Raw genomic sequence first — 253,708 nt, forward strand, 5'->3', positions numbered from 1 at the left:
ATTACAACCATTTAAGTTCGGAATGTGCATTTTCATGTCTATATAAAAAAAAAAAAGGGGGGTGCCGCTTAAGGGGTTAATACTATTTGAATGAAGGGTAAATCTGTCAATTTTCCATTGCCGGACATCACTTTTGGCTACTATTGTATGACAGTTCATTGACTTTCCAATTGATCTTCAAACCATGCGGCAAAACAAAGCCACTTTTATGAGGATTGCAAGCTTCCCTTGAGTTGCTGTTCCACACCATCAATAATAATTTGTGATAATTTTGCACAATGCAAAGCTATTTTTTTTAAATTAATGTAAATATTAAAGTTTCAGTATCTTAATTAAATTACTTTTTTATAACTAGATTAAATGATTGGTGTCATGCTGCTGTGACTTCACCCTTGCAGGCTCACTATTGGCTGATTCAGTGGTTGAGAGCGGCCATTTTGGGATGACATCATTGTAGTCCTTAGTTCACAGCACTTAAGTGCCACATCAGTCAGCACTTAAGAATCAGTCTTAGACTTTACTGAAAGTTGCTTTTATTTTGAACTACTTGTTTTAAAATCTTCCCGATTTAACTGACATTTGTTACAACATCCACTTCAAAAAATGCCCAAGATAACTTTTGTTAACTCTACAATGAGTAAATCCACTTTACCAGCTAATTACTCTTCAATAGCGATACCATAGAAATATACAGAGCTACAGCAAAAACAGAGGTTAAAACTAAAGATGGGTCTGTGCTTGTTTCTCTGGCATGTAAGGTCTGAGTCACCATCCTGTAAACTCAAAAGACTGATTCCTGGAAGCACTCCGCCCCCTGGTTAATTCTGACCAGTCTGTGAAGTTGTCTGTTCTAAATGTGTGCAGAACACATACAATGCATTTCATCACAATTCTGCTGCGGCTTATGAGAAATTAGTCAGCCTTACTCACTCATTTTGTCTGGGAAGGGAAATTAAGTTTTGATAGACTGATGAACTTCCTCAGTTACTGGCAGTAGAGGGCTGCATTGGGATTGAGTCCCAAATCTCGCGGGAGCGGGCGGTTTGAACTTTGCTGCGGGCGGGAACGGGCGGCTAAAAAAAACACCGCGGGATAGGGAGGTTGCCTAGCGACATGATGGAGATGTCAATAAATGATGTAGAAAAGAACCTCAAACTAGGTATTTACAGCACAAAACCTAAGCAAGGCAAGTCTGACATTTGGAGAAGTTTCTCAATTGTTTGTGATAAAGATGGAAAGGAACTGGACTTTGTTCATTGTGACAAATGTCTAAAGAAACGCGCGGTAGCCTAAGCGTTTTAGATGTCCCCGATAGCCTAGCCAGGCTACTATTTGTCTTCCTGACCAGTGCGTCAGAATGCATGCAGGCCAGGGAAACGAAACAAACAACCGCATGAATCTCTTTGATAAAAGCAATACAAATACGTATTTTTTTCCTGCGGGACGGGAGAAGACACAAAATCAATGCATCTCGATTATTGTGCGGGAATAGATTCTCAGAGTTTTGCGGGTGCGGGCGGGAGTGGACATGCATATTGCGGGAGCGGGCGGGAGTGTAACACATACGTTGCGGGATGAAGAAAACAGTCCCGCGCAGGGCTCTAACTGGAAGCTTGTTTTTTTGACATTGCTCATAAAATTCAGCCAAAGATTAAAATTCTGACGTTCCAAACATGTATTTCATTTCATTTATTTATAAAGAACAAATAAACACAACAACAGTTGACCACAATGCTGTACAGAAAATAAGTGCAATATATATGTATTAATATATTTATTTATATAAGTATATTTATTTATATACTTACTTTCTTGGTGAACACAAGAGAAGAAGATCCGAAACAACAAATTCAAAAACACAAGTGAAACAAAATATCTTCTTTTGCATTCCACAGAAGAGTCAAAGTAATTTGTGAAATACATTTTACATTTAGCGGGATATGAGAAGCTCTAGTCCACACTAGAGTGTGTTTTGCAGCAGTGAACCATGTAGTATTTTCCAAAGAACCTCTCTGTAAACAGTTCTTACAAGAACCATTTTTTATAAACATTTTAATAACCTAAATAATCTTTTTTTTCCACTATAAGGAAGCTTGTGTGCAATGGAAAGTTAATTCCATTATAATGCCAATAAATATATCTTTTATTTGTTTTATACTGGGACTGTGCTAGCATTGTCAATATACAGCTTGGATTGTGCTGGTTTTAATACAACTTTTTATTTTATTTAATTTTTTATAGTGGCGTGGTCAGCGTTTTCCACATGTTTTTAGATGCGAGGTGTGACCGCCCCCTCAGTGCCGCAATTCACCCGGACTCGCCCAGAAAAAGCAAAAAAGTTCAAGACTAAGAAAAACTTGACATTATCATTACTTTCAGTGAAGCAGTTCTGTCCACCACAATTTCACATGCATCTCATGGATACTTTTCCACATTAGAGAAAGCTTCCAAACCATCATCAAAAAGTAACTTAAATTTGTTACTCAAGACTAACAATGTGTAATACATTTGTTGCAGTATTTAATAATATTTTGTAGTTTATGTTAGTTCATGCATCAACTGACATTAACAAATTGGACATTGTGTTACGATAAATAGCATAATGTCTGTTCTACTGAGATAAATATTTGTATTTTAGGCATTGATGGGTGTAAAATGTTCATGCCCGCTTGAAAAGTTTGCATAGAATCAATCCAACAAGAGGCTTGTGCCAATGCTGCTATAAAACACTGGTGCGCATGCATGCTTGTGTAACCTGAGACATCTGTCTGCGTACAGTAAGGAGGAGCAATGTGAAAGGAATGTGTGGTTTTTCCAAAGAGGAAAGGATGTGGTAAACGTATAAAAATAGAGCACTGTGCTGCAGACTCCGAAAGTTACATACATCGATGTGAATTCAAACAAGTTGCAGGTAGGTTTTTTTCAAGACTGTATTATGTGATTCAGGAAAAGTCAAATTCATAAAGTCATTTAGTCTTTTCAGGTGATGTGACACAGGTATCGACTTGTCTTGGAAATGCTTTTATACTTCTTATGCTTTTACTAACTGAAAGTTTACATTTTGTTTAAACAAACAATTGGACAATTACATTAAAAGTCAAAAATACCATCAAATACTTCAAGATATGTCTCAAATGAGTTGGGTTTGTTTGACATATTGCATAAATTATATTTGACTGAAGTGCTTTTATTGAAATATTTTATATTCTACTAATGCTAAAACTGTGATAGATGTAAAGTTTTGTGATGACTACGATGTATAGGGTTTTATATAAGTATTTTATAACTATGGCATATTTTTTATATATATATTTGGGCTACTTTTGGGCTATTGTTAATAGGCCATTGGGCAAGTTTTGTTACGCAGACCTGGCAACCTTGAAAGCAGCAGATGTGAAGAGTGCAAAAATAAGAGATGAGAAAATAAAACAGAGGTATTAATAATTTTAAAGTGCATCAAACTATGTAGATGCTTTAAAAACAAGTATATACAACTATACATTCAGACTCACCTTATTAATTTGTGTTCTCATATTCATACTCATATTCTAAAGTTCTAAAAGGGGGTTTTCATAGCAATACCATAGAAACATTTTTGGTAAATAACCTAACCAGTCAAATAATTATTTGTTCTTAGTGTAAATAACTTTTTCCAACATAAAGAGTGCAATGGAATGGATATGAATGTTAAAGTTTTATCATGGAACCATCAATACTGTACAAATAAATAACCTTTAATTTTAAGAGTGACATGTTCTATTGATATGTTCAAAACCATATGCTTCATTCTCCTGATATGAATAATAATTCACATCTTCTTCATTAAAGGGAATCTGTCGAGACTACAAAGAGCTTTTGAACCGGACTAAAAGCGTAAGAAGCCGCCAAAAGCATCATCAAACTTCAGAAGATGCCATTTCAAGAGAAACAAAGTGGCATGTTCCTGAAACGTTGTTCTGCTTTAGGCTTTTTCATATTGGCCATTTGGTTAATTGTTGGAGGTTTGTGTGCACTGGTTTTTCAATTCACATGCCCGTGTAGAATTGAACAGAATGCAGTGGTAACAGTGTTCCTCTTCATTGGACCTGCTTTTTTTCTCTTTGTCATGATGTTCCACATTCAAAGGCCTCTTAAATACGGATGGTTTCAGTGCCCTGAACGAGTGGAAGATGATACACCTCGGAGCTGTCCTAAAGCTTTCATATATTGTCTGATTCCACCTGTAATGTGGATCTTCCTCTTGTTACTTAGAGGTGAATATGTTGCTTGCGCCATGACAGACTGGAAAGGAGTTTCTGATGTTAATGCTGAGCTAGAAAGGCGGTGGTGTAAACCCACTGAAATGGAAAAGGAGACGGAGCTACGAGATTTAACTCGCAAATATATTCATCAATCTCAGGTAAATATCATAAACTGTGTGAGCTTGCTTTGTTATTGTAATATCATAAAGGAAATATCAAATTATCCCTTTTTTTACCTCACAATATGAAAGGTAAATTGACTAATTATGTCCGAGGAATAAAAATAAAAATAATGTTGTTGTTTTTTCAGTATGCAGGTTATGTCTTGATCACTGTCTTCAGTGTCTTGTCGCTTGCCGTTGTGGGTATTTATGACAGCTGCATAAGTGGGAAATGTGACTGGTGCCCGGGTCGACTGTTGTTGTTCTGCGGACGGAAAGAGAAACAATGTGGAGGAAATGGACAGGATGATGTAGAGCTCAGCCCCACCTCCTCCATCACTACACACCCACTTCTTGCTTTTTCAAAAAAACAATAAAAGGCTGAATTTCCAAGGGGTGTACAGTAAAACACAAGAAGGGGCCGTTCACACAGAACACCTTTTTGCCTTCCATTGTCTAGAATGGACATCTTTTACCGTTGCGATGAGTGGCACACTTTTAGGGTGCCTATCAAACAGAAGGCTGCATCCTCGCGAGGCTGCGTCCTTCCTAGTCCAGTCCCTCTGAGGCTTGTAGGCTAGATTCCTCCTAATAATAAATGATAGAATGAGACGGTCTAGTAAGTGCGCATGGCTACGTTCCAGCCCCCATGGTCACGGCATGAAAATACTATTTAAACTTTAAAAATACTTTATTAAAAATCTATATATATTAATAAAGGATGATCCAGATAACACAACGAATTCTCAGGCAGAGGGTCAGAGTCCAGGTAAGCAGTCCAATACAGTAGAAGGACAATACAGGGACAAGACAAACGGGTAAACTAGATACAGGCGAGGTGTCCAGGAAACAGTGAAACTCAGACTAGAACTGGATACAAGGAAATACTTGCAGCGTGACAATCTAACAGTCTAACAACACTTCGCAATGAGACAAATGAAAACCAAGGTTTAAATCAGAGAAGCTAACAAACATAATCAAAAACAGGTGAAAGACATAAAGCATAATCCGTCCAGGTAAAGCCATAAGTGTTATAATACATTGTGTAATTACACATTTATTACAGTGTGAAAATACGTTGTGTAATTTTGCATTTATTGCAGTGTAAAAATACATTGCGTAATTACACATTTAATACATTATTATATTACATTGTGTAATTACACAATTTTTACTGTGTAATACTATTTTATGTAACTATACATTTATTACATTATTATATTACATTGTGTCATACACAATTATTACTGTGTAAAAATATTTTGTGTAATTATACATTTATCACAGTTTAATAATAAGTTGTGTAATAACACATTTATTAGTGTAATAATACTTTGTGTAATTACACATTTATCACAGTGTAATAATGCATTGTGTTATTATACATTTATTACAGTGTAATATACATTGTTTAATAACACATTTATTACAGTGTAATAATACATTGTGTAATTAAACATTCATTACAGTGTAAAATGCATTGTGTTATTATACATTTATTACAGTGTAATATACATGGTGTAATAACACATTTATTACAGTGTAACAATGCATTGTGTTATTACACATTTATTATAGTGTAATAATACATTGTGTAATTACAAATTTATTACAGTGTAATAATATATTTTGTAATTACACATTTATTATATTGTAATAATACATTGTGTAATCACACATTTATTATAGTGTTATAAAACTATTTTTTTTAAAGCGCGATTAACGCAGCGCATATTTTCAGTTTGACCCGTGACCCAACCCCTAGTTGGAGAAATGGAGATACACAGTGTTGCCAACTTAGCGACATTGCAGACACCTTTAGCGATTTTTTTTTCTCTTCAAAAAGCGCCCAAACCTTTAGTTTCTGAGAATCGCCGGTACGCGCGCAGCTCTCTCTCTCTCTCTCTCTCTCTCTCTCTGCGAGTCTCGCGCGGAAGAGAGGAGCTGTGCTTTAATTCAGTTAAACATAGATATTATTTATGTTGCTTCTCTATTTTTACATGCACGTGTAGCAGAAATCACAGCATAGATATTGTCTTTATCTTATGTGTATTTGATTTCATCAGACGACGGCTCGATTATCAGGATTGTTGTGCAGATTAACATCTTGGAAGGGAGAGCTGGTTATGTTTAATGGGTCGCGTTTCAGTCACTATTTCATATTCATTCCGTTGTTTGACAACAGAAACAGTAAAATATACCAATGAAAACAGTTTTATTGAGAATTTAGCTTCATCAAAATGAGCACGGAGAGAGACAAACTAATGTAATAATAAATAATAAATGTACATTTAGCATTTTCAGAAGAGCTGCCCTGTCATGCAAAAATCTAAACATGTTTGTTTTAGTAAATTGCTCAGTGCAAAGAAAGATAAGTAATGGGAACCTGGTATTTCTTTCTTCTTTCTTCATGTGTCTAACAGACATGAACAAGTTCTTTGAAAAACATCTATGAGCTTTTGAAACATGTCTCGTCTTCATGCTCTATGTTGACTATGGTTTCAATAATAAACATACATTTGCATAAAGCATCCATATTTAGCCATGCCCATAATGCTTAGAGTATTGCAAACTTGAAAAGTATTAATTTAAGGTACATTTAGAACAAATAAAAAATGTGCGATTAATCGCGAGTTAACTCATGGCAAGCATGCGATTAATCGCAATAAAAAATTTTAATCGATTGACAGCCCTAGTAATTACACATTTATTACAGTATAATAATATATTGTGTAATTAAACATTTATTACAGTGTAATATTGCATTTTGTTATTACACATTTATTATATTGTAATAATACATTGTGTAATTACACATTTACATTTACATGTATTCATTTAGCAGACGCTTTTATCCAAAAGTGACTTACAAATGAGAAACAATAGAAGCAATTAAACTAGCAGTAGGACAACATTATGTAAGTGCTATGACCCTTCACAGTACAATGCAACACATTTTTATTTGTTTTATTTTTTTAGAATAGATAAGATAAGAAAGTGTTAGTAGTGCTACTAGTGCATGCATAGTTGTGCATTTATTACAGTGTAATAAAACATTGTGTTATTACACACTCAGAGTGTAATAAAGCATTGTGTTTTTACACACTTATTACAGTGTAATAATGCATTGTGTTATTACACACTTATTACAGTGTAATAATGCATTGTGTTAGTACACATTTATTACAGTGTATTAATAAATTGTGTAATTACACATTTATTACAATGTAATAAAAAATTTGTAATTACAGCTTTATTGCAGTGTATTCGTTGTTAGTACACAATTATTACAGTGTAATAATACCTTATTACAGTGTAATAATGCATTGTGTTATTACACATTTATTATAGTGTAATAATACATTGTGTAATTACACATTTATTACAGTGTATTAATAAATTGTGTAATTACACATTTATTACAATGTAATAAAAAATTTGTAATTACAGCTTTATTGCAGTGTAATTCATTGTGTAATTATACCTTTAATTTAGTGTAATAATAAATGTGTACTTATAGATTTATTACCATGTAAGTATAATTTTCTTACAGTGTAATACTAAATGTGTAATTATAAACTTAATACAGTGTAATAATACATTGTGTAATTATAGCTTTTTTACAATGTAATTATACCTTTATTACAGTGTAATAATACATTGTGTATTCGGTAACACTATTTTACGGTGCCCGTGATACAGAGTAATTACATAATTAATTACTTAGTAGTAGATGTTGTAATAACATTTAACAAGTACACTTAAGTACAATCTTAATACACTTTATTTTACGTAGCTTATCCCTGTGTAATATTATGTAATTTCAATGTAATTAGGAAACTACTACATATATTTATGCTGTGAACTAGTGAGTTAATCCAAACTACAGTACAGATGGATAAGGTATGTAGATACACATGAAGTACACTTAAGTACAGTCTTGATACACTTTTTGTTACATTGTGTAGTACTAAGTACTTTCTTATATAATTACATTGTACCAAGTTGGTAACACATATGTAACTGACCCGGCTTGTTACATATGTGTAACAGTAGCTGCCTATTACATGTGTGTAATTACAATGTGTAAGTACAGGCTGTTCCATAACTTAATTACATGTTAATTAACCGCGAAGCGGAGTGGCCGTTACACCTCGGGTGTGCATTATTTTTATAATAATTCAACGGCCTGGAGTCAATTATTCCGCTTATACTACAGTTACCACACCTCGAAATATTGTTCAGATGATGTATTTCAAGACGTTTGTAAAGTTTTTGTCATTAAAACGCTCTTGTATGTAGGACTAATTCCTTGCGCATCTAAACCCATGCTCCGTTGCTAATTCCAAAACGTAATTTTAGAGTTAGTAACGGAGGTTTGAGCCGCTGATAGCAGACTAATGCTGGACACACACTTAACGACTGACACACTCTCTGACTGTGAATGCACTAGCAGATTTTAAACACCGCTGTGAACACAGACTGAACGCGCTGAAAACGCGTGCATGATCAGTCATAAGTATCAAATTACATTCATAACCGGCCTTAGAGAGAAGCATGTGCGTCAATATTATTATTTATTTATTAATTCAATTCGTTTTAATTAATTCGTTCATTCTTTATTTCTATTAGTGACAGTAGACTAGACTAATAAATGAAACACAAAGCCCTTTTAACAAGTAGGCTATAGACCTATCAACTTTATTTATTTGTCATATTATCTTCAATAATTACGAAAACCCGTGCAACAGGACTATCAATTTATTTAAATATTCAGTTTATTTTTTTATTGATTATGTATAGGACTGTATAGCCTACTTTATTTATTAAAATTAAACTGCATGTTTCCATTGATTGTGAAGTTAGACATGGAAAATTGCAGATCAAGTGCATGGGGCTGCAGAGTCTCTTGTTATGAATTGTATCCTCTTTTCCGTTATTACAGTTGACTACGCGAAGTGATATGGAACTGTAATGAGGTCAAGACCTGCCTGGAACTACTTTAGCCATGCGGTTCCCTGAAAATAATTGCACACCTCAGAACGTTCGTCAACCAATCAGATTCAAGCATTCAACGGCCCTGTAGTATAAAGTGTAATAATGCCTTGTGTTATTACATATTTATTACAGTGTAATAAGGCATTGTGTAATAACACATTTATTACAGTGTAATAATACCTTGTGTAATTACACATTTATTACAGTTTAATAATGCATTGTGTAATAACACATTTATTACAGTTTAATAACAAATTATGTAATTACACATTTATTACAGTGTTATAAAACATTGTTTAATTACACAATTTTTCGTAACACTTTATTTTACGGTGCCCGTGATACAGAGTAATTACATAATTACGTACTTAGTAGTAGATGTTGTAATAACATGTAACTACATGTACTTAACATGTAATTAAGTTATGGAACATCCTGTACTTACACATTGTAATTACACACATGTAATAGGCAGCTACTGTTACACATATGTAACAAGCCGGGTCAGTTACATATGTGTTACCGACTTGGTACAATGTAATTATATAAGAAAGTACTTAGTACTACACAATGTAACACAAAGTACTTAAATATGTTACTAAGGAGTGAAAAAGCCTGCAGGGGTAACATGGGCTGTTACGCCTGTAATGGTCAAAGTCTGTTACACAGCTGTTAGTGTAACCGAGAGATCCAGATCTGTACTTTAGTTTGAATTAACTCACTAGTTCACAGCATAAATACATGTAGTAGTTTCCTAATTACATTGAAATTACATAATATTACACAGGGATAAGCTACGTAAAATAAAGTGTATTAAGATTGTACTTAAGTGTACTTCATGTGTATCGACATACCTTATCCATCTGGACACATGAAGTACACTTAAGTACAGTCTTGATACACTTTATTTTACGTAGCTTATCCCTGTGTAATATTATGTAATTGCAATGTAATTAGGAAACTACTACATGAATTTATGCTGTGAAGTAGTGAGTTAATTCAAACTAAACTACAGATCTGGATCTCCCGGTTACACTAACAGCTTTGTAACAGACTTTGACCATTACATAGGCGTAACAGCCCATGTTACCCCTGCAGGCTTTTTCACACCTCAGTAATATATTTAAGTACTTTTTGTTACATTGTGTAGTACTAAGTACTTTCTTATATAATTACATTGTACCAAGTCGGTAACACATATGTAACAGACCCGCCTTGTTACATATGTGTAACAGTAGCTGCCTATTGCATGTGTGTAATTACAATGTGTAAGTACAGGCTGTTCCATAACTTAATTACATGTTAAGTACATGTAGTTACATACAACATCTACTACTAAGTACTTAATTATGTAATTACTCTGTATCAAGGGCGACGTCAAATAAAGTGTTACCCAATTTTTACTGTGTTATAAAACATTGTGTAATTACACATTTGTTACAGTGTAATAATAAATTGTGTAATTACACAATTATTACTGTGTTATAAAACATTGTGTAATTACACAATTATTACTGTGTAATAATACATGGTGTAATTATTCATTTATTACAATGTAATAACAAATGTGTAATTATAGCTTTATTGCAGTGTAATAATACATTGTGTAATCATACCTTTATTATAGTGTAATAAAAAATGTGTAATTATAGCTTTATTGCAGTGTAATACATTGTGGAATTATACCTTTAATTTAGTGCAATAATAAATGTTTACTTATAGCTTTATTACCATGAAATTATAGTTTTCTTACAGTCTAAAAATATATATGTAATTATAAACTTAATACAGTGTAATAATACATTGTGTAATTATAGCTTTATTACAATGTAATTATACCTTTATTAAAGTGTAATAATACATTGTGTATTCATACCTTTATTACAATGTAATAATAAATATGTAATAAAACATTTATGACAGTATAACAATACTGTACATGCGATTTGCCATAAAAGTGCGCTTTCTTAACGCTTTGTGCTCATGGAAAACGTGCAACGGGAACGCGCGGTTTTTGCATCAAAACGCGAGTCCTCGACGTGTGATCTGCTATAAAAAACACACGCTTTTGACGTGTGTTCATCGTAACAAAAATGAGGGTTCGAAAATGTGTTTTGAGTAGGACAAAGCACATTAAAGGCATAGAATCAATCCAACATCAGTCTTGCTGTAATGTGGGCTAACCTGATACATCTGTCTGCTGCTTAAAGGAGGAGCAATGTGAAAGGAATGTGTGGTTTCTCCAAAGAGAAAATAATCTGTAAAGAGTATGGAGCTCTGTGCAGCAGACCTCGAAAGTTGCATACATCGAAGTATTTAGAAACACTTATATCTGTGGACTCGCCGAGGAGGAGGCTGAAACGCAGGTCACCCACTTCTGCAACCAACTTTTTGAGAAAGTATGGTGCTAGAACACCATTAATCATTTCTGTGCACTTTGTCCTGTGCATTTTGAAATGGGTAGCAGCAGTGGAGTCTGAGAAAGCAGCTCTACATGCTTCTCCAATATGATCACATGCCAGCATGGAACAGTGTTCAGCGATAGCTAATGCCATGGTGGCCTCAGCCTTTTTAGCAGAGTCAATTTTTTGAATCACAAATGGAAGTTTTTTTTTGGGTGGAACTATAATAAGGCTTTGCCTTTTGAGTGTGTTTTTGAGTTGCTTTGTGTTTTTTTACATCACTAAGTTTGGCATAGAAATCAGCCTTACAAAACAAACAGAATGCCCGTGTATTGTCTCCAATAAAAGGCTTTAACCAACCTTTGAATTCAGGGTTGGATTCCCAATCCTTTCTGTATTTTTGTGTGTACAGTTTCGACATGATGAGCTAGCTAGCTAGTTTATCTTATGTCACAGAAAGGCACAAACACGACGAGATGAGTAAGTGGACGAGACGAGTGACTGTGTGAGTCAAAATAAATGCAAAGATTGAAGTGATATAATTATTTTAGACAAAGTACATTTTACATTTTAAATCCCTTGCTGAATGTAAGACAGGGCGGTATCAGCCAACCAGGACTTCACGCACATGATGCACGATTCATTTGCAGTCAGGAAACGGAGGGGTGAACATCTCCGCGCTCTGACTGCAGCTGGGAGGCGAGGGGGAGGGGCTGGTGGGTGAGAACTGGGCCGCCTGTGAGTGCTTTGCGACGGGGGACGGTCAAAGAACAGCACCTCGTTGAGAAGAGTAAGAACAATGTGCGGTTTCACGTCAAAAAGTCTCTAAAAGTCTCCAATAACACCAGTAAAAGTCGCTAGATTTGTCGCTAGTCGCTTTTTTGAAAATGAGTCGCTAGAGGGGTCTGAATACTCGCTAAATATAGCGACAAAGGCGCTAAGTTGGCAACACTGCATCGGAGTAAAAGAAAAAGCCTTTCTTCCCTCCCCACCCTCACCCCTACCATCAGGCCCCATGCAGGAATGTACCAATGCTATACCGCCAAACACTTGTGCGCATGCGGGCTTGTGTAATCTGAAACCTCTTTCTGCTGCATAAAGAGGAGCAGTTTGAAAAGGGAAAACGTATAGAGCACTGTGCAGCAGACTCTAAAAGTTGCATACATCGGAGTGAATTCAAACTATTTGCAGGTAGGTTGTTATTCATGATTTTCTTATGATTCAGCCAGGAAAAGTAAAAAATTCATCAAGTCGTTTTGTCTTTGTTTTCATCAAAATTCATCAAGTCGTTTTGTGCCTGTCACGATCCACACTCAATGAGACAGGGAGAAGATCCAAATGCAGTAAGTGCTTTTATTAAGGGGAAATCCGTTACTCACAATCCAGTCCAGGCAGGGGTCAAAAACCATACGAACAATCCAAACACAAAACAAGAACAGACAAGAAACCAGGACTCCGAAATGGCGTGATAATCGATAAGGACTCCGTGACACATACTAAAACAGACAGGGTATAAATACACAGGGAATAGACAATGATAATGGGGAAATGGCTGAGTGCAATGATCAGTGATAAGGAACCAGCCGAGTGCAATGAGAAGACAAGGATCGTGGGAAATGTAGTTCAATAGTGTGATGGACACCGTGAGGAAGGAGGACATCTAGTGGTGACCCAAGGAACATAAACCAGACACTGTGACAGTGCCACAGAGGGGGGTTTGGGGTTTGGGGTTTTGGGGGTTACCCTGGGTTCGGGCCGAACTCCGAGCTCTCCCCCCGGACAACATGCCAAATATGCATTAAACTTTTGTCCCTCTAAATGTATGCAACTTAAGTGTGAACTTCTGAAGTAGAGAGTGGGGGAAAAGGAGATGAGAAAAGAAAACAGAAAACAGCATTATTAAACATTTTGAAGCACATCAAACTATGCAGATGCTGTAAAAACACAGATAAAGATTCACTTTAATGATTTGTGTTCTGTACACTCTTAAAAAATAAAGGTTCCAAAAGGGGGTTTTCATGCCATAGAAATATTTTTGGTAAAGAACCTTTCATTCAACTGTTCTTAAAATAACTTTTTTTTTCTTAGTGTAAATAACTTTCCTTTTTTTTTTTTTATAAAAATAACCTTTAGTGCAATGGGAAGGTTCTATAAATGTTAAGGGTTCTTCACGGAACTAATAAATAACCTTTATATTTAAGAGTGAAATGTTCTGTGCACCGTTGATGTTCAAACCCATATCCTTCATTCTGCTGATATGAATAATAATTCTCATCTTCTTTATTAAAGGGAATCTGTCCAGAATACAAAGAGCTTGTGAAGCGGACTACAGACGATACGAGCCAGAAGCAGCCAAAAGCATCATCGAACTTCATTCAGAAGATGTTGCTTTTAGATAAACGAAGTGACTTAATTAAAACTTTTGCTTCTTTAGGTTCTGTTACATTGAGCCTTTTGTTAGTCGGATTTCTGGCTATAACGGATAATAAATTCACATGTCCGTGTAGAAATGATCAGAATGCAGTGGTGACGGTGTCCATCTTCATTGGACCTGCTGTTTTTGCTTTTGTCATAATGTTTCACATTCTAAGGCCTCTTAGATATGGATGGTTTCATTGCCCTGATCGAGTGGAAGATGATACTCAGAATAACTATCCTAAAGCTCTGATATCTTGTTTGATTCCACCTGTAATCTGGATTTTCATCTTATTACTTGATGGAGATTATGTCGCTTGTGCCATGACAGACTGGAATGGAGTTTATGTTGAGTATTATCCAATGCGCTGGTGTAAACCCACTGAAGAAAGCCTAAATGACACAAACTCACTAGATTTGACTCGCAAATTTATTCATCAATCTCAGGTAAATATGAGCTTGTTCTGTTACTGCAATATCAGAATAGAAGAAAAAAAATGTCCTCACACCTCACAATATGTCCTAAAGGAAAGGGAAAATGACAAATGATATCCGACTTATTTAAATTCAACTAATGTGTTTTTTCTTTCTTTCAGTATTCAGGTTATGTCTTTATCTCTATCTTCAGTGTCTTGTCGCTTGCCGTTGTGGGTATTCATGACAGCTGCATAAGTGGGAAATGTGACTGGTGCCCGAGTCGACTGTTGTTGCTCTTCGGACGGAAAGAGAAACAATTTGAAGGAAATCGACAGGATGATGTAGAGCTCAGCCCCACCTCCTCCATCACTACACACCCACTTCTTGCTTTTTCAAAAAAACAATAAAAGGCTGAATTTTCGAGGGGTGTACAGTAAAGAAGGGGCCGTTCAAACAGAACACCTTTTTGCCTTCCGTTGCGCTACAAAAACTTAGCCTACATAGCAATGTTTTTAAGCTTTGATTTTATACTTTTTACTAATTTTATAAACGAACTGTCTCCTGATAAGCATTGAAATTATTCACCAACTAATGTGCACTAATTATGTTTTTCTGTTCACACTACAGAAACCCTGTTCTTTGTGAACGACCTCTAACTCTGTCTACTCTCACATACTGCATGTACTTTATTGACTTAAAATATTTCAGTCTAAAGACAAAAGTGTAAGACAAATTACTAGCGAATAGTGAGCTTATAAAAAGTTTTTTATATGAAATGTATGCACGTCTTTATTATAGTAAGAGAAATATATGTACATCATTATATATCAATCACAGCATGAAAAGGCTATTAAACGTTTTTATTGTTATTTCCTGTGAACACACATGACAAATGGAAATGCTTTTCGGCTATTTTAACACAAGAACGAGGAGAGAATACAAACCAGTATTTTACCTAACCAGTATTTATATAAATAAAAATGTAAAACATATGCCAGGTGAAATGATTATGAAAAAAAAACTGTAAACCTTGAAAAAAAACTCTTGTCCTGTGTTGGACTTTTGAGTCAAAACCTTATTGACATTGTGACAAAAGCCCATGTTACTACAAGCACTTGTCTCTCTTGTCAACCACCACATGATATATACAAATATATGGCATGTGTGAATATGTTTTGTAAGACACAAGTTCACAAATAAAGAGACTGGTTTCTGTTGTTGTTCTTGTTTCTTTTCAACAAGTTTTGTTGTCTGAGAATATAACTGCTGGCAGACAATAAATATTATTTTTTCTGCTTAAAATACAAAATGTTCAATTGAAACACTTTTTACTTAAATACTGTAGGCCAGTTATGTAAAGTAACCTAATATTATAAGTAGGCTATTGTTGAACTTCCCCTGGTCACCACTGGGGGTGCTGTGCGTCTTTCGTGTATGAGTTACTTTTATTTTGAACTAGTGGACCATGAAATGTTTCCCCTGATCCACAACCTGTACAAATTATTATTTGGTTTGCCTTGTAGTTAATTTATTGTTTAAGAGTAATAATGCATAATGTGATTTAGTAGATTGCATGTTTAACTCTTCATATTACCTATTTACACAGTGTTTTCAAACAGCATCTTTATGAATGAGAACATTATGAACAGAGATAACACTATTTCACATTGAGGTAAAAGCATGAAACAGTCTGAAAATGCTCGAGCGTTTTCAGTCAGTGACGGGAATGTGCATCAACAACACATGTAAGTACAGTCATAGTTATCACTTTATTAGCGATTTATCTAGAAAAAAAACATAGTTGTAGGCCTACTGTTAAAAAAAAGAACCGGCGCAATCCGCTGTACTTTGACAATGCTAGCACAGTCTAAGTATAAATAAATTAAAAAATATATTTATAGGCCTTTATATAATTATTTTTAGTTTTTTTTTATACTGAGACTGTGCTAGCGTTGTCAAAATACAGCTTGGATTGCGCTGGTTCTTTTTTTAATAGTTCAACTATGTTATTTTTGTTTTTTGTTTTTTTGGAAAAACATGACATATTTATTCAGTTTTATATATTATGTGTATGCAACCTTTGCAGTTGTTCAATGTGAGAAGCCAGTAACACTTAATCTAATGTCCTCTAGATTTAGTGTAAATATTTGCTGTATGGCATTGTCATATGCCATGATATGGGACAATGCTTGCTGTTTGTTTTCATTTTGTTGGCCAAACAAGATTTCATTTACTTCTGATGAATTTCATGGAATTTGGTTCAATGGAGCATATCTGAATTACTAAAAGAAAGGAGTTGAGTCCTATTCACATAATTAGTTTCTGTCCTTTTTCATTGTCCTTTGTCTCATAGTATGATAAATGACCTTGCAAATAGTTAATAATAAAGATCCTAAATTGCTGTAGGATATGAGTTCCGCTGCTACACATTGTTCGGTGAACAAATATTAATGTTCTGTTCTGTTTAAAAGGTCTCAGTTCTTCGGTGGGTCTAAAGTAAGCCAGTGATCTTTAAAGTGCTGTTTCACCTTGTTCATAAAAAATGGTGTTTCTCGGGTTCTCAGAAAGACTAGAAAGAAGCACAGTTTCTTTCGGTGCATTGCATTTTTGTTTGGCGTTAATTGGACTGCAGAAGTTGATGGATCGGGAATTTTCCTGCCCATGTTCTCCTGGGTTTAACATGATACTGATGAGCTTCATTTTTCTTGGACCTGCTTTTCTGGCTCTGGCTGTGATGATGTCACATTCAAAGGCCTTGCAGACGGTCATCTTCTCATTGTGCTGGGCTCTTTTTACTTAGTCTGATTCCACCTTCATTGTGGGTATTTCTGTTGTTGTTTGACGGTGAATATGTCGCTTGTGGCATGGTACACTGGGAAGGAGATTACATCTTGGATGAAGAACTCCAGATAAAATGGTGCAAACCCACTGGACTGAAGGACGCTGGAGTGAACGCAACAGACCTGCGAGAACTGACCGAAAAACTAATTTTCTACTCAAGGGTGAGTGTACTGTTTTATGTAAATAAAAATTAGATAATGTTTTTATACAGCTTTATAGTCTTAATATTCATTTATACGAAATTTTGTGTGTTTTATTAGTTTTCAGGTTTAGTTCTGCTCGCATCCCTCAGCGTTGTTGTCATTGCTGCTGTAAGCTGTTGGGATTGTAGAACAAGATGTCTGGAGCATCAGGAAAAGCAGGATAAACTAAAACAACTATCAGAGTTATCCGTCGTCTACGGCTCAGAGGTTGAACTGCAGCGGTCTGTCTGAACTCAATGGGGTGATCTATATACAAATGCACATAGATTAATACTGTTTTAGGGAAAAACTTGCTGGGTCATTTCTAGGGTGGCGTCTGCTCTTTTGACAACATTGTCTGGATTCACTGTGTATTTGTACTTGATAAATTGTTTGCAAATGTATCTCTGTGGTTTATTTTTCCTTTGATGTACTGTCTTGATATAACTAAACATGTTCAATTAAAATAGACCTCCTGGCTGAATTAAAAAAAATATATTATGATGATAGTAGTGTGGATGTAAAATTGAATAATTAATTCAAATCAATGCAAACCTATAGAATTATGTTATATAATGCATATATATAATGTATATTGTTAATCACTCTGAAAAATTAAATTCGTAAACTAGGTGTAAAAAACCTGAAACTATTTTTACCATATGCCTGAAGTAAGACGTAAAATGAAGGCATATATATATATATATATATATATATATATATATATATATATATATATATATATATCCTGTATACAGTAGTCATTATCTCCCCTAATTTAGTTTACTTCAGTCTATCTGTGTCTGGATTATCGTTAATACCTGTTGGATATTAAAGTCTGTTAAACCTTCTTCATCATCTTCGTGTTATGTTTGTTTAGTCTATCCGTCACAACCAGTGACAATATGTCACAAGTATGTTCTGTTTTTATTTAGGTTTCATTGTGTTCAGTTTCTTTTTGCCTGTTTCCCCCAGTTTTTCAGTGTGTTTCATTGACTGATCCTGTTGTCTTTTTGATTATCTCATTAGCTCTTTTGTTTGCTCTGTGTATTTAAGCCCTCAGTTTGAGTTAGTTTTTTATCCTTTTTCGTTAATGTATGTGTGGTTATGTTTCTCTGTTTTTTCTCCTGTTTATTGTGTTTGAAGTTATAATTAAAAAAAAAAAAGTTGTTGATTCCTTTGTCATGTGCTTCACTACAGTCAACCAGTCTATGACAATACAGTACCAGAGGACTGGATGATGAACTGTATCAGTTCCTGTCTCCCGGTAGATGCAGTTCATCATTGTTGGAATATATTAACTATGTTCTCTGGCTGAATGGTTCAGATTTCATTGTTGAGGAAATCCCAGAGTCCGTTCCAGTGAGTGAATTGCCAGAGTCTGCTCCAGAAAGTGAAATTCCCAAGTCCGTTCCAGAAAGTGAAATTCCCAAGTCCGTTCCAGTGAGTGAAGTTCGTTAGTCCGTTCCAGTGAGTAAAGTTCCTGAGCCCGATCCAGAGAACGCAGTTCCAGAGCCTGCTCCAATTAGTAAGACCAGTCCAGAATCGGTTCAAGCCTCTGAGCTCAGTCAAAGATCCGCATTAACCCCAGCCCAAAGTAAGAGGCTGAGGAAGAAGAAACGGTTCACTGCATGTCCAGTCCCTGAGCACAGTCCAGAGTCTGTTCTAGAGAGTGAAACCCTGAGATTCCAAAGAGTAAAATTCTGGAGCCTGCTCTTCCTGTCTGCCCTGGAGTGGTCGAAGAGGTGGTCATTTCCTTGTTTGTCACTTCTGTGTGTGTCTGGGCCACACACACATCCCTCCAGTCTTCCAACCCGGACCCCGCTCCAGTCCCAGAGCTCGCCCATGAGGCTGATCAAGCCTCAGAACTGTACCCAGAGTGTGCAACGCTGTCCCTGATGGCTACAGACATATTGTGTGTGTGTGTGTGGGAAGCACACACTTCTGTAACTTCTCCCAATTTTTTTTTTTTTTTTGCTATCCATCCCCGACCACAGTTTAGTTTAGTTTAGTTTAGTTTAGTTTAGTTGCACTGCACTGCCGGTGTCACCTTGGAGGATTCCTAGCCCCTGGTCACCTGCCCGTTACCTTACTTTTTTTGCGCGAGGAGGAATAATCAAACAGAGTTGGTTTGTTGTGTGGCACTTCAAATGTCTTTGCTACAAAACCTTTCAAAGTACTTTAAGGACCAACTGACTTCATCTGTTGTTTTCACCATTTTTCCATTGAGCCTTTTGTTATTTGGATTAGAGGCATTGATTGATGTCCAATTTTCATGTCCATGTAAAATTCCATGGAATGCAATAGCCACTATCGCAACTTTTCCTGTAGCATAACAGAATGAAATGGAGTGTATGTTTATGTTGATGAACTGCAAAACAAAATGGTGTAAACCCATTGGAGAGGACGCAGAGAGACTCAACTATGAGATGAGACTCTTGATTTTATAGTGGTGTCAAATGTAAGTGTTATAAACTGCAGCTTCCTACATTTTTAATATGAATAAAATGTTATGTAAAAGTAATTTGATATTATAAAATAAAACATTTATTTTATACAGACATGCAAAAATATATTTATGTTGCATTCACATGTAAGAAAACTTTAATGCCAGTTTCTAATTTCAAAGTTAAATAGCTCATCTAGCATAATCAACGCTAAAATGGCACATTCAAAGTTTTCCAAAGTGTTTATATTTAATTTGAAGTTTCAGATTTCTGCTTTTGTGAACTTTTTAGTGTGTCAAACAGTCAAAGAAGATTATTTTATTAGCGGCTAATATCTGCAGGTAGGTTATAGCTACTCATATTCATTTCAGTAGGGTTTCAAAGTTCTTCACTGCAGATTTCAAGTACTTTGATAACAAAATGATGATATGAATCCACTAATCCAGACGTCTTGAATGTTTTATCTATGCGTTGTGTCACCTGCGTGAATCTAGCCGGTAATCCAGTAAAAGAGTTGTCCGACTCAAAGTCCCCAGGAGTTCTTCAAAAACTTTTGTGAGTATTTAAAGGCAGCAGGGGGCACTGAAAGTTCCTGTCAAACTAAATCCCAGTTACACACCAGCCGGTGTACATGGGAACATAAAAACCATAGGCTACTTAGAACCAAAGAGATTAGAAGCACAATTTATTCACCAAAGTTCCTTAAAAAATTATGATATGCAGGGACCTGTCTGCTGCACCCGTGAGTTTTTTTTTTTTTTTTTTTTTTAAATAAGGTACATTAATTAGAAACCTAAAGTTCTAAAGAATTATTGCAGGTATTTTTTTAAGAAGGTTTACACCGCTTGTAATCGGTTTCTTTCCTTGTAAACACACAGCAGAGATTAAGTTACCATCATGCACTCTCATAAGCTTTCAAGAGAGTCCTTATGAACTACAATGATGAATTTATTAGTCAGACTATGATCACAATCAATTCAAATCTTGTTGCGTAAACACTTGTGTTTGTCGATGTGGCATGTTGTTTTGTCAGGCCTATATATAATTTCAGTTCAGACTTATTTCATATCATTTCAGATATCCTTCTACTGATGATATATACACATATAAATACACTTTTATAAACAAAGTTCGGGAGGAGCACGTTCAGATAACCAATCCAATCTACTTCTCATCAAACAATTACGTCTTCCCTAATCAGCATGACAAGAAGCATATATATATATATCCACTCTGTCAACTCACCTAACATTCCTTGACAGTTTTTCAGCATCCCTCCGCCACCCCGACTCCTCACTCTTGGCTCTTTCTTTTACAGCCAGGAATACGGGGGGAGTACTCTGGGTTCGGGTCGAATACCGAGCCCGGAGCCCTCTCCTCGGACAGCACGTCAAATACGCTTTTATTCCATCTTCCATCTGCATTTATTCTATTTGTAATAGAGACTTTCAACCAGCATAACAACAAAAAATTCTGGAAAACATCGCCCACCCTACCTTTAATAGTAGCTGATATGTTAATGTACTACTCATTTGTCCTGCATTGCTTAGATATCTATTAAGCCAATTTTGATTAAAGATTTTGCACGGATTAATTGTTCAGCACAGGACTAGTAGTGTGCGCTAACAAAGTAAATGGGGCCAAGTTTGATTTCATATTGACTTTAATGGCGGACCATTATTCTAAACTATTACCAAAATGTGTGTAGTTTTGAATGGCCTTCAATTGAGAAAAATGTTCTTTGCAGTCAGAGAGTGTAGGTGCGACTGCCACCAGCAGGGGTGGCAGTACTGATCCTTAATCTATTATTTAACTATTTTTATGACCATTAGAAGTCATTACGCTCACCTCTGTGATTATTCCCACCATTTTGAGGCTGCAGTTCAAAAGCAGTGGGTTTGAAGCTCGGCGCTAACTCTGAGTAATTACAGTGCAGGAATAACTGTGTAACATTTGGCTGCCAGTCAGCTCTCAAAGTGGCTTGTAATCAGCCGAGAGTAGAAGCAGTGAAGAAAACCTCTTCCTTTTCCCCTCAAACACAGTTAATTTTCTTAATCGCTGTAATTACTGTTTAGAAACAGGCTTTGATTAAATTAGAACAGGGATACTTCACCTTCTGTTCGAGGACATAACTAATTAAGACGTAGTTACTTGGGGGGGGGGGAAAGGGAATGTTTCTGGTACTCTGGAATTTCGGAATTAATCAGACATTGTGTCTATTTCCCATAATGCACATCTCGTTTAAATTCCTTTCAATATAATGTGCATGATGCTATTTTCATCATCTCTCTATTTTTAGGCTATAACTGTTAGAATATCTCAAATGAGCAATACTGACATGTCCTGATTTTGTTTTAATTAATCTCATTGCAGATCCTTTGAATGAGAAATCCTAGTTTTTTATTTTTCATCTAGGCCTATGCTTTCGTGTTCTCACACCTCTTATCTGCGAAAGCACCTGGTCCAGAGATGAACAGTGTGCAGTTCTGTCATTCATTTGTTTTTGCCGTTTTGAAGGGAATATTGTGTGTGTCTCTGTTCATAGGCGTGCACAGATATGGCATTTTATGAGTCTGCCAGACTTTGACAGCATGACAACAAATCAATAAACTAAATCTGCACAGGTCAGTTCAGACTAAATCGATTTAAAAATAGCCTAGCAAAAAAAGATATTTCATGTAGGTTGGTTAACGCACAGGTTCTCGACCTTGAGGTTGTAACCTCACGTTTTATTATTCTGTGTAGTATAATTAATGGTGTTATGAGAAGTAGTATTTGTATTAGGGTATTTATAATAATGTTTACTCCCATGTGATGACAATTAAAGGGATAGTTCACCCAAAAATGAAAATTCTGTCATCATTTACTCGCCTTCAAGTTGTTCCATTACTGATAAATACATGAATGCAAATGTTAATTTTCTCATAACTTACTCTTAATGCATTTTTTTTTTTTATTAAGTAAATATATCTTGTTCTAAGCATTTTTAGATATGTTTTACCGGAAAACTGTATTGATTTTTTTCTTTCATTTGGCAGTTTCTTTTTTTTAACTGCTTTGAAAAATTACATAATTACAAATGATCCACCCCTATCAGCAGCAATATAAATAAGTGCTTGTGCATTCAGGCTTCTGAATTAGTTTTAATTACTAGGCCTATTTGATACATTGTATCAGTAAACAGCAGTCTGGAGCTCTCCTTATCATGATGCTGTAACCCCTGCAGCAGAAATTTTATTGACTTTCAACAAACCAACAACCAGACAGACCCCCGCTGACCCCTGCATCAGCTTCCCTCTTTCTCATTCTGTTTCTCTGCACCAGTCCATATCTTACATGCAGTGTCACGCCTGAACTTGCCTTCAAACCGTCCACCTCCACGTCTGTTTGATCCGGTTTCTCAGTGAAGCGACAGGATATTTCTGATGACGCTGATTCACCCACAGTGACCAAAACAGCTTTAAGATCAGAAGTTACTTAAAGTCCCCCTACAGTCAATCATTTCATCCCGTAAAACTCATCTTTGATCATCAAAATGACATATTTAAATGTTTTTCCTTGGAAAAATTTGTTCATACCTTAAAATCGCTTGAATGTAACTCTACACCCGTGCCTCATTTAGTATAAGTGGTACTATGAATATGCAAATTGGCCCCGTCCCGACACTCACAACAGCTCAGAGATGCACTCCTAGTATGACAAGCCCATTTCCAGGATATGAATTCTTGATATCAACAATTACATTTTTATTTAAACATTTATTTTTGATATAAAGAATTCCATTGTCACTACAAAAAATGTAATTGCTACTAGTAGGCTAACAATGTTAATTTGTGATATCAATAATTAAATTCACTAGTGACAATGTTAATTTCAGATATCATGAATGTGATTGTTAGAAAGCCATTTTAGATATCTGAAATTATATTGATATCAGAAATACATTTTCAGATATCTTTATCTGAAAATTTATGAGAACTGGATTTCCCATACTCGTCTTTTAGCGCCAGTATAGGCCAAAAATGGAGGAAGAACATCCAGTCAGAGAAACGCCTCCTTGTTTATTTATTTATTTATTAGTTTGTTTGTTTGTTTTTGTTTTGTCATTTACATCATGAAGCATACAATGGTGGAGTTATTTTATTTATTTTACTTTTAGCATAAGATAAAAAAGATCATTAAATTAGTCAGTAGACTGTGAGGCTAAATAGATGTGTTTTCAGTCTGAAATGTGAGGCAAATGTTGTATCACAATAATTAGGAACCACAGTTTCCACAAATCCCTTCACTCGATTGGGATGTTCTCTTTTATTCTGGACGGCAAGGGCAGTGACTGTAACATTGATTGTATTTTGCAGTATTAAACACGTATTTATACCGATTTCATCAGGCTCCGAGAATTCTTCAAAAAGAACACAAAGAATGGCCTTCTTAGCTGCCATAGTTGCAACCCTTGCGTCATCAGAACAGGGTGTTCACCATGCACCGTTTCCGTTTAAAATACACTACCGTCTCCGGCACGGACACCAGCACGGACACTGTCGTCTCCGGCAAGGACACCGCCGTCTCTGGCACGAACACCGCCACGGACACCAACGTCTCCGGCACAGACACCGTCGTCTCCAGCAAGGACACCGACATCTCAGGCATGGACACCGTAGTCTCCGGCAAGGACACCGACATCTCCGGCACGTACACCGTTGTCTCCTGCACGGACACTGACGTCTCCGGCACGTACACCGTTGTCTCCGGCACAGACACCGGCACGGATACCACCGGCACAGACACCACCAGCTCCGGCATGGACACCGACGTCTCCGGCACGCACACCAGCACGGACACCTTCGTCTCCAGAACGGACACCATCGTCTCCGGCAAGGACACCGACATCTCCGGCACTAACACCGGCACGGACACCGACATCTCCGGCACGGACACCGTCGTCTCCGGCACGGACACCACCATCTCCGGAACAGACACCACCGCCTCCGGCACGGACACCTACGTCTCCGGCAAGGACACCGACATCTCCGGCACGGACACCACCGTCTCCGGCACGGACACCATCATCTCCGGCAAGGACACCGACGTCTCCGGCACGAACACCGGCACGGACACCAACGTCTCCGGCACGGACACCGTCGTCTCCGGCAAGGACACCGACACCACCGGCACGGACACCGACGTATCCGGAACGGACACCTTTGTCTCCGGCACGCAGAACGGCACGGACACCGCCCTCTCCGGAACGGACACCTTCGTCTCCGGCAAGGACAGCGACGTCTCCGGCACGAACACTGGCACGGACACCAACGTCTCCGGCACGGACACCACCCTCTCCGGTACGGACACCGGCACGGACACCAACGTCTCCGGCACGGACACCAACGTCTCCGGCATGGACCCCGGCAAGGCATGGACACCACAGTCTCTGGCACGGACACCGACGTTTCCAGCACGGACACGACCCTTCTCCGGCAAGGACACCGACGTTTCCAGCACGGACACGACCCTTCTCCGGCACGGACACCACCCTTCTCCGGCACAGACACCACCGGCACGGTCACCACAAGCACGGACACCACCGGAACGGACACATCCGGCACGGACACCAGCATCTCTGGCATGGACACTGGCTCGTTCACCGCCGTCTCCGGCAAGGACACAGACGTCTCTGGCACGGACACCGGCACGGACACCGTGCTTGTCAAACGGATCTTTATAAAAGTCCACATTGTTATTGCAGATGAAATATAACACAGATAACATTAAATAAATATTTTTGTATCAGGTTAAACTTTGACTAGTCACTTAAACCTTTACCCTAACCTCTCACCGTCGGTCACGCATATCTGCCATGTTTTGAAGTTTTTTAACACTTTTTACTCGTGTTTGTAGTTCCTTCTCCAAAGTGCAATGGGTTGCAGGAAATATTAGCCTTTAGAGTGTGCACGGATCCACACTTTGAAAATCCATTGGAAATAGTAGACCATTTACTACTGGCATACTCTTTTCAACATACTATGCTATGGGACACACTTACTTTAATCTCACATACTGTTTAGGATGGATATTAAGGACATTGAGACGCAGGGTGTCTTTGGTTCACTGCAGTTTTAAGGAGAAAATACTCAGCAATGGTGCTGACTTGTGAATTTGCTGATGGTTTGTCTTAAAGCATATTATAAACACCACATAGACATATAAACAACATTAAAAGCTTGATTTTCACCACATGGGGACTTTAAAAAAAAGTATGTTAAAAGTTAAAAATTTTATAAAATATATAATGGTATTCTCTGATGAAATCGCTGTACCATGGTACCACATTTTTGTAAGGGATCTTAAATCATAAACACTATTTAACATTAATGAGTATACATTTAACCTTTTGATAGAGGAGGATGATTAATTAACTTTTGAGCACATGGTTACATAAAACGGGTCCAGCCTGATCTGTAATGATGTTTAATTAACAATAAATCACATATGGTGGACGCCAGTGTGGAGAAGAACTCCTGCTGTCTACAGTAACGAACCTCAAAACGTCCTGCTGTTCGCTATGTGAATGATGTGGGCCCGTAAAACCCCTTTATACCCTCATTATAGTGTTTCTCAGACACCTCTGAGATGGAGGACATCAGTTCTACAACATTAGAGGCTGGCTCTGTAAAACTGAGTTCTATGCGTTCTACTATGAGTTCTATCATTGCTCTAACATAGCTGTATACCTGTTCAAAATGTATTTGGCTTTGAAATAGGACACCTGAAGAAAATGTGTTAACTAATTGTAAGAATGTTTTGCTCTAAAAGAAATGAAATGTGTCATTTCTGCACTCCCTTCTCTGTCATTGGTTGGCCAAACCAATAGCCCCGCCCCAAACACACGCTATTGGTTAAGAACAAAGCAATGTTTTGATACTGCCACAGAGGGGGTTAATGTAAATGAGTTCACTTTCAGTTTTCTCTGTATATTAAATCGAGAATTTTAAGCAACAAAAATTACACTCATCAGCTTGAACTTGTTTAATGTTATATACTCAGAAACACTGTTAAGTGAAAAAAATAATGCAGGGCGGAATTTGATTTTATGCTTCTGATTCGATTGGTTCATCAAAAGTGGCTTGTGATATTATTGGTTAATGTTATTATTTTTCATGCAGCCTTGGTAACTACAAAATAAATAATAATTTTGAGAAAGGTAGAGAAAGGTGTTTGAGCTTGATACTTGGTCAGCATTTGCTAGCAGTTGCAGCACATGAAGCCCTCCACCTTCCCCAGCTCCACCTGTATTAGATAGCTACGGGTAATTCATGTACGCTATATTGTACAGCAGCAGCACGTCTTGCTCACAGCAGTGTGTCTGTGTATGTTTTGACAGTAGCAAGTCCCGTACTTGCTCTGCAGCAGAAATAACAACAGCCGCAGTATAACATATCTATTATGCCAAGACCAATATCAACATTAGCATGTCCATTACCATGCCAAACACTCAGAGAGTTGTCATGGCATAAATATATATTTATTAATCAAGTAAATTGAGGCTTTTTTGGATTGTCAAATGTGTACTCTGAAAATACAAAAAAAAAAAAGCAAAAAAAACATTAAATGTCCATTTAAATAGTGGATTACCAGCAAGTCATCGAATGACTGACAATCCGTAGCGAGAAGTCAGCTCCTCCTTTGACGCGGTTTTAGTTTGCGTTTTCTCATCGTAAACATCACGGGTGACATCTGGAACAGGTTTCAGCCCCGTAGTCTGTGATTCCCTGGGAGAGGGTTAGGATCAAAGCATCCGGATGATGTTTTCTCTCTTGTGAAGTAGCTTGAAGCGGTCAGGGGAAAGCTCTAGGAGAGGACGCGCTATCAGAGTCCTTCCTGAGCTTGATAATACTCAGACACTGATGTCTTTGCGGGTTTGGCCTGAAAACATTTACAGTCACAGCTTCATAGAGCTTTTTAACAGCCGGTCGTAAAGATTTTTCCTTGTTTACCCCACTGTTTGGAGAGCTGGTGGTAAAATCCAGCCAAAGATGGGAAATTTTTTTTTGGGGGGGGGGGGGGGGGGGGGATGGTTAGATTACGGGTGGTACACATTTTGTTGTTATTATTATTATGACACATATAGTGTGGTGCAATCATATTTTCTAGAACTTAAAACAAAACATCTTTTTGAATGAGAAATATGATAATTTTCATATACTATGGTGGGCTTGAATTATTTACTGGTACAAAGTTGTATTAACATTTGCAAGTTTGGAATCACTATGAAATGTTTATGTTTTTGTAAAAATGTTTTGTTTTTTATATATATAAATTATCAACAGCATATGAATTCCAACCTTTCTATAGAAGTTGAAATAATTATTGGTGCTCTAGTTGTAATCATATTTTAAGGTTTGTAATCATTATGAATTTTTATGTTTTAATAAAATATTTAAAAAAGAGAAAATATATATAGGAGCTCAAAAAGTTTTTTTGTTTTTTTGTTTTCTTTCTTTCTTTCTTTCTTTCTTTCTTTCTTTCTTTCTTTCTTTCTTTCTTTCTTTCTTTCTTTCTTTCTTTCTTTCTTTCTTTCTTTCTTTCTTTCTTTCTTACTTACTTATCCCCAAGGAGGGGCAATTTGTTCCACAGTAGCCATTGGCACAGCCAACACATAAATACAGTAAAAGATACAAAAATAACACAATTAATACATAATGTCATCCTGGAAAAATTACAAATTGCGATGTTTAGAGCTGGTTCAAGTTTTAACTGCTAATGGTACAAATGATCTTGTGTATCGATTTGACTTTGCCTTTCTAGAGAAGACAAACCTTCTCCCTGACGGCAAGAGCCGAAACTCTGCGTGTAGAGGGTGATAAGGGCCTGCCAAAATGGCATTTGCCCTCCGAACACACCTAATCTGGTAGACCTGGCTCAGATCATTAAGATTGACACCAATGATCTTCCGACACTGTTTAACAAAACTTCCCAGCTATTCTTTCTAATCAAATTAAGATTGCCGAACCAGCAAATCATTGAAAATGTGATTATCAAAAATAAAACATTTTCATAAGTGAACATTCAACATTAAAACTCCTAAATTTCCTTAAATATAACAGTTTTGGATTGACCTTTTTGCAGATCCTATCTGTGTTGGCCTCAAAGGTCAGTTTATCATCCAGTATAATTCCCAGGTACTTATACTGACTGACAGTCTCCACTGCTGAGCCATTTATAATGGTACATGGCAAGGCAGATGGTTTCCTACGGAAGTCAAACCGCATGTCTTTTTTAAGTTTTAGCGACATTTAACTGTAGAAATGACTCCTCGTAGTTGGCACTTGCAACGCCAAGGTCATGGGTTCGATTCCCAGTGAAAGCAAGAACTGATAAGAATGTAAAATATGTACCTTTAAATGCAATGTAAGTCGCTTTGGATAAAAGTGTCTGCCAAATGCGTAAATGTAAATATACTTTTATTCGCCAATGAATCATTAAATTATTTATTTGATTTCATTTATAAGTAGCCTATATAAATTCCAACATGGGGTTGAAATAATTATTGGTGCTTTGGAAAGTTGTGTATGTTATAAAAAAAAAAAAAAGAATAATAATAATGATAATAAAATAATAATAAATCTAAAAAAAGGATTCACCAAGTTAACAGTGTGTCGATTGAAAGAGGACCCTACAAAAGTTTTGATGGATTTGAGCTTGAATGTACGCATCAACATTTCATAAATGACCAACACTTGCTTAAACGACGCAGTGTGTCGTAGAGAATTGAGACGGCTTGGCTTGTTACCTGCTGATTTGACACTCAACCCCCTGTGAAGTTTGTTTATGAGCGCTAGAGCAAAGAAAGCAAGACTGGAGCCTTGTCAACACAACATACTGACAAAAGCCAGTTTCAGATGAGGGGGGAAAACACGTGTGTGTTTGTGATAGCGAGACAATCTCAGTCAAAAGCTCAGCATGAAAGACATTGATAAGAATAGTTTTTGCCTAAAATAGCTTTTGAGAAGTTAGCATTAAATAGGCCTCCGTAGATCTGAACTTAAACTGACAGGAAAGTGTCTCTCATAGCACCGAGAGAATAATTAATTGTATGTCAATGTCATTTCAATTTCATCCTTTTTAAATCAAATTTCAATACCTTTATGCTTTAAAAAATATATAAATATAAAGAAACCTGAAATTCGTGCTGCTAACACAGACAGTCAGTTGCTTCCCAAGGAATTTGCATGGGAGGGATGAACATTTTTAATAAGAGACCTTTGAAGTTGTATTTCAAGGTCTAAGAGGGCTTTCAGAGTGACAGGTTTCCTAAACTGCCACCTTTATGCGACAGCATGACCTTTTAAAACATGAAACATCCTGATTTAGCATCTCAAGACTTCCAAGGGTTTTTTATTTTTTATAATAAAATACCTTGTTGTTGTTGAAAAGTCCTACTTATGTTTTTCACATTTAAGCTGAAGTCAGTTCATTTTTAGATTGAATGCCTTTAGATAATTAATATTATAAGGTGAGTAGGGTCTTCATTTTCACATATTTAGAAAATATCGTCATCATTAAAAAACAGATACACAAGAGCACTATTAAGCAGTACATTAGAGATGAAAAATCAACTGAAATAAATAAGTCTAATCCATATGAATCAAGTGGTTTAGTCCGAATTATATGAAGAGATTTGATCACTTTATGAACAGATTGAATTTGGGCTTTTATTCACATGATCAGCGAACATAGAAGCTCAACCGTATTTGCTTGATGCGAAAGAACAAGCCTCATTGGTTCTTGCAGAAGCTCAAACTTGCTGCGTAACACGAGAATGAACCTCATTGGTTCTTGCAGAAGCTCAAACGTGCAGCGTAACACGAGAATGAACCTCATTGGTTCTTGCTGAAGCTCAAACTTGCTGCGTAACACGAGAATGAACCTCATTGGTTCTTGCAGAAGCTCAAACTTGCTGCGTAACACGAGAATGAACCTCATTGGTTCTTGCAGAAGCTCAAACTTGCTGCGTAACACGAGAATGAACCTCATTGGTTCTTGCAGAAACTCAAACGTGCTGCGTAACACGAGAATGAACCTCATTGGTTCTTGCAGAAGCTCAAACTTGCTGCGTAACACGAGAATGAACCTCATTGGTTCTTGCAGAAGCTCAAACGTGCAGCGTAACACGAGAATGAACCTCATTGGTTCTTGCTGAAGCTCAAACTTGCTGCGTAACACGAGAATGAACCTCATTGGTTCTTGCAGAAGCTCAAACTTGCTGCGTAACACGAGAATGAACCTCATTGGTTCTTGCAGAAGCTCAAACTTGCTGCGTAACACGAGAATGAACCTCATTGGTTCTTGCAGAAACTCAAACGTGCTGCGTAACACGAGAATGAACCTCATTGGTTCTTGCAGAAGCTCAAACTTGCTGCATAACACGAGAATGAACCTCATTGGTTCTTGCTGAAGCTCAAACGTGCAGCGTAACACGAGAATGAACCTCATTGGTTCTTGCTGAAGCTCAAACGTGCTGCGTAACACAAGAATGAACCAAATTGGTTCTTGCTGAAGCTCCAACATGCAGCGTAACACGAGAATGAACCTCATTGGTTCTTGCAGAAGCTCAAACATGCAGCGTAACACAAGAATGAACCTCATTGGTTCTTGCGGAAGCTCAAACGTGCTGCGTAACACAAGAATGAACCTCATTGGCTCTTGCGGAAGCTCAAACGTGCTGCGTAACACGCGAATGAACCTCATTGGTTCTTGCTGAAGCTCAAACGTGCTGCGTAACACGAGAATGAACCTCATTGGTTCTCGCGGAAGCTCAAACGTGCAGCGGAACACGCGAATGAACCTCATTGGTTCTGGCTGAAGCTCAAACGTGCTGCGTAACACGAGAATGAACCTCATTGGTTCTTGCTGAAGCTCAAACGTGCAGCGGAACACGCGAATGAACCTCATTGGTTCTGGCTGAAGCTCAAATGTGCTGCGTAACACGAGAATGAACCTCATTGGTTCTTGCGAAAGCTCAAACGTGCTGCGTAACACGAGAATGAACCTCATTGGTTCTTGCTGAAGCTCAAACGTGCTACGTAACATGCGAACGAACCTCATTGATTCTTGCAGAAGCTCAAACGTGCTCCGTAACATGAGAAAAAACCTCACTAGTTCTTGAAGCTCAAACGTGCTGAGTAACACGAGAATGAATATTGGTTCTCGCACGTCAAGTGAACATGAATGAGTCTCCGTTTACGATAACTGATGTGTGTGCTGAGGAATGTTTATATGTGAGTAAAAGCCTAAATTACATCTGTTCATCATATAAAGCGATCATGTCTCTTAAGAAAATTTGGACTAAACCACTCAATTCATATGTATTATTTCTCTCTTTATGGATTTTTTGAAGCGTCAAAGGGTTGTCTGGTAGCAGTTGCTTAGAAAAAAAATGGACCGCCATAGGCTCCTCTCAAGTAAAGTCTAGAAGCTTTTTCCGTCCAAGGCAGATGATCTGTGAAAACTTTTATATTTCTCTCATGATGGTAAAAGATTTCAGAACATACCACTGGTCCTTGATCACAACTTCTGGGGATCTTCTATTCAAAGCTGCAGCTCAAAGGAAAAATCCCTTCTCAGAGATGCACATCAATTGTGAGGAGGGATTTTTTTTTTCAGCCAGTCTAAAGGCTCTTCCTTGGCATGTGGTTTGAACTTTAATCCAACAGCTTGAGGGGGAATGAGACCCAAAGACCTTCACTAAAGCCAGTTCATGACAGGGACCTCGATTTCTGCTCTCAGCCACACTGTAGGCATTAGAAGCGGATATAAGGGCTAAAACTTCAGCCTCAGGCGGCGCAACCATCTTACCCTCTTCCAGGTGGCATCCGAGTCGCTCTGTGCCAAGGGATTGAGATGGATATACACATTTGGCCAGTCATGAATTTGTTTGGGGAATAACAATCCCAGAGAGGCAAGGTGGTGGCCTGAAGCTTTGAGACCAAAAGCTGGATGCTTCCATGATAATCAGCTGATATTGAAAAGTGACAGATATTCTCAGATACTACAACTCACACAGAAAGTCAGGTAAAATGTCAAGGACTAATATCTAAAACAGCATTTAAATAAAGGTTTCTCATTGGTTCTTTGCAGCATGTAAGGTTCAAGAGGCCTTTAACTATAACAATTATTTATTTGTATATTCAGATCGTCTTTTAGTTATTAAGGGCATTGGTTTTAGGCATCAAACATCAAAAGAGGTCAAATTAATGTTAGCATTCAAAAAATTGTTCCCACAACAGCTTGACACCTCAAATATAGATTGATCTGTCCATAATAAGCATTTACTGCCCTTTAAAAAAATTAAATAAAATAAAAACATTTTCAGCTGTGCTAATGCTAAAAATACTTTCTTAAGTACTAAATGTACACATTTTAATGATTTATATAACTTTTTTCTTGCTATATTGGGGTAACAGGACAGTGGGAGAAAGACTGGCCTATACTTAGTAGCCGATTAATATTTTATGGTTTGAGGACTCTTATTATGAAGGCTGTCATCCGTAATTTATTTATAATTTATGTTTCCTGTTTTCTGTCCTAATTGGTTGTCATGTGGCTTTTTAGCTGTAGTAAAAATGGGCATGTGCTTGTTCTTGTTCTTTGTCTGGTGTTGTTTTGTAATCCCATTATTTTCTATGGATTTATGTGGTTTCGTGCTGGTGTTTGGTTACACTTGTTTTTGTATTGAGGACTTTTGTATTGTGGTTTGTTTGAGACTGACCTACTGTACTTTACACGTGGAAAGAGGAGAGGAATGTGATCATGATGAAGGATGGATTTGGACTTCTTGAGCACTTTTTTGGAGATGGTCCTCACTGCAGAACATGAAATCCAGGGGGATGGAGGATCCAGATCCAACTCCTCCCACCTTACATATACCTAACCCTATACCAATCTCCACCCCCTGATCCCTAAACCCACCAATCTCCACCCCTTAGATCTGGATCCAACTCCGCCCCCTGGATCTCGTGTACAGTATGCTTTTTTGAGCAAAATATTATTTTAAGTTTATTGTACAATAATAACTTCCTATTCAATTAAGTTTTCATATTCACATTCAACCATAGGCCCAATATGCTAAGATTACATGCTGAATATAAAAAAATTAATTTTTAGTTGTTGTTGTTGTTGAATCAGCAGCAGTATGTGTAGGATACCATATATTCTATACAATAAAATAAACATTAACTTTTAAAACAATAAATAAAAGTGATTTTATTCTATTACTGAAACTAAGAAAATTATATTTAAGACTTTCAACTCAAAAGATCTGCCTTTCATTACATGTTTTACTTGCTGTTTCTTTGTGATTATTTGTGAAGTTTACTAGCAATGTCTGTGTGAAAATTGTGTTAGCACCATTTTTTTCAGCGTATTGTGGTATATTTGCATTCAGCATTGTTTTTTTTTTGTTTTTTTTTTCTGTCTGTTACTCATCAGGTCAAAAACATTGAACTAGATATTAGCAAATTCTTTGTGGACCTTTAAAAAGTTCTTCTGTAAAAAACATTTTTTTCTCTTCTAATGGGAAGCGTATTAAACAGTGTGAATCCTTGTGCAGAACATGCCCCCATGGAAAAGCTATTTTGCCCAATTTAATGTGGAAATAATCATCTTTTCTCCATGTTAGCTTCATTAAATTACCTTTTTCTGAGGTTTTCGTTGCTTTTTGTGAGTTTGTTTCACTAGAGAGACCCTGTAAGTGTCCTCCTACTCTCAGTTAATTGAGGGCTTTTGACTAGAAGTGCCCCCTTCACTCCTTCAAGACAGCTGACTGTTTACACGCACACACACAAGGGAAAAATGGTTCAAGACTCCTCTTACTGCCCATAAATTAAGGACAATATGTTGTGCGCAAGGAAACTTCCTTAGTCTTGGGAGGAATACATGCCAACATCAGGAGCAGAGTGTTCAAACTGGACAAAACTTTCCGATGGGAACCCCGTGGAAAAACGCGCAACTGTGAGACTCAGACATGGAAGTTTTAAAAGTCTTTTTAAAGTCATCCCTCTGCATCTGGTGCTTGTGTTTACTTCCTCTGAGGTTACTTGCGCAGCTGGGTAAGTCAAAAACATGCTTTGATTAAAGTCTAGCGATGCCTTGAAAGCTTGAATGCATGTGCGCACGTTTTAAGACGATTGTTTCTGTGATGGCGCAGCAGATTGCGCTATCGATGAAATAACGTGAATATTTAGTGTTTTAGCGGTTGCACGTGCAACTTCTAACTTTTGAATGTTGAAATGCAATGCTTGTTTATTCAAGAACTTTCCATATTCCCATTTCAAAAGATTCCCAAACATTGTGCACAAAAATGTAACTCCAAATGTTTTGTATTGTTATTAGAATTTCGATTATTGTATGTCAATATTTATAATGCTACTATATATATATATATATATATATATATATATATATATATATATATATATATATATATATATATATATAGGCCTAGTTTGTTATTGTAACTATTTACAGTATTTTATTTAACCTCTGGAAGTAGCTTTATGGGTTCAATTGAGTTTTTTATTGTTTATTTTTTGCTTTTGTTATTAACTAAGCTTTTAAACTAGACTTTTTTATGTATTTTAACTGCATTTGTTCATTTATATGATATCATTAATATTGTTGTTTAGTTTGCAGGCTTATCTTAATATGCAGGCTATTTTAATTTTAATTCCTAACATGTTTAAAAAAATAATAACTTTGTGCATAAGAATTTTGTCTGGCTGCGTCAAGAGTTGAGATAAATGTGCTTTCAATCCAAAGACATTGTTTTCATTAGTGCTCAATATCTCGGTTCTCCTGAGGGATTGAGCATCTGTTTGAAATCTGAGTGAAACTTTGCTCTGACTCTGAGCACTGACATCCATTTTCGCACCAAATGGTGAGTCTGTCTGCGCAGTTCGGATAGAATTAACGTGCTCTGTGGAGAAAGCGACAGTCTCTCTCTCTCTCTCTCTCTCTCTCTCTCTCTCTCTCTCTCTCTCTCTCTCTCTCTCTCTCTCTCTCTCTCTCTCTCTCTCTGTGTCTGTGCAGATGTTTTCAGCAGTCATTAGAGCAGTCAGTAGGTGAGTATTCAGCCTCAGGGATGCAGTAATTGTGGGAATGTGAGCCTCAAGATTGTGGGGTCAAACTGATTAGTGAGGTTGTGATATCTTTACTGTCCTTTTCTCCAGCTCATGCCTCAGTGCCATTACAGGTTATAGAACTGTGTAAATGCAGTCATTCACGCAGTGATTCACAACTGGCCTGCATATCATATAAATGTAATTACAAGTATTTCATTTGTATTTATAGATCTAGAGACCAAGAGACCCTCAATATCATAAAGTTATATTTTCTAATTTACATTTTCTAATAACATTGTTCATTCATTTTTGGAAAATAAATAAATCTCTGTCCAGATCCCATACCTTCTCAGACCACTAGGGGCAATGATATGCTCGCAGTGAAGTTATTTTTTGTTCTTCGCTTAGGGGTAAAAAGAAGAATAAAAATACCTTTTTAGCGAACATCCCGAACAAACAGATGCGAGTGTACATCTCGCAATTCTGACTTTATATAAAGATATAAAGTCGCAATTGCGTGTTATAAAGTCTGAATTGCGTGATATAAAGTCGCAATTGTTTGTTAAAGTCAGAATTGCGAGATATAAACTCGTAATTGCAAGATATGAACATGTAATTCTGAGAAAAAAAAGTCAGAATTGCAAGTTTATTTCTCGCAAATAAAAAGATAAAATATAAAAAGCCCCAATTAGGCCTAACTTTTTTATTCTGTGGCGGAAAAAAGCTTCCATGGTTTCGAACTCCCGATTTTTTTTTTGTTCTAAATGACGTCACACCATGTTTGTTTGTTTCGCTTGAAGTATATCAGGGCCTTACGTGTTGAGGTAAATATTTTTCTGCAAGTGTGATTTGAGCACTTCAAGTGTGAAGTGATACATTTCAGCAGTTCATCTATATCAGGAATGGTTCAGTTTTTAATTGCACGTCACTGGAACCAACGTTATTGTAAGAAATGTCATTATAAGGTTTTGACAGGATTGTCTGTTAATTATTTTGTGCTGAACTACAGTACTTATTTCATAATCTTCATTTTGTCTGGAGTTTCGAGGATAAACAAAGCTGTACACTAGAGATTTGACTAAATGTCTCAATCCATGGTATCATCTCTTACGCAATGTCCTCCCAGCGGCGTCCACTCGTCAGACCGTGAACGAGTCCTTCTCCGTCATATTTTTCCTGTGAATCATCAGCGTTGACTTTTCAGTCTTTATTAAATGTCTGACAGCTGTGCGTTTGGGTCATGTGATCTCATCCCTCATAAGCCTCAATCAACACAGTGGAGTGAAAAAGAGATGTCTCTGAATCCTCAGGGTTTGGGTGAAGTCCTGGCTGGACCGAGAGGAGGAAATGGATGAGTGCGTGTGCGACTGTGAAAGACTTTCGCTTTAATATCAAGGACAGTTTACTGTGGTCACTGGTATTTCAGAAACGTAACAGACCCAGAATCGCCAAACCATTTTTTGAATGAGAATTTCTCTCTCTGGGGCTGGAGAGTGTGAATATCTGGAGCTGTTCCTCTCCTGCTGTGTAATCAGCTCTTCATTCAGCCGAGAGGCAGACTGTCACAACAGATAACTCACATTTACCTTAGCCCTGCACCCGTTTCTCACACACACACACACACACACACACACACACACACACACACACACACACACACACACACACACACACACACACACACACACACACACACACACACACACACACACACACACACACTCACACTGAACTTGTGTGAAAGTTCTATAGCTTTCGGTATCCTTAAATGCTTAAAATAAAGATTCTTTGCAGCTTGTTAGGTTCAGCAGGATCCTTCTTATTGAATTTTTTGCTCTATAGGAGTTGAGTCTTGAGTTGGCTATATAGTGTTTGGCAGGCTACATCATGACTTTATATCTTTATATCTCACATTTGCACTTTGTAAGGTGACCTGTTGATGGAAACAATATGAGATGGGAAGGGGAAAGTGATATTTAAAAGCTTTTGCATTTGTTCGTAAAAGTTTTGCATTCCCCATTGAAACTTTTATGTTTGCTCTTTTGCGTTCTTTCGAAGCTCGCAAAAGTTTTGCATTCTTTGTGTTTGCTCACAAAACTTTTACAATGTCTCAAAACGTTTCGGAACTTTTCGAGTGAACGCAAAACTGTGATGGAAAAAATATGAAATGGGAGGGAAAAACTGTATTTTGGTCTCACAAATGTTGCGTTCCCTCCAAGAAACTTTACGTTTGCTCTCAAAACTTTTACGTTCTCTCGAAATGTATGCTTAGTAAGTGCAAAACCGATGATGGAAATAATATGAGATGGGCAGAAAAATACTTTGCTCGCAAAAGTTTTGCGCTCCCCAAAGAAACTTTACGTTTCCTCTCAAAACTTTTACGTTCTCTCGAAACGTATGCTAGGAAGAGCAAAACTGGTAATGGAAATAATATGAGACGGGCAGAAAAAAAAAAATATTTCGCTCGCAAAAGTTTTCCGCTCCCCAAAGAAACTTTACGCTTGCTGCCAAAACGTTTGTGTTCTCTTGAAACGTACTGTATGGCAAGCGCAAAACTGATATTTATCTTGCAAAAGTTTTGCATTCCCTGAGAAACTTTGTGTTTGCTCACAAAACTTTTACAATCTCTCAAAACGTTTCGAAGCTTTTCGAGTGAACGCAAAACTGTGATGGAAATAATATGAAATTGGAGGAAAAACTTGGCCACAAAAGTTGTGTAAGTGTCTGAAATCCACCCTGTCCCTAAGTCAACAAATGAACTGGGCCATCTGAGGTGTTTACCCAGCAGCGCTTACCCCAGCTTTTGTTTGAGGGCTGAAAACACGAGTGTTTGTGGAACCTTTGACCTTACGTAGCAAGATCTGACTGTGGTTGTCACCCTTGCAAGACCAGACAGATACCAAATGTGGCTTGCTGTCTTAAATAGGTTCATTATGAGCTACTGACATAACCTTTTCTGTTCAGACAGACACAAAACCTCTTCTTTGAGTTTTCGGTGTGGTATATTTAAGGTTGAATAAATTATAGATTTTTTTTTTTCATTCTACACCTGTGATGTCAGTTTTTATTCTAATTATATTTATATTAATCTATAATATTTTTTTATTGTATTACATATTTGTGTTGTCACTTTGCTGTGGTCATTATTTTTTTATTTTATTTTATAGTTACAATGTCATTTTGCGTTTGTTGCAATTAAATAGTTTTATTTTATTTCACGAATGTGTTGTCAATTTTCTGTTGCATTATCTTTTTTTATTTTATCACATATTTGTGATGTCACTGCTGCGGTCACTATTTTTATTTTATTTTATTTTATTTATTTTTTATTATTTTACAGTTGTGATGTAGCTTTGCTGTGGTCACTTTTAGATTTTTTACTTTATTTTAAGGATGTGTTGTCAGTTTGCTGTGGTCACTTTTTATTTTTCTATTTTGTATTTTACAGTTGTAATGTCACTTTGCTTTTTTTAAAGGGATACTTCAGGATTTAGCATTAAGCTTTGTATCAGTAAAAAACCTGTAGTATTTTCAAATTACCGTGCTTCCCTCCCTCATATCCCCTGAGACAAGAGATTTATATATTTTTTGTCTGTAAAAAATCCTCAGATGACGCAAAAATCGCCATTTTGCGTCATCGGAGGCTTTTTTGGCCAGGGGCTAAAAACTACTACCAGTAGAAGGAGCTAGATCCGCATGTTTTTAACCCGCCCATAGAGGGTGGGATCTCACTCACAGAATGTACAAATAGTGTCAGCCATCTTTTATTTGGAAGCTAAGCTAACGGGTTCTTATTCTGTGGAGAAAGCTGAGTAGTTAGGGGTTACCATCTTCTTTTTCCCGTATATGTCCGGCCGTCATGATCGTCCAAAATGTCCGGGATTCGGCTTTTGCTTTCTGCAGTCGCCATTCATTGTTTACATGCACAACTTTTGTTTAAATCGAACTGAATTCATTACGATTGGTGAATCTGAATATAGTGTTTACATGAACGCTAAACAAGTGATGGGTTAATGTGCGTTTTAACATTGCTAAGAAAATTCCCGCTCCTCCGTGAGAGATACGAGACCGGTGCGTCTCACAGGTGCCGCTCATCAGTAATCACGCCACCGGCCTCGCGTCGTTCTCTCGCGGCCGCCAGTCTCGTCCTGCTCGCCACAGTAAACATAATGAATGGCGACTGTAGAACGCAAAAGCCGAATCCCAGACATGTTGAGCGGTCTCGAAATCCCGGGTAGACTTGTCACGGAGACTCACTAGTAGCCTAGCCTTGTTGTTTAACATCTTACCGGTAGGCGTGGCCTCATAGGGCAGTGAATCAAGTGCATTCTGGGAGTTGTTGTCTTTCATCCACATGAGCCACAAATACATTGTCTGGCTTTTCTCAGTCTAGAAGGCTCCAAATTCAAAAATAATTTCACATTTCTACTACATAAATGACCCATTTTAAATACACATTCATCTTTACAGAGGTGAAGTATCCCTTTAAATGTATTTTTATTTGACTGTAAGGCTTATCAAAACCAGTACATTGAAGATTTTCAGCATATGTCTTTCTGAATCGGTGAAGGATGTATGTTTGCTTGGAAAGTAAAGTGAGCACCAGTAGCTGCTTTTACTTTCGTCGTATCCTTAAGTCGGCCACCTTGAAAGTCCATTACCTCCCCTTAAGAAACGTCCCCTAAAATCATCCCTGTATCTCCGCACCAAACCATTATTAAGAATTTATAAAATGAACACTTAAATATATTTATCTTCTTCCTGCCCCATTACACCTCTGAGAGTAAAGCTTAGGACGTAATTGCAGAGTAATGATCCTTGAATTAGGCTGGAAAGAGCAGGGCATTATGGACTCTAAACCAGCCGAGACATGATCTCATCAGCGCTCCAGTGGGGCAGAAAGCTTTCTCGACCTGGCCTCGTCTTCCCTCAGTAAAGCAGACAGGATTAGAGGAGAGATTTTCTGCTCTTTTCCATGCCGGTCAAAGGTCATCTGCCCTTATTCTTTATGAGGACTTTCAAATGGTTGGTGGAAACATATTCCTTTGAACTAAGTCTGTGTTTGAGGCGCCACTAAGAGAAGATAGGTTCAACTAGATCTTCCTATTTTCAAATTTTTTTTTTTTTTATTGTTCCCCTTCAACAGTGTATCTTTATTATTTTCTTACATATATATAAATTCACTTTTTAAGACCACAAAACACTATTGTAAACTCTGGAATCACAGCAAATGATCCTACAATATTTTCTCCTTTTATATTATATGTTATGAACCTGATACTTTATGTTTAATAGCAATTGCTAGTTGCCGATTTTTAAGGTGTAATGGTGCCAAGCCATTGTGATTTGGTGTTTATTTAATTTTATTGTATTTATTTTCTTTTATTTAAAAGTTTAAGTTAACATTTTCCTGGCGGTATATTTTATTCAAACATACATATTTGTTTTGATGTTGCTTTGCTTTTATTTTTATTTAATTTTTACTTTATTTGTTCTGTTGCTTTGCTTTTATCTTTTTGTTTTTGTCATGCTTTTTTCTTTGTGTTTTGTTGATTTGTTTTTGTTTCTTTGTTTTTTGTTTCGCTTCACTGACATTTTTTTATTGCTTTTCTTCGCTGGCAGATTTAAAATCGCTGCGCTTTTTTTCTTTTTGTTTTGTTGTGCTCTGCTGACAACTTTGTTTTGTTTGCTGACATTATTACCAAGTGAAAGTCCTTTGTACTATCTAAAGTCTACATTTTCCCACTAGTCTGTTTTGTCTATAACAGCTGCTATCTGCCCTGTCTCAACTTCCATTATACACAATAGCAGAGATGACAAGACACCCAGTCCAAACTTTCTATTAGCATGTTCAGGAGGAGCATTAGAGGATTACCAGTGTTATGGTGGCCTCAGGCATCCTTATACAAAAAGTGAGAAGGTGGCTGTCGCTCTCCCTCCCTTGTGTAATTAGCCGAGATGGTGACATCCGATCCGCTTCGGCTCTGAGATACCGGAAGAAGAAGGGTTAAGGTGTTACAGATGTGCTGTCTGAAGAAATGGCGAGGGATTAAAAAGGTTTTAGCCTGAAAGTCACACGTCTATTTTTTCCTTTCCGTTTTGCCGTGAGACCTGGACACACGTCGCCGATTTCTCCGACCTTTGCAGCGTAAAGTTATGAGCAAGGAAAAGGGGGTCAGATAAAGGTGTGTTATTTTTACCCTGGTTAAACCTCTGCCGCTGAGGAGGTCACGTTAACCCCCATTTGGGTTTTAATGAACCTGAGTGACGTTTTCAAGCCACTGGAATGACACAGTTTTCGACCTTCTCCTTCGCTGTCTTTTGAGCGCTGACCTTTGTCTTTGCCGAAAGGTTGTTTTAAACTCTTTTATGAATATAAAAGGTTGTAAATCAGGGAAACAGGCCTTTGTTTGATGGTGTCCTTGGTTCTCCCAGCTCCAGAATGCTATCCCGGCGGATACAGGACCTTGAGGAACGCATATCGAAGCGTTGACTTCGACTCTACTGAACTTCAGAACACAGCGATACAGGATCTGGTCTGTGACCATTCGCTGCCGCCCGGATGGTACCGATTTTCCATAAACAACAAACCTGCGGAGATGCCGACCCGCTGTGTTGAGGTGAGGAGTCTCAGATCAGTTCTGACCAGTTTCCAAACTGCAGTTTCTTGATCTCCGTCTCTTTTTGTAGATGAACCGCTGTGGTACGCAGGCTCCGGTGTGGTTGTCTCTGAAGGACAGCTCTCTTCCGAGGCCCGGAGAGGTCAAGCAGCTCTCGGCCTGTGCCACGTGGCAGTTCTTTCACGGAAGCACCAAAGACTGCTGCCTTTTTCGCATCCCAATCTCGGTCCGGAACTGTGGCAAGTTCCTGCTATACTTCCTGCAGCCGACACAAGGTTGCATGGGATACTGTGCAGAAGGTACACATGTGACTTGTTTTTCAATAATTTACACTATTTCAAAACTAATACCTAAAATGAATAACTTTATTATTGTGAAATCATCACATTTCATCCCAAAAATCTAAAGAAAAAATTAATTGTATTTATGTATTTTAATTTTTTATTAAAGCAAACAAACAAACAAATAAATCATTGTTTTATTATCTGTTTCTCAAAAAGGTATTATCTGTTTCTTTAAAAGTATAAATAGGAATTGTAATGTATCTTCTGGCAAAAAATAATGCCCTAAATGAATAAATATCATTAAATATAAATTTAGTTTATATCAGTTTATTTTATTTATGTATTAAATCATGTTTATTTATTTATTTATACTAATGGAAGTAAAAAATAAATAAAAAGAAAATATAATTTTAATATCAAGAAATTAGTTTCATGACAAATTTCCCAGGAAATTGACATTACTTTTTACGTTTACTTTTTTAATTAACATTATTTCCAATGGTTATTTTCAGTTAAAAAAATAAAAAAATAAATAATATATATATATATATTAATATTGATTATTTATTTATTTTTTTATTTATTTTTTAATCTAAATCAGCATGAATTAAAAGTACTATGGCATTACAACAAATACAATCATGATGTTATTTTTCTCTCATTTCAATGAGAATAAAACATTTTGCAATGAAAATTTGGGGTGAAAATATGTTGTATAGTCACGAAAACTCAAAATAATAATGATCCTAAAATGCATTCATGGTCATTGTGCAAAATATAATTTCTATTTTCTTCTTCTTCAGATTTTAAGGTGAAACCACATATTTGATGTTTGAAATTAAATGGTAGAATTAAATGTAGTTTGCTTATGTAGATTGATTTGAATCGGTCTTTCTGACATCATACCTGTAATAGACTTTAAAACATACAGCACCTGTAGAAGAGTACAAGATGTTTCCTTGTGCAACAGCCCAGAGAGAAACTACCATCTCATTTCGATTATCAATATCTTTCTCTGGCCATGTGTCCTTTCTCACTTTCTCTTACATCACAACATCTCTTAGATCCAAATAAATGACTGTATCATCAACCGTGTGCAAGAGTATTCAGGTCATTTTAGTTTGGGATCGATTTCTGGTGACTGAAGTTCTGCAGGGGAGCAAATCATAACTGGATTCATGTAGCAATATTTCACGGATTTATGACAGTTCCATGACGGCTACAAGAAGAAGGAAATTGTTTGGCTTTTAAAGTTTTGGCAAAGGGGTGAAAGGTAGGGCTCGATGTGTTGTTTTAACTAACATACAAGACTGATACTGCCACAAAATTAAAACCCCCTGTCTGAAATTATCAGTTTTTAAGGGGCGGCCCCTTTAAAGGTGATATTATGCCCCTTTTCACAAGATACTAGATATAATATAAATCTATGGTGTCCCCAGAATGTGTCTGTGAAATTTCAGCTCAAAATACCCCTCAAATCATTCATTATTATAGCTTGTCAAATTTGTGTGTGTGTCCCTTTAAATACAAAATGAGCTGCTGCTCCCCCGCCCCCGTTCAGAAGACGGCCGATCATTACACGAGCTTCGGATACTCCGGGAATAACAAACACGCGAATAATGTCACTCATCCAAAATCTCAGAAATAGCAAGTAACAGTTAGCGGAGTGCAGCCTTACGGAGAAACTCAGGAAGAGGTTGAAACTTTAACAGTGCACATGGACGTTTTTTAAAATGGTTTGTGGATAAATGTAACGTTAGTTGTTGTGGAGTTATTGATTCATCGACTTGCGTACCGTCAGGTTTAACAATACACGTTTACACAGTTCCCTGAGGTCTTTATAAAATAGTTATGACATTTTTTGTCAAATAGTGTTCTGTGCTCGTCTGTGCTACAGTTTGCATGCTTTGCTTGCAATTTTGCCTTTTTTTTTTTACTGGTTACACTTTTGTCGCTTGCAAAAAAACAAATGATGACGCCATGGGTGGAAACATGCAGATTAAAGGGATAGTTCACTTTAAAATGAAAATTCTGTCATCATATGATCACCCTCAACTTGTTTCAAACCGGTATGAATTTCTTTCTTCTGCTGAACACAAAGGACGTTATTTTGAAGAATGTCAGTAACCAAACAGTTGACTGGTCCCATTGACTGCCGTAGTATTTTTTTTTCCGACTATGGAAGTCAATGGGACCAGTTTTTTGGTTACTGACATTCTTCAAAATATCTTCCTTTGTGTTCAGCAGAAGAAATTCATACAGGTTTGAAACAACTTGAGGGTGAGTACCGGTATATGATGACAGAATTTTCATTTTAAAGTGAACTATCCCTTTAAAAGGGGTGGTCATTTTATTATAAGATCCCCTTCCTTCATCAGAAGAGGAGCGAAATCTGATCGGCTGTTCATTTTTGACATGCTTGCAGAAAAAGTTTACTGGCCCTGGGTTGTCACTTTCATGTTTTCTGGGTTGGAAAATGGTCCGGGAACGATTAGGCCTATAGCACTAAACAGAAAAAGTGTTATGATTTGCTAATTGCACAGGAAATAGCATCAATGTCCACTTGCTATTGAACGTGAGTAAGTGTTTTGAAAAAAACGTAATTTACAGACAAAGTATTATGAAACCATTAACTTACTGTTTGTGGGCCTATGGTGTGATGAGGTTGTCATATGCAAATATATTTGCCCGTGCGACATCACAAATCCCGCAATATCAAAACGAGCCGTCTTTGGAGCTTGATTAAATAAATGCTTTGTTTATAATGAGGAGGATTTTATAAGCTATGAATTGCAGGATGTTTTAATGGTGCAAAGACTTCCTATATGTCAAAAGACAAGGCAATTATATTTCGAAAGTATAAACAGGAAGTGTTATACTTATAACTATAAACAATGCTTATTTTTTCTAGTTGCTTCACAATACACACCTAAATCCTGTCCACCTGGTGAAACCGAAGTTAACGGTCTATGCAAGGGTAAGTTATTTTCAATGTTAGCAGTTTTATTTTGATTTATTACATCTCCGTATTTATATATTTTATATCATGACCTTGTTGTTCTCCTCTGTGAAGCAAACGTCCCCTCACTACCTTCAAAACCCCTGGTGGCCCCAGAGCTGGTCGGCAGCAGTGTCCACCTCCGATGCTCCTTCACTGGGGTGACGTCCATGTGGCCGGTGGGGTATCAGGTGGTGTGGGCGAGATACTCCTCCAACACCATGAAGGTGGAGATCAGACGAGACACAACGACTCGACTGTACTCACTGGTTGAGATGGACGGAGTTCACTTTAGACTGGGAGAAACGGTAAAAGAAACTATTTTTAATGTATAATTTAGTTTGGAAAGTCAAATTTGCTTCGTATATATTTAGAAAGATAAAAAGGGCAACGGTGTTCAGTGTAAAGTGCTCTAAAATAATCCAGTGTTACACAAAGATATTGTAGGCTGGGTAGCCCTGCCCACATTCAAATTTCATTGGTCCAAAATCCATGTCTGCATATTAAACATATGTTCTGATTGGCTGTGGTTTTGTTGCTTCAAACTGCCTTTTCAATTTAAGTTACGACAATAGTTAGGCGATGTTTCCGTTCATGTTGTGAATTTAAAAACGAAAAACTGGAATAACATCTCATGTTCCCGACAACATTACAGCCACAAACGAATTGCTCTAATAAACGTCATGTTAGCTAACGATCTGTGAATTATTCAGTCACAAGACATTTTTGACGCACATACAGTAAATGCAAGCGTATACATTTGTAATGCACATTTTTTTTAATGTTATTCGCATCTCTCAGAATCTGTGATGTATCCAAATTTGTATAAAAACGTAAAAATTTTTTTTTTTTTTACAATTGGTAAAAATTCATTAGCCATTAGCTATGTTTTCATCCTATTTTTTTATGAGCATTTGGGAATATCGCATAAAAAGTACCTCTGTGCCAAGATGCACATTAATTCTAAAAATGCGCATAAAAACATATGCGCTCGAATGAGGCAAATAAAAATTTGTATCTGATAAGAAGACATGCGTATAAACTATGATGGAAACACATTTACAGAGCAAATGCCTTGTTTCACAACCTCACATGACGTTTGCCTCAACAGTGGATGTGATTGGATTACTAGACTAACCAGCGGACCAATCGTATCGCACTGCATCTTAAATGTTGGTTTAATCATTCTGAAATGCCTGAGCCAAAGTCATCAGAATGATTTGGTTTAATTCCCTCCCAGAAGCGCCTCGCATGATTGAGTTCCCAAACACAAGCATCCAAATGCAAGATAACATGACGGCATTGGTTTTGTTTCATCTTCACGTTTTGAGATCCAAGTCATTTATATAGTGAACAAAGCCACACTGGCTTCCTTGATTGCAGCAACTTTCAGTTTATTACAGATATTTTGCGTCAATTTTCCAGGAAATGACGATTTTGTTCTCTTAAACGCATGGGATGGAAATTCGCAAATGTTTTATGCGATATTCCAATTTTGCACATAAATTAAATTCACAGCTTTGGATGGAAACATAGCTACTGAAAACCTTGAACACAGGTTTTATATGTAAACTGAACTAAAACATTTGCATGTTTTTTTTTGTATGTAAAAAAGTTTCAGCAGTGGTACAAATATGTGTGAATTGTGTAAGATTGAGAATTTAGGGCACGTCTGGTGCGCCAGAGTCTTAAAACGCCATCATTGTCTTTTGATTTTTTCCCCCTGTAGCGTAATGCGCTCCAGACAGCCGTTAAACTCGCTTCTCACCAGACCAAGAAAGGAAAGGGTCTTTTGTGAGGGCCGTCTTTAGTCATTATGCCCTTTGACCTCTCGTATGAGTTCAGAAAGTGTTCCAGCGGAAGTGAGATCGGGTCAAGAAAGAGTAAAGGTCAAATTGAGGCCACGTGTATACAAATCATAAATAACACCGAGGCGGAACGTCGTCTAGAAGTTCGTTTTGATTTCATCCTGATTTGTTTGTTCTGACGTGAAGTTCGAAGGAGGTTTGAAGACAGAGTTTGAAATGTGCTTCGCTACCTGTGGCCATAAAAAAGCCATGTGTTTTTACATCACAGAGGCCCCCGTTCGAGAAACACCATCATTCTGGTTTGGGTTGTGAGGTTCTCTTAAACATATGTCACAGCTGGGCTTAGTCAAACACACACACGCATACATACAAACACACCTTGAGCTCTTCATAATTCCCATATACAGGCAAAACAGATCTGAAAATCCTTCATACATACACAAAAGGACATTCAAACAAACATAGTTCGTTTCAGTGCCATATATGGCATGAGATGGCACGTAAATGTTTATGGCATCAAATACATTGATGCATTATGAAACAAAAATCATCTTTGATTTTTGGCCCCTCTGTGTTATTGTTATTTTTTTTATTTATTTTTTTATAATGGTTCCTTATATTAATGGTACATTGTCAATTTACTTTTTTTGTTTGTTTTTTTTTACTTCAAATAATATTTGCTTCAAATAATAATATTTACTTCAAATAATATAATTCATATATATATATATATAGAAAATACTTAATTTGATATGTTAGATACTTATATATAATATTTAATTTATATAAAATGTTTAATTTATTTATTTAAATATACATATATATATATATATATATATATATATATATATATATATATATTTAAATAAATAAATTAAATTATATATATATATATATTTTTTTTTTTGCTACAAATATATCCTTGCTAACATCGCATTCAAATAAATTAATATAATTATTAATTTTTATAATTTTTATTTTATACATATATTTTAATGCCACATCAGCTATGCTATATTCCCAAATACATATACATTGATTCATTTTAATTATTTTAATTATTTATTTCATTATTAAAATGATTTAATAATACAAATCCAATAAAAGTGAATCATTGATTTCTATATTGGTAACGCTACAGCGCATGACCTTCATGACAGTCTGGTTTGATTGACAGTTCTCCTGCAGCGTGTCCACCTTCCTGTTAAACTCCTCCAGCTCGCAGTCGGCGTCTAAAGAAAGCGCTGGGTTTTTCGCGGGAATTAAGGTAAATCCGGTTATATCTAATTCTTTATAATTATGATGGATCATGCATCATGCACAACGCCTGAAGCTATAATTACTGGCTAAATGCACATCGAAACATTGCAAATATTGTGTTGCATAACTATCCATGCCTAACAGAGCTGTATGATCATGTTTGATTTACACTGGATTCGGCCAACCGTCCCAACACTTGTTCTGCAGTTTGTTCCAGATGTCCTCCACATCCGCGAGGATGCTAAAAAGCACGTTTTGACCGTATACAGCACAGTCCCTATTCCCTGCCATGGGTTCGAGCACAACCGCCCTTGCAAAGTGTCTCTTGCTCTCAGCGTACATGAATCAGGTGTGTGTATATTAGCATGCATTAGTATTAGTATGTAGTATGTTTATTTTTTCTGAATACTGATACAAATACTGTATGTGTATTCATAAAAATGTCTTAAGCCGTATGAAGGTAAAATGCTTTGAAAGTGACTCCATGTGCATGAATTATCCTTTTGCTCCCAAGAACATTTTGTCTTTGAGTTTTCCCATTCATTTGAAGATGTACAGTGCTATGCATAAGTTTAGACACCCATGCTAAAGTTGACTAAAAAGAGGAATAAAAAATCATCTTTTGGAAATGTATCTTAATGCCTTAATTTAAAAAATGAGGAAAACTCCAACCTTTAAGGACACCAATTTTCTTTGTGAATGAATAATGTAGCGTAAAAAAATAAATGTTCTTCCTTAAAATACAGGGTGCATAAGTTTGGACACCCCTATGTTAAATTCCCATAGAGGCAGGCAGATTTTTATTTTTAAAGGCCAGTTACTATATGGATCCAGGATACTCTGCATCCTGATAAAGTTCCCTTGGCCTCTGGAATTAAAATAGCCCCACATCATCACACACCCTTCACCATACCTGGAGATTGGCATGGTTTTATTTCAGTTAGCCTAACCGCTGGTTTAATTTGCACTGAGAGATGATCTTATGGAAATTACTCCATGCCAATCTCCAGGTATGGTGAAGGGTGTGTGATGATGTGGGGCTATTTTAATTCCAGAGGCCAAGGGAACTTTATCAGGATGCAGAGTATCCTGGATCCATATAGTAACTGGCCATTAAAAATAAAAATCTGCCTGCCTCTATGGGAATTTCACATAGGGGTGTCCAAACTTATGCACCCTGTATTTTAAGGAAGAACATTTATTTTTTTACGATACATTATTCATTCACAAAGAAAATTGGTGTCCTTAAAGGTTGGAGTTTTCCTCATTTTTTAAATTAAGGCATTAAGATAAATTTCCAAAAGATGATTTTTTATTCCTCTTTTTAGGCAACTTTAGCATGGGTGTCTAAACTTATGCATAGCACTGTATCTACTGATAATCTGTCTGAATGTCTCAGACAATGTAGTCGTGGAGGTTTCAAACGTGGCCTTATCCTCCTGCTCGGTCGAGCTGATGTCTCAGCCCTGTCGAAACAACGTCTGTGCTCAGGGTACCGTGACTCTCACCGCTGTTACTGATTTCACCCGGGACGGGAACCGGGCCAGCTTCCTTTCCACCCAGCCCACCGAAGGCAGCCATCGCCTCTGGAGAGGTTACAACCCTGCTGCACTGAAGGTTAGCGGAACCTTAGCATGCATTTAAAATGTAATATTAGTTGCTTGGGTGGTTTTGTACTTAATATCTTTAATTTAATAAGACAAAGACAAAGTTCTCTTTGAAATGCCCTTCAGGACAATGAAGTGCTTGAGATTACAATATATTTACATTGGTAATGTTTTTCAAGGGGACTTGTCATAGACATTTCTTGCTCTTTTTACAACTTGACCCATGATGACCTCCAGTATTTTGATGCTTCATTTCACCTCAAAAAAAAAAAAAAAAGTACTTCCTCAGTGTTTTGTGTCATTCTCCAGTACAAACATCTAAACATTCTTAAATCAAGATACATTTACTGTAGAAGAAGATATTAAGGGTCCTATTTTAATGATCTGAAACGCAAGTATCAAGCACAAAACGCAAGTAACGTTGTGGGCGGATCTCGACGCAAATCTAAAATGGGTTGGTCTGAAGTAGCAACATTACTCATAGGTGTGGTTTGGGCGTAACGTGAAATAAACCATTCAGAGCGTCCTCTCACATTCCCTTTAAGAGCAGATGCGCTTGTTCAATGGAAGATTGCTATTATAATGGTGGATTTGCCAGGCGCACGCAACTTACATGATGGTAAAGGTGATTTCGCAGACTTCAGGATTTTGTTTCCTGGTTCTTGATGGATAACCTACTTTGTCAGATGTCCTTATATACCGATGTGTCTTGCCACTATTGATCAAACAGGTTTGATCCGTCATTACTGCAATTAGCCTGAATAATTTGGGTAAATGTGTAAGCTAGATTTATGCCTATTTTTTTCACATGGACACCACAATGTTTTCCCTCATGTGGTAATATTTTCCTTGTAATTATGTATGGTTTGCAAAAATGGGAACTGCTGCGTCTGTGTCGATGAGAGAAGCAAAGTGTACATTATGCCAAGCATGCGCCCTTAAAATAGCACCTGAATAACGCGCCACTGACTTTAGACTAGGTTTTTCCTGGTCTGTGGCGCAATTGTTTTATGAAACGGCAAAATAGCACCAGGGAACGTTTGCGCTGGAACACGCCTCGTCTTTTCACTGAACGCAAGTTCATTCCCTAATTTACCGACGTGCGTCTGTGGAGGGAAAAGTCCGCTGTGTGTCGGGTGCAAAATAGGAATGATACATGCGTCGGCGTACAATGTCATTTTCGCTGGGTGCAAGATAGGGCCATTCGTCTTGTTTTCTGTACCAAAATTGATCAAATTAATTAAAAATAATCTTCTTTTCCCTTTGAATTAAGAAAAAAAAAAAATCTGACCCCATTGGCAATTAGCTATGGTCTTGTTTTAACCACAGACTTGCTTATAAGACTTAGGGCCAGCACAAAGCCTCTTTTGGCATTAAAAAACTACTGTCAGGATTTACAAAAGACACAAAGTGAAAAATTAGTGCTGAAAAATGCGTGGACAGGGTTATTTTTGCACCTTATTGCATATGCATTTGTAGGAGTTTCCCTTTCAGGCGCAAAATCTATGGGAGGAGAGTATTTAAATGAAACATGCAATGTGATTTACTAAGGTATGCGCTCGTCAATTTACTGAGACTGTGCCATTATTCACCATCCAAAAAAAACATCTTAAACGAGAAGCTCATTTTCGCTGCTCTTGGTAGATACATTGGGCATTATGGAAACGATCCGGCTACGTCTTTGATCTTTAATTTATGGACCATTTCTATTTCGTCAATAGACCACGCACACAATTTTCCACTCTCATTAGTGTTTTTTGGGGGAATTGTGTTCTCACGCTAATTTGACCTGTTTAGTAAATCTGGCCCTTAATATCTTAAGAAAGTTTCGATATTTGTACTAGGAAACAATACAAAAATACTGAGTAAAACAATTATTTTTGCAGTGTAGAAGTAGTAGTGTAGTGTCCAGCCATAGTCCAGCCAGCCAGAAGCCTGCGATCGGTCAATGAGCGACGACTCGTGGTACCATCACAGAGAGCCACAAAATCACTCTCCAGAACATTCTCATTCACGGTTCCTTGCTGGTGGAATGATCTCCCTACCCTCGTCCGGAATGCAGAATCCCTGACCACATTCAAAAGACAACTGAAAACTCATCTCTTCCGTGAGCACTTGACATAAAAAAAAAAAAAAAAAAAAAAAAAAAAAAAAACCTCTCCTTTACCCTCCCTTGTTTTGGCTTATGCTACTCTAAGCAATTCCAGAACTTTGTATTTTGAGCACTTCTTGCGTTATTTTTTGCTTCTTCACGATGACTCGCTTGTTGTAGTCCTCAGTTGTAAGTCGCTTTGGATAAAGGCGTCTGCTAAATGACTAAATGTAAAATGTAAATGTAGTTAGTTTTTTTGTAACCCTCTAGATTTGAAGAATGCTGTGACTCAGCGTTACAGCTCTCATAATTGACCCCTGCTGAAAGAAAGAAAGAGCCTCTAATAAGCCAGACAGACACCAAAAGGACAGACAAGAATGCAGTAATTCAGAAGGAAAGAAACGTAAACACACATAGACCGCCAGTCTACTTAAATAATGTGTCACCACCGGCCCCAGACCACCATCTGTGTTGTCTGTAAACATGAAAGCCGCTCAGTGCCCTTTAATAATGGGAAGAGTACAGTACTCTTCTGCGTTATAATTAGGCTAGAGCCGGCATAGCTCCGCAATGATTATCCCCATCAATGCCGTCTAAATTGCGAATGTTTTGAGAGCATAGCAACACTAAGTTAATTCCCTAAGGTGGTTGTGCTGCTTTTTGTAAAAGTGAAGTGTCATTTTTCTATGTAAGCAGTAGATGAATTTGTACTGCAAAAAGCTACCAGTATGAATGCAGCATTAACAATTTCCTCCTTTTTCTGCATGCAGATCACAGTTCAAGATGTTCCAACAGCGACCTGTTACTCCCTTACTGACCCTCATATCATTACTTTTGATGGCAGGTAAAATATTTATGAATTTTTTAGACAATTAGTTCCATGTAGCTCAACTGGTAAAGCATTGCGCTAACAACGCGAGGGTCGTGGGTTCGATTCCCAAGCAGCACAATGAATTATGAAGGCTTTTTATTTCTTCACTGGTTTTTGTGCTGGATGTTTTGAATTATTCTACATTACCTATGATTATTTTTACACAAGTCGTGTGACTTTTACAAGACAGATACTCAAATGGTACATTTTCAGGTAATGAGGCAGGAATGTAAAGGTCACTTTGGATTTCAGATTTGTGTGGCTCAGATGTATCACTTGTACTTTTTGAATTTGGCTTGGAAAGAGGGATCTTTATGAAAGTGTATCACAGTTCAATATGTTCCAATAGCGACCTGTTACTCCCTGACCGACCCTCACTTCATTAAATTTGATGGCAGGTAAAATATTTATGAGTTTTTAGACAGTGGGTTCCTTTCTTTCTTGTAGCTCAACTGGTAAAGCATTGCACTAAAAACAAACAATGCCAAGGTCATGGGTTCGATTCCCAAGAAACACACTGAATTTACCCACGGCTTTTTATTTATTTCTTTGACATTTGCACTGGACGTTCTAAATTGTCTAGATAGCCTGTGATTATTTCAACATACAGTAAGTTGTGACTTTTACATGATAGATGCTCAAATGCTACATTTTCAGGTAATGAGGCAGGAATGGAAAGGTCACTTTGAATTTCAGATTTGTGAGGCACAGATTTAGCACTTGTACTCTTTGAATTTGGCCCAGAAGGAGGGATCTTTATGAAAGTGTACGGGAACTGTCCTCATTAGTGAATATGTCCTTGACAGACACCGGCCCTGTGCCACAATTTCCTCCAGTAGAGAGGCGCATATGGCCCGATTGGACAATGGATTTAAGCGTACACTATAGCTAGATGTATTGAGCAATGTGTGTTTACAGCGATGCCAAACGTACAGAGCAATAACCGCAAAGTATCACGGTCACCATAAGTAAATGATACTGAAACTGTCCTGTGAAAATTACTGCCTCTGTTTCGCTCCCTCAATTTCTTGCTCTCTTTTTTTATCTTACAGTTCTTTTTAAAAAGACTCTTTCTTCCTGCTTCTCCTCCACTTTGCCATTAAGTTCAAATAATCCTCTGAGGTGTTGCTTTCAGTTACTGTCTTGTCTTTAAAGGTTTTTTTAAGTGCACACTGAGGTTTCTGAATTTCATCTGTTTTAATCACCAAGACACTTTAGCACAGTAAAGCAGAACACAGAAAAGAAACAAGATGACTATCAAACTTTGGAGCGATACTGTGTTAATGATCTATCTGTGTTTCGTTTGACATCCCCAATATTTACTTCGACGATCAAGCTACAGTAAGAAATTGAATGTAAGTACTAATCAGTTGTTGTTCCACCCAGGCGCTATGAGAACCAGCAAACGGGCACGTTTTTGCTTTATAAAAGCACAAAACGTGTGTTCGAAGTCCACACAAGGCAGTGGGATTGTGGGAGCCGGCATTATGCTGTGGCGTGTACCTGCGGCATGGCTGCTCGAGAGGGCAACGAGGTTGTGACCTTTGACATGTGCAACGGGCAGCTCCAGGAAACACGCCCGCACTTGTCTGTCAAGGCCATGGGACCATCCGTGACCAATCAGATAAAGATCCACGAGACGCATCAAGGAAAGAAAGTCACGGTACGGTTACATTCCAGTGCTGTGGTAGCTAATACTATTGAATTATGTGGATAGGTTTAAAAATAAGAAATGTAAACTTATGCTGCAGTGAAAATTCAATCGAATCAAAGAAAGATTGTGTTTCACTTCTGAACCAAAACTATTGCAACTCGCACTCGCAGTATTAAATATTTTAGATTTGACTCAATACACTATAGAGCGTATGATCCCTCATTGACATGCAAACTCAGGAAATCTCAGTCATGCTCACTGTGAAATGTATACAGTTCAAGTTCAGGACAGGCAGATTTTCAATTTCTTGGCGAAACTGTCTGAGAAGTAAACACAGATCTCATCTGTTTTGAAAAGAGGCCTTTTCCCTGCAAAATGATTTTAAAGTTCGGTCTCAAAAGACCATCGGTCTGTCAGTGCAGCAGATGTTGTCATTGTTGCATTGTGACACAGTTTGCATGAGCAAGTGTTTTGTGATGGCTACATTTATCTAGATTTGTAATATTCTGATGTAGACTCTTGACAAATCACCACTAATTTCCTTGCAACCAGCTGGCAGGGAAATGGGATCTTTTACTAACATGTGCATTTAGTTTATGATTGAAGTTGGGGTAAACTAGATTCGATTAGGTAATTGATGAAGTCATGATTTCAGATGTTGGATTTTAAATCTAGTATATGCATGGACAGACAGTGAAATATAAATATATATTTGCATAAATAAATAAACAATGCATTTATTAATTATAAATCATATTTTTTATAAAATATAAAAATAGATAAATAAAAAATATATATCAATAATACATATAGTTTTTTTCTATTTGTAGATTTGGGTTCCAGCTTTATTTTTTTATTTTTTTTGAAAAACGCATGATATTTGAATAAAATACGGAACTTGACACAACCTAAACACTAGCCTTACATATATAAGGGTCAGCATGGCCTGATTTTGAAAATGATTTCGGTTTAATGTTTAGGGTTAAATATGTACAAATTTAAATGATTTTTTGTTTGACTCCTGCAGATCGTCTTTGCCTCAGGGGCGTTTGTGCGAGCAGACGTCAGTGATTGGGGAATGAGTCTCTCCGTCAGGGCTCCAAGTCAGGACTTTAACGCCACCAGAGGCCTCTGTGGGTTATTTGACCGGAACAGCCACAACGACCTCCATCATCCTGCAGGCACAAGCCACCGTGACAATAACCTAGTGGAATTCATTCAGGGCTGGAGGTGAGTGATGCTTTTACAACAACCGTATAGTCTCTATTTTCACAAGAAACAATATATAGTGCTTAATTGATCTCTTGAGTTTAAGACGGGTAATAAATCTAGTCAGAACCAGAGCCGTCGTGAACTGGGCTACTAAGGTCCTCTAAGGCAGGACTCTCCAACTCCAGTCCTGGAGGGCAGGTGTCCTGGTACTTGGTACTTTAGTCCAAGTACGTCTCCCCAAGACTAAGCTCAGTACCATGGGTGATCGGGCTTTCTGTTCTGCCGCTCCTCGTATCTGGAATGCCCTCCCCGACCATCTGAGGGCACCTCAAAGTATTGAGACTAAAGGGACTAAAAACATTTATTTTTAGGAGAACTTATGACTTTTAACTACTATGTCTATTTGTATTTTATGTTGATGTTTTTACCATGCTTTTATGATCTTAACTGTACCACTTTGAGATTTGCTCCAAATGTAATGTGCATTACACATAAAATATATTATTATTTAGTACCAATCTCAATTTAACCCACCTGTAATTCTGCAAGTAATTCTGAACACCTTAATTAGCTTGTTTGTTTAGAGTTAGAGCTAAACTCAGCAGGTCACTGGCCCTCCAGAACTTGACCTGCTTTAAGGTGAACCTGCGGTCCTGGTCCGAAATATGTTGATAAGAACTAAAAGACAAAAATATATGCATATATATGTAATTTTCCAAGCTCAAAGCTTCTGTAAAAGATGCTGTTCAAGTGGGAGTATTTAGAAGACGTGGAAAGCAGTTTGGTTTCAGATTAGAGTTTGCATCACCATTTAACCTTGATTTGCTCGTTTTAATGTCAAATATAATTAAAGTAGAGGAAAGCCTCTAATCTAATGGGCTAACCTTTCTCGAACTCTAAATCCTCTCTTGTCGCACTGCTTGAGGGCTTAATTCAAAGGCTGATTTGAGACAGTCATATTTTTGTTTTATTTCTCCGTGTCAGGATCGCGCCTGGGGAGAGCCTGTTTGACAGCACGCCACCTGCCGTGGATGAGGAGATAAAGTGGAATTTCTGTGCTTGTCAAAAGGGATACAGCCTTTCCCTCCATTCAATGCACACCTCCGAAGGCCTATTAAACCAACATCCCGTCTCTCGCTGCCTATCTCACGACGACACAGATTATACGTCCTTGTTCCCCTTCAAAGATGCCACTGCCGAGTACGCCACTAAACCTATCTCTGCCCGTAACGTCCGGAAGCGGGAGACGTTGGTTGAGGTGTTAGAGTTAGCCAAGATGAAAGGTGCTAAACTGGAGTCTCATGTGTCCCAAGGTCAGGCAGAAAACTCTCCTTCTGTAGAGGAGTTAGAATTGGACTTATTATTTAAAGTTGACGCCCCTTACTTGAATGAATTTAAGGTGCCCTTACTAAGTTCAGGTGGAAGGCCTAAGAGAGAAACCCTTGACTTTCTGCCCATTTACACCGTCCAGGCCCTAAGCCAGACCGACCTCGAAAGTTTCGCCTACTTCTTTCCAGATGACCACCGCTCCTCCAGCCGTCCAGCTGCCTACCCTTCCTGGCCGACACCTAGTGGCCTCACTTCTGCCAAAGCTTTGGAGGTCTGCCAATTGGCCTTGGCGAACTCAACTGTGGGCACGGCATGCAAGAGTCTGCTGGGTCGACGCCTGGAAGAAGCTGTGGATCTCTGCATCCTGGATCTTCAGTTGAAAGATGATTTGGCCTGGGAGGACGCACTCGTGCCCTTCCTAGAGAACGAATGTGAGAAAAAGTGGCTGGAGAACCGGACCCATCGTTCTCAAGAAGCTTCCAAACCGTTGGCGGATATTGCAACGGCCCTACGTTGTCCGGACTTCTGTAATGGGAACGGGCAATGTGAAGAGTGGGGATGTCAGTGTTATCCAGGCTACAGCTTTTACGACTGCAGTCTCACCATCAGTAAGTGATTGTTTTGACATCCATCTGTTGCTTCAAATGTGGTTCCCTAGGGATGCTCGATTACCAGAAACACTTCGGGTTTAATAAATGCAAAATATCCATCAATAAGCAGCCATATGGGGTATTACAACATGTTTTGTGTGATATACCTGCAGGGGGTTGTGGAGTTTGAATAGGGACCACATTTGTGGATAAAAGTAGTCTTTGAGGTTTTGTTCAGGTGGCCTGGGGAAAGTCTATATTTGTTTTCACGATCAATGGACATGATGGAGTCTCATCCATTAATCCTTTATTGAGCATTTTGAAAGTTTTCTACAAAGGAATTGTGCCAAGAGGAGTTTTATTGATCAGAGGTTGTTCATTCACAGCCGATGTGACTTAATGTTAAGGTTATGTTTCTGTTAAGTATCAACTTTAAGGTGTTTTCCCTAAAGTTTCTTATAGTTGAGACACAAATGAGACAACTGTTGACAACAGAGTGCAAAGACAAAATCAAAGTCAACTGTTGTAAATCTTAGATAATTTGGTCTTGGAATATTTTGATGAGAACGTTTGAGTTCATATTGAGATCTTTTAGAATCTTGGTAGATCTGAGCATAGATTGTTGAAACTCTGGAGGAGACTCTTGAGATTATTCGGGTCTTTTTCTCAGAAGAACTTCTTAGGAGAGGTTTCCTTTTCCAAGTCCTTGCATTATCACTTCCTGTTTAAAAAGTTGCATCACTTCCTGTTCCTGAAGGAAAAGCGGGTGAAATGCAATACCCTGAATTTCGAAGGAAAGTTCAGCAATTTATCATTGCATTTACAGGCATTGTTTTGTAGGTGGATGACTGTCTAGTGTGATGTGATGTTGTATCTTTATGGGTCAGAATTTTACCGCTCTTTTGTCCAAATGTGTGTGATTCAAATCCTGCACTCTGGCACAAGTACAGTGTTCACTACAGCTGCCATTACCAGATGGTGGCCAAAGTGCCAGAGCATTATCTGTGGCATTAGATACAAAAAAAATCTGTGCCAGCTCTTTTCATCAAGTATGTATTTTTAGTATCTTGTTGTTTGTTGTACGCTTTCAGTTCCTTTTAATTATATTTGCTTTGGATGCTGTTGTTCTTTATTCCTTTTCTTTACACTCTGTGAAGAATAATGTTGTACTCCCTCAAGCATGTCTTCAAAGAAACCGCAGATGGCGTGCGTTTGTGCAAGTGTGTTTTTTATTGATTATATGAATTATTTGAAATGATGTATGGAACTTCTTTCATAACGGCAAAGTCGTTGAGCGTGTTTATCGACTGATTGTTTCTGGCAATAGCGACGAGGCTCAGAAGTGCCATTAGCTTTCCCAGCCAACCTTCATACCAATGAGATATTGTTATGCAGGTATGCTAACACCTGGCACTGTGCCAGACGCCCATGCCCGCTCTCTGATTAGCATTGGGATCTTCGCTAAGCCGCTATCTTCCTCGACGTTTTTCGCATGCTCCCTGGGGCTGACTTGGTGACGAAATGGCAGTTTTAACACAAATTAGCGAGCAGATTAGGAGCGCTAGAGAGGGCTGTTTATCACAGACTGACGTTTTTCAACCTCTCCGAGAGCGAACTCTGATTTATGGTAACCATGCTAGGATCAACGTGCAAGGTAGCACAGGGAGGACGGCTAGATAAATCTGCTTAATTGCCCAAGTGATCATCGGCTGATGCCTCTTCTACATCTGGGAACCCCATTCATTATTTTTTTTTCTGAAGCCAATGACACATTTATGCCTTAGTGTTTTTGGTTGACTTTATTTGCACTTCATCCAGTCAAATGTGGATTTTTGCATGTCTTCACTTTGTTTGTACTAACTTTTAGCCTCATGATTTGCGACTAGTGTTATGTTAGTGAATATGTTAGCATGCTATTAGTTATCCTGTATGTAGTATATAGTGTATGTTTACTGTGTACTGTATGCTAGTTCTCTCCATACTACATTAATCAAAGTGTACAACAGAGCACACTTTATTCCACAATTCATTGTGCTCAACCTAGCCTTCCATTTCCAGATTGATGAAGGAACTGAAAGTAATAACTACAGCTATTTTTTATATCTCTCAATATTTGATAGGAAAGCCTAAATTTAAGATGTTTACACAAAGTTGAATTAACAACCATTTTTATTTTAAGATGATAACTGCACGCCACTGTTTCACTTCCTATACTTTTAAAATAGTATACAGTGTATACTGTGCAACATTCTTTTTTTCTAGTGTTCTTAAGTTAGCCTAGTAGCGCATGTGCTCTGATATATTGAGCCGTGGTGCTGACATCAAATCTGGCTCATGAAGGTAACCGACCCCATTCCCCCTCTCATTTTTTATCTTTTCTCTACTATACTACAAACATCAAAAAGCCCGAAAATAGAATATTGTTAGACAAGGAATGTTTGGAGATGTGAATAGTATAACAGGACTAATGCAGCTCCATGACCATTTTAAAGGGACAGTGCGCTGAGAAATGAAATTTCAGTCATTATTTATGAACTCATGATGTTCCAAACCCATATGCTGTTTGTTTTTCTGAGTGTAGAACAGAATAAGGGGCATTTTGAAGCTCTTTTCTGTAAAATGAGAGCTCGAATTGACCACATCTTTCAAGAACAACACAATAACACCATATGGGTTTGGGATGACATGAGGGTGAGTAGATAATGACAGAGTTTTCATTTTTGCCTGAATGCTTCCTGTAGTGTAAGAATGGTGCATCCTGGGTACCTTTGCAGGCTTTGAGTTTATTTGATTCACGTCAAACTTTGATAAAAGGGTGGGAAAAGAACTAAAGGGTTAGATTTAAGTTTTCCGCACATATTCTCCTTAGTCTTCTGGCACATTTTATGCTATTACTGCCTCAATGAAGGGTGTCCGGGAATCATTTCAGAATAAGGCGCTACTACTCTTTATTTCCCATAATTCCAGGTAGAGTGAAAATCAAGTCTATAGAAAAGGCAATCAGACCAGATTCAATACCTCTGCATATCTGGGTTTCATTCAATAGTGGAACAATCTGGAAAACCTCACTATTGCCTTCATTCAGTTGTGATATTCAGCAGTGAGGCAGGGGTCACATTCTGTAGAAAGGACTCCGCTTGGATTCATATCAGACTCATTTTTTTTTTTTTTACAGCAGGTTCAGTGAGTCATCCGATCGCTCCTCATTTATCATTTCTCTTCAAACATAAAGCACAAGCGTTCGCCCTTGTGGCAGAGATTAAAAACTCCTGAATATCTCTCACGCTCCCTTCCTGGCCGGTCAGGGACAGTGTGTGAGTGTGTGTATGTGTGTGCGCACACTGCGTCAATGCTCGAGGATTGTCTGGTAGAACTGCATTTTAGGAGCTCGGGAACAGAGTGAATCATGGGAAAGTCTGAAAATCACCTCACTGACCTGCTGAGCTGGAAATTTTTGATCTCCGAGGCGATTAGGAAGGTATATCTGTGGCACTCCTGAAGTGAGGATTAAGCTTTTTTTAAGGTCCTAGTTTTTGTGGTAAAGCCATAATGATCCTTGGTTCAATTGCTAATAACATTTTAATTACTTGCTAATTGATTTTTAATTTACATAACATGCTAATTGTTTAATTCAGATGTCATAAGTAGCATTCTTGAAACAAGTCTTTTTTTGTCATTAACATCCAAGAGTCAACAACAATACACTCATATGCACTATATATATACATATATATTAGTAATTTTTTATTTATTTATATTATAGACATTAAATGACAAGCTAAGTATGCATGCAAAAACATTTTATGAAAATGCATCACATGATAATATTATTTATATTTGTATAATATACATACATAAGTAAATTTGTATAATATACATACATATACATAATAATATTTGTATATGATTTTATTATTTTTGGGCTAACAAAACATTTAATATCATATTTTCTTCTTCAGATGTGGTACTTTCACTGCTTGCATCACTGCTTGCATTTGACTTTGTCGTCAAAAATAATTTTAAATGAACTTGAACGTCTCTGATGGTAGTATATCTTTCCTAAACAGTGCTAGGGGGCGATTTGTTTTTGTAATTATTTTATTGCAATTTTTTACCAAGTGTAAAATTACACAAAATGAGACCATCTGGAGGAAGTTCTTTGATGAGGCTAAAATTCATTAGCACTCACTTCTGTGTTTAATTGTTCTCCTCTGAGGACCATTTTCTCTCATATCTCTTATTGTTTTCCGTCTTCTTTTTTTTAGCATACCGTCCCAAAACATCCATTTTCGTTTGCGTCTCGGATATGTGATTTAAATAGACTTCCACCCTGCGGAGATCCGAACGTAAGGTTATGCTCTGGTAATAAAAACACTGATTTGAAATGAGCCAAGATGGGAGCGATAATGGCATTAAGCAAGCGTAATGCTGCCTCGGTACAGTCATTTCAGCCTGTCGCTGAAACTATATTAAATGTTGTTGTGTTTTATAAGGCCTGAGAGACGCCCAAACAAGCTCGTATTTACTCGTTTGCATTATTCAAGAACCTCGGTTATAGAGAACGTTATACTCCCAGCTCTAATTATACTGTGATATTTTCAGTATGTATCCGTTCTCTGTTTAATGGCAAAAGCAGGCTGGCAAGGTCAGAATCCAGCAGGCTGAATATTTTAGCTTAAAGCCTGGATTGTTTGGTTTGTGTGTTTGTTAGTGGCAATGTACTTGGAAATGACTTTCGTTTCGGCGGGTTTCAAACTGCTGGTGTTGCATTTTTCCATTTGAATCCCGTAAACTTTATTTACTGGTGGTTTTCGCAAAGGATGGGGCGTTTTCGGCAGAGTACATTTTTAAAGACTTCACATTCATTTACAATAGAGGTTCTGGGTTTAACAAGACTCCGTAGTGCCTTTTCAATGAATCAACAATGAGTAGACTGCAGACTGTAATTTTTTCAGTCTCATTCGACTGAAAGACTTTTTCTGTACTTGTTTTGTATGAGGTTGTTGAGATGAATGACAAAGGAGCATTGGTTTTGACCTTGCAACCCAGAAAAGTGCATACTTCTTCAGTTTTCTCCCAAAATGGCTTGCTACCAAGCAAGTGTGTATTTGGTATGTGTGTATTCTTGAGTGGTAAAACTACAATATCAAAACCCATCCACAGACCACGCGCCTCCAATAGGCCATGCCCCTAGATACTTACAATCAGAAAATATTATAAAAGGAATTATTACTAATGCACTACTTAAGGTTATTTGAACAAAGCCCTCACAATTTCATATGTGTTCAGATTAACTGTGAATTGTCTGTTTCTTTGGGCTCCTCAGGTCAGCCAATAGAAGTCACCGATCTTGAGAACGGCGGTTTGTGTGATGTACGTGAGTTCGACTGTGACAGCGTGAGGGTTTTCGGGCTGGGTTTCATCGACTCACCTGGCCTTGCGTGTCTCGTGATCAGATTAAAGGTGAGACATGAATGATTTCACTTGCGTTTATTAGGCAAATTATATATGTACAGTGTATATATATATATAAATGGGACAATAAAGCCCTCCCTACCACTAACCGATTTTTTTAAACACACATTATACACTTTATTTCCAGTTTTCAAATATTTTCTATGTTTTTATTGAAAAAAAAATGCATTTTCAATTTCATATGTGATGGGAAAAGGGAGTATATATATATATATATATATATATATATATATATATATATATATATATATTTAATTGCATTTTATTTTGTTTATTATAATGGCTAAGGTCACGTTCGACTCTTCTAAGCCTGTCTTCTTTAATATTTCATCAAAGAGTCTTCATGAATCTTAGCATGTCTTTTTTTTAATACCTGCTTGCCATCTGTTTGTATATTTAATTAGAAGAATGAGGGGGGGATATCTGATGAGATAAAGAAAGCAATAAAAACAGTGATGAGTCGATACAGCAGAGCACATACAAAGACAACACGGTGCGATAAGACCGGTAAACAACATGCAAAAGCACACGTCATGTGCTGTGATTATCGGCTGGTTGCTCTTTTATTAAATTGTCTGTTTTACTTAAAAGCTTTACACTCGAAGTTCATTTAATGATGTCGAATCGCTGCCCTGCAGGGCTGGGTTTAACCCTCATAATCTGAGACCCCAATAACTCAAAATCATTCTCAACCTTGAACAGGTTAGTACTTCTGAATCTATAAAAAGGCCACGTCTTTGACTTCAATAACGACTTCTTAGTGGGTTTTGAATGTGCCAGAGGAGCATTTTAAATGCATTTGAAGGTAAACCAAAGGTTAATTAAAAAATATATATATTATTTTCATACAGCTTTGGAGTCGCTGGGACCTCAAAACATGTTTTATTTTAGTATCCACCATGTAATTCTGAATATGCTCCCTTTATGCTTAAAAGTCCACCGCTCGCATATTTCTGAACCGCCCCTTTTCTCGCTGTCTTTTCCCAGGAGGCATTTCACCTCCTGTGTGGGGTCAATCCCATTTGAGCAAATTGATTTGGCATTCATTATTCTAGCTGTTTCTGTTTCTCTCAAACAATGAAGGGTCAGGGGTGAATATTGCTCTAATTTAGTTTTATCTCAAACAACTGAAGGACATGCATTTCCTAAAGTTTTAGCGTATCTTCTGATAAAAGTTTGTTGAATTTAAAGAAAATTAACATTTTGGCATTTATGTACACTGTAAAATAAAAGGCCTTTTTTCGAAGTTGTAAACACAGAAAGATTATTGGAGTATATTTTACAAGAGAATACTATTTCAGTATTTCTATCTAAAACGTTCACGTTTAATTCGATGTGTTGCTTTCTTTTCTTTGTTTCTTTGTAATCATTTGTCGCGTTTTCTTGCAATTTCAGAGTGACTTTTTTTGTGTAATGTTGTTCCAAACCTGAATGACTTTCACTCATTGAAAGTCATTTCATGATATGGAAAAGAGCGGCCAGAACATTCTACAAAATATCTCATTTTGTGTTCCACGAAAGAAACAAAGTCACACAGTTTGGGAAAATAAATTATGAAAGAATATTCATTTTAGGTGAAATATCCCCGTAAATTAAATGCTTCAGATATCTGAGACTGTTTGACTTAAAACTATTAAAAATTTGGGATGACCTGCCCTTGTGAAAAAGAAGCATGCGTATTGAATGTACACTTGTTGAGATGAACATTGAGCATTAAAACATAAGACAATAGAAGTATAGTTACTTTAAGTAGTAAGCCATTGGGTCAAAAAGCACTCAAATGTTTAATATCAGTTTAAACTAGAATAATTGTTTATTTCATTGTGAATATTAAATAATATGCAATTAAGTGTCTGAAAACATTACATCCAGTTCACACTTAAGTATATTATTTGGCAGTACATTATTTTCATGCTTTAAAAGTATGCTAAAATGTACTTCTATTTCCACAAATCAATGATTTTTTTTTTGTTGATGTTTTTTAGCACACAAATGGAGTTTGGATCCCTAAAGAGGAAGGGACAACCAAAGCGTCCTTCCTGAGCTCCAAAGCGGTGGACTGCTCCGTCCCTCGACTCGGCAACATGGCCGTCGACACGGTGGACTTCACGGCCAGCGAGCAGCCCTATGCCAGATGGGAGATTAAGGTACCTGTCCATCAATCTCAGGGACAGGGAAATGTCCGCGGGTTCGTGTGATTGATTTTCCACTGGCATTTTTTGCAGTGACTGAATTAATCAAAATGTCATCGGTCTGATAAAAGCAGACCATCTTTTTCGAAAGTTTCCATTGTGATTGAAAGATGAAGCGCTAGCTTCTCTGTATTGGACGAGAATGTAATTACACACGAAGTCTCCTTCACAGTTGTGGGTTTTAACGCTTAAAAATCAGCCTGAATTTATGCCGGTCGCACGCGCCGTTTGAGGCCAAGCTAAATGATGCGTACCTGGGCGCTTTAAAATATTATATCTGTCGAAATCATCAAACCATGAGATGGAGGAGAGCTCTTCCGTTCTGAATGACAGCCATAAAGGCAACACAATCATTTGAATCATTTTTATGCTTTGACGGCCCATATAGGAAACCAATCTGACTTTATCTTTAAGTGTATGGCGAACATAAACATTAAAAAGTTTGTAAACTCAATTCAGGCTGTGTGATCATTGACCTCATCGCTTGGTCCCAAAGTGGGCCTTGATCTATGTGTGTGTGTGTGTGTGTTAATGAGTGTGTTTACTGATGTAAAAAAAAAAATGGATAGCCCGTGATGAGGAATCATTAACATAAATTTCAATGTTCAAAGAGCCACAGGGCGTCTCTGAAGGTCAGAGCAAAGACGAATCTGTGAGGTAATACATCTCGAAATCCACCTAAACTCCCGCCCGCATTAATCTCAAAGGCTTGTGGGATTAAACACTCACTGAGGGGTTGAAAAATGAACCTCGCTTTTGGATTCACTCAAACTAGTGCTGCTAAAGATGCTCTGAAGTGTTACAAGAAGAAAAGCTTTTTTTGCATCACCTGCCAGTGGCGGATGAACTTCGAAAGTTTGCAGATCATAAATATTTCTGAATATCCATTTTTGCATTATCTTAATGAAAAAGTTAGATTTACCTGTTTTTTAAGATGTTTAAAATGTTTATTTTTATGAATCAAATCAATATTCATGTCAAATTTACCAAGTCACTTGGTCACACCTAGTAACAAATTTAAGAAGCCATGTAATAAACAGCATAATGTGGAATTAGTTTGTATTCATCACAAAATGTCTTTATTTTGCGATAAATAATGGCGGGTTGACTGCACATTACCGTTAAATAAAATAATTGTACTTACTTTTTTAAACCTTGAGTGAACGTCATTTTATTAATACCACATTCACTCACATTCACATGTGTTTAAACCTCTCTTTCTCTCTCTTTCTTCTTCAGGTGACTAATGATGGTCGTCAGTACAGCAAGGGGAACTTTTTAACCCTTTATGACGGTATTTGCCAGTTGTGTGTGACTCCTTCTGGACGTTGCAAGCTGAAGGTAATGATATATACTTAAATAGGCCAATAGATTGTAAATAGTTGTCCATTCCTCGTTTTTCATCAACAATTAACATAGACAAAGTGAAAAATACACATACATGCATGTACATAGCATTTTGTCCAACAAGTTATGGGTTAAATTGATTTTTAACTACATTTGCATTGTCTGAAGGAAATGGAAATACAGCAAAAAACTTTTAAGTAAGTATAGGTTTTAGACTTACCGGTAGGTTTGTCATAAACATCAGAGCCATTCTGCAGTTTTAGAACATGATGTTGGTAGTTTATGAGAAGTACACTGCGTCTTTACCATGTAACGGTGATTGTAAATGCTTAAATAGAAGCACGAAATAAGTCTAATCACAATTTAGTAAGGAAATGAATTTGTACAAAAAAACGAAAAACAGAAGACAAATCACAATACAGTTTGCAAACAAATAGTGACATCACTGCTGACGGTTTCATATTGAAATGGTAAAATTGTATAGGAGATGTTCATAAAATGTAAGAATAAATGTATTAATAATCCTTCATAATTAATTCATAACTAATTTGTAATTAATTTGATGTTATATAATTGTAAATATAATTGTAAATAATATTACTAACTATTATTATTATTAATAATTGTATATATGCAAGTGCTGTCAAATCCATTAATCAAATCATGATTAATCGCACCTAAAAGTTATAAATAAAAAATAAATAAATATATATATATATATATATATATATATATATATATATATATATATATATATATATATTTACAAACTTCTGTTAAATACAAACTTTTGTTAGATACAAGTAATCATGACTGCACTAATTTATAGGATATATACTGTATATATATATATATATATATATATATATATAAGTATATTTATAGATGTATAAGAGATTTCATACATTTTAATAATAAAACATAATATAATTTATTAATATTTTTTATTATTTATAAGTGTATGTATAGTTTTAACTGAATTAATTACAGAAAATTATGGAGAAGAATATAGAGAAGAGATATTTCAATACTGTAGTTGTTCAGAAACCCCTGTTTGGTTTAAATTCCTCTGAACAGATTCTGAATTGCTTTAGAATGAAGATTGTTTCTGGTACTGTGTTAAAACCATCCATGATTATTCCTGCACAACTTCCCTTGCGGCCCTTCCGTTCATTTATCCATCTGTCCATCATCCTGAACTTTATATTCGATGTGCGCAAAATGACTTCCTCAACTAATGGCCTGGATTTTCCACCGGAAAATAAGTCGCAGAGGATGCGAGTTTATGAACTCAAAAGGCAAAAAGTCTGTCATAGCCCGTTTACTGTCTTAACTGCAACAGGACAGCAGCGATACGCGAGGCCACGAGGGTGTGTGTTGGAAAACCCCAGAGCGTGGATGTGGAAAACAGATATTATTCACGACATGGAGACCAAAGACTGACGGAGTAACCAATCCCTTGAGCACCTGATATACTCGCTCGTTCTTGCTTCTTTCTCTGGGTTTCCGACTGCCACATAGCATGTAATCTCACCGTGAGAGATGAGTTATCTTGGTGGATCCGTTTGGTCTGTGTTTATCTTCTCTGCTTTGCCGCGCATGTCCTCCGGGCGTTGCGACTTACACGTCCCACTGGATATTAAAAACTTGAAATATAGAGATGCTATCGGTGCCAGGCTTTATGCTTTGGTGGTTTATAGCAAAGGCGGTTGAGCTTTATCTCGAAGGTTTGACAGGGGAAGTTGGTTTGAGCCGCAGTAACCGTGAGCAGTAGCAAAACATCTCCACGCTAGTGGATACAGCTGGAATCCTCTTTCTGTCTTTCTTTCTTTCTTTCTTTCTTTCTTTCTAGCTTTCTAGCTTTCCCAACATTTAATTGCGGCAATTCCGCATGAAAACCACGGACTTGGCAACACTGATCCCAGGGAAAGCTCAAACTGAAGGCAAAAAGATCACTTTGGATAAAAATGTGTGCGGGGTTATTTTAGTTTAATTTTTTATTCTTTTTTTTTTCACGCTATCATTTTTTTCATTTTATTAAGTTTTGATTGATGTTTTAGTGTTTTTTTTATTTAATTGTTATAGGGTTATAAATAATAGTTTAGAATTTTAGAATGTGTTCGTTATTTTATTTAGAATTTTATTAAGTTTAGTTTTCACTATCATTGTTAGTTTTATTTTTTCTGTTCTAGTTTTGTTTTAGTTTAGTATCAGTGTCTAGCACATTTTCATGTTTAATGCTTATAACGTTTTCATTAATTGAATTAAAGCTGACATAAAATAAAATATAAATATTAGAAATGATTTATAAAAAACTGAAAACTATTGAAAAGAAATGTTGTCTTGGCAACTTACTGAAATAAAATAAGTTTAATTTGAAAACTGTTGACAAATGTACAGAAAACTAGCAAAAACCTTCAAATTAAAATAGAAAAAGCTAATAAATAATATATTAAATAATACTAAAATAACACTGGAGTTGTAAATGTTTAAAGTTTTGTAATATGCTATTTAGTTCATCTTATTTTTTCCCAGTTATGCATTTATTTTAGTATTTTTTTATTTATTTGTTTGTTTGTTTGTATCTCTTAAAGACCTTCCTTAATTAATTTTCATTAACAACATTAACAGTTCTTAATTCTCTCTCTCTCTCTCTCTCTCTCTCTCTCTCTCTCTCTCTCTCTCTCTCTCTCTCTCTCTCTCTCTCTCTCTCTCTCTCTCTCGCTCTCTCTCTCTCTCAGGAGAGGACGTGTAATATAGATGGGATGTGTTTTGCCGAGGGAGACTCCAGCCCTTCTGTTCCGTGTCTCCTGTGCAACTCCACGGCCTCCAAATACACCTGGTCCATTAATCAAGGTAAACGCAGTCGATTTGAAGTCAAACCGAGATCTTACGGCAATACCTCACATTATTGAACATTATCTGTACTTCTTACAATCACACAGCACACTATTACGCTACAAATAAAGTTACAAGTCTAAACAGCCATTGGACGCGACCCAACAACCTTCTACGGCACAGTCCAATTGAAATCTAATTTTGTGCTAATAAAGACAAATCCATTCAAAATACGAGCTGTGGTCTAGTATTTCATAAAGTGCTGCAGATGCATTGAGCCATGATGTTCATATGGCAGATGTAGGTTCGAATCCCACCCCTGCTCTAAAAAAAGTCCTATAAAATAAAGAAGAGCTGTTTAGACTGACCGAATGTGACCTTTACAACATGTATTTAACTGAATATTGTGTGCGGCACTTACTGTATCATTCATTATCGAACTATAAAAGGAAGTAGGGGAGATCTGACAGGATGCGCTGTCTTGCTATTGCTTTGAGTATGTTTGAAGTTAAAAGCTCACGCTTTACTAACAGACTTTATTACAGCAGCTAAACAGAGACGTTATGTGGCGAGTCAGCTGGAATATGCTAGCTGTGAATTTCAATTAGCTGACATTACATTTCCGGATTTTACAGCGCTGCAAAAAATGAAGTAAAGCATTAGGCCATAAACTTTAGTTTTGGTTTTATTATCACTCTGAGAAGACTCATGTAGTGCTGTATAATATTTCATCAGGTTCTTTTAAATAGTGTTTTCGTCTCAGTAGACTTGACATTTGCAACACTGGAGGATGTTTATAGGACATTGATGAAGTATTGGACGTTAGTATGGCAAAGGGAACTGCAGTGGATTTACCAGTTAAGAGGTGCTGTTGAGCATGATGCAAAGTGGTGTAAACGTGAACCAGCTTTTACTGTGGTAAAAACACTCTGACACACACCCTTGCGTGTCTTATTCATTTTATAAAATGGCAATAATCTCAATAAACAATTTTGCGAAATAATGTTTTCACAAATGTTTATTTTATTTAAGAATGTAATAATATTTAATTTTATAATATATTAATATTACATATTTTTTATTAACAATTATTTTATTTTTAGTAATACTAATAATAATCATGGTTATTGTTATTATTATATAGCACAAACTCTCTTTTCTTCTAATATTACCACCACCACTAATAATAATAATAATCATTTATTATATAATATTAAATAATAGTATGTTATGTTATAATAAATTATATTACATTATACTTTTAATATTAGACATTTTAACATCTATTATTATTAATAAATAATCATATAAAATGTTATATATTATATCAATATTAAATATATTTCCTAATATATTTGTATCAATACTTATTATAGTAAAACTAATGATTATGGTTATTGTTGTTATTATTATATAGCATAAACTCTCTCTTCTTCTGATACTACTTCTACTACTATTACTAATAATATATTATTATTATTTATTACATAAAAATTATATATTGTATTAAATTACATTTTAATATTTGTTTATATTATTATTATTGTTATTATTATTATTATACAGCACAATCTCTCTTTTAATAATAATATAGTTTTCTGTTTTATAGCATTTGAGATTTAAGATTAAGATTAAGATTTATGAGCCTTTTTGAAAAAGACCAACCACTCAAGTCCTATTTAAGAGTAAATGTAAAGAGGGTTTACTCATATTTTATATAGCAAAACAATTACACACACACAAGCAACAAACAATCATGTTGCATTTGATTTCAGCAAAAACTCCCTCTTCTTTATCCACACATTCCAACTCCACACTCCTGTGTACAGCGAGAGCTGCCGGTAAACATCCGTCTGTTTGCCTGCACTGCAAATGAGGTCCGGACCGATGCTATCTGAAGACTCCACACACACACACACATACACCACACATTCAGCTTGAAGGAACATTACACCCATTCACCTCACACCCACTTATCTTCCTGATAGATATGTCCCTTGTGCTTCTGCCATGCCTTTTTTTCACCATTCTGTGGCAAAATTGAGAGTCCATTCATTCATGCAGACAAATTAAATTTAGACGAGATGATCATCAAGAAATGTAAATGTTAAGTGATTCAAATGAGCATTTGTACCGCAGCCGAAATGTTGCATAACTGAGGAAATTGCGAAAAATTGACGTCAGACCATTTTGAAACAATTAGCATGTGTTTTTGTTACATAGTTTACATAGTTTGCATGTTTGCATTTATAAAATGGCAACTGAATTTGATTATGTTATTATTATGCATTGGGTTTGTTTACCTTATGATGTCAGAACAGATTTATGGATCCATTTTGTTGTTAGTTGGCATTTCCCAGCCAGAAACACACAAACTCATATACATCATGCTGCTCGAGAATGAGATTTTGAATATGAGTGACATATTGCTGCAGAGAATGCTTTCATATTCCAAGATCAGGGTTGGTTTATTTTCTATGGTTCTGTTGTGGATAATTGAATGTCACTTAAGATGGATATTTTTGCTCCACGTTGCGATTTTTGTCAAGTTTCTCAAGAAACAAGTAGCGGGAAATAACCGTCGGAAACGAACGCATGGTGCTTTAAATCAGATTTTATCCCACAAATGTCATCATGCCAGATATTACAAGAACATATTTTCATTTTGTGCCTGTTTGTTCCATGTGAGACATTTCTCATTTTGCTGTCTAAAAAAAAACATGGCCAAAAAATATAATGTAATTTATTTAAAAATATATATTTTGATATGTTTCAATTAATATATATTTATAATACAAATTATTTGTATTTAACAATAAAAACATATGTAATACAATGTTTTTATTAATTAATAATAATATTTATATATGGTCTGTTACAGTTTGCAGTTTATGAATAGCTAATGATGATAATAAATGTTATTTTAGTTAAATACAATTATATTTACATTAATGAATAAAACCTTGCTAAATAGTACATACATTTAAAGGAGTCTATGACTGTAAAAGGCCATTCACACCAAGGAAGATGACTATAATGAAAACTATAACTATACATGTTTAATAGTACAGTAGTTCAATTCCATAAGACTAGTGATGTTTACACCACAACTATAACAGTAACAACAATCCCTTCAGAACTTTTTTTTTTTTCCAGCTGAAGAACAATAAAAACATTGATAGGTAAACAGAATCAATTTCCTCGCCACTGTTTTTTTTAAAGGTCCTGTTCTTCGTGATACCATTTTTTAAACTTTAGCTAGTGTGTAATGTTGCTGTTAGAGCATAAATAATACCTGTAAAATGATAAAGCTCAAAGTTCAATGCCAAGCGAGATATTTTATTTAACAGAAGTCCACTTTCAAAGCCTACAGCGAACGGCCGGTTTTGACTACATCCCTCTACTTCCTGCTTTAATGACGTCACTAGAACAGTTTTTTGACTAACCTCCGCAGACAGGAATACACAAAAAAGGGGGGCGTGGTCTTGTTGCGCTCCTACAGAGAAGAGGAAGAGTTGCGTTTGTAGAGTGTTTGTCGCCATGTGGTCGAGACGCCGTTATTTTCATCCCGGAGTCAAATCACCTTTGTTTGGCCATGTTAACAATAACACTGAGCGCATGCATCTCCACGTTACGGTAAGAGGCGTGACCTTTCCGGGCAACGTGCGCTAAGCTGCTGTCGAATCACAACACAGGAACCGCTGGCACAATCAGAACTCGTTACGTATTTCTGAAGGAGGGACTTCATAGAACAGGGAAGTCATCAGCCCGTTTTTAGGACCGTGAAAACAGCGGTATACGTACATTTTTTGAAAAATGTTTTTTTACACGCGAAACATGAACACATGTTATATTGCACACTGTAGACACAATCAAAGCTTTAAAAACACAGGAAAAACGGAACCTTTCCAACAAGTTTCCCGCCATCGCCAGCAGTTTTGATAATTTTCACAAAAAATTTAATGTCTACCAGAACATTTAGTTGGATGAATATAATGCAATTTATTTAATGAACAGAGCTTAAAAAAAATCATAATTTTTCATCAACACTTGAATGTTTCATTAACAAAAAAACATCGTTGTGAACAAAAAGCTGAGAAAATCGCGTTGGCTGGAAAAGAGTTAAAGAGCTTTTCGTTAGCTTAGCAACAAGCTAACATACAGCTACTGGAATCTTACCAAAGGCTTGTGGTCTTAAGGTTCACAACAAGGACAATAACAACAAAGTTTTAATAATCGTTCTAATTATTAGAATAGGAAATCCAAACCACAACTATAACAATAACGACAAAGGAATGATATTGTTGGAATCACTTTCAGAACGTTTTGTTTTTCAGCTGGTGAATGACAAGAACATTGACAGCCAATCAGAATCCATCCTGCTTGATAGAGCTCTACCTTTTAAAGCGGCAGTCGACAAAACTGCAGCGGATGCTTGTAATAAACCAAACTGTATCATATGTTGGCGTGGAAGTCTATACAGTTATCTTTATAGTTATCGTTCTTGGTGTGAACGGCCCTTATAAAATATCATCTGGCAACTGAAGATCAGCATTCGATTGCTTCACAGTATTCTTTCTTGAAATTCCCCCTCTCATTTCCGCAGCTAATCGTCCGCCGACCTTCCACAAGCCACGGGACGGCCTGCAGACCTTTGTAGGGGAGAATTTTGTGTACCAATTCACAGCCACGGACCCCGAGGGCTCGGCCCTACTCTTCCAGCTGGAGACGGGGCCCCCAGGGGCCTCAATTTCCCCGGCCGGGCTCCTCATCTGGAAAGTGCACGAGGAGGAAACGCACAGTTTTCAATTTACTGTGTCTGATGAGTGTGATGCCCGGAGCAGATTTACCGCGGAGGTGAGAGACATTGAGAGATTGATGCCTGACTGATTTTTATGTTTAGGACAGAAATGAATTTCTATGAAACATGACGAAAACTTTGTCTTTTATAACTAGTTTTGTAAATAATTATGTTAGTTTTGTAATAATGATCCAAGCCTCTTCTGGGATGTCTTAAAGGAACAGTTCTCATTAAAAAAAGGATGTTGTTCCAAAACTGTAAACTGTTATTTTGTTTCTAACAGATCTTTAAGTTGAAGTGGAGAACTGGATCAAAAAAAAAAAATATATTATATATCAATTATAATTATAAAAAAGTTATAATTATAAAATAAAGTGAATTAACAGGTAAATTCAAAACTAAAAGCAGCGACAATATTAACTTGACTACATTTTAGTAGTATAACAGTGTTGCATTTTCAGAAACAAGCTACTTTTTCTAATGAGTTGTAGTATTACAAAATGTTACATCTCTGCTTTTTTGTCATATTTTATTGTGTGAGTTGAAGCAATAATGGAATATGCTCTCCTAAACTGTTTCCTCCCTTATATAGCATTGGGAAATCTGATTCATTTTAGTGAATCAATTTGTTTGTCGCTTTGGATAAAAGTGTCTGCTAAATGTAAATGCCAAGCTTGTATTGCATATGATCTCATTCAAAGATAGGTCATTTATTCATTAAACGAATAATTGAAACAGGACTGGATTATGGTCCTGCTTTCATACTTTAAACGACGAGTGATTTGCTTAGATGACATTGGACAACTAAAATGGTGCATGGTGTACCATGGTAATACAGTAATATGAATATGAACCCTGAAGTTCCTTCTCATGTATATTCTATACTATATGAATATGGTAATCATTCAGTATCATTGTACTACTTTAATTTGAGTTGGTATTCAGAGTTCCCAGTATATCAAATGTCTTATCACGGCATAAGGACAGCAGCACTCAGCTACCCGGATTCTCCCGAGTCCTGTGTCACAGCAAGCCGGTGCAACGAAAGACAAACGTCCTCTCCATATCCTTTGAGGAGCCTAGACGGCTAACAAGCATCTGCTTCCTGCCTTCTAGCGCTTATTAAATACTGTCTGAGTTTGAGAGATGCAGTCGTTTGAGGACAGTAGAGAGAGAGAGAGAGAGAGAGAGAGAGAGAGAGACACTATGCAATTAGCAACACTGCTGAAAAAAAAGTTGAGTCAGCAAGCTGCTACTTACATATATATGTACTGTATATACCTTTTATATTTTTAAATATTACGTTTTTATATTATATACTGAATTGTAATTTTATCAATTATAAAATGAAGCTTCTATATTTATAGAGGTATATGTAATAGTACACAGTAATGGCATTTTTTTAAAATTGTATGTATGTGTACCATATGATACAAATCTCTCTCTCTCTCTCTCTCTCTCTCTATATATATATATATATATATATATATATACACACACACACACACACAAATACGTATACAATTCTAATTTGTAATTATTTGTGATTATTTAAATAATATTTAAATATTGATAATAATTAAAGGAACCGTATGTAAGAAATTAATTTTAATGAATCATAAAATGGCCCTGATATGTCAGTAGACATTAAGAAATCATGTTCATTTCAAATACTTATATCACTGACAACAGTAGTCCGGCCAGGATATTGTCATTTAAAAGTGAAGTTGCAGCCCTCAACTGATGTTGATGTTGTCATGTTGTGTTTTGGCCTGATGCGCCACCCTCCACCTATCTACCAATCATGAAGTCAGTAGTGTTTCGGCATCCGGGTTGCCAGCTCTGCTCTAGTCTTGCCATTGGATGCTCTTTGTAGCAGCCTACGTTCCTGCTGGATCCTGCAGCCTATCTGGCAACCTCGAGTCAGGGGGGAGGGGATACACCGCTCTACAGTAATTTGAAAGTGATTGCAGTACCAGTTTTGGCCACAATCTTACATATGGTTCCTTTAATGTTAACATTGAAAATAAATAAACTAAGTTATTGTGTTTTACTTTTATTTTGTATTTGCGTTACCTTACAGTTCTGTCCACGTTTCCATGGTTACAGGTGATAGTACGGCCATGCGGCTGCATGAATGGAGGGACGTGTGTGACTAACATCAAGTATCCAGCGGGCAGCGGCGATTACCTGTGCGTGTGCCCGGCGGGTTTCCATGGCGACCTGTGCCAGGATGAGCAGAACGAATGCGGCTCCAGTCCGTGTAGAGTCGGAGTCTGTGTAGATCTGGTCGACGGGTTCGAGTGCCAGTGTCCTACTGGACTCACAGGTATATCACAAATTACGTTCCATTATGTTAGATTATCTTTCCTTAACCGTCACATGGAACAATTAAGAGTTATGACTATGGATAACAATATCGCATTGATACCTCATCCTTGGATCAGTGTTTTGTATTTGTTAGTGTGTGCATTTTTTCGTATTGATTTACAAAGCAGGTCATCAAAATAGCACAAACTCCTGGCTCAGTTTCATTTGTGATCCAATTACAATATCGTATCTTGCCAACAAAAAAAACCCCGGCTCTATTAATGACCAGCGAGCTCATTTAGTTTCTCCAAGCTTGAAAGCAGCCGAATATATGTGGGTGAAAACAAAAGGCTCAAAAGCAACAAGCGCTCTTGCCAGGGAATTTCAGACAAACGCTGAACTGTTGATGTTTTCACACACTGTCTATTCTGAGGTTGGTGGTTGAAACCTCTTCACTGGCGATGTGTGAATTAGTGTTTTCTGGCTGAATGCAATGACTGCTGTTGCTTGAAGTTGAAATGAAAAGCTTTCCTGTCAGGACACAAGCTTTTTTTACCTTGGTGGGGTTTTTTTAAGGACGCACAGCGTATATCGAACCAGCTCAGAAGAGTTTGTCCATTTCCACTAATGGCAATGCATGCGTGAGATGAACCGACACTGCTGATTGGATGAAAGTTTGTGTTTTGCTGCTGCTCGTAACGCTTTGGGCCTTTGCAGATGGTTTGGACATTATTAAAGATCCCCTTCAAAAACACTTCTAAGAGAAGCCACAAACAACACAAATACAAATGAAAAAATGGACGAATGCCCAGCAGCTACTGAACCCACACAGAGGAAAGAGTATCTGTATGCTATTCTGCTACTGGGAATAGTAAACAGGCCAAAACACCGTGATGAATCGGTCCAGAAATGTTTTATCTTTGCTGAAAGCAGTGTTTGGTATGGACTCCTGATGTTTTAGCAGAGGATAGAAGTGGAGGAAATGATTGTCATTCTCTAGAAACAATGCTTCACCGCTTTTTTTTTTTCATTTGAATTTCAAATGTGCTTTATATTTGGTTAGCACCAAACCTCTGTATCTGAGAAGTGTGTTTGAACACATAAAGCTTAAGTAAGGAATAATTGACGACAGGCCGTTGAATTATTAGAAAAATAATGCACACCCGAGGTGGTAATGCGGTCACCACGCGAAGCGGAGTGGCCGTTACACCTCGGGTGTGCATTATTTTTCTAATAATTCAACGGCCTGAAGTCAATTATTCCGCTTATACTACAGTTACCACACCTCGAAATATTGTTCAGATGATGTATTTCAAGACGTTTGTAAAGTTGTTGTCATTAAAACGCTCTTGTATGTAGGACTAATTCCTTGCGCATCTAAACTGCATGCTCCGTTGCTAATTCCAAAACATCATTTTAGAGTTAGTAACGGAGGTCTGAGCCGCTGATAGCAGACTAAAGGCCACTTAATGCTGGACACACGTAACGACTAGAAACATTCTCTGACTGTGAATGCAGCAGATTTTAAACACCGCTGTGAACACAGACTGAACGCGCTGAACACGCGTGCATGCAGTATCAAATTACATTCATAACCGGCCTTACAGTAAGTGTGTCCCTGGCTTTATGCAGTTATTAATGCAGTTATGAGAGAGAAAGAAGCATTCGCGTCAATATTATTATTTATTTATTCAATTCGTTTTAATTAATTCGTTCATTCTTTTTTTTTCTATTAGTGACAGACTAGCCTAATAAATGAAACACAAAGCCCTTTTAACAAGTATAGGCCAATCAATAATTTTTTATTTGTTATATTATCTGCAGCAGGACTATCAATTTATTGAAATATTCTTTTTAATTTTCTATTGATTATATATAGGACTATATATACTTTATTTATTAAAATTAAACTGCATATTTCCATTGATTGTGAAGTTAGACATTGGAAATTGCAGATCGAGCGCATGGGGCTGCAGTTTTCTTGTTATGAATTGTATCCTATTTTCCGTTATTACAGTTGACTACGCGAAGTGATATGGAACTGTAATACGGTTAAGACCTGCCGGAACTACTTTAGCCGTGCGGTTCCCTGAATATAATTGCACACCTCAGAACGTTCGTCAACCAATCAGATTCAAGCATTCAACGGCCCTGTAGTATAACTTTGAATAACAGTTATCTGATAAAAATATATATTTTTCAGAGGTCTGAAGTTATCACTGACTCTAAATTATATTGTTATTCACAGTGACAATAATAAACAAACATATATACATGCATATGAATCAAGATATATTAGCCAACAAGTTAGTTACACTTTATGAAGAAAGAATATGATTGATGCAAAATTGACGTCACAATTATGGTGGTTGCTTGGCAGTTGCTATGCAGTCACTATATCATCATTTAAGATATTAAATAATCTGCGTTTTAAACACAGTATTGTCAGTTACATGTGTATTTGTGCCCCGCCAATGTAAATAGTTCCAAAGTCAAAGCAGAAATTGACATGTTTCTGAGCAACACACATTAGTGGTTCGGTCTTGAGCGAATCATTGTGTTTGTATGAATCGATTGAGTGAATGATTCAATTACTCATTGTTTAGTTTCTAAAAGAATCACGCTGCGTCCAAAATCGTGTACTAATCGTGTAATTTGAATTTACATTGTGACTGTTAAATGAGTACGCTCTATATTGTATGAATGTGTAGTATGAATGAAATTCAAACATACTACATCCGCCATGTTGTTATTGTCACATGACCTACCAGCGTCAGTTGTGTTGCTTCACCTCCATTCATAAATCCTCTCTCATGGCCTCATGGGATAGTAAAGTGTATATCAAATGTTCACTTCAGAATCTCGCCTGAATTAGTAGGTCATAAGGGTACCTTTTGCCCACAGCTTGTATTTGGACATACTACTCTGTTGGCGTTATGTTTTTCGCATATGGTAGGGAAGGTTTTTTTTTTTTCCGGACACGTAGTCAGTGTTTTGAACAGATTGTTAATGATTTAGTTCTAACCGCATTAAAGGTACGGTCACATTTACCATTTTTGCTGGCGAAATTCAATCATTCCAAAATTAATCCACGCTAATTTTTCATTAGGGCTAATGTATTCTGCACGCAGAATTTGCCCGGAATTTCGCGATTGTGACCACACCTTAAAATTTTGTTCATTAATCAGTGTTTTGAACTAATCTGTTGAATGAATAACTCTTAAATTCACTTGTCGCCACCTACTGGAGTAAAGATGTAACTTGCAGAAAGAGTCGCTGCAAAACCCACAACACTAATACAACGACGTACGGAGTCCCTAAAGGGACACATTGGCGGAAAAAATTTGAGATAGGAGGAACAAATATATTTCAAAGCCGTTACTTTCTCCCGCAAATGTTTTGAGATCCCCCAAGAACCTTGCGTACGCTCGCAAATGTTTTGCAAGGGAGTCTCTCATTTGCGAGAGAACCAAATGTCCCTTTTGGGACTCTGTACAGACGCATTTATTGCTAATAATAATTATAACAATAATATTGGTTTTCTGACTGTCCATAGGTGTCACATGTCAGGATGATGTGAATGAGTGTGTGAGAGGGCCATGTTTTCCTGGAGTCAGATGTATGAACGGATTCGGCTCTTTCAGGTGTGGCCCCTGCCCCCGGGGCCTGGAGGGAGATGGGATCTCCTGCAAAGGTAAGAACCTTAAATTTCTGCCTCTTGAGTCTACATCTGGAAAAAAGAGCAAGAACCAAGTTAAACAGTGCCAAACAAAATATGACCCCAGCTTTGTTGCACATACAAAAAGAGTTTTCCTGTCTTGTTTTACGTTCACCCACAGTGGCCAAAGCAGCACAATCCTGCAGTTCTACCCAGGGTTTACTTTATGGAACACAGGACTTTTCAATTCATAGCATCAATGTCTCAGCTTGAGTGCTTCCCTGTATAATATGCTATAATTGCCTTTAAATGCCAAACAGAAGTCGGAATAGTGTATTGCAATAAAATAACAGGTACATGTTTTGTTTCTATATTTTTATTAACTAATTTAAAACAAATATATAAATATAATATAAAAGATCATCTTTAAATGCATTTTATTTAAAACATTTTTAGTTAAGACTAAACATTTGTAATCACTAAAATAGCTAAGACATTCACAATACAAATCAGATATTGTAGAAGAAAAAAAAACTTAATTAAAAGACAACTTCTTGGTTTTTCAAATGCAAATATGTTTGAAATATGATTTATTTAAACAGTCCCTTAAAGGGATAGTTCACCCAAAAATGAAAATGTTGTCATAATTTACTCACCCGTATGTTATTCCAAACCTGTATGAGTTTATTACTTCTGTTGAACACAAAAGAAGATATTTATTCTGGTTTGGAACAACATGAGAGTGAGTAAATGATGACAGAATTTTAATTTTTGGGTGAACTATCCCTTTAAGTGACGTGCCTGTTTAAATACATGTGAAATGCATCATTTGTGTTTAATGTAGCACACATTCTAATCACTATTTAACATATATTCTAATATTTTAAACATATTTTCATTTGAAAAACAAAGAATTTGTCTTTTAATTAAGCTTTTTTCTTTTACAATATCTGATTTGTATTTAAGAACAGAAGTTTGGTTCACAATGACTGCCTGGCTTGAGGGTATTGTCCTCTAAAAGCGGGAAAGAGGAACAATACTACTTGACATTTTTTAAGTAATTAAATAAAAACGTTAATTTAAAATGCAATGTGTTTAACATGAATACAAACATATCAACTCGGACATCTACTGTTATTGAGTCTCGTAAACCTAGGGCCTTAAATCTCAGTGATTGTTTGGTTCTGTCTTACGAAAAGATACGATGTGCTTGTCTCTGCACTGCTGCTCAAGAGGCTTCTCACAGCTGGTTTCCATCTTCCTCCATGCGCTTTGACAAAATGCTCTGCAAATGTCTTTTGACTGTAATCTGCAAGCGATGAACCCTCGTTCACAGGAGCCCTGTGTTCACGTTTTCCCCCATCAGAGGGACAGCGATTTGATGACTTCTTCATCCTGGCCCGGGCCGCTATTACAAACACAATCTGTGTGGTTGCAGCATGCAGAAATACAACAGAGCAGAGAGAGCTGGATCTGCCGACCCGCTTTGATAATGACCAGCAGAACTGCGGGTGGGAGCGCAATACAATCCAGATGGCAAAAGATAGTTATCCACCCTGTGCACACACGGACACTGTGCCAGACTCTGCTCTTGTCCAGAGATAATTGGTAAAACATCTCCTCTGTAGTTTCCACGTGGAGAGAGAGAGATGGAGTGAATTTCTAACGTCTCAGGTGTGCCGCTTCTCTGACAATCCGAAGAGATGACAGCCTCAAAACTGAAACATATCCTTGAAAGAACACTTCAGAGCAGTAGAAATTGCTAGGTGGTTGTTGAATCAAGCCGGATACGGCACAAGATGTTCAACTTACAGGTATCAGTCTTGGAAAATGGGTAAAATAGGGCCAAAAAGATCTTCAGTCAAACATTTTTTTTTCATTCTCCAGTGGAAACCAAAGTGAAACTCAAACCACAAGGACTATGGTCATCCATCAGATACTATACGCAGAACATAATGTATTAGAAAACAAAAACTTGTTCATTGGGTTATAATTTTTCATACCCATGTGGTAACATTTGCAGTCTTTTCAAAGGTGAAGAAAGTTATTCTATTTTCCTGAACAACAATATGCACAATAACCTCACTATGGAAGCTTGTTTTTCTCAGAATTGCGAGATAAAAACTCACAATTGCGAGTTGTAAAGTCAAATTTAAAGGGGAAAAAACTTTTTTTCTCAGAATTCCAAGTTTATATCTCACAATCTAGACTTTATAACTCGCAATTCTGAGGAAAAAAAAAAATCTGAATTTTGAAATGTAAACTAGCAAATGCAAGTAAAAAAGTCGAGATAAATTGCAGTAATTGGAGGTAATCAGTAACATACATTAAGTTTAAGTTAAGAAATGTAACATTTAAGTAAGAAGAATTTGCAGATTTTTATTTTGTAATCATACATTTTTATTGCTCTTACCTTGAAATATTTTATAAAGCTAATTCATACAATTTAAAAATATAATGTGATCTCAATTTATATATTTTTAGTAGTGGAAACTTGGCTTGCTTTAACTAGCTAATTCAATAAATGCTTCTTTGCTAATTGGTGAATCTCAACATAACAGAAACTCTTCTAAACTAGCACAACAAAACATTAAACACTTCTAAATTTCCCACTTAACATTATCTGGCTCAAAAAAACATTATATAACACTTTTTATATATAACAATTTTAGCATTTACTCTCTCTTTTGAGTGAAATATATAGAAATAGAATAGAAATCCCAGCTCAGTTTCAGTTCAATTTAAGTTTGTCTAAATGAAAAGAAACAAGTTCATAGAACTCAAAACAATGAAACAATTCAACTTAAAATGTGTCAGTTTTGTGAACTCAAATGAAAAAGAAAGTTCTAAAAGTTAATTTGATGGAACAAATTTGTATAATTTGAGTTGGCCCTATACTCAAACCAATTCATTATTTTGAGCCTTAGGGTTTACAGTGCGCATCATGGGTCCAGTTATACAAAATTGTCCACAGTTTGCAAGATTAAAATGGGAGAAACATCTTGCTCCACTCTCTGTCCTTTATTCTATGCTTGTGGCATCAATAGCAAAAGCTGTCGAGTTAATTTTGAATCAGTCTCTCACTCTCTCTTTCGTCAGCACCAGCAAGATTGGTCACATCTCGTCCCATCACCTCTCAGGCTGTATCCTCATCCGCGGCTCCCGTGGTGCAGCCCATCAGCAAAATGGCCGCCCCCCTTCCTAAAACGACCTCCACTCACCTCTCGACAGAGTCCAACGAAGCTCCAAGCAAGTCCTCGGTCACCAAAGCTGCCACCAGCGCGAGTCAGAGAACTGGCAAGTAGTTGTTTCCATTGTTCTGTCTCTACATGTCCACAGATGGCCAGGAAACAAAACCGTGAGGGTTTCGTTTGGAGCCAAATCGCCCACTGCTGGTGTCATGACATTGCAGAAAACGATTCTTTGTCTTTCCCTGACGCGGCGTGATGTCCGTTCAATCCCCCTAGAGTCATTTCCTGTGCTGGTTTTTTTTTTGTGTGTTTGTGATGTTCCCAGGAAATGACTTTCCTCCAGCTGCTAAGCACAAAGCAAGACAAGCCCTGCTGGCATGCCTTTGTGCTCACACCTTTTACCCTCTTGTCTTGGTATAATGCCTGAAATTAGCGATTCTAATTAGCCATGCCGGGCATTCATGCTCTCTGTGAGACTCGACGGAGCAAGGTTAGGTAAAGGACGTCTCTCACTCACTATTTCGAAGAGTAATAGTCAAGAGGCACGTAGTCAAATCAGTTGCATAATCCTGTAGGAAAGGGAAATCACAAATGAGATCTCTTCAATATACTGTATAATCTTCTGCAATGAGATGGAAATTAGATTTTCGGTTAAGTCTTAAATCTTTTTTACATTCTAGAGGAGACACTCTAAAAATTGTTACTTGTGTCTTTTTCTCAGGAGAAAATCTACAACACGAGATGTAAACAATTGTCTCCATTTTCTCTCCATCCAATCTCATTGTTCTTTACGTGATAACTGAGATGTTAAAGAGATCTCCTGAGAGTTTTGGAAAAGATCTAATGTCTCAAATTGTGCTCACATATTGACATGATACCAGAGTCTGCAATCAATATGGTGTCGATATGAACTCCAACATGTCTCTGCAAATTCTTCTTAATCTAAAACTCTTGAGGAGACATATTTGAGATTGCAGAGTCTTTTAGCAGGAGGGGAAAAATACACAAACATAAACTAACATCTCGGAACCCCTCATTGCTGTCTGAAAGAAACAACTGAGATATTAAAGCGATCCCCTGAGCAAAAACACCTTAGTAATATTATTTTCTTGAGTATTTGGAAAGAGATCTCAAAAATGTCTCAAATTTCCATCACATTTGCCAACACACTGCAGTCTGCACTCAAGAGTAAAATATTTAAATATGAATTCTGACATTTCTCATCAAATTCTTGTTGGTTCCATTAACTCTTAAGGAGACACAACTGAGATTACTAGGGTCTTTTTCTCAGCAGAAAAATAAAAGAACCAGACGTAAACATAAGTCATCTGACTAAGGCAAAAAAAGTGTTAAATTATTTATGTTAAACCTGGTGTTTTGCATCGTTGTTATAAGACATATTTGACCTGAACATGATTGGGAGTGAGATTTACGATTGGAATTTGTGTATTTTCCTCATACAGACCTGTCAAAGACAAAGACACAAGAAATAGAGCACACAAGTCATAAGACCTATGTTTATAGCACTTTGTTGCAAATAGCTTAGGGGCCTGCTGGGACTGGCACAACAGCCCCCTGGAGGACATCAGTATGGGGAATGTAAATTGGCTTTATTGCTCTGCCCTCTCCTCATCTTCCCTCTCTTCTCCTTTTCACTCCCTCAGGTTATGTCCTCTGGGAGTAAAATGGAAAGATAGAAAGATGAGACCTCAACCTCAGAGACTGGACGGGGTTCCCAAGGGAATATTTGTTCTCTAACCAGCTTTGCAAAGACATCTTGACAGCTTTTGGTTTTTATTTTATTACCACACAATCATCTTTCTTCAAAAAATAGATGCAAAAAATTTATAGGGCTATAAAATTAACATGTATAACATCATTTTAAGATTTTCAGAATTTCATGAGAAATACTGAGATTTTTGATTGCAGACTTTGGTATCTTTGCAAATATTAGAACAGTTTGATAATGTTGACATTAAACACTAAACATTTGTTGACATTTTGACATTAAACATTTGAGATGACTGAAATTCTCAAAGAGAAAAATATGTGAACCAGAATTTATTAATAATGTGTTACCTTCTTAATCCCAATTGCAGTCTAAAAGAAACAATAGTGACATTCAATAGATCTCATTTAGGATTGTCCTTTTTTATGGAAAGGTGTGGATTGTCTATAATTAACCGATTTAGCATAACATTTCTCTCACTTTATGCAAAGTCCAATTTAATTTTACAAACTCAGAGGGTCAATGTAGATGGGGACCCCGTGTAATTGTTTGAAATTGCTGTCTGTATTTTAAAGGTTATTACCAATGTAGAAACATTCATTACTAGGATCCCAAAAGAGACTCTTACATTTCAGTTAATGTGTGCTACAAACCCGAAGGTTAAATTAGTTCTCAGGTACCCTGGTCGTCCTTTTGTATATACTAATTGAAAATGAAATTAGACAGTGTCCCCAATGGCCGTTTGTCCCCAGGCAGCACTCGAAGCAATTTGAACAATACGTCTCCTTGTCGATCCCTCGTTTGCACTTACCTTTCTTGTCTATGTCATAATTATTGCGAGGAAGGAAACAGAAGGATTGAGATTGAGGACAGGACAGGGGATTTGTAAAGTCCACAAAGATTTGCTATCCCATGAGTCATCTTTTCCGAAAGGTAGTTAAGGCCAGAGTTTGAGGAACGGGGACAAATAGCATACTCTGGAAAGACGCTATCATCCTTGGGAGCACCTCATCTCTTGCTAATACAGTCTTACCGGCTTGCAAATTGCCTGCCATCACACTTATGGAGGAAAATGAGATGGCAAGCAGAGGGGATACAAGCTGTCACCCCCTCGGCCAATAAATCCCGTCGTTGTCTAAGGGATTTGTGCTGACCTTGCAAAAATGGGACAAAAAGCCCGGGCAATAACCCTTGATATGTGTAATCACAGGGCCGATAAATCTATTTTTAATGGAAGACAGCTGCTAACTCTTTCATCTTTCTCTGCTCCGCTGGCAGAGGGCAGGCTTCTTGTTTTATTTGACATGGCACGTGAAGCTCGACAGAACAGGTGCATGCATCTGGGTGATTGTGAGCAAGATGAGGGCGTACTTATTCAATAAAATATGGTGATGTGACCCCCATATACTGCTGCAAAAATCATTTCCCTTGCGCTCCAAAAGTGCTCAGATGAGTCTTGTAGCCTCTATGTGGTGGAGTAAAAAGGATGCCAGTTTGTTTAGTGGTGTATGAAACTATGGGGTAACTTTTTGTCTCAGGAAATGAGGTAAAAATTTCAGGTTATTGCTTCACACCTTCTGACATCAGCACATCTTCCCTAGTGTGTGAGCGAGACCTCAATTTCCCTGCATAGCTAATCCTTAACCAATCTGTTGCGGTTGGGTAACCATTGTAGGATATGGAGGCCACGTGAGACTGTGAAACTGTTGGTAGGAGTTGAAGTAAAGGTGAAAGCACCAGAGGATCCAGAATCCAGAGGGGGTCTGACCCTATAAATTCTAAGATGCTAATGAGTAGGAGTAAAGGCTGACAGAACTTAATGTCCATGCATTCAAAATGTATGGTAAACCTAAAAAGCAACCATGTCATGTTTCTCCACTGCAGGTTTCCCCAACGGACTAAATATGACATTCAAGTGTGCAAGTAGGCCGTGTTTTCCAGGTGTTCAGTGCATTGACCTCCGGCCACCCTACACTGGCTATGTCTGCGGACGATGTCCACCAGGTTATCACGGCAATGGACGTACATGCACGAAACAATCAAAGCATAGCAGTAAGTACTTTTTGAAACATTGCTGTCAGGTCTTCAAATCAATGGAAAGCCTAAATGAGTCAACTGGATACATTTTTTTTAGTTGAATTATAATATATATAGCTCCTTTTATCAACACAAAACTGAACAATATAACTTTTTCAAAGTTGTTGCATCATCATGAATTCTTAAATTGCGTTTTAGCTTTGTTTAAAAAATTCATCTGTCACTGTTTTCCTCTTCAATCCATTCTTAATCCTCCTTGTTTCATCTCCCAAAAGCGCAGAGCTCCAGTAATTAGAGAAAAACATAACGAATAGGAAACAAGGCTGTCGTAATCCTCAGAACGCGACAGGTGCTTTGATACGGTTGATAACTAAGACCTGGAAACGTCTAATGCGGTTGATAACTAAGACCTGGAAACGTCTAATGCTCAGTCATGCACAGGCTGCGGCATGGTGGTTGCTGACCCACAATGTGTTTTTGGCTGACGGGAATAGGGAACAGAAAGAGACAGTAAGGAATTAGGAAAAGAATGTGTAAACTCATTTAGAGAGGGGATGAGGAGAGGAAAGACGGTAAATAAGTTTTTTTTTAACAGAGTAATAGTTTTAGTTCTCTTTTTATATTTAAAAAGCAAAACTACCAGACTGCATCTTATCCTTTCTTATCCCCGGAGTACAGTATGTTACATTTCACTCAGTGGAAATGTTGTTAGACTTCTTAATCTGTTCTTTTGCTAGAAAAATCCCTCGAATACATTTTCCTATGTTGCAGTATCGCAGCACGGCGGTAAAAGCGTTCAGAGCTGGGTAATGACTTTTAATGCATTTTCCTTGTGAATGGGCCACTGCTGGAATCATTCCTAATAGTGCCGTTATCAGAAGTGAATCCATGAGCAGCCACAGTGGGGACTAGAAAAGAAACAGCTTTATTCTGCTAATTCCCTCATTGTCGCCACATGCGGCCCAGATTCCTACACACTCAAAAACGGCAGTGCGTCTCTATTGTTAGCATTGCGTTTTGTTGTATTGTGTTTTTGTTCCTTGCTTGTGGATGGGGGACAGAATAAATCTTGTTGAGCGGCCAAAGCAACTATATGTTGTTTGTGAATAAATATACCAGCATCACCAAATGTTTTAAGCTAGTACTGAGCACTATTTCATCATAACTGCACTTCTGGTTGTCTCATTGTGAAAAATCTTCAAAGGGCTGTTCAAGATCTCCAGAGGATTTTGTGTGAATGATAACTGCAGAATACAGTCAATCTCTTCCTTTCATTTTGGTGTCCTTTTTTTGCTTGATAATGAGCCTTACCGTGCCTTGTTGTGGCTGACAAGTAAACTTTTTAAAGCTGAACTACAAGTATTTACTGTTCTTATGCTTGACAAGTTGCTTGCCATCTTGTGTAATAAGCTTGTCCTCTCATCTAGCACCCCGCTACTCACCGCAACTGACCCAAGCCAAGAACAACCTACCCCATGTCTCCAACAGTGTTCCCCATCTGCACCTCCCCGTCCTTCCATTCAGGCAACCTCAGAGACGCCTATCCTCACCAGTGAGGACCCCACACCATCAGGCCACCTCTCACATCCCCCTCCCGCCAACCTTTCCACCTGTTACAGGGAAAGGGGAGTTGGAGCTGATGGCGGGACGCACACCTACCTCAACCAACAGCAGGGATCGACTCCTCTCTCGCTCTCACAATCAACTGGAAGTTCTTCTAAGTCCAGAGGAGCGAGATGCTTCATTTAAATTCTCGGCACATGGATTTGTGGGCGTCACGCCCGGAAAAGTCACTTTACCTCACACTTCGAGGCATGTCGAGGCACTGAGGCAGCAATCCAGTCTGGCCACAATTACCCGATCTCGACCTTTGACACCTCCAGACAACCGGCAACCCCTAACAGCGGCCCTAACCTCCCTCTCCTTCTCCTTCTCGGAGACTGAGTTCTCCGCAGATGGAGGCCTTGGGGCTGGAATCCAAGACCCATACGAGACTCAACCACTGCCCCAGGAGAGCTTCACTTACCTTGGTGAACAAAGCAACACCCAATCTCTGGATAACCAACCAACTCTTCAGAACCGTAAACACCAAAGCAAGAGCAGAAATGTGGTTCTGTTAGAGGAGAGAAGCTTCACCTGTGCAGATGTCCCTTGCTTCCCAGGTGTCCACTGTGAGCTTGCAGGTGACGGGCAACCTAGATGTGGTCGGTGTCCTTTGGGCTACACTGGAGATGGTCGAATGTGCAGAGGTAATTTTAGATGTATAGATTACTTTTTTTGAGTTTGTCCTGTGAGCCCAACAATAGAGACTTATCAATCACATACATGGCTGGGCAAAAATGACCTACTTGCACTGTCAGAAGTGTATGAAAATATTGCACCTTTAGGTGTACAACATCACTAGATATTTGCCATATTCCTTATCCACCCCTAAAAAGCGCATATTAGTACCTTAAAGTAGTATATACCCTTAAAGATACTACTAGGGGTAAATAAGGTTGCTAGTCTGATCTGAACTACCAATATTTATACAGTAATTGCCAGTTTTATATGCAATAGGTCAGTGAACAAACTGTGGGCATGCCGTCTGAGGTCTAAACTACGGAAAAGTGTGCAACATGTCGAGTTTTAGACTGACAACTGACAGTAACTGCTGTAAACAATAAGCTCATTCCCCGGGCATGCTCTAGGCATGAGGAATAAATACATTCCTTGAGCTCCATCCCGTGGGTTCGTGAACCTGAGAAAATTAGGAGCACAGGGTGGAAGAATCACTAGAAACATGTTTGCTATTGTAACCCCATGATATAGCATTACTGATGAAATTTACTCAACAATGATTACTTATGCATTCATGGATTATTTTCAGGCACTGTTTTGAAGGTATGAATATGGTGTGAACATGCACAAAACAGTAGCAGGTGTCTTGGGTTGAGCGCTACAAAGCAGATGGCAGTGGATCTAGCTTTTTCATTAAACATGTGGTGAAAGTTACCCAACTATTCAAATCAGCCCTGTAGTTTTCAGAATGCTCGAAGGAAGAACTTAGGGTGAATCTTAAAAAGCAAGCATGGTAATTATCCACAAATATAACGGTGGCGTCACCTTCACTTTCACAACAACTCGCTTTAATTTAAAGTGAAAGGCACACATTTAAAATAGGTACAGTACATAAGGAATCTGTATATACTCTTGCTTCCTGTGCTTCAGGCCGCAGATGGAGGCAAATATGTGTTTGCGTGTTGATGGAGTGAATCTGACCATGTGTTATTTGTGTTTGCATGCCATTTGTGCCCTCAGCCGTGTGCAGACATGCCTGCGGTAGAAACATGGAGTGTGCGGCCCCCAACACATGTCGCTGCAAGAAGGGATACAGTGGCCCCAACTGCGAAACAGGTCACAAACACACAGGCACTTGTTTATAATATTGTGAATACGGTACGATCACACACGCCAACACTTGTATGGCAATTGCAGAATAATATCATTTTGGATTCTCACAGCTATCTGCAGTCCAGCCTGTCTGAACGGAGGAAAATGTGTCGCGCCTGATATATGCGATTGCATGTCAGGTTACCACGGAGAGACCTGTGATAGCGGTAAGTGCGCATATGTGTTCTTTCCTGTGTTGATGTATTTCATATTAAACAGAAAGTTCGGACAGGACATTTCAAAGGGCTCGTCTATGGCCGGCGACCTTTTGTTTATGAACCAGGATTGGCTATTGTTATTGCTAGTTGGCAGTCAGGTGCTATTTACAAATTTAGTAGGAGACATCTTTATTTGTATACACCTTTTGTGTTCAGGAAAAAGACTGAACGTTTTCAATTTATGTGGGTTAACTAGTGTGAAGTAGCATATCAATCTGCAAATATGTGCCGTTTGCCCTCCCCATAAAGAGGCAACTGTGCCAAATAATCTGTGCAGCCTTGATGAGTTATGTGTTAGCTGTTTGCTTTGTGTGAAATATGACTGTATTTTGTGTGCATTTGGTCGTATGAATATCCCTGCAGCTCTCTGCAGTTCGCCCTGCCTGTACGGAGGCACCTGCGTGGGTCGAGACACCTGCTCATGTCCCTATGGTTTCGTAGGGCCCAGATGTGAAACCAGTGAGTCCCGATAAATCATGTTTGCTTGGATTTCATGTGCATGTGGATGTTAAACATAAACTCTTACACCCCTAGTGGTCACATGAGGCATTGCATGTGTTTTGGTTTCAATTACACAGTGGTGTGCAACCGTCACTGTCAAAACGGAGGGAAGTGTGCATCACCGGATGAGTGCGAATGTCTGGCGGGGTGGACGGGACCATCGTGCGAGACAGGTGAGAGTGTGTGTGGTTGGCTCCCAGTGGGACCAATCTCTTCTCACTAAATCCATCATATGTGTGTGCGCTGCTTCCTGGTGGCATTTAGCTGTTGTAGAACCTCTATCTGTTCATTTTTCATTCCGTTTTGGCGGCTCAGAGAAAAATCCAGCCATTATTCCAGGCTGATGATGACTTCCTCTCGTCCACCTGAGAGGATCAATTACTAGCCGGCTCAGAGTAAAAAAAAAAATTTTTTGTTCACATTAATAACATTTTGCAAAAACCAATATACATCAACTCAGACTCTCCTAACAAAGCAAAAAGGTGAAGCAATATAAGGTTGGTATGTGTAGGTAAGTGCTTTAAGAACAACACGATCGTTACTTATTGGTGAATAAATGAATTGGCAATGTTTAAAAAGTTTACACTTACATCTCATATTTCATTATTATTTTTCTTAAAGGGTTAGTTCATTAAAAATGAAAATTATACCATAATCTACTCACCCTCATTCTTTCTACCAAACACAATTGGAGTTATATAAAAAAGTATCCTGGCTGTTCCAAGCTTTATAATGGGAGTGAATAGTGAGTAGAGATTTTGAAGCCCAAAAAAGTGCATCTATCCATCATAAAAGTAATCCATGCAGCTCCAGGGGGTTAATAAAGGCCTTCTGAGGAAAAGCAATGCGGTTTTGTAAGAAAAATATCCATATTTATAACTTTATAAACTATAATCACTGGCATTCGTATGGGAGTCTAGTTCTGGCGGAAGAGTGACCTCTGACCCGACGCATGACGTAGGATGTAGGAGTAGCGTAAGCTTAGGTGTATAGTAGATCCCTCTAAACATTTCCTCCGACATTTCTCTTTTAAAATTCTCGTTTTAGACTTCTAATTCATGACCAGTGTTTCGTTTTGCAACTATCCTCTGTGCTTCCGCGTTCGTCAATATGTCATACGTCAGGTCAGAGGTCACTCTTCCAGCCGTTAGCAGAAGAAGTTATAAATATGGATATTTTTCTTTCAAAAACGCATTGCTTTGCTACCATTCACTCCCATTGTAAAGCTTGGCCATTTTTTAATACAACTTTTTTTAATACAATTGTGTTTGGCTGAAAGAAGAAACATACACCTACAGTATGGCTTGAGGGCGATAAAATTATGGGATCATTTTTATTTTTGGGTGGACCATCCCTTTTAGCTTTATTTCAATTAACACATGTTTTATAGTAGTAGAACACTGACATATCGGTAAATATTAAAGGTTATAATTGTATAATGTTACATTCTACACCTAGCCTGGAACAAACTACTTAATAAACAATATTGTAGCATAGCATTTACAATTTAAATGCAATAATTTCAAAACGTTTTTAAAAGTGGAAGTGAATAACTTGCCTATTTGAATCATTAGTAGGTCCGTTTTAGTCTATTTGAAGACCTAAATCATAGTTTTTCAACAGCAGAGCTGTGATTTTGACCTCACAAACACTCACAATTGTGAGATTTGATCAGAAAACAACTGCCTGGGTTTCATTTCTGTTTGATTTAATAAATGTGTTTGTCTTTAGCTCTGTGTGACCCCGTGTGTCTCAACGGTGGAACCTGCGTACGGCCGAACTCCTGCACCTGTCAACCTGGTTTCTACGGGGCTCGGTGTCAAAACGGTTACCGCTTTTCTTTTTGAATCAACTTTCCTGATGCATTGCCTTATTTTTGAGAGCTTACAGAGGCCAGATATCAATTTCTTAATAGCGTAAGGGTGAAGCATGACTACTGCACTTTAAAACGATAAAATGGACCAGCCCTAAAAACCAATTGGATTCTATTGAAGTCTTTCACTCATGTCATAGCCTTAGATTCAGGATGTTTGATGTGTATACATCGATTCCTTCATGGCCGCTCCATGTGGTGAGGAATGATTTGCTTAATGGCTTGAAACAGTCGTCTGGAAAAGATGTTTTTGATAATAGGGAATGACTCTAATGTCTGGGTTGCTTCAAGTTTGGGTGAAATGTAGAAGCTTTTAGAGTGCGTTTTTATGGTCATGTCAGATTTGCTGTCGTTTATTTCACCTTACAGCTGTTCGATGTATCCATCATCTGTTCAAAGAACACGGGTCTGATATTAACTCATCAAATGTTGGACGTCTTACGCACTTCTCTCTTTTTCAGCCGTGTGCAGTCCAGCCTGCAAGAACGGCGGTCACTGTGTACGAAACAACATCTGCTCATGCGTGGAGGGATATTCGGGGATCCGCTGCGAGAAAAGTAAGTGATGTCTTCCTGACGTGTTTACGAAGGACTTCTATCCAAGCCGAGACTGGTAGGATCAGGCGTCGGGTCAGTTTCACATGTATAACCATAAACCAAGCTCCAATCATAAGCTTAAAGTTGTGTACAAATAACATCGAAGAACTGTTGGCAATTTCCTTATGTTGAGGTCAAGTGTAAAAGAAAATCTGAATATACTTCACACTATACTGTAAACGGCAAATTAATTTTTGTTTTTAAATACAGAGGGAATAAAGAAAACTTTAATAATAATAATAAGGTAAAGAATGAAATTTATTAGGTAAACTATTTTAAATAGAAAAATAGCTAATGATTAATTTATTAAGTCATTGATTTATAAAATATTATTTATATGAATAATTCTATTATTATTGCTGTTATAGTTATGGTATTATTATAAAAAAATATAGAATTGAAGAAATGTATAACTTGTTAATAACTTATAAATAATTTGAATAATAAAGCATTAAATAATGTTTTAAAGTATTATTTATAACAATAACTGTTATTATTTTATATAAAAATATGTTATTATTTTGTTATAAAACAATACAGTAAGTATTTATAATAAGACCCATTTCAAAAATCATAACTAATGAGTAATTGATTAATAATAAAACGTTAAAAAGTAATACTATTATTAATAATATAATCAAAACATATGTTCTTTAGTTACTTTTACATTACTTTTGTTAATTATTTAATACAATAATTAATATTTTTTATTTATTTTATTTCGTATTTTATTATTGCTGTCAGAGTTTAAATCAGTATTTCAGCCACATCTTGACCAATCAAACTCTAAATTATGGATTAGATTATCTGACTTCAAAAACCTGGATTTACCGGTACTTAATTTACCCTGTTGGTCTGAGTAAATCCAAAGCTTTACCTTATTCCCATTCCTCCACAGGTGTGTGTGAGCCAGTGTGTATGAACGGAGGGCGATGCGTCGGACCAGATGTGTGCGACTGCGCGTCGGGCTGGAGGGGAAAGAGATGTGATAAACGTGAGTGCTAAACCTAATCCTGAAAAAAACCTTGAAGCGACCTCCTTACCTCATGTTAACCAATGTTAAAGTGTGAAAAATCGCAGTTTACACACGAGACCCATGAGTCACTGCGGTGTCCTCTGACCCCAGTGACCCTAAGCACACGGTCCACTTTCCCAGATGATTTAATTGTGTCTTGAAACATAAACCTCTCAGATGCAATGTAATATTTAACAGGAATTAGAACAATTAGTTATACAACATAGAAATCTCACCTTGGATCATGTGTGCCACTGGATTGAGCCTGGTTTCTCTATTTGTTTCTGTTCCGCCAGCTGTTTGTCTGCAGAAGTGTTTAAACGGAGGTGAATGTGTGGGGCCGAACACCTGCCACTGTAGTCCCGGCTGGAGAGGGAGTCTCTGCCAAATCCGTAAGTGATTCCTATCCCAAATGTAATCGTTTCACCACAAACACACCGCGGTGAACCTCAAAAGACTCGCTCGAGTTCTCTGTAAAATAATCTCTTCTGCTCCTGTGCTCTGTGGTTGTTGATGATACGTTTGGTGATAAACAGACAAAATCATCTGTGTTGCGCAGGGAAGTAGGAAGGCGCAGAACGCGCTCTTGAAATGTTGCCATGTCCACTTATTATAAGCTCTTTTGGGCTTTGTTGTTTGGTTCTTAAAGCGATCAAGTTTATGGAGATATTAAAGTGGGTAGGTGTGGGTCACAATATCCTGGTCTTGGATTCATCTCGGGTTTATTATGGGCTTGTTCTTGTTCGTGTTTTTTTTCTAGCTGGATCTGGCAACAAAAATGAGTCAAAGTTCTGTACACACTACGTTGAATTTCTGTAAATGCCCTGGTGACTACCTGCATTCATTGAGTTATTTCGGTTGTAGAATACGGTTGTCAGTCTCGTGAATTACCGAACTGTGTGTGAACAGAATAGGTGAACTATCAATAGAATTAGGGTGTTTTTATTTGTGTGTTTTTTTCCACCAGAATGTGTTTGGATTCTTAAAACTACACTATTATATAAATGGTTAATATTAGTTTTCCCCACCCATACAGTCTTGATTAAATGTTACACATAAATTAATACAATTAATACAAGTTTTTATTATTAGTTATTATTAAATAAATGAAAATTCACCCCAAACATTTTTTTTCTATAAAAACATGCAATTAACAATTGATTTTAGCTCTAATTAACTCTTTCCCCGGCGTTGACGTAATTTTCCAGCTTTCCGTTTTTTCACTGTTTTACGGTAGGGGGCGCTATTATGTATCTTCTTAAAGAGGAAAAAATCTCCGGATGAAAACACAAGCAAAAAAAGGAGGACAAACAAGTGATAAAGGCATTGCTTATGCACGTTGTAGTCTTTTGGGAATTTTTTTTTTTTTTTTTTTTAAATGTTCCATGTTCAGATATTCATACAGCTAAATATTCTTGGGGCCATTAAATGTTTGTAAAAATTATCAAACAAGCTGGTGGGGAAAGAGAGTTAAAAAATAAATATATTTTTTTGGAAAAACATGCACTAAGGAATTATTTACAATCAGACCAGTATTGTTTACAACAAATATTGAATATATTGTTTTCTTTCCAGTATCATTTGTATGTTTTTCATTTCTGCCATCAAATGTGCATATTCCATAATTTTCCATGTACTAACTGTAAAAATGGACAATGTGACTGAATCAACCATCAAAAATGTATCAACAACTTACTTGATATAACTTGATAAACGTTTTGTTACAGCAATCTGTGAACAGAGGTGTTTGTATGGAAGCCGATGTGTCCGACCAAATGTGTGCGCTTGTAGGAGTGGCTTCATGGGAACTCTTTGCTCTAGAAAGGTAATTATAAGTAACTAAATACTTTTTTTTTTCTTTAGAAAAACATATATATACACTCTTAATAATAAAGTTTCCAAAAGGCAGTTTTGGTGGTTAGAAGAACCATTTGTGGATCCCCAAAGAACCATCAGAACCTTTTTCTTTCTTAGTGTGAAGGACATTTTAACAATTTAAATTAAATTATAAAGAAACTTTTGTGCAATGGAAAGGCTCCATTGATGTTTAAAGCTTTTCATGGAACCATATGCCAATAAATAACCTTTATTTTTAAGAGTTTCTAATTATTTTACAGCTTCCTGTCCAGAGAGGATGAGGAAATGACACGAGGTGTCATTGCTGCACTGAGGACACTGGGCCCATATTTTACTACTTATTAACCTGACAGGGTTACAATATCGTTTTCAATTTGTAAATATCATATCTGAAAATATTAATTTATGTACAAGGTATAATATAATGTTTTTTTCACGCTTTTCAAACGTTACTATATTTGTGAAAATGATTCCTGAAATAAATTAAGTGTATTTCACTAAACATTTTTTGGGGGCTCTTTTGACTTCTTTCTAACATCCACTCACATTTGTGCAATTCCGTTTAGTGACGCAGAAATGACACGCTTCACCTCTAAATGACCTTTTAATGCATTGCAGTTTAAAGTTAAGTTTGACAGAAAAATTATCTCTCTTGTTATTCAAGCAAAGGCACAGACAATTTAGCATCCTCCGCCATCCTTCCTCCGACTACGTGGCCTGAAACTCAGTTGCACTCTATTTCTCTGAGGACGTCCCCTTTAATGTGACTGGAATGTTAAAAAAACACGTAAACATGCTGTTTGTGTCACGCCTGGCGGAGCGTGCTGTGGCTGCAGTTTTACCGCAAATACAAACAGACATCTCGGTGACAACACAAACAAGCATCTGAACTAATTAACGGCCATTGATGGCGGCCATTAATGAGTCAGTCGCAGATAGTTCCTCTCATGCATAGCTAATAATCCAGCTGTTCGCATACGATTACCTGAGGTAAAAGAGACGGTAAATATTAAACAACTCGCTGTTGTTTAACGCTTTCAAAATGTGGTTTGAAAGGGTTACAAGGAGGCCGATTAGTGTTTGATTTATTGAGTGTGAATAACTAAAGCACAGACTACCATTCAAAAGTTGGGTGTATCTTTGAAAGACAATGTTTATTTCAGCAAGGATGCATTAAATTGCTCAAAAGATGCATTAAAACATTTAGAATGTTACAAAATACATATAAATGCTGTTCTTTGGATTACCGGTAATCAAAGAATCCTGAAAAAAAAAAAAACATGTATCACGGTTTCCAGAAAAATATTAAGCAATACAACTGTTTTCAACATAAGCAATGTTTCTTGAGCAGCAAACCAGCATTTTAGAAAGATTTCTGAAGGGTCATGTGACACTGAAGACTGGAGTAATGATGCTGAAAATGTAGCTTTGTTTCACGGAGCCCCTAAAGGGACTTATGGTGGAAAAACTATTTAAATTGGAGGAAAAAATATAAGTCAATGCTTTTTTCATTCTCTCGCCAAAGGTTTGTGTTTCCCAGAGAAACTTTTAAGTTATTGTTTGTGAGGGAATGCCAACGTTTTTTGCGAGGGAACTCAAGTTTTGCAAAGGGAACGTCTCAGGGGAACGCAAAAGCATTGACATTTTTTTTTTTACTCCCATTTAATTTTTCTCCCCCCACCATGTCCCTTCAGGAGCTCCGTAGCTTTGTCATCACATATTACATTTGAAAATAGAAAACGGCTATTTTAAATCCTAATATTTCATAGTATTCTAGTCGTTACTCTTTATCTTTTTCTTTTTTGCCTCAGACCCCATTCATTGTAATTGCATGGAAGGCGTTAGCACAGGTACGTCTGTGAGATGTCTGCTAAAGATCTGGAAAACATCTGCTGTGTAATTATACGTCTGATAAACATCTAAGAAAGAGCAGTTTAACATACATTCTAAACCATAAGCATCTTACAGACATCTTCTAGATGTCTATATAACATCTGAGAGGAGATGTCTCGCAGATGAACAAAAACACTCTAAAAAAATACATCTTGCAGATGTAAACGCAGACATCAAGTTGTGAAAATGACCTGATGCAGGATTCTGACCACAACATACAGCACATGCCATTGTAAAGACTACGTTTTAAGCCGCGTAAAATTCATTATGGCCTCTAACCTGACTAAGGTCTGTTAGGGTAGCTAAATGACGACAGAATTTTCATTTTTGGTCATGGTCCCTTTAAGGTCTGCCTGTCGTCCTTGCACGGGGCTTTCGACTTTTACGAAGTATTACGGAAAGTCATAGGGGATTTTCAGATAACTGTTCAATTAAAGACATTAAAAAATCCTGCACGTTAAGATAATGCAACAAGTTCACAACTTTAAGCACCTTACAAAAATGTCCGCCCATGTGTGTGTGACTGAGTGCGTGTGTTTCCACAGAGAGGCGTTCCTCCCTGTCTCGTACCTCCCGTTAAGACGGCATGACAAAGAATTTCATCATCTCACTGTCAGACTTACCGCCACAGGTGGTGTGAACTTCTGCAGGGTGGGAATAGGAACACGAGGATTATGAGGGAAAACGGAAACCTGGATTTTAATCGTAATACTTTAGACTCCATCAAGGCCAGTCAATTACTGACAAACGGCGGCAGACACTTCCATAGAGAGACTGAGTGAAGCGCGCGTGCGCTAAATGTTCATTTGAATGTCTGCCGTAGCAAGTAAACGTATGCACACAAAGTCTATTCTTTTGCTCTGAATCTTAGCGGTTTTGAAGCTAAACAGTGGAGAAAAAGTGTCTGTCGATGTCTTTTTATTCAGCATTTATTTTAGTCTCACAAACATCAACACAGAAGACGTGGGAAGAATTGTCTTGTTAGTTTAAGTTTTACCAACAAAAATGTTTGGGTCATTTGACCCCAAAAATATAATATAACAGTAATGAAAATATAATTAATAAAGTTGTTATTTTTCTTTTGATTTTGAAGTGGCCTACATTTGAGCTCCATAGGCTGAATTAACTTTTTTATGGAGTCTTCTTAACCTAATAAAAAAGGCATTTATTTAATTCTCTTCCAGTTAACGTTCAACAGATTGCTCTGTCTGTCCTTTAGATCTTGGAAATGTCTAATTATAATGTGACCTTGAGAAAGAAATGTATAGCTATGAAGTCTTTAATCGTGTAAATATCCTCTGGGTAATGCATCTAATTTGCAATTAATCAGTCATGTGCATAAATCATAATTATAATATCAGTAAACAAATGTTTTAAAAGCAGCCATATAACTGTGGTTCTCTCTTAGGCTACTTAGAAAATGAATAGTAAATAGTTAGGTTGATATACTTATACTAGAATATACTATAGAATATTGCCATTATTATAAATTATTAAACACTGGTGTCTTAAACACTACTCCCATTGCAGCCATTTATTAATGGAAATATGACACGAGAGGCTATGTGATTTAACATTAGTCAAGAGGGTTTTAGGTACTTTGTATTGCAGTGCGCACTACCTCTCATTATAATTTTAAGGTCTCTTTAATAAGCATATGGGGCCACAGAGGAAGATTAAGCCATGTATTTGTGTTCTTACCTCCTTCAGTGTTGTCATTTAGCATGTTGAGATGTGTTAACTATGGTGAGGAGGATGATGACAGCCATCTAACATCTTTTTGTCAAGCTGTGATTCTCACGCCATGTGTTATAATTAAACCTGTTGGGGGGGACAAGTTTATGATATATACTCTCTCCAATCACACTTTACTTGTCTAGAGGTCATATTGAAGGATTATTGATCTGTTGTTTGAACATGACATGAACCATGAGGTGAGATATTTTACTGAGTAGGCCTACCAAGACATTGTTTTCTATGGACTGAAGTAACAAACATTATGACTTAAAGCGGTTACAGATTGCAGTAAAAGCGGCCTCAACATTGCCGGGAAGAACAAGAAAATTGTAAGAAATGACAAACGACTTAAAATGGATGTTACCTCATAGCTAAATGTTATCTTAGATTGCAGATTAGCATAAGCAATAAGCTAATCTAAACAAGTTATTGTATCAATGTTTTCCTCAAGTCACTTTGGATAAAAGAGTCTGCTAAACGAATGCATGTAAATTATGTTTGATTAGCTTATCTAACAAGTTCAATTAGTTACGTGATGTATTTATTTATTCGGCGAGTATTCATGTAGCTAGCAAGCAACCTATGGTACGCCGCTCATTGATGCAAAAATAAAAACATTCAGGGTGACAAAAGAGCCGTCTGCTTTATGGCAAGGTCTTTATCGCCATGTCTGGGTATATTTTGCAATAATAATTGTGCATTATCCCTGTTGCATGAATTAGCTGGCTAAATGTGACTATGCTAGTCTATAGAATCTGATTAGTAACATTTGAGAGGCATTTAGGTACAAATTTGTGTCTACAGATAGGCTAAAAATGTAAATGCTATATCCATGCAGTCTACACCAAGACCAACACGCAGAGAGATTAGAAGAAAAGCGGAGAATAAAGAAAAGCATTTTTTTGGCCACAGATCAAATCTCTCTTGCATGATGACACAAGAGTAAACCAATATCTTCCAGAAACCCATCACCTCAGACTTTCCCCCCTTCCTTTTTCCTTCTTTCTCTTGAGAAGCAAGAAGGTGCTGGAGTGTGGTCCAAAACTGCAGTAGTATTTACTTTTTTTTTTTTCCTTGTAGAGATCTTCTCTGGGAACTCTTTTCTTTGAGAGGTTTTTGCCGCTCTCAGAGCTGTCTGTCCCTGGGCTCCAATTAGTTGCCTTTAATGGTCAGCAAGGGCACTAGAGTGACCCTCATAAGGTTCTCCTGCCGAGCAGAAGAAATAAAAGCATGAAGTGTGTCTCTCATCTGGGCTGGAGTTTCATATGTTTCTTTACCTTATTATATGGTCTCTCACTCTGTCTCTTCCATTCTTTCTGTATTTTGTTCTGTTTAATGAGTTGTTCCTCTTACATAGTTGTGAACTCTATAACTTTAGAGTGACTCAATCAAAATTAAAACCATAAAACATCACAGAGTTCACTCAATCCTTTGTTCATATTGTCTGATGTTCATTCTGTTTTCTAATTGTGAATGATTTGTCTATGTATAAGTTTCATATTATTTTAGCTACATTTTTTTTATCAACAATCTTCCAGTGAAATTCCAGAATTCTAGGGAATGCTAGAACCAGGGATGCCAGGTTTCCACAATAAAACCTTCCCAATTGCTATCAAAATGAGCTCAATCGCATTCCGAGAGGTTTCCTCTGTAAAAATATCGCTGCAACCCGCAGATTTCAAAAGTAGCCTAATTTCAAGGGAAAACCTTGGACCTATCAACACTGCTGGTGACGTATGCTGGACTTTTTCAATTATTTAGTCTGCTTAAACCATGCCCCTTTCTTACATTAAACCGCAAGCTCGAATTCAATCCCACCTCCATCATCCCGTCCCACATTTTTTCTTTTTCGATGATACATTTCACTCAGATGTACATCACAATATGGAAGAAATAATCTAATGCAACTTCCGTTACATATCGACTTTAAGCACCTGGATTTTACAAAAGGCTAACATGATTTTGGGTTATTGGGGAATAAGAACAAGCTTAAACATTTTATAAGTTAGCATAGCACAAACAGTAAAAATGGCAACATCAACTCAAACCACAGTAGTAAAATGATTTAAAATTCACCCAATTTTTCACTTAATTGGGACATAATATGGTTTAAATATTTAAACTGTAAGTGTGATTTTAGTATTTTATCTAATATAGACTATCTTATTTAATATGCATACTGTACGATGAGGGCATGAAAATGTACTGCATAATGCTAATGGTCTCTTGGCGCTTCTGTGCAGTAGACCAGCATCTCACAGATATGATTTGCAATTGCCCTTAGCACTTGAATGATGTTATGGCATGGTTTCAAAATAGATTAGTTAAAGTGTGAATTTATGTAGGTGGACGGGGCATCCTTTGTATGGTGACCTGTATTTAAAAGCACTCCAAAACCATAGAGAGAAAGCTGCCAGAGACTGTGCAGTTTTTGTTGGGGCTTTGAAAGTGTTCTAATTTGGCAATTTAATCACACTCTCTCCAACAGAGTTTTAAAGCAGGTGCTTAAAAGGTGTGCACGGAGCTTTATAATCTTGCTCAACAGGAAATTAGGCCTTTAAAATGCTAATTGGCACTCACCTTCGCTCAACTGGAACCGGGGTGTAAACTATGTCATATTGTCTATGTAAACTTGGAGCTGCAAAACTGTTCGATGAAACTGATTTGTTTCATGCTCCACTTGCTTCCACGGAGGCGGGTATCCAGGAAACCACTGCTATAAGCCAATGCCTGGTTTCTGCAACTTACCAGGAGCTTTCACCTGCAAATTTAAGTGCCAAGCAAAACTCTCAGAGGATTACAATGGCGTATCTTTGTTTTGCATCCCAGCAGGCACTCTTAAAGATTAGAGGCGATGCTGTCAGGATAAACAACAAACCAGTTGGAGCGTATGTTTGGGCCACAGGCGGCTCATTGAGGATGCAGCACGCGTATTGCGTTAGCATGCGCGCATGGAATTTGGGACAATGTTGTAATTCAGGTCTGCAAGAGGAGCTTAGAGGGTTAAACAAATTAGTAAAGAGTTGTCATGTAAATGGATAAGAGTAAAGATTTATCAGTTAACTAATTTGGATAAAATTACCAAAAAGCCAAAGGGAAATCATTGGGAATTTAGATATAAATGAAGGCCTGACAAGTTCCATACACAATGATTTGACTGCTTGCAAAACAATTTCCACACTAGAACTTTAAGTCTCTAATATGGCAACAGCACACTATAATTTATTTTGGTTTTCATGCCCAATTAGTTCACTTATATTCTTGTCAATTCTCAAACATTAACATGAACACATTACTTGTGCTTCGTGCCTTAAAGCTGGAATAACAATCTCTAGTGGTGTGCTACTGACATCTAGTGGTGGTTACATTAAAATATGAGCCTACCGTCCTACTACTGAGTCTAACTAAACCATGGGGTGTCTAATCCTGTTCCTTGAGGGTCACTGTCCTGCAGAGTTCAGCTCCAACCCCAATTAAACACACCTGGACCAGCTAATTCTAGTCTTACTGGGCCTGTCAGAAACTTCCAGGCAGGTGTGTTGAGGCAAGTTGGAGGACAGGACAGGACAGGAACAACTGAACTAAACCATAGAATATTACTTAAGATAAGTAAATGTTTTCATAAATCATAACAGAGTGTAACTAAACTTAATAGATCACCCAAAGATTAAAACACTGCCTAAACTAGCATACAAAAAAGCAGCAATGCATTATGTGGTGAACTCTAACTGATATTTTTAGATGGAACACAGTATGTGCTTGCAAGAGACATGGACACACCTGGGCTGTTCAGTCAGACAGGGCATTAAAGAGAAATAGGATGACAGCGTACAAGAGAGAGAACCCTTACACAGTGCTAATTCTGTGAGCTACAAGCTAACACTAACTGCAGCTACTGGTTAAAAGACTTTTATGGTACATTTATGTGACGCCGATGTACTAAAATGGAAAAGTTTTTCCTTTGCATTTTTTTGTGTAGGCCTACAGACGGCAATGTTGTCTAAATGATGCAAGTTCACACGGATCTGTGAAAACATGCTGCATTATGCATGGCAGGCCAATAGTTGGCCATGTCACTTGAACACTACGCCCCTATTGACTGAACATGTAATGCGTATATGAATGATGTCATCGTTTTCGTTTTCCTCGTTTACACAGAGATGATAACAGTTTTCAAAAGTTTGCGTTTTCAGGCAGTTTGGTGTTGTTGGTGCGGAAGTCAAATCTTCTGGCAAAGTCGGGTTTTTTTATGTAAACTTTCAAAACACCGATGTCATTACACCTACAAGTAAGCAAATGATTGCAGCTACATTCATAGTAACACAAAACTTGATTTAAGTAAAAAGCTCTCGAATAACTTTCTTCAGTCTTTCTCATTGCTAGCATGTCAAACAGGTGTTCTGAATTATATTCTGTCAGATTTGAAACACTGCCCCCTATGTGCAGTAAAGTCCCAACTGTGTCTCTCCTTTTGGACCTGAAGTGACCCATAGCCCATGTGATACAAATTTTACAGGCAACGACAACAGTCTCTGTCTGTAAACTTTTCTGAGCTAAATTTAGCACTGGGTCAAACAACAAGGTTGCTTAGCTATTGCATACATATTATATAGCATGTAAAGACATTTGTAAGCCATAGAGAACATGATATTGTTAAGCAAACAATATCAAGAGCGAAAGATGATGGGACAAAAACAGAGGTGGGTCTTCTCAAATAAAGTAGAGCAAATCACTGTTGACCTGCACAAGATCATCCAGAGGAACCGGTACCCAAATATTACACCCCAAAGGTGTAACAAACACCCAAATCCCTGTATGTGTGTTAGTGCGTGCATTTATTTATATATCTTCAAACGTCCTCCTTCTTTGGGCCATGACAGGTGCCCCTCAGCTCCACCTGTCCATCCTTTTCCACAGCCACATGGTGGCGGACAAATCCAGAAAGGGATCAGTCATTCAAGAAATGGCATGCTGAAGTGCCACGGGGCCACGGAAGATCTCTGGACACCGGATCAGACGCAGCTGCCCCCCGGCTGCTATTTTCACTCAGCTTAAAGCACCATGGGCAGCCAGCATCTATGCCATGGACTACCCACAACAACCAGTCTGTCTCTGCACGTCATGAAGTCCACTGCAGGCGAGCGAGGGCTAACTCATGAACATCCTGCACACGATACCCAGAGCTTACCCTCCGACCCTGATGAGCTCGACAGCGGCAGCGACAGTTCGGAGAAATCCACCGGGAGCCCAACGCGGGGCCACAGGGAGGCGGGGAGACACAGAGGAGGACGTAGACTCTCAGGGGTTAGTAAACAACGGCAGGCAGCTAATGCTCGGGAGCGAGACCGTACACACAGCGTCAACACTGCCTTCACTGCTCTACGCACCCTCATCCCCACGGAGCCGGCCGACAGGAAGTTGTCGAAAATCGAGACTCTGCGATTGGCATCAAGCTACATTTCACACCTGGCCAACGTGCTTCTGCTAGGGGAGGACTGCAGGGACGGGCAACCGTGTCTAAAATATCAAAACATCTTACAAAGCAACACCAACCTCAAAATCCCACCAGTACGACCCATCTGCACCTTTTGCCTGAGTAACCAAAGGAAAATGGTGAGTCTTTGAAGGTGGCGAAACTATCAACTTCTACCTGTTGAGTCTTTAAAGGTTGGGCTTGCCTGAAAATGTCCAAAAATTTGGGAATATATTTGCATGACAAACTTTATTGGATTTCATGTTACTTGCCAGTAGTATTGCAACTACCTTTCCTTGAATTGTCCTCTTAGCTGTTTAACAGCAGTAACGCATCCCTGTGTATTTCACACAGAATTGTAAACTGATATGATAAAAATTGTGCATGTGTGAATTCTAACACCTTTCAATTATCATCTACTTCTGCAGCTTAGAGACGGGGAAAAGCAAACAACTGCGTGACAGCAGAAGTTCTCTGACTGACTGCTGCTATGTACAAGCTCTCAACTTCTGAATGTTTACATGTATAGAGACATCGCCTTGCACAGAGACAAGACTTTCTGCTGTATGTTTTTTTTTTTTTTTATCTCTGAGGACAGACAAAATGAGCGACAAGAGGAGAGATCTTCTTTAAGAGATTCTTGAAGAATCTGCACTTTTTCTGCATTTTCTATAAATGTGTTGCTTCTGCATGTGTGGCCGCCTTATCAACTGTGTATTGGTTAATGTAACCGGAGAATATGTGTAATGTTGCACCTGGTGGGAGGCTATTTCAGTATCAGATATAGTAAGCTACACCATCCCTTGCCTTAAAAAACAGTCTTGTGTCTGCCTCTTGCACGTCACATGATGGTAACTGAAACCTTGCGGTTTGCAGTGGTCTCTGTCAGTACAACGGCAGGCAAAATCTCATCCCCTCCCTCTTATCTCCACATCTAAGCTGGGACCCCAATCCCAACATGGCTCCCAGGAGACTGCACACAAGAATCTAACCTCAGCACAGGAACTTGGGTTGGGCAAAGCATGCTAAATATTTATTCGAAAGTTCAAGTGGCATGAATGAATGCTAAAGGTGGAAGTATTTCATAATGAGAACATAGTCTTTCATGTCTTGGGAACAAGGTACATGATCCCAAACACGAGCCTTGGGTCATGACCCTGACCCCAAATATGATATAGTCTTGTCTCACATGCTACCCGCAGTCCTTTCTGTCTTTCTTTGAGTCCACAGTTTGGTGACGTAACGCCGCATAGACTGTCGTGTAGAATGCAAGCTAGGGAAATACAACAAGGTCCCACTGCAAACACAAAGGAGACGCTTGTGCTTATAAATCATATAACACCAAATTCGGTCGTGTGGATTCCATTGACATTGCGTGAGAGAAGGCCATGTAACCACAAGTCCAAATCACAAGCATATACATCTTGGGCCCTGTTTACACCTGGTATTAAAGTCACCTGGTTTTGGTCGATCTTATCACAAGTAGACGAGGGAGACACGTACCTGTTTACACCTCTCTTTTGTCCACTTTCAACCACTTCTGTCCTGCTTTCTTCGATAGGAGGGTCCATGGGCGGGTAAATGTATTGGCTTTTTCAGATCTTTCAGTCTAATGGACAAAATAAGCTTGTGCAATTTACATATGAACGCACCGGAAAAACACACGGAGAGCATCAGCTTTTGTTTCTGCACTAACAGCTGCAAGACCACATCAAGTGAGTGTGTGTTAGAAATCAGGAATCGTGAGAGAACATTGTGCTGGGTTTGTTTTTTGTCTTCAAACCAAGCTTGGGTCTTCAGCCGACAAAGTTAAAATCCCGTCTGGCTAGCGCGCTTACCATAGTGTTTACGAATTAGGTCAGTAGGCGGAGAGCAGGAGATTTTTTGTGACTGTTCGAACGGAATCGACAACATAAGCATCTATACTACGAAAGCAATCCGGTCGAATGCGTTTTCGACTACCTCTGAAGTGGTCGAAAGAGGGCAAGCTCAAAACGTTTCAGACCCTGTTTACACCAGTATTTAGCGTCGCTCATTTCACACTTAATAAATAAACGTACGTAGAGTATGGGCTCCGCTCCGAGCTCTGAATTGTGGTCCGAACCCAGAGTAATTTGTGATCGATCGACCAAAACGCATCTTAATACCAGGTGTAAACAGGGCTTTGGGCATGCTGCAAGATTGCATTTAAAATCTTCAAGACTGTTGTCAATGTAATAGTGCCCACTTGATGCCTCATTTATAAAATGTGCATACGCACATATTTGATCTCATATTTGTGTGTGTACGCTAAAATCCATGCCAACGTTCACTATTATAAAAAGTCTTTGACTTTGAAAAGTGATTAGTGCCACGTCAAGGTCTAAGCAGACGTAAAGACTTGTTCTTTGGAGTCGGGGCACTGCAGGTATTTGGAAATCGAACACAATTTCATGATCATTTGCGATTTATCGATTTCACATCTGGAAGAGAGGTTAGTTCTCTGAATCACACATACACACATTGGAGAAATGATAGGAAGATCAAATGAAGGACAGTTTCTACACAACATTTTATTAATGAGGCCCTTGTCAATTACACAAACATTCTCCACAATTGTATTGCCTACAAACATGCAAATAGATATGAGAATTCATTTGCACCAAATGGAACCAAAATATTTATGAGATGAGTAGCTGGTAATTCCTCTGGTTCCTCAATTCTCATTGGCTATTGTTAACTGCAGCTCTTTTGCTTGTCGAAGTGTGCAAGACTTAAGAGGTAGTTTAATTTGACAATGGTTTTGGGGCAGGGGCAGGAGCAGGCAAGTTGCTGGCCTAGAAAGCTGCTGTCCTGCAGTTTGACTCCAACCCTGAAAAAAACCCTCACTTGCCTGTAGCCTTGGTAATCTTGAAGACATTGATTAGCTTGTTCATATGTGTTTGATTAGGATTGGAACTAAACTCTGCAGGACAACGGCTCTAGGACCAAACTTACCCATGGTTTGGGGGAAAGGTCAACAAGCTTCTGGCTTGTAGCATGCGCTAGGCTCAAGTACACCACTGAATCCTCACATGTGCTGAAACTTTTGTTGTATTGTTTACATTAACAGACGAAGAATCACAAATTTGAGCCTAATATTTACTGTGATTACAATTAGATTATTTTCAGATTCTGCACCTGTGATTAACATTTAAGGGTGAGTTTTACTTTTGGAAAAGCAACAAGATGTAGAGCATAACCATTTTTAATCCAAAATGTTTACCCGTGTGTCTTGAACAAATCCAAACGTCCGCTTAGGTTTTCCTGTATTTTTGGAGACTGTGGATGTCTTTCTCTTGCATTCACTTTGTGAAAATGGAATTTTTTTTCCTTTTACTAAAGATGTGCAAAAAAAAAAAAAAAAAGTGCAATGAAAATCCCACATATTGTACTGGAAATACTGTGACATGGTTTTTGGAAGTCATTTGTAATTGTATTTTTCCCCATCAAAATTAAGGTCAAAGTGCATTATATCAATATGGCCTACTTCTAAAACAGTTAAAAAAACCTAGCCTGTCATATTCTAATACTTGAATTGTCTCTTCTAAAAGTGGTCCTTTGCACATGCCAAACATTAAACAAGCTGCTATTTAATGATCAAATATTTTTGTACAAGAAAACAGTCTGTTCTTGTGACTTTTTCAAACCAATAAATTATTTTTGAAAAACATGTTCTGAATGTGGTTCTTCCTGGGTTTTGCGGTGCCCTCTGGTGAAAGACATATTGCACACCCCTTTAAAATGGTTGACTCAAATCTGATTTTGCAATTATTCAAAAAACAGCATGTTAAGAATAGGCAAGAACCACACACAAAGCATATACTTCTAGGTCTTTATTTCTTAAAAAAAGTCAATTAGTTATTCAGTTTAAAGAAATTGGTGACAAATAAGATGGAGATACATCATAGAAGTGGTTGGGAGTCATTTAAGGGTCTTTACAGGGTGATCAGCAATTTGTTTTCAGCGCTGTACAGTTTCATAGGCAGGGAACAGAACGTTGATGGATGTTATGGGAGAAGGACTTAACCCTTTGGCAATAACATCACAATGAGACAAGCTGACTGTTCTTCCCTTTGTGGACACTGATCATGACGGGGCATGAAGGCATCAATACCATATAGAAAAGGGCGTCTTAAAAGCAAACAAGGCAGCCTGATCTAAATCAATGGAATGTCAATTCATAAAGGAATCATTTTAACAATAATTTAAGATGTCCAAAGTGTATTGACACTTAAAAGTTCCTTGAGTGAGTAAATCATTACAAAGGTTGACCACAACTTTTGTGCTATTTTAAGTGTAAACCTTTATATTACAAAAACCTGTTAAAATTAACCATTTGTTATAAAGCCCTTAAATGACATCTAAATGTTATGGTTTGAAAAACAGGAGGTAGAATCAAAAAAAAAAAAAAAAAAAAAAAAAGCCCAAAAGAAAATAGAAAGACAAGCACTTCTGTAACAAAACATTCTGCTGACATTGTTTTAGTCTGCCTCTTCTTCCTCAGATTCAGATTCTGGTAAAAAAAATTAAAGACAACAGGCAAAATTAAATTAATATGAGCCATTTTAAGCAAAAAAAAGAAAAAGAAAGCTGCTTACCCTCCTCAGCATTTTTCAGCCATTCTACAAACTTCTTCATCTGCTCCAGGAAGACACTCTTTCCTTTGGCCACATGGGAATCTGTGTACCACTTCAGGATAACCTCCTCGCTCAAAACATCAGCTACAGGCAGTCAAAAAAAACAAAAAAAACTCTGTATTCCTCTAGCAAAAGTAACATTTTTGTACAAAATCACCATGGTATCACAAGCTTTTGGCTTAAGTGCATAGTTTTGAAAGGATCAAGTACAGAAGACACACCTTTGTAAAGAAGCACCACGATCTTCTGGAAGGCCTTCATGAAGTGGATATTGTCGTAGCAGTACTCCTGGATCTTCAGCAGGAGGGTGAGCTCAGACAGGCCTTGGGAGGTGAAGGCCTTCAGCAGAGGGCTGTATTGCTGCAAAACAAGTTAGCAGAAAATATTACTACTGGTAAAGTTCAATAAAAGGAAGTAATGCCGCTTCCATGAGCGATGTATATACCTTCAAGTGTTTGATGGCTTGCTCTGTGACGAGCTCCTCCTTTTTATTCCACTCGACGGCACTCATGACACTGGTCCACACGATACCGATCATTGTCTGCTCAGAGATGCTCGTTTTCTTCATCTCCTCACGAACATAGGCAATGATCTGGGGAACAAACACACATTAGCGGATGTGTATACGGCCACAAGAAACCTGCATAGCCAAAATATGGATGATAATGTTAATCAAAATCTTTAATATTTTAAATTAATCAATATTTGGATGCCTATTTTTAAAAATGTTTAAATCTATAAATTGAAAGTGGGAAAGTAGCCCAGCTGTTGACAAGACAAACTCACGTCTTTGAGGGTCTCGCCGCGGGACATCAGCTCTTGCAGTTCTTTCTGAAGCTCTTTGCGCGCTCCAATGGACTGCTGGTTGCGAGCGAAGTCTGAGAGCTCCTTCAGCCCGGCATCGGTGAAATATTTTGAGAAGTGTTCGCAGCTACGCTTGTTGGCAGGGAACAGCTCCTGTTTTGGGCAAGAGGATGATAGGTTAAAAAAAAAACCCATCAACTAGAGGTCTTCACAGGTCCACTTTTCCACTGCATAATACAATACAGCACGGCTCACTTTGTGGCGCTTTTCCACTGCATGGTACGCTTTAAATGGTACCACCTCTGTTGAGGTTCCAAGCATACCATACCGATACTAAAATGTGACGTGAAAACACTGCAGATCACGGATTGGTCAGACAGAATCGCCACTACCAGCGTCATTGTATTTGTGACACAAGACACCAAACCCGATAGATTTAAATAGCCAGTAACATTTGAAACATTTCTCCGTCTTGCAGTTAAAAACATCCACATGCCGAGAATCAAGAACAATATTCCCTCGATAGGCTCCATTGTTTCCGCGTTGTGCATTTGGAATGTGGCCCGTTTACAATGATGTCATGTCAGTAAAGATGGCGCTACTATAACGATCAGTCTATAATCCCACCCACTTTGAAGCGGTACTAACTGCAAAAGCAAACCGAGCCGTGCCTTTCACACGCTTTTGCAACAACTAGTAACGTTAGTAAAACTACAACCTGAAATGGATGCCAATAAGATTATAAATGGAAAGTTGACTTTTAAAAAGTTGCCAAATGGTTCAATTGACAAGACCAAAGTTATCTGTGTGTTTTGTCGTTGTGAACTGAGCTATCATCGCAGCACGTTCAGTCTGAAATACCACTTGGCCAAGCACACACACAGCTGATGCGTTTCTACTAGGGATGTCAACGATTAATCGACGATCGATTAATTGTCGATAATACATTTAATCGATGCAACTTCTCGATCATCGATTAAGCAGGTTCATGCGCGTGCGTGCTGCTCAACCGCGAAACAAAGCGAGCGCCCACAGTCCACAGTCACACATTCTGCACGCATCTGAGGCGGCGTTGGTGACGCGTTGTATTAGTAGTAGTCATTTGATTAAATAATTAAATGATCAACCACATTGAAACATTTTACAATCCTACTAGCCCTTTATTTAGAATAAAAACCATTATCAATTTGGTGAGGAAAATCGCGTTTTGAGCAGGATTTGCCGACCCTGTCATTCTGTTGGCCATGCACTGCAGCAGACTCATATTGCAGTATTAAAGCTACACTGTGTAACTTCTTTAGTTTATTCTTAGCTAAAAACACTTAGTTCTTTCAAAAATATATGTGCTCATTAATGTATATTTACTTCGTTCAAGTAATAAAGTATTCTCGTGAGTGTATAATATGCCATTGAAAATACATACGGGTGGGGGGTTCGAATGCCGGTCGCCATGTTGCCCCTCCATCTTGAAAGTACATTAGCCAAAGAGGGACATACCCGTTAATTCAAGCTTCGCCTTTCGCGTTTTAACACTCGATGGAACGGCACCGTGTTGGCACAAGTGAAGAGGGGGATTGCTTGAGACTGCTATATAAAAACCTGAAAGCCTTTTTGAAAGTCTGTTGCTGATGGAGGATCACTCTTATTCTCGAGGATATGTATCAGAGTCGCCAAGGAAGCGAAAAAGAGAATTAAGACGGCAACGCAACAGGCAAATCAACAAGACAAATGAGACGCGAGAAACACACACAATCACAAATTCTCCGCGCACATTCATATGCGACGCGAGCACACACACACACACACAAATTCTCCGCGCACATTCATATGAGACGCGAGCACACACACACACACACACAAATTCTCCGCGCACATATCCATTTGAGACGCGAGCACACACACACACACACAAATTATCCGCGCACATATTCATTTGAGACGCGAGCACACACACATAATACCTTAAAGATGTGGAAAAGTCGATCAAAAGTGTGGGTACATTTCTCCAGGCTCGATGCCAACAGCGCGCGATGCAGTAGCCTATTTGCGATAAAATAATTGCTGCAAAGACCGGTACCACGACAAACATGATGAAGACCTTGACAGTGCACGGAGTAAACATAAGAGCAGAAAGTTGCTCCGTCTTCGACTGGTAAATGAAGAGATACCTTGTTGATCACTCTGACAGTGTTTATATTGCAATAAATAATAACCTACTGAATGTACACTGCCATTCAAAAATGTGTTGGTTAGTCAGATTTTTTTTTTTCAGTAAGAATGCATTAAAGTTATCAAAGGTGACATTAAAACGTGTGTAATGTTACAAAATATTTCGTTTGTAAATAAATGCTTTTATTTTTATTTTTTTATTCATCAAAGAATCATGAAAATTTGTATCATAGTTTCCAATAGTTACCTGATAGCTGATGTTAGCAATAAAATGGTAAAAAAAATAACGAAAACATAAAACTATTATTCATTTTACATAGATGTCATAACCTATATGTTAACTGACCAATTAAATTACTGCAAATAATAGTTTTCTAAAGTAACCTCATCACTTGAAGGAACACAATGGACGAGGTCGAACTGGAAGCCATGTTAATCTTGGACTACATTGGCCACCGTAGGAGTTAAAACGAAATCGGAATTGAGAGGAACAGAAACTAATATTCACTGGATGGTCATATACCCTTTCACCGCTAGATGGGGGTAAAAATCACACAGTGTAGCTTTAAGGCTATCGATTAATTGAGTGCTAATTTAAACGACGATCATGGGAATTTGCTAAAATTGACATCCCTAGTTTCTACGCCCACTCGTCAATATCAGTAACGTTACCTCGTCAGTATTTCTTTCACCCTTTTATTGATGGACAGTGTTACATAGTGTGAGAGATTTTTTGCTCCAAGTGAGAATGTTAGTGTGAAATTGAACACTATATGCCAATGTTGTTTTCAATAAAAAACATTTGCACGAAGCAAGCCGATCCACTTTTCCATGTTGATAAAAGCATAAAAATTAGAAAAATAATAATGGGACAGAGAAAGAGACATTTAGAATTGATAAAAGTGTGATTAATTGCGATTAATCGTATTCATGTCATAGTTAACTCGAGATTAATAGAGATTAAATATTTTAATCGTTTGACAGCACTAATAATTGCAGATTTTCCCTGAGTTGAGTGCAGTACGATATTTACCATCAGCCTGTTGTCCATGCCAACTTTACGCAGGCTAGCAGCAACTGAGTTGATGTCTTTTTCGTTGATCCAAGATTTGAAGAGTTTCACAGCGAAGGCGGCAGATACCCCTACAATAAAATCCAGAGGATGAGTTGGTTTACATATTCTTCACTCAGAAAGTGCTGCCGTTAAACAAGTCTGTCATTACCTTCCTTGACCAAGTTCTCATTAAAGAGGCTGCTCAGGATGGAGGCTGATATATTGCCATTGGCCAGAAGGATTCCGGCAAGCATGGCCAATTTATTCCTCTCGGACTCGGTGAACCCTTTTAAAAACAGCAGCAGCTGTGAAAAGAAAACAACAACATTATGGGACTTTACAGATGAACAATGACGCGGTCTTTGTTTGACTAACAAATATGTGATAATCTTTAGTTCAACAATTATGCTTACCTTCTTAATCTCCTCTTCAAACCCTTTCTCCAGGTACTTGTAACGCCTGATCAGCTTGTTAAAAACCTACAGCACAAGGTGAATGTGTTGAAACATGTAAAGAGGAAGCCGAAAAGTAAAATTTATATCCATCACAGTGACATTAAATCAGAACAAGCTCTGAAACGTGAGACTATTTGCCAGTCAAGCAGTTTATAACGGTGAATACCTGAGCGTACGCCTGCATGGTCTCGAGGTCTTCACTTGCCGTGAAGAGGCAGAACTCAGTACGGGTCAAGTCATCAGACAGAGTCCCTCCTGGGGCTGAAAAAATGTATATATACAAATTAATACACGATTGAATTAAGATGAGTTTATTCCAATTACAGCACACTGAAAAAGCCATAAATAGTTGCTTACCCAGCATTCCTCCAGCCACCAGGATGTCGAAGAGTGTCTCAGCATACCGGCGGTAATCGAGCTTGGCGCCAGAGGCATCAAGGAACTTTGCAACCGCTTCCAAATCAGTGCCAGTTTGGTTCAAGCCTTGAACAATACTTTCTTGAAACTGAGTAGGGTCAAATCTCTCCTTTTCATCTGTGGGGAAAGGAGCGTTTTAAAATGGGCGGCACTTTTTCTCTCTTTTTTTACAAGGAAGTTCCTGAGGCTAAGGGTTTTTAATACTTTCGCACCAGAGGAACCTTTACAAAATTCCTAGAACTAATGGCGGAAGTACCCGCCTTTTAGCGCGTTCACACCGCAGGAACTGGGAAGGATTGTAGCTCTAGGAATGCCTTTTAGGGGAACAAAATTAGCTCCTACCGATAATATCACGATACTGCAATTCTGCGATAATCAATATATTGCTAGACAATCCTTTAATGATACATACGATATTGCATGTGAAAAGGTTAAGTGCAGGTTTTCTAGACTTTTGACTTCAATTATTTTACTCACACTGTTGTTCACCATTCCGTTACAAATCTTTTTCTTAGGCCATTTAACTTGTTCACATACCCTCATTCATTTGTTGAGAGCCACATTGAGGAGCCATGAAGTAGTGACGCTGGGAGCAGTGACATCTATTTAGAGCATTATTTTACATTAAAATACCGATATTTGGTGACACCATATCGATTTTTGAATCAGACAGAGAAGGACAACGACATTCCCCCATCATGTCGTTATACAATATGGATGCCCCCTATAAAATCCAACGAAACTTTAAGGGGACCAAGTGAAACATGATAATCAACCACACGGCAAACACTAATACTTTTACATAGAACTGTTATAAAGAAAATAGACAGTAGGTTATATCTAATAACGCATTAGACAGGATTGCGAAACGGAGAATGGGAGCGCTGTGAGCTCAGGCGTTCCCAGTGCCGTCGAAATGTCCACCGTGCAGTGCGAATGCAACCAGGAAAATGGCCCTAGGGGAATAGGCTATTTAGTTCTCTGGGAACCACCTGGTGGCTAGTTCCTATAACTAAGTTCATAGAAGTACTAATTGCAAAAAAGGCTTTAGATACCACAAATATGATCATCCTCATGCGAAGGAACCCGCATAGTGAAATTTTAAATTTAAGCCAATTAAAAAAAATGTCATGCAAGTGAAAGGCTTGCGTTCAGTTTTAAGTTGAAAGCGGTGTCATGTGAACGGACCCAAAATCAATTTAATAAAATCATTTATTTTACTGAACAGTAATTAGTAATCTCATTAAAATATTTTTGTTAGTAAAAATTTACACACCGTTTTTCTCTGAATTTGTCTACGGACTGCTTAGTACTCCATCACAGCCCCCTGGACCCCAGTTTGAGAAGCCCTGGTGTTAGGCTACTTACCTCTTTTCCTAGTTTTAAAACGCTGGCCGGTAAGCGTTGGCTTTTGCTGCTTTTGATTATTCATAAAAGACACCTATGAAAAGAATAGCAATATTTAAGAACATTTCAATGAAGAGCACAAAGAAACCGCATGTAGATGTGGCAGGACATTTCCAAAGCCATCAATAAAATTCCAATAGAAAATGCGCTAAACAATAACCTTAATACTTTTAAAACGATTTAAACTTTTAATAATAAACTGGTTTAATTAGTTTCAGTGAAACCTATAGTAATTAATCCAACGTGTAACGTTAATCATAAATCACGTTGTCTCGTTGGCGAATTATAGTGTATTAATGCTCAGATAAAATGCACAGCTTGTTTAATTACTACTTGCATATGGACATGTTGCAGAATTATGTATTAAATAATGTTTATGTATTTTTTGCGGGGGTCTGAACTGCAACTCACGCGCCGGGCTGGCGCTAAAGCTAACCGGCTAAAATGAGGCCTAACCGCTCCAAACATTTTTTAAGAACCACTTGTAATCACTATTTACGAGTATTTCAGAAACAAACGACCGCAATGCAAATATTTTACTGAATTCATATAAAAAACGGGAACTATTAAAGGTATTATCGTTTATATATTAAATTGATATCATGTCGCGAGCTCAGCCATCACAAACGTTAGCACAAAAAACGGCCATCCTTTTAAACCCCGGATACACAACAACTCAAGTTTAAACTGTATACGCTTATTACACGTATATAAAATACATGGTGGGCTTACCGAAATGAATTCAGATAAAAAACGGCTTTTTGAACCCAAGAACAACGCAAGACAATAGCAGATCCAAACTCAACACACAAAACCCTCCCTGATGGCAAGTGCCTAATGCGCCTGCGCAGAATAAGAACGGTGGGGAAACAATGGACCCGTCCATTTAAGGGGAGTGTGGGGGGTTAGAGAGGTGTTTATTGATTAAATAATGCTAGTTAGACGTTTACAAGTATTGTTTTGTCAATTATATGAGATAAATATTATACAAATGTTCGTAGAGTGACAAATATATTTGCCTTACTATATATGTGAAAGTTATTAAAAACATACCCCCTCCCAGCTGACAGTGATTTGTAAGCCCAATGCGGGTCATACGACCATTGTAATGAAAACCAAAAAAAGCATTCCGTTCAATTAGGTCAGCACGCTTAGCTTTGATTTGCGTATTAGGCCTACTGTAATTTTCTTGGAATTTTATATTTAAAGCTAAATCTGAAAGATTTTCACACTGATACTTTGATAGCACGCTACATAGTATATTATACCTAAATCAAAAAAGAGTTCCATGTCCATTTATTCATTTGATAATTAGCAGAGTAAGTGAAGTGAAGTGAAGTGAAGGGCAAGTATGGCAAACCATACTCAGAATTTGTCTTCTGCATTTAACCCATCCAAGTTAGTGCACACAGGAGTAGTGAGTAGTGAACACACACACACACACACACACACACAGCCACACACACACACACACACACACACACACACACACACACTGTAAACCGTGGACTGGACACACACCCAGAGCAGTGGGCACTGCAGCCATTCACTGCTGTGCCCAGAGAGCGATTGGGTAGGTGCCTTCCTCAAGGGTACAGTAGTTTCTTGCCAGTATTGAAAATCGAACCCACAACATTCGAGGACTGTCCAACATCGACATCTTGAGGATCAAAAGCTTTATGGATACTGAAGATGAGGCTCATACACATTACTTAAAACAGTTCATGTGTATGTATAGATATAGTGATGTGGTGATGGTCTTTACTTTCTAATGGCGTCGTATTTCTGAAATGTGTTAAGAAAAGGTTAATTAAACATTTAACACATGTGAACCTTTTTGTGAACTCTTTACATCTAATAGTTTTTGTTCTCTAATAATGTTTCTCCTTTTTGAACAAATCAAAGAATTTTCAAAGCAATAAATATGATATAAGATATAAAAATGGAGGAAAAACCCACATGCACGTCTTCTTCACGCATTCCTTAATTTAAAGGCAGGGCAAAGCCTTTAACTTGTGATGTCAGTCAGTCAGTCGCTCATTCAACTGATGGTCAGTAAACCAGGAGCATCTCCGGTGACAGAGCACTGCGATCCTTCTCAACTCATCATGTCATCTCTATCTGTGAACAGCGAGCTTGTCTTCTACGTAAATGGCAAGAAGGTATGATTCAATTACAGATACTGATTTTAAATGTTTACAGATTTTAAAATGTAAGGCACAAGCATTTAACTTGATGCAAAATGTGGTGGACTTTTAATTTTCCTAATAGTTTTTGGCTCATAATATTTTTAATATGTAATATATATGGCTTTTATATTGTGTTAGTTCTTAAATAAAAGTGTTTTCGATTTCAAGTTGCTGTCACAAGTTGTCACAAGCTGTGCAAGTACTATCTTAAAAGAAGGAAAGCTGTGATGCTGGTATTATTATTACTTCTACTGTGATGAATATTAACATTTTTATGTTTAGTCTTCTCATATTCAAAGTACATAACCAAACTTGAATATATAACCAGCAGAAAATGGCGTGACTAAATGTGCATGTCTGAATCGTGGCACATGACAGTCAGCCAGCAGCCCAAAAATGAATCTTTATTCCTCTTATGTATGATGCCATGAAAATGATTTTCTACGCTACACACAGTCAAGTCCATCATGTGTTTGCCCTTCTCACACACATACACTTTCTAACTATAACTTTGATGAATGTTCATCTATTCTAATGTTTCCAGTTTTCGTATTTCTCTTATAATTTAACTCAAAACAAGTAACATAAAATTGGTGGTGATACTAATTCATTATTTGGTGTGTGTGATCGTCTCAGACATCTAATCCTGTCACATGACATGGCACATACCAAACTATATTACTTATTGTTATCAATTGACAGGGGTGGACAAAGTACACAACTTCCTTACTTGAGTAAAAGTCTTGAGTAAAAGTATACTACTGGTCAAATATTACTGCGTTACAAGTAAAAGTTGTAAAGACCGATTTTTACTTAAGTAAAAGTACAGAAGTACTCATTTTTAAAACAGCCTAGTTAAGTATAAAAGTAAATGTCAATGCATTGTTTTATTATTGTTGCATTGTTGCATGTAATACTTACAGTACCTTATGCCTCTGAATCTATGCCTGCCTACCCTCATATCAATATCACATTTATTTCTAGAACACCGTTCCAGTACTGGGATTGAATAAGTCACTCAATAACGTCCACAATGGTTTCGGAGACCCAAATGGCTGTTCCCAGTTTTTTGGCTTTTAGTATGAATATGTTAGCCTTGTTATCTATAAGCTAGTGTGCTCCAAAACAGTGACAAAATTTGCATTTAGAAGACCAAACCCAACGTTGAAAATGAAAATCATATTGATGTCAGAATCCAATGTCAGATTGACTTTAATCTCCAATCTCCAACGTTGGACAGACGTTGTGTTGTGGTTGAAAATCGGGTTGACGTCAGAAACCAACATCAGTCGAGTTCTGACGTCAACCAGACTTTCATTTCCAACCAAAATGCAACCCCTGCAACCAAAATCATCCCTGACGTTACTACTTTCTACTCAAGGTCCTTGACAGAAATGTATTTGAGTAAAAAGTACGATATTTGTCTTTCAAATGAAGTTAAAGTAAAAGTTTCCAGAAAAAAATAATACTCAAGTAAAGTACAGATACTCAAAAAGTGTACTTAAGTACAGTACTCAAGTAAATGTACTTTGTTACTGTCCACCTCTGTCAATTGAAGATATTGAGCAGTGGCAGTAATTACATGTTTTTGCTATTTTTATGTAAAGATAGTAGAGAAGAATGCTGATCCAGAAGAGATGTTATTGGCTTACCTGCGACGGAAAGGTATGGTAATTGCCATATGGCAAACATTCTCCAAATAATCATGTAGATACTTAGCCAAGGGTATTTATTAAAGATGGTATACTCACCAAGGCTGCATTTGCTTGTATGATGTTTTTGTGTCCAGTGGGTCTGACGGGCACAAAGTATGGCTGTGGTGGAGGGGGATGTGGAGCCTGTACTGTGATGCTGTCCAGATATGACTCTGTCCAGGACACTGTGCTGTATCTTTTACTCATATATCAAAACTAGCAGTATAAAACCTTTATATGAAACAAACAAACAAACGAAAGGAATGTTTGTTAGCAGCTTTTGACTAAATAAATGTTTAAATTAGCAAGAACGTACAACTTGATTTACACCATAACTGTTTTTTCTTTTTAATGAAAAATTCAATAAATCTGATAGTTTCATAATCCTTAATCCGTTCTTCAGACACTGGTCGGTAAACGCGTGTCTTCAGCCGATTTGTGCTCTGTACGGTGCGGCGGTGGTGACCACCGAGGGCATTGGAAGTACTAAGACTAAACTACATCCTGTTCAGGTACCTGATTCTACCTACGAGACAAACTACATATCAACTTTCAAAGTAGGTTATTTGAATAGGTTGTCCAGAACAAACCATGTAGACATTGTTTTTTTTTTGTTCAGGAGCGTATAGCAAAGGCTCATGGGTCTCAGTGTGGGTTCTGTACTCCTGGGATGGTGATGTCCATGTACACATTACTTAGAAACAACCCACATCCCAACATGGAGGACATTCGAGAGACACTGGGAGGTAACAAAAATACGTATATACTCACAATTTTGAAAACTACGAATTTAAACACATTTAACAATGCGTTTTCTCTCTTCTAAGGGAACCTGTGTCGCTGCACTGGATATCGACCGATAATTGATGGATTCAAAACATTCTGTGATGTAATGGCTTTGAACTTTTAATACAACATAAACATTTCAACAATGAAGTGACAATCAGTACTTGTAACAATTTGTAAAACTATTGACTTTGACTGAAAGAAAACTAACATGTGCTCATAATGTGATCCATATGTTTCCAGACTCCAATATGTTGCCAAAATGGCGACGGAAATGGAAAATGTTGCATGGAAAGCAGCAATTCCCACAACAATGGATCTGATGTAAGACAATATGAGAAACATAAATTCTTACAATTGCATATACAAACTAAATGTGACTTTTTATTAGTGGAACAGCACAACAGAACACCCTTTACTTTTTAGCAGAGTAGTACACAAAATTACAGTAAGTCTTCTACTACTGGTATTTTTGGTAGATATCTGGAAATCTTTTCAGCATGGATGATGTCTTACCCCTCGACCCAACTCAGGATCTGATCTTTCCCCCAGAGTTACTGGTAAGCAAACCGTTTGTGTTCTTGTGGTAGCTAATAAGAACATGGATATTTCAGGCCACTAATTTTTGTTATATCCCTTCTTTCTATCAGATTATGGGAAAGAAAAAAGCGGAACAACTTGGTTTTCAGGGCGAAAAGGTCAGGTGGATTTCCCCAGCAGATCTGAAAGATTTAATTAGATTGAAAACGGAATACCCCAACGCACTTCTGTTAGTTGGGAACACAACTATAGGTTGGTTTCAAGAGGAAGTCTATCTATCTATCCATCCATCCATACATACATGCATCCATCCATCCATCTGTTTTTGTTCTCTCACAGGGCCGAAGATGAATCTGAAGGGAACCATCAATCCCTTGGTGATCTATGGTGGAAGCATTCCAGAACTTCGTGCTATCAAATGGCAAAACAATAGTAAATCACATTCAAACAAAGCATCGCCATTACATATGGTTATTTAGTGAATAATAAAGCCCAAAGTAATTTCAACAACACTTTTTTTTTTTTACTTAGGCATAACTGTAGGGGCAGGGTGCAGTTTGTCTGTTTTGAAGGACGTTCTCCTGCGTGGAATTGAGGAACTTGGCCCAGAAAAGAGCAGGGTTTACCAGGCCCTTGTTCAGTCTCTACAGTGCTTGGCCGGCCAACAAATACGCAACATGGCTGTGAGTAACAAAAACAAATCACCATGAGGAATTAAGAAGAACAGTTGTCTACATGTTACAGTTTTGTTTATGTTGGAATTTCAAGACCATCGGTGGAAATATCCTGAGCGCCAACCCCAAATATGACCTGAGCAGCATTCTCGCAGCAGCGGAGTGCACACTACACATTGTTTCCAAAGGTAATGTCAGTCGATTTGGACTTTATTTGTAAATGTGGCATTTACATAGTTTTCTATAACTGGCTTTTTGTATTATTTCTCAGTTGCCAATATATTAAACATGGAAAGTAACTATGAATTATAATTTTTTTGTTCCTTTGTTCTTAAATATAGATGGTACTCGAGAGATTTGTCTGAGTGAGGAGTTTTTCACAGACTTTGGTAAAACAGCTCTACGACCAGATGAGGTTCTGCTGGCTATTGATATTCCCCACTCGACACCGGTATATACTTCAAAATGGAGGAAGCTAAGCCTACTTAATATTACAAAACTATGTCAAGTTTCAACAAATAGACTTGGCCCTAAACTTTGCTTTTTCGTCTATTCTAATTTTTGTTAAACCACAAATATGCTACGAATTCACTTGCCATTTTGAAAAGCTAAATACTAATCCCTGTGTTTTTCAGTGGGAGTTTGTTTCAACATTTCGCCAGGCACAGCGCAGAGAGTTCGCCTTCTCCATAGTGAATGCTGGCATGAGGGTATCGTTCAGTCATGACTCAAATGTGGTGGAGCATCTGTATATTTTTTATGGAGGTGTGGGGCCCACTCTGGTGAAAGCCAGACACACCTGTAAAGAGCTGATGGGAAGGTACAGCTGTCGCAAGGCCTACATAATATGTATCCGCAAATCTTGTACATGCAAGAACAGACTATCCACTGTATTGACAAATACATTGGCTGAAAACATTTCAAAATCTGACATCTTAGCTGCATTGTATACATTCCAGTCAATGAACATTGTTTTTTGTTTGGCAGAAAATGGGATGAGAAACTTCTGGTAGAGGGAACACAGCTCTTAGAAGAAGAAATCTCCATGCCCCCTACTGCCCCTGGTGGACGGGAGGAGTATCGCAAGGCTCTAGTTCTCAGCTTCTTTTTCAAGTTTTACATGCAAGTGCTGCTGGAACTCCAACAAAGGGTATGATGATGCTAATTATTACTTTAAAAGGAGACAATTTACTTAATTCATGCTTATTTTTTTCCATAAAGGAGGCTTCTGTGAAGGATTTGCCATTAGAGTATCTCAGTGCTCTAAAACCCTTCAAAAATGAGGTACCACAAGGAAACCACTCTTTTCAGGTGAGCAGACCTGAGTCAAGCTTGAGTTGTCATATCAAGTCTGTCTGATAACAAAAACGTTCTCATTACATTACAATTAAATTACAGCTTGTACCAGAGACTCAGTCTTCTAGTGACCCAGTGGGACGCCCCAATGTTCACCAGGCCGCCCTTCAACAGGCTACAGGAGAAGCTGTGTATTATGATGACATCCCATCTGTTAAAGGAGAACTCTTCGCTTCCATGGTAACCAGTACCAGGGCTCATGCAAAGATCATGTAAGTGGAAGAAAATATGAAATAATAAATTTAAAAACGAAATTCCGATCAGTTAGATTCATTTTATTTTTTTCTGACACTATCACACATTTCAGAAATTGAACACCACCACAAGACAAAATATCACCTCGTAATTAGCTTTATTTTCCCGCATAAGATCAAACATTTTGGCAATCTAAAACCATCAAAAGACAAAGACCATCACCTCATTACGTGGATAAACCATATTAAATGATCAAACAACACATCCATATAGCTTGTTGATCCTCAGGATGTCGATCTTAGACATATCCTGCCTCTGTCCGATTTCCACCGTCGCAGAAGGAATGGGAGTGATGGTTTCCTTCCCGGTCTGGTTAGTGAAGGCCGTTTTTCCATAATGCATGATAGAGCCGTAGTCATATGTGGTGTTTTGATTGTTAGTGTTCTGTAGTTGGAAGTTGGAGGCCTTATTGGTAGGGATGTACTCCCAGTTGATCCGGACATACTTATCACGATCGCTCCTGTTTTGCTCGTGGTAGAAGCCCAGGGCATGATTGAGCTCATGTTGTACGATGCCATTGTACATACAGCCGACCCTTTTGAGGGAGACCACCTGTTTGCCACCAATTCTACCTAGATAAGAGTAACACCTGAGAGATAAAGAGAATTTTATATTATCAACCTGTGTTAAAAATCGTACTCATTGTAAAATAGTTTCTGCTAAGGCCAGTTAAATGTTTTTCATTTGTATTGTATGAGTATCCTCACCCATCTTTATTCTCAATACTGATGTAGTCGGTCTGAGATGATCTGAGCACAAAGCGGATGCAGGTTTTGTTGTGAAAGGTGGACATGGCCTTCTGAATAACTGAGATGTCACTAGTGGCTGCAAAGAAAAAGTTACCACAGGATTTTAAATACGATTTACACACATACATATGCTAAATGAATGAAGATGATTCACTTACAGTATTCACTGCTCACTATGTAAGGGACCTCCACTAGGTTGCTAGAGTTTTTCTTCCAGAAACAGTTGTTACTGTAGCAGTAGAGAGCATTTTTGTTTTTGGGAAACACCAGATCTCCTTCAATCAGGTGTTCAGATGATGCTGTATTTAAAGACATTTTTTTTTAATGACATTTCTCAGAATGTGTAAATTCAACCACATTTTAGATATATTTCCATATTTTACGAAACCCATTGTTGGCTTAACAGGAATCTACAAGATGCCTGACCATTGTTGGACTCCAAAATATTTGTTGTGATGTCCACATTGTGATGGCCAGGCTTCTGATTATGAAAAAAAAAAAAAAAAGTTAAATATTACTCTTGTCAGGAAAGTTCATCATCTGAGTGCATTGAGAGACTAGAAAAAGTCTTACCCTGACAGGAGACATCTGGGAGATGCCAAAGAGAACCAGCAGAATAGAGAGGGAGGCTATTGGGTTCATGTTGTCTCAGTGTAGATATGTTTAGGATGCTCCTGGACTGAAATTTGGTGTCTGCAAGCTGTTGAACCTAACTTTTATATTCACCTGTGTAGGTGGGTCAATCAGGAGTTGAGCCTTAGTGTCCAAAGGGAGGTAACTAACTCACCTGTTAATCCAAAACCTTGCACAACCAGATAATTTACATATTGTTTTGCTAATCCACTGAAATAAACAAATGCAATTATTGGATTGTATTAAGAGCCCCAAAACTGTATTAAACAGGGAGTGTCCCAAACACTTTAAATGGTTTCTTAAAGGGTTAGTTCACCCAAAAATAAAAATTCTGTCAGTCATTACTCACCCTCATGTTGTTCCAACCCCATAAGACTTTCGTTCATCTTCGGAACACATATTTTTTATTAAATCTGAGAGCTGGATCACTCCTCCATTGTCTTCGATTGTAATTTAAACTTGTTATTATAGACATCGTTAAAATAGTCCAAGTGACTTGAATAAAGTCGTTATTTTTGTTTGTTTTTTTGCACACAAAAAGTTTTCTCGTCGCCTGATAAACTTATGGTTGAGCCACTGACTGTAGTCACTTGGACTATTTTAACGATGTCTATAATAACTTTATGGGCCGGCAAGTTTAAATTACAATAGAAGCCTATAGAGGAGTGATCCAGCTCTCAGATTGAATCAAAAATATATTATTTTGTGTTCCGAAGATGAACGAAAGTCTCACGGGGTTGGAACAACATGAGGGTGAGTAATGACTGACAGAATTTTCATTTTTGGGTGAACTAACCCTTTAAGACAGATCTACAACAAAATCATTTGTGTCAACATAAATTGTGGAGTAGAGGTCATAGTCAAGCTCATCATGATTTAGAATTTTCTTTTTCTAAATGAACAATTCATTTAAGTGCATTTCATTTCACAGGACCAACTGTACCCAATATTCCTTTAGTCCTAACCACTTTAATGTCTTTTCCAGGCAAGGAGTACAGTAGCTCAATTCTTGGTAAATGTTCACTATAGTATCGAAGTTACTTTTGCAAAATAGTAACAATCACTACTTTCCTATTTATGTACAGACGATGATGGGCATTTTAAGTCTAGAGACCGTGTCCTGCCCATCAGTACGTGCAGAGAGTGACAAAGTCAGCCCACTCCAAAATACTATTTTTTAAAAACTTCATAATACCGTTAAAATGAAAATATATCTGATTTAGTGGAATGCAGTTGCACTTGTTATTTGTGAGAAAACAACAGAATTTGGGTGTTGACCAAGAGAAGGCGAGGATGTGTTCTTCCCTGGAGCTTAAATGTGCGTCTGTCATAAGCTTTGCCTTTGTTATGTCAATCAACATACACTTTTTCAGTTTGTTTAAATAATTCAATAAAATGGACATGCTGTACCTTTTGGACTTTACCACGTGCCCTAAGACAGTGGTGTACAGGGATGGTCCACAATACCTTAAATGTGCTCCGTAGGTAGATTACAAATGAATCCTTATTTGTGAGAACATCTGAATTCACTATAGAGATTAGTAAACAACCCCAAACTTATTAGCAAGATGGACAGCTAGTTATTTAATAGAAAAAAATTGTTTACCCTTATGAAAAAGAAGTATACTTCAAGTTAATTTTATGAAGTATACTTAAGTAATGTACAAGTATATTTTTAAGTATACTTTATGTAGTAAGTATACTAATGTCAATATGTACTAGTAGTAAACTTGTAAGTGTACTATTTTAATAACGCTTGGGACTAAATTGGCCCACTTTTAGTATATAAAACATGTTTAAGTGTACTATAAGTGTAACAGTAGTAAACTTTAAGTGCACAACTAGTTCATAATTACGTTTCTCATTTGTACTCCATGTGAACTTATGGGTATACTAGTAGTTTAGTAGTTTTATACTGCAAGTTTACTTGCAAGTTTTCTTTTAGTGTACTCTCAGTAAACTACTAGTTTAGTAGTTTTATACTACAAGTTTTCTTTAAGTGAACTAAACATTATACTTATAGTTTACTATTGATATATTATTTTTGCACTTGCAGTAGGCCTACTACTATGTTCAAATGTTATTTTTTATACTTGAAAAATACCTTTAACTGTACTTTAATTTTAAAAACATTTTATTAGCTTCATGCATCCTTTTTTTTATCAACATTTGAATGTTGGTTCCGAATCTCGCAGAGACGGAGAGCGTGAGCATTAGCTGTCCGTGAGCTAGCAGCAGGAACAATTTTATGACTCTCTATGGGCTTCTCCCTTGACTTTATCGGACTTTATCATTCCAGCCCAGGCATGTTTTGCCTCTTTTTTTGCGTTGTGCGAACTCTGTTGATTCTTTTAAAAAGCCACTGAAGACTGCTCTTCAAGCAGGCTTCTAGTTAGATGAGGGTTTTTTTGTGGTTGTTTGTTTTTTATTTGCAGTTAATATTCTTCTATTTTGATTTTGTTCTGTATTACATTTTATTGTGAAGCACTTTGTGATTTTTTATCTGTGAAATGTGCTATATAAATACATTTTACTTACTTTACTTACTTTCTCAATCTTACTTACTTTCTCAATCAAATTGGCTGAATTTGTGCTTCAGGTCATCAGATTTATGTCTGCTCGGGACTTTCTCATTCTTTAGCAACTTTGAAAGTTGAATTTATTTTACTAGAGGATGCAAGAGCGACTGACTCCAGAAAACTGGACTGACTTTAAAATTGAGGTATCAAACGGGAAACCTTTCTTTTTAGCTGTGAACATATGATTACACCATAACTAAACCAGATGCCTTTAATTAGGTTTCAGGAGAAGCTTAATACTATGACATCTTTACTGCTACAATCAAGCACTTTCTTAAGCTTGACATTGAATCACAAATAAAGTATGAGTTTGTCTTGCAGTGTAGCTTTATTTTTCCCAACCCAACACAATCACACATTTCAGAAATCCGACACCATTAAAAGACAGAAACATAACTGCATTACATTACTCATCTACAGACAAATGAACTATATTAAATAATGTGTGCAAGCCTCATCTTCAGCATCCATACAGCTTCTTGATCCTCAGAACGTCAATTTTGGACAATCCCTGCCTCTGTCCGATTTCCACAGTCTCATCAGGAATGGGAGTGATGGTTTCCAGCCAGGGCTGAGTGGAGAAGGCGGTTCTTCCATAGTGCATGATGGAGCCGTAGTCGTATGGAGTGTTTTGGTTGTTGGTGTTCTGTTTCTTGAAGTTGAAGCCCTTACCAGGAGAGATGTTCTCAAAGTTGATTTTGACATACTGGTCACGATCGCTCCTTGTTTGCTCGTGGTTGAAGCCCAGGGCATGATTGAGCTCATGTTGTACGATGCCATTGTACATACATCCTTTCCTTTTGAGGGAGACCACCTGTTTACCACCAGTTCTACCTAGAGAAGAGAAGCACCTAAAAGAGAGGAGAGAGGAAATAAAGGGGTTAAATTTTGATCTGTTAAAGGTCTGTTAAATGTTTATTCTTGGTATAGTATGATTGTTCTCACCCATCTTTGTTCTCAATACTGATGTAGTCGGTCTGAGATGATTTGGCCACAAAGCGGATGCAGGTTTTGGCGTGGAAGACCCCCATGGCGTTCGCAATCACTGATTTGTCAAAATTGGCTGCAAAAAGGGTCCACAGGTTTAAAATGGCATCTAAATGAATCATAGATATGTTCAATGAATGAAGGAGATTCACGTACAGAATTCATTGCTCACTATGTAAGGGATCTCCACTATGTTGTCAGAGTTTTTCTTCCAGAAACAGTAGTTGTTGAGGCAGTAAAGAGCATTTCTGGTTCTGGGAAACACCAGATCTCCTTCAATCAAGACTTCAGAAGATCCTGTATTTAAAAACAAATATATTGATTAAATAATGCAATATATTCATAAATCCCGATCACTTTTTAGAAATGTGACCCATTGCTGGCTTAATCTACAAGATGCTTCACCATTGTTGGTTTCTAAAATCCTTGTAGTGATGTCCACAGGTTCAGGCTCTGATACAAACACACCATCAAACATCTGCTCCTGGTGGTAGAAAAAGACATGTTTAAAACGACTCATTTGAGGACTGTTAATCGATTAAGGGAGAGACTAGAAAGGACCTTACCATGAGAGGAGACGCCTGGGCGATGCCAAAAAGCAGCAGCAGAATGGAGAGGGAGGCTCTTGTGTCCATGTTGCCTCAGTGTGTGGAGATGTTCAGGATGCTCCTGTGCTGAGATTTGATGCCTGTGAGCTGTTCTGGCTGGACTTTATATTCATCTGAGTAGGTGGGTCTACTGGAGGATTATGGGTAGGGTCTTAGTGTCCAGAGTCTAAAATGTGTGCCTACAGGGAGGAAACTCTGACCTCGCCTGTTGGTCCAAAACTTTACACAATCATAGAATATACCTCAGTTTGTTTAACTAATTCACTAAATTGGACATGCTGTAGCTTTTGGACTTTACCACGTGCCCTAAGACAGTGGTGTACAGGGATGGTCCACAATAACTTAAATGTGCTCTGTAGGTACTGTAGATAACAAATAAATCCTTATTTGTGAGAACATCTGAATTTACTAAAGAGATTAGTAAACGACCCCAAAAATATAAGCAAGATGGACAACTAGTTATTTAATATAAAAAACAATAGCTTATAGCTTAACTGAAAGCTTTTGATTTAACAGGGAAAATCGGACAATTACTGTGAATGTCTAAAATATTTTCAGGAGAAATGTAGTTATATAGTATTTCATAGCACTACACTGCTTCTTAATTGATATAATTGTTTTGTTACTAAAAAGCAAAATAATTTCAAACAGTGACGAAACCACCTCGCTGCTTAGGAAAGTAGTTTAATCGTTTAACTACGCATAGCAGTTCTACTGCATTTTATACATTCATATGTACACCATTACTAGTTAAAGAGAAGCCAAATTACAACTCTTTAAAGTTGTAAATCGTTTTTATCGAAAAAGTTTCGATTTCGATTTTACAGAAGTTGTGTATTTTATTCTGTAGTCCAGATGTTATAATCAGTTTTTGCAATACAGCAGAAAAATTGCTCTAATTTTATTTTTGATCTTAACATCACAGACAAGAAGTTCTAAATCTCATTTACGTAGAGATTCTGGGAGAATTTTTTTTCTGGTAACTGCTCTAACATTGTGTGGTTTTGTTCATCTACAATGCCAGAGTGTTCCCGTCTGACATCATGTAACGTACATGTTCAAAAGTCCAGGTCTTATAATTTTGTTATCCCCCAGCAAATAAATAACATTGTGTATGGTGTGATTAAGCAGCTTGTTCCTTTGTCATCTCCATGGATAGGAAGTAGATCCCTGATCTTGACATCACTCTTGTTTGTAGCGAATGTTATTTTGTTTCTTGTATCCTTGTCAATATAAAAAAAATGTAACTGTTCTTCCACCAGTCAAATAGTTGAACAATAACTAACATCATCACTGCAACACACACCCGACACGGCATCGGCTCTGCCTTTTTTCACACTGATATTTTCCACGATTTATCCCAGTAATATTACTAGGGTCTTGTATGATGGCCAAATTTTCCAGCATTCTGTCTCTGGCTTGTATTCACATAGAATGCTCCCGACAATTTTCTGGAACCAAAGTCCATTGTGAACGCAGCCCTTATTTTCACCAGAACTTCACGCCATGTCTAGAACTGCATCTTTTGCTGACTTTGTGCTTCAGGTCATCAGATTTATGTCTGCTCGAGACTTTCTCAATCTTTAGCCACTTTGCAAGTTGAATTTGTGTTTCTAAAGGATGCAAGAGCGACTGACTCCAGAAGAGTGTTTTGGCACAATAAAGGTCTTTAAATTTGAGGTATCAAACGGGAAAACTTCCTTTTCAAATGTGAACTAATGATTATACCAGAACTATATCTCAAAAATCTTTCAAAATCTACATTATAGCATTTTGCTAAAAAAAAGAAAGAAAAAAGATAACCTGTTGAAATGTATAAATCATATACTGTGCCCAGTCCTCCAGTTCTCCTAAGGTTAAACCAGGTGGCTTTAATTAGGTTGCAGGAGAAGCTTAATACTATGACACCTTTAATGCTACAATCAAGCACTTTCTTAAACTTGACATTGAATCACAAATAAAGTATGAGTTTGTCTTGCAGTGTAGCTTTATTTTTCTCAACCCAACACAATCACACATTTCAGAAATCCGACACCATTAAAAGACAGAAACATAACCGCATTACATTACTCATCTACAGACAAATGAACTATATTAAATTATATGTGTAAGCCTCATCTTCAGCATCCATACAGCTTCTTGATCCTCAGAACGTCAATTTTGGACAATCCCTGCCTCTGTCCGATTTCCACAGTCTCATCAGGAATGGGAGTGATGGTTTCCAGCCAGGGCTGAGTGGAGAAGGCGGTTCTTCCATAGTGCATGATGGAGCCGTAGTCGTATGGAGTGTTTTGGTTGTTGGTGTTCTGTTTCTTGAAGTTGTAGGCCATTTCAGGAGAGATGTTCTCAAAGTTGATTTTGACATACTGGTCACGATCGCTCCTTGTTTGCTCGTGGTAGAAGCCCAGGGCATGACTGAGCTCATGTTGTACGATGCCATTGTACATACATCCGTTCCTTTTGAGGGAGACCACCTGTTTGCCACCAGTTCTACCTAGAGAAGAGAAGCACCTAAAAGAGAGGAGAGAGGAAATAAAGGGGTTAAATTTTGATCTGTTAAAGGTCTGTTAAATGTTTATTCTTGGTATAGTATGATTGTTCTCACCCATCTTTGTTCTCAATACTGATGTAGTCGGTCTGAGATGATTTGGCCACAAAGCGGATGCAGGTTTTGGCGTGGAAGACCCCCATGGCGTTCGCAATCACTGATTTGTCAAAATTGGCTGCAAAAAGGGTCCACATGTTTAAAATGGCATCTAAATGAATCATAGATATGTTTAATGAATGAAGGAGATTCACGTACAGAATTCATTGCTCACTGTGTAAGGGATCTCCACTATGTTGTTAGAGTTTTTCTTCCAGAAACAGTAGTTGTTGAGGCAGTAGAGAGCATTTCTGGTTCTGGGAAACACCAGATCTCCTTCAATCAAGACTTCAGAAGATCCTGTATTTAAAAACAAATATATTGATTAAATAATGGAATATATTCATAAATCCCAATCACTTTTTAGAAATGTGACCCATTGCTGGCTTAATCTACAAGATGCTTCACCATTGTTGGTTTCTAAAATTCTTGTAGTGATGTCCACAGGTTCAGGCTCTGATACAAACACACCATCAAACATCTGCTCCTGGTGGTAGAAAAAGACATGTTTAAAACGACTCATTTGAGGACTGTTAATCGATTAAGGGAGAGACTAGAAAGGACCTTACCATGAGAGGAGACGCCTGGGCGATGCCAAAAAGCAGCAGCAGAATGGAGAGGGAGGCTCTTGTGTCCATGTTGCCTCAGTGTGTGGAGATGTTCAGGATGCTCCTGTGCTGAGATTTGATGCCTGTGAGCTGTTCTGGCTGGACTTTATATTCACCTGAGTAGGTGGGTCTACTGAAGGATTATGGGTAGGGTCTTAGTGTCCAGAGTCTAAAATGTGTGCCTACTGGGAGGAAACTCTGACCTCGCCTGTTGGTCCAAAACTTTACACAATCATAGAATATACCTCAGTTTGTTTAACTTATTCACTAAATTGGACATGCTGTAGCTTTTGGACTTTACCACATGCCCTAAGACAGTGGTGTACAGGGATAGTCCACAATACCTTAAATGTGCTCTGTAGGTACTGTAGATAACAAATAAATCCTTATTTGTGAGACCATCTGAATTTACTAAAGAGATTAGTAAACGACCCCAAAAATATAAGCAAGATGGACAACTAGTTATTTCATAAAAAAAAACAATAGCTTATAGCTTAACTGAAAGCTTTTGATTTAACAGGGAAAATCGGACAATTACTGTGAATTTCTAAAATATTTTCAGGAGAAATGTAGTTATATAGTATTTCATAGCACTACACTGCTTCTTAATTGATATAATTATTTTGTTACTAAAAAGCAAAATAATTTCAAACAGTGACAAAACCACCTCGCTGCTTAGAAAAGTAGTTTAATTGTATACCCATAGCAGTTCTACTGCATTTTATGCATTAATATGTACACCATTGTTAAAGAGAAGCCAAATTACAACTCTTTAAAGTTGTAAATCGTTTTAAATGAAAAAGTTTCTAATTCGATTTTACAGAAGTTGTGTATTTTATTCTGTAGTCCAGATGTTATAATCAGTTTTTGCAATACATCAGAAAAATTGCTCTAATTTTATTTTTGATCTTAACATCACAGACAAGAAGTTCTGAATCTCATTTACATAGAGATTCTGGGATAATTTTTTTTCTGGTAACTGCTCTAACATTGTGTGGTTTTGTTTATCTACAATGCCAGAGCATTCCCGTCTGACATATAACGTACATGTTCAAAAGTCCAGCTCTTATAATTTTGTTATCCCCCAGCAAATAAATAACATTGTGTATGGTGTCATTAAGCAGCTTGTTCATTTGTCATCTCCATGGATAGGAAGTAGATCCCTGGTCTTGACATCACTCTTGTTTGTGGCGATTGTTATTTTGTTTCTTGTATCCTTGTCAATATAAAAAAATTTAACTGTTCTGTCTTCAGTCAAATAGTTGAACAATAACTAACATCATCACTGCAACACACACCCGACATGGCATCGGCTCTGGCTTTTTTCACACTGATATTTTCCACGATTTATCCCAGTAATATTACTAGGGTCTTATATGAGGGCCAAATTTTCCAGCATTCTGTCTCTGGCTTGTATTCACATAGAATGCTCCCCGACAATTTTCTGGAACCAAAGTCCATTGTGAACGCAGCCCTTATTTTCACCAGAACTTCACGCCATGTCTAGAACTGCATCTTTTGCTGACTTTGTGCTTCAGGTCATCAGATTTATGTCTGCTCGGGACTTTCTCAATCTTTAGCAACTTTGAAAGTTGAATTTGTGTTTCTAAAGGATGCAAGAGCAACTGACTCCAGAAGTGTTTTGGCACAATAAAGGTCTTTAAATTTGAGGTATCAAACGGGAAAACTTCCTTTTCAACTGTGAACTAATGATTATACCAGAACTATATCTCAAAAATCTTTCAAAATCTACATTATAGCATTTTGCTAAAAAAAAGAAAGAAAAAAGATAACCTGTTGAAATGTATAAATCATATACTGTGCCCAGTCCTCCAGTTCTCCTAAGGTTAAACCAGGAGGCTTTAATTAGGTTGCAGGAGAAGCTTAATACTATGACACCTTTAATGCTACAAACAAGCACTTTCTTAAACTTGACATTGAATCACAAATAAAGTATGAGTTTGTCTTGCAGTGTAGCTTTATTTTTCCCAACCCAACACAATCACACATTTCAGAAATCCGACACCATTAAAAGACAGAAACATAACTGCATTACATTACTCATCTACAGACCCATGAACTAAATGATGTGTGCAAGCCTCATCTTCAGCATCCATACAGCTTCTTGATCCTCAGAACGTCAATTTTGGACAATCCCTGCCTCTGTCCGATTTCCACAGTCTCATCAGGAATGGGAGTGATGGTTTCCAGCCAGGGCTGAGTGGAGAAGGCGGTTCTTCCATAGTGCATGATGGAGCCATAGTCGTATGGAGTGTTTTGGTTGTTGGTGTTCTGTTTCTTGAAGTTGTAGGCCATTTCAGGAGAGATGTTCTCAAAGTTGATTTTGACATACTGGTCACGATCGCTCCTTGTTTGCTCGTGGTAGAAGCCCAGGGCATGATTGAGCTCATGTTGTACGATGCCATTGTACATACATCCGTTCCTTTTAAGGGAGACCACCTGTTTGCCACCAGTTCTACCTAGAGAAGAGAAGCACCTAAAAGAGAGGAGAGAGGAAATTAAGGGGTTAAATTTTGATCTGTTAAAGGTCTGTTAAATGTTTATTCTTGGTATAGTATGATTGTTCTCACCCATCTTTGTTCTCAATACTGATGTAGTCGGTCTGAGATGATTTGGCCACAAAGCGGATGCAGGTTTTGGCGTGGAAGACCCCCATGGCGTTCGCAATCACTGATTTGTCAAAATTGGCTGCAAAAAGGGTCCACGGGTTTAAAATGGCATCTAAATGAATCATAGATATGTTTAATGAATGAAGGAGATTCACGTACAGAATTCATTGCTCACTATGTAAGGGATCTCCACTATGTTGTTAGAGTTTTTCTTCCAGAAACAGTAGTTGTTGAGGCAGTAGAGAGCATTTCTGGTTCTGGGAAACACCAGATCTCCTTCAATCAAGACTTCAGAAGATCCTGTATTTAAAAACAAATATATTGATTAAATAATGCAATATATTCATAAATCCCAATCACTTTTTAGAAATGTGACCCATTGCTGGCTTAATCTACAAGATGCTTCACCATTGTTGGTTTCTAAAATCCTTGTAGTGATGTCCACAGGTTCAGGCTCTGATACAAACACACCATCAAACATCTGCTCCTGGTGGTAGAAAAAGACATGTTTATAACGACTCATTTGAGGACTGTTAATCGATTAAGGGAGAGACTAGAAAGGACCTTACCATGAGAGGAGACGCCTGGGCGATGCCAAAAAGCAGCAGCAGAATGGAGAGGGAGACTCTTGTGTCCATGTTGCCTCAGTGTGTGGAGATGTTCAGGATGCTCCTGTGCTGAGATTTGATGCCTGTGAGCTTTTCTGGCTGGACTTTATATTCACCCAAGTAGGTGGGTCTATTGGAGGATTATGGGTAGGGTCGTAGTGTCCAGAGACTAACGTGTTTAACTAAAGGGAGTCCACTCTATGTTAAATCCAAAGCCTTGTAGAATCAAGGGAGGCACCCAAGCTTGTTTAACTAATTCATTCTTCAAGTGGATGCACTTCTTCAATTCTTTTTTATTCATTTGGGAATCAAATTCTTGTCTCAACCTTATCATCAGCTCTATAGATGCATCAGTGGCTCTAGCCATGCCTGGAGTGGTCGCCTTCATCTCTGCCAAGGATGTTCCTGGTCAGAATCGAAGACTCTGGTTCAACAACCCAGAGGAGCTTTTTGCCGAAGAGGAGGTACTACAATAAACATTCTCTGGTTTAGAGATACATCTGAATACTAAATGATTTCTACCTCAGATTAGATGTTTCAAGCTTTAATATCCATAAACAGTGATGTTTTGTTTTTTTGCATTTTAGGTATATTGTAATGATGTGTCTTGTCTGTTTGCCCTTTCCAGGTCATCTGTGTGGGGCAGATTATTGGTGCCATTGTTGCTGAGACCAGAGAACAAGCAAAAAGAGCAGCCGACCAGGTGGCCATTACTTACCAGGACATCCAACCTATCTTTTTCACTATAGAGGTATTTCTAAACAAATTTACATTAATACAACACTTAATTGAGTGCTACATGAAAGTTTGGGAGCAGCACTTATATTTTATCCTACTAATCACAACACCACAACATCTTTGTTTTTATTAAGGAGGCCATAGAACACCAGTCCTTTTTTGACCCCAAGAGAAAACTGGAAAGAGGAAATGTCGAAGCAGCATTTGAGAAAGCTGACCACATACTGGAGGGTTTGCACAATTAAATATGAATCCTTAATTTGAATCAGATTCAAGTCTGAATCACTTTATATAGAAATCTTTTTTAAACCGTTATTTGTTTGTTTTTCTTGATTCAATGTGAATAATTATTCTTTTATATATATATCTCACAGGTGAGCTGTATATGGGTGGCCAGGAACATTTCTACATGGAAACTCAAGGATTGATTGCGATTCCTAAGGGAGAAGCAAGTGAAATGGAGCTCTTTGTTGCCAGTCAGCATGCAGCTTATACTCAGGTTTGTATTACCACACTGACATACATTGATGAATATGATTCAGTATAAAGATATTCATATTTTACTCCAATGGCATACATTGATAAATATGATTTAATATAAACATTCATATTTTTATGAAAATCTGCTTAAATATACCTAATTAACTTAAAAATAGCAGATTGTGAATATGAAATAACAATGATATATTTACATAATCTTACTCCAGTATTGGCATAATTTCCTTTTTTAAACCACAGGAAGTGGTGGGTATCACTCTTGGAATTGACTCCAATAAGATCACATGTCATGTGAAGAGGCTGGGAGGTGGATTTGGTGGTAAAGTTATGAAGATTGCATCATTATCTGCCATCGCTGCTACGGCCGTTTACAAGTATGACAAAATGAAACTATTTCTTCTATTCATTTGCATATGTATTTGCTTTTATTGCTTATATTTAAGTATATTGTTGACTTATTTTTGTGAAAGATTTTAAAACAATGCTGATGCTAAGTATTGACTACACTCAAACTCAATCCACAGGACTGGCCGTGCTGTGCGATGTGTACTAGAACGTGGAGATGACATGCTCATCACCAGTGGCAGGTCCCCTTTCTTGGGGAAGTACAAGGTAATTTGGCATTATGGGTAATAGTATTTTTTACATCAACTGTGCATCACAACAACTTAAGGACTATATTTTTCCTACAGGTTGGATACATGAACGATGGAACAATCCTGGCTGCTGATATCACATACTACAGTAATGGAGGATGCACTCTGGATGAATCCTCTTTTGTATGTTGGTTTTTATAAACAGGCAATCCCTGATAAAATATTGAAATTCAAATAAGTAAATCATGAAAAGGAAGTGTGAGCCAGGCTTGCAAAGTGAGACACAATCATGGATCTAAGTTTACCTTGAATTCTCATGTAGGTCAGTCTCCAAGTCACATACTGTTCACCTTTTGTAATTTCCGACCAGATCATGGAGAAAGCGCTCCTTCACATGGATAATGGTTACAAGATCCCTCATCTACGTGGACGTGGACTGGTGTGCAAGACCTACTTGCCCTCATATACAGCATTCCGTGGCTTTGGTGGACCTCAGGGTTTGACCATCATCGAAAGCGTGCTACATGAGGTGGCGGTCAATTGTGGCTTGCCTACACATCAGGTGGGACCTTTATGAAAACAGAACAACACTGTAAAATATTATATAACCAATGAGTTATGACAACATATGTTTTTACATTGCTTTAACTCGTTAAAATAAATTAAGCAATTTTCAACTTTTTATACAAGATTCAACACATTTTTTAAAGTCAGTTTAATGTAATTAAAGTTGAAATGACTTAAACCTCCAAGTTGATTGTACTTAAAAGTTTAAGGCAGCAACTTAATTTTTACAGTGAAGTTGGCTGAACATACGTCAAACAGTGTTTTAATGGTTTGAAATTTGAGCTGATAGCAACCTCAATAACATCCTGAATCAACACTTAAACATACAATCTTTTGGTTGAGTTGTTGAGAAGTGTCAGTTTTTGCTATCATACATTTGCTGAAGTGAGATTATTTTGGCGTCTTAAAAACTTGACGGGCCTTCTGCTCAACTCTGAAAATAAAATAGAAAAATCATAATTTACAGGTGAGAGACATCAACTTGTACAAGGACGAGAAATGCTACACCCACCACAAGCAGCTCTTTTCCCCCCATGACATGGTGCGGTGCTGGAACGAGTGTCTAGAAAAATCCGACTATACCCATCGATGCCTGTCCATTGAGCAGTTTAACGCCCACAACCACTGGAAGAAGCGAGGGATCTCCATTGTCCCACTGAAGTTTGGAATCGGATTCTCCAAGGGCTTCTATAACCAGGTGGGTGAAAACTTGTGAGATTTCACATAAAATAGTGCATTTTGGTTTGAAGCTGCACACGGCCACTTTAAAGGTCTTTAACTTGGTATTAGTCATGACTACTATGAAGAATTTCAAATCTTGGAAAATGTTCTTGTTATTCTCTTCAGGGAGCAGCATTGGTGAACATCTACAAAGATGGATCGGTTCTCATTTCTCATGGGGGAACCGAGATGGGTCAAGGTATCAACACCAAAGCCATACAGGTACGATGAGTCTCAGTGTCAAACAATGGATCCAAATACATACATCACATGAAATATGCCAGTTGCAACATAGTGTCAATCTTCGACAAATTGCAGATTGCCAGTCGCATTTTGAAGGTTCCAATGTCTTCAATCCACATCAAGGAGACCTGCACAGGAAACGTGCCCAACGCTGCACCATCTGCTGCATCCTTTGGCACGGATGCTGTCGGGATGGCGGTCAAGGTATAGTGACAGTCATCCATTTACAAGTATTTACATGCACGTTTTTTTTTACAAGTATTTACATGCACGTTTTGTTTTTACAACTGAAATTGTAATATTTTGCATGTAGAATGGTTGTGAGAAACTAATGAGACGTCTGGAGCCACTCATTAAGAAACATACCCAATACACCTGGCAGCAACTGGTTAGTAAGAGTGATATCCAAATACTCAATCGTATAATACACAGTGAATTAAAGATGTTACAGTGAGAGCCAAAGGAGAATCACTTACCTACTATGTTTCCAGGTGGTGGAAGCATATTGCCAGAAGATCAGTTTGTCAGCAACAGGTTTCTTCATGTAAGTGTTCGACCGTGATGTAGCATAATGTAGCCGCATGGTAAAATGTTTGAGCATCCGACAAACTATTTGTTTGTGATATTTTGATAGATTAAATGTATTAAATATCAAATAAATGATATACTTATAACAGGGGCCCACACACCAGTGTTGACTGGGAGAAGAGTGAGGGCAGCGCATACTATTACTTTACTTTCGGTGCCTGTTGCTCCGAGGTGGAAATTGACTGCTTGACAGGAGATCACAAGGTGCTTGTCTTTTTTATTCATCTATATTTATAAAATTAAATAATTAAAAAACGAATACAATTTGGCTATGTAATGCATTGTGATACATGTTTTATAAGCAGTTATTTATATGTCATTGGCCTAGATTCTAATGCTGCAAATTATCAGGTTATGTGTGCGTACATTCACAATTTGAATATCAAACTTTTGTGGGCTGTGAAATAATATTTTACAGAACATTAGGACTGATATTGTGATGGATGTTGGTCGGAGCATAAACCCTGCTCTGGATGTTGGACAGGTACAAACGATATATTATTGCATTTTATGTGTATAAATAAATAAATAAATATATATATATATGTGTGTGTGTGTGTGTGTGGTTGTTTATGTGATTTATGAGGACACAAATTTGTATAATGACATGCGTCTTACACTGGTATTACAACTTAAACGTGGTTTATGAGGACATTTCATGAGTCCTTGTAAGTCAAAATAGCTTAAAAAACAATGTTATATTAAAAATGTAAAAATGCAGAATGTTTCCTGTGATGGGTAGGTTTAGGGATAGGGGCAGTGTAAGGGGATAGAATATACAGTTTGTACAGTATAAAACCATTACGCCTATGGAGAGTCCTCATAATGTAGCTGCACTAACGTGTGTGTGTGTTTGTGAATAACATTTCTAATTTTTTTTAATTTATTTTTTACAAATAATAAAAATATTGGTTGTATTATTTGTACCATACAGTAAGTAAATATGTGTGTGTTTACAGGTCGAGGGTGGTTTCGTCCAGGGAATTGGGCTCTACACTATAGAAGAGCTGAATTTTTCCCCTGAGGGTGTGTTGTTGACCAGGGGTCCCTCTCAGTACAAAATCCCAGCTCTGTGTGACGTCCCTCCTCAACTAAACGTGCATCTGCTGAGCAACGCAGAAAATCCTCACGCCGTATACTCTTCAAAGGTAAGACAAAACCCCCCTGAATGTCAACACAATATGTTGTTGAAAGTTGTTTAAGTAAACTGGCAAATAATTTGTAATATTGACCTCTCAGTGATAATTGCAGACAAAACAAACACCAAAAGTTGTGTCTAGGCCTCTGTGATGGCACAACTCTTCAGGCCAGGCTGGTTCACAGCAGACTTCAATCATTTAAGCAGATAAAACAACGTTTGCAACCTACTTTACTTTCGAAGTCTGACATACTTCCGAGCAAAACAGGATATTTTTGCGCAGTGGAAATTTTAATCAAATGTTGGAATGTTGGTTGAAAAGGTTGTTTTTTAATTTTTAGGGGATCGGGGAGCCTCCTGTGTTTTTCGGCTGCACTTTGTTCTTCGCCATTAAAGACGCGATTGCGGCTGCACGGAGGGAGAGAGGCCTGAGCGACAGTTTTCCTTTCTCTTCTCCTGCTACTGCGGAAAAAATACGCATGGCCTGTGAAGACTGCTTTACCAGGATGGTGGGTGTGAATAAATTCACATATATATATATATATATATACACAACCTACCTATAAATAATGTTAATATTATATAATTTACTTTATACAATAATTTGTATTATTTAATACATTTAATACGGTATATATTATTTCAGGTTTATGTTTTCGCTCCTGATAATAATCCTAAATATCATTATTATTATTTTTTTTACAGAATCCACTGGACAAGAAAGTACAAATAAAACCCTGGGCTATTAATGTGTGAAGAAAAACATATCCAAATTCAAACTTTTTTAATGCCTCACCTAAACAAGATGTAACTTCCTTTTCATTGTTGGAGACTTTGAGGTCATAAATTGGTTATCAATTCAAACTATTAATCTTAGATGACATGTCAGGGACTATATCTTCTAGCGCCCTTGATATTTTAATTGTGCAGTTCATGTTTTATAAAAGCAATAAGTAACTTGCTTAAATAATCAATAGTAGGATGAGGAATAATGTAATTCACATTTATTAAACTTGTCAAGCTGTCAAAGAAATCATTAATGTTAAGTGTGTTAATAATAAACATAACTTGGTCTTGAGACGTGATTGCATGCAGAGCATCTTTTGTCTGTTTTTTGCTTTAGTAGATTAGTAAGCATTTGATAATAGTTGGATGTTAAATCAGGCGACTGTTAAATCATAAATGTCATGTGATTTGATAAGAGCAACACAACAGCTTTGAGTGAGATAAAAATATAATAATAGGATGATGATGTTGTTTTCATATGTCCAGAGCCCATGGCTGAGCTGGTCCAGAAGTTGATCCAGGATCACTTTGTGCAACCTACCAAAAACAAAATTATATTCATTTTATTCAGGTTTAAACCATATTTATCTTTAAGGATTTGTTTAATATAGATTTGGACACTTAAACACGAATGGGTTACTGTACCATCTTTGTGAAGTGTGTGGCACAGGCCAGACAAGCCCGCTCTGGGGTGGCAGGGCTGTTTAGCTGGAAGGGGCCGGTTAAACCTGCATCATTTCGGGCTGCAGTCACAGCGTCTTTAATAGCGAAGAATACAGAACTGCCCAGGAACAATGTCGGTTCTCCGATCCCCTAAAACAAGTGGGAAAGTGCACCACAACCAGAAAGCTTTAGTTTGCTATGATCTCACATCTAGAAAAGCAAAAAAGAAAACAAAAAATTGGTACGAAGTCACACAAAAATCTAAAATAGGGTTCTGTGTCAGGTTTGAACGCACTTAGACGGGAAGTGAACCAAAATGGTTCCACAAAATCTAAATAAATTGACTTTGAAGTGAACCTGGGAAGTACATACAGTCCATCCGTAATAAGGAGAAGATGAGTGAGAGGTAATCACCTTTGATGAATAGATGGCATGAGGGTTGGTTGAGCCGGCTAAAAGGTAGACATTAAACTTCAGGGGGACGTCACAAAAGGCCGGGATCTTGTACTGGCCTGGTCCACGTGTGTACAGAACACCAGATGGAGAAAACTTGAGCTCCTCCATGGTGTAGAGACCCAGGCCCTGCATGAACGCTCCCTCAATCTAACACACATACGTATTATATGAAATTGAATGAATACATATATACGGATATTTTATATACCAATGCTGCATTTATTTGATCAAGAATACAGTAAAAACTGTAATATTGTGAAATATTACTATTTCAAATAGCTGTTTTGTATTTGAATATATTTTAAAACGTCATTCCTGCAATGGCAAAGTTGATTTTTTTTAAGCATCATTACTCCAGTCTTCAGTGTCACATGATCCTTCAGAAATCATTCTCATATGCTGATTTGAGGCTCAAACATTTCTTCTTATTATCAATGTTTAAAACAGCTTCATATTTTTGTGGAAACTTTGATAAAAAATAAAATAAAATAAAGAACTTTGAACTAATATAATATAATATATAACTGAGGCAAACAAAATTGTTAAAATGTTTAAATAAATTAAAAAAAAAATTATGATAGTGAACTTAACTAATAAAATTATTAAAAAATAATTATTTTTCTCAAAATATACTCTTGGACCTGACACAAGGGGGAGCTAACACTGATTTTATTCTGGTACAGTTACTGGGGATAATAGTGGTTAATCTAAAAAAATCCCTATATTCATAATTAATCAGACATATCTATTAACCACTAATTATTAAATTATATATTTTGGTATTTAATAAAGGTTAATTTCTACTAAGCGAGGGAACATCAGAGAGAGCATCTTACCTGACCAATGTCAATAGACGGATTTATACTTCTGCCAATATCAACAACAATATCCGTCCTCAAGGTCTATGAGGAAAAGATGCAGTATGTCAGATTAATTTTACACTGATTAAACAAACAGCAAAAAAAAAAAAAAAATGCCCTAAATCTTCTGCATCATATCTGCATTTACCCTGTACTCCCCGGTCAAACAGTCCAGCTCAACCTCACTGCAGCACACGGCATACGTGAAGTAAGCGTACGGCTTGCCTTCCTGCTTCTCCCAGTCCATGTCTAGATCATGACCTCTGAAAACAGACAAAACGATAAAGCATCAAACAAAACCTCCATGTTTTGTCTAGTTTTAAGCCTTTGTTCTCGTCTTTGATGATGCACTGAAGCTCTCGGCTGGCACTTTTATGTCTCAAAGTACATTTAGAAAACAAAAACACTCCTTTTAAAGGACATTTGGATGATTTACCTGTAGAATCCTGTGGCTGACAGACTGATCTTCTCCAAAAATGCTGTCATTATCTTTAAAGACATCATTTAAAGCAAATTAATAAAAAAATGAAATACATAAAATATAAAAAAAGAGTGATGGCAATAAAATAATAATAAAGCAATAAAAAAAATACACATGTACACATGACTTTGAATGGTTTATTGCTTTTATATAACAGCAGCAACAGTAATATGATTACCGGTAAATACGCCAAATAAATAAATGAATGCATTGCATTAAAAAAATGATATATTAATAAAAATATTAAATGTAATAATTAAATAGTCATTAAATAATAATCACAATGAAAAAAATCTTTCACCAAATAATATAGGCAATTAACCGTAAATTATATTATGTATAAATACAGATGCTAGTATAGATTTTTGAATAAACTGTGGTTACAGGTTATTTCACAACGGCTTTTCACAGTGGCTGATTCAATCAGGTTTTAAAGTCCGAAATATCCATACAGGATATTGTAGAACTAATTACTGTACCCATCATTTTTATTTTGCATCAAAAACGAGAAATTTGAATAGTTTGTCAACTTTACCCAGTTCTGCCATGTTCCCTCAGGATCCTTCTTTCTGATTGGCTCTAGTCTTTTGTACAGTATTTGGCAGGCATCCTGCAAAAAAATCATTTTAACAATCCTAAAACAGACATTAAAAGCATAAAAAAAAGGCCAAACAATCAAAATGCAAACATTTAATGATTTATTCAAAACCTATAGACTGAAGACATAAATCGACAAATTATGTGGTCCAATCTGATCTGGTGCTTCGAAATCTGGTGTTCAATATATACCTGCACAGCCATTCCGTTGGCGTCGGTACCAAAGGACGCAGCAGACGGGCAGGTATTCGGGACACACTGTGTGCTGGTTTCAGAGATGTGGATCAAGGAAGCAGGAATATTCAGCTCTCGACTCGCCACCTGTGAGAAAACATGAGATCAGCCCAAAAACTCTGAAATGGTTGCAGATCTGTGCAGAAAGCTGGAAGTGGTACCTGTTGGACTTTAGTGTGTATGCCTTGACCCATTTCCGCCCCACCGTGGCTCACTAGCACAGATCCATCCTTATAAATATGCACGAGAGCTGCAGCCTTTGTTATAAACACACACACCAAAAGATCATTTGGAGTTCATTTGAAATAACTTAAAGTCTCAGCAGCATGTTTTAGGTCACAATAACCTGGTTGAGAAAGCCTTCTGCAAACCCAATGCCATATTTAATGGGTATTATGGAGATTCCTCTCTTTTTGTACTGGTTCTGCTGGTTAAAGAGATCGATGGCCTGCCGTCTCTGACTGAAGGCAGCTTTTTCCATACACTCGTTCCAGCAGAGGACGAGATTCTTTGGGTCAAACTCCATCTTGTAGTGAGTGAGGGAAACTTCCTTGTACATGTTTATCTCCCTGATCTGCAACAATACAATAATGAAAGATTAAAAATAAATAAAAAGATAAATATTAGTTTATCAGCAAAAGCTATATTCATGACAATCAATAAATATTAATACATACATATTTATTATTATATCATCATCAAAGGCTAAATTAATGACGATAAACAAATACATATTCATTTCCATAACAGCAATGACTATATTCATGAAAATAAATAAATAAAGCATGGATGCATGATACTGACTGTAAAGGCTAAATTAATTATAATAAATCAATAAAAAATGTATCAATTTCCATATCAGCAAAGACTATATTCATGACACTAAATTAAATAAATAGTGCTGTATCAGCATAAAAAGACTAAATTAATGACAATCAATCAATCAATATTAATTCATTTCCATATCAGCAAAGACTATATTCATGACAATAAATAAATCAATAAATATTAATTAATTTCCATATCAGCAAAGACTATATTCATGACAATAAATAAATCAATAAATATTAATTAATTTCCATATCAGCAAAGACTATACTCATGATAATAAATAAATATGAATTTCCATATCAGTAAAGACTTTATTCATGAAAAAATAACATAGGCCTACATATAAATTAATTTATATATATATATTTCGGCAAAGACTATATCCATGACAATAAATAAAATAAATATTGCCGTATCAGCATAAAAAGGCTAGATTAGTGATAATAAATCAATAAATAAATGTAAATTGCCATATCAGCAAAGGCTATATTCATGACAATGAATCAATAAATAATTAAATAAATAATCATCGCCATATAGCAAATGCTATGTTCATGCTAACTAACTAACTAACTTACTAACTAACTGTATAAACAAATAAATATATGTTCATTACCACATAAGCATCAAAGTTTATATTTATGACAAATTTAAAGTTGACAACAAATAAATAAATATAAATAAATAAATAATACAGTAAAGAATGAATTAATTGACATATCAGCAAAGGCAATATTCATAACAATAAATACATAAATGAATAAATGGATAAAAATGCATTGCCATGTCAATATCAAAGGCTATTTTCATACCAGTAAACAAATAAATACATATTCATTACCATATCAAAGGCTATATTTATGACCAAACATCCATCCATCCATCCATCCATCAATACATACGTACACGCAAAAATAAATATCAGATGGTATCAAAATTAAAGGATATTTTCATGCCCATAAATAAATGATGAAAGGAAATGTACATATAAATAAATGTTAGATTTTTTTTTTAAATATTCAGTATATTCCCCATATATTAACACAAACAGTTCATTAGCTCGATCAATAGTAATGTATGCAGTATAATGATGTAAACAGGCCAACAGCAAAACATCGTTTTGTGACTGCATGACACCGACCTCTTCAGGTAGACGGCCGAGTTTAAGAGCAACATCATCGATCATACTCTCAATGACCAGCATGCACTGGGGCACACCGAACCCCCGGAATGCAGTATTGGAGGGCAGGTTGGTCTTGCAGGCCGCCGATCGCCCGCGCAAGTTTCGAATATTATAGGCGTTATCGAGATGTAGGAGGATCTTCTCTGCGACCTGGCAGAGTGAAATATAAGAATAATGATACAGTACCAGTGACCTTGAACATGTAGCTTCCACTATTAAACCACTCAAGCAGGAAGTGATCTCACCAGTACGGACTCATCTGCTGTGTTTCCGGAGTTGGCGTAGTACTGGAAATCGGCTGCTGTTATCCTCCCGTTATTCATAAATCCCACCTGTTGGAGTCAAAGTCAGAAACATGCCAACATATAAGTAAATCACATAAATAAAGAGTAGCTAATAAATATACTAATAACAGCTAATAACCATTCACAGTGATTTTTTAAATAAGTGTTAGGACAACCACTAGCCTTATATTTTCCCCACACCGGGTGACGCCCTCCAGTTATCAGCATGTCCTCTCCTCTCTCTAAAACACATCGTACTGGTCGTCCAGTCCTGGAAAGAGAGAGAGTTATACTTGCCATATATATAATTCATATTTAATATCTAATTAAAATAAATTATTGTGAATCTTTCATTCTGATGTTGGGGGCCCGACTTATTTTGACTCACTTCCAAGCAGCAACAGCAGTGATAGAGGCCAAAATGGCAGTTTTGGTGACTTTGCCTCCGAAAGCTCCGCCCAGTCGCTTAATGTGACAAGAAATGCGATTGGACGGGATTCCCAACGTCTCAGCTACCGACTCCTGCAACGAAAAGGGGGAAAAAAATTGACATGCTAATCTCCCTGATTTGCAAAAATAAAGTAAAATAAAATATAATTACCGGTAATAAAATATAAATTATATAATATGATATAATATAATAATATTAAATAAAATATAAGACAAAATAAAAAATCTTCACTTTCTTTTGCATGTTTATCTCCATGATCTGTGAACATAAAATAAATATGTAATATAATATAAACTGTTAAATGTATAATATAATGTCACAGCGTATAGAAAATTTGTCACACAAGTTTTGTCTCAGCTGAACACGACGCATTAAGAGCCGGGGGGTTAAAACTTTTTGAATTTGAAGATGAAGGTAAACTTAATTTTTCTTCTGGGAAACACGCAAGTATCTTCTGTTGCTTCTGAAGGACAGTACTAAATTTAAAAAAAAATATATTCAAACAAAATAAGAAAAATGTGGACATTTTCAACCTGTTCAAAAGTTTTCACCCCCTGGCTCTTAATGCATCTTATACCATGGTCTGGGTAAATACTCGATTCTGATTGGCTGCAGGGTGTCCGTTAAAAAGTGATAGAGGACACCTAGTAAAGTAGTTCTGGTGAAACTGCCTGTTTACCATTCGAAATTCATAAATGCGCTGCCTACAACAGCTGTGAGTAACCATAGCAACAGGCAGTCAAAGTATCCGTTAACAATTTGCTCTATCAAAACAAACATCTAACGTTAGTTCGATATTACATAGCCTACTAATACAACAATGAGCGACTTCGTTATTTCTTTTAACATTTATGGAGAATATGACAACTTTGACGACTGGGATGCTGCTGGAGAAAGAAAAAATTTAAATAAAACGGAGAAACGACACAAAGAGATAACACCAGGAGAATTGAATCAAATAGAAGACGAAAAAGATGAGATCAACACGAAAAAAAATACGAAATGGGCAGTAAATACACTCAGAGACTTTATTGTTCAAAAAGAAATGGACTCCAGCTTTGAAAATGACACCGCTGCTGCTCTGAATGAGATGAAATGCCCTCTATAAGCGCAAATCGCTGGAGCGCAGAACTAATCGTTTTTTTTTTTGTTTGATTGTTGTTTGATTAATTGTTTTATGTGTAATAAAAAAATAACTATGCCTACCTTTGTGTTTCATGAAAAAAAAATGCATTTTTTATCTTGAAGGGTTCTACAAGCTGAGCGGACTATAAATATCTCCGGTTGCTAAATAAACCGTCAGGCAAGTTATTATTTGTAAAAACTAGATTTAGCCTAATTAAAATATAAACTAATGTTTTAAAAATGTTTTATTTGGCAAGTGACCATGGTATAAGCGGGTTAATGGACTTCGGCGGAGGCAACCGTCCTCCGCTGCGCGTCGGCCGGTTCACACCTCGCCGTCGTCCATTAAAACCTGACAATGGACACCTCGTCGGGCATTAACCCTTACATGTTTCCTTCTGGAGTATCAGTGATTGTTTTAACTTTTTTTGAGTCCCTCAATTGTCCTCAGTGTGAAAAGATGGATCTCAAAACCATTCAGTCACTGCTGGAAAGGGTTAAAATATGCAAACAATGCTGGAAAACTGAAGAATTTTGCACATTGGGTGGTTTAACTGCTCAGGACAAACAAGGGACTCAAGAACAATCATATATAAAAAAAAAAAAGTCATGGATCATCCAGGTAACGATACACAGTATTAAGAATCAAGAAACAAACTTTTGAACTTTTTAATTTTTATAAATTCAACTATTTCTTTGTCTTGTGGACTACAGTAAAAAATAACATGCATTTTGTATGATCCCTCATCACTGCATTCTGCAAGGGGTGTGTAAACTTTTGAGCAGCACTGTATATTAAGCTATTATTGGCCGATAACGATTGACGCCCGATCATTCGGAACACCCTTAAATATAATATAATACATCAAAATAACATAAAACAAAATAAAGTCTCAGCTACTAACTTAAGAATAACATAATGACATAATCATTTATATATGTAACTGATCATAATAACATACTTGTGTAAATGTAGGATGCTGAGTGGACAAATAAACTTTCATCTCCTTCTCTTCCCCAACTGGAATGACCAGAAAACTCTGCGTTTCCATGTAGAAATGCTCCTGTCCTCCGATCCGAATCTCTCCTATGAAACATGAAGCGGCATTTTATAAAACATGAATCATGTGATCAGAGAGGTAGTGTGCTTGATCATGGATATGGCAGCACAATCTAACCTTCATACACCTTTTCGGCCTCTCTCAAAGCCTTTTCCACATCTCCTCGCTCAATCTGTCTTTTAGGTAGAAAGAAAGACTCTTTCTCGATGGCCTCCTGAAAACGAGAAGATCCAAGAGCAGCTCTTTAAGAATGGATCTTGTTAGACGGGAATAAAAATGAGTAGATTATTTCAGATTGTTTCTTCTCACCTCCACTGTGAAGATGCGATCCTGCAGATCTTCATAGCAGATCTTCACCGCTGCCGCCCCACGTTTAGCATGAGCTTTGGAATCCGCGACCACGGCACAAACCATCTGACCCACACAGGTCACCTGAGGACACAAAGGAGAATACGATTGCACATTTTGCATGTAATTCAAATTCATACTTCAAAGAAATGCCTTACATAAAAAATAAAAATACACAAACCTCATCTTCAGCCAGCAGTTCTTCATCAATGCCTGTGAAGGTTCTGAACTTTTTCCCTGGTATGTCTTTGGCTGTGATCACATCCACCACACCGGGAAGCTTTAGAGCTTCACTAAAGTCAATATGACTGTGACGGTAAGACAATACAATCATTTAGATATGAAGGTACTCATTTTAACTAAAATATCCATTGTCATCTCAGTATTAAAAGGCAATTTTTTTACCATAACTTATGGGAGTTAGCATAAGATTACATCATTAGTTGATAGCTGATGCTCAAGTTGCCATGAGGAATGAATGAATGTTCATTTCCATATCAGCAAATTCAATTAATTCAAACTCATTTACAATAAAAAAAATATAACAAAATAAATATCATTGCCATTTTATCATCAAAGGCTACATTTATGGCGATACATAAATAAATAAATAAATAAATAAATAAATAAATAAATAAATACATACATGCATACTAATTGAAATATCAGCTTCAAAGGCTATATATGACAATATATAAAATAAATAAATATTCATTGCATTTCATCTTCAAAGCCTATATTTATGTCAATATATAAATAAATAAATAAATAAATACACATTCATTATCATTTCAGCTTCAAAGGCTATATATGTCAATATATACAATAAATAAATACATACATACACATTCATTGTCATTTCAGCTTCAAAGGCTATATTTAAGACAATACATTAATTTGCTGATATGTAAATGAATATTCATTCATTCACTTTTTTGACAAGTTAAAACTGTCTGCATGCATCTTACGTGATTTTGGCATGTGGTCTGGAGCTTGTCACGATTGTGAGGAAAAGTTCACCATCGGTGTGTGGTAGGTCATCGCAGTACACGGCCTCTCCAGTAGCCTGACTCAGGGCCGACCGGTGCATCATGGGTCGGCCCACGGGATCTTGAGCTGGCTGACCCTCCAAGACATTCTGTACACATAAAACACACACAGTCCGTTGTTCATTTTCTAGACGTTTAGTGCTTTTACTTTTTGTGGACTTTTAATCGTAAAAAAAGTTAACAGATAATACAATAAATGATGTGTAGAGAAAGGAAACAGAAACAGGAAAGTTGCAAGCTGGATTCGAACAGAAATTTCCCATATGAGAACCACGATTTTGCCAATTACATTGCTTTTATGGACAGCTACAATGAAAACACACACCAGAGGGTGTATAGTGTTACCTAAATATGTATTGCCATAAATAACTAAAAAGTTAAGTTAAAACAATTGAATACACATTGCCACATGAGCATCAAAGGCTATATTTATGACAATAAATACTTAAATATGAATTACTATAAAATCACACACATAGGAGGTTCGTATAGAGTTACCTGAAACTCTTGGTAGCCAGGCTGAATGCGTTTAGGAAGAGGCTGAATTGCACTTTGCATCTCTTGAGGTATTTCCATCTGAGTCACATCCTGTATAAAAACAAAAACAAAAGGTTTAATAAACTATGTCCATTTGAAAATCATCTCCATAAGGCATTCATACCTTTTCCTTCAGGTAACGGAGGACGAGCAGGTGGAATTTAAAAAGCAAACTCAAGGTCAGTGATCTGCGGAAATCCACCTTCCCGCCTGGAGCCGACGGCCCAAGTTTGATCTCATCAACAAGTGCGCTGTACGCATCACTTAACGTTGCCTCCTCCCAAGGCCTTGCAAAAAAAGAGTGCAAAGTCCTTTTATGCTCTTTTACATTTTCAATCTTCTTTAGTTTGTAATGTTGCTATTTGAGCATGAAAAAGGTCTGCAAATTTAAGTCACTCCAAACAGAGTTATTCTCTATATCAATGAACACTGTTTCTGAACTCGCTTAAACGCCTTGATTGTCACAATATTCCTCATTTAAATAAATCCCGCCCAAGGCCTAAGTTTCTGCCTAAGTCCAGCGCCGTGGCTACACACCGCCATGTTGTAAATAAGAATAAAAAAACAGTTGTTGCCATTTTAGCCGAATACCTACCAACACAATGTCATTGCCATTGAAATCAATGCAGGTATTCCGTAAAAGAAAGAGTGGCAAGGGACACACAAATCGGATCTCAACAGGAGCGATTCACAATGTGGACAGTCAGTAATTTTAGATCGGATTCCAATCGGATGCACAAATAATCAGATTTGGACTGACAATGTGAACGTAGCCTTAGTCCCATCCAAGAGGAAATGCAGCTCAAAAAGATGTACATTTATGTCCTACCTTCCTAGAATCTGTTTGCACACGTGGTCAGCGCTGAGGATGGTGGCTCCCACACCACCGTAATAAATACTGATCTCCTTCACTACATTGGAGTTCTCGTTGAACCAAACGCGCATCCCAGCGTTCACCGTAGCTAGCGCGTTCTCCTTACGCGGGGCGTGTCGGAAGGCATGGATGATCTCATTCTGCCAAAAAAACATGATGCTTTAGCAAACAAAGCGCAAAAAGCTAGTCGATGGTTAAATGTCTTACCTGTCTTGTAGCTGGAATGAAAACGGACAACACAATCTCGTCTGGCTTTAGAGCAGTCTTTGCAAATCCCAGGAAAAAATCTTTATCGATAAGCACCCTCCTTCGTCCATCTGTAATCGATATTTAGTAGAAATTGAGACGCATGTCAAAATATCCTCCTTGAGGAACATAACTACTTTCAAAATGAATGCAAAATGTGACATTTTTGTGGTGTGAAACATTAGATATCATCTAGAAGTTATTCAAACGAAATTACACTTGTTTACACTTTATTTCGAAAGTCCGCATTAGACATTCTACTAACTATAACTTTGCAACTACATGTCAACTAACTCTCATTAAAAGTATTAGTAGACTGTTAGATTAGGGTTAGGTGTTAGTAGAATAAGTTGACATGTACTTGCAAAGTTACTTATAGGCTGCGTTCCAGTCCACTTCTAGACACGAACTTGCGAACTTCCCTAAGCTCTTCCCTTCGGGGGAATCCCTGCCGCCATCAAGTGCGTTCCACTTCGTTTCGATTTTGACCGAGGGAGCGAGTCTACTTCATATGTACACTTCAGGCACCTATATGTCCCACCATGCAGTACGATTGTGACGTCGCCACAGATCTCGTCTAATCACCACCACAACAAACAACTCTATGATATATTGATTAATTTTATCTATTTATTTAAAACAACCCAAACACACCTATACATTTGGATGCTGCATTAAACAAATTCTTAAATAATAAATCAATTCAATAGCTGATTCCAAGTGATCAAGGGCTTAGGACGTTCCAATTCAGCCCATTGGAGTTTCCGCCAGAAGTGGGCACTCGTGCAACGTAAGCAATGACGTACATCCGAGTAAGACGGAGACAGAGGGAAGTTAGCGAGTGAAGGGCATGACAATTTTGGACTGGAAAGCAGCCCCAGTCAGTAGAATGTCTGTTGGCGGCAAGCAGGGCAGGGCCAGTCCAACTCGACCCGCTCCGAGTGGGATTCAAACCGGTATCTTCGGCATGGGAGGCGGGCGTGCTAACAAGTACGCTAAAGATCGCAGTCTCTAGCATCGGTCACTAGTGCCCCTTTTGAGGCCAAGGGAGTGAGGTTTAATCGCAAAGCTCTTACCCTCCGCTACACTCCCCCCTGAACCTCACTCCAATCCGGGTCACGGCACCAAATGTAACCGGTCTTACAGAGCGGGTTTCGAACCGGTGTCTCCGGCATGGGAGACGGGCGCGCTAACAAGGATGCTAAAGACCACAGCCTCTATCGTGTGAGTGAGTGAGGTTTAAACACACAGCTCTTTCTAGCTGGCCTCCGTTACACTAGTGTTAATGAGCGCCACATCAGTCTCGAGTCCCATGGAGGAGCTCCGGTAGGACAAAAGGACCAGGACTGAACTTTACGTTGGTGTTTTGTTTTAGTTTATGCGGCAGTCATCTGTGAAGAGCTGCCATTTGACTTTCGTTTTGTTGTTTTTGTTTATTTTATTATAAAAGTCATGTTAAACGTTCACTGGTTCGCACCTCCTTCTTCCCTGAGCCTTTAACTTTGTTACAGCGGACCATCAGAATAAAGTGTTAGCAGATATTAAGCAGACAGTCTACTAATACTCTAATTATTGGTAGTTGACATGTAGTTGAAAAGATACTTATAGTAAGAAGCCTCTAAAGTGGACTATTGAAATAAAGTGTTACCTTACACTTCACCAATTTTTAGGAAGTTGGCTCACCTTTAGAAAGTGCCACTAAAGTGCATCTCCCAGCAGCTAAGACGGGGGTCAGGTCGGAGTTTGGATATGCGCTTGCAATATTGCCGCCCAGTGTCTACATATTTCAACAAACAAAATAATAAATAATATAAACACACACAAAAAAGACTATTAAAATAGCTCATTTTTGATGCCATATTTCAACATTCAAATAAGTTGAAGTACTAAAACTTAAACTTAAATAAAAACAGAAAATATAAAAATAAAAGCTATTTCAAAATAGTAATAAATACTATAATAGTATATAATTATGGTATGATTCTACCTTAATTTGGCGATTCAGTGCTCAAATATAAAAATTCAAAAATTATTTTAAAAATAATTAAGTATTATGCTTTATTTATTATTGATTTTACCTTAAATATCTTTATGATACCATTTTTTATATTAGTTTAGCAGTTAAATGAGGCCAGAATGAGGTTTTGGAACAGAGCATAAGAGACTGAGAAAAATTTGTGAGTCTAGCAAGAGTGACGTTGTGCATTCAGGGTCTGTTTACACTTACAGCCACGTTCCGGATCTGCTGTCCGCCCACAAGGTTTATCTGCAGTAGAAGAGCCCGAAACAAGTGTGTGTTCTCCGGCGGGAAACCATTTATACTTCTCTCCAACACACTCTTCAAAACAGACATACTGCACCCTGCTCCAACACACACACCTACAAATACAAAGCATTCATTAATGCTACTTAAAGGCGAAGTTTAATTTGTTGTTGTTAAAATACATTATTTTATATTCAATACAATATGAACACATTAAGTACATTGTAACTAACTTTTTTTTATGTAAGTACAGTTAAGGACACCTAATATAAAACGTGACCACTAAAACTATTACAAATACTTTTTGTTTACTGAAATATATATTAAATGAAAAACTTAAACTTAAATAAAAATTATATGTATGTAAACAGTTATACTTCACAATAAGGTCCCATTAGTTCTCATTAGTCAATGCATTAATTAACATTAACTAACAATGAGCTATACATTTGTTAAAAAAAATTTTATTAATCCTTGTTAACGTTAGTTAACGGTTCATGGTTAGTTCATGCTTAGCTCAGCTCAATTAAATAATATTACAGAAAATAATAGTAATAAATACCACTGATTTTAATAATGTATTAACTAAGATGAATACATTTATTTTTCATTGTTAGTTCATGTTAAATGATGTAGTTAACTAATGTTAACAAATGAACCCTTATTGTAAAGTGTTACCAATAAAACTAACTGGAATAAAGTTAAGTTGAAGTACTAAAACACACATACCGTCTGATCTCTGGGTAACTTTGAATAGTTCTGGCACTCGTGTTGGTGATATTATAACAGGATGGAAGATACCCTTGAACTTCATGTCCAGACCTGAATAGAGTAGAGTAGAGTAGAGGAAATGTCATAGTGACCTGATATTGCTGAAATAGCACACAAAAATATATCAGTTTATTAGGTTTGGCCACGATTAGCCCATATGAAACCTATGTTGGTGTTGCCCATGACCAGAGGGGCTTGTGGGTAATCAGCCTTCAGCTGGAGCAGCTCATCTAGAGATCCAGGGCTGATCCAGGTCATTCTTTCCCCACAAAACTTCTGAGTGGTTTGGTCCTTAATCTCTGCCATTCTCTAAACACAAAATAGACTGTGAATTTCAGGCATACAATTTTAAAATGTGTTGTTTAGTTGATAACAGCATTTGAACTTCTGACAGACGACGCCTAAAATCAACTGAATAATAAACTAGAGCTGAATGGCGACCTTGTTACAGCTTAAACATTAAGCTTCTGTTTTATCTAAAACCTCTTAGTCATAGTTACATAACCTACTCTAGTGGAGACGAATGAAGTTTTGAACAAGTCTGACAAACCATGAGTTCAGGGGGAAAGATCAGATCCTGGGTGGGGTCGAGGGGGAGCAGGTCCTCTTTACGAAACAGTTCTGGATGACCCTATTAAACACAAAAATAACTATTACATCATTCAATCCACTGAGCGCAAGTGTTATTTTTAAAAATGCCTCCAAGGTAAAAAAAAAAACGAATTTTCTCACTTCTTTTCTCAGCGTGTCTGAAACGGAGCATATTCTGCTCTGATTGGTCAGATGGCTCAATCTGCTGTGATTGGTCTACTCTGCTCTGATTGGTCAGATGGCTCAATCTGCTGTGATTGGTCTACTCTGCTCTGATTGGTCACATGGCTCAATCTGCTGTGATTGGTCTACTCTGCTCTGATTGGTCAGATGGCTCAATCTGTTGTGATTGGTCTACTCTGCTCTGCTTGGTCAGATGGCTCAATCTGTTGTGATTGGTCTACTCTGCTCTGATTGGTCAGATGGCCCAATCTGTTGTGATTGGTCTAGTCTGTTCTGATTGGTCAGATGGCTCAATCTGTTGTGATTGGTCTAGTCTGTTCTGATTGGTCAGATGGCTCAATCTGTTGTGTTTGGACTACTCTGTTCTGATTTGTCAGATGTCTCAATCTGTTGTAATTGATCTTGCTCTGATTGGTCAGGTGGTCCAGTCTGTTGTGATTGGTCTACTCTGCTCTGATTGGTCAGATGGCCCAGTCTGTTGTGGTTGGTCTACTCTGTTCTGATTGGTCAGATGGCTCAATCTGTTGTGATTGGTCTACTCTGTTCTGATTTGTCAGATGGCCCAGTCTGTTGTGATTGATCTACTCTGCTCTGATTGGTCAGATTGTCCAGTCTGTTGTGATTGATCTACTCTGCTCTGATTGGTCAGATGGTCCAGTCTGTTGTAATTGATCTACTCTGCTCTGATTGGTCAGATGGCCCAGTCTGTTGTGATTGATCTACTCTGTTCTGATTGGTCAGATGGCCCAGTCTGTTGTGATTGATCTACTCTGCTCTGATTGGTCAGATGGCCCAGTCTGTTGTGATTGATCTACTCTGCTCTGATTGGTCAGATTGTCCAGTCTGTTGTGATTGATCTACTCTGCTCTGATTGGTCAGATGGTCCAGTCTGTTGTAATTGATCTACTCTGCTCTGATTGGTCAGATGGCCCAGTCTGTTGTGATTGGTCTACTCTGCTCTGATTGGTCAGATGGCCCAGTCTGTTGTGATTGATCTACTCTGCTCTGATTGGTCAGATGGCCCAGTCTGTTGTGATTGGTCTACTCTGTTCTGATTGGTCAGATGGCCCAGTCTGTTGTGATTGGTCTACTCTGTTCTGATTGGTCAGATGACCTAGTCTGTTGAGATTGCAACTAAAAACTCAAAGTGCAGCAGTATAATAAAATAGGACAAAGGTGAGTGCAATAAGTTTACTAAATTAACCCTTGTAAAGATACTCACATTCTCTATGGCCTCCACAGATCCATTTCCATTGGCCAAACTGCATGCGGTGCCATTCAACTGACAACAGTTTTCACTCTACAAAAATAACAGAAAAAGTTTCATGTTATTTTATGCTATTCCTTGAGAATCGTAAATGCACAAAATGCAACACACAAATGTTGGTTAAACTTCAAGAGAAAAACAAAACAAAACAGAAAAGCATTTAAACGACTGTCACATTGTAAAAGTCACATTTTAATTGATGATGAACATAAAGTTACCACATTGTGTATCACTAAATGTCAACCATAGACCAAGATGTTTAAAAAAAGAAACAAAAATAAAAAACATGGCATCAAAATATGCAGAGTCATAATGGGTCGCTTTGAGATGAATCAAGAATATTAGACACGGAGGGGCAGCTCAGAACAAATCCATAAAGGATCTGGAATGTCAAGTAACACGAGTGCCACATGATTCAGCCTCTGAAACGAATCAAATAAAGGATGAATCTGGACGCCGGCGCTGTTCACCTCACAGAAGGTTCTGTAGCCATCAACGATTGGGCGGTACCCCGTGCACCTGCATAAATTACCTGCAATAGGAACATTCGTGATTGGCCAAAGTGTTCTTAAGGTTTTTGCAGATTTAAAATCGTGTTTGTGTCACTGTACCAGCGAGACCCTCCGTTACGTCTTCCAAAGTGGGCTGTGGGTTGTTTCTCAGTAATGCGTACATGGACATCACCATCCCAGGAGTACAGAACCCACACTGCGACCCATGAGCCTTTGCTATACGCTCCTGATGAATTGAACACACATATACTGTCAATGATGCGCAAAAGTGTCCATGTTGACTATATACCATGTAATTAAATATAATCTCTCTCTCTCTCTCTCTCTCTCTCTCTCTCTCTCTCTCTCTCTCTCTCTCTCTCTCTCTCTCTCTCTCTCTCTCTCTCTCTCTCTCTCTCTCTATATATATATATATATATATATATTTATACACATACAGGTGAAACTCGAAAAATTTGAATATGCAAAAGTTAATTTATTTCAGTAATTCAACTTAAAAGGTGAAACTAATATATTATATAGACTCATTACATGCAAAGTGAGATATTTAAAGCCTTTATTTGTTATAACTTTGATGATTATGGCTCACAGCTATGAAAAACTTTTCACAATATCCTAATTTTGAATTTGGGGTTTTCATAAGCTGTTAGGCATAATCATCAAAATTATAACAAATAAAGGCTTGAAATATCTCACTTTACATGTAATGAGTCTATATAGTATATTAGTTTCACCTTTTAAGTTGAATTACTGAAATAAATTAACCTTTGCATGATATTCAAATTTTTTGAGTTTCACCAATATATCTATATTTAATCTACATATTAATATATATATATATATATATATATATATATATATATATATATATATATTATATATAACATTTGTATTTATTGATATAAATACATTTTCATATATGTTTATTTTTTATTAATAGATGAGAAAAAATTAAGCATCATACCACTGACCTAAATACAATCTAGGATGAAAATCAAGTTGTGATCAGATGATATTTCAACTGTCTGTAATGTAATATCATAATCTGTGAGTGTAATCCATATTCTAAATATATATATTTGAATTGACAGTAATCTAATTTATTAACCTGGATTATAATCTGTCTGCATACTAATTTCCTGATCGGGATCTCATAATCTGGATTGGGCATAATAGATTATAACGTAGAATCCGATACCTGGACCGGGTGTAGTTTGGTTTTGGTGCTTCCGACGCCTTCAACGGTCGTCACTGCCGCTCCATGAAGTTGGCACACGGGAAGCAGGCAAGCATTGACCGACGAATGACTGGCAAGTGAAGAAAAAAATGTGTTTCTTACATGCATTAGGAAGTGATTTATTATGAGATTTGAGTAGCAAAAACTAATATACAACGCTCGTTCAGATCTAAAAGCATTCAAACACTAGCAGCGCCTATCTTCCATGAGAAATATGACTAAAAAAAGCCTAGAATCTGAGTTTGAGGTTGAATCTTGATTTACAAGAGTGAAAAGTGGGAGAAAAAGAGTACCGTTATTGGTCAGACACATTAATACAACGGTGTGACGAAAAGAAAAAAGTAGAGAGAGAGAGAGAGAATGAAATACTTGATGCTCTTGGTCTGAGGGTCGTATCTGGACACCATGACGGTACAGGCTCCACATCCTCCTCCACCACAGCCGTACTTACTGCCTGTTAACAGCACTAAACACACACACACACAGTGCAAAACTAAACAGTTAAAATAACCCAGAAATATTCATATACATATACATACATATATACATACAGCACATATATATATATATACACACACACTTTTTTTTAGCTAGAAATGTCAGGAAAGTCTGGGTTATTAATAAAAAGCAATATTAAAAATTATGATTAACCCTTTTTAATAACAATAATAATATGCACATTTATTAAAACGTGTAACATACATTTCTGCCTCAGATAAGACAGCATCATAGTCTCGGGGTCTGGGTTATTCTCCATTATCTGTCAACAAGAAGCATAAACATAATGCAGATTCAATTTATGCAGATTAATATTATTTTAAATGTTTTAGCAGTCTCTGTTCAAATTAGATTCCATAGGAACTAAGCATTACTATAATGATTGAACTTGACAACAGGTTCACAACCAAACAAGTCTTTACAGTTTAACAGAGTTTACAATAAACACATAAACATAATAAAATGATGTGTTTAACAAAAATTACGTTGATTAGGCCTATATAAGCACCTTTTTCCCGTTGACATAGAAAATCAAGCCAGTTTGTTCAGCCATATCCTCAAAGTATATGCACAAATCAAACAAACTGAAGCAGATCTGCAGACTGTCTCTTCAACAGGGTGAATGCGAGAGTAATCGAGTTTTCTGCAAACTGCCTAAACAGAAAGTAGAAGGTTAGCAAAGCAAAGGCGGAGCTTAGGCTATCTGATAGAAGTTAAGTTAAGTTAAGTTATCATTTATGTTATTAAATACGGTAAGTTTAAATAATAATTATCATGTTTAAACTCTTCTTTGTGTATTTTTGTAATGCTAAGGTGTCCCGTTATGTTATAACGCTACTGTTCCTTTTCTCTGCGCTGACTTGTTGAACCAATAACAGCAGTTTGTGATTACTGAATACGCGCATAACATACTTTTATTTAGACTGCTTACATTAGCCTACTGGTTTTGTTTAAATATCAGGTAAAAAATCGTAAAATTAGTAGATTTAAACTACGACGTTTTAGCACAAACATACCTCCAATAAGAAAACTCCGTTCTGAGATTTGAATGCAACTCAACCTTTGAGCCAACGAACTCAAAACACTTCGTCTAGTACTTTTCGGAATTCGGAGTTTTTACATATTTCTCTGTCCCTGAATTTCTTGCTAGCTTGGCATTGTCTTATGTGATCTGATTTTAAAAGTGTACGACAGACACATTTCTGTGGCTGTTTTTGAATTGTATTTGTGTATATTTACCACCAGATGGCGCCAGAGGCATAAATAACTACTTAATCCGACCACGAGATGGCGCCAGACGCCAAGGCGTTATTAATGCATCTGACCACAAGGTGTCGATATAAACAGAAATAAAAGCATTAAAATAAGAAAAAAAAGTATCCCCTCCAGAATCATCCATACATTAAACAAAAAAAAAAGAGAATAAAACAATGTTTTCAATGTGGATTTTTCCACGTAGGCTCGACATTTTTAGTTCATCAGAAATTTTCCCGTTTTAAACAGCACAAAAACACAATAGTTACACATATTAACGGTTTCCCCTAAGGACTATAGATATAAATGTATTTTCACTGCTAATAAGTCTCTTAGAGTTGAAAAACATGTCAATAAATTGTGTGAGCCCACCATCTGTCTTCTGGTGCTGCTGAAATAAAACCACACAGGGAAACCCTGCTGCGACCCCCTGTGAAGTGTGATCAGGGAACCCCTACAGAGATTATAGCAAGTTAAAACCCAACACAGTCAGAAATCTCTCCCCACAGGCGTTTTAGGATTAGCTAACACGCTAACACACATACAAAACAAGCACATATTGCACTGACGAGCAAGAGACCACACTGAGAAAAACATCAATAAACTCAACCACTTAACACACACAAAGGTGTTGAATGCAAAATTATAGTAGTCAGACACATGCAGTTTGCAGTTTAAACACTAGAGGACGCTCATGTTAATGTCTCTATTGAGTGAAGGTCCACACCATATAAACTGTAAAAAAAGGTCCACACCCATAGGCTATATCGCCAACTGTCCATAAATCTCACAAAAAAACAGCTGTTCTATTTGGCCTTTGTGTTACCTCATATGTATACTCTTGTGAAACAATGGCTGGACAATTTCGAGTTTCTAGTCACCCTAGTGTACAAAAAAAAAAAAAAAAGTAAATATGAATGGGAATACTCGCCCTCAAATTGTTCCAAACCTGTATGAACTTCTTTCTTCAGTTGAAGATAAAGGAAGATGTTTTGAAGAATGCGAGTAACCAAACAGTTCCCATTGACTTCCATAGTATGGAAAAAAAAAAAATACTATGGAAGTCAATGGTGCCCCACAACTTCAACAATCAAGATTCTTCTTCAAAATATCTTCTTTTGTGTTCAGTAGAAGAAATAAATTCATACAGGTTCGCAACAACTTGAGGGTGAATAAATGATGACAGAATTTTCATTTTTGGGTGATCTTTCACTTTAAGAATATTTTATACACTGGAATGAGTGAGTGCGTCTTTTGTGTTGTATCGTCTAAATCGGTTAATGAGTAGTTCTGTACTAAGGCGTTGACGTCAGCTGGTGAATTTTGAGGGACAGTGGCAAAGGTTAAGCTAGACGCAAAGTTAAACGTTGCGAATCATAGTAATGGAATGTTTACTTTCTCTCAAACAAGAGTCTTCGATTTCTTGCCATTCATGGCAAATGGCTCTCACTTCGGGAACTGTTACTAGCTCAGACCTTTAGCAGCTACACAACGCCACCTCGCTTAAATAGGTCTCTGAATCAGCGCCCCAAGTAGCAACAGTTTTAACTTAATTATATTTTTCACAAGGTCTGTTTTAATGACACATTACAGCATCAATTCAGTGTACAGAGTTAAGCAAGCAGCAACTAAGCTAAAAAAAAAATTGGGAAATCATCAAAAAAAGTGCCATTAAGTGCTATTTGTGTACAAATATTTGCTTAGCATCTTTAAAACAACAGATTCGCATAGGCTACTTTAATTTCATAAACACCACAGAAACATCTGCTAAAAGTCTTTTTAACATTCAGCAGAAAACATTTTAGGAACGTATTGCAGCAGGCCAAAAAGAGTGGCTAACTAAGTTTCAAGTACTGTGGCTTACTCACCTCTGCTGGTTATACATGTTAAATGCAATGAGGTAAGTTTGATTTTGAATCTGCCATCTTTGCTCATGGCAGTAAAAAACATTTGGAACCAATCACCTGAGCTGTAAAAACCATGTGACTGATCATTCTGATGCCTCAGGAAATAATGACAACAGTGAATGACTGATGGAATCAGGCACTGGTAAAACATCTTTAATACTACAGAATATTTGTATTTATATATTGCATGCAGCAAATATATGTGGTCGGAATACATGCCTAATTTGAATGTCTGTCTGTGGAGAAAGATGCTAATCATGCTAAAGCTAACCAGCAAAACATTGGCCTACTGGCCTGGGCCTTGTTCGTGAGACATGGCTGTTCCATAAAAGATGCTAAGAAAAGCGGGGATTAAACTCCAAAACCCGACTTGAATAAACCTAACAAATAAGTTGGGGCTAAAGCGGTTTCATAAAATGTAATTCAAGTTCACGCAATCCCACTAATTTGATCCAGGTTTATCTAGTCTAGATAACTGCGTGTGCACGCGTTTCTTAAGCAGCCCTGGAGGTCGATCATATATCAAATCGATCCACCATCAAACTGCATATATTTTGTGCTGTTTTATGCGTTTGAGACATAGTGTTTGCAAAACTTACATTTCACAGGAATATTCTCCATCTGAAAATCTTAGAAAGTCGTGCAAATAGTTCAATTTTGCTGTAAACTTCACATTGAACGAGCGCTGCTGCGCGCATGCGCGCCAAATAGGAGCGCAATAATTCTGACTAATATACATTTTGCTTTGAAAATTAATAGGCTATGCGATATTTTATGATAATATCTTCTGATTATAATAATTTATCTTTAGGATGTTGGATCAGTTGCAGTGAACTTATATCTCATTACACTAATTTTATACTTATAATAAAACAATTGAACAGAAGTAGGCAATACTTTTTTTTAAGAAACCAAATATAATAAAGATACAAAATATAGTTTTGGGTTTAGGACCTAAGCTACTTAAAAAAGATGACTTATACTTATTTAATTAGAATGCTAGGAATTACAGATTTTAAAGCAATCTTCTTCTTTTTTGGAGAAAGCAAGAATGTTTGGTTAGATTTAGTTTATACAGTGCATTATGAAGAGGGTAACATGAAATTAAGAGCAAAAGTATACATTTTGAAAAGATATGTGCAACTCTAAAATCAAAGAATATTCCATAAAATAAAGGAATACATTAGCCTATAACTAAATAACCTTCCCTCCCTTAATTCTAGTTATTTGTTATTTTATTTATTTACTTATTTAATATTTGATATTTAAATAATATTAATTTAATAACTTATTATGAATTATGTGTCATTATAAGAGTTTGATATAAATATGTGAATGTTCGATTTTTTCCATTTTTTTCTTATGTAAAAGTGTCTAACTATGTACAAATGGTTGTTGTTCTAATTGTTTTTATGTGTTGGTGGGTATTATCACAAAAGAAAAAAGTAGAAGGAAAAATAAGATTTATTGGGGGGAAATATTATGTCTTTAAAGGAACTGTCCATTTGTATAATTGTGAAATGTATTTGAATTGAAAGACATAATAAAGTACATAAAATATAAATGCTAAAATATTGGTTGTTGGACATTAGATGTGCCTTATTTAGAATTTTAAACCTACAATTTAGTGTATTTTTATGATATAAATAACTGTAAAGGGACTTTTGTAATGGGGTAAATCAAGTGTAGGGTAATATAGCAATTACTAAGCTCAGATTCATCTTACCAGTTTAAATGTATACTGTGCTTTTGTAATTATTTATTTAATACATTTTTTAAACTATCTAATAAAATCAAAAAACATTCAGCCAGTAAGAAAAGAAAACCTGTAGGATATATATGTATATAGCCTATATATATTTATATATGTATATAAACCCCGACATATGTTTGTAGGTCTATATTGTCTAATTTATCATTGCCTTATTTAAGTTGATTTTCTTTACTGTATATTTATTTTTGGACTTATAGTGGTTAATAAAGTCAAATAATGGTATGAGAGATTGTCAGTAATTGTGTTCCTATTGGTCAGTGTTAGAGGATCTGGACCAGGCTAGTTTCCCAGCATAAGTTGCCAGGGTAACTGAGTTTGAACTATTTTAAGTTTGCTTTATGAAACAGAATCAACCGACAATAAGTCTGACTAACCAAAATAAGTCTGGCTTGTATTCTAATCTTGTTTTATGGAACAGCCCCCTGCTATCAGGTTGTTTTTAAGTTTACGCTTAAATGAAAAACTTTATATATAAATACAACTGAAAAGTAGTTTTACTCTCATACGCATTTTGCCTGTCATGCAATACAACTTTTTTGTTTTACTTTTCCATTTTTATCCCCTTTTTCAGTAAAAAAAAAAGTATTAATTAAATGTAAAAAAGACAAAACTGAACATTAAGAATTGTATTTGTGTTGAGCCATATTATTTTAATCTTCAGACACTTTGGATATAGATAGGTTTACATTTCTCTTCAGAGTTAAAATCCATATTTGGTCACCTAGATATGTTTGTAGGTGTATGGTGTTAAATGTGTTCCTCCTCTCTTTGATTTTCTCCATCCCATCCCCCACTTTTATGAAAAGAAAGACACATCTGCTTTCCATCACACCTTTACAACCGTGACTCCCTCTCTCTTTTGTTTTGTCTCATACTTCTTTCATCTCCATCCAGTTTCTTCACTCACTGTCTTCCTTACCTTTTGCTCTTTGTTCACAATATTTCCTATAATCTCTTTTTACTTGACATGAACCCATGAACCCATTAACTTTATAAGTTAACTGTAATTACAGGTCTGGATCGGTTAACTGTGGTTAAGTAAGCTTGTTATGCGTGCGTGTGTGTGTGTGTGTGTGTGTGTGTGTTCGCTCAGGACTTGTAATCAAAGACCACAGCAGAGAAGCTGACAGAAGCAAACTACTGTTCAGTAGTTACAGTCTAGACCTTTGTGAACACCGTTACAGTGGATTCTGTCAATATAGATGTAGAATTAAAATCTCCAACAGTATTTTGATATGTCATTTAGTTGAAGAATGTACTGTTCCATCTGCCATTGTTTGGCCAAACAAGTAGGTCTTCTCCAAAAATCACGTTTGGTTCATGTTTGGCTAATTGTTGCTTTTTGACGTCTGACGCCCAGTCAGGACGTCAAACAGTTTGCCGTTCGTTTGGTGCCAGTTGTAGTGCATTAACTGCACACTTTAACTTTAGTTATCTATGTTTTTCAGAAAACTTTTTCAGCACATTTACAACCACATGCTTCAGTCCGTTATTATCCGAGATACAGCTGCCTATTAGTCATGATGGAGTGAAACAAAGAAGTTCTGTTTATAGGTTGATCGATTCGTCATGCAGGGGATTTGCTCTGCCGAAACATCCAACAAGAAAACCTTTTAATCAATATATACTCACACATACATTTGGTGTAATTGAGAAAATATTATATCTTTTATTAATATGTTGAATTACTTTTTATTTTCATATATATATATATGAATATATACAGTATATATACAAACTTTACAACCTTTATTTTATTTTTTAGATTCATATAAATCTGAAAATAAAATACAAATATATATACATTTTATTTTTATTTTTTTTACAAAAATTTCTATTTTAGTTTGTTATTTTTGTACATCAAGTTAAACTAAATGAAAATGAGAAATGTTTTTGTATTTAAAAATGTATTTCATTTCTTATAAAGTTTATTTTATTTCAAGTACCAAATTAGTTTTTTCGTATGTAAAAATTATTAAATGTATTATTGAACACTTTCGGTATAAAGGTGCATTCACATTCATGACGTAATTACCGTAATTACGAAATACAACTTGTAAAAAAGCGTTCACGAATCACGTCCTTGTAAAACTCGTAGCTTGTAAACTGGGAAATTTCTGAGAGCTCCTACATGTACCATGTGACCGCTGTACTTGACTGCTGCAGGTTAATTTGGGCATTGATAGTGTTGCCATAGAAACGCATAATTCCCAGTCCGAGGACATAAACATTTTAGATTAGAACGCCATGTGTTGTCATCACGAAATTACAGTAATTACAACATGGTCGTGAACTCAATTTAAGATTAGATTAAATTAGTCATGTGACAAAATGCCTTTTTTCTACACTAAAATCGGTAACAGTAACTGCTTTTGTGTGATGCTACATCCACATCAGTAGGTGTCACTATAAAGTAAAAATATTGAACAAAATTGTGCTGCGTCCAAAATCGAATACTTCCCTACTGTCGAATACTTCCCAATTATGTGGAAAACAGTAAGCCAAACAAGTAGTACGTCTAAATAAACGTTATTCATAAAACAGTGAGCAAAAAGTCCCTGGATGACCTACTACACTCTAAAAAATGCTGGGTTGTTTCAACCCAATTTTGGGTAAAATATGGACAAACCCAGCCGTTGGGTTACATTTTTACATTACATTTTTAACCCAACATTTGGGTTTGTCCATATTTTACCCAAAATTGGGTTGAAACAACCCAGCATTTTTGAGTGTACTTCCTGCGAGATTCGTAATACTAATTCTCAACCAATTCACTTCTACATTTACTACTGTAGCTTTGTAATATTAAGTGTTGTTTTCATGAGTAAACTCTATAGTAAAAACTCGATTTTAACATATGCTAAAATTATGCTGGTTGTTTGTGGCATTGCTATGCGTTTAAGCGCATTACTACACAGATTTTAGGGTGTTGTGGGTTCAGCCATTTTATGGTGCACCAGGCAACAATTGTAAGCATGATTGCTAGTAATTTTATGTCTGTTGCACAAATGGTGCTGACAAGTCAACCCAAAGTTTAATACCTCAGTTTAAGGGCTTGTTCAGATCTCTAAACCTAAGTATTCCCAACCACTGAAATCTTTAACTTGGCAAACACCAATTAAAAGATATAAGCATTGCTAGTCTTTGCACGAAGGGCACCAAACTGAGCTTGTTTACTTCAGTAAGCAAATGAGGACTCTTGGCCATTGTCAGCAGCAGTGCGGCAAACGGCAGGCTCGGGACTGTCCCGGGGGAGCTAACATTTGCAGTAGCCTTTGAATGGTCCTGCAAAGAGAGTTTTCTCTTTAGCTAATGAAAGAGAGGATCGCTTGGGGGACACTTAGCTTTCATTACTTTCCTGAGAGAGCTTAATGCACTTCAGTGCTGCATAAACGTCCTCGGGGGTGCCTTTTAGGTATAATACGTCACTTTTATCAAGAAAAGGGTTGAATAGTACTTCATGTCCTTTTCTAGGTGGAGGGAAGTGTTCTGATTTTATGGCTTGCGAAAGGAAACCCATATGTGTTTTAGTGCAGTTAGGCTGGTGGGCTGATAAGGCTTGTGGGTCACTATTAAAGTGCCATGTTGTGCTAGTAAATGATTGAATTTTTGTTTGTTAGTGTGTGGAGTTAAGTTGTTTTAAACAGCGCAAATATAGGGCATTGCGTTAGCAACGCCAAAGTTTATGAGATCGATTCCCAGGGAAAGCATGAACTGATAAAATGTATACCTTGAATGCAAGGTTTCTTTGGATAAAAACGTCTGCCAAATGTATAAATAATAATGTAAACATTAGTTCTCACACCTTTTAAACGATAAATGTGCAGCTTGTATATAGGCCTCGCCTGTAAATAACATGGCTTAATGTCTTCATATATTTTTATAATATCTAATATTTATCGTAATAAAAATGTTTATAAATGTAAATTTATTATGCATATAATAATAAAAATATATAAATTATACAATTTTATATTAAACATTTTATTATTTTAATATTAAATATAAAAATGTAAATGTTTTATTACAATACAAATTTGAAGTATTTTCCCATTTTTTTTGCATTTCAATGGTTCAGAATTTCCTGAAAAATAATATTACTTTCTCTAGCTCTGAAATTACTCCTGCGAACAATTTCGATTTTTCATATTCATGCTTCACATAGCCTAGTGTTCATTTTCCATCTGAAATATGGCACATTCCAGATGTTAAATGTTAATGTTGCATGTTGCCTTCAATTGTCACGATGCTATATTTGTAAACACATTTGAATCAAACACTATTTCATATTGTTGACCCTATAACCCTCGAAGACACACACACACACCTACCTGCGCATGAAAATCATGTTGCTCTCTTTCTTGCATTTATTTAGGTCAGAAGAAAAAGCAAGCGGAGTATATAAGCTTGTTACGAGTTGCTCTGAAGAACCGTGTACATGTGAAGCCCCAAAGCGTAGCTCTTCTGGGGAACTCAATGTATGTGCTTTCTGGCAGACTCGTTAATCTATAGAGCCGCTCTGTACGGCTCAGAAATAGGTCAAAGCTGAGACTACGGTTTTATATGAGTATGAGTGTGTAATATGTGTGTGTATTTCATTTTATTCTGACTGCACTGTGGTTGTCATTACAAAAGATAAGAATCACATGGCTTCAACTGACTGTGATTTTATGGATACATAACTAATTCGTTCTGTTGGTCCAAACACCCCATTCTGTGAGCCGTGCTCTTTTAAAGATTCGGACTGTGAATTATGCATGGTGTGATATTGTATTTCAGTCATGACAACTCTCGGAGTGGATTATTTCAACCAGCATTTATTGGCAGGGGCATGGAGTATACATAAGCTTGATTTTGGCAGAAGAGATCTGCTACGCTGCTAAGCAAAGAATTTGTTCAGCTTGGTCAAAATAAACAAAAAGGACAGCCTGCTGCAAGAAAATGGGAGAACCCCGGTAGCAGATCTCTACAGGTGGTGCTGGGGAGGAGGAGTGGCAGACAGAAGTTTTCATATTCGCGCAGCAGGGAGATCGCAGGCTAGGGTACGAGATATAAGGTTACGTCTATTAGGAAGTACTTTTGATTGGCTGATGCCACGGAATTGGAAGAACCAATCAGCGCTCGGTTAGAGTTTCATGCCTTTTTTATGCAAAAAAAGGAATGCGACTATTTACAAGTGACAAATATAGAGTGCGTGCAAAATTATTAGACGCGTTGATTTTCTGATCATAATTTTGTTTCCTGGCACATTTTCGTCCCCTTGGAATTATAAGGTTCTATCTGACATTTTTGTCAAAATTTAGTTATTCACATATTCTTATTCTGTGACAACTTATTTACATTATGTGATGTTGTTTTTTAAGTTGTGTACATTTTGGAACTTTTTATTTAGAAAATAAAAAGGTTCTTTCTACACAGTCGAATGGAATGCAAAAACTTTAAAGCTCAATATCTCAAAACCAGTCAGAATGCAGATAGAACCTTATAATTCCAAGGTGGCGTTTTACCAACTCAAAACCACATAAATCTCAAGTACTATTAAATTTTGTATTTAATCATTTATAAGTGATATATAATTGTTCATGAAGGCTGGAAATGAAAACCACCTTATATTCAGGTGTGCATAATTATTAGGCACGTTTTCTTTTACAGATAAAATAAGCCCATGATTTACTCACCCTCAAGTCATCCTAGGTGTATATGACATTCTTCGATTGACGAATACAATCGGAGTTATATTAAAAAATGTCCTGGCTCTTCTAAGCTTTGTAATGGCAGTGAATGGCTGTATATTTTTTGAAGTCCATCAAAGTGCATCCATCCATGATAAAAGTGCTCCACACAGCTCCGGCCTTAATAAAGGCCTTCTGAATTGAAGCGATGCGTTCATGTAAGAAAAATATCCATATTTAAACCTTAATCGACTAAAATAACTAGCTAGCCGTAATAACAGACGGCCGTACGCAACGATTTACGCCGAAAGAGTAACCCTTGAACTTGACGCACAACGTAATGACGGAACGTGGAAGCGCAGAGGATAGAGCAAAACAAAACCCCAGTCACGAATTTGAAGTCTAAAACGACATTGTTTTTTAAAGATAAATGTCGGAGGAGCTTGAATTTGTTGCCCAGCTCTGTTTGTTTGAACCCCGAGAGGCGTCAAAGCTAACGTTACTCATACATCCTACATCGTCAAGTGTTACTCTTTTGGCGTCAGTCGACTTGTGTAGGCCGTCTGCCTGAAGCTAGTTGTTTTAGTGGATAAAGTTTTAAATCTGGATATTCTTCTAACACGAACGCATCGCTTCACTTCAGAAGGCCTTTATTAACCCCCCGGAGACACGTGGAGCACTTCTTTCATGGATGGATGCACTTTGATGGACTTAAAATATACAGCTATTCACTGCCATTATAAAGCTTGGAAGAGCCAGGACATTTTTTTATATAACTCAGATTGTATTCATCTGAAAGAAGAATGTCATACACACCTAGGATGACTTGAGGGTGAGTAAATCATGGGCTAATTTAATTTTTGGGTGAACTATCCCTTTAAGGCATGACCATTGGACAGTGAAATGCTCATTAGGTCATCAGGGTCAGACAAAAACAGGTGGAGAAGAAAAGACCTGCAAAAGAATTAAGATTTAAGGTGAAGAAGTGTGAAACCATCAGGAACCCTTAAGTGTCCAGCGCCACCATTTTCCAGAACGGCAACCTACCTGGAGTCTCCAGAAGTGCAAGATGTCAGGATCTCAGAGACTTAGGTTAGTTAAAGAATCCCTTAAAAAAAAAGACCCCCACTTAATAAGAATCACAAGCTGAAGTGTAGTAAAATACAAGACTGTTTTTTTTATATATATATTCTTTATAGACAGACAGATTGAGAGTGACTCTTGAAAGACCAGCACCACATCCTCTTGTACCACTGTTTGAAGAATTCATCTGCCAGAATCTGCCAGTAAGTTTTGGGAGCTCATTTTTAGTCCATCTCCTACCCTGAAATCCGTTTAGCAGAAATGGACTAAAAATTTACTTTTTTTTCTGAGTCAAACGAGTCTCTATGACAATCTGGTCTTGAGATACGGCTCAGATTCTTCCTTAAATGTAAGTTTATTGAATATGTTCCCTGGGTTATTACACCAAGTGAAAATTGTAGTTTATACAACTTAAACTAATAACACACCTCTCCTCAAAAAGAGACATGATTTAATGTCTGGTCCATAAGTCATGTATAGGGCAAACTACACACCATATTTTGAAAACATAGGGTAAGGAGATTAAGTACCCTAAGTATGAGCAACAAGAGAGAGCGAAAGAAAAGTGGATATGATACAGAGTGCACGAAAGAGCAGCTTTGATCAGCAGGAAGTCATTTTATAATTGAGATCGTAAGTCTGGAAAACATAGCGGCTGTCTTCTGCGGCGTATGTGTGGTTTAAGTACGCCTGAGAGGCCAGACTGCTGTTGACGCGACAGTGTTTTAAAGATCAAACGCTATAAGCAAACACAGAGCTCGATAGTCCACGATCAAAGCACGCCCCAGTCGACATCGTAAACACACACACACACACACACACACACACACACACACACACACACTGAGATGCTCTGGATCTTGCTGCTGTGATGAAACACTTTAGTGATAAAATATTTGCAAGCGCTTTGATGCATAATTCTATTGTTCAGCGTCTTTGGTCAATTTTACAGGCTTTTCCAACCACACATACGGCTCTGAAGGAATGTTCTCCATTCAATGGAAGTCTTTTATCAATATCATGATTTGTGGCATGCACTTGATTGCGCTAAACAAGAATTTGTCTTGTCTGTCAGTTTGTAAAACAAGGCAAATAAGTGTGCATGCATTTATGAAAGTCTAGGAGGCAGAAAGAAAGCAAATGAAAAATCTTGTTTGTAATGCATGTATTTAACGCGTATGTTTCATTGTACATGCATTTCTGTAAATATGATTTGTGCTTGTTTTTGTAAATGAGATGAGTCAAATTTATTTTATGCTAATCGACAGCATGTCAAAGATGAATTGATGATTTGAATGTGAAACATTCCTTTTAAGGTAACAGCTCATTTTTGGAAATCAGTGTCACATGCATTTTTTTCTGTATGGACCTGAAAGGGAACAGTTCATGTTGGCTCTCTGACACTTCAAAAGACTATTTGTTTTGTAGTCATGAATCACCTGATTGGCTGTCGCTTTTAGAGGCAAGTTCCTGTAAAAAGGATCCCAGTTAACCTCGAGGTCAAACCAACTCTCGTTAAACATTATCATATACATATGATCCAGGATTAAGTGGTAACTCCATTTATGATGAAGCGAAAACTATTATATTTGAAGAAAATGTTTTGAAAGCATTCAAACAAGGTGGGGATGGCAGAATAAGACAAATGTTTTGGTAAGGTAATGGAATGTGTCAGAATCTGCAAACGCACATGAACCTTGAGTCCATAATCTGCTGGTCTCCACCAAGACGTCTGACTTCTGAACGAGGATTATACTGATAAACCTGGTCTCTAAAACAACTTTGTCTCGGTCTTGGGAACAGAACTTAAAAGTTCCAGACAGCGCTGTAAATATTTAACAAATGTTAACCTAAGAACCTTGAGTGTAACCTAACTTAAAGCAAACAAAACTAGGTTTAGCCTTCTTTTATGCAAAGTAACGTTATTTACAAAAATTACCTTTGTGTTTAATGTTGTGCGAAAACTTTTAATTGCTTTTTTTGGTTAAATTTTAGTTAGCTTGTTAGCCAGAAGTATTTTTTATATGGTTTTACCCAGCTAACAAAAACATGTTGTGGGAATATTTTACTAACATTCCAATTAAATAAAAAAAAGTTAAAAAAAATATATATATATTCTTAATGTGCTTAGAGGGTGCATTTACACGAAATCGTTTTCAACTAAAAACTTTTTTTATGTGTTTTGCACGAGGGCTGAAAACTTTTGAAAACGGGTTTCAAAATGCTAGATTTTGAAAATGATACAGTTATTGTCTCCATGTAAACTACAACAATTTGTGAAAACGGAGACATCATGCGGCATGCGTATTACGTGTTCAGTCTACAGTGTTTCCTTACAAAGTAACATCGCCAACTACTGGCCTGGCATGAATAATAGAGCTTTTTTTGTCGGTTTCCTTGTGAACGGGGATTCTTTACGCGAAAAACACAAAGGAAAAACGTTTCCGTTTTTAGTAAATCTTTGTCACGTAAACATACCCTGGATCTCCAGATTTTTGATACATTTCAAAAACTTTTTTTTTTTTTTTTTTTTTTTTATGCGGACATTAAGAGAACATTCCATTGTATTATTTTGCAAACATTATAGGAACGTTACTTTTTAATGTTCTCTGTACATTCTGAGACCTGCAGCAACATTTAAAACATGTTAGAATAACGTTCCATGAACGATAAATAAATGTTTGTGCTAACGTATTGAGAACAATATTGAAGAACAGATCATATTGATAAATGTTTTATTAATGTTATATATTTGAAAAAAATAATTAAAAAAATTAGCCAGAACGTTCCATGTTAGTTGTATACCTTAATAAAAACGTTAGCTGTTAGCTTGACGTACAGTTCTTAATCGGTATATTGTCCGTTGAAGTTATCCTGTTTCTATACAAAACGTAATTTATTTTTTCATGTTAAATGCTGTACAATATATTTTTAATAGCTTTTTTGCAGCTGTTAGCTTGTGGTCTGGTTGATGTATAAGAAGCCTTTGTTGGCCATGTGACATATTTGTTTGACCTCATCAAACCCTGGAGATCAGCGTATAATTCATTCAATATGGATGCAACTGTCTTTGTCTTACAAGATGTTTGCGTGCACCTCCACCCTCCGATGTAACACTTTGATCCATAGCTCCAGGTGTTCCTGGTGTTTGCAAAGCCCAGGAGCGTGAGCCCTTTGTGGTGAGAGGTGAACACTGAGGTCATCTGCTGAACATTCACAGTCCAGATGAACTGTTTATATGGAGGTTTTATCACCAAGGTATTTAAAAGAAAGCCAGTCAGTTTAAATTGGAGAACGAAAAACATGTGCACATGTTTTCTAGATTCAGCTGTTTTGTTTGTGTTTCAACCAACACTGTTCTTATCCTGGCAAAATATAATAAGACCGGTGTGCTTCCTTAGCATATGGTGCAATTAATATTTAACATTATTAACACCATAGTTAGTTTCCAGCTGACCAGTGCTTCACACATTTGTTCAGGTAAATGTTTAATTGGTCCACTTGGTGATTTTTATTTTTATTTTTTTACTTTAGGAGACATACAAATCTTTTAAAATGTTTTACTCATAGAATATTGAATTTATGCAATTCATTGTATTCATACAAATTTTAATTCCGACGAGTCTACAAAAGATTTGTAAGTGTTTTTATGTCTCTAAAGTTGTACATAGTTTACATTTTAGACGCTATCAAAACATTTCAGTCTATCCAAATGTTCAACAAATTAACATGTACAATTGACATCTACCATAAATAACTTAATATGAATGAAATTACCTGGGTTTAACAACAAATTGGTGCCTGTGCATTTCTCTTTTTTTGAACCTTAATTTGGTTGATTAAAAACAAACATTCACCCTTTTAGACTAATGTTTTTTGGGTTATAGTGTCACAGCTGTATGGATCACATTACGCTGGTTAAATCTGATGTGTGTAAACTGGTTTTAATATTAAAAAATTTCTGAACTTTCTGAGACTTTTCTGAAAATTCCAACAGAATTGCATAAACCTACCAAACCACTTTATGCAGATGTTTCCACAAGGAAAAATTGTATCTAAAATTGTTATAATCCATCTAATAAAATAGATAAGGTCACCTGGTATTAAGATGTGTTTTGGTTTGCTTTCGTAGTATAAACACTCATCCGTTCGAACAGCCACAAAAGACGCCTACTGTCCGCCTACTGACCTAATTCGTAAACGTTATGCGAAGAAGCTCTAGCCAGATGCGATTTAAACTTTGTCGGCTAAAGACACTAGTTTTGTTGAAGACGATAAACGTACCAAACACAATGTTCTCTTACCATTCCTGATTTCTAACACACACTCACAGCGTTCGGTGTGGTCTTGCGGCTGTCAGTACAGAAAGAAAGCTGATGCTCTACGTGTGTTTTTCCGTCGTCTCCCTGCAGGTTTACTTTGAATTGCACGAGCTTATTTTGTCCATTAGTTCGAAAGATCTGAAAAAAAATCTCGTCATTCACCCGCCCATAGACCCTCCCCTCGAAGAAATCATGACAGAAGTTGTTGAAAGTTGGCAAAAGAGATAAAACACCAGGTGTGTATGTGTCTTCCTCGTCTACTTGTGACTCGATCGACCAAAACCAGGTGACCTTAATACCAGGTGTAAACAGGGCCTAAAAGTTAAACAGTATCTCATATAATATGATATAAAATAGTATATTAATGATATAGGTCTTTAAAGAAAAACATCAGGTAGGGGAGGTTGAATAGCTTTGAATTGGACTAGTAATTTGAGTTGTAATTCTTAAACAGAGCTATATTTTGTGAACGTGGTGTGTTTGTTTTCAATTGGTTGTTATACGGCAATTGACTCTGGCCTATTTTAGCAGTTTGTCAATGGTAGAATGATCAGCTGACAGTTACTGAACACATTAGTGTGTCAGAGAAGGGAAACTCGCAGAGTGCTGAAGCGTGAAAAATGTCCTCTTTCAGCCTAAGGCTGTGACACTTGCCAATATTCAGACATATAATGTGAATGTGTTTCTTTGGTGGTTCCTCTGTGATGCATTTTAAAAAAGCTAAAGACGGGACAGTCCTGCTGAAGATTTTATAATTCAGTGTCCAGCTATGCTCATAGACTTAGATGAATTCGCACACATACAAGCTCACAGCAGAATTGGGAGTTCTTGGCACTGGTAGCTGACCGAACTCAGTTGCCTAGCAACCAGGTGGCTCGTTGAATGAGGGATGTCAGGATTGTGCTCTGTGTGTGTGTGTCTATAGGACTACACAGCTCGCACTATATTCCCCAAGCTTACTTCACAATCAACGTCTTAAATTTTAACAGAGGCAAGCTAGTACGAGCTGTGTGTGTAAACTTCACTCCCATTCGGGTCACGGCACCAAATGTTACCGGTCCTACTCAACCCGCACCGAGCGGGTTTCGAACTGGCGTCTTCAACATGGGAGGCGGGTGCGATAACAAGGACCCTAAAGCATTCTTGTTTTCTTTGTCTTTCACGGTTTCGTTCTCTCTACAGCTTAAAGCATACTTGCAGTTCTTGTTTGGCAGAAAGAAGCCCCTCTCGTTTCACGCCCAGTCTTTCAATCGTCTGCTCTCCTCCCCCAGGAGAGAGAAAGATCTGAGTCCCAAATTCATTCTGCTGGGACTTTACACCAGGAAACTCTTGCGGCTCCCGCCTCCTCAAGCAGCCAAATGATATGCTTGGCTTTTACAACTGCATCAACAGCCTGTCCTGATGTCTGTCATTAAGCGCCATAAATTCTTCATGAACAACAAGAGCAGGACAGTACATGTTTACTGTAGATTTGTCAACTCTGCCTCTAACTTGGTTCTGCAGAAATGTATTTTACGTATTTAACTCAATTCAAACTTTAGGAGACGCCTAAGCACGTTCACGTACTTTGGCAGCATTGTCGTGTTTAGCAGCATTAGCATTGCCTGTGATTTAGTCACAGTCATAGCGTTCGCTAAACCAAAGTTAACGCAAAGGGTGTGTTGTGTATCTTTTTGGGAAAATGACAAGCTGTGTTCCCCCTCTAATCTAGCCAGTGCCACCTGAGAAAGACTCTGCTAATCAGGATGTGACGCATTTTGGGTTTCTGTTGTCTCTGATTTTCTCTTTTGAAGACAACAGATGGGATTTATAAAGTAGCTACCATTTTAGAGTACATAATAAAGGGTGAGGATGTCTGTTTTTGTTGAATAATAGATGAATTATTCAACAATGAGCTTTCCTGTAGCTCAGTGGTAAGAGCATTGCGTTAACAACGCAAGGGTTGTGGGTTCGATCCCAGGGGATTGCACATACCTATGTATAAATGTATAGGATAATGCAATGTAAGTCGCTTTGGATAAAAAGCGTCTGCCAAATGCATAAATGTAAATGAATTATGTGTTGCATTCTCAGTGTTGCCTCAAGGGGCGCTGTAGTAAGAATTAGCGCAAATTGTCTTCTCTTTCAGTTGAACTACAGTTGTGGCAGAGTAAAAAATGTGAAGAGAATTTTACATTTGAACACACGATAAAGTACATAATAGCACAAGTCCGCGGGCCCCATCGGTAGTGATCGTGTTCCGGGGGGAATTTAACCCTCCTAAAAGTTGTGGCCACATTATATTAATAATGTGATTTAAAAATTAGTAAAATTAGATCGTTTTGACAATGGTGTCTTCTGTACATGGAAAAACTCAAAGAAAAAACTTCACCGCTTTAAGCATATTGTTGTCGTGTAAACGTACCCATAGTTAAATCATGGCCTCGTTGTACTAATTTGTTGTAACTCGTTGTAACCTACTTTTTAATTAAAAGGATACTTCACCAATTAGCATTAAGCTTTGTATCAGTAGAAAACCTGTAGTATTTCGAATCACCGTGCTTCCCTGTCTCATGTCCCCTTGAGACGAGAGATTTAGGTATTTTTTGTCTTGAAAAAAAATCCTCTGATGACACAAAAATCTGTATTTTGCGTCATCTGAGTCTTTTTTGGCCAGAGGCTAAAAACTACAGCCAGTAGTAGGAGCTAGTTTCACATGTTTTCAACCCGCCCATAGTGGTAGTACATCCTCTTTTTCCTGGACATGTCCGGCTGGGACTGCCCTGGCTCTTCCTCCTGATCGCCAAACCTCTTGCACCTCCGCTGCAGCAGCTGCTCCGGCCGCCTCCCGACCCCCACCTTCTGCAACTGCTCCCCGCTGTATTGCGGCTCTAAGATCTGGTGCGAGAATCCGATGCTCGTGGCTACCTGTACGAGCCGCAATACAGCGAGGAACAGCTGCAGCAGAGGAGCAAGACCTGCTTGGCGGCCAGGAGGAAGAGCCCGGGCGGACTGGTGGTGTCAGTGCTCTCGCTGTGCGCCTATGGACACAGATAGAGAGTCCTATTGCTGTCACGAACTCGTCACGGAGACTCACGATAAAACGGCGTCTTTTCAGTTTCGAGTCAACTAGTACTTCCGATACTGCCCTCTGTTACCTGCTGGTAGACGTGGCTTGGGAGTGGTCTCAATGCGTCTCCGAAGCAAGTGCATTCTGGGAGTTGTTGTCTTTCATCCACATGAGCCAAAAATACATTTTCTAGCTTTTCTCAGTCTAGAAGGCTCCAACTTCTAAAATCATTTCACATTTCTACTACATAAATGACCTAATTTAAATGCACATTCATCTTTCCAGCGGTGAAGTATCCCTTTAAGTTAAATCCCGTATGTTGTACTAATTCATTCTTTTTTGTAATTAAGTTAAATCGTGGCCACTTTGTAGTAATTAATTCCCTGTTTGCTTGTCTTAAGTAAGTTATGGGAACAAATTTGTAATTATTTCGTTAATTTATATTGCTAGCTATTTTAATAAAAAATACCAGATTTATGGCACAAGTTCTATCACCCACTTGAGTACTGAGGTTTGTTAACATGGGAACAAACAGGACAGTGGGTTCACATTCATGTGTTATCCAATAATGTTTGCATATTTATGTAGTCCTTTTCTGGTCTAACAATGTGTGCACAAGGCTACAAATAAAATATAGTAACGTTCGTCACTGTCCTGACTAGTTAGTAATACTCTGATTAGCAACTCAGCAATTTGCTAAGAGACTTCAGCACTATCTAACTTGGTTAGCACACAGTGTAAAGCTAATGCACATTGTTTAGTACTCCCGAACAAAGATAAACTCTTTAACTGCAACATGCCAATATGCTAAACCACAATTTAGCTCAATAGATGTAATGGATGGAGAAGATTAAGCTCTGAGCGTAGGAAAAAGATAGCGCTTTGCCAGCAGTTATCTGGCAGGGTTACGATTAAAAAGATTTCATGGGTGAAAATGAAGACGCACTCACACACAGCCTTATGGTGCAGTAATGCTGTGGTGCTATAGTTTTACTGTTCAATTTCTTAACTTCTAAGCATTATGCAGTGTGCTGAAGGGAACACATTCCACTCGACAGTGTGTCTGGGCACATGCATCACGTGCATTACTTCTTTATTCTCTTGCTAGCATTCTAACCTGAGGGCTTCATTAGGGAGAAATGCCAGTGTACTCTGATTAGCGCGCTAGTTTTGGTGCAGCTATACCCCGTATTCAGTTCACCTCACACAAGTCAGAACATGACAACCACGAACACACACGCTCTTTTCAATGAGCTTTGATTTTAACAGCACATTGTTACTGCCTTTTCTCTGCAAATGAACTAGAATTCAAGTCAATCTTTCTTTTGAAACACACAAGGCTGTATTTGGAATACTAGCATGATGTTTATACACTGTATAGCCTTGTGAAACAGTGCAACAAAAACATGCAAAGTAGCAAGTTCACGTGACAATGTGTTAATGAAGTTTAATTTAGCGAAGGTGTCTAGTTGGAAAATAAATACTGTTATTTTGCATTGTTTTGTTTAATTTTTTTGTACAAATACTTAATGTTCAAGAAAACAAATGTCAAAAGGGACAAGAAAAGTAGATTCTGGACTATATTATGGATATATTATGGATATATTAGTTCCAGATTATTCATTAAAAGGAAATAGAAGGTTAAGTGAAGTACATTGCATTGTGTGATACAATATTTTGCACAGAAAAAAATTATTACATCCTTTTTGACATACGGGGCCCTATCTTGCACCCAGCGCAATTGACTTTGAACACCGACGTATGTATCATTCCTATTTTGCACCCGCGCACAGCGGACTTTTCCCTCCACAGACGCACGTCGGTAAATTAGGGAATGAACTTGCGCTCGCGGGGGCGGTTCAGCGCAAAGAGGCGGCGTGTTCTGGCGCAAAAGTTCCCTGGTGCTATTTTCCAGTTTTAGAAAGCAATTGCGCCACTGACCAGGAAAAAAACAGTCTAAAGACAGTGGCGCTTTGCGCGTTAGTGATATGGTATTTTAAGGGCGCGTGCTTGGCCATAATGTAGCGTGTTAACTCGCATCCACTTTGATTCTCTAATCTAAACGGACGCAGCAGTTTTCATTTTTGCAAATCATACATTATTACAAGGAAAAATATTAACACATGAGGGAAATGTTGTGTCCGTGAAGATGTGGAAAAGATCTATCTAGATAAAAATTGGTCGGTCTCCTTGGCTGTGAACCGCTTCTGGCGTGCGCCTGGCAAATCCGCCGTTATAATAGCGATCCGCCATGGAAAAAGCAGGCCTGCTCTTAAAGGGAATGTGAGAGGACGCTCTGATTGGTTTATTTCACGTTACGCCCAAACCACACCTATGAATAATGAAGCTACTTCAGACCAACCCCTTTTAGATTTGCGCCAGGCGCAAGAGGCATTTATCCCGTCGGGAAAATAGCAACAGCGCCGGGATCCGCCCACAAAGTTACTTGCGCTTTGCGTTTTGACACTTGCGTTTCAGATCGTTAAAATAGGGCCCACGGTATCTAAGTACTGTACTTGAATATCCAATTTTCACTTGTTTTTAATTGGATAGTTAAGAAGGGGAAAAATGCCAGTTGTAAGACAAAATACAATTTTAAAACAAGTTTAAGAACCATATGCAGTGTTGCTTCTCAAGTGAATATATCCTGTTTCAAGGACTTTAGATTTTGTAACTGGAAAATAAGAGAAAAATACAACATAATTTCTTGACGTGTGCTCTTGCACCCAAAGGGCATCAACATAATTTGATGACGTCAGTGTGGGGTGTCATTGTTTCCTGAATGACGCAGATCACCTGACTGTTGTGACCCCAAGCCACCTTCCAAAGGCCAATTTGGAGCTCTTTACGCAACAACAGAACAGAACCAGTGTCACATCAGTAAAACTTGTTCATCAACATATTCGCAGTCAGAAACAGAGGTTGAAACAGAGGTTTCAGCTGCTTAGGACCCAGCACTGGCATCGGAGTCATGACTTTTAAGAAGAAGGTTGCATAGGCTTCTTTACGAAAACTTTATTTTAAATTGGTATACTTAACAAAGGAATATTTCCTGACAATATAAAACCACCCTGGATTAGTGTCCTCATAAAAGGCACAAATACTTTGTTCCTTCAAGTGACCATCATTTTTATCCTTTGTTAAGAGCCTTGTGGAATGAACCTTCATGGAGGAATTCAGTTGCTCACTTTCATTTGGAACAATCCTTCAAATAGTGTGCTGTATTCGCTTAAGCTGTCTAGCTAATGAGACGTCGCCTTGCATTCCATTCATATTTTGGAACTTTTGAATAACTTTAATACTTGCTATTGAAGGTTCTAGAACTGGTAATAGGTTTGCATAGTTCTAATGTGTATGTCATGTAGTAGGATTATCATAAATATGAGTTTCCAATAAAAATTGTCTGTCAATGTCGAACAAATAATTACAAGTTGTTACATAAGCAACCAAAACTGCAGTGGTTTGCAATCTAATTCTATTTAATTACATTGCATTATATTGTGTGTGTGTGTGTTTAACAGGTTTCTCTGTACACAAAATTTGGACCAAAAAAAACCCCCCACTGAGATGAAGGCTATTTGCGATTTCTTGCCTGAAATAATCCCACTTTGAAGAAATTAGACCATCTGTCAAATTAAATCCAGCCCCTCACGATAAAACAGACCAAACGCCCTCTTTGCCTTTCTGATCTCTGCTGGACTGCTTGTCTTTTTAATATTTACTCCACCGGAGATGAAGTCTCGGCCAGCGAAGGCTCAAGACTCTAACTGGTCCTGCTGAGGTTCAAAGGGAACTTCAGTTAAATCCCATAACCCTGTCTCCTCAGATTAGCTAATTGGTGGTCAGAACTGTCTGATTTAATGGACTGCATGGATTGGCAACGTGTAATATTAATGCCCATATATAATCTTAATTACTGGTCAGTGAGCTTGTGGAGATGTATGATTTGATGCTAAGGTACAGCTCTCGAGAAGTTAAGTCTGACTCACAATTTTGTGTTATTTTGGTGATATTTCAGATGTAGAGCAAGTACAACATGTTCCTGCATCAACATTCCCATCAACCAATCAGATTTGAGGTACAAGTTTACTGTTTAGGTCAAGTTTAGGCTTACAACAAGGGTTAGGTGCTTCTACATACACCTATCTCTGATTTTAGGGATACGTTATAGGTTAAGACTACATTTTCAGACAGAAATGTTGTTCCAGGATCAACCAAATATGTTGATCTAGAAACATGCCTTACTTGGCAAAATCAGAGTGATATGACGCTGTCTCGAAGCGCGCCCTTTGTGAGATCTCGCTTCTTGTCGGAGAAGCTTAAATTCTTGCAGGGTTCAGTTCAGTTAAAGCTTTTATTTTCGTACATTTCCTGTCATCTCTGTGTAGAGATCGTTCTACAGAGTGCCACTGAATTCTGTCAGCATCAGCATATACCGAATCTCTTCTCCTTCCTTTCATTGGCCTCTTTCCCGGGTCTCATATCAGAAATAATTGACAGGGATGGAGAGACAGAGATAGTAAGAAAAACCGAGAGATAAACAAGAGAAAAGCAGGGTTCCATGGTAATTGACATATCTAAGTTTTGCGATCTGTTGGTTGTTTCCGTTTGGTGTGATTTGTCATGGTGGGAGATATGGTGGCATCTGTGAAAGTGCGAAAAGGAAGGAACAGATGCCAGGAGCAATAGCTTTTTAGCTGTTCTAGGCCTTCTTTGTGCCAAAGAACAGAGAAGAAGCTTAACGTGCCATATTCTTAATCTTGTACCTACAGACCAGTTATAAATCACTGAACTTCCTCAGGGAATCTATAATTACGGTTTGCTGACTGTCATATATCTGAAATTTAGTTGGGGTAATGTTAATATAATGTTACAAAAGTTACATTACGTTATTATATTACTTTTTGGATGCAACACAATTATGTTACCTGTTGACACCATAATGCCTGAGGTAATACTTTTCTATTTATGTAATTACATGATGCACCTATAGACTGAACACGTCACTGTTTTCACAAATTCACGTTTTTTGTAGCTTACACAGATATGATAATGGTATCGTTTTCAAAAATGTGCAATAAAAAAAATGGTTTCAAGTTTGCGTTGTCAGGTATTTTCAGTTAAAATATAAAAAAATCATAAATAACATTTTAATTCAAGATACACTCTGAGATATTAAGTCTTAATATATTATGTAGGTGTTGCTTCTCAAGTAAATTTATCTTGTTTTTAGGATATTTGGATATTTCACTTGAAAAGATGTCAAAAAATTAATATTAAAACTCATAAATGTAATTGACATTTAAAATAAATTAAATTTTAAATAAATTAAAATGACTCACTGTAAATAAATTTCATCACTATCATCAAGAAAAATTTCAGCGCATGTGTTGATTAAAGAAAGGCTGTTTTGGCAATGCTGTGAATATTAACCAAAAATAGTGAGATCATGTAAAATATGAAATGCTACATTTTGCCTGTAGTATTAGTGGTCTTATTTCTGTACTGCAGTAGTTGAGACTGTGGGTTAGGATCTTTCTGTATGTTTGATCGTACAGGTTCGACTTATATCAAGAGTAAAACATCAATGCTACTTTCTTAGAGAGATTTCTTGATATCTCTCATTCGTCTCTCCTGACCTCACCTGGGACAGTCTATATGTACCATTGAGACACACAGACACAGACACACACACACACACACACACACACACACACACACACACACACACACACACACACACACACACACACACACACACACACACACACACACACACACACACACACACACACCAAACAGATGATCGACTGTTCTGTCATTCCCTGGCCAGTGAAAGGCATATTGTCTTATTTTATCAGCTCAAATTCTTGTAAATGCGTGATCCACCTGGTGCTGGCCATACTTAATGAAATGGTGCATTGAAACGGTGCATTGAAACAGACTGACAGTTAATATATGGACATCTGAAGTTTAAAGAGCTACTTTAAATCTTTTCTTAGACACCACAGAATCACAGAAGTGTCCTTCCTTTGGATCTGTGGTCTGTTGGTCTCGCTTCTTTTCAGGCTGAGTCAACATTTTTCCCTATCAGAGGTGCCATAAATTCCTGTGTTTGGCAATGCTCCCTTTCATAAAAGTAAGCAATTTAAGTCTTCCTTCATTCAACCAGTCCTCTCTTCCAATTATGAAAAAGTTGTCATCCTTGATTCTATGATCCAAAAACACAGATTTAAGAGGTGAGGAAAAGGAGAGTAATTTTTATTCAAACACTGTCAACGCCGACTATCGTAGCAAGCCTAAAATGCACCTAAAAATCACAAAATGTCAAATTTGGTCAGGCAACTCCTTTCTGTCTAAGTAGATAATTAATGGTCAGAATAAGCTAGACTTAGTCTGGCTCCGCCCTCCTACGTACTTCCGCTCAATTTTAATTTTCCTTCAGTACTACGTCTGGGCTTGTGGTATATTCTTGGGTTTTCTCCGATAATTTTTTTACCGGTCCAATCAGCGAACAGAGGGAGTGGTTGAGAACGATGACGTTGAGGTTGTGCGCTAGTTTGAGTTGAAATGCGTCACGAGACTCACGACTAAACGTTAGCGATTGGTTATGGCAGATCCAGAGTGGCTCTGGGCAGGTCCAATAGTTTTAAACTTCAACAGAGGACCCGCCTTCAAGGAAGTTAACGCTTGTCAATGGAGAGTGGCCAGACTCTCTGAACAAATGAAATGTACGAGAGTCTGGTAGGACCAGGCTAAGCTGTCCTTCGGATGAGACGTTAAACCGAGGTCCTGACTCTCTGTGGTCATTAAAAATCCCAGGATGTCTTTCGAAAGAGTAGGGGTGTAACCCCGGCATCCTGGCCAAATTTGCCCAGTGGCCTCTGTCCATCATGGCCTCCTAATCATCCTCCTATATATACTAATTGGCTTCATCACTGTCTCCTCTCCACCAGTAAGCTGGTGTGTGGTGGGCGTTCTGGTGCAATATGGCTGCCGTCGCATCATCCAGGTGGATGCTGCACATTGGTGGTGGTTGAGGAGATTCCCCCCTTCTATGTAAAGCGCTTTGAGTGTCCAGAAAAGCGCTATATAAATGTAATGAATTATTATTATTATTATTATTATAAGCTAGACTAGACTTTACACAGACTAAGCAAAATGACGAATGTGGATGATGCATGAAAGCAGTGAAAAACCCCACAGAAAGATGCACACAAATTGTGGAGAGCAGTAAACTCTTCCATCTCCAGCAGACTCCTCACCAAGCATTTGGGTGGTGAGGCAACAAACCCATTTAGTTAAGAAAACCCTTAAATAACTAACCTTAAGTAAAGGGTTTACTTAATCTAATGGGTTTGTTACAACTGGACACTGACCTTTACCGAACAGGCCTAGAGAGAAAGTTTTGCAAGCCAACAATAATCTACAGTGTTGCTGTGCTCTCCCAGAGTCCACTGTTGAGTGAATTAGATGGCATGCATCCAGACTAAAGCTAAAAATCTCTCCTTCAAGCGAAGAGCTTTGCTTCTCAACAACTTCCATGAAGCCCAACGTAAGTCACCGGGCTAATATAGAACTAATGACTGGAAAGAGCTGTCATATGTTTGACAGGAAGTATAGTCAAATAGATGTGCCATTTACGTCATTATATACTTTCAAACTCACTGACCTTGATAAATGAGATACAGTATTTACCATGTTTTAAAATGCATATGTGTGTGCTTATGTGTATTTAACTGCTTGATTTTAAAAGTATGTATATGTTTAATCTGTGAATATGGTCACCACATGGGTGCTGGCACCAGCACCAAACCTTTTCAGACACTCAGCCAGGAACTAGCATGAACGAACCCACATCAGAAACAACAGCTGCACGTCCCGACCATTTCCCCGTAATTTACCACCAAAGCTGCTCTGAGGGTCCTTGAGTGTAACATGCAACTACAAATTGAGACCGGAGGAACATGTTCACAATTTGTTGACGTTATGCAACGCTTTTGGCTTTGATGATGTATCGGACAAATTATATACATCAGTAGTTGGCAGGGTTGAGTGTGTCTTACGCACCTTCTTTGGATAGTGCTGCACCTCCCTGATTTGTTCCTGCCTTAAAAGGGTCAATTTCATGGAAAACATGCTCTTTTGTAAAAAGTGGTAGATGGTCTATGCTGACAATCAAATGTGAAGCTGTGCCATAATTTCACTCAGATTAACTAGACTGCCAAAGTCATTTAGATATCATCATCATGCTCATACAAAATGGCAAATGAGTTCTCTTTAATATTCTCCTAGATAGCGATGCGATGAAATAGTGATCAAATGGAGACTTGGAGACTCTCCCTACCACAGGACAGCAAATTATGTATTTGCTCTCCTAATTAAAGTGAAAATGAAATGCACTGGAAAGCTCCGGTATTTAGACGTGGCTCTCGTTCTGATGCAAATGAGCCATGTTTCTGCAGACACACGAGCTCAAAACTACCGAGAGAGAACAGCTGAGTGGGGAGACACGTGGAGACGCACACCTGGGAAGGAGGGATTAACCCATCTCTGAACTCTATGCTGTCTGAACACGCTCTTACAAGCACTCGTGCAAAGGAGCAGGGAAGCAAAACGCCAAGAAAAGTTGGGCGGATTTAGAGCTGTAAATTACAGCGCATTTATAAGTAGCTTGAAATAGTTTGAGGGTACATCTGATAGCATAGCGACATAAATTAGTAGAAAAAAAACTTTAAGGCATAAACTAATAGCTTGACATTTTTTTAATGGTAACCTTCTCGTTCTCTGCAAGTATCACAGTTTGGTATTGTTTGCCTTTAGCAAGAGATAATACAGGATTGTTTCTCTACAAATAGTAGAAATTCTTTCACACAGTGCTGTCGAGAGCAAACTGTCAATGACCTTGCAGGACAGCAGAGAACTACAGCCTGTCGCGAGTATGTTGCGTAACAAAGAGCTCTCAGTTTAACGGCCTGTCTCAATAATAGGGTTGACCGAAAACACGTCAGGGCACCATAAAAACAGTGTCCCCTCACTGACAGGAACACAAAATGTCTTGTTTATTCAGTGGTATGTTAACTGTTGTCTTGGCCACCTTTTAAAACAGCTTGCCTGTTGCAGATTAACAGTTTTACAGACGCAATGGTGTCCAGTGATGTCCATATGGTGAATATTTACCTCCCTGTGAGTACTCCATTCCTGTCCTGACACTTGTGTTAGGAGTTAAGTCTTTCTTTAAGCCTTGGCAAACAGCTGAAATGACTCAGATGTTAAACTGGCGTTAACGGTTAATCCCTTTCCCTCCCGCCGAGTCGGGGTCTGTCGAGGGCGGGTATTACAGGTCAGAAGTCGCAGTGTTAAACCTCCCGATTCACAAAATCTCAGACTTGAGTAATGTGCTAAAGCTGAACATATGTGGAATTATGAGACTACAACAACCAGCGGCATTTTAAACTTCAGTCTGTCTATCATTAATTCTGTCTGTCATTTTGTCTCTCTTACTGTATGTCCGTCTATCTATCTACACCATTCTGTCCGTCTTTCTGTCTCATTCTGTCTGTCTTTCTGTCTGTCTGTCTATCTGTCTATCTATCTATCCTTCTATCTCATTCTGTCTATCCAGTTCCGTAAAACGAACGCCTCCGTTGTCTGGGGTGCCTGGTGGATTGGAGCTAGCAACGTGCCAGGGGACGGTCCCTGCCCTGGTCGAGAGACCGCCACGGGCAGCTCGCACCTCCCTGCCTTGCGCGCCCTCGGTTCGGTTTCCTACATCCTGGGGAGGATGCTTGATCTGGGGCGGCAAGCGGTGATGAAGGTGTTCTGGAGGCAATTCCCCTCCAGAAAACAGACAGAGTCCAGAAATGTGCGGTCGAACTAGATTCCCACGACGACCCGCCTCCCTGGCCGGCACCCAGGGAGAAACTCAGACTCGGGCGTGGTCGAATCCGTCGGCGCGACGGAGCTCCTGTTGCATCCATCCATCCATCCATCCATCCATCCATCCATCCATCCATCCATCCATCCATCCATCCATCCATCTATCTTTGCATTATTCTGTCTGGCTGTTTATCTCCATGTATGTCTGTCCATCTGGCTGGCTTTCTATGTATCATTCTTTCTGTCTATCTTTGCATTATTCTGTCTGGCTGTCTATCTATCAATCTGTATGTCTATCATGCTTTCTATCTATCAATCTGTCTGGCTGTCTAATTATGTTTTTCTGTCTATCTATCATTCTATCTGACTTTGTGACTGTGGTTTCTGACATTGGATTGTTGCCACAGTGGTACGAATACGAGCATCATATTTTGACCTCGTCACCAATCAAAGCCCTTTGATTTGACTTTTTTAGCACAAAGGCCCGAGGCACGGCACAGTATGTCATAAACAAAACACAAATCCCCTGGAAGCTCAGCACTGACAACAAAACATGAAAGCTGCATGCATTGTATTTTTAAGACAGCACTGATGTTGGCATATACGGCACATTCCTATAGACTTAATCCAGACGGTGTGATTTAAATGGCCCGAATGCAAAAAACGCCCACACAGGATGAGAAGATAAACAGAGAGAGAGACTTGATAGCACTGAACTACTAAGCAGGATTAATCAGTTCTCAACAATATGCAGTAAACAAACAAGGCGGCAAAGCAACGTCTTCCATATCCATGAGCACAGAAATGAATGATGCATCGGCTGAAAGAGGAAGACAGAAAAAGATGACAGGAAGGTGAGAGGGGGTGGGTGAAGAAGTTGTGGGAAAGTAGGGCACAGAAACAGGAGGGAGAATGTGTGATTTCGGTTAAGGTGGAAAATATCGGGTTCAGCACAACAAAAGGTGAAAGAAAAGCCAGAGAGGTAAAAAGACAATCTTGGTCTTGGGATGAACAATGAAAAGTGGGCCTTTTATATTATTGGATATTACACTCCTATGCTCAAAATGCCCTTGTTGTATATCAGCAGAAAAGAAAAAGTTGATGTTTCAGAGATTTAGAAAGTTATTACGTTTTGATGAAAGATTAAGTAAAAATAATGCACATTGTGAATCATGCACAGTAAGACCAGAAATATTTAAGAAATTATTACCCCCCCCCCCCCCCAAAAAAACCTTTATATTTACATTTATTTTAATCCATGCTATGAATTTTTTTTAAATATTATGCTTTTTAAACTATTTGAATCTATTTTAAAATATAACAGTTTTTCTACATATTGTTATATAATATATAATATATTATTGAATAAAATAATATATAACATAAAATATACATTTGAACATGCACATTCTGGTGAGTACATTATGACTGGGTGAACAATATACATATATTGTCAATATATATGTATATCAATATTTATATATTGAGTGTTATACAAGGTCACATTATTTCGTGTGCCAGATTTTTTTTTATATAGTTTTATTGAACATAAAAGGTCTCATAAACAAAATTAATAAAAAAAAAAGTCTCACTAGGGATACCAAACATGCTGTATTCATGGATTACACCATTTTAGTTAATTTGACCTAACCATCGGTTATCCCATGTGACCTGCTGTAGTGCGTGTGTGCGTGCGTGTGTGTGTGTGTGTGTGAGTGAGTGAGTGAGAGAGAGAGAGACGCATAAATACGTTTCTTTCTCTAGTGGGTTTTACCTAATTTCTGAGAGCATCTTTTCAACCATAGATTTCTCCACTCATTTCAATCTGGTTAGCTGCAGAATGGCGAGTCTAAAAGCAGGCAGAGAAAGAGAACACTAATTTACAGAGCGATGAAACTGGAAGGGAAAGAGGGGTAAACAGGTGTCATACAAAAAGACGAGCAAAACAAAATAGGCATGTCATGACGGGCAACAAACTCCCAAATATTTCAGTCAAAAGATCCAGGTGTGTTTTTCAAAGCGGCATGGATTTACCCAGAAAACCGTGATGGAGGCGTGCGGGAAAGGGGGTATATTAATAGAAAAATCCTCCGATATGACCCAAATAGAAGCAGAAACCATTTTCCCTGCTGCTCCTCAATGGCCATTTTGAGTTTTACTCTTAGGAGTTCAAAATAGGGCCTTCTCTGTGTCTAATTTATGAATTATGTCATTGCTCCGCGCAAACATACAATTTGCGTGCAATCGTACGAACGGCTCATTACGGACAGCAGAACAAAACATTGGCTGCATTTTCAGACTAACAAATTACATTTTAATAACTTGTTTTGTATGGGGAGTGAGTTTCAATAGCAATAAATCCTGACAATGGTTGTAATTGTAAAACATTTGTAACATGCGTAAATGTATAATTAAAGAAATCAGGAACAATGAAAGCATTGTAAGTACTAGCTTGTTTATGTAGTAGTTGGTTATTAGTGGTACTTGCTAGGGCAAAATGCATGTCTTACTGTCTGTATATCTTTTTTTGTATTTCTAGTTGCCGGTAACACTCTTGTCATGAGTCTTGTTTGTGTGTTGTTTACTGTTAAAATCAGATAGTTTCCCTGGGAACAAAGATACTCCGATACCTCCATTTCCATAAATAACTATATGAGTAATCCCTGCCTTCAAGTTTGATAAGACAACAAAATATGAGCAATTCACAGTAAATTAATTGGGAAAATTAAAAACACGCGTTGGATCACATCGACTGTCTTGCAGTTATGGCTCAATGGTCGCTAAGATCCACATTTCTGGCCTTTTCGTATATATTTCCAGTGGGTGCTACATTAATTATTAAGGTCTATTTATAGAACCCTATTACCTGCTGCTCCAAAAAAAGCCCATCATTCCCACAGCCTGGGTTTTTAGATAGGTTGATGTTAAAATTAATTATCTATATCATCTTTCCTGTCGCCTCTGTGGGTTTCTGGATTGTTCAGAGCCAGTCTCTCATCTTGTGACATACCTTACAGAATTTTACACTCAAGGCCATGGGTTCATTGGGATGATGGGTAATTAATGTGGCTGATATTATGGCGTACACTACTGCGATTGTGAAACAGGCATGAGCGGAAGCAGTATAAATATAGAAAAAGATCTTAGCTATATGGGTCAATGACAAATGAGAATGTCTTGGATAAAAAAGAAGACTGTTTTAATAGTCTAGTTCATGATCATGTTGTATTGAGGTTGGTTTCATACACTATAAAAAGTTATCAATTGACTTAACTTAATCATTTTAAGGCAACGGGTTTCCTCACTTTTTTAAGTAAATAGCATCATGTGTAATTGAAAAAAATAAGTTATGTGGAATTGTCAAGTTCTAAAAAATGTCAAGTACACATGAAGTTTATTAATTTATAAATTTTAAGAAAATGAGTTTCCTCACCTTTTTAAGTTAAGTCAACGGATAACTTTTATTAAAAAAAAACATTCAATTTTGTTTTTATGTATTTAAAGGTAAAAATGTATTTAATACAAATATCATGATATTTATTATTACTTTAGTATATATATCCTATATCAGTCAAATGATTAACTTTTTTTTTCTTTTTTTTTAAGAAGTCTACTTCTTTCAGAAATCATTCTAATTTGGTGCTCAAGAAACATTTCTTATTAGCAAATGTTGAATTTTTTTTTTACTGCTTAATATTTATGTGGAAAACGTGATTAAATTGGGGTACGAAATTTTTTTTTTTAAATAAATGATTTTATTCAGCAAGGACGCTGATTAAAATGACATTATAATGTTACAAAATAAATGCTGTTCTTTTTTAACTTTCTATTAATCAAAGAACCCTGAAAAAAAAAGAAATCCATCCTGGTTTCCACGAAAAATTTCAGCAGCGAAAACTTGCATTGATAAATAGGAACCATTAACAATTGAGCAGCATATCAGCATATTAAAATTATTTCTGAATGATCATGTGACACTGAAGACCACTGAAAATCCAACTTGCAGGAATAAATTACATTTTAAAATAAATTAAAATAGAAAACAGTTCTTTCAAATAATAATAATTATTCACAATATGTCTGTCTTGACTGTATTTTTGGTCAATTAAATGCAGCCTTGGTAAGCACAAGAGATACAAAAATAAAAACATGATCAAAAATTACAAAATGTTAATTATTCCCAATGTTTGACCACCATATGTCCAACCAAAATTATGAACCATTGACCTTTCTTATTTTCAGACTAAAAGGGGTTTTCTAAATTGCGAGTGATTACTGAACAGCACAGCATTTTAGCGTGACAGATTTTGCATGCAACATTTTCCTTAAAACGTGTTCTCATCAAAACCACAGTACAGCCCGTTAAAAGTAAATTTGATTTAAAATCCCGCTTTGTGTATATGTTTGCCCACCCAGCAGGTGTTGTGTTGCACGCCTCTAGGCCCCAGTCACACTCCCATCAGAGGGATTTTTCCGGCCCGCTGTGGCTTATTCTAATTACACAATGGGCGAGTTCTCCTATTAATATCCATTTTCAATCTCGCTGAGCACTAAAAGGTCATTATCCCGGTCCCGAGAGTGCGCCACGCTCAAACGCGAGCACGTGTGGGCCTCGGCCAGCCTGGAGCTAAATCAAAGGGATTTACGTCGTCCAGCGCTGTGGAATCATGTAGATCTGACAGCTCGGGGAATTATGGGTGATGGCTGTTGTACCGAACGGCAACTTTAATTACAGAAAACAGGCTCGCCGCCCGCGATAATGCTGAATGCAGACTTTTCTGAAGTGTTTAGGTCAGGCTGCAAACCAACAAAACGCTACACGCGTTACGTATATTTCAGTATAATTTATTTTTGGCATCATGTGCATAAACAGTCTTCATTTCACTACATGGTTTCATAATACAACAACCTCTGATTGTAGTACAAAGTAGCATTTCAACAAAACAAACATATCTGGAACTTCAACCTATTTTTAAAAAGACAGAGATGGAAAAAAAAATTGGAAAAACTGCATCGGAGGAACTATATGGTTCAATGTGCTGCTAGTTATGCAAGAAAAGCATAATGTACGAAATAATCATTTTAATTCAGTTTATTTAAGGAATGATTTTGTAACAAAAGTAGGGGGTTTTCAAAGCACAGGCTACTGTTTATTAGCAATATTTATGGAGTTAATATCAAGCAGCAACATGGGTCCGGCCCATTTTTTTTTCTCTTATTTTTATGCACTTTAATTTATTGGCTTGTTACATATTTTCTCGCTATTTATTTAAGTAGTTTTTGGTTCTATACGCAAGCATATTATTTACCACTGTTTTTTTGTATCTTCTGTAACACTTTATAATAACTTTCACTAACAAGTCAGTAAGAAACATGCTTCAAGTGTGTCATTTCTGCACAACAGCACCAAAACTGAATTGCAAAATTCAGTTTACATAATGATCAGTTTACAAAATGATTGTTTACAAACAGGTTTTCCAAATGTATCTTCCATTGGTCGGACAAACAGATTGTCCTGCCCAGAACTCACGCCATTGGTTGTGGCAAATATGCTATATTGTTCAAGCTGTAAGTATTGTAATTTAATTTGACTACTTACTGTAATAAATATTTTAATACATCACAGTTATCAGATCAAGAGTTCATGTAGATTCAAATACGGATATTTATGCAAATGTTTCAGACAACATAAATTATTAATGAAAGTTACTATAGAGTGTTACCAAATCTTGCATACCAAGGCAAACCCCATCATATCTTTCATGGGAACTTTTAGTACACACAAAAATGACAATTCTGTCATCATTTACCCTCACGCAATTCTAAATCTGTACGACTTTCTTCTGCAAAACACGAAAAGGAGATATTGTTTTAATGTCTGGTCACACAATGAGTCAGTGGGGTTCAAAACGAACGCTTTGGAACACGAGGGTGAGTAAATGATGACAGAATTGTCGTTTTTTGGGTAAACTATCCCTTTAAATGTCTCTACGAGTCTGCAATAGTCTATCGTTTCTTCTTCTGTTTGAGAGATTTCCTTCGTTTGACGATCATCTCGTATAGTTTGTCCATTCCTTCGTGGAGACCCTCGCCAATGATGGCGCAGGCCGGTTGGACGTGGTACGTGGTGGAGGGACTCAGTTCATGGAGAGCCAGGTGCTTCTCGATCTCGGTGACCGTTAGGGATTTGGGGAGGTCCTGCTTATTGGCGATCACCAGCAGAGGAGTTCCTTGGTTCTCTGCGAATTTAGTGACTTTATGCAGTTCTGTCTTGGCTTCCTCAAGCCGGTCGACATCTACCGAGTCCACCACGTAAATAATACCGTCCGTGCAACGGCTGTAGGATTTCCATAGGGGTCTTAACTTCTCCTGTCCGCCGACGTCCCAGAAGTGACAGCTGATCCCTTTGGCGGTGCCATTGCTGAGTTTGATCTTCTCTGTGTTGAAGCCGATGGTGGGAACGGTGTTGACGAATTCGTTAAACTTTAACCGATACAGTACTGTGGTTTTACCGGCCGAATCCAAGCCTAGCATCACAATGTGCAGGGACTGGAATGCTGCGATGTTGGAGAAACCGTTCCCCATCTTATGATGAATATATAACAATCAATAAATCACATAGCAACGTCGCCTATCTCGCCTCTTTGATCTCGAGGCTTCCAGGCTTCAGATTCATTGGTTGTTTAGCATCCAAACTGAGATGACTTTCAGTTTTGAAGGAAAAAACACCAGGTTATGATCCCACAAAGCAATCCATAAAAGGAGAGGCACCTCAGCATGTCAATGGTGCATACTCATCCATGCAAACCCGTAAAAGAATCCATTGCACATCAACCCAGGCAGGTACGCATGGTCGGTCTGGGAAGGGCGTTGGGTCCTCCTCCTGTTTGCTGATGATATGTTGTACTGCAGACCGCTGGCCTCCGTTTATCTCCTCACTATGAAGAGTTCACGAATAGATTTCTTCCACGCACAGCATAAATCCGAGTCTGTAAGGTCAGGGAGCGAGGCGTTTCCTCAGTGGAGATGAAAACAAGCCGGCAGTGAGAGTAGACGGAGGTTTCCCCGCTGCGCTCTGCCTCGCACTGAAGCGCTGCTGCTGCTGTCTGTGCGTGTGCATGAGGAATACAAATCTGTGAGAACTCCTCCCACACAGGCAAGCAGAAGCACGGAGACACCAGTTCAGAAAGTCACATCACAACACTGCTTGTAGCTACATCCCCATGTACAACATGAGATACAGCACACACACAAAAGTTTGGTGCTTATATATACCCATATATTTATATGGGTTTTATATGGGTTTGCATGGACACAGTCAGCTCTGATAACAGATCACTCTAAATTGTAATGTAGACACATGCATTTTCTGTAAAGCTGCTTCGAAACCACTTTTATGAATAAATTACATCCCCAAGTCAAAATTTTCTAGTGACTGATAACTACATTTTTCAATTAGTCTGACATATTATCTCTCATTGAGCCAATGTTAACAGACTATTGCAACAATTAATTCAATTCATTTTACAGAATTTCACTTGGGCCAATTTAAAAATGTAGATGTAACAGTCACTAGAATATTTTGACTTGGAGGTAAACATTTTTTTACAGTGTATAAATATATATATATATGTATATATATATATATATATATATATATATATATATATATATATATATATATATATATTTATATATATAATATATATATATATATATATATTTATATATATATATATATATATATATATACAGTGTGTGTACACACACACATACACACAATATATATATATATATATATATATATATATATATAGTTGTGGTTTTAAAATCTCAAATTTGATGTATTTTAAATGTTGAATTGTAAAATGTTTATTATTAGTATTATTATGGAGGTGAGAGGGTTTTTTTTCCAATTGAGTGAATAGATTGTAAAAAAAAAAGAGAAACAATTAAAGGATGAATAATTTAAAAAGGGAGTGCAGTTGAGTCTCTTTAATAATTTGCTTTGTGAGTCTGCTGACACCTGGTGTAAAATATATGTATAACAGTCTCTGCTAAATAAAGTTTTAAATATTTAAATTCTTGTCATTAAAATAACATGACTGAAGACACACACACACACACACACACACTATGTGTAGGGTCCGCTTCATCGGAATTATCTTCACATACACATTGGATTTGGCACAGGTTTTATGAAAGGTTTAAATATATATTAATAAAAAACACGTGCACAATTATACAAGTGTATATATAGTGAATTTTAACAACTCAAATGTAACATAACTATTAATTGTAGTATATTTATTTAAAGTTGCTTATTGTTATAATTATTGTTATTATTATTATTACTTAGGTGAAAAAAACACCAAAGCTTTAAGAAAATCATTAAAGCCTTGTTATATTATTTAATTACATTTGTTTTAAAATATTTTTAAGATTAATTTGATTTGTTAGTGCATCTAAGTGTTTATTCAGTATTGTTGACTGCCAAAAATGTAATGTTGCCTTTCTATCACTAGATGTCAGGATTGCAGAAGTTTACAAAAATGTTATCCCTCCCCGAGGTGAACATCAATTTCTTCCTGTTTTGACCAAAAATTAATGAAAAAAACTTTTGAATCCATATCAGTAGGGGTCAGTATAAAATAAAATTTGTGTAAAAATTTTAATAATTCAATAATTGTCAATTAGTTCATCCCTATTTTTCTTTCTTCTATCCAGCTTAATGTTTATCATGTTAATTAGTTCTGTCATTTCTGACATGATGTTTACAGTGGAGTCTAGTTTCTCACACAATGTCAGCGCGAAGGCTTTAACCCGACTGGATTCAGTCTGTCTGGGGAAAAAGTGTGTGTGAAAGAATGTCAATGCAAAAAAAGGATTTAGAGTAGAAAACAAAATAGCGAGTTCCTGCCATTCTGACAGTACTCCAAGAGGAAGGAAAGGGCTCAGGAAGGAGTATGTGGGTCTTGCAGAGGAACTGGTTTATTGTGGCCGAACAATTCAATCCAGATCAAAGCCTGCTTCACATTCAAATGGGTCTCAGAGAAGAAGAGGACGCAACTTCCTGTTAAACCTAGCATGCTGCCTACCTAGACAGCATTTAAAGGGATCATAGGTACGTATGTTCCTGACATGTTGCAAAAAGATATCAACAATGTTATGTTGCTTTCTAAGTTCCCTCGCTTTGGTAGAAAAACACAATCCCAGAATATATTGCAGTGAGTTTAGTGAGGGGGGAAAAGTCCAAAATGGCAGCTTCAAAAAGTTGAGAGAAACAGTACATGTGGTATTATGTTTTGAGTTCCACATTAGCTTAGCAACATGCTAGCATGTGTTATTGAATATTGTAGCAGGCTTTAAACTCGCAAAGGATGTGGACTACATTCAGTATGATTTTGTACATTTTAAAATGGACAGTTCTAGATGCTAAATGATCATGGATGGATGGATGGATATAGAACAGCTTGTAGCCTAACTGTCAGCAGCACATGTTGAAACAAAATATTAACCAAATGTCCATGACAACATTTTATAGCAGAATTAGCTTAATAAAATAATGTTTTTAAAATGAAAATTAAGTCCTTGATATTAGAAACTGTTATTAAAGCCGTGAGGTACTACTACGTGTGATACTACGGTATCCAACACCACATTTTACACATTATACTGTAGCACAGCCTCTCATACCTTAAAAATGGCATGGCACAGTATTTCACAGGTATTTATTATCCGCTCCTCACAGGAGGTATTGACTTCTACAGGAAGTGAAGTAATGAGGCAATGTTTTACGCCAGAGGACGCTGAGGTTGCACCTTGTTATAAATGAGCTCAAACAGGTCCTTGCCCTTTAGTCCTTCCTGTCCATTTCGACAGCTGCTCCGGCAGGAGGACAGAGAACAGGAGAATAGGACACGCACACACACACACACACACACACACACACACTCATTCATATTCTCACGCAGTAAAAAAAACATAGCGATGACAAGAAGACGACACTAACAACGCGCAGACAGACGAGACAGAGCAGCTTCCTTTCGATATGAAATCTCAGCTTTCAAGTTTTGTTTTATTAAGTTGTATTATGAAATTCAAACAATAAATAAATACCGGTTTGGCCTCATTACATGAGCCCCTTTCACGCAGCGTGTTGATCCCGGGAATTTGCTGGGAAATTGCCAGAGTGCCTTCTGTGTGAACGCAAACACGTCCCGGGATTGATGCCGAGATCGATCCCGGGTTGGGGACCTAGTAACATTGCCGGAATCAGTCCCGGAACGCTCCCTGTGTGAACAAAAGCCAGGATCAATGCCGTAAGGGGTGTGTCGTAGTGATGACGCACCTACCATCGCGCGACTCTGTTGCTCTTAGAAGAAAGTCTGTGTTCGTCATCAACAAAGAAAGAACGAAAAATTGTCTGCAAACTGGAACGAAGAAGAGACCAGTAGCTCCTTACTATCCGCGCTAAAGTGGAGATCGTTCACTCTAGCTGAACTCAAAAGTTGGCAGCCCTTTATCAATTTATCATGTCTAATGTACGCTGTAAAAAAAATTATATGATCAATAAGTTGACAACATATGTTTTTATATCGCTTCAACCCATCAAAATAAGGGGTCAATTTTCAACTTTTTTATAAGTGATACAAGATTCAACTCGTTCTTTTGTAACAGTTTAATGTAATTTAAGTTGCTATGACTTAAACATCCAAGCAGATTGTACCTAATTTAAAGGGATAGTTCACCCAAAAATTTAAATTACCCCATGATTTATTCACCCTCAAGTCATCCGAGGAGGTGTATATGACATTCTTCTTTCAGACCAAAACTTTAACTCTGTGAACTTCATTAGCCCTATACTTCACATTCTTTCCTCAGAATAAAGCAAAATTTTGCATATAGTGGAGGATTTGGGTTCTTACAAGCTGAATATTTGAGAACTTTTCAGACGCCAGGGGGACGTAATCCTCAGGGTTAATCTAACTCCAGTTGCTCCAGAACATCTAGCGTTCTTTGTTCGCTATGGAGACCAGGACCTCCTCGGGGAGTTCCTTTGAGGTTCCTCCGGAAAACAGCGAGCAAACAGACCTACCATTTCATATTTAACTCCCTTACGACACACTCTCACTCTCTCGAATGCTAAGCGGCCTCTTATGTTAATGTGTTTTGCCGTACAAATTTGCTGTCAGCAGAATCTTCTCATCTCCTCTCTGTTTTACCCACGAGAGCTCTTGCGTGAGGAACAGGTAGACGAGGAGCCGCATTAACATGCAGAGAGGGTGCGTAACCGAGCAACAGGCCTGAATGGGATGCGCTGCTAATTGGTTTCTGTTCCCGTGAGGCTCATCGGTTTTGTATTCAGTGATGCTGTAAGATCAACCAAGACACGATCAGCGTTCTTACACCAGATCAGGGTGATCATCTCTCTGGAACCACTGGCATATCAAATTAGATCTTTTTTTGTATCTCAATTGTTTCTACTAGCGATGTTAGTGAAGCTACTTTGAGCTTGGCTACTTATATGTTAACCCTATAAAATAGCTGCATGTATTTGATACAGTCTTTTGTATATAGTCTCTTCTGTCCCCTATATAGTGGATTATTATATGTTCTTCACAAAGTTAAATAACTGTATTATTTCCAAAATGCCTGCCTACGTGTCACAATCAGGGTTGGGTGAAAAAATAATAATAATTATTATTACTAGCTACTGAATACATCTTCAAAAGTTTCATTAAATTACTGTACTAATTACACTCTCTAAAAATGATCGCATTACTGATTAATAATTACTTTCTAAATCCCATATCAGCCTAGCCTGGTAAAACCCAGACCACTCTCAGTTGTAACTGAGTTAGGGTCTGGCAAAGCTCCATAGACAATTCATTTCCACAGGGGCGTCACCAACGGACGTCGCTCAAATGGCTCTGGGCGCAATTGGATAGATCTAAAACCAATCAGAGCGACGGAGAAACATCTGAGACTCTCAGCAATTCTCTGTTTGTGTTTTTCAGGAAGATGTAGCAATGGCTTCTGACGACTTTTTCCGTTTTTGTAATGACTATTTTAAATCGCTTGAAACAGACGCGATAGCTGATTCGAACGAGTGATCTTCCACGGCGGCATCCATCTCTGTAATGTACAAAATCTGCGTCACCGTCGCTGCTCTGTCGTCATCGTGTAAAGCCCGCCCCAACGTTTCTGATTAGTGCCGCGATTTCGACGGATTGGAAATGGGTTTCAATGGGCTCTTTGCCAGACCCACTTGCAGAGCAAATCTAAATTTGGGTTTTCCCAGGCTAATATCAGCCTAGGAAAGCTGAACAATAGGAAACTGCTCTTTTAATTCTGTCAAATAGACACTATATAATAACTCAATTGCATACATTATTCTTGAACTGACCAAAGTATTTAAAGGGAGAAGGTTACATTACATTTTGACGTTAAATTTTTATGTTCAATTGGTTAATATAGAATTGTTTATAGTCTATATGGTATTTAACGCAATTGACCCTTCGCAGGGAGCTTGATTGACAGATGATCTGACCAATCATACTTCGCCATCCGCCATTTTGTCTGACAAAGCAGTCAGGAGAGTTAGTAGATTAACATGGGAGGATTTGAGTGTACTGACGCCTTTCCGGCGTGACACTGGTCACGATGCATGTCTTTTCACTTGGATATCTTTGCTGATTTTTATAAAGTAAAGGCAAGAATACTTTATATTATCACTGATGTCAAACAAATATTTTGTGGATTTAAGCAACTTCTGCTTACTTGCTATTACATACTAATGTTCTTGCAACCACATATTTTAATCACCAATTATGTTAATGTATATATATTATGTTAATATGATTTATTTTACAAATGTAATGTGTGTTAATACATTTACATTTTATTTATAATATTTATTTATAACCTTATTTTCATCCTTAGTTGGAACTGAAGGTCACATCCACAAAGCAAAAATATTTGGTGAATTTCTACATGAATAAAATAATTTATTCAAACATTATAAATATGATGAAATACATTTTTTGTTTTGATCCATAAATGACCATTAACGCCGTATCAAAGCTGGAAATATATTGTGAAACATTTTTTTTTTCTGCATATTTTGTTTAAATATAAAGCTGGAACTCAAAATTTCTCATCAAATTCCAGAATTGTTTGAGTTATGCGATGCACGTTCATTTTAAAACTATTGACTTATTTTTCTCCTATTTCAGGGATTTACAGGATCAACATCTTAGACAAAGTTGCAATGAAGTGAAACAAATGACACTGCATCCGCTTGTCTTGTTTACAATTCTTCTCTCCCACCCCATGATAATCTCGTTCTCTCTCTTTCTGCATTCGCTCAGGTAAAATACAGTCCACCTGTTATCCTCAAAGCTCAGCCAAGCAGGAAACTCATGTTTTTCACAACAGATGCGAGCGCACACCAGAGACACCGTCTACCCCTCATCGCTCTGAAACTCATTATTCTGCCTTTGAAACAGATGGAATCAAGTTTGTTTGTGACATGCTGAAAGTTATAAAGCACGTCTGTACACGTTTTTATGCAATACGGCCTTTGAAACCGTTCTGTTTAGCGAATAGAGATAAAGAGCTTTGAAATACATCATGCGGAAAAGGAAGGTAAAGATGCTATTTAACATGCCAATAATTCTGTATTGACTAATCAACATCCATGATCAAAAGCTGGATCTGATTTATAACAGTCTGGTGTCTCGGGACTTTTTCCATGATTAACTTGATAATTAATTTTCTGCATGCGCAGCGCTCATTGTCTTGGCACACACCTTTAAGTCGAAACTGAATAAGAGTTTGGTTTATCCTGTTTAATTGCCGATGCCAAGTTGTAATGAATCAAGCCAAAAACTGGAATGAGACCCTCAGCACTAATCCGAGGCGGGGCGATTCTCAGGAAACAACGCCATTTTGTGTCCATGTGTGCCAAAAAAAATAATACTTATGGAAATAATATATTTGAAAATACTTAAGTCTTAAATGAATGTAATGTTCATTGCAATTAAATGAAAATTTACGGATTTACTAACAGCTTGCCCCAGCGCAAACCCTCTTTTGGCATTAAAAAATAACGGTCAGGATTTACAAAAAAATTGTAGGACTGTAGGAGTTTCCCTTCCGGACACAAAATTTATGGGAGGAGACTATTTAAATGAATCATGCAAGGTGATTTACTAAGGGTTGTGCTCGTCAATTTACTGGTATTTGCGCCATTATTTACCGCCCCAAAACCAGACGCTAATTTGCGCTGCTCTTGGTAGATCGCGTTGGTCATTATGGAAATGATCCGACTGCGTTTGTGTTCTTTAATTTGCACGTCGTCAGTAGATCATGTGCAGATCTTTCCACTCCCATCGGCTCTTTTGTGGAATTGCGTTAATTATAATCAAGTAGCCTATACTTTAACATTACAAGGTGCACTTGATCATGAAGTCCCAGAGGACGTATAGGGCGCCCCATTCTTCATTTTAGTTTTCAGAAGGGTGCTCGCGGGCGCCCCCGTCAAAGCGACCTGGGTGCCATTTGGGACGGGCCAGTGTACTCTTAAATACTCTTAAGTACACTTATATTGTTTATAATGAATTGATTGAGGAACACTAAGGAGGTTGATGTGTAAAATGAATGAGTGAGTGACGTCCCGGGTCTCTAAAGACCCGAGGTATGCGTTTAAGAGTTAGGCTAATTACTGAAACAAGATTGAAAAAACGTTGCATTTCATGGTTAGTATTGATAAATAACTTGCTTTGCAAACTGTGACTACATAAGAAGTTTAGAGATGGGGTTAATTTAAGTGAATTTTTGGGTAAATGTTTGGTTCAGAATCAATTTCCATGTGATCAAAGTCAAATATCACAATCTCTGTTTGAGGCACACAGGCTTCAGATCTTTGTGAAATATCATCTCTACACACAAAGTCACAAACTCTGAAGGACAGGACACTACTGTGCCATATCTCCCCACAGCGTCTGACGAATCAAAGCACGTCACATCAGTCCAAAACCCATCGGGAACAAAACCCAGCATGGAATACATATTTAATCAGCTGATCTGTGAGTGGCCTAAAGGGTTGTCCCAGTGACAAACTGCAGGCACAAGAGAGCTCATTTATCTCACACAGATCGAGGGAATTGAAAAGAAATATTGTGAAGTCCTTCACAGATAATTTTTTTAACATCGTTCTGCCGGCCTTATGACTTGACCTTGGGGAGTGTTTCTTAAATTAAAGCCAATGAAATGAGACTGAATTATTTGTTGCTGCAATAGAGCGTATCAGTGACCACTCACTTTTTCAGCGACCTTGGTTCTCGCTCTCATTCATTTTCTACATGGTTAGCATTGAACCAACCAACAAGCCCTGAGACATTTGATTTGGACCAAAAAGAATTCAAACATTAAAAAAAATTTAAATAGACTGTATTCTATTTTTAAAGGGGAATGAACTACTCATTCCATTAAGCCTTAACAATTATGTAATCATATAAAAAAAAATTAAAGACTAAGTCATTGATTTTAAGTATGAAAACAATATACAAAAATAAAATGTATTTTATTAAGTCAAAAGTACATATTATAGAAACGATATTAAATAAATATAAAATATTTAAAATGCAATATTTTTTTGTCAAACAATAGGCTATTTTCAAAATATTTCAATTTATATAAAAAAATATAAATTAAAAATGTTTGACAGTCAATAAAATTATAATTATAAAAACAAAACGAAAAAAAATATTTTTTATATTTATTTATACAATTTATTTTGTCAAATTTATTCACTTAAATTAATTGAATATAAGTATAAAAAAATATATTTGAAAATAATAATATTTACTCTAATATTGTAAAATTTTATATTCTAAATTAAAATATTTACCAATGTAATTTAAAAAATATATCAGCCCGGTCTCACCCCAAAACGTCACATACTGACGCGTCTTGACCATTCGGCAACATACGACGAAAAAGGTACCCTTTAACGTCCATATGAGACGCAGACATAAGCGCACCAGCAGCGCCTTCTAGCGGTACCCTACCGCATACCTAAACCCAACCATTCCCGAATCGTCACATATGGACGTTAAAGGGTACCTTTTTCGTCGTATGTTGCCGAATGGTCAAGACGCGTCAGTATGTGACGTTTTGGGGTGAGACTGTGTTAAATATATATATTCCACAAAAAAAAATTGCTGCCTTAAATTTTTAAGTACTTTGGATTTATTAACTTGGATGTTTAAGTCATTTCAACTTAAATGGCATTATACTGACTTAAAAAAATCAGCTGGATCTTGTATAACATAAAAAAGTTAAAAATTGCTAACTTATTCATGGCTCATATGTCATAACTCTTTGATCACCTCATTTTTGGCAGAGTTGTTTGAAAGTGTGGGAAGACCAAATCTATTCAAAATGCTTCCCTGATTGGTGGATATTTCTCCATTACGATAGATAGTTTGTGAATTTAGAAATAAAACAATATTCTTTAAACTGTTAATGCTTTACAATAAGGTTCTATTAAATGAACATGGGGACATTATGTATTTCAAGCCAAATAAAAAGATCTAAATGTCTTGTTTGTTAGATGATTTGAAGCTGAAATGGAGATTTAGATTTCTCTGCTGGCCTAAACTTGATTACATTATTCTTAGGGCGTAAAGATAGTCTTTCTCCATCTCAAAAGGTTGTTTTCCCATGGATGAATGCAGGTTTCGAGGTGCATTTCTTTTCATACCATTGTCACCGAGCTTTTGCATTTACTGTGTAATTATGGAAATGAGCTCTGTCGGGCCAACTCAGCGAGCACGATCTGGACACCTTGTGAAATTGGAAATGAGTTAGTGTCGCTTGCCTGCTACAGATTTAGGAGATAGGAGATATGAGTTCAGTTATAAAAGGATGCCAAAAGGCAAGGGGAGATGCTTACAGGTTTTATTGCACTGAAATACACTGCCCGGCCAAAAAGAAAGAAAGAAAGAAAAAAAAAAGGTTGCTGTTTGGAGTTAAATAGGCAAATGATAATCCAATCTATGATTGGATCATTATTGCAGTGATTATTATGTTTCTAGCATGTTATATGTTTGGCAACAGTTCTTCTAACAGTAATAGCTTTTAATTTCTTAAACGAACATGTAAGGAAGACACATCACGGTTATATTCCAGGATGACAATGTCAAGATTCATCAGGCTCAAACTGTGAAAGAATAGTTTGGAGGGAGCATGAAGAATCATTTTTACACATGATGAATCGGCACACATGAGTCCAGACCTTAAATTCACTGAAAGTCTTTGGGATGTGCTGGAGGAGACTTTACTGAGTGCTGGAATCTTGCATTCTCAATACAAGATCTTGAGCAAAAATTGATGCTGCACTTGGTGGAAATAAATGTTGTGATGTTATTTCCATCAAGATGTGCATCCATTTTTGGTCAAGATCTAAAAAATAACTTTCTTTGACAAAAAGGTTACAGTTACCATAATACAGCGATATACACAGCCGGGTAAACACAACACTACAATGATGCTTGTCTAGTGATAGGCCTATTTTATAAATAAATAGCAATGATGTCTATCGAAAAAGAAAAGCAAGGTATTACCATGCATCTATTAGATACCAAATAAGCATAGTATAGCTATAGCCTATGTAACAAAAAAAAAAAAAGGCATTACCTTCTTTTTATTAGCGTACCTTTCAGTCTAAACAAATCTTAATAGATAAAATGAAGTTTGCACCTTTCATTATTTAGTACAACTGACCTGATTCTTCTTTTTCTTGTAAATAGTTCTATCTAGAATAATTTTGCAGAAGTTAGTTACATGGGTTTTGAATGTTGTTTAATGCTGTTAAGGACTTCCACTTAAGTGACCGGTTTGATTTTCATTAAAAGGATAGTTCACCCAAAAATGAAAACTCTGTCATAATTTACTCACCCTCAAGCTGTTCCAAACCTCTATAAGTTTCTTTGAAAACAAAAGAAGATACTTTGAAGAATATGGGTATCCAAACAGCCCCCCACCCCAAAGAACAAAGACATTCATGCATGTTTGGAACATCTCGAGGATGAGTAAATGATGACAGAATTTTCATTTTTGGGAAAACTATCCCTTTAGGTCGTATCATTAATGTTCTCGCATTTTACTGAGGCTGGATTTATCCATTGCAAAGTTAAGCTGAAGGAGATATTGATTTATTCTTCAAACTATTATCCGTCCACTGCACTCTGCGGGATGGGGAGATATTAATTAAAGCTTTACTTCAAGAGCAAAGTCAGTTCGAGCTCACTCACTTTCTTTCCTTTTAACTTTCCATTCCAAAACCGTTTCTTCCACCTGTCCTGCACATCATTCACCTTCACAGGCTGAACCATCGGAACAGGAATATGAATTAGATAGGCCTAGCTGCTCCCTCAGGCGACGTTTCTGCCGTTTTACTGCTAGATTAGCTACTAAACGAGGCTGTTTACTCACCTTTCATTGCTGCTACGAGACAAACGGGTGTTAATGACTCACAGGATGCTGGGTATTCAATTCAGAGAAAGGAAATTTAAATTCGTCCCCTACCTCAGGCTTTGTGTGCAATGTAGTGTGTGTGTTCGCGGGCGCGCGCTTTTGTCCTCTATATAGCATACTGCTGACAGCTGTTTGTAGTGGTTGTTGTCATAGAGACAGCGCATTAGAAAAAGTGCAGAAATCACTTTTAATATTATATATATATATATATTAATTTTAAATATTTAAATCGATTCTATAAATAAAAAAAAAGACTTAAAATATTTTTTAAACTTTTTTTTTTATTCCAGACAGACATAATCCCAGCATATCAGTAGTTAGGGTGTTTTCACACTTGAGTCATGCACTGTGCTGTGTGTGTTTATTCATTTTTGGAAAAGTATCGATTCTTTTTTTTTTTAAGTGTTGATTCATTTTTCAAAAAATATAGATTCATTTTAAGAAAAGTATCGATTCAGTTTTGAAAAAGTATCGATTCATTTTAGGAAAAGTATAGATTCGTCTTTGAAAAAGTATCGATTCATTTTGAGGAAAAAGTTACTATTTCTTTTTTTAAAGCTGCAGTCCGGCACTTTTTTGGGTTTAAAAATATCAAAAAAGACATTTTTGAAAAAAAACGTAACCAGCCAGTGTTCAAAACGATCTGCTTGCCTTACCTCGATTCAAAACGGTAATCTTGTAATAATGATTTTAATTCCAGTGGTAGGCTACTGGTGGATTTCCGGGGGAATTTCGAGCATGTCTTTGCGTCATTACGTCACTTCTGTACACATAGAGAAGGAGTCCCCGGCTAGCGTGTGTGGATGATGGAGGTGGAGATTTATCCACTTGGTATGGCGGATCCCGAAAGTTTAAAGCGACAATCACCAGTGACAACTGGAGATTCACCAGTTGTAAAACCCAAAGACTTCGGACTTCAGAGTGGCTACAGAAAAAATATATTTTTCACGTTTTGACGTGATATAAGCAATCGTTAGATTTAATCAGCATGATATAGCCTACTGCAATGCTTCCCCCCACCCCCCGAATTTGGTCAGAACAAAAGTGAATGTTACTTACTTGTTCAGATGACATTTACCGATGAAAATTCTAATGTTGACACTTTCAAAAGGTATACTCTGACATTGCTGATGACAGTACAGTATCCACAGCGACGCGACAGGTTCTCCTCAATACATTGTGTTCATCCGCGCTGTTTCATGCCGATTTACTACCCACGCACAGTTAATAATTCCGCGAATAACTGCAATTGCAGATTTCTAACAGAGATGGCGACAAAGAGGAAAAACGACGGACTGCAGCTTTAAAGTAACGATTCATTTTAGTAAAAGTATCGATTTTGTTTTTAGAAAAGCAGTGATTCTTTTTTGAAAAAGTAGCGATTCATTTTGTCGAAAGTAGCGATTTTTTAGTGAAAAGTATGGAGTGTACGTTTTGAACAAATAATTTGCCAGATCTGCCAGAAGAAGCAGCCATGATGCACAGAAGATTTGTACGGAGGCATCTGATGACCAAACTACATTGGGATTCGCAAACAAAAAAAATCAAGTGAGCCCAGAGCGGTTTGTGTTCAGATTGAGTGTTTTTAGCGAACCATATCGAACCGCACTCTCTCCACCCCCCGAGATGGTCTCGGGTTCGGTTCGCTTTAAAGAGGTCTGAGATCATTTGGAGTGTTCACACATGGGCCAAAAATCCCGCGAACTGCGCTCAGATCCCTGAAAAGGGCCAAGTGTGAAAACACCCTAATAAAAGTGGATTTATTTTACATGGAGTGGATTGCTTCATGGAGGCTGCCATTTTGAAATCACATGATCAATCAGTCCAGTGGTCAAAGGAGATTTCCAGTGCAAAAAAACAAATAATTAATTAATACAAATTAATTATGTAATATTTTTAATATTAATATATTTTATTCATATTATGTCATTAATAATAATTAAATTATAAAAAAAAATATTTCAACTGATTTTGGTGCAATAAACCTTCACTAACAGGGGAGAAAATAAAATAGTTACAAAACTGGTCCCAGGTAAACCATTTAAACCAAAAATCTAATCAGGTCTACATTATTTTGACATTCACTAAGTATTAGATTCAGCTTCTTTACAAGGAAATGAACTCTTCCCCTTTAGCCAATCAGCCTGAAGCATTCCCTCGTTTCCTGGCAACCATCTGGAATGTTTCCCTCCATCTCCCTGTGTGGCCTTGCCTCATCGCAAAAAGCTCCCAGTGTCGGCTGCCCATTTTAATGCGTAATGCTTTACTGCAACGTTTAATTAAGCTAATTTTGCAATGGATGCCTGTGACAGGCAATTATGTCATCGGAATGATACATTCATTTGATCATTGGCAGCAATGCAAGCTTAATAAAAGGAGCGAATAAAAAGTGTCGCGAGCCTTTTACAAACCAAACCGTCATGATGGGGCTTTTGTTTTTCTTGTGTGAAAGAAAACAAGAATGTTGGTTGTTTGTTTGGTTGAGGTTTATCTTTTTTTTCTGCCACTTGTTTTGCATCTGTGCTTGAATTTCAGTCTCGATCTGATGTCGATGAGAAGCTAAGGGTGTGAAATAAACAGAAAAGTAAAGTGCTTTGGAGGTTCATCTTCTTTTGCTTCTCCAGAAGTTTTACTCCTCAGAGAGTCCTCACGCTTTGAATCCGACAACATGAAAAGACTATGAAGATTATGAAGAAAACGGATCAAACGCCTTTTTTTTAAAAAACTTAAAGCCTAACATTTCAGTAGAAGACACCTTTAAGTCACTCCTCAGTTCATTTATTCATTAAGAGACATTTTATTCTTTATAGGATTCTCACGAAAATACCACATCACATTTCATTTTCACGGCAATTATGACTTTTTTGCTCAAATTAAAAATGTTGTAAGGTGTCCTGATGTTTTAATTTAATTTAATTTTTTGACATTTTTATTGTTGGACACTAATTTGCATTTAAAAAGAATTTGTAGAAATTGTGCTTAATTGTCATGAATATTGTCATGATGCAAAATTAAGCCTCAAAATATATATATTTTTTAGAATATTTAATATTTTGTTTGTTTTTTTCTTTAGATTTCAGAGCAAAACATGGCCTGGACATGTTCTCGAGAAGTTTTGTGAGATTCACCTTTTAGGCTAGAACAGGAAAAACATAATAAGCCAAAGTATCTTTTAACTTGAGACAACACTTGCTGTCTAACTTCAAAGAACGTGTGATGAAGATGAAAGAAAGACCCAAGGGAATATTGATCAATATCCTCTGTGTCTAGCCGTAACAAATCTTGTCAGTGACACTTGGCATGATACCTGTAGACATCGCAAACAATGAAATCAAACACAGGGTCCTTTGACACCTGTGAGAAGATGTAAATATTTGCTACAGGGTTGTTCTTCCAGTATTTTCTTTCTTCCGTGGAAACCAAAAGGAGATATTTTGACATCACTTGAATAAATGAAGTAATTTATTCAAGTCAATCTTTTATAAAAATGGGACAGAGTACTTCAAGCTTTAAAAGTGACAAAAAACACCACAAAATATCATAAACTTACTTAATGTGACTCATACATTATTTAAAACAAAAACAAAAAAATCCAGAAGCCTAACAATAACTTTGTGTTAGAAACAGATTAAAATTTGAACAGGTGTTTTTGTGTCATAGCTGTTATTACATTGTTTAATTTAGCCCAGTTGCAATGCTGTATCGACCAATCCGCATCCAGGACTGGATCTACCCATTTCTTCATAAAGGAAACAGCATTTGCTGCTGTGATTTAATGTGTTTGCTCCACATTTATGTCTTTATGATTCTAGTCATTGTGCTTTGCCCTCGTTAATTATGACCGTAACAAAACAATCTTGATTTTATAGTGCCCATTCAATTTTCTGCAAGCTTGTAATTAATTTAGCAATTTAAATATAGTGTTAATTGATTTTTCACAGTCAGCTCTATTGAAGTGCTTAGGGATGCAGAAAGCTGCTCGCAGACTGGGCAGAGGTCAGACACAAAAACCGCAACACACACACACACACACACACACACACACACACACACACACACACACACACACACACACACACACACACACACACACACACACACACACAAGGGCATATACTCTTTAAATGCATTAATACTCAAACCACATTATAGTGGTTGTAATATCTTAGGGGTGGATGATATAAACAAAACTTTGTCAATTTAATAAGTGCTATTATGAAAGCTTGACAGAGTTAACAGATAATTAGCATTTCTATTTTCTCATTTAAGATTTTGACCTGTATATCACTATGTAAACCTGTTTCTGCCTCAGAGTAAAAAAAGGAAAAGGTAATTGTGAGACCGTTTAAAATAAAAATAAAATGTGATATATAGTCACAATTGTGAGAAATAAAATCGGTTGCAGTAACAATAAATAACTTCTCAGTTGCAAGAACAACATAATTTTGCAATTGTGATATATAGTCAATAACGTCACAATTGTGATAGTCACAATTATGAAAACAGTCACAATAACAGAAAATGAAGTCACAATGGTGAGATTTACTGTCGCAATTATGAGAAATGGTCACAATAACAAAAATTTGTCGCAATTGTGACAAATAGTCAAATTGATGAACCGTTTTATGAACAGTTGCAGTAACGAGAAATAAAGTCCTGATTGTGATATAGTTGCAATATTGCAAAATGATGTTGCAATTGTGTGATATATAGCAATAACAGGAAAATAGGTCATAATTCTGAGATATACTGTCGCTATTGAGTCTAAATAACACAAATTTGTGACAAATAGTCAAATTGATTAACCGTTTTATGAACAGTTGCATTAACGAGAAATAAATTCCCAATTGTGTGATAGTTGCAAGACCAAAATGATGTTGCAATTGTGATATATGGTCAATAACAGGAAAAGAAGTCAGAATTATGAGAAACAGTCGCAATAACAGGAAATGAAGTCAGTTTTATGAACTGACTTTTATGAGTCCTTATTGTGAGGTAGTTTCAACATTGCAAAAACAACAACAACTGCAATCGTGATATATACTGTCGAAATCATAAGAAATGGTCGCAATAACAAGATATGAAGTCATAATCGTCAGATATAAAGTGCACTTTGAGAAAGTTGTAATATTAAGAACCAGTTGTAATAACTAGAAATGACAAATTTGCAATTATGAGAAATAGTCACAATAAAGAGGGAGCTGACAAATCTAACAACGTTCTCTCAATTTACAGCTGCTTTATTGAATCCATGGGAACAACATGGGACAGCATGTTTCATTTGTTTTCGTGCTAAACATTTGGCTGCAACTAAGACATTGTGTGAATTATAGCTTTTCAAACAGTCACTCTCAAAGAGCTAACACAAAAACAAGATATAAATGTGACAGAACTCTGAATCACAGATAGACATACATTTTATATATATATATATATATATATATATATATATATACACACACACATTCACTTTTTTTCCCTACATGCTGCTACAATAAACAGCAAAATCTCCTTGACATGTACAGGGTGTGAAATGATTATTATTCAAAACAAAAACCAGCATACATAAAAATGTCTAAAATTGGAAAAATTGTATATCAGGTACAAAAAAAAAAAAAAAAAAAAGAACACAAAAGAAAAAAAATCAGTCATAAATAAAATCACGCTATGATCTATTCATTTATTCATCTGACTGCATTTGTTTCTCGACAAAAACACTGAATGAATGACTCACGATAGAAACTAAAGCAACACTGCAATTTAATACCTAGTACATGGTGGGATATCTGGTCTCTCAAATACAAACTTTGCAAAAGCTTGAAAGGATGAAACACATGATCCACAGTCTGAACCTTTCCTTTTTTTCCCCCACAGTCTGAACTTGCCATCTCATTAACACACCATACGCTTCTTCCTCTCACGTAACCAGTGTGTGGTGTTTCATGCGTCTAATAATACTACTCCGTCTTCTTCCTCATACAGAGCAACCGATCAAATCTGACGCAACAAATAAAAGATTGTGGAATAAAAAAAATCACAAATGTGGAAGGCTCGAGCATTTGGCAACAAATTACAGAACGGCATTGACCAAGACAAATGTGACGTCACAAAATAGACCTTCGTTTTAAGTAACGAACCAAGATGAAATCTGCTTTTTTTTTTCAGAAAAAAATTGTTCTTGAAAAACGTGATTGTATAAATTTCCTTTGTGCCATCCGATATAAAAAATATAGATATCGCAAAGAACAAAACTGATTAAAAACGGCTTCAGAACTCTAAAAAAAATTGCTACACTTAAAACACTCAGTGTTTTGGCTTCATTGGCTTTCCGCATGCCCTTATATGGACGTGGGCGGGTACGGGACGTCCTCGCGGTTATTGGATTGAGGTAAACTCACAGCTGACGGTGAAATAGAAAAGTGTATATCCGTTAAAAGTTTAGCAGTCTTCCGAGGTGATGTCGTAACAGAAACTCTGAGGTGTGGATTCAGTGAGGATTGTGAGTAGGTGGAGCTAAATGGCGAAGTCATCCTGAGGGGCGGGGCTAAAGGCGGAGCTTCGAAGCAATTCGAGGCAATTGACTAGGATAAGGGTGCCAGTGAGGTGTTTCCAGCGTTTGGTGATGGGATTCTTCATCCGGTCCAGGCCCATGTGCAGTTCGTGGATGACATCGCGGTAACTGTCGCCAATTTGAGCGGCCCACGTCAACAGGAAGTCGTAGGCTGGTTTCCACATGGCCTGAAATGATCAAATAAATGTAAATGGCTATATCTTGTGATTGAACTCACAAATGTAAACTGTACTCTTCCATATTGAAAAGGAGCTTACTTCACTCTCCACCATCCCGGTTTTGTCTCTGTGAGGAGCCTCATAGGCCTCCATTTGTTGTTTGGATACATGGGCGAGTTTTTCAGCAAGTTCCCTCCAGCGAGGAGCCACTTCCACTGCCGTCGTCAGCAACACAAAGTCCATGATGAGCCGGGCCACTAAACCCTGACAATCTATTTTCAGAAGAGCCTGGGAGAGAGAGAGAGGAAAAAGAAGAAACATTATATTGAAGACGTCCTATTATGTTTTTTTTTTTTTTACATTTTTAATCTTCAGTGTGTAATGTTGCTGTTTGAGCATGAAAAAGGTCTGCAAAGTTACTAAGCACACATTGTTTATGAACTCCCTGAAACGCCTCGATCGTAGTTTTCTTTTGGGAACAACGAGCATGTCACAATATTCCTCATTTAAATAATTCCCGCCCAAGACATACGCAAAAAAATAAAGGGGCCAAGGCCTGGTTGAGGTGAGTTAGTTGGTTGCAACTCGCGGTTATTTCTGAAACACTCTCGAAGCGGTTGACCAATCACAACACACTGGTCCAGCCGACCAATCAGAGCACACTGCCCATTTTGTAAGGAGGGGCTTCATAGAGACAGGAAATAAACAGAGTGTTACTGGCAGACTGGGAAGAGAGGAGCTGCAACAATGTCAAAAATTTGAAAAATAATGTGTTTTTTTTGGACATTCAAGCATAAAAAGATCTAGTAGACCTCAAAAACAATGTTAAGACTTTTTAAAAGGGCATAATAGGTCCTCTTTAATTTGATATCCCATAATCAAAGTTATTCAAAGATAGAATTCTTTAGAAGAGTTGAAATGTCCACAAACATATGATAGAACCGTAATATAATTGTTATGACCTTCATACAGAGTTTAAATATGTGCAATTTTGCAGTCACATTTTACCCTAAAGATGTGTGTTCTTTTAATTTAATGTTTCACAAGCAACACTATTAGTCCTGCCCTCTGGTCCTGCATAAAATGTTAATTATATCTTATAATGACACCATAGAGTTTCATTAGAAGTTATTAGGATGTCTCTAGTTTCTATGAGGTGATATTTTGAGGTCTTCAGAACACGACTAGAATTCTTCCTAGAGCCATAATACACAATAATGTACTATTGAGTCACATATGAGGTTATATATCATCGAATTGTCAATGTTTTTTTTTGTTTAGTTTAGTTTTTTACATTTTCCAGATTTGGCATTCATTTTATTTTATAAATAATCATATATTTTTTGTTTTTTCTTCATATTCAAGAGAGAAATTAAGAGATACCTTTAATTTGTTTTTTAATGTGTTTGATATATTATATAAAAGATATATGTAATAACAATATACAATACTTTTCAAATGTTTTCAAAAGACATCTCTCATTAATTTGATGAAAAAAGTATTTGTTTTCTATTTGAAAATATTGTCAAATGTAATTTATTCCTGTGATGGCAAAGCTGAATTTTCAGCATCATTTCTCCAGCCTTCAGTGTCACATGATCCTTCAGGAATCATTATAATATGCTGATTTGGTACTCAAGAAACTGTTCTTATTATTATCAATGTTGAAAACAGTTGTGCTTAATAATATAAATATTGTATATAATATATTATATATATATATATATACACATAAATAAATAATATAATGTGAAACCAAATGCCAATCATATTCAAGAAAAACAGCTTAAAATAAACCACACAGCCAATAATAACAATCACACAGACACACACATATACGTAGTGTGAGAGATTAGACACTTCTCCATGACAGCCGTATTTCTAAATCCAATTGTATGCGACACATGATCCTCCCAGCACACAAACTAAAGTGATCTAGCCTCCCTTAGACAAGGAAATTAAACTAATGTGAAGTTAAATGCGTTTTAAAACAATGCCCAGGTGTGTCAGAAGTACAACAGCGTATACAGTTACAGTCATAAAGAAAGCATGGATAAGGTTAGACAAAAATGTCGGGAAGGTCGGGAATATGTACTCTCCTCTGTGCAGCCCTCCATGAATGAGTGACTGTAACCTTCAGAGGACCCGACCGACCCGGTTTCCTGCCACACACACACAGACACACACACACACACACAGCAATGTTTGGAATGAGACGGGACACCTGGGGTCCAGCAGAATGGAGTGGTAATCCCCTCTCTTCCATGCTTGCTGCCAAAGAAGGGAAGAGAGGAAAGAAAACCACAACTAGAATCTCAGTAGAGACGATAACTTAAGATGTATACAATCATGAGAACGGCCGCACATATCCCGTCTCCCTGTTGGGTAAATAGAGTCAATGACTTCCTTTTCATTGCTTGATGGAGAGACACTGTACATGTTTAAGGGAGACGAGGGACGTGGAAACTTCCAGAACAGGGGAGTATCGCTTCAAAAGCGTGATAAAGCTGTGAGGTGACTTTAAATTTATTCCCCTGCAGTTCTTTTGTTTAAAGGACGCATTAATATTCTTTACCGACTCGATATGAAACAACTACAGAAAGCTTCGGTAAATCTAAACCTAAAGGACAGACACTTCAGTTTGAGGGACAAAAAACAAAGGAACACCTACAAAAACTTTTTTTTAAAATAATAACCACAAAATAGTTAACTATATACTTCATAGTATAACTAAATTGAGATTTTTATTCAGAAATCATGTAAAAATATATTTGTTTATTGTTTATATATACACACACACAGACCTTTTATAAATATGATGAATATGAAAATATCCATTTTATTTAAATAATTATATCTATACACCCTGTGTTTTTACAAATTAAAAATATATATATTATATACACACATTTTATGTTTATTATATAATGCAAAAAAACAACAACATTCCACTGCAAGTGAATGCGTTTATTTATACACGCATACATAGATAAACACACACACTTTCTTTTATTTAGAATAGATGGAGACTCATATAAGAGATTTAAATCTTGTAGTTATATGTGTGTATATATATATATTGCTTTGACAGTATCTGACACCACAGGATGCAAATAGCCTTTTACATGAATGCGGTAATGCTTTTCTGAAAAAGCAATTTCCATCTATTCTCCCCCATCTTCTCTCCATCTTTCTTTCCCGGTTTCTCTTTTTGCACACTTTAATTTATTGCGGGCCGATCCACGCCTGATCTTCCAGACAAACGTCCTCGTTGCGTTCCTGGCCAGAGAGATTCTCATTTTGGATCTATTGAAAGCACTCAAGAGGTCTGCTGATTCCTGACATTTGGGATGAGATGGCAAAATGTCACAGTCATTAGAGGGAAAAATACGTTCAGCTGAACAGCCAGGGTAATTTTCTTTCTTGCCAAATGGCCCTGTAATTTATTATTTTTGGAAGGCTCAACTCGCGTATGTTCACAAGAAATGCACAGAGTTGCATTACTGCACCTAACACCTCCAGCTAACCTTTAATGACTGACTGATGAGTCTTTCAGCTAATTACTTGCTAAGATCTCAAATTTCCAGTCGCATTTGCATAATCTCTACAACATATATAGTAAAGCTTTCTAAAAACAGATCGCTTCAGAAGTAAGGGCTGTATGTTTTTGATTCGCTAAAAAGAACCGATTCCTAAGAGTCATTGGTTGGGAATCAGAGTGCACTGGTGGCCACACAGTACTGCACATTTGATTCACTAAAAAATTATTGGCTCATAAGAGTCATTCGTTCAGAAATCAGACTATACGGGTAGCGATGTATGTTTTTTGACAAACTTCATAAGAGTAATTAATTGGGGAATTTAACTACACCGGTCGCACTGAATTGCCTCATAAGAGTCATTCATTCAGGAATCAGACTCCATACATGGTATATGTTTTTAATTCGCCAAAAATAATTGATTCCTAAGAGTCATTCCTTCAGGAATCGGATTACACCGGTTACGCTCTAATTCCTCATTTCCACAGAGCATGTATACAGTATAGTTTAGTACGGTAAGCAATTTTTAGCGTTTTCATTGTCAGAAGTTGTGAATGCTACCCTAATTCCGAACTGTACCGTACCTCTTTTCTGGGACATTTCCGTTGGGGTAACTAGCACAGTAGTCCGGCACTAAGGATGGAGCTAGACTCACTGCAGAACATTGATTGGTTGACAGAGAATCGTCACTTGCGCGTGCTACAAGGGGAATAACAACACAAGAGGAACCATTTTTTAATACAGTAGAAAAACAATACCGTTTCTTCTTGTGACAAACAGCCACACGTCGAGAAGAAAGAACAAGATCTTCTTTATGTCCTCCATTGTTGTTTCCTGTGTTTCTTTCTTCTTCGCGCGAGAATGACATTGAGCGCTACTTTCCGGCATACACCACGCCTAAGTAGTTAGGGTACTGTTGAAGGTGAAAACGCAAGCCGGATCAGGGTTTACCATCCCGAATTGTACTTTACTGTACTGTAAAAAAAGGATCTCGTTTATAAGAATCATTTGTACACCAACTGTGCTTTCAAAGAGTTAGAACACATGGGACCGTTTCTGGATCTGAAGAGTAATGTGAAGGACTGTAGGTGGTATTCATTACCTTACCCTTGTCAAAGAACAACTGATGGAATACCCACTATGAATGAGTCTCCAATTGTTCTTTACTCCAAGTCAGAAAGAAATGGATGGCTCTTAAATGGATGGTTTATTTATTGTTTGAATGTGTCTGGTCAGTCCAGGGTCGAGCGTCTATTTCCAGAGATGGTTTGGTGAAATGGCACTCTTTGTATAGACTTTTATTTATGTATTCACTTCCTGAGCTTTTCAAGTCTTTCCAAAATGAACTCTATACACAATGGGAACAATGTTGTTGTACTAACAAGACTATAAAAAGTATCCACTAACTGAGTACTCAGGCCCTAAAGTAAAAAAAAAAACTATGAAAGCATAATTGATTGGATGTTTTGGTTTAAAGACTTGGGGAAACCGAACATGCAAATTCAATTAGATGTCTGCTAAAGCATAAACGGCTTCCTATCCGTCTTTCTGATTAAAATCTGACTTGAAAATGCAGAGCCTGAATTACAACATCACCTCGCTAGAATACATATCCAGATTCCAGACTCACAGGAATGTAAAGTCCCTACTGGAGTGCGGTTGGAATGTAACAAGAGCATTACAGATGCATCCAATTGGACCAGAAAACCTCCCGAATTACCTGGTTAATAAGAAAATGATGAATCGTGAAGGAATGGGACCACAGGCATGATCAGAATTCGTGTGCCTATCCATTACAAAGGAATGTTCCGGAATTAGAACACGCAACATTCCGTAGGCCAGCAGGCCACCTGTTCGGAATGTGACCGTTTTAATGAGATTAAAATGGATGATGCTGTGTGGAATTGAGCAAATATCAGAACTCCAAGTTAACGTATCTGAATAAACTGCCTTGTTGCCACTACCACAACGTTTTCGAAGTCAAACAAAATATCAGAGTGCAGATGTCAAGCTCAATAAGATGCATCAATGTACAAACAAGAAGATAATTAGATTTGGGGAGGTGTAGTTACGTAGGCAAATATCTGAAGTAAAATTCAAAGGTTTGTCAATACAAAGAGAGCACTTTTTTTATTCTTTTTCGAATATTATTATCTTTCATGTAGTGTGTGATCTAAATGTTTGTGAATGAAAAAAGGCCTGCAAAGTTTTAAAGATCAAAGTTCCCGACTGAATGGTTAGTTGATGAATTTATGTTGCTGATGTGGAGTTGACTATCTTCAAGTCTTTGATTAGCATATTCTGTCACGATAATAAAAAAATTGCTCGTATGGGAACTGTTGTAAGATGCCAACAGAGTGACATGCTATTGCATTTGTGTTACGTACTGTATTGCATGTGAAAAGACGGATGCGACAGCTTGAGCAGACTCACAAATGTGCTGTCCTACAACAACTCCTCCTCTTCTCAACATGGACTCCTCTTCTCCCCCGCGTGTTCCCGGGGGGCGGGGTTTATGTACATTTTAGGGTTAGTGATGTCACTAATCCGGGAGGAATCTCGTCTAGTCCCTACCAGCCGTTTGTTGTAGTCCAAATATTTAACCTTGGCTTTAAACTTTGAGCGTTGTTGTAACTTTGCAGATGTTTATGCTCAAACAGCAACATGACACAGTAGCTAAAGTTAGAAAAGGGAAATCATAATCAACCACCCCTTTAAGAAGCCCATCACTGGATTCAGAATAGCATACTACCCTTCCTATTTCTGCCATATAAATATCTAACACTGATACTGTGCACAAACATGCTGGGACGCTACAATGCTCTACACCACATGCAAAGTAAAAGTTTGCTAACATGAGATTCCATAGATATTTAGCCATGTTTGCTAACTCAAACTCACTTTAAAAAGCTCAAGGACTAGGCTGGACTTCTCACAGACTTGTATTGTCAGATATACAGATATTAAAATCTCCGGTTTGGCTATATGAATGAACACAACATCAATGGCTGAAGTAGCCTTCAGTTTTATAATGCAGCAAACTGGTCTTCAGGGTCTCAGACCTGAAAGTGGGACTGAAACCAATTTCAGGTTTTACAGGAAAGTTCCAATCACTAAAAAAAAAAAACATTAATGGTGTCGGAATAGTGGCTGAACGGTTGACTATAAGAGACATGCTCTCAAATGGGATTGCCGAGCCACTCGTCCTCTGCACAATTTCGTCCACTTTCATCTGAGACAACCTGACGGGAATGATCGACAGATGAAATTGACCTGTGAGCTTAGGAACGGTGGCATCTCGTTTTCTACAGTTTAGATGCCTGCTGTGGCATCCTGCGTTTCGGTCGTTTAGAAAGAGATGGGAAGCAAAAAAGATGGAAAGAAAAGAAACAGCAGGGGGGGAAGGCAAGCCGATGAGTGGGAGGAAGACGAAAGATTTTCTTTCTTCGTTGTAAATCTGAATAAAATGAACCCGCCAAGGATTTTCTATCTCTCTAGTGACAAGAATAATGAGCAGAGTTTTATTTTCTAGTTGAAAGGCTTTTTTCCTGTGCGGGAAAATGTTTAATATCAGATTTGTTCTGCATTCTGACCAACACATTACAGGAATAGCATATTACAGATCACCCAAAAATGACGATTCATCACTTACTCACCCTCATGTCTTTCTGAATGACTTTCTTTCTTTTGTGGATTATGCAATAAAAAAAGTGAATGAGGACCACGGAGCTCACGCATGATTTTCAAAGCAAGAATAGTAAAAGTCTGAGACCATATTGAAAATATTCATTTAAACCAGCTTTTAATTTAAGATTTTCATCATGCCAGATTTCCAAATAAAAAATTTCGAAAAAAATAGAAAAATACAAAACAGAATAAAATTAACAAGTGATCTTAGACTTTTGAATTGTATTCACTATATACATTTCCATTACTTTAAAAATTTTGAATCACTTCCAGAACTTTTTTCAGGTCTAGAAAAACTACAGCTTAAAATATTTTTGTGATAACATAAACATTCTATTAAATGATTCTTTATACTGTAACTTTATAATGCAACTATATAATATTTTTTATCAATCTTTCCAAAATTTTATCTATATTTGCATTTTACTTTCGGGTCCATCCGACTCCCTCCCATTAAGTTTAATTTCAGGGAATGATGGGATGATATCTCAAGCACTCAATTACCAAGTGATTCCACACGGCATCCACCATGCCATGGAAAATGAATCATAGCTGCTGGATTTATCTTGACCTCCCTTGGCATCCTCCCATTACCTGGTTTCCCGCATCATCAGATAGATTACACCTGCCAAGATCAACCGTTGGCACCACACGACACAGATCTGACAGATCTAACTGAGAGCCGTGAGGTAAAGATGGTTTGTAGTCTGCAGGGTTAAGGAAATAAATTTATGGCAAATGTCTGCCGTCAGAACTCACTGTGCAGAGGGAAAGAGTAACTCTAGGAAATGAATGACCTCTGTCGACAAGACCATTGTCTTGTTGGAAGTTGTAAGACGTTATTTATTAGGTAAGGTCTTGATAACAGTGATATATTTGAGCAATAATCCCAACTGATTTCGAATCGTTCATGCAGCAGCGCAGTTAGCATAAGTCAAAGTCTTGGAATGCGGTTCTGAAAAGGTTACTGTGATGAATGCTAATTGGTCTTGCTAACACATTTGAGCTATGAAACTGAGACAATGGATACTTGAGGAATTTAAAAATATGAACAGCGAACCACTCAAGCAAGTATGCATGTATATAGCAAAACAAAACCAATTGCCTTTAAGATATAATTTTTATTTTCTCTAGAAAATGCACTAGTTGGATCGATGTAAAGATGCTGGAATATATGTAAAGAAGATTTGAGCATTACCATCAAACTAAAATTTAATACATATTTAAATGTATCTAGCTAAATTCCTTTCATTTTTATTATTTCATAAAAGTTAAGAAATAAACATTTTAGCTTGTTGCTAACGCAAGACGCTAATGATCAATTCATGCTAGAAATGTATAATACGTTTTAGATAGGTATACACAAACATAAACACACACACGTATACACATTTATAGCATGAGTTGAGCATTAGCATTTAGCTAAAATCTAATAAAACTTCAGTGTTAACGTTTAAACATTCTAGCTACTAGCTAAACTTCTTTCATTTGTATTATTTCTTAACATTTAAGTTACAGCAACATGCACATAATGCGTCAATATACTACTTTCACTCACAATAATGACTGTAAAATGAGTTTTGCGGTTATGGTCGAACAGCCACAAAAAAATAATCTAATTTTGGCTATGCTACCAGAGGGCAGGGAGAGGTGAAGGTCATGTTTCACATTGATTTCTAAAGAAGCATGTAAAATGTGTCCCACCACACCATGGCTATTTGAGAAAAATGTCAGGGCTCAGCCAGTCCTCAGGCACAAGCTGTTGGAAATCTCTTATAAATGCATTATTTAACCCTTAGGGGCAGAGATGGCCAGTTTAAACCAGTCAGACAGACAAAACTGTCAGGAAGTTGAGATAAAATACGCTATTTAGAAATAGCTAGATGTAACAGATCTCTCCAGAATTATCCGAGAGCTAAAAAAAACTAAAACAATTAAACAAATATAAATATGCTATCGACACTTTGGCTATTGTGATTATAGTGACATTTACACAAAGCTGCACCAAGCCCAAAGCAGGTCGCTGACTGTGAGGTGGCGATAACCCCAGTTTGCCCACTCCAAATATTTAAACCAAGCACATTTAAAATGGCTCAGTTTAGCTTGATTTCTTTACTAGCCTGATGGCCTTGGAGTGCCCCCCCCCCCCCTGCTATTTGGTTTTATTTTAGGAGTGTTTAGATATGGCTGAGGTAACTGCCAAGCTCTTTCAGTCTTTGGAAGCTTCCAGAAGGCCTAGCCAACCACCTAGCATACAAGCTTTGAAAACGCACCACTTGCTGAGTAAAGGTGGCAAGCTGCCATTTGACTCGATAAAACTTGGCTTAATAGGAAAAAGTCATATATTTATGGATTTAGGCTAAGCACATTTGTGTGTGTGGAATGCTAGCTGTAAGTTAGGATACTGAGGCAGCATAAAGAACTGTTAAATCACAATACCGACGGGTATTAGCTTGAAAGACTTATAAATTGCTATGCTAAGCTTAATAGCTGGCCTGTCAGACTTAACGCTGAGCAAAATTTCTTCCATCTCATTGTTTGCACAGCTCAAAATGTCACCAGGCTCAGAAGCATTGGTCGTAATTACCAAACTCAAAAAGACAAATCACTAAATAATAGCAAGAGCGAGGCAAGGAAAGGCCGTGTGTCCATCAGGGACTAAAGGCTGCAATTTCAAAATCGATTCACTACCACAAAAGACAATCGGCTAGCCTCTGACGTCAGGCCTTGGGAATAATAGCCTCATCTCCACTTGATAAATGTGTCAGCACTAGAAGCATGGCAGGGAAACAATGATCAGGCTCCCTCTCAGCCAGCAGAAACACTATGAAAGAGACGCTAACGATTGTTGAGGTATAACAGGTGCTTACAGTCCACTCAAGTCTTGAATAATTTAACCATAACAAAAGCTCTGTCTGTTGTGGAGGAAAAGATAAAATGAAGATTCCAGCCAGAGATATATCACTTTAACACTGAGGTCAGAGAATAGTCAGAATCTCTATTTGGACCTTTAAAAATAACTAGAAATTTAGCAAAACTTGCATTAGTATTTTTTATCCAAGATAAGATGTTAAAGCTAGTATTTTGCTAAAGATAAGACTGGACTTATCTGTTCTCTCTTTTGCTGTTCAGTCTGAACAAGTGAAAACACATCTTTCTCAATGCACCGTCTCCTCAGATCTGCGAGACCCAAGCTGACAAAAGTGGGGCGCTAACATGTTTACTTATGAATGGGATATTGGTCAGTGCTAGTAGAAAGTATGTAAGGTAGAAATGGCAACAACAACAACAAAAATCTAATGTGCTGTTCTGACAGTAACTCAACCACACTAGTACACTATTTAACACAATAGTGTAAAAAAGCAGTAACTAACTAACAACTAAAGGAGTACCGGTAGTTAACCCAAAATTCACCCACTAATGTCTTTCTAATCTAGTCCAACTTTTTTCTTTTCAACATAATGAAAGTGATTGAGGTCTGGGGCTGTCAAGCTCTAACATTTAAATAAAGGTACCATGGACATATCATTAAAGTGTTCTATATTCATCATTAAAGTGTTCTATATGACTTGTGAACGATTTTGTAAGTCTTCAAGACATCAAATAATTTTGTGTGAGGACCAGATAAAAATTGAAGTTCACATTTAAGAAAGCCATAAAGGTTTGTAACAACACGAGCAAAAGTGGTGAGTAAAAGAAGACAATTTTCTTTTTTAGATTAACTAATCTTTTAAGGACACCAAAGAGTTTATATTTCTGGACATTATGGGGATTTAACCATGGTAGTTTGTACTGTACATTACGAACCCTGGACATCCTGTGCCCAGTGATAAAAAAACTAATACAAGAGCAATCTTTCTTTCAGTCAGAATGAGAGTGAGCCAATAAGGGATCCGGCTGCTGTACTTGCAGGTTTCCACAGCTGTACAGATAAGAAAGGCAGCACAGAGCAGCTAAGTGCACTCTCATCAGAATTAGCCCCAAGCATTAATAAGAGAAAAGGCAGATAAGCAGAACTGCATAAAAACAAGTTTAAATCAAGTATTTTGTAGCAAAATTTCAAATAGTTCTCCATTTAGAACAGGGCATACTGTATTCAAAAAGCAAACACAACCACAATAGTTTGAAAACTATGCAGTGTGGACAAACCAACACACGCATAGGGCTTACCATCATTAGTTCCTTCTGAAAAGATTTCTTCTCTTTGGTCTCCATGTTGAGGCAATCTTCCTTTAGTTTCTCAAGCACTGAGGCAACCCTCTCTGGTTCACTATCCAGATCTGCTCTGCAAAAATATGTCAAAGGAAGATTCACATAGCCCAGAGCATCAGCAAATGCTCGCCAGTTTCCCAGATTTTCCATAAGTATTGTCCTCACAGAGGCGTAAATGTAAGTGAGAAACTTGCAGGGCTTCAGGATTTGTTCCATCAGCATTGTGGTTGTAAGGTCTGGCCCACAAAAGTATATAGGCTTAACCTTTCCCAAGACAAGCACATTTTTTACATGTACGAGTCCAATCTTTCCCTGATAGTATCCAATGTACCACTCTTTGGTCCATAGTTGTCCTTTGAGTTTGATCTTCTCCTCACTGAGTAGAGCAATAATATCCCCTTTTTTATATTCCAGCAAGTACTGATTCTTGGTTTGCCTGATAACTGTTTTGATCAGTTTGCCAAATTTCAAGTTGGTAATGCAGCGCTCTTGAAACTGTGGGTATTTGGTGGTGATGGCCAGAGGAGACAAAATAATTTTATCAACTTCCTTTTTCTTTAGGAACCGCCTCTGGCCGTTGTTCCGTATCCCAGTTTTAGGGGGCGGCTGTGGTGTCTGAACGCAAAATTGTGCAAGGATGCAATCCTGATCATCTTTTACCTGGACACGTAATGTGAAGTCGGAAATCTCATCTGCGTTCCGAGACGTAATCATGTAGATGAGCCGGCTCACCTTGCCTAGTTTGATCTGAAACCCACGAACAACCCTAGCCTGATCATTTGCCTTGACCTCATAGTTTGACATGTTAGAGTACATACCTATCAGCAAGTCCTGAGGTCTGCCAAGGACAAACTGGTGCTTCCCCCACAGTTGTAGTGAAACAGGAGGGGCAGACTTTGCTTGCTTCCCAACCTCAGTGACTAGTAAAGTCTTGGGGGCGCAGTCATGGCCAAAAATGGCCACCACAGTCTTAAAAGATGGATGAATGTGTTTGGGCCCGTAGAGGCCCAATGTAACTTTCTTCATCATATGATCCCAAACAGATGAATTGAATGAAACATGTTGGGTCTGGACAACAACGGCTACATACATGCAGGGCTCCAAGTTGTCCAGCTGAACCTGAATTGTATCACCATAAATGTATGCTTGTGGAACAGGAGAATAAGGACCTTCTTTACAGTCACTTCTTACACACAAAACCTCAGCCATTGGACTTTCTGTCCTAGTCGTGACGGATACCTTCATCTCTAAGGTAATGAATGACTTTATCTCCATGTTACTCAGTTTGATTTCAACCACTGGACTGACAGTCGAGCATCTGTCATTGTTCAGCTCCAAGGGAGGATCCAGTAGAGCCTTCATAGAGATTTGCTGAGTGTCTCCCACTGCAACATGGCCTTCTGGAACATGAATACTGATATGCGTATCTGGGAGCTGGACTGCCCCTCCACAGCTGTCCAACTTGCAGACAATATTAGTCTCTACTGGTTGTGTTTGACCCCAGCCTGGGTTCTGCCCAAGGGACTCAAGGTCATGGCAAGAGCGTGCCAACTTTCGATGGTTTAGCCATGCTGTCCTAAAGTCCTCTCTGTTCTGAAACTGCTCCGGTGAGGGAGCTTTAAGCCCTGTAAAAAACCCTGATGAAGGCAATGGAGGATTCGACTGAGCTTGTAAGATTGATAACTCTGATAAACTGTAAGATCTCTTGCTCCGAAAAAAGGGATTGTCCTTGCGAAGCATCTGCAAGGCTTCAAGATCAGTGCTGGTCGATGTTCCATCAAAAACACTATTGCTGTACCCTTTTGTGTTGCTGGTGGTGGAGATGGGGTCTGAAGGCAAGTCAAAGAAAAGCAAATCCATGCTGTTGCATTGGTTCGTCTTCTCATTGCTGTTCTGATCGAGGACATCATCCATGGACCCATTCAGGAATGGGTTGGTTGAGGAGAGCATGGAGAAGGGGTTGTTGTTGTCATAAGGCATGGAGGGCTTCAGCGACATTCCAGTCCACTCCCCCAGCAGGTCCAGCTCTTTTGCTCCCTCCTCCGAGCAGTCCCCAAGATTGTCAATCATCCCACTGTCACTTAGAGATGAGTTCCTGTAGTTGATCGGTTGGACATATGTCGAAGGAATGTATCCCATTTCTCGGTTGTTGTGGGCGTACCACCATTCCCCACCAGATGTGTCCAACACATAGAGATGATCACCTTTGGAGAACTTTAGAGTGGTAAAACTGGATGGACAGTAATCCTTTATGGCGACCACTTCCCGTGCAGTCCCAAATGACGTTGAGGGGGCCAAACGCAAGGCACTGGGAGAAGGCACTGTAAAGATAAATATATTAATAAGAATTACTGATTTGCGATGTACATGGCACAACCATATCAGATGTCCCATTAATGTATTTGCAGTGCAATAAACTGACCTTTGACATCTATGAGACTCGCCTCAGTCAGTCCCTCATCAAGGTCAATAAGAGTGCCCTCTGATTTACATCTAGGGAGCACGTTGTTGTTGTTGGTTACTCTGATCCTGTGGGCGGCCATCTTGCATTGGTTAAGCTATTTTACCATTGCTCCAATCCTGACAATCACACAATGGCAGTTTTCCATTTTTTTCCTGCTGGGAAAACAAAAAGGACAGGGACAATCTTGATTAGCTTTGTGTGGCAGGACAAACGCTTGATGCACTAAGAATAATGAGACACACTGCAATCAGATTATTGGATCATTAAGGCAAAACTCTTCTGAGAGATTGTACCCAGAGATTAGTGTGGTATAGCTAAAGGGGCCAACTGGGACGAGATGTAACTCAAAATGTAATGCATGAGATTAAAAGATCTTTAAAGTTGATTACTTTTAATCTATCTTGGAAAAAGTGAATGCATTGTTGTCTAGTTAGAAGATGAAAACTTGAGCCAGAAACCGTTAGTTCAGAACTCAAACAAAAGATCCAGGTAAAATCTCAATATTTGTAATGCTCTTTGCTAATTTCATAACATTCAGTCCTGTCACATTATGGTTTAACTGATAGAATATCTATGGCCAAGGGATGACAAAGAAGGAGGTAACTGCAGATGAACAATCAATAAAACAGCCATAACAAGGTGCTGCCACCTCCAGATATGACAATATGTTTAATCTTTGACCTTCATTTGACTTCAACTTTTATTTAATCTCTCAGAAAATGTCTTAGTGACGTCTCACTGCTAAAAGAGCTTAAAGCCAGCATGAAATCAACATTTATGCACATTCCTGGTATTATTGTGTACGTTACCCCAAACAACATCAAACACATCAAGTCTTTTATTCAAATGTAATGCCTTGCTGCATTTCAGAGACATTTATTTTCAGCTAATGTAACTAATCCCTCTTTTACAGGTTTTTTTTTTTCATCTTGAATATTCTTTTTCATTTGTGAATATGACAGAATACAGAGGTAAAAATAATTTCAGAAAAATATACTATAATTTAATTCAGCATAAAAAGGCACTTATTGTAGCTTTTAAAGATGCATAAGGCTATGGAAAAATATTATTGCACATTTACCACACTACCTATAACAATGTAATAAAATCACTTAAAGATATGTAATTTACAACATCAATAAACAACAACAATATAAAATGTAGTACTAATTTATAGACCTGATATCTGGATGAAACAGTCTTTTATCACTGGTAGAGCGTTTGATTTGCCAGGTTCAGAAAGAAAGATATCAAAGCATATCAAAGGACACCTTGAACTAAAAATCACATGCATATGGTGCAGCAGGGGTTCCATCAATTAAACAAACTAAAACACCGCTGGCTGATGACACTGAATAAATACCATCTTAAAAGTGAATACATTACGTTTTGTGTCAGCATGGTTCCATAAAAAAAAAAGCACAGACTTTTTGCAAACTCCTATCCACCTTATTCCTGCGCCCCATGACGTTTTGCGCGAATTATGGGTGTAACTTCTGTTAAGCTGTAAACAATCAGTGAAAGGCTCGCTTTATGAAGGCAATTATAAGTTTTTCTTTTTTTTCCCTGTACGTTGGGTACAATGAGATGATATTATTCTACTCCCCCTTCAACCATTGAACATTAAAAGGAAATTTAAAAGTGTTAAACAAGGTACAAGGTACTTTCAACAAGAGACCATAAATAACCCCAAAAGCGCGATTCTTTCCACGGCAATAACGGGTTAAACATCACTGAAGTAATATCTGTATTATGTAACATACATAATCAAAAAATTTCATTAACTTCAGCATTGCGTGATACTATTTCGAAGCGATTTCTGTCATTTTGTCAGATAATAAAATACATAATAAATGTATCAAACCGGAAGTGCCACCCATAATTCAAAACGCAGTAAGCTTGTCAGGAAAAAGGTGGATAGTGCTATATAAAATGATCATTATTTGCAGTTTGTTGTGGATTAGATGAACTATTTTTCCTGTTATGATTTATGCTCTCTTAAGATGAGCAACAGTTTGGCTTTGGGGGTGGAGGAAAGAGACTCAATTTCCATGCATGATTGCCTCAACTTCTGTCTGAGATGATGAGCGCTATTAATCTGCTCTTGACGTGACAGACATGCAAAACAACACAGAGATGTAAAACAAGCTATAATTAGTTGGACTAAATAATCACAGAAGCATGAAAAGAATATCAAACAAGACCAAAGGGCCAAGTAATTCCAAGTAGCTGATAATAATGTAATTTCTACTCAAAAGTTAACCTCAGAAATGAATAAATTACGTTGAAATGACATGAGGGTGCCTCTGTACTACTTCTATTTATATGAATGTACAATCTTGTGGTGAAAAAAATGCTTTAGAAATACTTTCAGAAGGCTCTTTGGAAGGAAATCCATGAAGGCCTTAGAAGGAACTTTCATGTCTGTTACTTAAAAGCTTAATGAACCCTTCAAAAGAAGAAAAGCATCTCTGGCATGTATGTTTTAAAAACCTTTCACACAAAAGACTCGTGGAAGGATTCATACCCTTTTAAATGTCCATTTATTTTTATCTACATAAGATGCTGAAGTAGGTCAGCAATACCACTTGTCTTTCATTCCCTTCAGTCCAACCCTAAAAAAAAAAATCTCCCCCATGCTTTTATTTTATTCATAATTCAGGCCATCAGAAGTTGATGGAGAAAGTGCATTCCTGGATGACATGAAATTGTAAAAAATAATGGCACTGACCCCCACCAACTCTATCAGAGCTGGAGAAATGCTTCAAGGTCTATGGCTCTTCTAATACTAGGAGCACCAACAAATAAAGGTTATTAGAAACCTAGTGGTCTGACAAGGATGTAATCATGGTTACTGATAACAGCACCTGAGGCACTCCAATGACTGAAGACTAGTGTCTCCTTCCGATAATCCCTCTATCCTCTTACCCTCTTGTATCTATTTTCGCAGACTCTGGTGATAAAACTATTTAGTCATTGATCTGACATTCTCAGACTCAATTGTTATTATGAATTACGGTCTAAGGGTACAGTTACATTTAACTATATTTAACCTACATTTATATAGGAATCCACACAACCAGGAGTTTCTCGAGAGGGCGAAAAACTTCACCAGATTTCTCTCATGTATAAATTGGTCTCACGAATTCATGTTGACCATCTAAAAAAAGCTGCTTGGCTTCTGAATTTTGACTTCTTTGTGAGAAGTGCTTCATACATTACTACACTTTTTTGTAGGGATAATTTCAGCCGCCAAAAATGATCGAAAGTGGCAGTTTTGGTTTTTGGTAGAAAGAGAAAAATTTGGGCCGAAAATATATGCCGCACACATTGTTTAGTGCTCGGGTTTTACTCTTGCTCTAGCCATTGTCATGAAATTGTAAAAATTTAGCAGTAGACTTGTTTCTGTTTGCAATGGTGTGGCTATGCTGGGCAATGCTGGTAAAATGACGCTACCCTCTCGTTCACTGATCCGCTTCCCGCTCACATGCTCGGATAATAATAACTTTGTAGGACCAATAATTTTTGACCCAGAATTTTCTTTTTAGTACATTTCTTGTTTTTTGCCCACAAAATTTAACTGAAATGCGCTATTACGACCAGACTTTGTGTTTGTGTATCTAGAAACATTAGCAATTGCGCAACTTGTTGGCAACTTTTTAAAAAATTATAAAAATGTAAAAAAGGTAAATGACTTTGGTTCCATTAACCTTGTTCAAAACATGCAAATGTTTCCGCCAACATGGATGGAATGGCGCTGCGCAACACAAAACAACACTCAATACTTCCTCAATAGTACTACAAGAACCATTAATGGAACTGAAATCTTGCAATTCCCCAGTAGTCACGACCCCATAAAATTCAGCCAAAGAGACATTTGTACCCATCCGTCTACAACATGAAACACTTGTAAACCACGACTCTCGGGTGTCCCATAAGACAAGAGAACACTTATCTCAGATGCAGCACGTAACTCACAGTAGATGAGTCGAAAGCACTTCAAGCTGGAGGCCAGGGAATTTAGATGCTCTTAGATACATTGTTAGCTCTGCAAAAACCTCATGGGTTTAAATTCAAGCACTCCTTAATTATCGCCGTTCAGACAGCTTCATACAGATAAAACAGAGTTTGGCGGAATTAATTAATTCAAACAGAGCGGCATTATCCTTCCACCTCGCATTAAAACACCTGTCATTTCAACTGAATTATTATAATTACATTTTCAAAACGTGGCGTTGGGGCAGTAACTGAGATAACGTGACACATTACAGCCTGTGGTTATTACATTTTTATAATTTTTTTCTATTGATGATAGGGAGGAATTGTATATTACTTTGACAAGCTAATTGGGTGAATAAGACAAGTGTGATTTCTGCCGATTGCTCATTACTTGGTAAAAATGACCACCTCGTGTGTGTGTGTGTGTATATATATATATATATATATATATATATATATATATATATATATATATATATATATATATATATATATATATATATATATATAGCAGAGGACAAAGCAATTTCTCCCTCCACTGCCCCGCCAGTGCATACTTCACCACTGACTCTAAAACAAAAGGTTTACTCAGGTAAAGTGCAGAGGGGTGTGGGTGGAAGATAATATTTCAAAGTGCCCATAAGAGGCTAATTTCAGGAGTCTATTAAATGACAGACTTCATTTATCGTCTCTACGTGAATAGGTCACTCTACCTGACAAGGATCAGCTAACTGAAATGAGTCTGACATTACAAACCTCTTTATCAAACATATTCCTCAGTACAAACTGGATCATTCTGACTAGGGACCTATTTTGTAAAGTTTTTATACACACACACATATAAATGTTATAAATATATAAAAACATATTCATTTTAAAATGTATGTACGCATTTATAAATATCACATAAAATTACAAGAAATACAATTAACTGTGTAATATTATATACACAGTGTGGGGGAAAGTTACTTTTAAAAGTAATGCATTACAATATTGCGTTACTCTCTAAAAAGTAACTAATTGTGTTAGTTAATTTTTTATGGTAAATGTAATACGTTTTACATTACTTTTGCATTACTTTTTATGGGCGTCATCTGTATAATTATTTTGTATATATAAATACACACACATGCATGTATATATTTGAGAAATATTTGCATTTATATGCTGCATATATATATTTATATGATTTATATTACATATAAATATAACTATTTTATATATATATATATATATATTTAAAAAAAATCTTAAATATATACATGCATGTGTGTGTATTTATATATACAAAATAATTATACACAATACACACACATATATTATGTAAACTCAAACTTTTATTTTGGATTCGATTAATCGCGATTAATCGTTTACAGCCCTACGCTGAAGGAAGTGCAAATTCACACCTGTACAGTAGAGGGCGCAGCTCAAACAAATCTTCAGATGTGCTGTCATTCTGCAGAAGTAGCCAAATTCAAACTTGTGCCACATGCAGGAGCACATCATAGCTGGGTCACTGTGCTGAAGCATGTGCACTAATTATTTCTCTGGTGTACCAAAAGTCAAAGGAGAACACATCATATTGTTGTTCCAATTACACTCAGAATTTTATTTGCATACATGAATACACAAAAAGAAAGAATTCAAGGCTAGCAAACTGTGTTCCCAAATGTATCTCTCCAAAGAGAGAAGAAAACGATGCCACGTTTCATTCCTGTTGGGAGGTCTGGATTAGCAGAGGCTTAAACAAAGTCCTCTGTAAATGAACTGTGTTGTTTTGCATCAGGTCGGGCCGTCTCTCAAGAAACGCTCTACATATCAATGAAGACTTTTCCCTAGCATTGCTCACCCCCTGTCCATCTTCACAAACACCACCACACACTCTGAAAGACATATAAACCTCAGTGCATTCACCATAAGCCAGTGAAGATTTACCTCGGGAGGCACGCCGACTGACAACAAGAGTTACAGGGGCATTTAGGGGATTACAAGGACTGAATTTGTGCTGAGTCCCCATTAATTATGAAGCACAATGCAACACTATTGTGCTTGTGGAAACTGATGACAATTGGGCTTTTTAAGGTTGGTTCTATTCCTGAGGGATTCGCAAGGTATAGATCGCAATGCTGCAGAAGTCATGCTTTCAGCCACTAAGAATCTGATTCAGGAGATTTGCTAATTATTATTGCACTGCTGTCAGTAGATATCTCAACAATCATTTGGTTAAAAATGTAGGCATGTTCATCATTTGAGTGTCAATGTTAGGTGCAAAATATACTCTGAATGCTAAATTTCTAGCTACGCAAGTGCAAATTTCATGCTTCATAGTCTGAAACGTCTCAGACTGTAATTCATGTGTATTGCCACAAAGGGCGCTATAGCGAGCATAAGCATCTATTGTCAGTTTATCTTTCAGGTCAACTACTGTCATGGCTGGGCAACAGTTAGAAAAGAATACAACGAAGAAAGCTAGCCAAAATCCCATTATATTGCAAGCTAACCGATTAAGCTAATGCTAATTTCTAAAGCATAGCAGGCTAATTAATCCCTGGCTCAACAACAATTTAAAGAACAAAATCTAGTCAACATGAGTGTTGTTGGGCAACTAGTCGACTACGCAACCATCACGACCTATCCAGAACACACAACAAGACCGTATATTGGCGTACTTTGTAGAGTGTTTAGTTTCTATATTGGTTCTAGTAATTGGACACAAGACCCCCCTACAGGATGTGATTCCAGCGCTTCAGCAAGAGCATAATCATTTATTTTCTGAGTTTAGCGCACACATGTGTTTGGGAGAGAGTGAAGTCCTTGGTGAGAGGAGAAACCCTGCAGAGACTAACCGGAGCAAAACCATGGAGTCAAAACTAATTATTATACACACACACACTTCTCTGGAGAGCGGTGCTGACAGGAAGCCAGCATCCCTGCACATTCATCATTTAACATGTTCATGGTCCAATGGAATCATATTTTACATTACACACCAAATGTGGCCTGAAATTAAATAAAACCTGAAGCGCAGGATGTCTGTGTATTTTCTCACGAGTGTCTGTTTGGCTACTGGGGTGGTGCAGTCTTCACATCAGAGGTCTTGCATCATCACATGGTTTCATGACGCAACCACAATTTGTGATAAGAAAATATCAGGTGTCTAATGCAATGAAAAAGTGCCAAAAACATATTTTTTTAAGTTCCTTTCTCATTTTTAAGATTTTTTTATTAGTGACTTTTGTTATGTATATGAAATGTTATGAGATTAAGAACAATCCAAGCGTTACTTAAATACTTATTTAATTTACGTAATTACTTAATTATTTACATAATAATATATTAACATTTGTTTATATTTTATAATTGTTTTAATATCATTTAGTTAGCATATAAAATTATTTAAAAAGTATTTAGCAAAGTTATTTATTAATATCATTTTTATATATATATTTTATATATAAAATAATTAAAAATAATTCAAGCCTGGAAAGCCCAACTCAAAACCATGCGGCAACAGGAACAAAAAGACAAGGTAATGAATTGACCATCTCCTTTTCCAGATTTTCCATTTAGAAATCCATAACGGTCAACCACGAATTTTGATATTTAAACACTCTAGGGTGTATCAGGGTGTGCTTGGTAAGAAATGTAAAAATAAATAGTGTTTTCAGTCTAGCATTATTGAAACTCAAGCTGACACTTCATTCTCTCAGTCATTCAGACAGAATCAAACACCCGATTGGCCAAACTCCAGAATAGCAAGGGCCAATCAGATTCCTCGTCTCAGATATCAGACAGCCAGCATCTCAAATGCATCATGTATTGTGCGGCGCGTCTGCATTTCAGTCGCAGAGTCTTTCTCAGATGCCAATACTTCCATGAAGGCCCTTTTGGCTAGAAAACAAATGGAAGCACAAAGGATAATGACTGAATCTTTCGATTTAAAGAAAATCATTCAGAAATTGACTGAGGAAATTCAACATCTCTGACTGTTTGCTGTGACTTTATCTATGAAACACTTCATTAAATGGGACTTAACATGTACTTAGTCTGGTAAGACACTCAAAAGCTTTCATTAACTAAATTGACTATTATCAAAGCACAAAATAAGAACGCCTCTTTCTCTTGAAGAAAGTAACCAATGCTCTTGATTATAACAGGATTAAGGGTGAATCTCTCAAAATCTGTCTACTTACCCAACAACTTAAATTTCACAACTTACCCAAAAAATCTAACTAAGAAGTAAGAAAGAAAACTAAAAAAAAGAAAACTACAGAAATATAAGCCATTCGGGAAGGGTCAAGCATTCTCCTGGACAACGACTTTGTTTACAGAAACAGGAAGTGGCCGAACTATGGCAGGAAGTGCTCTGGAGAGACTGACAGAGTAAAGGAGAAACAGCAAGAAAGAAAGAGAGGAAATGCTTGGCTGATGAGTAGCTCGCGTTCCTCCCCGTCTCCTTCTCCTCCCCCTGCTGTGTGTATCTGAAGCCCTCCAGCTGGAAATGGGCTGCCACAGACTGGAATTTAATATCATTCCTCAGCTGATAGAACATAAACAGCACAAAAATCTCACTCATAACCCTGAGCTTCCTCTGGGCCAAATATAGGATGCAGAAACGCCAAAGAACGCAGACAAACTACCGATGGCAAGCAGCACATGACCATCTGCTGAATCAGTGATTAAGGTGAATCTACAGTGAAGATGCTCCTGTTTTACATATAACAAACTCATAAAAACATCAAATCTCACAATATTTCATTAAAAAAAATATTTCACTGTAAAAAAAGTTAAATTTTTAAGTACAATCAACTTGGATGTTTTAAGTCATTTCAACTTAAAATATATTAAAATGACTTTAAAAATTAGTTGAATCTTGTATAACTTATAATAAAGTGGAAAATTGCTCAACTTATTTTGGTATGTAAAAACATGTTGTCATAACAAATTTTTTACAGTGTATGGTAATGAGAATTTTGGAGAAAATGTGTTCAATTGTCATGAACAATGTTACAATGCAATAAATAAAAAGACACATTTGTTTCCCCAAGAAACCAATTTCTTATCTTTTCCTTATTTTGATTTTAGCTTTAAAATATGAGCCACGTTTCATGTTTCTACTTGAGCAAAATGAACAAAGATGGCTAGTTTATATATAAACACATCTGCGGCCGATGAATCACCAGGAATCAGAGAGTTAGACAACAGGCTTGAAACCGTTGAGCGTCTCATGAGTCCTGAAAACAAACCGCCCAGGTCTTGGTCCTGATCCCAGCTAAAGACACCCACTGATACCATCAACAATACACTCCCTCATCCCGACACGCAGAAAAAGCAAAAGAGAGTATATAATTCTAGGTTATTCTGAGTAATACTTACCCTTAGCTGATCTGAAACTAGTGGCTTTCTTTAAACATAGCATCATTACGCAGGCCGTCTATAATAGTCGCATTCGTATTGGAAGAGCAGCCAAAGGCTACGGGAATGGAAAGGCCATTTGGATGGGAGTTGGAGCACAGCGTTTCTAGACTAGGCCTGCTTGCCTCAGGATAAACGCTGTAAAAGCCACAATATACTTACAATGTAATCTCTCCTGATGGCCGACTCTGAAACATTAAATCCTCGTAAAACGATCTGCCATTTTATGCCCCGTCTTTCACAGTCTACTGCCATCTGACTCGAGGGGGATTTTAACACTGCTGTTCTAAGCTGGACTAACATGGCTTTATGTACAGTGGACACGACACAAATAATAGAAAGAGTGTTTTCTGGCTGATAGGCATTTCTGTGAAAGGAATGTTTCAGCTTTGATCCAAATTAAGCTGTATGGACAACATCTGTGGCATGGTGTGGTTTATTCAATGTATTGCATTGTTTATTTTACAGGTTAGATACGTATTTTTTATGTCGTTTTGGCATTTTAGTGGTGATTCTTAAATTAGTGAATCAGTGTGCTGTGCTAAAAGTTGCCTTAGGGTTGTGTTCTTCACACTTGTCAGGTTTGGTTTGACTTAAACGAACTCTTGTGTGATTGCTCTGTTAGTGCGGCTCATTTGAATAAGTGTGAACGCTGCCATCTGTTGCACACCAAACAAGCAGGCCGAGAACCCTGAAAAGATGGGTCTCGGTCAACTTCCAAAGGAACTCTGGTGCGGTTCAACTGAAATATGTACGCAACACGGACCAAAGACATGTAGATGAATGAAAAACAGGACATGATGTCAAGATGCGACCCTAAAAAGGACAGAATGCTCAAGCCTGTACCAATACCTGTTTTTTCTCGTCATATTTGCGATGTTTCCCATTACAGTTCAGTACAGGCGTCAGAAACATTGAATCTTTAGGTTCAGTGCTAAAAATGACAGTGAGAATGCTAGCGAACCAGGACTTACCATTTTCTTTTTTGGTCCAGGCCAAAAGAACCAAGAGTACCGAACTACAAGTGTGAACACAGCCTTAAAGGTTGTCATTCAATTTATCACTTTTAGGGTGCGTTCACACTTGGCATGTTTGGTTTGATTAATACGAACCCTGGTGCGATCGCTCTGTTAGTGCGGTTCACTTGAATAAGTGTGTGAACACTGCCAGTTAAACCTTGGTGCGTACCAAACAAGCAGACCGAGACCCCTGAAAAGTGTTGCCAACTATTTTCAATGGAAAGTAGCTAAAACCTGCTCAAAGAGTTGCTAAATGACAATATATTACGTAAGGCGCACACTGTCAGCAGTTTCCATTGGTTTCCTCTCCTAATCTGTGCTCGCATACTGTAATTTTAATATAATATAGCCGAATGTCCAATAAAGCTCTTCTCATTAACATTTTCTTTTGGACAACGGAACGAGTATGATGTACTGACTGACTGCATGCTAACCAGCAATCCAAAAATTTGCTAGATTTGTCGCTAGTCGCTCGATCCGCTTCCAAAACGGACTCTGGTGCAATTTGACTGAAATATGAACGCAACACGGACCAAAGACATCTAAATGAACCAAAAACAGGAAGTGATTTCACAGGATGCGACTCTAAAAAGGACAGACTGCTCGAGCACAACTGTTTTGATAAGCTCTTCATGGGGTCTCAGCAGGGCAAAACATTGTTTTGTTTTATATCTTTAGGCTCGGTCTTAAAAATGACCTAAGCGAACTAGGACTAAATTTATTATTTTCTTTTTTGGTCCAGACCAAAAAAAACAAGAGAACCGAACTACAAGTGTGAACACACTTGTAGTTCGCTTTGCTTGGTTCGTTTGGTACTTTTGTTTTGATATATTGGTTTGGTGCATCCATCCATTTCAGATGGACGATTTTGGATTTTAATTGATGATGTTGTAACATATAGTGCACTGTAAATTATCCACATGACACAGGTTACCGCTAACGGTTGTATTTTGAACAGAATGGCGCAGCATATATTTGCCTCCGTTATTCTCCCCACCAAACCCCAAATATGGGTCTTAGAGGAACATACACCCAGAACATTACAATGTGTCAAGTTAAAAAACGGTCCAATTTGTCTTTGAGCACAAAAAAATGTCTTACGCAAACATGTCCAATCAAGGCCAGGTGACTCTGAAAAGAGCAAATAAACAGGGCTTCCTTAAAGGGATAGTTCACCCAAAAATAAAATTCTGTTAACATTTACTTACCCGCATGTTGTTCCAAATCTGTATGAGTTTCTTTCTTTGCTGAACACAAAAGAAGATATTTTAAATAATTTTGGTAACCAGACAGTTGATGGGTCCCATTTTTTTCCTTCTATGGAAGTCAATGGCTACCGTCAACTGTCTGGTTACTAACATTCTTCAAAATATCTTCTTTTGTGTTCAGCAGAAGAAAGAAACTCATGCAGGTTTGGAACAACATGAGGGTGAGTAAATGATGACATATTTTCATTTTTAGGTGAACTATCCCTTTAAGAATGATTAGTCGAATAGTGTTTCAGTTTGTAAAAAGCAAATATATGTAATATACGTTACAATAACACACTTACACTGATGATCTATGACGCAAGGCATTGCTGACATTCAAACTCAGAAATGTAAACCTTGTCAGCACAAGCAACAGATTTTGTACTACAAGTTCCTTAAATCGATATTTTCTTACCCATACTTTAGAACTTTAGTAAGTTATGTTAATCACATTAGTTTCACGTTAACACATTTAATGGTTTAAAACTCATGACTTTTTTACTTATCATATTGAAGCCAAGCTGTAGCTCCATTGTAGTGTGTTACTGTAAAGCATCTTTTGTTTGTTTATACGAACCAAATTATAAGTCCTAATCAAATAAGACCAATTTTTCTTCGGTTATCGACGACGGGTTGTCGACACATTTGTCTTGTGTGGAATCTGGAACATTCCTTGAAGGAAATGCTCTTATATCTTGACTCAATAAACGTGGTTACCGTTACTGTTAAACAAAAAAAAAGTTACTGTTATATTCTAAAATAAAATAAAAACATTTCATTCGAATATAGAATATAACTTTGTTATTCAAAATACACAAGCACACACACACACAACCATACACATCTAAAGTAGCAGCCATTTGTTCTCCGATACATGAATATTTAATACACCACCTAACTTGACAATAAATTGTTAATATAACAGGGGGAAGCTGAGGTCTTGTAGGAAAACGAGGCTGAGTTATGCCACAGGTCAATCCTGTTCCATTCAAAGTCTGAAAGGAATGTGGGAAGGGGAGGGAGGAAGAGGAGAGAGGGGATCGGCGGCTGGGAATGGGAGCGGAGAGGGAGAGGGGGATGTATAGGATGTCCTCCTCACCATTAGAAATGACCACCGGGGTGGTCGTGAGTGACTATCAAACACTGATAACCACGGTAACAAATAACCAACTGTCAAACAAACTGTGAAACTGTACTATTGTAACCATAGTTTCAGTAGTTTAGTGCTTAAAATTGGACACTGTTACCAAATTCATAAAGTATTCATATTTTTTTTAGAAACTGCAGTTACTTTGGCATTTTGGAATAAACTGGTGTGTTACTGGGTTTAAATCGGTTTGGCCATTTCATGAAATCTCTATAGTTATTCAAAAAATAAAGACATTTTACTGGCAGGCATAGGCTATATCTCAATGAAGGGCTACATTACAACAATAATTGATGGTTCACAAAGGGAATTCTGGGAATATTAAGACAGTTTAAGCTTTTTAATAGCCTGCTACTTAGTACAAGTAGCTTAAATATGCACAAATTAAGTATGCACACACACAAGTAAATTGTTCATTCAAATAATATATCCATCATTTTTAGTTCTAAAAACCTTTTTATATGTAATATAGACTCCGTGTTGCCTTATTAATATACCCCATTTAAGTTTATGCATTTCAAATTTGAATACACCTGATATGTGTGCATCATTGCAACTTCAGGCTTGTAAAAGCAGCTCAAATGTTACAAGAAACGCATGTTCTACTCAACACTGAGCGCTGACACAAACATTTCGGACGTTTGGAAACATAATCCGAACCATTTCAAAAGCAGTCAGAAGGATTAACAGCACAAAAGCGCACAGACGGCATAAACTCACCTCTGCATTCCTGTTATGTTTATCCAAAGCAGCGCGCAGTTGTAGTGTTGAGTTGGTCACTTTGTGCTCCTTTGTGGTTCTTGGGCAAAAGCGTCTCGCATCGCATCTGGGCGGGGCCGGAGTGCCGGTGATGTCACAGAAAGGGGCGGGGAATATGAGACGACTGGGCGGAGACTGGAATCCTGTGGTGGTTCGCCATCTGTCACCATGGCCCCTCAAGGAAAATCACTTTTCCCCTGGCGTCTAGAGTTTGCCTGATCAATTATTAATTTGATTTGAGTGATGATGCGGATGATATTCATTCTATACCCTGCATCAACCTTTACATCTTTTTCTTACACACTTATACTCCTAAGAACAGACAAAAAATATCCGGTAACACTTTATTTTACAGTGTCCTTGTTATACATGTTACATGTAGGCTAGTACCATAATTATAACAGAAAATTATGCAACTAACCCTCAACCAAATCCTAATCCTACTCTAACCCACATAAGTACATTTTGTTAATTAATATTACTTAGAACTTAAATGTAGCTATAATTACATTGTAACAATGATACGTTAAAATAAAGTGTAACCAAATATTCTATTAATTTCCAACATAACATAATAGTATAATTAATGACTAATTTTGAATTTATTTAAAAGTACATAGATTGTAATCAACAAAGACTTACCTGTTCAATGATGAACATGTTTTCAACTTCGAAATTTAAATTAATTCATTCATTTATTTTGTTGAGCATACAGTCAAGAATGTCATGGTGGTATACTGTTACACTGTAACAAATTAAAAGGATTTAAAACTTTTAAAATAGTGTGTGAAACCCTTAATAAAAATGATAGTTTGGCATGTTTTCTTCCAAATAATCAGAAAAGGTGAAGCAGCTTAAAGCATTATACATGTTATCTTTCTCCACCAAGTCAGTGTGGTTCTATAAAGTGGTGAAAAGCTTTCCGGGTAGTATTCTGTAATTCTGGGGAGAAAGGTGGTGATTCTCGGGTGATTTCAACCGAAAGGCGACAAAGGAACGTGATCTCAATCGAGCCAAACAAGTGCGATTGAGATGAATAGGAATGCTAAAAAAATAGCTAATTTTAGGTAGAGCTCCTTGGGTATACAACCAACATGACTAACAGGAAGTGATCTCACAAAAATGACTCCTGTTATGCCATCCTGACAGTGGCTACGTCTGAATAAGCATACTGTAGTAGACGAACATTTTGAACACAACACACCCTAAAAATTTGATTGAGGTTGATTTAGTGAACCGGCTCAACCGGTTACCTACTTATAATAACGATTCGTTCAAGAATCAAATATATATGTAGGCCTATATATGTAGTTGGTTGAAAACCCACCAAGAAAAGAGCTACATACTGTAGAAACAGCCTTCAGCTTAGAGTTTGAAGTTCCAGAAAGCTACAAATATCTTTATAAATATCCACAAAAAATGCGTGGGGGTCTGTGGGGTGACGCTCAAGGGGTCGGTGCAATAATATGATAGCAGTCTCGAGGAGGGAGCGAGGGCCGTTGCTATCTTTGAGACTGCAACAAAGAGACTCCTCTTCACCGAGAGCATCATGCCCTGCGTTCTCTGGGGGTGGTGAGGGCTTGTTGTCTGTTTTGTGAGAGAGGGAGAAAAGAAATGCATTGAAAGGCAAAACAGAGATGAAAAGTGATGAAAAACATATGAAAAGACACATGATGTACGCTTTCAGAGTGCTTGGACAAAAACAAAATCTGGCATAGAAGCAGCAAATGAACGAAATACAATCATTAGACGGCGATGCACTCTGTTCAGACAAATTGGATCAAACAGTCGAGTTGCATGTTGATTTGACAGACACCAGTTGTTATACGCATGAAGCCATACACAGTTCATTACTCTCTGACACGGTGTCAAGGTTTGAGCTTTGCTCTCAGAGGCCCGCGTTTGAAAGGAAGTCATCTAAAAGCAGACTCAAATGCGCAAAAATACACGGCCGTTCAGGTTTAAAGGTTGCACGGGATTAGCATACAGCCGTGCAAGCAGAGAGCTCATTATTTGAGAAGTTCCCTGTGTGCGCGTCATTTTGTTGACATTTGTACGGTCTCCGCACAGCCCTGTTTACACTTATTCTGAATTTTAGCCTGAGGTGCATGCCAACAAAATGAAAAATATGGCATGCCAAATATTGTATAATACCTCTTTCCGCATAAGCTACGTCAACTCCATAATGCAGACGTGGAATAAATAGGCTATGTAACGGCTGCATTCAGGGATATAATCACAAGCAAACAAACAAGTATGGTTCCTGAATTATTCTTTTAGTAGGCTATGAGGATTTTCTTTTTTTGTCCAAACATACAAGTCATCTTTGATCTGTTTACTTTGGTCTTAAAGGGACAGTTCACCCAAAAAATACTATTTTGTCATGTATGACCTGTATGATGGAAGCTTGTTTCCGCCACAGAATAAAAAGGTAATTGCGGCTTTTTATCGAACAATTCTAACTTTTGTCTCACAATTGGGATTTTACATCTCACAACTCTGACTTTGCGGGACATAAAGTCGCAATTGCGACTTATAAAGTCATAATTGCGTGATATAAAGTCGTAATTGCATGTTATAAAGTCAGAATTGTGAGATATAAACTCGCAGTTTTCTTTTAAAATGTTTTATTCTGTGCCGGAAACAAGCTTCCATAGTGCAAGTCAATGGCGTTCAAAAGTACAACATTGGACCCCATTGACATTCATTGTGAATAAATGACTAAATAACATGACGAACTAAAAAATTCATTCCGTTTGAATGAATATTTCTGGGTTTACTACAAGATAATCATATCAGAGTAGCAGACAGTAGTGAGTTGCATTGTTAGCATAGCAACATGCTAGTGTTTCATGGCTACTTAAATGAGAAAATCTGCCTAGAACAATAGTCCTGGAGCTTAAGGATGTTTTAGACATCAGCTCAAATAACGCACAACTTATACAATTTTATATGTTATAGTGTTTAAACAAAAATGCTATCAGCACATTTCTGACTTCCATTGTAAGTGAATTAATGTGAACATGATGGTTTGTTTTTGAATCTGAGGGAGGAGTTGAAATGGTTTTCTGTGGTTACTGATAGCTTGTCACATCTTGTATTTAACCCAGTACGTTCCTTTAAAAGTATGTGCCGTGTCTCTGTAAACCACCGAGAACGATTCATGCTGTTTCTGTTATTATCTGCTTGTATCGTCACACAGAGGGTATTTGTGCAGGCTGCAGTAGTTTTCATTGCCCGCGCTGCATTCTCAGGCATTGACTGAGGTTTTTCTGTCTGGGAACTGAACTATGGGAAACACACAGGGGTATTCAAGCGGCCACATCCTTATCTGGACTTCTGTTTGAGCTCCAAGGTCACGCGGTGACGCTGGGTAGCATGTTGTCGTACCTGGTTGCAAAATAAACACAAAAAAACTTGAGAATTTTTAAAGTAAGTAGGCATTTGAGAATAAAAGTATCGCAGTTTGACTCTCAGGAGATCACATGATAATATTCAGACCAGTTAGTGGCGGTTTTCCGTGTAAGTGTCGAGCTGGAAATGTATCCGCAGCCAGCGTAATCTGTAAAACATGTCACAGTGGGCAGCTCTTCTCAAGGGTTTGGGCCTCTTCCAACGTTCTGTTAACATTAAAACCCAAGAGCAACGGAACATTTATAAAAATGGACTGGCACAGACACACACACACACACACACACACACACACACACACACAATGATGCAAGGCTTTGTAAAAAACAATTTAAACAGAACCAGTGCTGCTTAGCAAGGGTGTGTGCTTCAAAAAACATGTGTGTGGCATGGCACACATGGAGAACAGTGTCACATCTGGGGACAATTAAAAAGAAGAAAGAGAATGAAAGATGGCTTTACTGTATACAGGGTATCACAACTCTGACTTCAGAATCCAATATGGCTGCTCAGCGCATCAACCATAGTGAAACAATAGTAATATATTGTTGATTTCACTTTTGTCTCCAACTCTGTGGTACACACAGTAACCTCTATCTGTGGACATGATACTGTGGAAAATAAAGTTTTTTATGTGTTTGTATTCCAAAAGAGCAATAACAACAAAGGTTTGCTGGGCGTGTCCATCTTCCTCCTTCTAGTTCTACCAGAAAGACTCGGGAGATAAATTGATATAACAGCGTATATTTATTAACAGCCCAGCAAGCATGAATTTATAAAGTTCTTTGGCGTAGGCCCCGTCCTTAGAGAGCAATGCGAGGGTAGCGGAATCTGCATATCCTGCCTGAAGACGAAGGCAGGGGCGCAGCCGACCCCCCCTGGAGGTTAAGGAAGGGACCATCCTGGTGGTGGTGGGGAGGATGAAGGGGAAGGTACCATCTTGGTGGTGGTTGGGGAGGATGGAGGTACTTGGCAGCGTCAGCATCTGCGAACTCAGACGAATGTAAGTACCGATCTTTTATACTGTGAGTGTTAGCACATGATTGGTTAGGAGAGAAGTAATACGTGGCACGCTGATTGAGTCTTCCTGGCAGAACCTACGCTAAAGCTGTCATTTAAATTGAACGCAGTGAAATTATTGCCTATAGCCGTGTTCCACTAAACTGAAGCTGTCATATCAGCTATTCAATCAATTCCCAATAAAATTAGGTGCCTCCCTACATTTTTTCTCATCAAATATCTAGCATTCAGAAATACATCACATTACAGAATAAAATGAGTTTTGATACCTTATTTCGGCCAAAATGCAATTCAGAATTTCAATCATCCTTCATGAATGGGAAGTAATCCCAGAATGCATTGCATGCTCAATGAAAAATATTTCAACCCTGACAAACTTCAATCTAACTCATAATGTTACACATTTATATGCTTGTTAGAGTATCACCTACCTGGTCTTATGAGAAAAATTTAGCTGTTTTACGAGTTGGCAATTCTTCGAGGTAGTGGTACGTACGGAAATGTGATTTTTAGAAAAAAGTAAGTATGAAGGTCCACCCGTAAACCTAACTGTCAGTTAGGCGTGAGGGGATCCTATGAACACTTACAAATTAGATCGTACAAATTAATTTGACTTCATTCGCCAAAATGTAAATTCTTCGTTAGCTTAGCAACATGTTAACGGCTAGCACTGGTGAATTTAGTCTGTGGGAGTTGAGTTATAGAGTTTGAGCGCATGCAAAGTTCTAAATCTGTAACTTATGGGGTCCCATTTCAGATATGACGTTGTTTGGCAGTAGTAGCTTATTAGGGTTTTAAAAAGAGCTGAGGCCTCAGACTCTGAATGCTTAGAGTAAAAAGTGCCTATTTAGCATTAAAAAAACAATTGCACAGGGCTGAAATGCATTGTGCAAGCTGGGGAATGAACATGCTGATTTATTCGATTGCCCTCAGTGCCATTTCATTTCCCTTTGTCAGAGAGGCACACACACTTCTGATAGATATGAGCCTCCATTTCGGCGGCCATGACTTCAGATACAGCTTCTGGAAAATGGCCTAATCCCTGCAGCCAACGTCTTAGGTTTGAGACATTTCTTGTGCTTTAAATTTAGTTGCCTTCTTGAAAGCAATTACCCAACCAGAATGTAATTGATTTCCATGAAATGTGACGTTCGACTGGACACGTTTGGAAAAATCAAATAAAAATCAATCTCTGCTTATCAGATTTTTTACTTTAGATCCGTGGGCCTCAAGCTGGGAAACCGCGTGAAAATATTGATGGCTTAGTGTCGTCCTTTTGCATTCGTGATACGCGCTGACATTTTGAAAGCTTCCTGGGAGCCGTGAACTCTCAGCGGAAGCAAGGTTATAGTGAAGCGAAATGAATTGCCTTTCAACATTGCTCATTCTCCTTCAGGGTGTACACAAACAAATAAGAATAACTGTCAATGTTATTGTTTTAGATGGATCGTCAGGCCAGTGTGCAGGTACACACAATGATGTTCTTGATTTTAAGGTACTTTCTTACTGACAAAGAGACATTTTAAGGTACTTTCTTTACCTTCAAGGAGTCCTATTTTTATTTTTTATTTTTTAAACCTTCTTTAGTATGTGATGTTCCTGTTTGAGCATGAAAAAGGCCTGCAAAGTTACAAAGCACAAAGTCACTCCAAAGGCAGTTATTCTCTATATCAGCAAACATTGTTTCTGAACTCCCCGAAACGCCTCGATTGTAGTCTTGAGTTTTATTTTTGGAACGTACGCGTCACAATATTCCTCATTTAAATAATTCCCGCCCAAGCCATACACAAAATAAGGAGGGAAGGCCTGTTTGAGTTAGTTAGTAGTGTGTTGAAACTCACGGTTATGGTAAGGGGCGTGACATTTTCAAAACATGCTCAACGTTGTCAATCACTGGTCCAGCCGACCAATCAGAGCACATTGCGCTTTTCAGAAGGAGGGGCTTCATAGAGACAGGCACTAAACAGAGCGTTACTGACAGAATGTGAAGATAGGCGCAACAACGTAAATTATGTGAAAAATAATGGGGTTTTTTAAAACAATCAAGCAAGAAAACCTATTCTAGACCTCAAAAACAAAATCAAGACTTTGAAAAAGGAAATAACAGGTCCCATTTTACCATCCACATAATAAACAGCACTTTCAAGACTAGCCTGGCCTAGCCTAGGAGTGATTTACTTCAACTACTGTAAGAAGTCGTCACAACCACATGAGGTTCTTTGGAGCCTAAAAAGACCGCTTCATCAGCCTAAAACAGTGGCCACAAAGCTTCTCTAAACATGTGGAGCCTAAGCCTCTTGTTCAATCTATTGGCTAATTAGCGCTTGAGTCGCTATCCGTCCAGGGACGTTCAAAAGACCATTGACTGCCATGGCAACGTGAATATGTCATGATACTGGGGCTTTGTCTCTTTGCTAAAGCGTCAGTGGGACTGTCTCAATCTTAATTAGACACAGGGATGACTCAGATGCAACTTTAGATTCAGAGTTTAAGGCGAGACACGGCAGGCAAAAACATCGGGGTTTTTTTCACTGGTCAATTTTGAGATTTTAGGCTATTTGTCTTCAATAACATGTCTTCTTTCAGACTTGTGGTGAAAAAAAGTCCAAAATACACATTTAGGTCTTTATTTCACTACACTTTGTCTATTTGCGTCTATAGATTTCTTCGAAATTCAGCAAAAGTTGGCGTTCTAAATCAACGCGCTGCTCCGCGATCTCTGTGTTCTTCCTTTAATCACGCACATGTCTGTGAAGCTCTCTCTCTCCTGTACAATGCTGTCGGATCCAAATATGGTCATTTCCTTTTAATCAGCAACCAATCGTGAAAGTAAAATGGGCATTTAACCCTAAAAGCAAAATCTCATTGGCTGATGTCAATTTCTGACAACGTGATTGGTTCAGATGCATCACGTGATGCGCTCTGACACTTAGATGTGTGTTTTTGACTGTTTTTCTGCTCAGTTAAAGGCCATAAATGCTGTGTTTATAAGTTTTGATGTGATTTAGGTGGTTTGTATTGTTGTTGCTAATTATTTGATAAGATATTGTGTCTGTAAATAGTTGTTTCTACTAAAAAAGTATGATTTTTTACATTACAAATCTTTAAATGCCTTTTTCTCAAAATGGTTTTTTTGTCATCCTCCAGTAGAAACATCTCAGCCTATGTAGCACCGATGTACACCAAATTTTCCAGTTATACACTTAGCAGTATTCTGAAGATATGTTCAGAGGGATTTGTTAATAAATCATTCCTGGCCTTATTTATGGGACATTTGAATCCCAAAAATATGGCGAAAATCGATTTTTTAAGGCTATGGACAGTATATTTAGATTTCCTGAAAGCATATATCCTGAAATCCCTCTGAACATCTTTTTTCATCTTGTGTGTAAACAAAATGAAAAAAGAATTTTGCACCTGGCTTTATCATATGTTCAGATCTATCTACCGAAAATATATGCAAAAGTGTGCATATTTAATGAGATAATACCTAATTTGCATAATTAAACATACAAATTTCAAAAACTTGTAATACATTTTTTTTATGAACTTGTGTAAGTAGTAATCAACTGAGGAAGTGTCATGGTGATATCTATTATTTTTATATTGTACCCTATTCACCTGTAGTGTCTCGCCTTAAGCCCTACGTGCACATAAAACGTGCTAAAAATAGCTAAACATTTCATAGATATTTCACAACACATGCTCCAAGCTAATTTTCTACTCCCACTTTTTGATGAGATGTCAAACCACATTAAAAATGAGTGGACTCTACTGAATGAGTGGTCTCAGATCTGGTTAGCATAATGCTAGCTGATTAGCCTGCTGGTTTAGCTACCTCTACTACAAAAGTGTAACTATAGATGCTATAGAAAATATCAATGTCAAATATTTTTTGAAAAGGCTTTGAGTAGAAACGTCAAGCTAATTTACGTGTCTCTCAGACACAACGTTTTAACGAGACAGAAAACTGCTCTCAGATCAATGACCGGAATGACTCGGTGAAAGATTAGAGACTGGAGATGGCAACAATTACGGGATGACAAAAGCTCTTCCGATCACTGCATTGTGCGTGTGGCCCAGATGATTTCCACATGCTGAGTCCATCTGCTGGTCGTTAGATAGTGAAGTACTTACAGATCTTTGCTGTAAAAACATAAACGGAGAGTTAAGTGTGTTAAAAATGTGTATTGTAGAAATGTTAAAAGACAAAAGTCACTGGGAGAAGTTCAAAACTTTAACAGTTGGACCCAGGACGTCAAATTTAATTGGTTTTCTTTGGTAGATGCCGTTAAAACACTTTTCTGGGGCCAAAAAAATTAGAATCCATATTCTGCTGAAATAATTACGTGCAACTAACCCTAAACCAAACCAAACCCTATAGTAAGTACATCATTATTATTATAATAACTCAGTACTTAAATGTATAATTACAGTATAACAATGTAATTACAGTGTAACACAGACACCTTAAAATAAAGTGTAACCCTTTATTTTAAGGTGTCTGTGTTACAGTGTACCTATACATTCTATCAACTATCACAAATAAACGTGTATATACACACCAGAATATATGTTGTACTGTATATATATATGGTACATACAATATTATATTTGGTTAGTTGACCATTTTAGCAGACTGTTATTTTTAGTATCATTAATATACTATTATAGTTAATATTTAATTTATAATAGGTAATTTGTAAATTAATAATAGTTAATTTGTTAATATTTTGAGAATACAGTATATTGTGCTTGCTATAGGCTGTTGCTGTGCAGTTGCTAAGGTACGCGGGGTGGTTACTACGGTGTTGCTATGCAGTTACTAGGGCATTCTGAGGGGTTTCCAGGGTGTTGCTATGTGGTTGCTAAGGTACTTAGGGTGGTTGCTAGGGTACTCAAGAGTGGTTACTGGGCTGTTACGTATTATCACACTCCAAGCTGCTTAAGATACCATGCTAGTGTATAGGTAACATCAGTAGCCCTGCCTGCTAGCTGTAGGTAACACTGCTAAAACAAAAATAAACGAGAACTGGTTTCAAATAGGCATTACAAATAGCTATCTTTTGGGGTTCATCCAAGTCGCATATTTCCAGTTCGTAATTTCCCATTGAGATGAATGTGAATGCTAACAGTTAGCTTTTTCCAGAGATATTAGAAAGCATTAGCAGAAGCTATTAGGACTCTTGAAATCGTATTAAATGGCCCCTGCTGGCCGGTTCTCTCTATTAGCAAATAGTGAGCCATTCAGTATAGTTGACAAATTTTGTTTACCGAAGCATCATTACACGTTGTTTACTAATGGTTTCTTGCAGCAGACTATTTATACTCCGCCGGCACGCAGAGAAGAAAATAAAACAGATTTGCTTGCAAATCCGCGCGCTATAATCGAAAAATCACTCAAGCATTTGGTAGCTTGTTTAATGTAGTCTTTTAATATTAAAGAACAACATTTATTCGCAGCGAGATATATTCACACTTACTGGAGTTTATCTGGTCCATTTCACAAGCCCCCGGTATATACGCCAAGCAAAGAAGTCTATCTTTCTCTCTCTCTCTCTCCCTGGACCGTATTATCAGCTGTTTGATGGAGTGAAGCGGCCTGAAAGCACGGCTCAGAGCTAGAAGGACCCTTCAGAAATCACTGCTCATATGCAGGAGAGGAGAGAGAGAGAGAAAGACAGAGAGACACAGAGACAAAGCATTCCATCCTGTCAGGTTGCCACAGTAACATCCATAATCCATGACAATGTGACCTGATAAAACAGGCCTTACTGACAGGTCTGGCAGACGCATGGTGAGACGCTTGTATCTCTTTTCCACCGAGAGATGAGAGGTCTTCTCTCTGCATGACACTGTTGCTTTATTTCA

The 253,708-nt window shown here is 37.4% G+C and overlaps 11 protein-coding genes and 3 long non-coding RNA genes across 26 annotated transcripts in view; 5 read left to right on the plus strand and 9 right to left on the minus strand.

Moving 5' to 3' along the window:
• Positions 1-2,759: 2,759 nt before the first annotated feature.
• LOC306988547 lies at positions 2,760-7,005 on the plus strand. The gene is made up of 3 exons (XR_013795428.1): positions 2,760-2,911; positions 3,829-4,399; positions 4,552-7,005. It is a non-coding gene; the product is annotated as an uncharacterized lncRNA (long non-coding RNA).
• A 5,443-nt stretch (positions 7,006-12,448) lies between these two features.
• LOC306988722 lies at positions 12,449-15,851 on the plus strand. The gene is made up of 3 exons (XR_013795489.1): positions 12,449-12,993; positions 14,092-14,664; positions 14,814-15,851. It is a non-coding gene; the product is annotated as an uncharacterized lncRNA (long non-coding RNA).
• Positions 15,852-34,931: 19,080 nt separating this feature from the next.
• On the plus strand, positions 34,932-98,124 carry LOC306988510 (von Willebrand factor D and EGF domain-containing protein). 5 transcript variants are annotated; one of them, XM_079593555.1, is made up of 32 exons: positions 34,932-35,211; positions 42,658-42,842; positions 42,913-43,141; positions 46,038-46,103; positions 46,200-46,432; positions 49,110-49,199; positions 49,400-49,541; positions 50,592-50,809; positions 53,662-53,735; positions 55,149-55,425; positions 56,444-56,646; positions 57,613-58,565; positions 63,874-64,010; positions 66,008-66,169; positions 67,454-67,555; positions 70,303-70,417; positions 75,006-75,256; positions 77,310-77,529; positions 81,067-81,204; positions 84,268-84,465; positions 87,973-88,140; positions 89,553-90,374; positions 91,426-91,521; positions 91,629-91,724; positions 92,139-92,234; positions 92,354-92,449; positions 94,008-94,103; positions 94,611-94,706; positions 95,644-95,739; positions 96,057-96,152; positions 97,488-97,585; positions 97,878-98,124. In XM_079593555.1, the coding sequence occupies exons 1-32, from the start codon at positions 35,127-35,129 to the stop codon at positions 97,896-97,898; spliced, it is 5,955 nt and encodes a 1,984-aa protein (XP_079449681.1). In that variant the 5' UTR covers positions 34,932-35,126; the 3' UTR covers positions 97,899-98,124. The 5 variants fall into 5 exon arrangements, with proteins under 5 accessions (XP_079449681.1, XP_079449679.1, XP_079449680.1 ...); XM_079593553.1 differs by having other exon boundaries at positions 34,986-35,211; positions 92,339-92,449; positions 97,878-98,123; XM_079593554.1 differs by having other exon boundaries at positions 34,986-35,211; positions 50,601-50,809; positions 92,339-92,449; positions 97,878-98,123.
• Positions 98,125-106,150: 8,026 nt separating this feature from the next.
• Positions 106,151-110,404, plus strand: LOC306988737 (transcription factor 15). Its single transcript, XM_079593885.1, has 2 exons — positions 106,151-106,860; positions 107,149-110,404. The coding sequence occupies exons 1-2, from the start codon at positions 106,309-106,311 to the stop codon at positions 107,179-107,181; spliced, it is 585 nt and encodes a 194-aa protein (XP_079450011.1). The 5' UTR covers positions 106,151-106,308; the 3' UTR covers positions 107,182-110,404.
• Positions 109,254-118,544, minus strand: bzw1a (basic leucine zipper and W2 domains 1a). 2 transcript variants are annotated; one of them, XM_079593883.1, is made up of 12 exons: positions 118,417-118,544; positions 117,646-117,718; positions 116,218-116,394; positions 116,027-116,121; positions 115,819-115,884; positions 115,575-115,710; positions 115,385-115,494; positions 112,165-112,335; positions 111,824-111,970; positions 111,600-111,738; positions 111,340-111,462; positions 109,254-111,254 (listed from the first exon to the last, which is right to left on the minus strand). In XM_079593883.1, the coding sequence occupies exons 2-12, from the start codon at positions 117,707-117,709 to the stop codon at positions 111,223-111,225; spliced, it is 1,260 nt and encodes a 419-aa protein (XP_079450009.1). In that variant the 5' UTR covers positions 117,710-117,718; positions 118,417-118,544; the 3' UTR covers positions 109,254-111,222. The 2 variants fall into 2 exon arrangements, with proteins under 2 accessions (XP_079450009.1, XP_079450010.1); XM_079593884.1 differs by having other exon boundaries at positions 117,554-117,718; positions 118,417-118,512.
• A 697-nt stretch (positions 118,545-119,241) lies between these two features.
• Positions 119,242-143,155, plus strand: aox5 (aldehyde oxidase 5). 2 transcript variants are annotated; one of them, XM_079593559.1, is made up of 36 exons: positions 119,242-119,257; positions 119,816-119,846; positions 121,481-121,538; positions 121,663-121,759; positions 121,971-122,079; positions 122,187-122,313; positions 122,395-122,456; positions 122,597-122,677; positions 122,833-122,913; positions 123,004-123,145; positions 123,233-123,325; positions 123,425-123,576; positions 123,662-123,755; positions 123,909-124,018; positions 124,203-124,387; positions 124,555-124,717; positions 124,789-124,878; positions 124,966-125,135; positions 137,562-137,688; positions 137,853-137,975; positions 138,097-138,193; positions 138,337-138,461; positions 138,701-138,834; positions 138,985-139,072; positions 139,153-139,239; positions 139,427-139,618; positions 140,090-140,320; positions 140,470-140,565; positions 140,662-140,790; positions 140,900-140,974; positions 141,078-141,130; positions 141,264-141,378; positions 141,593-141,658; positions 142,134-142,322; positions 142,654-142,821; positions 143,018-143,155. In XM_079593559.1, the coding sequence occupies exons 3-36, from the start codon at positions 121,511-121,513 to the stop codon at positions 143,066-143,068; spliced, it is 3,930 nt and encodes a 1,309-aa protein (XP_079449685.1). In that variant the 5' UTR covers positions 119,242-119,257; positions 119,816-119,846; positions 121,481-121,510; the 3' UTR covers positions 143,069-143,155. The 2 variants fall into 2 exon arrangements, with proteins under 2 accessions (XP_079449685.1, XP_079449684.1); XM_079593558.1 differs by lacking the exon at positions 119,242-119,257 and having other exon boundaries at positions 119,668-119,846.
• LOC306988754 (hatching enzyme 1.2-like) lies at positions 125,371-126,569 on the minus strand (the record flags this gene model as incomplete). The annotated part of the gene is made up of 5 exons (XM_079593902.1): positions 125,371-125,767; positions 125,886-126,003; positions 126,086-126,226; positions 126,354-126,408; positions 126,501-126,569. 5 exons carry the CDS (start codon positions 126,567-126,569, stop codon positions 125,371-125,373), a joined length of 780 nt encoding a protein of 259 aa, XP_079450028.1.
• On the minus strand, positions 129,600-130,899 carry LOC306988514 (hatching enzyme 1.2-like; the record flags this gene model as incomplete). The annotated part of the gene is made up of 5 exons (XM_079593565.1): positions 130,693-130,899; positions 130,532-130,604; positions 130,283-130,423; positions 130,085-130,202; positions 129,600-129,990 (listed from the first exon to the last, which is right to left on the minus strand). The coding sequence occupies exons 1-5, from the start codon at positions 130,759-130,761 to the stop codon at positions 129,600-129,602; spliced, it is 792 nt and encodes a 263-aa protein (XP_079449691.1). The 5' UTR covers positions 130,762-130,899.
• Positions 132,727-134,016, minus strand: LOC306988755 (hatching enzyme 1.2-like; the record flags this gene model as incomplete). The annotated part of the gene is made up of 5 exons (XM_079593903.1): positions 132,727-133,245; positions 133,340-133,457; positions 133,538-133,678; positions 133,787-133,865; positions 133,948-134,016. The coding sequence occupies 5 exons, from the start codon at positions 134,014-134,016 to the stop codon at positions 132,855-132,857; spliced, it is 798 nt and encodes a 265-aa protein (XP_079450029.1). The 3' UTR covers positions 132,727-132,854.
• Positions 135,980-137,393, minus strand: LOC306988513 (hatching enzyme 1.2-like). The gene is made up of 5 exons (XM_079593564.1): positions 137,186-137,393; positions 137,025-137,103; positions 136,776-136,916; positions 136,578-136,695; positions 135,980-136,483 (listed from the first exon to the last, which is right to left on the minus strand). The coding sequence occupies exons 1-5, from the start codon at positions 137,252-137,254 to the stop codon at positions 136,093-136,095; spliced, it is 798 nt and encodes a 265-aa protein (XP_079449690.1). The 5' UTR covers positions 137,255-137,393; the 3' UTR covers positions 135,980-136,092.
• A 150-nt stretch (positions 143,156-143,305) lies between the features above and the next one.
• On the minus strand, positions 143,306-209,269 carry aox6 (aldehyde oxidase 6). 4 transcript variants are annotated; one of them, XM_079593561.1, is made up of 37 exons: positions 209,145-209,269; positions 192,415-192,489; positions 162,209-162,354; positions 161,905-161,962; positions 161,572-161,668; positions 161,164-161,272; positions 160,065-160,191; positions 159,924-159,985; positions 159,409-159,486; positions 157,963-158,043; positions 157,577-157,721; positions 157,371-157,463; positions 156,606-156,757; positions 156,062-156,155; positions 154,340-154,449; positions 154,088-154,272; positions 153,383-153,545; positions 153,220-153,309; positions 152,641-152,810; positions 151,854-151,980; positions 151,634-151,756; positions 151,442-151,538; positions 151,226-151,350; positions 149,076-149,209; positions 148,871-148,958; positions 148,649-148,735; positions 148,362-148,553; positions 146,736-146,963; positions 146,551-146,646; positions 146,348-146,476; positions 146,094-146,168; positions 145,514-145,566; positions 145,226-145,340; positions 145,054-145,119; positions 144,176-144,364; positions 143,744-143,911; positions 143,306-143,635 (listed from the first exon to the last, which is right to left on the minus strand). In XM_079593561.1, the coding sequence occupies exons 3-37, from the start codon at positions 162,251-162,253 to the stop codon at positions 143,573-143,575; spliced, it is 4,014 nt and encodes a 1,337-aa protein (XP_079449687.1). In that variant the 5' UTR covers positions 162,254-162,354; positions 192,415-192,489; positions 209,145-209,269; the 3' UTR covers positions 143,306-143,572. The 4 variants fall into 4 exon arrangements, with proteins under 4 accessions (XP_079449687.1, XP_079449686.1, XP_079449688.1 ...); XM_079593560.1 differs by lacking the exons at positions 192,415-192,489; positions 209,145-209,269 and adding an exon at positions 165,461-165,566; XM_079593562.1 differs by lacking the exons at positions 192,415-192,489; positions 209,145-209,269 and adding an exon at positions 164,819-164,895.
• arl4ca (ADP-ribosylation factor-like 4Ca) lies at positions 194,390-197,750 on the minus strand. The gene has a single exon (XM_079592289.1). It carries the CDS (start codon positions 197,223-197,225, stop codon positions 196,647-196,649), a length of 579 nt encoding a protein of 192 aa, XP_079448415.1. The 5' UTR covers positions 197,226-197,750; the 3' UTR covers positions 194,390-196,646.
• Positions 209,270-214,416: 5,147 nt separating the features above from the next.
• sh3bp4a (SH3-domain binding protein 4a) lies at positions 214,417-243,574 on the minus strand. Of its 2 annotated transcripts, none has more exons than XM_079593567.1 (5): positions 243,368-243,441; positions 229,776-229,972; positions 227,312-229,674; positions 216,015-216,203; positions 214,417-215,924 (listed from the first exon to the last, which is right to left on the minus strand). In XM_079593567.1, the coding sequence occupies exons 2-5, from the start codon at positions 229,894-229,896 to the stop codon at positions 215,700-215,702; spliced, it is 2,898 nt and encodes a 965-aa protein (XP_079449693.1). In that variant the 5' UTR covers positions 229,897-229,972; positions 243,368-243,441; the 3' UTR covers positions 214,417-215,699. The 2 variants fall into 2 exon arrangements, with proteins under 2 accessions (XP_079449693.1, XP_079449692.1); XM_079593566.1 differs by having other exon boundaries at positions 214,418-215,924; positions 229,776-229,969; positions 243,368-243,574.
• A 2,608-nt stretch (positions 243,575-246,182) lies between these two features.
• Positions 246,183-253,708, minus strand: part of LOC306988548 — a 16,804-nt gene continuing 9,278 nt past the window's right edge. For 2 of the 3 annotated variants that reach the window (XR_013795429.1, XR_013795430.1), the window contains exons 2-4: positions 253,617-253,708; positions 253,321-253,481; positions 246,183-247,026 (exon numbers count right to left, since the gene is read on the minus strand). The exon at positions 253,617-253,708 is cut by the window's right edge and continues 22 nt beyond it. This is a non-coding gene — a long non-coding RNA (uncharacterized lncRNA). Of the gene's footprint in view, positions 247,027-253,320; positions 253,482-253,612 lie in introns of all 3 variants that reach the window. The other variant, XR_013795431.1, reaches the window with a different exon arrangement.

Source organism: Phoxinus phoxinus (genome assembly GCF_949152265.1).
Source record: "Phoxinus phoxinus genome assembly, chromosome: 20".
Taxonomy (NCBI): Eukaryota; Metazoa; Chordata; class Actinopteri; order Cypriniformes; family Leuciscidae; genus Phoxinus; species Phoxinus phoxinus.

Excerpts from the sequence above, each read along its gene's own strand:
- sh3bp4a (XM_079593567.1), bottom strand. The coding sequence starts at position 229,896 with ATGGCCGCCCACAGGATCAGAGTAACCAACAACAACAACGTGCTCCCT. Across the intron at positions 229,675-229,775 it reads GAGTCTCATAGATGTCAAAG|TGCCTTCTCCCAGTGCCTTG; the intron begins GTCAGTTTATTG and ends TTATCTTTACAG. Across the intron at positions 215,925-216,014 it reads CCGGGATGGTGGAGAGTGAA|GCCATGTGGAAACCAGCCTA; the intron begins GTAAGCTCCTTT and ends TGATCATTTCAG.
- LOC306988510 (XM_079593553.1), top strand. The coding sequence starts at position 35,127 with ATGGAAGTTTTAAAAGTCTTTTTAAAGTCATCCCTCTGCATCTGGTGC. Across the intron at positions 50,810-53,661 it reads ACAACCCTGCTGCACTGAAG|ATCACAGTTCAAGATGTTCC; the intron begins GTTAGCGGAACC and ends TTCTGCATGCAG. Across the intron at positions 77,530-81,066 it reads GTGTCCTACTGGACTCACAG|GTGTCACATGTCAGGATGAT; the intron begins GTATATCACAAA and ends GACTGTCCATAG.
- bzw1a (XM_079593883.1), bottom strand. The coding sequence starts at position 117,709 with ATGAATAATCAAAAGCAGCAAAAGCCAACGCTTACCGGCCAGCGTTTT. Across the intron at positions 115,711-115,818 it reads TTGAAGAGGAGATTAAGAAG|CTGCTGCTGTTTTTAAAAGG; the intron begins GTAAGCATAATT and ends TTCTTTTCACAG. Across the intron at positions 111,255-111,339 it reads GCTGAAAAATGCTGAGGAGG|AATCTGAATCTGAGGAAGAA; the intron begins GTAAGCAGCTTT and ends TTTTTTTACCAG.
- aox5 (XM_079593558.1), top strand. The coding sequence starts at position 119,703 with ATGTCAGTCAGTCAGTCGCTCATTCAACTGATGGTCAGTAAACCAGGA. Across the intron at positions 121,539-121,662 it reads GGCTTACCTGCGACGGAAAG|TGGGTCTGACGGGCACAAAG; the intron begins GTATGGTAATTG and ends TTTTGTGTCCAG. Across the intron at positions 142,822-143,017 it reads AAGACTGCTTTACCAGGATG|AATCCACTGGACAAGAAAGT; the intron begins GTGGGTGTGAAT and ends TTTTTTTTACAG.
- aox6 (XM_079593561.1), bottom strand. The coding sequence starts at position 162,253 with ATGGCTGAACAAACTGGCTTGATTTTCTATGTCAACGGGAAAAAG. Across the intron at positions 159,487-159,923 it reads GCTACAGAACCTTCTGTGAG|AGTGAAAACTGTTGTCAGTT; the intron begins GTGAACAGCGCC and ends TTATTTTTGTAG. Across the intron at positions 151,757-151,853 it reads AACTGCTGGCTGAAGATGAG|GTGACCTGTGTGGGTCAGAT; the intron begins GTTTGTGTATTT and ends TTGTGTCCTCAG.
- LOC306988737 (XM_079593885.1), top strand. The coding sequence starts at position 106,309 with ATGGGCAGCCAGCATCTATGCCATGGACTACCCACAACAACCAGTCTG. Across the intron at positions 106,861-107,148 it reads TGAGTAACCAAAGGAAAATG|CTTAGAGACGGGGAAAAGCA; the intron begins GTGAGTCTTTGA and ends CTACTTCTGCAG.
- arl4ca (XM_079592289.1), bottom strand. The coding sequence starts at position 197,225 with ATGGGGAACGGTTTCTCCAACATCGCAGCATTCCAGTCCCTGCACATT.
- LOC306988513 (XM_079593564.1), bottom strand. The coding sequence starts at position 137,254 with ATGGACACAAGAGTCTCCCTCTCCATTCTGCTGCTGCTTTTTGGCATC. Across the intron at positions 136,917-137,024 it reads GATTTTAGAAACCAACAATG|GATCTTCTGAAGTCTTGATT; the intron begins GTGAAGCATCTT and ends TTTTAAATACAG. Across the intron at positions 136,484-136,577 it reads AGTATTGAGAACAAAGATGG|GTGCTTCTCTTCTCTAGGTA; the intron begins GTGAGAACAATC and ends CCTCTCTTTTAG.